Source organism: Myotis nattereri (genome assembly GCF_964212035.1).
Source record: "Myotis nattereri genome assembly, chromosome: 8".
Classification (NCBI taxonomy): Eukaryota; Metazoa; Chordata; class Mammalia; order Chiroptera; family Vespertilionidae; genus Myotis; species Myotis nattereri.
This window is the reverse complement of record NC_138083.1, coordinates 30,511,183-30,734,090: the sequence shown is the minus strand read 5'-3', so window position 1 is coordinate 30,734,090 and position 222,908 is coordinate 30,511,183. Positions and strand designations below refer to the sequence as shown.

General features: G+C 44.7%; 4 protein-coding genes and 1 pseudogene across 6 annotated transcripts; 2 read left to right on the top strand and 3 right to left on the bottom strand.

Moving 5' to 3' along the window:
• Nucleotides 1-457: 457 nt before the first annotated feature.
• Nucleotides 458-161,549, top strand: ATRN (attractin; the record flags this gene model as incomplete). 2 transcript variants are annotated; one of them, XM_081096813.1, is made up of 29 exons in its annotated part: nt 458-828; nt 39,341-39,424; nt 43,660-43,773; nt 46,742-46,870; nt 49,256-49,461; nt 50,429-50,597; nt 55,431-55,521; nt 56,900-57,143; nt 58,280-58,463; nt 59,107-59,261; nt 65,344-65,428; nt 76,172-76,392; nt 78,586-78,707; nt 81,132-81,270; nt 82,852-83,042; nt 85,551-85,770; nt 86,966-87,151; nt 87,919-88,152; nt 102,750-102,887; nt 107,290-107,383; nt 109,152-109,204; nt 111,987-112,081; nt 114,339-114,417; nt 116,466-116,623; nt 141,554-141,615; nt 149,885-149,963; nt 151,768-151,875; nt 156,308-156,422; nt 159,364-161,549. In XM_081096813.1, the coding sequence occupies 29 exons, from the start codon at nt 458-460 to the stop codon at nt 159,486-159,488; spliced, it is 4,251 nt and encodes a 1,416-aa protein (XP_080952939.1). In that variant the 3' UTR covers nt 159,489-161,549. The 2 variants fall into 2 exon arrangements, with proteins under 2 accessions (XP_080952939.1, XP_080952940.1); XM_081096814.1 differs by having other exon boundaries at nt 156,308-156,426; nt 159,364-161,048.
• LOC308523609 (large ribosomal subunit protein eL31-like) lies at nt 6,415-6,799 on the top strand (annotated as a pseudogene). The gene has a single exon. The product of its transcript is annotated as a large ribosomal subunit protein eL31-like (transcript).
• A 9,129-nt stretch (nt 161,550-170,678) lies between the features above and the next one.
• Nucleotides 170,679-174,263, bottom strand: GFRA4 (GDNF family receptor alpha 4; the record flags this gene model as incomplete). The annotated part of the gene is made up of 6 exons (XM_081097703.1): nt 170,679-170,690; nt 170,924-171,015; nt 171,572-171,706; nt 171,799-171,908; nt 171,998-172,346; nt 174,212-174,263. The coding sequence occupies 6 exons, from the start codon at nt 174,261-174,263 to the stop codon at nt 170,679-170,681; spliced, it is 750 nt and encodes a 249-aa protein (XP_080953829.1).
• A 3,956-nt stretch (nt 174,264-178,219) lies between these two features.
• Nucleotides 178,220-190,225, bottom strand: ADAM33 (ADAM metallopeptidase domain 33; the record flags this gene model as incomplete). The annotated part of the gene is made up of 19 exons (XM_081097791.1): nt 178,220-178,292; nt 178,458-178,549; nt 179,634-179,772; nt 179,852-179,960; nt 180,065-180,142; nt 180,236-180,434; nt 180,532-180,640; nt 180,791-180,986; nt 181,197-181,286; nt 181,397-181,574; nt 182,069-182,211; nt 182,304-182,645; nt 182,827-183,042; nt 183,281-183,470; nt 183,553-183,629; nt 183,822-183,900; nt 185,602-185,678; nt 187,983-188,062; nt 190,117-190,225. 19 exons carry the CDS (start codon nt 190,223-190,225, stop codon nt 178,255-178,257), a joined length of 2,541 nt encoding a protein of 846 aa, XP_080953917.1. The 3' UTR covers nt 178,220-178,254.
• Nucleotides 190,226-191,280: 1,055 nt separating this feature from the next.
• Nucleotides 191,281-210,750, bottom strand: SIGLEC1 (sialic acid binding Ig like lectin 1; the record flags this gene model as incomplete). Its single annotated transcript, XM_081097646.1, has 21 exons — nt 191,281-193,862; nt 194,468-194,540; nt 194,922-195,024; nt 195,283-195,585; nt 196,394-196,654; nt 197,267-197,560; nt 197,870-198,121; nt 198,211-198,480; nt 198,784-199,035; nt 199,525-199,836; nt 200,000-200,260; nt 201,813-202,115; nt 202,324-202,581; nt 202,852-203,187; nt 204,251-204,508; nt 205,166-205,465; nt 207,494-207,748; nt 208,036-208,302; nt 209,484-209,780; nt 210,057-210,416; nt 210,702-210,750. The coding sequence occupies 21 exons, from the start codon at nt 210,748-210,750 to the stop codon at nt 193,755-193,757; spliced, it is 5,172 nt and encodes a 1,723-aa protein (XP_080953772.1). The 3' UTR covers nt 191,281-193,754.
• Between the last annotated feature and the right edge of the window lie 12,158 nt (nt 210,751-222,908).

The window sequence follows — 222,908 nt, the reverse complement described above, 5'->3', positions numbered from 1 at the left end:
GTCGGGACGGAGCGAGGCCGGCGCCGTGGTCTCTGGGTGGGTCGCGCTGCACACGGCCCGGCTGGGCCAGCGATCGGCCGGCTCCCAGGCAGCCAGGGAACCGGGCGCTTCGGGGCTGCTCCCCCGCGGCCGCCTTCCTGGGCGAAGCGCAGAGACCAGCCCGCTAGGGGGCCTTCGTTCCGGGCCCCGGCGGCGGGGGGACGCGGGGGCTCAGGGAGCCCCACTCTCAGGGTCCGACCCGGGCGACCAGGATCCCGGGGGCCGACCGCCCGCGGACGGGCGCCCGCACACGCACGCGTGCCCGCCTCCGTCTCGCCGGCCGCGCGGCTCTGGCTCCGCCCCCGGGATGGGCCGCCGGAGCCACCGTCCGCGCAGCCCCGCCCCGCAGGGCCAGGCGCAGCGGAGCCGGCCGCGCCGTGTGTATGTGTTCGCGGGGCGCCGTCTCAGCCCCGGGAAGATGGTGGCGGCGGCGGCGGCGACTGAGGCGAGGCTGAGAAGGCGGACGGCGGCGACGACAGCGCCCGCGGGCAGGCACGGCGGGCGGCTCCGCGACCGGAGCGCGCCCGGGGCCGGGGGACCGGGGCCGGGGGCCGGGCTGCGCCTCCCGCGCCCGCTGCTGCTGCTGCTGCTCCCGCCTCTGCTGCTGCTGCCCTGGGCCGCCGAGGCCGCGGCGGCAGCGGCCGTGGTTTCGGGCTCGGTCGCCACCGAGGCCAAGGAGTGTGACCGGCCGTGCGTCAACGGCGGCCGCTGCCACCCCGGCACCGGCCAGTGCGTCTGCCCCGCCGGCTGGGTGGGCGAGCAGTGCCAGCACTGCGGGGGCCGCTTCAGGTGAGTGGAAGGCGGTGCTGGAGGGCCGGGCCCAGCCCGGGGTGCGGGCTCGGGGGCGCTCGAGGCGGCTGCGGGCCCGAGGGGGATGCCAGACGGAAAGTGGGGAGGCCGAGCCGGGCCGAGCCGGGCCGCCCCGCGGTGTTGGAGGACCATTTGCTTCCGGGGAGGTGGTCGTCTGGGGCCTGGGGTCTTCCTGTACCGGGCGATGACAAGGTTCGAGGCGGAGGTGGGGGTACCCCGAAGGGGTTGGGGTGCGGCGAGCCACCTGGGAACAACAACAAAAAAGCTTAGGGTCCCCAGATGTATCAAAGCCCGTCCGTGACACGGGGCCTCTTGGGGATAAGCGAGGTGTGAAAGCAAAGGTGGAAAGAGGAGCCAGTCTTACTTACACACTCGTTCCAGCAGCCCCTTGTCCCCGAGGGCCTGCTGAGCCCCCAGACTGCTGGGGGGCGGGGGGCGGGGGAGGCGGCGCTCTGCACGGAGAGGGCACTGGACGCGATTTGGTGGCTGGAGGTAGGAAGGGCAGGATTGCGAGATATTCGAGATAGAAGAACCAATGGTTGCTGGCTAAAGGAAAGTGAGGAAAGGAGCCCTTTGAAGCTCCCTGGGAGCCGCAGGCTGGAACACCGTCTGTCTGTCCGTCGGTTCGGGAGGGCATCGGAGGAGGTTCCTGTTGGCCCTGATTTCTGGGGACTGTGGAGTTCTGAGTTGGCCTGGTTCAGGGCAGTACCTCTTGGAGAGATCACTCATTAATTAATTAGTAGTTATCTATTATTTGCTTCAGTTGTGCAAGGATTTCCAGATATGCATACAGATAGATTAGCCAGACTTTGGCCTAGTTCACAAGGCGTTTGGGATATAGCAAGAACAAGACATGTACACAAATAGCCCTAGTCATAGGGGGGCTACGCAGTCCCCCATGCCGTTTGGTAGGTATTTACTGAACACTTAAAAAAACCAAATCATCCTCGCCGGAGGATATGTTTTTATTGATTTTAGAGAGACAGGAAGGGTGAGGGAGAGAAACATCAATGTGAGGAACATCGATCGGTTGCCTCCTGTATGCGTCCCAACTAGGGATGGAACCCACAGCCCAGGTATGTGCCCTGACTTGGAATCCAGCCCGAAACATTGAGTGTATGGGAGTCGCTCCAACCAGTGGAGCCACCTGGCCAGGGCTCTATTGAACACTTTTGATCTCAGATGTGGAGGAGTGAGGAAATACGAAAAACAAGATAGACAGGGTCCCTGCTTTCATGGATCTTACATTCCGGTAAGGAAACAGGCTGTTAACAAATAACTGTATAATTGAAAGAAAAGACTTATGCAAAATCAGTTTAGTATTTTGCGTAAGGCTGTGCAAGTGAAGAGCAGGGGACAAAGAGAGGATTTTACTTAGGAATGGGAAGTTTAGCAACTGGATAATGACTTTGAGTTGGGATCTGGCAAGACTGGGGAGATAGGCAGGGGCCAGGTCATGTGGATGGATCCCTGTTGGTTGGATTGAGAATTTTGACTTTTAGCCTGTGAACAGTGGAATGGTCTTGTTTTCACGACATTACAGGCTTTTTAGATGGTAATGGTCTTGAGCAGGAATGGCCTTGAAGGCGAGGCTAGAGCATTTTGAATTTGGGGAGCTTCCAAGATCAAGTGAATGTATGGTTGGTTGGATCAGAGGAAAGTTCTTTCAAGTTCTGAAAATCTGGCATGCCATGGTAGGCAGCGGGGGACTGTAGTGTGGGGAGGGGGATGCATAGCAAGATCAGTCTGTACAGTCAGTCGGTGGACTCACTTTCAGCATGAGCGATGGTGGGCAGCTAGGTGGGAACAGTTAGTGTGGGTCAGGACAGCCTAACCAGAGATAGGATATGAGATAGGTCCTGAGTGGTATTGTAGAGGTAAGTGACAGATCTTTCTTTGAAACTGATTTGCTTTTGGGAAGAGAGGGGGGGATGCTGAGGGGAAGAAAACTAGATTTTATTTGGGGCAATTGAGAAGATAGTGATGCCATTAAGACACACAGGGACATAGGAACGGACCGGAAATGTTTAATTTTGCACACACTGAGATGCTTTCAGGGTATCCAACTGGCAGGACAGGTGTAAGCATTCGCGTTATCTACATATGAAGGAGATTGCCAGGGAGAGAGAGCAGATCTGAGTGTTCACATAGCAAGTCCAGAGGATTAGAGAAGAATCACTTGTTATGGGGCACAGGCAGTCCTGACACTGGTTGTCTCGGATGGTGTCACACTTGAGTGAAGGGGCTCCCCTGGTTATTGTGGACACTGCATTTGAGCCAGTTTGAGCTATTGTCAGTGTCCTTTCCTTTGACTTTGATAAATTTTATTATATTTTGTGGGCTTCTGGCATTTGCATCTTTAGAAATGAAAGTGAGAGGAACTTATGTCTCTGACCTTTAAAAAAGCTTTTTAAGTTTTAGTTGAAGGATTATTTTTAGGGGAAGAGTGAAGTACTGGTTTTGATTATAGTGGTATGTATCTTGATTTAACTTCTAAACCTCCTTGTTGTTAAACTAAGAGACATTAAAATGGAGACCTTTCTGGTTTGTATTGGCATCAAGTTGGTGTGTTTTTCAAAGCTTTTTAGTTCCATAAATCCCATGTTATAATTGCTATTATAAGGACTCTTTCATCAATTGAAAGGAATGTAGGATAATAAGAGGATTGGATTTTACTGAAGTTATCACTGAGTGCATATTAAATACCAGGGACCTGGTCAAGCATTTTCTTATACATTGTTTCATTTAATCTTCAGGACAACTCTGACAGTATTGTATAAAATTTGGATTTTTGTGTGGTTGTAGTTAGAATATCACTTGATTTTTTTCCCCAAATGAAAGATGCTACAAAAATGATTAATTGCAGAGAATAAAGTTAATGGTGCCATTGTAATAAAAATAACTGGAATCTTTGTGGGTGATTTCTAAAGCAGTACCACTTTCATTCATTTGTATGTGAATCTTTATAATTCAGTGATCTTCTTTTTCTACTTGTGACATTACCATAGAAATATTTCTTTGGAGGATAAATATCAAGTTAGAGAATAAAGATATTAAGTCCATTTATGAAATTAATATGCATTTAATTTTTTAAAAAAATATTTTATTGATTTTTTACAGAGAGGAAGGGAGAGGGATAGAGAGTCAGAAACATCGATGAGAAAGAAATATCAATCAGCTGCCTCCTGCACACCTCCCACTGGGGATGTGCCTGCAACCAAGGCACATGCCTCTGACCGGAATCGAACCTGGGACCTCTTGGTCCGCAGGTCGACGCTCTATCCACTACTGAGCCAAACCGGTTAGGGCATGCATTTAATTTTTTAAAGTTCTTGCAATACAAAACTTTTGGGAGGATAGAATAGAATAACCTAGTGAATTGGAGCCTTGTAGTTACCCATGATGTTGAGCTACCGTCTATAGAAGAAAAAGAAAAGAAGTAGGCAGTTATTTAATCCTAGAGGCCCCGTGCACAGATTCGTGCACTGGTGGGGTCCCTTGGCGTGGCCTGTGGGGATCAGGCCAAAACTGGCAGTCCAGCGCCACCGGCCACTCCTGTTTGCTGCTCCTGCTCATCCTGGCCCTGCTGTGCCTGCCACCGCTGTTCAGTAGGCTCGCTGCCACTCTGCTGTGGTCTCCAGGCTGGGGCGGCCAGCTGTAAGCCCTGCGTCTGGCACCTGTCAGTCAGCTGAGCGGTGCTCCCACGGTGGGAGAGCACTGACCACCAGGGGGCAGCTCCTGCGTTGAGCATTTGCCCCCTGGTGGTCAGTGCTTATCATAGCAACCGGTCTACTGGTTGTTCGGTCACTTAGGCATATATATATATATATATATTTTCTATATATATAAAAGGCTAATATGCAAAGTGTCTTTTGGGAGTTCAGCCGGGAGACTGGGAGTTCGATCGCTCGCTATGATGTGCGCTGACCACCAGGGAGCGGTGAGGAATGAAGGAAGGCCCTGGCCAGCAGCCGGTAGGCCCCAATCGGCCCTGATCGCCAGCCAGGCCTAGGGACCCTACCCATGCATGAATTTCGTGCACCGGGCCTCTTGTATGTGTGTGTGTGTGTGTGTGTGTGTGTGCGTGTGTGTATATATCTACACTAATAAAAGAGAAAAATGGTAATTGGCGTACGGCAATACCGTTTTCATTGGCTAATCAGGGCTATATGCAAATTAACTGCCAACTAAGATTGGCAGTTAACTGCCAACAAGATGGCGGCTAATTTGCATATGTAGGCACAATGCAGGGAGGCGAAAGGGAAAGCAGGAAGAAGCCCCCTTCCACTGACAGTGATCTGAAACCCAGGGGGGAGCTAAGAGCTGGGGGGCAGGGCAAAGGTGGCCCTGGGGCTGCCTTTGCCCTGCCCCCCAGCCATGATCGGAGAATCAGGCGCCTTTGCCGCCCTGGCCAGTGATAGCAGGAAGTAGGGGTGGAGCCAGCGATGGGAGCTGGGCACGGTCGAAGCTGGCAGTCCCAGGAGCTAGGGGTCCCTTGCCTGGGCCTAAAGTGAAGCCCACGATCGCGGTGCCCCCCGCTGCCACTGCAGGTCCCCGCTGCCTGGGCCGGACGCCTAGGCCAGAGGCGTTAGGCCTGGGCAGGGGCGGAGCCTGCAACCGCGGGGAGCTGGGGGTCCCCTGCCCAGGCCTGACACCTCTGCTGGAGGCTTCAGGCCTGGTCAAGGGGCCGATCCGGTGATTGGTGATCGGAGGGTGATGAGGGTCAACTCCTCTGGCCGAGGCATCAGGCCTGGGTGGGGGGCGGAGCCGGGGATTGGGGGGATATGATGGTCCCCTTGCCCAGGCCTGAAGCCTGGGTCAGAGGGGTCAGGCTTGGGCGGGGGGTGGAGCAAGCGATCAGAGGGAGATGGGGGTCCCCTGCCCAGGCATAATTCCTGGGCCAGAGGCCTCAGGCCTGGGCGGGGGCCAGAGCCAGTGATCGGGGGGAGATGGGGGTCCCCTGTCCAAGCCTGACACCTCTGGCGGAGGCGTCAGGCCTGGGCAAGGGGCCGATCAGGCGATCGGAGGGTGATGGGGGTCAACGCCTAAGGGCTCCCAGTATGTGAGAGGGGGCAGGCTGGGCTGAGGGACACTCTCCCCACCCCACCCCCCCACACACACCCAGTGCACGAATTTCGTGCACCGGGCCCCTAGTATAAGAGAGAGAGAGAGAGAGAGAGAGAGAGAGAGAGAGAGAGAGATCTGTTTTGTGCCTGGCATATACAGTAACTACTAGTAGTAGTCACAGCAGCAGCTATCACCATTTTTCTAGCATCCATTTTTTCCAGGTGTTGTGTTAAGTACTTTTTAGGAATTACTCCTTGTAATCTTTAGATTAAAGGTATTCCCATTTCATAGGTGAGTATATATTGAAATTACTTGCCCAACTTATAAACAATTGTGGTTTGAACTCAGGCCTTGTCTAATTCCCAAACCCCTGCTTTCCATTGTACCATTTGACCTTTCATTTTTTTCTGAGTCCAGTCACCTTTTATGAACATTCTGTGGAAGGGCTGACCTAAATCCTTTGAGAAACACCTTGAGCTTCTTTTCCAACTTGGGCCTGGCAGGATGGCTCCCATAAAGAAGGGTGGAGAGTAGAAGAAAGACCGTTCTGCCATCAACAAGGTAGTGACCAGAGAATATACTATCAGTATTCACAAGCCCACCCATGGAGTGGGTTTTAAGAAGTGTTCCCCTCAGGCTTAAAGAGATTGGGAAATTTACCATGAAGGAAATGGGAACTCTAGATGTATGCATTGACACCAGGCTCAACAAAGCTGTTTGGACTAAAGGAGTAAGAAATGTCCCATACTGTACTCAGGTGTGGTTGTCCAGAAAATATAATGAGGATGAAGATTCACCAAACAAGCTCTATATGTTGGTTACCTAAGTACCCATCCCCACTTTAAAAAATCTACAGTTAATATGGTTGAGAACTAACTGCTGATTTTAGAATAAAGTTATAAAACTGGCCCCCAAAAGTCATTTTTGCCTATATGACTGCCATATATCTTTTGTCCTTCTGTTTCTCCTAAACTTCATTGTCTTATTTTCTACTGTTTGCTGGACATCTTTACTGGGATCTTTTAATGTCATCTCAGAGTGAGCCATGTGTAAGATCAAACTTTTTATCCTCATTGAAATAATAGCCTTTTCCTTTGCACTTTCTTATTTCAGTAGCAAATCTGACTTTAGATAAACAACAGTCAATATTTAAGAGTAATTCATTGCTCTTTCTTCTCTCTTTTCTAAAGCCTTAGAAATTTTTCATTTCCATTTCTCCTGTTGCCATTCTAGTGTACGTGGTCCTTTACCTCATTGCTAACCTGCCTCTGTTACACCCTGACTGGTCTCTTGCACTTCCAGAGTCCATTCTACACTTTGTCACATAATCCCCTGAAAATATGTGTCACTATCTAAACCTCTTTTTTTTTTTTCACTCCTCTTAACTGTAAATTGACTGCCAACAGAAGGCTCCCACTGCCCTATACACTGTCTTTTTTCCTAAACAAATTCTTCCACTTTTTAGTTTTCCTGCATATTTGTTAATTCAGCACTATTCCGCCTCCCTGCCCCACATTCTTCTCTACTTATATAGATTCTACCCCAAGGCCCATCTTCAGTTCTCTATAATCTGTAATAGCAAATTCTCCAAAATCATACCTGTTTATCTTCTTTTGAGATGAGTTATCAACCCGTTTAATTCATAGATAGCTACTGAATGAGTGACTATTATGTATTAGGTTATGTGCATGCCTGGAACATATGAATGTGGGTAAGAATCATGCCCTGCTTTCCCATTGGACAGCTCATAATTCTGAAAAGCAGCTAAATGCACAGGCAATAATAAAATACAGGCAGGATGTGGTGCAGGGTTAATATGTGGTGGAGAGACTAACCTTTTGAGGGCTCGGGTGGAAGGTATACAGAGAAGAAGACATTTTGGACGGATCTGAGAAGTTTAGTGTGAATAGTGAAACATGAATACTAGTGGGGGAGAAGGGCATTTCAGAAGGAGCAAAGAGCTTGTGCAAAGACAGAATCATGAACTGTTAAACACTTATTAGGGTATTAGTTTCCTAGTTTTGTGGTAACAAAGTGTTACAAAATGGGTGGTTTAAAACAACAGAAATCTAATTGCACAGTTCTGGAGGTCAGAAATCTGAAATGAAAGTCTTGGTGGGGCCATACTTTCACTGAATAAAGGAGAATCTGTTCCTTGCCTTCCTCTTAGTTTATGGAATTGCCAGCAACCCTGGGCATTCCTTGGCATGCAGGTACATCATTTCAGTGTCTGTCCCCATCATTTCATTCTCATGACATTCTCCCTGTTTGTCTTCTCTTTTTATAAGGATGCCAGTCTTATTGGATATATGGCTTGAGTACATTTTACTAGTAACTTGAATACATCTGCAAAGACCATTTGTACATGAGGTCACATTCACAGGTACTCGGGGTTAGGACTTCAAAATATATATATATATTTTTGTGGGGGATGTAGTTCAAACCACAACACTTAGAGAATTCAACATAGATAGTTGTTAGAGTATAACTTGTGAGGGGTGCCTTGGAAGGTGATAATGGCTTTCCCTCTGCCTTTCCTAAAAAACCTTCAGCTTCAGGGTGCATCCTTGACCTCGCTAAGCCATCAGTTCATTCCAGTCTCTGGCTGCAGTGATTGTTTTGAGGTAGGCAGTAATCTAAGATGACTCAATCAGAGTGAATCTCAGAACTTGCTAGAGGCCTCTCTATGGGTGTTTATGAAGCAGATGCTTTGTCATCTGCCCTCTATGGGGTGAGGCTGTGGAACCTACAACTATCATAGCTGGTAGCATTGCTGTTGTGATAGGAGCCCACCTGAGATCTGAGCAACTTCTAGAGGAGGGAGGATGTCAGAGAAGTGGAGTCAGACCTGATGACTCTGAATTTCTGGATCAAGACTTGCCTGAATGTACTTTTCAGTTTTGTGAGGTACTACATTTCTTATGGCAGTTAGTGTTGAATTTCCTGTCCCTTACAATATAGAATAATTTCTAACGTGCAGAGGGACGTAAGGCCAGATCATGAAAGTCTGTATATTCCATACCAAGGACTTTGGGCCTTATGCTTTTGGTGTTGATAACATGGTCTAAATTCCTGATATTTTCCTCCCAAGTCTTTCAGTGTTCCAGTTTTGATGGGCATATGATCTGAACCCTAAGTTACCATAGCCAATAGTTGTAGTTTGTTTCTTTGATACTGCTTAACTGGGATTGCCAACTACCAGCTGGAGATGAGACTGTTCTCACTGCCCTGTATCTCAGCCCTGTTAAGCCAATTTTATAATTGAGGGCTCAGTAATTGTCATTCTGTTTGTAAATTGTATTGGATATGATTTCTGTCTAAGTTCTTTTAGTGACAGACACCCAACTTATACAAGCTTAAGAGAAAAAGATGAGAGATTTACTGTTTGTTTTTAATATGTTTTTATGGATTTCAGAGAGGAGGAGAAAGGGAGAGAGAGAAACATCGGTGATGAGAGAGAATCATTGATTGGCTGTCTCCTGAACACTGGGGATCGACCCTGCAACCTGGGCATCCTCATGGTTCATAGGTCAGTGCTCACCCACCGAGTCACGCTGGTCAGGTGAGATTTACAGGTTTATGTGACAGAAAAGTCAGTGGGGATATTGTTGGCTTCATGCATGGCTGAATTCAGTGGACCAGTTGTTCTTACTCTCTCCATCCCTTTACTTTGCTCTGCTTTTTACCGGCCTCACTCTCAGGAAGGCTAAGTCAGACTGGCTTAGCATCCTCCTGAGTTGAGTACCTGCTCTGGGAGTGGAGGATGAAGTTCAGCTTCATTAGATGGCATAATTTGAGAAAGGGGAGCAAGGAAGGAGAAAGGAAAACACATGTTATGCTACCAGAAAGTGGGGCCACTGCTGGGCAGGTGAAAATAGTGACATTGCTGTGTATTCTTAGAATGTGCGATTTGGTGAATACTAAGTATTGATGATGAAAATTGGGAATGTTCTGGAAAATATTATATCAAGTAACAGAATGCTGATCTCCAGTTTATTAGGAATTCACTCTATCATTACAAGGATTTGTGAGAGACCCTTTAGGTAGAATGCATTATACTGGCTCTTTGAGATTACTACAGTGAGGATTGTCCTGTGTTGAGTTTCAGTCTAGTAGAGCCAAGTCATTGAATGGCAGTTATTCATCTCCTGATTTTGTAATGGAACAAAGAGGATGATGGGAGGAAGCAAACAGATATGTGTGCATTGTGTGAAATTATGCTATATTGGAAGCATCCTTAACTTTATATAAAATACTTACATAATAGACATTTAAAGGTTTTGGTTGATTCCTGGAAGATAGAGTTTACTTATCTGAAAAGATAATATATGGTTATTGAGTAAAAAGAAAAGTTGAGCATGAATGTCTTAATATATGTCTGAAAGCAGATATCTGACATTTAAACTTTATCTCTGCAAAAGGTTCCCAAGATGAGCAAATATTTTTTTATTTACTACGGTATAGGGGACAGAAATATATAGGAGAAAAGCAGAGTATGTTTATGGTCTAAACATTTTTTTCTAACTATGATTAACTGATTCAATAAATTTATAGGTTATCTTTATCTTGAGAATTAAATATAAAAGTAGTTACCTGGAACTGTGGCTGAACAATATGAAATCATACTATTTTCTCTCTTTCACACAATCTTGTTTCTAAAACTGAAATGAAACTGTAGTACTTTTCAGAATAATTGTATCTGAAAATTTATCAGCCACTAATCTGTTAGGAAACTTGTTTCCTACTTCTGTGATTTCCCAAACGCATTGTGGCAAAAGTGACTCACATCCCTACTAGTATATTATGTCCTACTCTAATCCTTCATTTTGTTACTTTCTTCCTTCAGTTTTCCCTTTTTCTCCCTATTCTTTCAAACTAGCCCGTTATTATTAGCCTTTTTCTAATTTTTTCTCCTTAGGGCGACTTTCTTATATTTGCCTTGTTTTTTTCTTTCTCCTTGTTTTAGTGATGTCATATCCCTTTAATTGCTTTTCTTTTAGCACTTGGAAGCCTGCTTTCATTTTTATCTTTTCAATTTTTAATTTAAGTTTTCTGTTTTTTCAAGTTATATTTTGAGTGAACTTCAACTGTTTATTTTTAAAAATATGTTTTTAAAAAAATATATTTTGTTGATTTTTACAGAGAGAAAGGGAGAGGGATAGAGAGTTAGAAACATCGATGAGAGAGAAACATCGATCAGCTGCCTCCTGCACACTCCCCACTGGGGATGTGCCTGCAACCAAGGTACATGCACTTGACTGGAATTGAACCCGGGACCCTTGAGTCCGCAGGCCGACGCTCTATCCGCTGAGCCAAACCAGGTAGGGCTAAAAATATGTTTTTATTGATTTTTTTTTTTTTCCAAGAGAAAAGGAGAGGGCTAGAGAGATAGAAACATTGATAAGAGAGGAACGTCATCTATCAGCTGCCTGCACGCCCCCTACTGGGGGTGGAACCTGCAATCTGGGCATGTGCCTTGATCAGAAATCGATCTGGCAATCCCTTGCTTCCTGGGTAGATGCCACACCTGTTGGGCCAACTCTAGCTATTTATTTACATGTTTTCTCATCTAGAATTCTGTCTTTCACTTATAGAAGTTAATTTTAGTCATGGTTGAATTTTCGATGGCTGAATTTATTCTTTTAGAATTTGAGATTAACATTGTACTGTAATTAAGTTGAATGAATTTTAAAATTATTTCCTCTTGGTCCTTTTTGCATTTTAATTAAGAATTTTCTCATTTGTTTATTAATAAATCTAACCATTAGGGGCTGACATTTTATCAGCTGCTGTTAAGACACACAAAAGTCACCTCTCTTCACCAGTGTTTCCTATATTTTTGATTCACAGATCCTTTCGGAAAAATGTATACTCTTATGGACTCTCTTATAAATTAAAAGGTAATCTTTAAAAATGAATCCTGTTTTTTTTTTTTAAATCCTTACTCAAGGATATGTTTTCTTTTTCCTTTTTAGTTAATTTTTAGAAAGAGAGGAAGGGCAAGAGTGAGAGAGAGAAACATCAATGAGAGAAAGAAACAGTGATTGGTTGTCTCCCATATGTGCCCTGATGGTATCAAACCCTCAACCTAGGTATGTGCCCTGACCAGGAATGGAACCTGCAACCTTTCAGTGTATAGGACGATGCTCCAAACAACTGAGACACCCAGCCAGGGCTAAAAAATGCACCCTGTGTTTTTTCTTATTGTTGTTAATCCTCACCTGAGGATATTTTTTCCATTGATTTTATTTTTATTGTTTTTATTTTTATTGATTTCAGAGAAGAAGGGAGAGGGAGAGAGAATCATTGACTAATTGTCTCCTGCATGCCCCCTACTGGGCCTCGAGCCTGCAAACTGGGCATGTGACCTTGACTGGAATCGAACCCAGGACCCTTCAGTCCACAGGCTGATGCTCTATCCACTGAGCCAAACCAGCTAGGGGTCCATTGATTTTTAGAGAAAGTGAAATGGAGGTAGAAAAGGGGCGGAGGTGGGAGAGAGAGAGAGAGAGAGAGAGAGAGAGAGAGAGAGAGAGAAAAAAAAAAAAAAAAGAAACATCAGTGTGAAAGAGACACATCGATTGGTTGCCTTCTGCTGGTGCCCTGACCAGGGCCAGGGCCAGGGATTGAACCTACAACTGAGGTGCATGCCCTTGACTGAGAATCAAACCCAGGACCCTTTGATGCATGGGCTGATACTCTGACCATTGAGCACACCAACTAGGGCTGCATCCTGTTTTTTATAAGATACTTTTAAATAGAGTAAAAAGTAATTTTTTAAAAATTATAACATAGATTTGAAATATAATTTGTAATGACATTCACAATATAAAAAATTTGACCTTTTCCCTGTTTAACATGTTGGTACATGTTTAATGTATTTTAAATTAATGTGTAAGGAAAAGCATGATTTATACACAAATAAAAAATGACATTTAATTTTGGGATAAATGTATATTAAAATAGGGATTTAATTTGACTCTGTACTATAAAATTAGACAAATTTCCCCTCCTTTTGTTTGATATTTATGCATTTGTGCTTTAAAAATTATTTCTTAGCATTTTTTTGTATTTTGTTTCTACATCATAAAATAATAGTGGTTTTCAGCTATTTGTAGGCATTTCTCTGCAAATAGCATGGTTCCTGTGTGGATGTTTTTTTCCCCCAAAATTGAATAAAAAGGCTGAACTGGTTGTAATTGTTACTTAATTTTCCCCTTTTAACAATGGGATTTTTGAAGTGCAAAGGGCATCTTGTAAAGCTGGATTTTGATTAGACTTGACAAGTTAATATTGAGGTAAATTTGTAAATAGAGATTAATTTTTTTGCCCTTCCATGACTCATATTTTTTTAAAAATATATTTTATTGATTTTTTACAGAGAGGAAGGGAGAAGGATAGACAGTTAGAAACATCGACGACAGAGAAACATCGATCAGCTGCCTTCCTGCACACTCCCTACTGGGTATGTGCCCACAACCATGGTATATGCCCTTGATCAGAATCAAACCTGGGACCCTTGGGTCTGCAGGCCAACGCTCTATCCACTGAGCCAAGCCAGCTAGGGCTACATGACTCATATTTAAACATTGTGTCTTATGCTTTTCTTTTGTAACATCATTTAGACCACTGGTTGAATAACATTGAGCAACCCTGGCCAAGTAATTGTTTGCTTTATTAAATCAGTCATGGGTTTGCTGATTCAGTCTCTGTGGACTGACTTTAACTTCCTTTTAATATAAAATATATTAAGCCTATGGAAGAAATACAAATAATAATAAAGTGAATATCTTTGTACCTACAAACTAGCTTTGCTGAATTTTCTTCATAGGAATATTATTATTACTCCATAATAATATAAATATAAATTACGTAATATAGAATATTACAGATACCAACCAAAGTTCCTGTGTTACCCCTCCCTAATCCTGTTTACCTTACTCTCTCCCCAGAGATAGGTAATATGATGTAGTTGATGTGTATTGTTTCCCTTGCATGCATATTTCTAGTTTTAGTGCAGACACACACATACACACATACCAGTATACTGCTGTTTCCAAAAAACAGGTCATGTTTTTCAAACTTTATAAAAAGTAAACATGCTTTTCTTACCATAAAATACATTTTTTAATGCTTCTGAGATTAATATTTATGTTTATAAATGTAGTTTTACTAGATTCTAGCTATTTTCATTACAGAATTCCAATTCATTTATTATCCTGCTGATGGTCATTTAGATTTTTCTAATGTGTGCTGTTACAAATTGCTGTAATTCACACTTTACATATCTCTTTGTGGATGCATGTATGATTTTTCTCAAGAATAATTGTTCTTTTATTTTTATTTTATTTTATTTTTTTGTCTTTCTTTTTATTAATTAAATCTTTATTGTTCAGATTATTACATTTGTTCCTCTTTTTTCCCCCCATAACTCCCCTCCACCCAGTTCCCACCCCACCCTCCTCCCTCACTCCCCAACCACTGTCCTCATCCATAGGTGCACGATTTTTGTCCATTCTCTTCCCGCATTCCCCTCACCCCATTCCCCCCCAAGAATAGCCAGTCCATTCCCTTTCTATTCCCCTGATTCTATTATAATCACCAGTTCATTCTGTTCATCAGATTGTTCACTTGATTTTCAGATTCACTTGTTGATAGATGTGTATTTGTTGTTCATAATTTGTATCTTTTTTTTTAAATATATATTTTTTTATTGATTTTTTACAGAGAGGAAGGGAGAGAGATAGAGAGTTAGAAACATCGATGAGAGAGAAACATCGATCAGCTGCCTCCTGCACATCCCCCACTGGGGAAGTGCCCGCAACCCAGGTACATGCCCTTGACCGGAATCGAACCCGGGACCCTTCAGTCCGCAGGCTGACACTCTATCCACTGAGCCAAACCGGTTTTGGCCATAATTTGTATCTTTACCTTTTTCTTCTTCTTCCTCTTCTTAAAGGATACCTTTCAGCATTTCATATAGTACTGGTTTGGTGGTGATGAACTCCTTTAGCTTTTTCTTATCTGTGAAGCTCTTTATCTGACCTTCAGTTCTGAATGATAGCTTTGCTGGATAAAGTAATCTTGGTTGTAGGTTCTTGGTATTCATCACTTTGAATATTTGTTGCCACTCCCTTCTGGCCTGCAAAGTTTCTGTTGAGAAATCAGCTGACATTCATATGGGTACTCCCTTGTAGGTAACTGAGTTTCTTTCTCTTGCTGCTTTTAAGATTCTCTCTTTGTCTTTTGCTCTTGGCATTTTAATTATGATGTGTCTTGGTGTGGTCCTCTTTGGATTCCTTTTGTTTGGGGTTCTCTGCACTTCCTGGACTTGGAAGTCTATTTCTTTCACCAGGTAGGGGAAGTTTTCTGTCATTATTTCTTCAAATAGGTTTTCAATATCTTGCTCTCTCTCATCTTCTGGCACCCCTATAATTCTGATGTTGGTACACTTGAAGCTGTCCCCGAAGCTCCTTACACTGTCTTCATATTTTTGGATTCTTTTTTCATTTTGCTTTTCTGGTTGGGTGTTTTTTGCTTCTTTGTATTTCAAATCATTGACTTGATTCTTGCAATCCTCTAGTCTGCTGTTGGGAGTCTGTATAATATTCTTTATTTCAGTCAGTGTATGCTTAATTTCTAGTTGGTCCTTTATAACAACATTGAGGGTCTCATTAGATTTCTTGTAGATCTCATTAAGTTTATTGGCAGTATCTAGAAAATTCTTGAAAAACCTTAAAAGTGTGGTTTTGAACTCTATATCTAGTAGTTTGCTTTCCTCCGTTTCTGTCATTTGTGTCCTTTTTCTTTGTCTCTGCATTTTTTATGCTTCCCTGTGTTGATAAAGTGGTTTTCTGTGCTGAGTGTCCTCTAGGGCCCAGTGGTTCAGCCTCCCCAATTACCTGAGGAGGACACTCTTGGTGCACCCCCTTGTGGGCTTTGTGCACAGTCTTGTTGTAGTTAAGCCTTGATTGTTGTAGTTATCACTGGGAGGAATTGACTTCCAGGCCAATTGGCTGTGAGAATCAGCTGTGTCTGCAGTGGGAGAACTTCTGTGCTGGAGACACCCCTCTGGGGCAAGACTTGCTTCAATGGGGCTTTGGTGCTCACTGAGTCTGCCCCGAGTGTGTCCTTTATGGTTCCACGGAGCTGCAAACTGGATGGTCCCACTCTGACCTCTGGGTTTCCTGGCTCCTGGATCTCTAGGGAGGTGCTAATTTAGCCTTTGCCTGAGGTTATCCAGCAAAAGCCTCCCTGCAGGGCTTGGGCGGGGTGGGTCCCACGGGATCAACAGGGCAGGGCTAGCAGTTATGGTTGCTCTCAGTCTTGCCCTCAGAGGCTCTGCTTCTCAGTGTCCCGGTAATCACTGCAAGCCCCTCGGAGAGAAAGCTACCCTCGAGTTCCGACCGATGCCAGACAGTCCCGTTTCTCCCGTATGATTCTGGGTCCCCAGATACTCGCCCGGAACTGGAGCTCAGAGCCTGAGACTCCCTCCCAGTTGAAAATGACAACCACGCCCTCAGCTGCCAGCCTGCTCCGCATGCACCTCCGCACCTTAGTATTTTACTTCCGTACTGCGCCTCCTCTGAGTCTCGGTATGCTTTTCTCTTTCCTTCTAGTTGTAGAATTTCCACTCAGCCAGACTTCCTGTGGTTCTGGATGATGTCCGTTCCATCTTTTAGTTGTATTTTTGAAGAGGTTGTGCGAGGCAGCAAACTCCGGTGTTTACCTATGCCGCTATCTTGGTTTCTCTAGAATAGTTGTTTTTAAACTTTTGAAGCACCCAAAGTAATTTAAAAATTTTATTTACTTCCTTGCATACATTTAGGTTGACATACAGATTATTTATACAATTATAAAAATGTATTTATAAAAAAGAATATCATTTTTGGTATAGTGTAGAGTTATTGAAAAAGGCCCATTATATTACTTTCAAAAATTTATTGAGAATTCAAATTCCATAGTAGTTTGGTAACCATTCTCATTCATTTAAAAAAGATGTTTTGTCTTCTTTATGTTGTTCTTTTTTTGGCTTACATTCTTATTTTTATTTTAATTCACTCATGTAATTTCCTCCCCTGGATTATGAATTCTGTCCAGTGATCTGGATGTTACCTTATTTGCTTTTTCTTGCCTTTGTTTATTAGTATTTTTCTTTCCTTTTTATTGATTTACTAGAGGACCAATGCATGAAATTTGTGCAAGAATAGGCCTTCCTTCCCCTGGCTGCCAACACAGGCTTCCCTTTGGCACCTGGGACCCAGGCTTCCCTCACAGACCCGGCTTTGTCCAGAAGGTCATCCAGTCTCATTAGCATATTATGCTTTATTATTATAGACAGGAGTTCTGGCTATTCATCCTGGGATTATATATGCAGCAGTAATCTAGTGATTGACTTTTTAAATTTTATTTCACAATTTAACATTTTTACCTATAGCCCTGACCAGTGGTGCTCAGCGGTTAGAGTGTCAGCACATGCACCAAAGGTTCAGGGGTTTGATTCCTGGTCAAGGGCATGTACCTGGGTTGCAGGTTCGATCCCTGGCTCCTGATCATAGTGCATGCAGGAGGCAACCAAACTGTGTTTCACATCAATGTTTCTTTCACATTGATGTTTCTCTCTCTCCCCCCTCCCTCCTTTCTTTCTACTCTTCTAAAAATTAATGGGCCCTACCTGTTTTGTCTCAGTGGCTAGAGCATCGGCCTGCAGACTGAAGGGTCCTAGGTTAGATTCCGGTCAAGGGCATGTGCCAGGTTGCAGGCTCGATCCCCAGTAGGGGGCGTGCAGGAGGCAGCCAGTCAATGATTCTCGCTCATCATTGATGTTTCTATCTCTCGCTCAGTCTCCCTTCCTCTCTGAAATCAATAAAAATATATTTTTAAAAATGAATGGAAAAAATATTCTTGGGTGAGGGTTAACAACAACAGAAAAATTACCTATAAATGATTGGATAACTAAATAAATGATGAGAAGGGACAAACCTTACAGAAGAATTCTGAGTAATATAAGTAGATATTCCCCCTTCCAGAATATGGAGCTTAATTTCTCTTCCTTGCTCCCCTTGAGAATAGCCTAGGTTTAGTGATTCTTTAAGAAGCACCTTGGTTTGAGAGATATTAAATCAGAAAAAAAAGGCATGTATTAGATTAGGTAGAATATGGTCTTTTTAAAAAAATAGGTAATACATTCAAAAGCTACAAAAGGATATATGGTGGAAAGTTTTCCTTCCCCGGGAGTAGTTAGTTGTTAACAGGTTCTTGTGTAGCCTTGCAAATGTGTTAGCTGCATATACTAGTATAAGCAATTATATTTGTTGTATCCTGTCCTTCCTTTTTTTTTTTTTAAAAAAAAAAAATCTAAATGGTAGTGATCTCTGATCACTACCTGTACTTTGTTTTACCTTCTTCATCCTCACTGAATAATGTTATGTTGGAGATAGTTTCATACCAGTATATTTTTAAAAAAATTGTTTGGTATTCCATTGTATGAATTTGCCTTAATTTAGATAGAAGAGTTGAATGATCTTATATACATGTCATTTCACACATTGGTGGATCTGCCTTTAGGATTAATTCTCAGAAGTAAAATTGCTTTACCAGAGGGCTATGTGTATTTTAAATGTTGTTAGGTATTGCCAAGTAACTTTCCATAGGGATTTACCTAATTTACATTACCAGCAGCAATACGTTATGGCTCGTCTTTAACTTTCTTTGTGGTGTCTTTTTTTTTAACAGAAATTTCAAATTATAATATAATCAATTTTATCACTCTTTATGGTTTGTGCTTTTTGTGTTATATTTAAATTATTTTCTCCCTATACCGATGTTGTAAAGATACCCTTCTTATCTTACTTCCTCAATGTTTAAATTTGTTACTTTTTCACATTTTGATCTTTTATCTACCTGTAATTTATTTTTATGTATAGTTTGTTGTAATGATCTAATTTGATTATTTTTATTTGGAAAGCAGTTGTCCCAGTCCCATTTATAGAATAATATGTTTTTTGCCCTGGCCGGTGTGGCTCAGTTGATTGGAGTGTCCTCCCATACACTGGAAGGTCACAGGTTTGATTCCTGGTCAGGGCACATATCCAGGTTGTGGGTTCGATCTCTGGTCTGGGTGCGTACAAAAGGCAACTGATAGATGTTTCACTCTCACATCAATGTTTCTGTCTGTTTGACTCTCTCTTCTTTCTCTTCTTCTCCCTCTCTATACTCTCTAAAATCAATAAAAGCATGTCCTTGGGTGAAGATTTTTTAAAAAAGAGAATGAATTAGAATATGTTTTCCCCCTATAGATTTGAAGTACACTGTAGTCATATAAAATATCAAATTTGTCTTAGTTGCTGTTAGCCCTTTGCTTCTCTAATTTCAATAAAAGCTCTTGTTGAGATTTTGTTTGGAGTATTGAGATTAGCCTGAGGAAATTTGTCATTTTTGTGATATAAAGTCTTCCCATCCAGACATGGTTTGTATTTCCATTTATTTGGGTTTCTTTTATGTCTTGGGATGCGACTGGGTGCAGTCAGGGTGGTATGGCCATAGAATCTTTTATGTCTTTAAGTAAATTCTTGTAACTTTTTTCCAAAGTAGTCTGATATACTTTTATTGGATTTACCCTAGACATATAATTTTGTTCCTATGATTATAATCTAATTGATGCATAAGAATGGAATTTTTATTGTTATCATTATAACATTCAGTAATACGTAGCTCATGAATCTCTCTGGTTGTCTGGGCAACTTGGTTGATCTGTGCTGAACTTACCTATCTGGGTCTAGGCTGGAGCTTGGCTGGACTCACTTAGTGGAGAGAGGGTATCACAACTGTCTCATTGTCTTAGGACTAGAGACTAGCTGGGTCTTAAAATCGTGGTGATGGCAGAGCTGTGAAAGCAGAATTGATTTTCTCCTATATTGAACTTGTCTAGGAAACTGTCCTACATTTTTGTGGTATTGAAAGCTTGACTATCAATACAAAACTGGATTCTCCTGTTTTTTTATGTTGATAATCATGCTGCCAATAAATTGTGACTGTTTCTTTATTTCTGATCTGCATACTCCATGCTCCTTTTTCTTATCTATTTCCCCCCATACTTGACTGTTTGCTCATTTGCAAACTCTTTCCTCCTCTGACCTCTAGAAATTAGAGTACTTAAAGACACACTCTCTGTGTATCTGTACCCAATCCTCTTCTTATCTATACTTCATATTCAGATGTTCTTAGTCCCAGGACTCTAAACACTATGAACTAGAACTCTTGATTTTTACTCCAAGCATGTTTAGTTCTCATTCTTTTCAGCATAGGCCAAAAATCAGGGTGTTTTCCTTACATATTCTTTTTTCCTTACCTCCAGACTATCATCAAATCTCGAGTATTTAACCACTAAAAATTATCTAAGAATCTGCTGGTATTCTCCCCTCCTCCATTTGTATGTAGGAGCCAGATTGTGTATGTCTTTCTATTCTTTTTTTTTTTATTACATTTGTTCCTCTTTTCCCCCCCCCATAACTCCCCTCCTCCCAGTTCCCGCCCCACCCTCCGCCCTCACACCCCACCCACTGTCTTCATCCATAGGTGCACGATTTTTGTCCAGTCTCTTCCCGCATCTCCCACACCCCTTTCCCCCCCAAGAACAGTCAGTCCATTCCCTTTCTATGCCCCTGATTCTATTATGATCACCAGATTATTTGTTCACTTGATTCTTAGATTCACTTGTTGATAGATGAATGTTTGTTGTTCATAATTTGTATCTTTACCTTTTTCTTCTTCTTCCTCTTCTTAAAGGATACCTTTCAGCATTTCATATAATACTGGTTTGGTGGTGATGAACTCCTTTAGCTTTTTCTTATCTGTGAAGCTCTTTATCTGACCTTCAGTTCTGAATGATAGCTTTGCTGGATAAAGTAATCTTGGTTGTAGGTTCTTGGTATTCATCACTTTGAATATTTCTTGCCATTCCTTTCTGGCCTGCAAAGTTTCCGTTGAGAAATCAGCTGACAGTCGTATGGGTATTCCCTTGTAGGTAACTGAGTTTCTTTCTCTTGCTGCTTTTAAGATTCTCTCTTTGTCTTTTGCTCTTGGCATTTTAATTATGATGTGTCTTGGTGTGGTCCTCTTTGGATTCCTTTTGTTTGGGGTTCTCTGCGCTTCCTGGACCTGTAAGTCTATTTCTTTCACCAGGTAGGGGAAGTTTTCTGTCATTATTTCTTCAAATAGGTTTTCAATATCTTGCTCTCTCTCATCTTCTGGCACCCCTATAATTCTGATGTTGGTATGCTTGAAGCTGTCCCAGAGGCTCCTTACACTATTTTCGTATTCTTTTTTCATTTTGCTTTTCCGGTTGGGTGTTTTTTGCTTCTTCGCATTTTGAATCTTTGACTTGATTCTTGCGCTCCTCTGGTCTGCTGTTGGGTGTCTGTATAATATTCTTTATTTCAGTCAGTGTATGCTTAATTTCTAGTTGGTTCTTTATCACAACATCGAGGGTCTCATTAGATTTCTTGAGGATCTCACTACATTTATTGGCAGTTTCTAGAAAATTGTTGAAAGACCTTAAAAGTGCGGTTTTGAGCTCTATATCCTTTTTTATGCTTTCTTGGTGCACCCCCTTGTGGTCTTTGTGTGCAGTCTTGTTGTAGTTAAGCCTTGATTGTTTTCGGCAATACTGGGGGTTATTTGACCTCCAGGCCAACTGGCTATGAGAGTCAGCTGTGTCTGTAGTGGGAGAACTTCTGTGTCTGTCTTTCTATTCTTAAATAAACATAAAAAATTCTGAAAAGTTTCATAAGGTGACATACAAATAAAAGTTGTTACATGACGAGCAGGAGTTGGAGTTAAATGTCAGATTCCTTAAGCTTCTGTTTCTTTATCCTTACTAATTGCTTTTTCTTTCCTTTCATTACTGTATATTTATAGGGATTCTTTGAAAGGAATGTAGTTACACTGAGTTGATTGCCAACAGGATTGGTCTTTGGTTGAATGGAATCCTATTTTGTGCTGTTTTGGGTCTAATATTCAGGAGCCTGGAAGGTATTTTGGTTATTGGATACACAAGAAAGATCAAAAGCATATATTATGTAGGGGAAAATGTGTGTGGGTGGCTGGGTTTGCTTTCCAGGAAGAGATGGGGAATATGGTGTGAGTAAAAGCACAATTGAGATGAGAATGGGCATAGAGTGTTTGGGGGACAGTGATGGGACCTGACTTGGCCGAGTAAGAGGGAGGATTGACATTCTTAGTAGTCAGAATATCACGATCAGGAGTTTGAAGTTCATTCCATAGTCTGTGCAGAGTCATTGTAAACACTTGACAAGGGTAGTAACATGGTGACATAGGTCCTTTAGGAATGTTGTTCTGGCTGTGGAATGCTAAGCAGACTTTGTGGGCAGTTCACAGAAACTGTAAAGGTAGCCAAAATCTTTGGCAGTAAGGCCACTATGAATTGTTTGGACTTGGAGTAGAGCGTAGCAGTGGAATTGGAGATGAAGGAATGAATGTAAGGAAGTCTTTGATGGCAATTGTATCATAAATTGATCATACATTTGATGAAGGAAATAAAATAGAGGAAGAAGCTAACAAACGTTACACCAACATTTTAAGCCTGGGAGAATGGGGCTGTTTTATTATTGCAGGTGGGCTGTAGTTGATGGGAAGATATATTCCCCCATAAGATTAATGTAGTATCTCAAATTTTTTGTGAAGGATGTGTCTAGAAACCTAGAAGAAACCAGAGACTACACAGAGCAGAGCCAGATATAGCTTGTGTCCGAGCCAGGTTTTTGGCTCCTGGTTTCTTTGCAGGTTGAGTTGTGTTGGTTCTAGAACTCCCAGTTTTTGTTCTGTATTGCCTTTTTTTTGCTCTGAGTTTTCATTGCTATTTAGAAAAACATAATACAAACTATCATTATATGGCTGCTTAAGGGAAGGCTTTATTTAAATTATTGAACTCTCCTGGTTCTTGAACCAAACTAGTCATTCACAAGGTACCTTTTCATCTGAAGTGATAGGGTAGAGTCACTGTTCAGATGTTTTGAACAAAGGCTCCTCCTCCAGTTCTTTATGAACTGCCCTTCTCTCCAGACTGTCATGGATACATTATAGGAATTTATTCTGGATTTTTTTTGTAGTAAATTTTGTAATAAAAGCTCAAAATTTTTTGTTGCTGTAAAACTTTGTTGGAACTTCACTAGGCAACAAATATTACGTGGGCATCCATGATGTTTTAGGCAGTGGAGAAAAAAGTACATGCAGTATGTCCTTTAGAAAACCATTGCAGACTAGTGGGCAGAGATATTCCTCTCTGTCAGTGATAATCAGACCACATGGTAAGTCAACACAGAAGGCAATACTCAGCTCAGTACAAAATACATTGGGCACTATTCCCAGAGTTCCAAAGTAAATTTGAACTGAGATCTGAAAGCGTGGTTAGGAATTTACTAGGTGAGGAAACAAGAAGGAGGGCGAAGGGACGAAGGGATGAAGGGAAGTTAAGCCTAACAGAGAATTCAGGATGTACTAATGTCTGGGGACTTACAGGCAGGTGAGTTGAGGGAAGAGTGACATTTGACATTGCTGCAATATGGGCTGCTTTGTCTGGGGAGCAGTGGCTAGAGATGGATTAGGAGAAATAAGTAGGGGTTGGATTGTGATGGACCTTTCATGCAGTGTTAAGGCAAGAAAAGGTTTCCAAGCAGGTTTTGATGTGATCAAATTAGCCTTTGAGGAAGATGACAGGTGGCTCTGTAGAGAACTGGCCAGATCACAGAGCTGGGCTTAGTTGTTGCAGGAGACCAAACTTGGATGAGGAGAATTTTAAGTAGGGGATTGGCATTGGCAAAGGGGATAGAAAAAGGGGGGAAATGAGTGGTTTTGTAGGCTGAATAAATGGGTGAGGCAAAGGAAGAGTTGATAAGTTTTGAAAGTTAGGGTGGATGATGACAAAATGGTGAAAAAAAGCAAAGAGGTAAAAGAAGGGGACTAATGACTTAAATTTATGGCATAGGAAATATGAGTCTGAAACGTGGGTCTTGCTTTGTGCTGGAAATATAGCATGGGCAGTTATCAGCATGTAGATGATAGATGAAGCCATGAATGCAGATAAGGATTACTTATAGACTCTATAAGTAATATAGAGGGATCATAGAGAACTGGATCCAGGCCAACTCCAAGGACAGAGCCCAGAGTTTGAGCACAGGAATTGTCCCTTTTATTGACTCTTTCAAGTAGATGATTTATTTTTTTAAATGAGGAAGTGTATTATTTTCTATTTTTAATTATTATCATGGATGGGTATAGTAGGATATCCTAAACATTAAAGTGCACAACACTCAGTTGTAATGTTGTATCATTTATAATAGTTATAGGTTTATTATTTTAAAAATAATTAGCACAAATACTTAATTTGTTACATTTTAGGGCTTATTAGCATGAATAAATTTTCATGAACTTTTACAAATTGTTGTTAATACTCACCTGAGGATTTTTTTCCCCATTGCTTTTTTAGAGGGTGGGAGGGAGGAAGGGAGAGCAAAACAGTGATGAGAGAGAGACACATTGATTGGTTGCCTCCAGGAGGTGCCCCGACTGAGCTGGGGTTCAAACTGCAACCCAGGTACGTGCCCTGACTGGGAATCAAACCTGAGACCTTCGGTGTGGGGGCTGGCTCTCTAACCACTGATCCACTGGCCAGGGGGAACTGTTTTTCGTTAGGTTTTGATTTTAAGGAATTAGAATTAAAATTTTCTGACTGAAGGTGAGACTTTGGAATGTGGAATTGTTTTTAATATTTTTGCCAAAAATTTAGCTACTTACTTTAATACCTAGAGATTTCAAGATTGTTATGGATGATTTGTTCTTAATTTGGAGTATGTATTAGGATCATTTGATGAACTCTTAAAGACACTAGTGCAATGCTGAGTTCCTCTACAGAGTGGTTTGCGTTGGGGACCCATTATTTGTCATTTGTGTCTTTTAAGCTCTGTGGCTGATGTTAATGTATACTCCTGTTGAGCACCCTGTATCAGTAGTTTGTGTAGGGGCTTTGTTAGTATATTTTGTTTCTTGCTTATGTAGTTAACTTCTTTGCTTTAAGCTGTGACAGCAAAGGCCAGACAGAATACCAGCCATTTTATTTTTCTGGCGATCACAATGAGACCATTTAAAATCTTATGTGAATTTAAATTATTTTAAAAAAAATTAGTAGCAGGTTAGTCTAGGCCCAGAGCATCAAAGGATTGGTTAAACAAAATATGGTATGTCCACACAATGGAGTATTGTAAATGGAGTAGCTATAAAAAGGAACAAGGACTATGTATATGCTGTGTGGTCATCTCGAGAATATGTTGTTGAATGAAAAATCAAGGAGCAGAACAGTGATATTGTATGCTACCGTTTTTCAAAGAAAGAGTGTGTACAAATATATATACAAATATTGTTATATAAATGCATAGACCCAAAAACTAATAGAAAGTGTTTCTCTAAGGAAAGGAATGGGGCGGAGGAAGCAGGGATGGAACCTGGACTTCTTAATATACTTTGTGATTGGGTTTTTTTTTAAATTAAATATATTTTTTATTGGTTTCAGAGAGGGAGGGTAAGGGAGAGAGAGAGAGAAATGTCACTGATGAGAGAGAATCACTGATTGGTTGCCTCCTGCACGCCCCCTACTAGGGATTGAGCCTGCAACCCGGGCATGTGTCTTTGACTGGAATCAAAACTGGGACCTTTCAGTCTGCAGGCTGATGTTCCACCCACTGAGCCAAACTAGCTAGGGCTGGATTGGGTTTTAGAATCAATCAGATGCTTTACCATATTATGAAACAAAAATAAATTAAAATGAGAGAAAAGGGCAGTGTCCAAATATCAAAAGCAAAATGAAACAAGTGCACCTAAATGATCGAACTGAGGTTGAAGCACAGAGAGTATTTCAGGCGACTGTGAAACATGGTGATAGGACTACCATTTCTAGTGGGATATATCACTCAGGACAAAGAACTGCAAAAAAGACACTGTATACTCTTTAGTAATCATATAGCTGTTAGTAATATTGGTGTTGTTATTCTGGAGGTGTGTAAGGGAAAGCAAGTAGATAATTATATTAGACTAGTGGTCCAGTGCATGGATTCGTGCACATTGAAAGAAAATTAATTAGAAGAGAGATTCATGTGGTAATTACATTACTGCAAAAAATTACATTTCAAAATAGTATATAAACATAGTATTATAAAATTAAAACACACGTGTGATTGCCGCCAGTGAGAGCTTTATTGTATCACATGTGCGAGTCAACATTTTAAATTGCCAGTGCGCGTCATATGTACCGATTGGTTGGTCAGATGGACGGTCAGTCACTTAGCCTTTTATATAATTGGGGCACTAGATTTTGGTGTGATAAAGAGATACAATCATAGAAGTTGAGTAAGAATTCTGGGATCCTAACTTTGAGTTGGAAATGTGTGAACTCGAGATGTATTTTCTTTTTTAAAAGTGTGTTTCCTAGCTCTCTCTACTGAAAAATTCTAGAAACCAATCTAGGTAGCATTAAGCACTTTTAGTGCCTAATTCTGTTCTCTAAATAACAATTCCCCATAATATTTCATATCATAAAACAAGCTACTGCGGAAATTCCTGTTTCTTTCAGTGGTAGAATAGCTTTTTTTTTTTTTTTTAAAAAAGCCAACACTTTAGCTGAAAGTAACTAGAAAAGCTGGGAAGTTTTTTTATTTTTTATTTTTTTAAATGTATTTTATTGATTTTTTACAGAGAGGAGGGGAGAAAGAGAGGGATAGAGAGGTAGAAACATCGATGAGAGAAACATTGATTCAGCTACCTCCTGCACACTCCCCACTGGGGATGCACCCACAACCAAGGTACATGCCTTTGATGGGAATCGAACCCAGGACCCTCCAGTCCGCAGGCTGACACTCTATCCACTGAGCCAAACCGATCAGGGCAGTTTTTTTAATTTTTAAATCTGTTTGAGGGCTTTGCCGAGTGAGCAAGGTAGATAGCAAGGACTTGAGAGACCAAAATTTTGGCGAGAAGGAAAGCCCAGAGTGGTAAGATCAACTTTTGGTACAGCTTTTCTTATGGATTGATTGGTTGGTTTGAAATGTGCAGCTAGGAGGTTGAGCAGAAAATTGTGGCAGAGAGGCTGAGAGTCTGAGCAGAGTTTCTGGTAATCATGTAGACTTGGGGGACAAAATTGGAAGTCAGGACCTGCTAAGAAAGAGGGGCACTGGAAAACACCCCAGGCTTTTAGTTGAGAACCCTGAAGGATAGGTGAACTGAAAATAGGTCAGCTCTCACAAAGGCTAAAGCCTAGCTTCCAAATCACCGTAATCCTTGATTGGATTAAGGTCATTTATTGTATGCTAGAAGCAAATATAAATCTTCTCTGGAGGAAGACACCATCAGCCATTAGTTCAAGTTATCTGTACAGTTTTTATGTATTTACTGATAATATATTACATATATAATTATACTATATATATTTATAACATATAATAAATATTTATAAAACTTAGTTTTCATTCAATAAAATAATCAGATATATAAAAATAAAAGAAATGACTGAAAATCAAGAGAGAAAACAGATAATCAAAATAGATTCATAGGGAGACTTCCAGTACAGATGAGATGGTATAGATCCATTTTTTCCTGCTAAGTCTAAAAAGTGTAAATCCTGGAATTAGTGCAGAAGACAACCAAAGGAGAACTCTGAAAGGTTGTAAGAATAAGGTAAGCTTGTTTGGGATCATAGGACTGGAAGAACAACATAGTCATAGGACATCTTGCATCCCCCGACTGAACAGAAGAAGGCCACCTAAACCAGTTCCTGACTTTCCGAACTAGCATCCAGATGGGCTCATTCCTCCCCTGAATCAAATGGGAGTCCATCTGAAAGCATCATGCAAGCCTGTCATCATTAAAGGTGATCAATTGGGAGTCCCATTGAATATGTTCCAAGAAGAAGTCCCCTTGTCTTGAGACTTCTCTTTTCCACTGAGAGATACCAAGGCAAGCAGGCAGAACTGACTCAAGAGCTACAGCAGGCATTCCAGTGTGAGAAGTGTTTTAGTACTTGAGGACTTGCAACTCTCCTCCCCCTCCCAAAGATACCAGGAGGCACTACCTGCAAAAAGGATACAGCTAAAAGTAGCCTAGTCTGGGAAAGTGTCTTTGGCCTTGTGGGCCAGATCATCTTCTCAGAGAAGATACCCAGAAACACAGGGGCAGACAAGAGGGACTCAGCTATAGTAAGTGATACGTTCTGGGAAGCTTCTTTGTCTCTGTGTGCTCAAGACTTGCCTTTCCCATTTAGAGACACTGGGGCTGTCACACCCCTTCCCCACCAAGAGCTACCTGGCAGCCTGGCTTGGGGAAACTTCTTTTACTTCCTCAAGCAGCAGGGACCAGTGGGAGCCCAGTGGCACCCAGATAAACAAAGCAGGCCAGATAATGCCAAAAGGCTCTGAAATTAATCTGCCATGAATAGACCAGAAAAGGAGCCCAAGATCCACATGCTAAAACTAAACAGGTGACTACCTGTTAAAATAAAAAACTAAATAAGACCCTATGTTAGTGACTTCTAACATAGTAGAAAAATGTTTAAGAGGTAGAAAATCACTTGTCATAACAATAGCAAAGGAAACGGCAACTTGAATAAGAAAAAAACAAATGACACCAACACAAGATGAATTAGGTATTGGAATTTTTCTGACAAGAATTTTAAACTAGGTATCATGAAAATGCTTAAAAATCAATTACAAATTATCTTAAAACAAATAAAAAATTTCAGTAGAGAATGAAATAAAATTATTTAGATCCCTGTTAGTAATGAAATTAGAAAGAACCAAATGGAAATTTTAAAATTGAAAACCACAATCGAACTCACTATATGGGTTCAATAGAGGATAACAGAGGATAGAATCAGTAAATTTGAGAACAGAACAATAGAATTTACCCAATACAAACAACAGAGAGAAAAAAATAGAAAAATAATATCTGAGGCCCGCCCAGTGTGGCTCAGTGGTTGAGTGTCAACCTATGAACCAGGAGGTTCAATTCTATTTTAGAACAAAAGTTCTGAAATTTATATAATTGCAGAAGGAAAGGAGAAATTGAGTATTTCAAAGAAACTGTGCCTGAAAATTTACCTAATTGACAAAAGAACAAACCTACAGATACAGATATAAGGCACAGATGCAAGGTTAATATATATAAATTTGTTGCATTCCTATATACAAGCAATGAAGAAGTAGAATTTGAAATTAAAAGCACAGTACCATTTATATTAACACCCCCAAAATTGAAATACATAGGTATAGGTGTAACAAAATATGAACAAGATCTATATGAGAAAAACTAAAACCGGTTTGGCTTTGTGTATAGAGAGAACATCGGCCTGCGGACTGAAGGGTCCCAGGTTTGATTCCCATCAGGGTACATGTCCGGGTTGTGGGCTGGATCCCCCGTGGGGGGCATGCAGGAGGCAGCCAATCAATGATTCTCTCTCATCATTGATGTCTTTCTCTCCCTTCCTCTTTGAAATCAATACAAATATAGTTAAAAACAGTAACAAAGCTGATGAACAAAATCAAAGAACTGGATAAATGGAGAGATATTCCCTGTTCATGGATAGGAAAACACAATATTGTCAAGATGTCGTTTCTTCCCAACTTGATCCATAAATGAAACATAATCTCAGCAACTTGTTTTGTGGATAGTTATAAATTGATTCTAAAGATTATAGGGAGAGGCAAAAACTCAGACTAGGAAACACAATATTGAAGGTGAAGAACAAAGTTGGAGGATTGACACGACTTCAACACTTACTATAGAGCTATAGTGATCAGGACCATATGGTACTGGTGAAATAATAAACAGATCAGTGGAACAAAATAGAGCCCAGGAACTAAAGGCAAAGAAAAAGTCTTGAAAGCAGCCAGAGAGAAATGGTGTATTACCTATAGGGAACACCAATTCAAATAACAAATGTCTTATCTGAAACCGGGGGACCAGAGGAAGTGGCACAATATTTTTTATATGCTGAAATAAAAGAATTATCAATTGTTAATTCTGTATCCAGCAAAACTGTCCCTCAGGTATTAAAAGGAAATAAAAACATTCTCAGATGATGGAAAACTAAAAATTTGTTGCTAGTAGATCTACCCTTAAAGAATGGTTAATGGAAGTTCTTTAAACAGATAAGAAATGATAAAGGAATGCATCTTGGAGCATCAGAAAAGAAGGAATAATGGAGAGAACAGATATATCCATACATACAATAATGGAATGTTTTCCTCCTGAGTTTTAGCAATCAGATTATGATGATTGAATAAAAAATATAAAACCATCTAATACTAAATATGATATTTAAAATAGTGAAGATAGCCTTGGTTGGGTAGCTCAGTTGGTTAGAACATCCCAGTAGGGCAAGGTTGTAGGTTCAATCCTGGTCAGGGCACATACAAGAATCAACCAATGATGCATAAATGGGTAGAACAGCAAAAATCAATGTTTTCCTCTTTCCCTCCTCTTTCTCTTTAAAAATCAATAAATTAAAAAAAACTAGAAAATAGTGAAGATAAAGCACCTAAATGAAAATGAGGTTTCCACACTCCACTTAAAGTGGTAAAATATCATTACCAGTAGATTGTTATAAGTTACACAGGTACCTAGGGTAACCATTAAGAAAACTGTACAGACCTAACCGGTTTGGCTCAGTGGATAGAGCGTTGGCCTGTGGACTGAAAGGTCCCAGGTTCGATTCTGGTCAAGGGCATGTACCTTGGTTGCAGGCACATCCCAGTAGGAGGTGTGCAGGAGGCAGCTGATCAATGTTTCTCTCTCATAGATGTTTCTAACTCTCTATCCTTCTCCCTTCCTCTCTGTAAAATATCAATAAAAATATATTTTAAAAAAAGAAAACTGTACAAAAGATAAAAACAATATAAATAAGATGGAATCTTTAAAAATGTTGAAGCACCCTCCACCCATATGAAGGCAAAAAAGAGGGAAACAGAAGAATGAGAACCAGAGAAACATATAAAAGAAGTAATAGAGAAGCAGTCTTAAGCCTTAACATATCAATAAATACCATAAATTTAATAATAATTACCTTAAATCTAAATGTAGAGTGGATAAAAAAATGTGACCCAATTATATGCAGCTTATAGGAAAGTCAGTTCAGATTCCACAATGTAGGTAGGTAGAAAGCAAAAGAATGGAAAAACTGTACCGTAAAAACATTTTTTTTAAAGGTAGGAATTGGCTATATTAGTATTTGATAAATTGGACTTTAGAGCAGAGAAAATAACCAGTCACAAAGAGGGACATTGCTAAATATAAAATTGACAGATTAAATATTGCCAGGGGTTATGGATGGGGAGTGCTTAGGGGAAATGTGGCAGAGAGGTCTGAGTGGTTATAAAGGGGCAATATGAGAAATCCTTGTAGTGTTGATACTGTTCAGTATATTGACTGTGGTGGTGGATACTTGAACCAAATTGTATAAATTCACACACACACACACACACACACACACACACACACACACCACACACACACACACGACTATAAATAGAATTGTGAAATCTGAATAAGATTGATTTATCAGTGTCAGTATTCTGGTTGTGATATATTGTAATTTTGAAAAATGTTACCATTTGGGGAAACTAGTCCATGTGTACAAGGAATCACTCTGTATACTTTCTTATAACTACATGTGAATCTGTTATCTCAACTAAAATTTAAGTTTTTAAAAAGGGTCAGGGATTAAAAAGACATGACAAATCAATGCAGTGTAATTCTGGTTTGGATCTTGGAACAGGAAAAGAACATTGGTGAAGACACATGCACACAGGAGAGTCAGCAGTTAGAATGATTAGAAACAGACTGAAATAAATGAGTAATATCTTTAAGAATTTATTTTTAAAAAAATATATTTTTATTGATTTCAGAGAGGAAGGGAGAGGGAGAGAGAGAGATAGAAACATCAATGATAAGAGAGAATCATTGATAGGCTGCCTCCTGCACACCCCCTACTGGGGTTGGAGCCCGCAGCCTGGGCATGTGCCCTTGACTGGAATCGAACCCGGGACCCTTCAGTCCGCAGGCTGACGCTCTATCCACTGAGCCAAACCAGCTAGGGCTTTAAGAATTTAAATGACAAGATGAATTTTAGCAGAGAATTAGAAAATTTAAAAAAGAATTAATGGAAATTGAAAAAACGGTAACTGATTTTGAGAACTTTAGACACAGATAAAGAGAGAATCAGTGAATTGTAAGATACGTTGGAAAAAATACCTGGACAGAGCACAGAGAGGAAGAGATGAAAATGTTATTTGCATGTTCTCCTTGCTGCCTCCCCTATAGTTTTTTTTACTCAAACCATTTGAGAATAAGATATATATATATCTCATTACCCTTGACTCTTTAAAATACTTTAGCATGTGTTTTCTAAGAATAGTGATAGTTTTTTTAAAAGTTATATTTTATTGATTTTTTACAGAGAGGAAGGGAGAGGGATAGAGAGTTAGAAACATTGATGAGAGAGAAACATTGATCAGCTGCCTCCTGCACACCCACTACTGGGGATGTGTCCGCAACCAAGGTACCTGCCCTTGACCGGACTCGAACCTGGGACCCTTCAATCCGCAGGTCGGCGCTCTATCCACTGAGCCAAACCGATTAGGGCAGAATAGTGATAGTTTTAAGAGACTTAAATCTTAGGGGCAATTTTCTTCAGTAAATTTAACCATGATATAGGTATCCCTCGCTTTTCAAAAGTTCATGTTTCGCCATTTCACTTTTACAAAAGACTTAACATTTGTACCTGTTTTTGCTAACCAAAAGAAATCCAAAGAGGATTTTTGCTTTTATGAAAAAAGGTGAAAAGTGAAAACAGTGTTCAGCATTTGTTTAGCAGTGAGCTGTTATAGAGGATTGATAAAGATAATAGTTAGAAAAGAATATCGATAAGCTGATTGATAAAGGGAAAAAATTACTGATATCAATGACAGGGGCGGGGGCATCAGTAGAGATCCTGCAGACGTGGGAAAAATCACAGGGAGATATGTTTATTCTAGTAATTATTATAATAGACAAGGTGGAATTTGAGCATCAAACTAGGTTAATGGATTGTTACCATAAATGGCATAATTTGCCCAGCCGGTGTGGCTCAGTTGTTGAGTGTTGACCCATGAACCAGGAGGTCACAGTTTGATTCCTGGTCAGGGCACATGTCCGAATTGCTGGCTGGATTCCTATTGGGGGGCGGGAGGGTGTCAGTTAATGATTCTCTGTCATCATTGATGCTTCTATCTTCTTCTCCTTCTCCCTCTCCCTTCCTCTCTCTGAAATCAATAAAAACATTTTTTTAAAGGCATAATTTATGAAGATCTTATTGTCATAAGCTGGTTTGGCTTAATAGCTAAATACATAAAGCAAAATTAATCTGAGAAATGTCATTAGTGAAGCAGTTGATTTCAACATACATGTCTCAGAGTTAGATTTAAATGTAGATAAAATTAAGTAAGAATATAAAGGAATTGGCCCTAACCAGTTTGGCTCAGTGGATAGAGCGTCATCGGCCTGTGGACTGAAGGGTCCCAGGTTCGATTCTGGTCAAGGGCATGTACCTTGGTTGCGGGCACATCCCCAGTTGCGCGTGTGCCGGAGGCAGCTGATCAATGTTTCTCTCTCATCAATGTTTCTGATTCTCTATCTCTCTCCCTTCCTCTCTGTAAAAATCAATAAAGTATATTAAAACAAAGAATATAAAGGAATTGAATAGTGCATTCAATAAACTTAATTATATGTACAGATATAAATAGTATTTCACATTCCTACAATAGGCTATTTTGTTTTTTTTTAATATCCAAGGAGCTTTGGTCAAAGTTTATTAATGTCCAAGGTCATATAGAAAGTCTGAACAGATGAGAAAAGTTGAGATTTTACAGACCATATTGTCTGGAAATAATACAAATAAATTAGAAAGAAATAGTTAATAAGATGACTCCTTTGAAACCTGCCTTCTATGGAGGATTCCCTTTTTTCCTCTATTCATTTTTATTGTAGAAATACCCTCAGCATATATTCAAATTGGGAAATTGGTAGTAGCAAGGCATTAATTCCTTATATTTCTGTTCTTATATTATCCATATGTCTTTATGTTTCAGTTTGATGCCTTTGTGTGACTGCTGCTGAAGTAGGTAGGATACAGGTAGTACCAGTGTCCATACAAAGATCTCTAATCCTATCTAGTAAAAGAGAAACATGATAATTAGCGTACATCCGCTACCTTTCCCATTGGCTAATCAGGGTGATATGCAAATTAACTGCCAGCCAAGATGGCGGCCGGCAGCCAGACAGCTTAAAGCGAACATGAGGCTTGCTTGCTTCAGTGACGGAGGACTCCAACATTCCCCGCTTGCCTTGCCGGCCCTGAGCTTGCAGTTTGAAACATTGTTACAAATATAGAAGCTAAACAAAACCCCAGAAACCTGCTTTCAGCCAGCCAGGATCTCAGAGCTGGAGTTGATACAGTGTTTCGATTATAGAACCCAAACAAACCAGATACCTGCTTTCAGCAGCAGAGGCCTCAGAGCTGGAGCCAAGCCTCAGAGCTAAAGCTGGCCCAGAATAAAAAGAAAAAAGAAAAAAAGGAGCAGTTGGGAGCTTCAGTCACCCGCCAGCCTGAAAACAGCCCTCAGCCCCTCACCCAGACTGGCCAGGCACCCCAGTGGGGACTCCCACCCTGAAGGGTGTGTGACCAGCTGCAAACAGTCATCATCCCCTCACCCAGGCTGGCCAGGCACCCAAGCAGGACCCCCATCCTGATCCAGGACACCCTTCAGGGCAAACCAGCCGGCCTCCACCCATGCACCATGCCTCTATCCTATATAGTAAAAGGGTAATATGGCTCCCAGCACCGGGATCAGCAGAGCCGCGAGGCCTCCCGGCACCGGGATCAGCGTGACAGGGGGCAGCGCCCAAACCCCCTGATCGCCCTGTGGCTCTTTGTGTGACAGGGGGCGGGGCCACAACCTCCCTATCCACCCTGCTCTGTTCGTGACAGGGGAAGGCGCCCCAACCCCCTGATCGGCCCTGCTCTGTGGGTGATAGAGGGCAGCGCCCCAACCCCCTGATACGCCCTGCTCTGTGTGTGACAGAGGGCGGTGCCCCAACTCCCTATCGGCCCTACTCTGTGAGTGACAGGGGGGAGCTCCCCAACCCCCTGATTGACCCTGCTCTGTGCATGACAGGGTACAGAGTCCCAACCCCCTGATTGGCCCTGCTCTGTGCGTGACAGGGGGTGGCGCCGCAACCTCCCCATCGACCCTGCCTTGAATGTGATAGGGGGCGGTGCCCCAACCCCCCAATCGGCCCTACTCTGAGTGTGACTGAGGGTGGCATCGCAAACTCCCGATCCGCCCTGCTCTGTGCATGACAGGGGGCGGCACCCCAACTCCCCAATCGGCCCTGATCTGAGCCCGACCAGGGGCTGCACCTAGGGATTGGGCCTTCCCTCTGCCACCCGGGAGCAGGCCTAAGCCAGCAGGTCGTTATCTCCTGAGGGGTCCCAGACTGCGAGAGGGCACAGGCCGGGCTGAGGGACCCCCCCCCCCCCCCCGCGTGCACAAATTTTTGTGCACCAGGCCTCTAGTTATACTATAAAACTTGACCTGAAATTTTAGGTTGCTATTCCTGGCCTTCTCCTTTCAACTCTTTCTGAATTTTCAATAACCACTTGTTGGTCATTCACTAGAACACAGGGAATTTCAAATTGAAAACTGATAAAATTTAAAAGAAACAATACCTAATACAGAGGAAATGTGGAGAATAGAATGTTTTCATATATTGCAGGTGAAAATATGAATTGTTACAGCCTTTGGGAAAATAATTTGGCAGCCTGGTTAACAATTAAAATTCATATTCTTTTTGGCCCAGTAAGCCTCCTAAGAGTCTATTCTTAGAAATAAAAGCACAAGTAAGGCCATATGTACAGGGATATTTATTGCAACAATGTATATAATGCCAAGGAATTGAAAACAGAATGAGTGTTAGTAGAAGGGCAGAAAAAAAATGGTATCTCTATAGGTTGGAATATTATGCTACATGAAAAAGAATGAATTAGACCTGATAATTGGATAGAGTCCCACAAAGTTTTGTTCAGTGAGAGAACAAAGAGTCAAAAAAGTTTCTATAATAATTAATTTCTGTAATAAAAAATTATGTAAGAGAACCATGCATACATCATGGGCTTATGAGCATGAAGAAAAATAGTTAAGAATGCTTGCTAGTGGCTAAATGTTTATCTTGGTGGGGGGTAGGTGGGAGAACGAGGGAAGAATTGTTTTTTAGTTGATCAAAAAAGCCTGTGATTATATCTATTCATTATCTGTAAAATTATGTAAATGTGCATGTTTAAAGATATTAAGTAAATATTTAAAGTAAAAGTGGCCTATTTCTTCTCTAAAAGTGATGCTGATTTGCAAATACCTGAGCATGTCTATGTGAAGGCCACAGAAACTCTTAAGAGTAAAACAAGCATAGTAGAAAACCATAAACTTTTTGAGGTAGGAGAACCTAAAACAAAGAATAAAGGTAGTGCATGCATGCACACTCTCTCTCTCCCCCCCTCTTGAGATCTCTCTCTAAAGCAGTAACCAGTGGGAAATTTAATTACCAATAAAACTGGGGTGGACTCTGTGGTTGGTTGGTATTGCTCTTCAGGGACCTTTGCCTTCCTTTGATTTGTCATCATTGGTGTTGGCTTTGTGTTCAGGCTGCAGTACTTCTAGCTGTAAAATCCACTGTAGCAGAGTCCAGAAGGAGAAGTATGGTCTCCCTGGGTGTCTGTTGTAGGATTTCTTGGAAACGTTTGCTGAGATGGAGTTTGGGGTACAACTTGGTTATAACAACTGTGAGAGGAAGGGGCTGAAAGCAGAACTGGGCAAAAGAAGAGCTTTATTGCAAGCCTGCCCAAGGGAAGCTCTGGAGCAAGGATTGCTTGTCAGAGTCCATGTTGGATTGAAATGCTCAGCCTTTATACCTGCTCTGGTGTGGGCTGCCCTGGGAAGGCAGCTCCTGAAGGACTGGCAGCTGGAGGCTGTGTGGTGACCAGACTCCCTGCTGAGCTGGCAGCAAGCCCTTCCTTGAAGGGGAGATCTAGGTGGCACATCTCTCAGTCTACACACTCTTTAAGAATCAGAAAATATTTTCCAGAAGTCCTTCATCAGACATCCCCTCACATTTAAATATTAGGTTACATGTTGTGACAAAGACTAATAATGAGCCTTCATAGTCTTTCTCCACTTCTCTAGTAAAGAAAGTCCTGGTTTTCATTGGGTGCATGGTAATCTGGGGTAATGGCTGCATTTCTCAGCCTCTACATTTAGACTTGTCTAACTTTTGGCTGATGGTTAAGTTGCGCTGTCATGTTTGACTTGGAGGCGATATGTGCCTTGTTTTCTTTTCCTCCTCCTTGCTGGGTAGATTATGGGAATAATAGCTGGAGTTTGAGCAGCATCTTGGATTATGAGGTGGAAGCCACATATTTGAAGATGACAAAACAAGATAGAAGAATATTAGGTTCTTGATGATCATGGAAATGCCTTATATGCTCTGGATTGCTTCCCTTTGCCAATCAATTATTGGCAGAGGGCATAGGAAACCATGATTGGCTCAGACTAACATTTTGGGGGTGAATAGACGTTGGGGAGTGAAACATGGAGACATTTGTGTCAGTTTATAGCAGAGGGAGAGAAGGGCAAAGAAGTTAGGAGATTTGCAGGGCATTATAATTGTGATAGCTCATGGGACCTTAACTAGGGAAGTGGGAAAGTAAAATGTGTGGGTAATGGGGATGAACATGGAGGAGAGTTGGTTTAGTGGATTGGAGGTCCCCAGGGGTCTGATGACTCACTGGGAAGGGAGAAGAAAGCTAAATGAACCGGAGAGAGAAGAGATGGTAGTAGTATAGGAGTACAGGACAACTAAAATGAGCATTTTGGTGGTTGTGCTATTACTGGTAATGACAAGACCTAGAAGACTGAGTAACTAAAGTGGGATGGAGAAAGATTCTAATGTTGAAATTATGAAATGGAGAGTCTGGGTTTTGGATGGAACATCTCGGATGTTGAAGTAGTTGAGTGAAAGGCAGTGAACTAGATGCTAATGTCTTCAGTGGGTGAAATGTAATTGGGATCTCAGTAGATATCTAAAAAAGTGAGAGAGACTGATCCAAAAGAGCGTCTGTTTCAGAGAGACTGACATTGTTGGTGGAAGACAGAGGAAAAAATGACCTGGAAACGGCAGTGAGAAAGGAAATAGCATCCTTCTTAAATAATAAAAATTTCTATATAACACAATATACTAGAAACAAAGTATAAAGAAAAAAAGAAAGTGAGAAAATATATTTATAGTATATATAACATACAAATGGGAGCTCTTTAATATAAAAAGAGCTCCTAAATATTAATTTGAAAAGACCACTTGGTCGCAAAGTAGGCAAAGAATATGGAATCTAAATTCACAAAGGAGGAAATACAAATGAACAAGCGATGAGAAGATTCAAACGTTAGGGCTAGTACCAGTCAAAACATTAATTAAATAATAGGATATGCCTACCATATTGGCAAGATCTCAAAATATTGCCAAACTTCAGGCTTGGCACGAGTGTGGGAAGACAGGTGCTGATGTACACTGTTCAAAGGTTTGGTTATAGATTGCCACTTCAGAAGCAGCAACTTCAAACGGCTATGGTGGATCTGTTGTGCGTTGTGGCTTGATGTGTTTGCCCATCACTGTTATGCTGACTATAGTGTTATTGTATTAAATACTTATAACTGTTACTCTGAAATTTTTTTTGGTCAATCCTCACCCAAGGATATTTTTTCCATTGATTTTTTTTTTCTAGAAAAAGTGGAGGGAGGGGTGAGAAAGAGAAACAAAGAGAGAGGAACACTGAGTTGAGAGAGACATTGATTGGTTGCCTCCCTCTTGTAACCTTACCAGGGCAGGAATCGAACCTCTGTGCACTGGCCAACACTCTAACCATTGAGCACACTAGCCAGGGCTGTGTGATCTTATTTTTTAAAATACCAGCTCATATTTATAAATAAGTTTTTGTGGCTGTTTTTATGGTAGAATGTATGATTTTCTCCATCTTATCTGGAAAGATTTAGATATGATTTTTGTTTATTTGTCTTGATTTTACTATATGTGTATCTTCTTAAATGTATATATTTGTTTTACCTATATTTGTGTAATCTGAATATAACTATGCAGTTATTTTCTTCTGGTTATATAGTATGCATCTCACTTTGCTTAATTTGGATTGTATTGAGAATTAAGAAATATATTATTAATATATAAAATCTTGATGGACCTAAGTTTTTTTTTCTTTAAATTACAGATTAACTGGATCTTCTGGGTTTGTAACAGATGGACCTGGAAATTATAAATATAAAACGAAGTGCACATGGCTCATTGAAGGACAGTAAGTAGTAATGGCTAATTTTTTTTAGGGTAGAGCTCAGTGTGGCATTACTTTTCCTACAAGTAAAATTAACAAACTGTAGCATAAAGTACTTAAAATATTTTTATTCGATAATTTCTTATTTTATAAGTAAATTTTATTTTTCTTAATCTTTATTTTTACTTAAAAAAAACTTATTGTGATGATTTAATGCTGTAAATGAATTGTACACACCAGAATTTTGTATATTTTCAATTGTATAGTTTTAAAAAATGGAGTATTTTAAGTGATGTACTTAAAGCATTAGAAAATCATAATATTGTGTCATTTTTATAAATACATATTTTTATTGTGGGGATGAAAGTTAAAATAACTGTTATTGGCCAAACAACTCCTTCTCTTTGCTCCCATGCCTCTCCAGCTGTTACCTTCTTTTTCTTACCTTCAGCAAACCTTTAAAGCAGTGTTTCTCAAACTTTTTGGTTTCAGGACCTCATTACACTCTTAAATTTATAGAATTCTAAATAACTTTTGTTTTTGTGGGTTATATATGTTTTTACCATATTAAAAATTAAAACTAAGAAATACTATTTAATTCAGTTTAAACAACTAATAAACCCACTATGTGTTAGCATTAATGGCATATTTTTATGAAAAAAGAAGCCCTGACATCCCCAGTAGGAGATGTGCAGGAGGCAGCTGATTGATGTTTCTCTCTCATCGATGTTTCTAACTATCTCTCTCCCTTCCTCTCTGTAAAAAATCGGTAAAATATATTTAAAAAAAAAAAAAGAAAAAAGAAAAAAGAAGCCCTGTATTTAAAAAGTTAATAAAAGAATGGCATTGCTTTACATTTTTGTAAATCTCTTCCCTGGATTAATAGAAAACAGCTAGATTATCATTTTTTCTGCATTCACTTTAAAAAAAATACATTTTTATTGATTTCAGAGAGGAAGGGAGAGGGAGAGAGAGATAGAAACATCAATGGTGAGAGAGAGTATCATTGATTGGCTGCTTCGTGCACATCCCCTGCTCAGAATAGAGTCTGCAACCTGGGCATATGCACTGACTAGGAATTGAACCATGACCTCCTGGTTCTTAGTTAGATGCTCATCCACTGAGTCAGGCCAGCCGGGCCTGCATTCACTTTGTTTCGATGTTACGATGGTGAAGTATGTGAAGAAAATTAGGCTTCACTTGAATATGAAGTGGGAAAAGGGAAGGGGTTTTTATAGTGCTTTTAAAGAATTGTGGATGGTAGTCTTTGACAAGTGGTAGTTTCTTAAAAGTAAATTGCAATGTGGAATATGAAACAATGTGAATGAACTTTAGGAATTTGTTAAATTAAAAGTAATTAGTTTTCTTGTACTTTGAATGGATCTTTAACCTGTGCATGGTTTTATAACATGATATGTGGTCATTTGGAAAATATTGGCTCACTGAATTATGCAGATATCCCAAATCTTGACATATTTCATTATATAATATTTTTAAAAAATCACATCGGGCTGTGGCCAGGTAGCTCAGGTGGTTAGAGCATTGTCCTGATACCTAAGGTTGCAGATTATATTCCTGGTTAAGGCACATAAAAGAATCAACCAGTGAATGCATAAATGGGTAGAACAATAACAATCGATGTTTTTCGCTCTCTCAAATCAATTAAAAAATCACATTAGTTATATCACCATCAATCTTATCAGAAAGTTTTAAATATTGGGAAGTTGTATCTAGGTGGCAGATATCAATCTTCCAAAGCTTTAATTATTGCTTGAAAGCTTGTATTTTATCTTTGGCACCAAATACTGCCAATTGTTTTCTTTGAAGTGACAGTTTTACTTTGTTCATTTTCAAGAAAATATCTGCCATATATCCAAGTCTGACTTTCAAGTAAAAATGGTAAATGGTGTTCTAAAAGAAAGGCAACTAGTTCAGCTCACAACTCAAAAACAATTTCAAAAGTGATTTTCCTCGAAACTATTGTACTTTGTTAGGTAGCAGAAGTGCTTTATGCATACTTCCCACCTTGTCATGCATAAAATTAAAAAGATGTGTACTATTAATAAAATTCATAGTTTCTACCATGTAATAAAGCTATGCTTAAATGAAGCTGTCATTTCTTTTTTCTTTCTGTGAGGGAGTGATGGTGAAGCATTACAGTGATTATTAGTACAGTTTGGTGCTACCGTCTTGTTAGTTTCCAGGTGTCAGCAGTTTTACCCACCATTTGCTCTTGTACCATTAGTAAATGCCAACATGATGATAAGGTACATGATAGTTTAGTATTAATTATTATGTACATAGTCTTGACCTTTTGGGCCCCTAAAAGGGTCTCAGGGCCCTTGGTGTTCTGTGGACCACACTTTGAGAACTTGTGCTCTATTGTCTGCCCTTGCCCTTTCTGTCAGTCCACTCCCATCTGGTGTCCTTCTCCACCATTGCTCAGCATGGGATTTCAGGGGTTGTTCCTCCTCAGCCTAAGCAAAAAATAATTTCTTCTTCCTCTTATTCCCATATTCAGCCTATCAGGAAGTTCTGTCCATTTTCCTTCTAGAATATCCCCCAAATCCTTCTACAGTCTCCTTTTCATATCCATCTCTGAAATTATTATAAAACCCACCACCCTCAATTTCCTCGGCCCCTGTAATAGCCTTGAAATTGGCCTTTTTTTTTTTTTAATATATTTTATTGATTTTTTACAGAGAGGAAGGGAGAGAGATAGAGAGTTAGAAACATCGATGAGAGAGAATCATCGGTCAGCTGCCTCCTGCTCATCCCCCACTGGGGATATGCCCGCAACCCAGGTACATGCCCTTGACCGGAATCGAACCCGGGACCTCTCAGTCCGCAGGCCGACGCTCTATCCACTGAGCCAAACCGGTTTCGGCTGAAATTGGCCTTTTGATTTTTGCTTTTGCCCCTTGCTTACCTCTTACTTCTTATCTCATGAGGTTCCCTCGATTTACTGTTTCAGATATGCTGATTTTCTTCGTATTGTTCTTACACATCAACTTCTTTCTTCCTGAGTCTTTAAGACAGTGCTGTTTCCTCTGCGTGAAACATTGTTCCTAAGCTTTTCATATGGCTTATCTCTTGTCGTTCTAATGTCCTTCAAAGCTTTCTGGGGTATTTCCCCACCACTTGGTGTACTACCATAACCTAATTCCTTCAATTTCTTCACAGTATTTATCACCAGCTGAGTTAACTTATTTATGTATTTACTTAGTTTGCTTAGAGATGTTAGATAGATAAGTGTGAGGTAGAGGAAAGTCTAGACTGGAGACATATAATTAGGCATCCGCGGGAACTAGATGGTGTTGCTAATACCAAGAGCTGTTTGAGCTGAAGCCAAGTTAGAGAGTGAAGGAGTAAGTGGGATATGAGGAAATGGAGAAAACAAAGCTTTCTGTATTAAGAGAAGAAAGGGATGGGTGGGGTAATAACTAGAAGAAGACTTGGGATTTGAAGCTTTTTATGTTTTGTTGTTTTTGTAAAATATGTGATACCGAAGGAGATTTAAATGTGGATGTAGAAGTTTCAGATAAGGGAGATGCTAAATATTTGAGAAATGGAAGGAGAAGTAGGTAGGTGTATCTGTTTTAAAAAATGGGAATTTGAGGGATTTTTGTCTTGGTGCAGAGAAGTGGGTGGGACTGAATGGCTTGAAATAGTAATTGAGAGGACCAGTTGTGGAGAGGGAGAGGGAGTTAGTAATAGGACTGCTGGCAGAATTGAAGTACCATTTGAAATTGGTGAGCAGTGACCAATCCTGGAGCCAGCCCTCTCAGTGGTGTGACTTTCTCTGGCACGGATTAGTTTTGTTTGGGTTCAGTCTCAGTCAAAGCAGGTAACTGTTTTCCTCTAAGCCATGGCTTTTGCCAAGTAGTTCCATGAAAAGTCAGAGGGGTGGGTGAGTTTAGAGAATTGGCAGGTGTGATTATGAAATGATGTAGTGTGGAGTCTTTGGTTGAATAAGGAAGTATAGAACTAGAAGGGCTAATGGGTTGGTTCAGAGGCTGTTAATGAATGGCTACTGTGTAGACTATAAGACCCAAGAGGCACAGACCATGCTATTTTGTTTATCAGTGCATGTTTAGTGGTCTCTTGCAGATAGAATATACTAAGTGAATCTTTGGCAAATAATGATATACTCTTTAGTATTAATTTCTCCTCTCTGTAAATTAAAAATCTAGGTATATATTTTTCAAATGTTTGATAGTGATAATTATTATAAATTATTTTTGGTTTGTTTTTTTCAGGCCAAATAGAATAATGAGACTCCGTTTCAATCATTTTGCTACAGAGTGTAGTTGGGACCATTTATATGTTTATGATGGGGACTCAATTTATGCACCACTAATTGCTGCCTTTAGGTAAGCTCATTCATATTAGTTGTTAATCATATGATTTCTGAATTCAAACATATGTCCTAGGTTGCATTCTTACTGGACTCACCTTTATTATTCCTTAACACACTATTTCATGAAAATAGTACTATTTCTGGAGGCCTGACTTGGTTTCCTGTAACTATTAGGTAAGTCTTTGGGAAGAGTACTTGACTTCTCTTTTTTAATTTCCTGCTCTGTACAGTCGTGATGGTATATTGTTCATCTGTTTCTCCTGGTGGTGGTGAAGTTTACATTTTAAAAATATTTTGTGAGTAATATATTGAATAATAATATTTCTGTAAAAAAAATTAAATCAGGGATCACATTAATTTTAAACCTTGCTGTGTTCCTCATTACATAGGCCTTCAGGAGGTATTTGTTAAATTCAAATATAGGTGTGTGTGTGTGTGTGTGTGTGTGTATGTATTTATGGGTGAAGGGAATTTTATGGAAGAATACACAGAAAATGAACAGTGGTTATCTGAGGAGAATGAGGAATATACCATTTATGTATTATAATATTTTTTCAATAATTGTATTCTATATTGTTAAAATAGCTTAACACCCAATCTATGGCATTTCTAATTTGTTTTGGCATTTTCGTTTTTATTAACAATAACTGGCTGTGTTATTATCTTTTTGACCACATAGGAATTGAAAACCATCCTATTTTTCTTCCTTGACCTTGATAGAAGATTTATAAAATAATATATTTTTAAAATACACATCTCCTTAGGAAGTCATACTTGTCAGTTTTTCATCTACAACTCACTTTCTGGATTCCCCACCCCCTATAAGTATTTTATTTTCTTGACTTTAAATAGAAATCAATTCAACAAATATTTTTTGTATTCCTCACATGGGACTAGTCTCATGTGGGTGAGGAAGTAACAGAGTAAATAGTATAAGAGTTGCCAAGGACACAGGAGACCAGGGGACTAATGTGCCCTTGTATTTCTCCCCTCCCTTTGGCTTAGAAATCTCTCTAACATATCTTTGAACTAAGAACCAGTTTCTAAGATTCACTTTCGAGGCCAAAGATCAGGGTGGATAGGCCATGTTAAGAATTAAAATGTCATTTGCTAAGTGTTGAGCATGTATGTCTTTATGCCAGAATTTGAAGCATTCCTTGCATTATAGTAAGAGGCACCACAAATTTTAACATAAGCGTAAGAACTACCTATAAATGTTATATACTGAGTTCATTAATCCAACTATATGGAGTCTTGTAATGTGCTGGGCCCTGGTAATCAGCTTGCCAGTAGCCTTGTGGGAACATCAGCCAAGCAGGTATGCAGAATCAGTGCTGTGCTTCACCTGGACTGGGTATTTGATGAGCAGACATGTGAATCAACAGCAGCATATAAATAAGCAGAAGGCTGTAATTGTTCTAATTGATGACTTTTGAGAAGAGCCAAAGTATATGTACAGAAAACAGGAGAAATTTTAGGTTTTTATAAAAAAAAAGTTGGTTAACTGATAGTATAGATTAATGCATTGATTGTGTTAAAATTTAACCTAAGGCATAGTATTAGAATATAAATTTTCTAAAATTATAGGGAGAAAATACAGGTTTGAAAATTGAAATTTACCTGAAACACAAAACCTCTAAACCACTGATAAACAGAACAATTTGGAAACCCTGTCACAAGATGGGGAGCCGAGAAATGCTGTTGGGTCTGGAGGACTTGGATAGAGGAATCAACCCAGTGGTAATGTGCTGGGGGCCTAGAGTGGAGAGAGCCTGGCAGCAGCTAGTTCAGTCAATAAAGAAGAAAACCACACAGGATTCAGAAGATGTGGACTTTTAATCTGAATTCTGTTCTGTAGTCTTCAGTTTTTAAAACCTAAGATGCAGGTGTTGTATGGTGTTTTCTCTGGGTGTATTGCAAATTATGAAGCAAAGAAGCCATTGTGGCTAGGGTCAAGTGAATAAGGGAAGAGAATAATGGTTGAGATTTTTGTTCATTGGGTGGTGGTGATGTCTGTGGAACAGACTGCATAGGACCTGGTAAGGATTTAGGCTTTTAGAGAATGAGGTGGCAGTGTTGGTGGTGGTGACAGTATCTCAATAATTAAAGATATTGAGCATATGAAGCTATGCAATAGGCAGGTAAACATAGGAAAAATGGTTAACATTGGGAGTGTAAAAGAAACTCAGAATCTAAATTTAAAAATCACTTTTTACTTATTAGCGAAGCTAAAATAGGACTAGTAATCTTACTTGGTGGGGTGAGGTGGTATTGACTCTTCATTCTTTATTGATGGGACTTCAAGTTCGCATGTCTCTTCTGGAAAGCAAGTTGGTATTATGGGTCAGGAGCCTTAAAGCCATCATTTAGAACCTTGATATAATTCTTTCCCTCTCCAGGCACCCAGTGAATATTTTTGTGTGCTGGACTGAGATACCATAAGTTCTGAAGGAACTTTTAGTGATATGGGAAATGCTTATGGTATATTACTGGTAAAATAAACTATAAAATGTAATCTGGTATCAATTAGGCAAAGAAAATACATCAGTATGTATTTGGAATTATGTGTTTGTTTATCAAGCTTACTTATTTATATTTTTACTTTTCATATCTTTTGCTTGTATTTGACATTCATCAACTCATGAAGTTTGTTACTTTCTGTGATTATTAGAGGTTTGCTCAGTTTTTCAAAGAAGCATTATAAAAATGTTTATTAAAAGAAAGAATAATAGGGCCATTGATTTCAAATCTTAATAGAAATATAACCCAGAGTAAAGGAGAATCTAGCAAAAGATTGAGATCTATTCCCCAGAGAAACCAGAATAGGGTTGTATTATGCATTTATCACAGGAAGTTGCCCCTCTTCTTGGAAGTGGTTTTTGAAATTATAAAGATGAATTTCAGCTCTGAGTTTGTGTTTGCCATCATGTGATGTGTCTGTGATTGTGTTTCTCTTAATAAGAAATGTATTTTCATTTCAGTGGCCTGATTGTTCCTGAAAGAGACGGCAATGAGACTGTCCCTGAGGTTGTTGCCACATCAGGTTATGCCCTCCTGCATTTTTTTAGTGATGCTGCTTATAATTTGACTGGATTTAATATCACTTACAAGTAAGATATTTAAGTCTAATATTTGTAGTTTTATTCAAAAGACTATATACTTTGTTTTAACAATAATAATGACTAACATATATTGAGGGCTTATGGTGTGACAGACATTGTGGTAAGCAGTTTGAGTGTATTTTTTCATTTAAAGTTTTTTTAAAACTCAGTGAAATATGGGCACTGTTTTTCTATTTGTTTTATAATTGAAGAAGCTAGTGGGAAACAATACATTGTTAAAGTGCTTGAAACACAGTTTCAACCTAGATCTTTCTGCTATTGAGCTTCTCCTGGAAGAGAGGAGCATTTTCCTGCTAATGGATTAAAACATAGAGGGTTTTTGCTAAATACGATTTAACAAATAGTAGTAGTTTCATGTACTCAGTGGTTGGACCATTGATGTTAGTTGAGGTTACAGAGGAAATGTAGACAGACAGACTTTAGCAGCTTTTGGAATTTGTTGTGATACGGAGAGAGGCTAATTTGGTTGTTGCTAATCCTCACCTGAGGATATTTTTTCCATTGCTTTTCAGAGAGAGTAGAAGGGAGGGAGGAAGTGGGAAAGGGGGGGCGGGAGAGAATGTCACTGTAAGAGAGACACATCGATTGACTGCCTCCTGCTCATGCCCCAACTGGGGGGCAGGGAGCGAACCCACAACCCAGGTACATGCCCTTGACCAGGAATCGAATGTATGACCCTTTGGTGCATAGTCTGGTGCTCTAACCACTGAGAAACCATGGCCAGGGCTAGAGAACCTTTTGTCTTTTCTATTTTCCTCTTAAGAAATGCCCCCCGATTAAATGAACCTCAGTAAAGGAAGCAAATTCCACTAACGGGGGGGCTGCTCTCTCAGTGGAGTAGCCTATTCTCTGTCTCATTGCTTCACTAATAAACCCACTTTCACTTCAAACTGAAAAAAAAAAAAAGAAGAAATGTTTCTTTTCATAAGTAGTTAAATAGGCTAGTGGCTTGTGTTAAAGAACTTCTGGGGCCCTCAAAGCCTAAAATACTATTTGGCCTCTTAACAAAATAAGTTTACCTGCTCCTGCCATAGGCAGTGATCTCTACTTGTAACCTTTATATTGGGTTCTTTTTCTGCCTATTTTCTCATGATCTCAGTATTCATTCAGGCTGATTTGAAGCCGTCTGTATCTTGATTTGTATGGTGATTCAGTCTTTCAGGCGCCCAGGGTGTGTGACTTGGCAGCCTAGGCGGCTTATCACACACAGTACTAGCAAGGTGATTTTTAGTGACACAGGTAGGCATAAAGGCTGGGTGGAGGGGAGATGCTGATAGATTGGTTGGGTACATATGAGATGTCTAAACAGGACATTGATATTGGAATCTAGGACTCAGATAGTGACTTACTGGCTTATGGGGCATTTGAACATTGACTGACTGGCCTATGGGGCATGTGGACAGTGACTGGCCTATGGGGCGTGTGCACGGTGAGGAGAGGGATAGTAGAGGCAGCTAAGAGGCATGGGAATGCTGGTGGGCTTTGTTGTCACAGAAGCCCAGAGAAGAAAGTGTCAGGAAGGAGGAAGCTGACAGCTATGAGGTTGAGTAAGCAAAGGAGGCTTTAGGTCACCCTAGCTGGGGAGGGTGGAGTCAGGAGCCCAGTAGGAATGGAAGATTAGAAAGTCATGGCATTGACAGTGGGAAACTGGTGAATTTCTTCTCCGAAGGGTAAGGGGTAGAAGGGAGATGTGAGTTTAGGCTAGGGCTTCTCAACCTTCACATGCACAGGAATCTTCTGTAGGACTTGTTAAAGCACAAATTTCTGGGCCCTACCCAGAGATTGTAGTTCAGCAGAGCGGGGCCTGAGAATCTGTGTTTCTAAATACCTCCTGGGTGATGCTGCTGCCACCTGCAACAATCTGGGCAATAATCTTTAACACATTTTGTAAACTTTCAGAGACTATCCAGAGGATACACACACACACACACACACACACACACACACACACACACACACACCATGAGGATGATGGTGCATTGTTGCAGTTTGTCTTATTCTTTTCTTTTCCAAACTTGCAATATGCATTTGGTCATTTTGTAATGCTCATCAATTGTGGGTTACCAAGAATAGGGTAGTCATTCCATCCTTGCGAAGCTAAGCCTGGACATTTTGCAAGAATTTCTTCTCTCTTTGTAAGTTCTTTCACTTATCTCTTAAGAGAACCCAGCAAGGTCAATTTGATTTTGTTACTTACCCTAGCTATGCTTTGTTGGGTGACACTGTTTAGGCTGAATGGTAAGTACTGCAGCCGTGCTTGTGAATGAACTGGAAAGACGGTGACGTTCTTAAACCTTGTGTAGGAGGAAGTTCTCCTAAATTATTACACGTGTTGCTTTGTTTTGATTTAATTTTTTCTCACTGTTTTTACAGTTTTGACATGTGTCCGAATAATTGCTCAGGCCGAGGAGAATGTAAGATCAGCAATAGCAGCAACACTGCTCAGTGTGAATGTTCTAAAAACTGGAAAGGTGAAGCATGTGACATTCCTCACTGTGCAAATAACTGTGGTTTTCCTTATCGAGGCATCTGCAATTCCAGTGATGTTAGAGGATGTTTCTGCTTCTCAGAGTGGCAGGGTAGGTGCTTTTTTCACTTTTCTTCCAACTTACAGTATATTTCTAGTGTAGTAACTTATAATTGACTTTATCCCTAGTATCTCTATCTTCTCTGTTGTTCAAATATCAGGTAGTGTTTAGATTTTCACATTTCTTTATTGAGCTTCTTACAAATCTTTGAAATTCATAGATGTGTGGTTGTAGTCTCTTTAGAATTGGGGAGGGGTTTGAAATTTTTTGTAATTCATTCATGAAAGTTGGAGAACTTGGTCTCAGCCATAAGACGACATAGCAGAGAACCAAGCTGGGGGATGGGACAATAATAATGTCTCATCAGAAACTTTCAATATATAGTAAAAGTCTAAAGTGGTCAGCTAATGGATGTATCTCTAGATAAAAATTATTAAAGAAGCTTTAGCTGGTATTAATTTAGTGATTTTCTTTATACATTTATCCCTTCGTCAGACCACTTTTATTGTGAAAGGAAATGTGCTTTTATAAATGCCTTATTTGTTCAATTTGGCGAAATCAAGGACGTAAATAACTGATGGAGCAGCAGAAGCCAAATGTTCCAAGAATGGAGCTTCTTGATTTTCTAGGAAATGGGAAGTTTGTACTATTATACCTGGGACTAGTCTTTACATTTTAGCCCTAAAGTTTTGTTTTTTTTCCATTTGCACTAATAATCCCTTTGTCCTCTTTCCTCCAAGGGCTGTTGAAGCAAGTATTTTATTACTAAAAAATCTTAACCTGTATATGGTCAGGTCATCATTAAAAAGTATGTGATGTTGAATTTTATGAGAGATACTGTTGGTCTCTAGCTTTGAGTAAATGAAAAGCAGAAATTGAAGTGATTTGTCTGATATCTAGACGCTAAAGGGCAAGACTGAGTATTCTTTAGATATTTGTTACATTTAGTAGATTAAAACTTGAAATGCAGTAATTTTAAAGCTGCATTTTGTGAAGCTAATTTATTATGTTTTCTTAGGTCCTGGATGTTCAATTCCTGTACCAGCTAACCAGTCATTTTGGACTCAAGAGGAATATTCTAACCCAAGGCTCCCCAGAGCTTCTCACAAAGCTGTGGTCAATGGAAATACAATGTGGATTGTTGGAGGATATATGTTTAACCACTCAGATTACAGCATGGTTCTAGCGTAAGTTGTTTTAACACTTTTGCAAAAAAATTAATTTTCCATTTTAAAAATTTATAAAATAAACAAAAGGAAAAGAAATCATCAGTAATTCTATCATCTGGTGGAAAATCTCTTAATATTTTGGTAGTAGTATCCCAGACTTTTTTGACATATCCTTAGTTTTTGAAATTGGGAGCCACAAAGAATTTATTGTAATAAGCAATAATTCATCTTTTCCAGATATTGTATCTTGTGCTTTGCTTTAGGTACATATAGTAGGTTCTTTTTAATAGGGGATTACTTTATCTCTTCATTTAATTAAAAACATATCTATAGATCAGATGGTTTGAATTTATAGTTTATCAGTGGAAATTAGGCCACTGTGTAGTACTTCCCAGCCTTCAAGGTCTTTTTACTGGTCTCATGCCACTTATCCTGAAAGGAGGATATATATTGTCATGGTGGAATTAGCTATGGAGATTGACTTTTGGGAGACATTTATCAGTGCTTAACTCACTGCTGATTTTGTGCCCTCGCAGTGTTTTCTAGGCATTTTCTATTAATGAAGGTTGTAAAAAACTAGCATCTGTTCTTTAAGGGGTTCTGGGAATATGGCAGTGGTGGCATAGTTTATGATTTCCCCCAAAATGTATCATTAAACACGCAGAACAACTAGGAAACATGCAAAAACACATGGGTTACATTGATAACAAGACTTGGTTAGAGGTATGCATCTACATCAAGCATGTCAAATTCAAAGGCTAACATGGGCCAAATAAGCAAGGTTTAAGTTTATGTGGGCTGCAGAAAGACAGAAGCTTCAATTTTCATAGAAACGTAGGTTTATTTCTATAGAGACATGTTGAATATAAAGGGCTGAAATAAATGAGTAATCATTAACATAAAATAATAGAACATCTTAATAAAAATTAATATTTTCTTGAACATTAATTTACCAGACACTGAATAACTGCACAAATTAATGACCGTAACACAAATAAACCTATATTTCTTGTTCTCCAAACTCAAAATATTTCCTGTTGCGCACACCAAACAAGTCAGTCCAAAACTAGTGATGTGGCAATCAGCTGCTAAAATATTCGCTACCAGTATTAGTGGAGAGAAATGGTGCGCCTGTGCTTAAGGCACATAAGGGAAATTAATGCAACACGATTATAGTCATCAGTCATTAGCGAACATTGTAGTTCATTATTAATAGTTATGTATAACAGGATATTGTAAAAATTAAGTTACGAAATTTTTATTAAAATGTTTCTTACACGCTTATATTGGCTGGGCCCCAAAAATATTTGTTGTGGGCTCGCGAGTTTGACATGCTTGATCTATGCTGATGGGTAGAACTAAACCACTGACAGCTGCAAAACTTGTATGTGTCAGTATCTGTGCATGAGTAAGCAAAGGGGAGCAATGAGTCCACTGGCTTGAATAGTAGGTGTAAATGTGTTTACAGAAGCCACAGTAGTCCTCCTCAGAAAACACCTTGCGTGGTCAGAACTCCACAAAAGTCTTGCAGCGTTATGCAGTCAGTTTTGTAAAACCATTTTTCTGGATAGTTTTGAGTTATTTTTACCTAAAGTATAATAATGTGGGTTTTGGTTTTTTTTTTTTTATATAGTGAGAGTAAGACACATAGGGAAAGAAAGGGAGGGTGAGAAGCGGGAGACAGCCAGGGAGAGACAATGAGAATGATTGAGACTTCTAGGCTTCTAAGCAGAAAAGTAAACCACATAAAAGGGGGAGAAATCAGACTTGCCTCTGACTTCTTCATAGTAACATTTAATACCAGCATTCAAGGGAGCAGTATCTGCAAATTTCTGAAGGAAAGAATGGATGGCTCGAGAATATTATACCCAGCTAAGGTGTCATTCAGCTGTAAAGCTAGCAAGAAGATACTCTTCTTAAACATGAAAGAATTTAGAGAAAGGAATACATATGAGCTCAACTAGAAAAAGGCTACGTGACAGTGAAATGCAGCCAATAAAAAATTAAAGATTCAAGAAAGAGAAGTTGTGTTAAGAGGACTGTAAAGAGATTGATCAAGCTAAAATATAGACCTAGTACTAAATAACTGTTGAATTATAGTTATAGAATGGAATATGAATGTTATAACCTGGATAATGTAAAAATTATATAACAAAAATTGGGAGAAGAAATGGGAGGAAATGTGAGTGCTGTTTTCAACTTTCCAAATAGGGAGTGAGTGGATCTTGTCCAAAATTAAATTGTATGTAACTTAAAAATTAAAGTGAATTCAACCTCTAAATTTTTCATGTACTTAAAAATTGTAAAATATTCAAACATTACATAAAATTATAGGTGGTATTTATGTACTTTTCATATTTAATAACTGTCACCATTTATATTTGTTTCAGATCATGTATATAATACTTAGGACAAAAGGAAAGGTGTAGAGGAAAATAAAGAACATTAATGCATTTACCACCCAGGTTAGGAAGTAAAACATTGCTAATATAGTTAAAGACCCCTGCATACCCTTCCAAAATCCCAGAGACAATTAGTACCCTGATTTTGTGGTGTCATTTGTTCACATACATATTTTTATACTTGATATATAAACATATTTTAGAATTAATAAAGTTTCTGTTTTTAGTCTTTATAGAAATAGTATTCTGTAGTTTGCCTTTTTAGCTTTACATTGTTTTGAGAGTTATGTTGATAATAGGTTGCTTAAGTATATTTATTTTTGATTCTGTATAATTATTCTATTACATAGATATACTATAATTTATTAATCTATTTTCTATTGGTGGATATTTGTTTCCTTTTTTGTTATTATTTTGTGATAAAACTTTCTTTTTTAAAAATTTATCTTTATTGCTGAAAGTATTTCAGATGTCCCTTTTTTCCTCCCATTTATTTCTTTCCTCCACCCCACACCCATCTCCTCCCCAGACCTTCACTACACTATTGTCTGTGTTCATGGGTTATGCATATATGCATGTAAGTTATTTGGTTAATGTCTATCCACTACCCGCTTCCTTCTGAAATACATTAGTTTGTTGCATGCTTCAGTGTCTCTGGCTCTATTTTGTTCGTCAGGTTTTTTTTGTTCATTAGAATCCACATACTGTGTAAGTGAGATCATGTGATACTTGTCGTTCTTTGGCTTATTTCACTTAGCATAATACTGTCCAGGTCCCTCCATGCTTTCTCAAAGGGTAATTGTTTACATATAATAATGGTTTGTATAATTTTAAAAACTTGAATTACTTAGGGAAACTTACAAAAAATAAACTTTTAACGTGTAACAATAGCATTTGTTTTTCCCTTTGATTTTTTCTATTAAATTATATTAAAATTAATAGTATTTATTAAACATATCATCCATAGCATGATCTCCTTTCTATAAATATATATTGTTACTCGATTCTTCTATCTGTATATATGCATACAAAAATGTCTGGAATGATGTTTACTTAATGTTAATGATATTGATTTTTAGGTGATTAAATGTGGGGTCATTTTTTAAGATTTTAACTCTATACTTTTGCATTTGTTACACCTTTTTCAAATTTTTATTTATTGATTTTAGAGAAACAGGAAGGATAGGAAGAGAAGGATTGAGAGAGGTAGGGACAGAGAGAGGGAGAGAATAAAGGAAGGAAAGAAAAGAAGGAGAAAGGAAAGGAGGGAGGGAGGGAGAGAGGAAGGAAGGCAGGAAGGCAGGAAGGAAGGAAAGAAGGAAGGAGGAAGGAAGATAGATTTTTGACTGGGGATCGAACCATCAGCCTTGGCATATTGGGATGATGCTTTAACCAACTGAGCAACCCAGCCAGGGCTATTGGTTACATTCTTCATAATGAATATTGTGATTTTAATAAAAACCAGTAGAGTGGTATTTTTCTCGAAGACAAACTAAAAGTGACTATTCTAAGATATTGAATGTGACTAAGCTATAAAGCATGAGTATAGATGGTTTATCTTTTTGGTAGTTTTTTGGTATAAAATGTATTCATACTATAATTGAAATACTATAATGATATAGCTTTCTTAAAATATGAATTTAAAAAATCAATTAGGTAAAGAAAAGGTAGTTAGGAATTTTCTCTTATTTAATTACTAGAGGCCCGGTACATGGATTTGTGTACCGGTGGTGTCCCTCAGCTTGGCCTGTGCCCTCTCGCAATAGGGACCCCTTGGGATGCCGGACTGCCAGTTTCGGCGGGCCAAAACCGGCAGTCGTACATCCCCTGAGGGGTATAGTAGTGCGTGAAGCGGTCCACCTTCTGCTGCCACTCAGTAGCACTGCCATGGAGGCGGGAGAGGTGAGCCCCGCGTCTGGTGCCTGTTGACCCGTTGGTCAGCTGAGCGGCGCTCCCGCTGTGGGAGTGCACTGACCACCAGGGGGCAGTTCCTGTGTTGAGCGTCTGCCCCCTGGTGGTCAGTGCGCGTCATAGTAACCAGTCAACTGGTTGCTTAGGGTTTTATATATATAGATAGATCATTCCCCTTTGAGCACCTATCTTTAATTTCACATGATTAAAAGAAAGATGGGTTCTGGTAATAAAAGTTTAAGTTCCTTGAGTATAATGCCATCTTCAAGTTACTTAGACTGTGTGTAGAAGAGGTTTTCAGGAATCATTAGAAACTTCCAATAGATTTCTTTCGTTCTTGTCCCAGCGCTATGCAGACCAGCCCTCCTTCCTGAGTTCTCATATGCATAGTAGGCTCAGATATGAGGTTTGTTCACCCAGGTGCCTATTCATATGCATGTCAGATGTAATGAGCATCTCCAAGCTAGGTTCTATCACAAATAAAAGAGTACAAGATATTCTGTCATTTGAGTGAAAATATGATCTGTTTGTTTTGTAGGTATGACCTTGCTTCTAGGGAGTGGCTTGCACTGAACCGTTCTGTGAACAATGTGGTTATTAGATATGGCCATTCCTTAGCATTATACAAGGTAAAATGTCTCCACTCTACTGAACTAGAAACTCAACTCTTCCATAGTGACTTTTTCATATTATGTGGTTGAAAAGCTATTTAATGTTGTTTTCCCCCCTAACCTTTTGGTTGTGGTAAAATACATATCACATAAAATTTATCATCTTTGCCATTTTTAAGTATAAATTTCAGTGTTATTAAATACATTCATAATGTACAACCATCATCATCATCCATCTCTGTAACTTCATCTAAGAAAATTGAAACTTATGCCCATTAAACACTTAAGTCCTCATTTCTTCCTCCCCGACCCCCTGATACGTACCATTCTGCTTTTTCGTCTCTATTATTTTGACTTCAGTGCCGTTTTTTTAACTGGGGGAAAACTTTCTATTTGGAAAGGTTTATATATATACTAGCATATTAAAATATGTTTTTATTGATTTCAGAGAGGAAGGGAGAAAGAGAGGGAGAGATAGGAACATCAGTGATGAGAGAGAATCATTGATCGGCTGCCTCCTGCACACCCCCTATTGGGGATAGAGCCTGCAACCCGGGCATATGCCCTTGCCTGGAATCAAACCTGGGACCCTTCAGTCCACAGGCCTAAGCTCTATCCACTGAGCCAGACTGGGTAGGGCTGGAGGGGTTTATAATTGGCTAATATACAAGTGGAAGTTAAAGTTGAAACAAATTTAACACAAGAAATTTCAATGGATTAAAATTGTACTAGGATATTATAATTGTGGTACCAGATGGTTAAAAATTAATATAATGTTGATTAGTGTTTATGTTTCTTATATTAGCAAAGTTAGCCAAGAATAGCCATATTGCAATATAACTAAGTAATCATTTTCATTTCCTTGTTTTTGTGGTTTATGGTAGGATGAGGAAACTTTTCAACTTTATTTTTCCAGTCATTTTATCACCATAAAAGGTTTTGCTTGAGAAAGTCCAAGAAAAGTGGCAAATTAGAGATATAGAATACGATTTATTTCATTTTGTTTCTTTTGCCATCTTTTTCCTAGACATTCACTGAAAGCGGCATTTCACTAATACTTTTTTTTTTTTAATATATTTTATTGATTTTTTACAGAGAGGAAGGGAGAGAGATAGAGAGTTAGAAACATCGATGAGAGAGAAACATCGATCAGCCGCCTCCTGCACATCTCCCACTGGGGATGTGCCCGCAACCCAGGTACATGCCCTTGACCGGAATCGAACCTTGGGACCTTTCAGTCCGCAGGCCGACGCTCCATCCACTGAGCCAAACCGGTTTTGGCTTCACTAATACTTTTTAAGCTAAGAATAATATTGAGGTTTTGAACTGCTCTTTTTCTGTTCTCAGATTTAATCCTTTCGATGTTTTTAGAATTTTGTTCGCATTTTCCCCCCAGGATAAAATTTACATGTACGGAGGGAAAATTGATTCAACGGGGAATGTGACCAATGAGCTGAGGGTGTTTCATATTCACAATGAAACGTGGGTGTTGTTGGCTCCGAAAGCCAAGGAGCAGTATGCAGTGGTTGGGCACTCAGCACACATCGTCACACTGAAGACGGGCCGGGTGGTCATGCTGGTCATCTTCGGGCACTGCCCTCTCTATGGTTATATAAGCAATGTACAGGAATATGACTTGGGTAGGTATATTTTTCCAGTGATTTTTTTTTTGAATGTCAAATTTAAAACTTCAATTATGGCCTTTTAACAAGATTCAACCTAACCTTGGCCTAGTACTTTATCTTGAAATGCAGTTAACATCGATGTATTACTAGTGAAATTCAGATTATGGTGCTGCTATGTAGTGTACAGTATATTTGTTACTGTCAATTGGGCACAGAGTCAAAGACGGCACTAAATGCTTTAGGAACTGAAAATAAAATAAATTAATTAATAAAAATGATTCAAAACAATACATTCTGAAGAAAAAACATATTTGGTTAGCTCTTTAGAGATTGGTTTAGGGGAGTGTTATTTCCTGTTATTATAAAAATCTTTCCTTTGGTTAAATTTTATTTTATCTGTTATGATGGAATAGGAGTACCAGCTATAATTTATATTTTGAGAAAGCAGACCCATAAAGTATATCTGTGTATTGACATGGGGAATTAAGTGTTCAATTGAGGGGACTCTGACTCTTAAATTTAATGTAATTCTTTTCCAGTATGGCGTATTAGAACATTAAAACATTTAACAAATTGAAGTTTGGCACCTGACTTTATTAGTTTTATGTGGCCTTCCTTTAAAAATAAAATGATAAAAAAATTATATGTATCAGGTCTCCCAGAATCTCTTCTCTTGTCCTAAGCCAGTGGTTGGCAAACCGCGGCTTGTGAGCCACACGTGGCTCTTTGGCCCCTTGAGTGTGGCTCTTCCACAAAATATCACGTGTGGGCGCGCAGGTACAGTGCTATTGAAACTTCGTGGCCCATGCGCAGAAGTCAGTTTTCGGAAAGGAGATGAAACAAGCATACAAGGCGAGTGTGGATGGGAGAATTGGAAGGGGACGACCTCAGCAAACGTACCTCAATCAGATTGAGGACGTTTTTAGCAAAGGCCAGCTTAGGAGTACCCTAATTAAGTTAATAACAATGTACCTACCTATATAGTTTAAGTTTAAAAAATTTGGCTCTCAAAAGGAATTTCAGTCGTACTGTTGATATTTGGCTCTGTTGTCTAATGAGTTTGCCGACCACTGTCCTAAGCTATTTGGTAGTTTTAAGTACTAGAGAAGAGGAGCCTGTAACATTTGCCTTTAACTGTTTTCCAATTTCAGATAAGAATACGTGGAGTATATTACATACCCAGGGTGCCCTTGTCCAAGGGGGTTATGGCCATAGCAGTGTCTATGACCACAGGACCAGAGCAGTCTATGTTCATGGAGGCTACAAGGCTTTCAGCGCCAATAAATACCGGCTTGCAGATGATCTCTACAGATACGATGTGGACACTCAGATGTGGTAGGTGCTTTTTCTTGAGCTTTCGTTTTAAGGTGTGAATTCTGACAATTTCTGGGAAAATGTGCTATATGTTTTTTTAAAACATATTTTTATTGATTTCAGAGAGGAAGGGAGAGGGAGAGAGAGATAGAAACATCAATGATGAGAGAGAATCATTGATCGGCTGCCTCTTGCTCGCCCCCTACTGGGGATCGAGCCCGCAACCCAGGCATGTGCCCTTGACTGGAATCAAACCCAGGACCCTTCAGTCCGCAGGCCAATGCTCTATCCACTGAGCTAAACCAGCTAGGGCAGTGTGCTGTGTTTTCTTCTTTAGGCCTAGCAGGTAATTCTCTTATGTGTTACAAGAAAATTGGGGAAATAAGCAGAAGGTAATAAAGTAGCTAGTGTTTATTTTGTTGCATTATTCTATAATCTTATAGTAGGTTGATCAAGAAAATGCTTGGTATTTTTTGAATGGTTTTCAATTTTCAAACACTCAGTACCACTTCCTTTTCACTGTCTCTAAAAATCAATGGCAAAAATATCTTTGGGTGAGGATTAACAAAAAACTAACAAACAAAAGGTTATGTTTGCATTAGTGAATAGGTGATAAGTATTATAAAAAACTAAACTTGTATTTATTATTTTTAAATCTCAAAAGGACCATTCTTAAGGACAGCCGATTTTTCCGTTACTTGCACACAGCTGTGATAGTGAGTGGAACCATGCTGGTGTTTGGAGGAAACACACACAATGACACATCCATGAGCCATGGCGCCAAATGCTTTTCTTCAGATTTCATGGCTTATGACATTGGTAAGTTTCCCCAAAATTCTTTATCTTCAAGATTCCTTTTTGTCTATAAGTAACATTTTAAAGGAAATGGAAAATATTGCTAGTTAAAAATGGTCAGGCCAAAACAAACAAAAAAATGGTCAGGCCATTTGAAAGAGGCCTGAACAGTATTTTTATGTTAATTTGACTAATGTTACATCTATTAAAAAACATGACTTCTATATTAAATTCTTTTTGAAGTTACTCCTTTAATTAGTTGAATGTTAATTTTTGAGGATGGGTTGGGATAACTGGGCTCTCTGTGCTACAAGATGTAGTGTCATGTAGTTGTTGACCACCAGCATTGTGTTAAGTTGGTTCCCTGGATACCAGTTTCACATTCTTTTAAAAATTCTAGTGTGGTAATACATTATTCCAGAAGAGGGCAGTATTTATTCATGCAGAATAAATGCTAGCCATTCTTTTGTATAAATATCATCATTGGATGTTCGTTTCTGACCCAGCCACTGAGCTTCTACATTGCCCTTGGCCTCATAGCGTGGGAGGTAGAGAACTGAGTATACAATATAATTGCAGTTCAGGGTGTTACTTGCTCTAAGATGAATGTATGAGAGTACCTATGAACATTCCTAACATAGAGGGGAAGGGGTTATAGTTGGGGAAAGCCTTTTTGAGAAGGGGCCCTTTAGGCTAGGTCCTGAGGAACACTGGAAAATCAGCTAAGTGAAGTTAGGTGGACTTCTCAGGTGGAGGCAAAAAGGGACCATGCCATACTTGAGGCCTGTAAATAGTTTTGGCTGTATTATAGCTGCATATAGGAGAGGAATGTCTTCAACTGAACTAGAGACCCAAGCAGCTTTCAGACTCTGGTCAGATCTTGAAAGACCTGTGATGTCATGATGAGGAGTTTAGGCTTTTTGAAGAATCTTACAGAGGAGGTGACAGAATCGTATTTGTGTTTTAGGAAGATCTCTTTGTGGCATGTAATGAATAGTTGGGAAGGGGCAAGATGGAAGTTCTAAGGCGAAAGTTTTGAGGGTTTGAACTAAGGCTGTAAAAGTGGCAATGAGGACAAAGAAATAGATGGTTTTGAGAACTCCTGGGAACTTGAGGATTACCTGGAGTGTATTTTGAGAGAGATGAAAGCATCTTGATTCCCAGGTATCTATTGTGAGCCAGGGTAGATGGTGCTTTTTACAAGGCTGGAAATAGAAGTACCTGACGGGGTCTGGGAGAAGGTGAGTAAGATGAGTTTGGGAGAAGGTTCAGCTGGAGATGACTCTGGGATTGGAGCAATGCCGAGATTAGTGGGAAGCTCCAGGATAAAATTCTACAGGGGACATATATCATCAGGGATGAGCAAAGAGCCAGAGGACAGATAGATGGATAAAGAAGCCAGAAACAGCATGCAGACTGGGAAAGCATGTCAGAGGAGTAGGAAGAAAGTGCAGCATGATTGGCATCCTGTGAGGGAGCTGTTACCAATGGCTGCAGAGGGATTAAAATAAGTCCTGGGGAGTCTTTCAGATTTAGCAACAGAGGTTATTTATTACTAGAGGCCCACTGCGTGGATTTATGCACCGATGGGGTCCCTTGGTGTAGCCTGCAGAGATTGGGCTGAAACTGGCAGTCCAACGCCACCTGCCACTCCTGCCTTCTGCTCCTGCTCATCCAGGCCCCGCTGGGCCTGCTGCCGCTGCTCAGTAGGCTCACTGCTGCTCCGCTGAGGTCTCCGGGCTGCTGCGGCCAGCCATGAGCCCTGCGTCTGGCGCCCATCGGTCAGCTGAGCAGCATTCTTGCTGTGGGAGTGCATTGACCACCTGGAGGCAGCTCCTGCACTGAGTGTCTGCCCCCTGGTGGTCAGTGCGCATCATAGTGACCAGTTGACTGGTCATTTGGTTGCTCAGTCACTTAGGCTTTTATATATATAGATAGATTCTTTAGACATGGATGAGTAATCCAGACTGCAGGAGGCTAAAAATAACATAAGGTGAGATCTACACAGTGAATATTGACTATTTTAATTTTAAAAAAATTATCTGTGAGGGGTAGAAGGGGAGAGTTGAGTACCTTCTTGGGCATCTTTATTTATTTTTAAGTTTTTAAAAAATATCTTTTTATTATTGATTTTAGAGAGAGAGGAAGGGAAAGGGTGATGGAGAGAGAAACATTGATGTGAGAGGGTAACATCTACCGGCTGCCTCCCACATGCCCATACCAGGAATTGAATCTGTAGCCCCTCAGTACACAGGACACCAGTCAACCAACTGAGCTGCACTGGTCAGGGTTTGGGCATATTTAAATGCTGTGATGAAAGCCAGTGCACTAAGAAGAAAGGGTCTTTGCCACACTATGGTTTTAGGGAAGGAAGCAAGGTGGGTAGACAGGAAGCCTCTGTTCTCCATGTGAGGAAGAACACAGAGTCTGGGCTGGTAGCAGAAGGAAATGAAAGCTGTTGTTGTCAAGGTTGAATAAATGTCTAGATTGAGTAGAAGAACCTTCGCTTAGTGCCGGGAGCCGGTCCATGCTTGCTGTTTCAAGGGACCTGGCATATATGGCATACTGTTCTTAATATGTTTGCTCACCTTCTTGGCACTATGTGTTTTAACCAAGGTCACCTCTCTGAGAAAGGTTGTTTCCCCAGGTAGGGATTTTCCCCTGAAGTTAGGGAGGAAATAGAACCTCTTAACTAGCCGAAACCGGTTTGGCTCAGTGGATAGAGCGTCGGCTTGCGGACTGAAAGGTCCCAGGTTCGATTCTGGTCAAGGTCATGTACCTGGGTTGCGGGCACATCCCCGGTGGGAGGTGTGCAGGAGGCAGCTGATCGATGTTTCTCTCTCATCGATGTTCTAACTCTCTATCTCTCTCCCTTCCTCTCTGTAAAAAATCAATAAAAATATATTTAAAAACAAACAAACAAACAAAAAAAACTTCTTAACTAAGTGCCAAGCGGGTAATTAATCACTTTAACTATGAACAATCATGCTTAAGCTACATAATCTTTACTCCCTGGAATGGAGATAAGAAACGCCCTAACCTTTGTAATAGAGATTGATAGGATTGAGTCAACTGGTATAAATACAGATGTAACAAGACAGCAAGAGACAGAGAGAGAGAGACAGAAATTGGCACAGAACCTACACAGAACGTTCTCTAGAGACAGAAGAACTTCGCTGGAGAGAACATGGCAAAAGATCTGGACAGAAACTGGCCTCAGAACCTAGAGACAGAACCTAGCGAGAGAACATGGCAAAAGATCCTGGACTGAACCTGACTACAGAAATTGGCAAGAGAACCTGACTAGAACCTGGTGACTGAACCTGGCTGGAGAACCTAGCGAGGGAACTTGGCTACTGAACCTGGCTGGAGAACCTGGTGACAGAACCTGGCTGGAGAACCTAGCAAGACAACATGGACACAGAACCTGGCTAGAGATCCAGAGCAGAACCTCTCTGGAGATCCAGACCAGAACTTGGCTGGAGATCCTGGCTAGAGATCCTGGCTAGGCTGCTGATCAACTGAACGCTGTCTCCGTGTCATTCCTTCTTCGCCGACTCTGTCCACACCTTTGGAACCCCTGGACCTGCTGGGGTCAGACCCCGGCATCTGGCGCCCGAACAGGGACCCCTAGGTAAGCGCCCTGCACTCGGGACGGATAGGACTCCACCGTAGGAAGAGGGTGGATAGTCTTCACCGACTCCGTCCACACCTTTGGGAACCCCTGGAACAGGATTCCCCTAGGTAAGCCCCCCCCTTGAAAACCCCCACACTCGGGACGGATAGGACTCCACCAGGGTGCTACAGACCCCCCTATAGAGGATAAATAGGGTAAGAAGGTGGATAGTACAGAACTTAGATTGAGAAGATGTGCCATACTGAGTCCAAAGAAAGAAGACTCTGTATTGATCTTTACATTAAGAAGATGTGCCATACTGAGTCTAAAGAAATAAGACTTCGTATTGATCTTTTAACACATATGCTTGCTAGCAGAGGAGTTAAGGTTACTCCCAGTCAGATGGAACATTTTATACAAGAAGTATGTCCATGCTTTTCTGAGGAGGGAAAGGTGCCGGAAAGGTAAATGTAAAGGCATGGGAGAAGGTAGGCCCAAGGAGCCTTATCCTTAACCCCACTGCAGCCTTTCCACCCCGGGAAAGTGCAGGATTGGCAAGCTCTCCCTGGGGTGATAGATCAGGACTCAGGTAATAGCGGAAAGCGCCATTCCTATTCTTAAAATGGATACAAGAGAGCATTTCAGGTTTTTCTTTTTAATGCCGGCTTTTAAAAAATAAAAAGGGGAATTTGCCGGAAGCCAGTCCATACTTGCTGTTTCAAGGGACCTGGCATATATGGCATACTGTTCTTAATATGTTTGCTCACCTTCTTGGCACTATGTGTTTTAACCAAGGTCTCTGAGAAAGATTGTTTCCCCAGGTAGGGATTTTCCCCTGAAGTTAGGGAGGGAATAAAACCTCTTAACTAAGTGCCAAGCGGGTAATTAATCACTTTAACTATGAACAATCATGCTTAAGCTACATAATCTTTACTCCCTGGAATGGAGATAAGAAACGCCCTAACCTTTGTAATAGAGATTGATAGGATTGAGTCAACTGGTATAAATACAGATGTAACAAGACAGCAAGAGACTGAGAGAGAGAGACAGAAATTGGCACAGAACCTACACAGAACGTTCTCTAGAGACAGAAGAACTTCGCTGGAGAGAACATGGCAAAAGATCTGGACAGAAACTGGCCTCAGAACCTAGAGACAGAACCTAGCAAGAGAACATGGCAAAAGATCCTGGACTGAACCTGACTACAGAAATTGGCAAGAGAACCTGACTAGAACCTGGTGACTGAACCTGGCTTGAGAACCTGGACAGAACCTGGCTGGAGAACCTAGCGAGGGAACATGGCTACAGAACCTGGCTGGAGAACCTGGAGAACCTGGCTGGAGAACCTAGCAAGAGACCATGGACATAGAACCTGGCTGGAGATCCTAAACAGAACTTCGCTGGAGATCCAGACCAGAACTTGGCTGGAGATCCTGGCTAGGCTGCTAATCAACTGAACGCTGTCTCCGTGTCATTCCTTCTTCGCCGACTCCGTCCACACCTTTGGGGACCCCTGGACCCGCTGGGGTTGGACCCCAGCATCTGGCGCCCGAACAGGGAGTCAACTGAACGCTGTCTCCGTGTCATTCCTTCTTCGCCGACTCCGTCCACACCTTTGGGGACCCCTGGACCCGCTGGGGTCGGACCCCGGCAGCTTAGTGAGTGTGAATGTCTAAGTATTTCAGAAGCAGACAGTACGTGTGAGTTTGGTGTGGTTTACCAGCAAGAAAAGTTGATAGCATGGATCAGAACAAAGGAAAATTAGTAGATCTAAGAGATCTAGGGAAGGACTTTTATTTTATTTCATTTTATTTTTCTCACCTGAGTATATATTTTTTATTGATTTTAGAGAGAGGAAGGGAGAGAGAAATATTGATGTGAGAGAGAAACATTGATCAGTTACCTCCTGTACCTGCCCTGACCGGGGATCATTGAACCCACAACCCAGGTATGTGCCCTGACCAAGAATTGAACCCACTACCTTTTGGTGGACAGGACGTGCGCCAACCTATTGAGCAATACCAGCCAGAACTTTACAAAAGGACTTTTAAAAATTTAAAGAAAGTTTGAATTTTTTTTTAAGTTTTAATTTTCCACCTGTATTTTCCTATTTTAGCTACTGTTTGGGCAAGTCAATATAGAGTGGAAAATAATTATGGAACCTATATGTTTTACTTACATAAGTTCTGAAAAATTTGCTTAAGTTAAAAAACATTCTAGTGAGTGAAATTGATAGGCAACAGAGTGAGTGGTGTGGGTGTCAGGGATGTTGGATTCGCTAATTAGAATTGCCATGTGGTCCTGCCTTTCTTCCATACCTTGCCATTCTGCTGCTGCTGCATTTTACCTCAGAAAAGAAGGTATGACTCAGAAAAAGCAAGAGAAACATTTTATGTGATTGTTTTTGTACAGTCTTCTTCCCAGAGAAAATGCCACTTCCTATTGATGATGAATGGCAGTCTCATTTGAAATGTGTTTTCTTGCTCCTAGCTTGTGACCGCTGGTCAGTGCTTCCCAGACCTGATCTGCACCATGATGTCAACAGATTTGGCCACTCAGCAGTCCTACACAACAGGTAATTGGAAAAGAAGTGCTTGCTCCTTTTCTCTTGGGTTTAAAATGAAAATGAGGTAAAATACGAAGAAATGGAATTAGGTTTGCATATTATTCTCAGCATTTTCCCACCTTGTTCGTTTTTCACAGGATTATGTAGGCATGACTTTCCTGATTTATATTTAAAACTAGAGGCCTGGTGCACAAAAATTTGTGCACTGGGGGGGTGGGGGTGAGGGTGGGTCCCTCAGCCCGGCCTGTGCCCTCTTGCAGTCTGGGACCCCTCGGGAAATAACGACCTGCTGGCTTAGGCCTGCTCCCGGGTGGCAGAGGGCAGGCCCAATCCCTAGGTGCAGCCCCTGGTTGGATTCAGAGCAGGGCCGATTGGGGAGTTGGGGCGCTGCCCCCTGTCATACACAGAGCAGGGCGGATCGGGAGTTTGCGATGCCACCCTCAGTCACACTCAGGGTAGGGCTGATTGGGGGGTTGGGGCACCGCCCCCTGTCCACTCAAGGCAGGGTCGATTGGGAGGTTGCGGCGCCACCCCCTGTCACGCACAGAGCAGGACCAATCAGGGGGTTGAGGCGCTGCCCCCTATCACTCACAGAGCAGGGCCCATAAAGGGAGTTGGGGCTCTGTACCCTGTCACACACAGAGCATGGTCGATCAGAGGGTTGGGGAGCTCCCCCCTGTCACTCACAGTGTAGGGCTGATAGGGGAGTTGGGGCACCGCCCCCTGTCACACACAGAGCAGGGCGGATCGGGGTTGGGGCGCCGCACCCTGTTACACTCAGGGAAGGGCCGATGGGGAGGTTATGGCTCTACCCTGTCACACACAGAGCAGGGCCCGTGGGCGGGGTTGGGGCGCTGTACCCTGTCACACACAGAGCAGGGCCGATCAGGGGGTTGGGGCACCGCAGCCTGTCACACACAGAGCCACAGGGCGATCAGGGGGTTGGGGAGCTCCCCCCTATCAGGCACAGAGCAGGGCTGATCAGGGGGTTGGGGCGCCTTCCCCTGTCACGAACAGAGCAGGGCGGATAGGGAGGTTGTGGCCCCGCCCCCTGTCACACACAGAGCCACAGGGCGATCAAGGGGTTTGGGCGCTGCTCCCTGTCACGCTGATCCCGGTGCCGGGAGGCCTCTGGGCTCCGCTGATCCTGGTGCTGGGAGGCATATTACCCTTTTACTATATAGGATAGAGGCCTGGTGCATGGGTGGAGGCCGGCTGGTTTGCCCTGAAGGGTGTCCTGGATCAGGGTGGGGGTCCCCACTGGGGTGCCTGGCCAGCCTGGGTGAGGGGATGATGGCTGTTTGCAGCTGGTCACACACCCTTCAGGGTGGGGGTCCCCACTGGGGTGCCTGGCCAGTCTGGGTGAGGGGCTGAGGGCTGTTTTCAGGCTGGCGGGTGACTGAAGCTCCCAACCGCTCCTTTTTTTCTTTTCTTTTTTTAATTCTGGGCCAGCTTTAGCTCTGAGGCTTGGCTCCAGCTCTTAGGCCTCGGCTGCTGAAAGCAGGTATCTGGTTTGTTTGGGTTCTATAATCGAAACACTGTTTCAACTCCAGCTCTGAGATCCTGGCTGGCTGAAAGCAGGTTTCTGGGGTTTTGTTTAGCTTCTATATTTGTAACAATGTTTCAAACTGCAAGCTCAGAGGCCGGCAGCGGCAGGCGGGGAACATTGGAGTCCTCCGTCACTGAAGCAAGCAAGCCTCATGTTTGCTTCAAGCTGCCTGGCTGCCGGCCACCATCTTGGCTGGCAGTCAATTTGCATATCGCCCTGATTAGCCAATGGGAAGGGTAGCGGATGTACAGCTAATTACCATGTTTCTCTTTTATTAGATAGGATACTTGATGTGCATTTGAATTTCTTTTAATGCTGTGTTTGTTGATATGTTTTTTTGTTAGAGCATGCAGGAGTATGCTATGTTTGATGTTGTCTGAATGCATGGGACCACAAAAGTTATGTGCAATTACTGTCTTATGCCCTCTGTCATTTGCTACTGTTCATGGGACTTAGATCTGAATGTTAAGGAAATTTGAAAAAAAGAGAGGGCAAGTCAGATAGGGAGAATCAGGTAGGGGAACAGAGATGGGGAAATTGTGAAGCTTCATATAGAACAAGTTTATAGTTCCTAATAATGTGAAGTCTACATTGCATTGGTCAAAATGCCTGGCCCAAACTAACAGCACTCTTTATCAGCCTTCCCGTTGAGAAGGCTCTGTAATATAAGGGCAATTCAGAGTGGTCTTTCCACTGTTCCTTACACTGTACTTTAAAGATTTTTTATTTGTTAAACAGCCTAATCATGTTAATTTTTCTCATTTTGTTCCTGCTGTTATAACTGTTGTTTACTTCACCTTTTACAATTCTAGGCCACACCCTGGCTGGTGTGATTCAGTTGATTCGAATATTGTTCCATATGCCAAAAGATCGTGGGTTCCATTACTGGTCAGGACACATACCTAGGTTGTGGGTTCAATCCCCACGTGCATGCAGAAGGCAACCAATCGATGTTTCTCTCTCTCTCTCTCAAAAAAAGATACTTGGTTATAATGTGTTTAAGTATGGATCTCTTTTGTGTTCATCTTGGAGTTTGTTGAGCTTTATGGGTGTATAGATTAGTCATTTTATTAAAATTTGTGGAAGTTTTCAGCCATTTATTTATTTATTTTTATTGATTTCAGAAAGGAAGGGAGAGGGAGAGAGAGATAGAAACATCAATGCTGAGAGAGAATCATTGATCAGCTGCCTCCTGCACACCCCCTGCTGGGGATTGAGCCTGCAACCCGGGCATGTGCCCTTGATTGGAATAGAACCTGGGGCCCTTCAGTCCACAGGCCTATGTTCTATCTACTGAGCCAAACCAGCTAGGGCGAGACAGTTTTGATTGATTGTTTTGTTTCCTCTGTATGGGTCACATTTTTTGTTTCTTTGCATAGCTTGTAATATTTGATTGAAAACTAAACATTTTTGGTAATATGTTGTAGCAAATACAGATTCTTCTTCCCCCACCATCACCACCAACTGTTGTTGTTTTTGTTGTTTGCTTAGTGGCTTGCCTAGACTAATTCTGTGGAGTCTGTTTGCTGATTTTTCTAGTTGTTTTTTCTTGTTTTTATTTTTCAACCTGACTTGTTAGGAATTGCCTCTAGGTCATTATTGTTTAGTAATCAGCCAATGGTTTTGCTTAAACAGTTTAAGCTAGTAAGGATTATATTACACTCTTTGCTGATGGATCTGTTAAAAAATAGCTAGGGGCCTTCTCCATTACCTTCTGAGCTGCTTGCAGCCTTGTTCAAACATAGCATTCCAAACCACCAGAAACTCTCACCACCATGTTTCCAGAGGTGAGTTGGGCTTGACTTAAAAGGCTGAAAATCTTGACACTGGACCCAAGAAGGACTTTCACTTCTGGCATCAGCCAATGAAGTCTCCCATTGAAAGACAACTGAAAAGTATACAGTAAGGATTTAACAAGTAATGAAGAAATACTGAGCAGAACATAAGAGATGAGTCGTCCGGCCGGTGTGGCTCAGTGGTTGAGCATCAACCTAGGAATCAGGAGGTCGGGGTTCTATTCCCAGTCAGAGCACAGGTCTGGATTGTGGGCTCATTCCCCAGTGTGGGGCATGCAGTAGGCAGCCGATCAATGATTCTCTCTCAGCATTGATATTTCTATCTCTCTCTCTTCCTTCCTCTCTGAAATCAATAAAAATATTTAAAAAGAAAAAGAAAATAAGAGATGAATAGAGTCCAGAGAGATAAATTGAGCTGCTTTAGCCTGTGGGAGTTTCCTTATCCAGTTGAAGCAGCTGAGAGGTGCAGCTGAGCTTTCTACTGACTCTTAGAGGCTGAGGAACAGAAACCAGAGATTTCTTTATACATAGTACATGTCAACTAGAAATTTCTGAAAAAATATGTAAATGAATAGGATGGTTTGGATTCTGTTCTTTTTAGAAACAGAGACTATGAATGACCCTATTAGATTTTTTTTTACCCTTAGACTAAGAACAAATTAAACTCACTATTACATGTTAATATGCAAGAGGTAATAGACCCAATTTTAATATTAGTGCTAGCAATTTAATGTAGTCTTGAAATAGAAAAAGAGATTTTAGGTAAAATGCAGATAAATCATGTACGGTGGGTCCCCCCCGCCCCCCCCCAAAAAAGTTAAAACTTTTTATCATGGAAATTTGAAACCCTAACCCATTCCAGATTATTTTGAAGCTCCCTGACATATACTTTCATCAGAATATAGTTGATTATCATTTTTTGTGGTATAATTATATTCTATAAAGTCACCACAAACACTGAGTTAGAGAATATTGAGTTTTTACACCCAGGGAAATGCAGGGTTAGGTTCTTACAAGTCTCTTGCATTTTCATCAACTAATCAATTTGTAATCTTGTTTTATGTGTGTTTCTGTTTAACGACACACCTTATTTAATATGTATTGTTGATTCATTAACATTGAGTTCATAGTCAACAGCACTATGACTCATGCTTGAATGAAGCTCATCTAATGCATGTATTTTCTCTATAAGCCACATCACTGGACAGCACTTCAACACTATGAAGTGCTTTGGGGCCATTTAAAACAGCAGAATCACCAACATAAAGCACAAACATGCAAAAAACACATGACAGCCCTAGCCGGTTTGGCTCATGGGTAGAGTGTGGGCCTGCGGACGAAAGTTTTCCAGGTTCAATTCCGGCCAAGGGCACATGCCTGGGTTGCAGGCCCAATCCTCCTTAGTAGGGGGTGTGCCAGAGGCAGCCAATCAATAATTCTCATCATTGATGTTTCTGTCTCTCTATCCTTCTCCCTTTCTCTCTGAAATCAATCTATATATATATAAAAGGTTAGTATGCAAAGTGTCCCCTCAGGAGTTCGACCGGGAGACCGGGAGTTCAGTTGCTTGCTATGATGTGTGCTAATCACCAGGGGGTGGCGTGGAACATGGCGGGCGACCAGTGGTGGTGGCGGGTTGCTGAGGGAGCGAGGGAAGGAGGAGGTGGGGAGGTGAGGAGCCTGATCGGCTCTGATTACTGGCCAGGCCTAGGGACCCTACCCGTGCACAAATTTTGTGCTCTGGGCATCTAGTAAAAATATATTAAAAACCAAAACAAAACACATGACACTAAATAAACTATCAAAAGGACACTTGTGTATAGTATGAGAACTAAAACAGGAAAAGAGCATCATCTTGTTTGACCTCACCTGGAAATGTACATGTTGGACAACTCAAATTTTTCTGTGTATGTATGTCTGCAAGTGACTGCAAATCTGCAAGTAGTGGTTTTGGAGTCAGAAATAAATTTTAGCAACTGGGTATATTCATAAATATGGAATCTACAAATAATGAGGATTGATTTGGTATCTTTTAAAGATAAAGACTTTCTAAAAACATACAGCCACGATACAATTATCACACTTTAAAAAATGAATAGTAATTTACTACCACTCATTGTTCATATTTCCCAATTGCCTCATAAATTTTATTTTCTAATTTTATTATTTTTTAGTATTTTTGAAATTGTTTTTTATTTTTCAAATACATTTGATATACAATATTATATTAGTTTCAGGTGTATACACCAATGATTAAAACTTTATATAACTTACTAAGTGGTCATCCCTATAAATCTCATACCTATCTGACACCATACATAGTTATTAGAATATTATTGATATATTTCTTATGCCATACAACCCCATGACTATTCTGTAACAACCAATTCGTACTTCTTAATCCCTTCACCTTTTTCACCCATCTTCCTTAACTCCCCACCCATCTGGCAACCATCAAAATATTCTCTTTATCTCTGAGTCTGTTTCTATTCTGCTTGTTTGTTTATTTTGTTTTTTTAGATTCAATTGTTAATAGATACGTATTTATTGCCATTTTATTGTTCTTTTTTCTTTTTCTCTTCTTAAAGAAAACTTTTTAACATTTCATATAATACTGGTGGTGATGAACTCCTTTAGCTTATTCTTGTCTGGGAGGCTCTTTATCTGTCCTTCGATTCTAAATGATAGCTTTGCTGGGTTGAATAATCTTGATTGTATGTAGGTCCTTGATTTTCATCACTTTGAATATTTCTTGCCACTCCCTTCTGGCCTACAAAGTTTCTGTTAAGAGAATCAGCTGACAGTTTTATAGGAGCTCCCTTATAGGTAACTAACTGCTTTTTTCTCATTGCTTTTAAGATTCTCTCTTTTTTTTTAATCTTTGGAATTTTAATTATGATGTGTCTTGCTATGTACCTGTTTGGATTCATCTTGTTTGGGACTCTTGTGCTTCTAGGACTTGTATGTCTTTTTCCTTTACCAGGTTAGGGAAGTTTTCTGTCATTATTTTTTCAAATAGTTTTTCAATTTCTTGCTTACTCTTTTCTTCTGGCACCCCCATGATGCAGATGTTGGTACACTTGAAGTTTTCCTAGAGGCTCCTTACACTACCTTCATTTTTTTGGATACTTTTTTCTTTTTGCTGTTCTGATTGGGTCTTTTTTGCTTCCTTATATTCCAAATTGCTGCATTGATTCTCAACTTAATCTACTCTACTGTTCTTTCCCTTAAAATTATTCTTCATATCACTTAGTGTATCCTTCATTTTTGATTGGTTCTTTTCTATGGTTTCTATTTCCTTTTTCATGCTGTTGAAGTTCTAAGTTCCTTGAGCATCCTTATAATCATTTCTTTGAATTATATATCTAGTAGTTTGCTTATGTTCATTTCTTTTAGTTCTGTTTTGGAGACTTCTCCTGTTCTTTCATTTGGGACCTCTTTCTTTGTTTCCATATCTTGGCTGCTTCCATATGTTTGTTTTTATGTATTAAGTAGAGCTGCTAGGTCTCTGGACATGGTAGAGTGACCTTATGCAGTAGGCGTCCTGTAGAGCCCAGTGGCACAGCCTCCTCAGTCACCTAAGCGGGGCTCTCCAGGTGCACCCCTGTGTGGGCACTGACCTGTTGTAATTGAGCCTTGATTGCTATTGGTGTCACTGGGAGGGATTGACCCCCAGGCCAATCAGCTGTTAGAACCAGCTGTGATAACAGCAGAGGAGCTGCTATGCAGGAGTTCACCCTATGGAACAAGAATTGCTTTAGTGGGGCTTTGTCACTTACCGAGTCCACCCCTTGAGTGTGTTGCTCATGGAGGTGTTAGGGTTGTAATCTAGCATGGTCTGAAGCTGTTCCCTAGGTGCACTGACTCTGGTGACCCCTGGGTGGTACAAGGTCAGCCACTGCCTGTGCCCTCCCTGGAGCCACTTGGCATGAGCTACAGAGCAATGTACAGATGGCTGCTCCTTGTACTGGGCTTAGAGGTGCCCATGAGAGGCCAAACTGCAAACCAAGGCCAGCTGCTGCTAATGCCAGGCCTGGGGCCAGTTAGCAAGAGGTACAGAGTACACAGAGGCCAGATGCTGCTTGTTTGAGAGATTTTAGGAAAGTCCAAAGAATGAGGTAAGAAAAGCCATTTGTATGTAAAAGCCACTGGAAACATCTTGGGTTGGCCCACAAGCTGGGTGTGACAGAATCTCAGGGAATCACTAGGGCCGGTGACCAGTGTGTAGGGCTGAGTCTCAGGAAAGGAACAAAGGCCTCTGCCAGCACTGTAGTCTGGCAGAAAGTTGCCCCTCTCCCCCATTCCCCAGCTCTCATCATGATGGTAGACACTTCAGTTCTTCCTTATAAGTCCCTGGTTCCCTTTAAGCTGCTGCCCTAGTATTAGAACTCAGAGTGTGTGAGTCTGAGTAAGTCCTTGCACAGATCTTTTAAGAGGAACTACCTGGGACTCCAGCAGCCCTCTGTCTCACTCAGCCACAATCCCTGCTGCTTTCTATAGCCAAAAGTTGTGGAGACTTTTCTTCCTGACTCTGGAACCCTGGACTGGGAGGCCTGGTGTGGTCCAGGACTCCTCGCTCCTCAGAGATGACCTCTGCAGTTGAAATAGCCCTCCAATTTTAAAATGCCACATGGGTGTGGGCCTGGCTTGTTCCACAACTCCGCCCTTCCTCCCAGTCTCATTGTGGCTTCTTTAAATCCCTAGTTGTAGGACTTCAATTCAGTTAGATTTCAGGTGGTTCTGAATGATGATTGTTCTGTAGTTTAGTTATAATTTTGATGTGGTTGTGAGAAGATTTGAGTACCTCATTTACCTACACTGTCATCTTGACCAGAAGTTCTTGCCTCATAATTTTTAAAAATTTAATTTGTTCAAATGAAGGTCCAAATAAGATCCATATATTACAATTGGATGAAATGTATTTTAAGTTTCTGTTGATATATAGTCTCCCTGTTCATCATATCCCCCCATATTTGTTAAAAATAAACTGGGTTGGCCCTAGCTGGTTTGGCTCAGTGGATAGAGCCACAGAAGGGTCTTGGATTTGATTTCAGTCAAGGGCATATGCTTGGGTTGCAGGCTCCAGGCCCTAATAGAGGGTGTGCAGGAAGCAGCCGATCAATGATTCTCTCTCATATTGATGTTTCTATCTCTCTCTTTCTCTCTGAAATCAATAAAAAAACATATTAAAAAATAAACTGGGTTATCATGTAGAGTTTCCTGTAGTCTAGGTTTTGATTATTGCACCCCCATGTTTTCAAAAAATATATTGGACTCTCTCTTGAAATTCTTGCAAATTATTCAGTCAGATTCACTTCAATATTTTGGCAAGATCACTGCATAGGGTTGGTCTCCCCCCCCCCCCCCCTTGATTTACCAATTTTCAAAATGATGAACTGATTTTTTAGCATTCTACAAAGTTGACAAATGAGTTTCTTTGGAGGAGAAGGTGGCATATATCATTAAGAACTTACAGATTTAAAAGTATTTAATATGTTTTAATCCATTTTAGTTTTTATTCTTATTAAATTTCAAACATATCCCAATTTTGGCCAGCAAGCATCTCTTCATGTTAGCTCCTGAATCTTTTTGGTACACCTATAGCCTTCCTTTTTGTCTGGTGTGTGCCAAGGTCTTCTAGGCTCATCACAAACTTTTTTTGCCCCAGACATGAAATTAGATTTTTTCCTAAAGAGTCATAAATTTTTTTTGAGGGGTGGGGAAAAGACCACACCCTTCAAAAAAATACCACAATGTAAGTGCTGCTCTTATCTTTTGCTACTCGGTTGGTCATTGTTTCTAAGACTGTTAATATAAGTTAAAGAGAAACTTCGTTGTTGTTTTGAAGAGAAAAATGAATTTGTGTGTGTGTTTGAGCTCTTTCTTCCCTCAATAAATAAGTGGTTACACACTTCTATATACTTTTCTCTGCATTTCCTTATTTCCTCCTTCCTTCCTTCCTTCCTTCCTTCCTTCCTTCCTTCCTTCCTTCCTTCCTTCCCTCCTTCCTTCCTTTAGCATTTCCTTTTTTAAAATTCACATAACAGTATATCTTGGAGATCGCTCTATAGCGGTATGTAGAAATCCTCCTGATTCCTTTTTACAGCTACCTACTATTTCATTGTGTGGATGCACCACAGTTTATACATCACATCCCCAGACGATGGACATTTTGGGTTGTTTGTGTGTTTGCTATTATCATTATTGCTTTAGTGAATAGCCTCATGTGCATTTCTTTTTTTAATTTTGATTTTATATCTTTGCGATAGACTTCTGGAAATGTGAGTTCAGGTTCAAAAGATAAATACAGAGTTTTGTTAGATTTTGCCAAATTTCCCTTTTTAGGCTCATACTATTTGCATGCCTAGCAGCCAAGTATGAGAGTGCTTGTTTCCCTACTGCCTCACAGTCATTGTCAGACTTTTGTCTTTTTAGGGGAGAGATGCTTTCTCATTGTAATTTTAATTTGCATTTTTCTTATAATTGAAGTTAATCATCTTTTCATATGCTTGAGGTCATTTACATTTTTCCCTTGCAAACTGGCTGAAGCTGTCTCTATATTAGGAATATTCTTTTCCTATAACAGCTTGTAAATAATTTTTCACAGTGTATCATTTGTCTTTTACTTTGCTTATAGCTGTATTTCCTATGCAAAATTCTTTTATTTATATAATCAATTTTTCAGTATTTTTTTTGTTGCCTTCTGGATTTTAAATCATGGGTGTTGTTATAGAGTAGCTCACCTGTATTGTCTTCTAACCTCTAAAGTGCAGGTATTGGTTCGCTTTTTTTGTTTTTTTTTCCAAGTGGTTCTCTGGTCCATTTGGAATTTATCCTGAGTCCATAGAGAAATTTTATATTTTTCCATGTTTATTTTGTTATCTCCATACCATTTACTGGAAAGTCCACACTAATTTAAGATGCCACTTTTACTGTGTACTGAATTTTCATGTGCATTTTTTTCTGTTTCTTACTGGTTTATGAATCATTACACAATTTTAATTAAGGAGACTTTATGCTTTTAAGATTATATATATTTTTAATATTTAAGAACATGCAGATACACAATTATGTGTTTAACTCTAAAAGACATTTGCTTACCCTGACAGTAAAATATTCCAGGGAATTATGGTTAAAAGTCACTATGTTACCATGAGAACTTTTTAATATAGTTATGTAAAGAGTAGGTTGATTATTGGAATTATTCTGGGTAGGACAGGCTAGGATGAAATTGAGAGGGAAAGGTATGAGAAAGATATAAGAATATTTTTTGAGATCCTGAAAAAAATAACTTCTTACAGAACTATTGATATGTAAGGTTTGTCCGAAGATTGTAAATAGTTTATCATGACTTTGTTTACTTAAGGTTTTAGTAAACTACTCTCCCTTTTTTGTTTTTCCTTTTAGCTCCATGTATGTGTTTGGTGGCTTCAATAGTCTCCTCCTCAGTGACATCCTGGTATTTACCTCGGAACGGTGTGAAGCACACCAGAGTGAAGCTGCTTGTCTAGCAGCAGGACCTGGCATCCGGTGTGTGTGGGACACAGGGTCATCTCAATGTATTTCCTGGGAGTTAGCAACAGAAGCACAAGAAGAAAAGTTAAAATCAGAATGTTTTTCCAAAAGAAGTATGTTTTTTTTTCTTCTTAAAATTAAATTAATTTGAGTTCTCCTTTTATCTGAATCATGAAGGCACTTAGCATATGTACACTTTTTAGACTCATATTATTATCCAAAACTATTCAGTAATAACTTATGCAAAGGCTTTATGAAAAATTGGTTTGTGGCTCCTATAACCGATCTGCAAATCATAGAGACAAAAACCTCCTTGGCTTTGCATAGACTTTGTATACCAATTTCAGAACCCAGCTGCAATTGGTTTGGGGAAATGCAATCCAATGATATTTTTTGTGTTGATGGAAATGTTCTATATCTGCACTGTCTCAATATGGTAGCTACTAGTGACGTGTGGCTATCAAATACTTTAAAATGAGACTGGTATGACCGAAGAACTGAAATTTTAATTTTAATTAATGTAAATTAAAAATTACATGTGACCCTAGCCAGTTTGGCTCAGGGGATAGAGCGTTGGTCCACGGAATGAAAGGAGGTTTAATTCTGGTCAAGGGGGCACCTACTTTGGTTGCAGGCTTGATCCCCAGCCCTGGTCAGGGTGTGTGTGGGAGGCAACCAATCGATGTGTCTCTCACATCAATGTTTCTCTCTCTATCTCCCCCTCCCTTCCACTCTTTCTAAAAATCAATGGAAAAATATCCTCGGGTGAGGATTAACAACAACAAAAAAACTACATGTGGGTAGTGGCTACCATATTGTGTTATGCAGTTCTAATGCTAAAGATGAGAAGAGGGCCAACCCAGTAAAAGCTATTACTCTCGTAGATAGAAGTAAAGTTGCTGTCTTTGCAAAGTACTATTCTTTTCTAGCTTCTCAAGTTGGGCACAGCAGTGATAGCATGACAGACAGTTGCTGATGATGAGTAGTGATCCCTGCTTCTAGAACAACCTCTTGTGTTTTCCAAACTTTTTCATCTTGCCTACTTTTTACCCTTGTGCTCTGACATTTAGCACAATGCAAAGTAATATGTGAGAAAGCCTATTAAGAGTAAGAAAAATGTCTCTGCAGAATATTTGTTCACTTCAATTAATTTAAAGTATGTTGACTGAATTTCTTAACCATTAGGGTTGATATAGAGTTACCATGAGAGTTATGGTGGGTAGAGGCAGCTTTCACTCTAAAGCTGAACAGAAATCAGCAGAAAGAACACCCAGGTAACCTTCCAGGTTCACTGTGGGCTGGTGAGTGCTGGAGAACTGAGATTATCAGAATCTGGTAGGGTTAGTCTCTGTCTCCTAAAAGGGATAAAATCAGTGATGTAGTTATTTTTTAACCCAGTTTTTAAAGTTTGAACTAAAGATGAAAGCTTATAGGAAATAATATTCACTTACCTTAGGTGGTTCAATATGACCTGATTTTATGTTAACTCATCTCAAAGTCGCCTCCCTGGTTCACTCTACTTTCTGTTTGGGCTCAGTCCTTGGGGTGATGACCAGGGCAGGAAGAACAACCTAAGGAGCAGGATGCTGGAGTCTTTGTGAAGGTGGGCCCTACCTATTCTTATCCACGGCTTCCACCATGTGCAATGTCCATGAGAGATTCAACAGATGAGGCAATATGGTTGTGCAGCTTCTCTTTTGTCGCTGGCTTTGACCTATTTAGGGTCAATAGGCAATGCAGCAAGTCTTTAGTAGCCTAGAAGTTTTCAAAATTATACTCTTGGACTTACATGTATGTGTAGAAAATGCAGCTCAGCCAAGTGCCTCCTTTGGGGTTCTGTGGTGCTGCCTACTTCCCATGCCCAGACTAGCCTTGTGTTTATAGCTGGGAGGAATGGTTTGTTCTTCTGCCTTACTTTGTTTGGCTTCAGGAAAGCTCTTTCTGTTGTGTTCATTCTATTGCTAGTTGATTTTTTTCTTGGGAAGAAAAATATTTAAAGAACCTCAGCTACTTCCATTTTATCTTGCTGTTAAAGTAAATTAGCCTCTCTTTGTTTTTCACTTTCTGTGTACCTTGTTGGGGGGAGTGGGTACAAATAGTCTTTTCTTCACATCGTTTACTTATTTCTAAATCTGTTTTAACCTGACATATATTTTCCTGCCAGTGGCACTCATCATTTTACTTCCCGACACTTCTTACATTTTTTTTTGCCTCAGTCTCAGATTGTGCTAAACAGCAGCTTTAATGGCCTGCGACTTTTCTAAGGAAGAGCTGTCATAGTTGATGAATTTTTCTTGTCTTCATAGCTCTTGACCATGACAGATGTGACCAACACACGGATTGTTACAGCTGCACAGCCAACACCAATGACTGCCACTGGTGCAACGACTATTGTGTCCCTAAGAACCACAGCTGCACGGAAGGCCAGGTCAGGGGCTGTCTCTCAAGGATTTCAGAGGATGGAAAAGTCCAGAGTGGGGTTATGTGTAGATTACAATGTGAATGTTATAAAAACTGACCCAGAGTTATTTTTGAAACCTTCAGTGTAGACTTGGATTTTATTATTGCTCAAGTTTTCTTTTAGGAAGGAATGTCCAGTACATTCTAATTCTAAAGGTCCTTGTCACAGGATTGACGTGTGGTGTTTTAGAAGAAGGAGGGACTGTGGTGTTTTGAGTATGCCCCACTCCCTAGCATGGCTGTGACTAAGTACTAGAGCCGGTGCGAGGCTTGGTGAGCTCTGCCTGTACAAGGTTTTGGAAGCAAGTTAGATTTGAGACTGAAAGGGGGTCAGGCATGTAGTAGCCACATTGAATTGTGGAAATAATATACTTTGTATAATCTTCTTGTCTAACTAGAGGCCCAGTGCATGAAATTCATGCAAGAGTAGGCCTCCCCCTCCCTCCCCCCCACTGCCGGCACTGGCTTCCCTCTGGCACCTGGGACCCGGGCTTCCCTTGCAGCCCCAACTTCGACTACAAGGTTGTCCGGAGGATGTCCAGTCTAATTAGCATATTATGCTTTTATTATTATAGATGTTATTTCTTGGCTTAGCATAATTAATGCTTAATACAGTAGGTCCTCTGGTTACATCAGAGATCCGTTCCTACGGCGCGACATAACGCAATTTTTGCCGTAAGTCGGAACCCATCTACATAAGCACCTACGTCACTCACATGGAGCATATACATAGCAGTAATGAAGTGAAAGAGTAAAAAAAATTTAAAAGAAAGATAGCAATTCCTGACCTTTAATTGTGGTAAATAAATAATAAAAAACATAAAGCACATATGTACATATGTTGAAATGACGTAACTTTTTTTTTTTTTATACATAAACTAGAGGCCCGGTGCACAAAAATTTGTGCACTTGGAGTGGTCCCTCAGCCTGGCCTGTGCCCTCTCGCAGTCTGGGACCCCTCAGGGGATGACCACCTGCTGGCTTAGGCCCACTCCCCGGGGGATTGGGCCTAAGCTGGCAGTCAGACATCTCTCTGGCAGCCCGGGAGCCCTCAGGGAATGTCCAGTTGCCAGCGGGGAGCAGGCCTAAGCTGCAGTCGGACATCCTTAGCACTGCTGAGGAGGCGGGAGAGGCTCCCACCACCACCACTGTATTGGCAGCCATCAGCCTGGCTTGTGGCTGAGCAGAGCTCCCCCATGTGGGAGCGCACTGACCACCAGGGGGCAGCTCCTGCATTGAGCGTCTGCCTCCTGGTGGTCAGTGTGTGTCATAGTGACCAGACATTCCCAGTTACTCTGCTGTTAGGGTCAATTTGCATATTACCCCTTTATTATATAGGACAGAGGCCTGGTGCATGGGTGGGGGCCAGTTGGTTTGCCCTGAAGGGTGTCCCGGATCAGGGTGGGGTCCCGCTGGGGTGCCTGGCCAGCCTGGGTGAGGGGCTGATGGCTGTTTGCAGGCTGGCCACAGCCCCTTCAGGGAGGGGGGTCCTGCCGGGTTTCCTGGCCAGACTGGGTGAGTGGCTGATGGCTGTTTGCAGACTGGCCAAGCCCCCAGCGGGGACTCTCACCCCATGAGGGTGTGGCCATCCTGGGTGAGGGGCTGGTGGCTGTTTGCAGGCTGGCCACGGCCCCCAGCCACCCAAACTCCCAGTGGAGGCTGGCTGGAAGCAGGTATCTGGGATTTATTTGTCTTCTATAATTGAAACTTTGTTGCCTTGAGCGGAGGCTACAGCCAGCCAGGGCAGGGGGGAGGTTTGGCTTCCTCTATCGCCAGGGCAACCAAGCCTCCTGCTTGCTCCAGCTCCGTGGCTGCCGGAGGCTATCTTGGTTGGGTTAATTTGCATATAGTCGCTCTGATTGGCTGGAGGGCGTGGCTTGGGGCATAGCAGAGGTGCGGTCAATTTACATGTTTCTCTTTTATTAGATTAGATGGGAGATGGCAACGTACATCGTCTCCAACGTAACCCGAGGACTCTCTGTATTTGTAATTTTTTATGTAGGTTAGAAGGCAACACAGATGATGACTCAACTTTTATAGCCTTTGACAATTTATAAGACATTCTTTGACAGTCTGTAAAACAGTTCATAAAATATAAATTTAGCCTGTTTGGAAGGCATTTGAAAAGCATTACATTCAACATTCCCATTTTACACATGAACAGGTGGAAGCATGGTCTTTAAGAGTGAATAACTTCCTTGCTGGGTAAAGGCATGTCCTTCAGCAGAACCTTTCTCTAAAGTGTTTTCACTGTGGTGCAGCTTCCTATAAATCTTATTTATATATCCATTTGCAGTTTGCTTCTTTAATTCGATTTTTAGTATCTTGTTTGTCCTTACCATGAGTTCTTTCTGTGCATATAAGAAGAAAGCTCTTGTCCACTGTGTTCTAGATCTCCATTTCCAAGTATGAGAACTGCCCCAAGGATAACCCCATGTACTACTGTAACAAGAAGACCAGCTGCAGGAGCTGTGCCCTGGACCAGAACTGCCAGTGGGAGCCCCGCAATCAGGAGTGCATCGCCCTGCCTGGTAGGCCTTAGAGAGGCATCTTGATGTGTGTGTGGGGGGCGTCCAAAGACTTTACACACATGCCTCTGATACTGGGCAGTCTCAGGTGGGGGATAAGCTCATTTTATCTATTCCTTGCCTCTTACCAATATTGTGGTTATTTTTTAAAACAAAAATACAGTTCTTAAGTATGCTCCTAGTGTCTTTTGAAACAAAATGAAACATCTGCTGCTCTGGAGAATCAAATGACAGATTGGCTCTGTATCATGGAGCCCACTCCATTGTTTTCACCCTGCTCTTCTGTGCAAACCCAGGAATATAATGCAGTAGTCTCATAAGCCATTCTGCTGGGCACCTAATGAAGAGTGCTTCTTATTGACCACTGGATTAGACGGCCTGCACCTTCTGACAAGAAGGAGAGGAGAGATGCCTGTGTCCACAGCACCTCCTGGGGTGATCTCCAGCCCTGAATACCTTAATTTATGGCACTTCTGAGGTTTGGGATGATGAGTTAGGGGGTCTGGGGCCAACCAGTTATAACTAAAAGTGTATGATACGTTTGCTCAACCAAGATATCCAGGAAAGGGGACTTCTGTGGCTCCGTGCAACAGCTGAGGCATGTTAAGGGCAGTTGGGTTCCATCAGGCCCCTTGTGAATGTCCTTTGGAAGTACTTGATTCAGCTTGTATGAGTGGGCTTCTTGTTCTTTGTCTTATTGCATCTCAAACTCTAATGCACAGCTGAGGATCTGGGGATCTTCCTATCAGTCAGATTCTGGTACAAATCTAGGGTGGGGCCCAGAATCTACATTTGAACAGGCGGTGACACTGATGCCACACTCCAGAAGCAAGTGTTTATCTGCTCTGAGATGATCCCTGACCCATGGTACTGTACCTTTCATTGATCTCACTGACTGTTCATGAGCATTACTGATGGGTACTTTGGTTCTGGTGAAGTTGCTTTGCTCCTTGTCTTCCAAGAAGTAGTCACAACTTCTGTGCAGTTCTTGGGGTGGGTTTAGGGCAGTCACAGTAGCAGATTACAGGCTTGCCTTTTTGCTACAGCTCTATCACTTGGGGGTGCCCGCCCCAAAAGGATCTTTTCACCTTACTTTTGGGATAATGGTGTACTTGATTTTATACTTGATGTGAAAACAATGCAACTTTTGAAGACTAGACGTGTTCATTCACCAACTCATTTCTATTCTTGCAGTTTTTAACCCCAGCCTTGCAATATCCATATTTATTTTTCTGCTCTTAAATTTTAGTCTTGTTCTTAATTGTTTTTCAAAAGGAGATTTATAAAATCCAACACTGACACCAAATAAATGTTTTCTTCTAAGACACAGGAGGGTTGGCCTCATTTTTGAGATCCAGGAAATATGACTAATTTTTTTAAAGCATTTAAAATTCTCGTATTCTGTACTTGGTCCTTAGTAATGTGTCTGATACTCTCATTACATCCTAAGGAAGTACCTAGAATTCAAATCACAAAATCATTTGATTTTTTATTAATTCGAACAGTAATGTAGTAGTAGTTCTGTGTGATTTCTAAAACTTGTTGTTTTTTGTGTTTTTTTTTTCTTTCTCTCCTTTACAAAAGAAAATATCTGTGGCAGTGGCTGGCATTTGGTTGTAAACATGTGTTTGAAAATTTCTACTGCGAAGGAGACTTATGACACCGCTAAATTGTCCTGTAGGAACCACAATGCCCTTTTGGCTTCTCTTACAACCCAGCAGAAGATAGACTTTGTCCTTAAGCAGTTGCGAATAATGCAATCATCGCAGAGCATGGTAAGTTAAAATCCTCAGGACTTACATCTATTGTCTACTGAGGGCATGAACACAGCTCTCACCTGTGATGTGCTTGGCAGGAGGAGTGCTGTGTAACACACTGGAACGGCCCTGGCAGATTCTCTTCCTTTAATACCTTCTTTTTTACCTTAACATTTTAAACACTTTATTAGTCATATCTACTAAATTATATTTAAATAATTACATGTGTATTGAATAGTAATGTGTGTACATATGCACATATCTTTGTGACAACAGTGATGATTTTGTATTGGTTTATCCCTTGGTGTTGCTGTTGTGGGGGAGGGGAATGTCACTGCTACTTAGCTAGGTTGAATTAAGCCACCTGAGTCTCAGATTTTAGGTATTATTACAGTGTGTAATATGATTTAATGTTCATCACCCAATAAATGTTTGTTTGCATCTTCCTTAGGCCTGGCCAGCCCAAAAGGAGAGAGTACCTTCTTATCAAAAGTTTCTAAGCACAGAACCCCAAGTTCTCTTCCCATCTGCTCAGTGCTCTGAGGTGGCTTATAGTTGACATTCCACAATCACATTTGGTCTTTTTGAGTTTAAAATCTTAGTCTGTGGGCCTGTCCTCAACTAAATAGACACAAGACAAAGCTCTTACCAGCACTGGCTTTGGTACAGAGCATTTGGCGGGGGAGGAGTTCTTCTCATCAAGTAGGGAGAAGCAATAGGCAGTACTTCCTTGGGTGCAGCCTGCTTCAGGTGAGGATATGGAGTATGGCCTGGGTCCTGGCTACATGTGGCCCTGCGTACTGCCTAGAGGGCTATTCTGCAATGGGTAGGGGGTGCCTATTTTTTACTTTTCTACATTTAGTCTTTTTTTTTTTTTTAAGTGCAACTTTGGTATGGTGTGGAAAACATTGGTAATGCATCATAAATGTGATTACCTCATGGGACACTATGACCACATTTGATATTTTATATCTTAAAAGTTTTTCAAATTTATAATCTCCATTAGGGACTGCTTTTGTTTGTTTCTCTTTACCTGACCCCCAAATACGGGTCTCTACAGTGTTCTGTCCTTGGCTGTCAGCTGATCTTATCTGTAGTCACTCTTCAGAAAATTGATAGCTTACAGTTTTGCTCATTTCCAGTGACTCCCAATTCCATGTGTCTCCAAGAATAGCTGGTTAGAAGGGTCTGGCTATCCCAGCTGGTCACAAATATCCTATCTTCTGGTCCCTCTTCTCTCTTCCTCAGGTTTTCTAGTTCTAGAAGGTTCTGGGTAGTCAAATTAGCTGGGACTACCTTTATACAATAAGAATTCACAGTCTTGTGTTAAGCTGTAAATTAAGCTGTAAGTCTAGACTAAGAGCCCAGGCTTAGATGGAAAAACAAATAAGCATACTCAACCTAGTCTTTAGGGCAGAGGCTGGCTCGTAGCCAGAAAGAGGTAACCCCTGATGATGAAGAGTGAATTGGGAAGGTGACTAGGGAAGGGCTCTCTGTGCTTTGCTTCCACACATGCAAGATGCGGAGTTTGAGGGGTGAGCTGCAGGCTGGGTGGAAGGGAGTTGCTGTAGGTGTGTCTTATGAGGAATCAAGGCCAAATCCTGAGAGGCCTTGTCTACAATGCTAATTACTTTGAGTTTTATCAGGAAAGCAAAGAGAAGTTATTGAAGGACTTTTAAAAAGCATTAACTTTATTTGTTTTCTTTCCTTAAAAAATAATACACATTTCAGAGGAAATTTAGAAAATAGTAATATTAAAAATAGAATAAATATTACTTACTACAACTAAAAATAACTACTATGGGGTATGTCTATTTCTGTTGGGTCTTTCAATAGGAATGCATATTTTTTCCTCAAAAATTGAAATACATAGTACATTTTGTTTTATAACTGGCAAAATTAGGACTATCTTTCATTTCTGGGCTAAACTTTGTACTTTTATTTTAAAAGAATTTGTTAATGCAACAGGAGGGAAATTTCAGTAGAGCAGCAGTCAGAGACTCACCCAGGGTTTTACTATCCCATTATTCCCTATAAAATTCAATGCCAGCCCTTCCCCCAGCTGAAGGTGGGAATCTCCAGTCATCTGAGCTGTTCAGTGCCCCAAACAGGCTTAGTTAATGATTCTGAGGATAGACAGATAACCAGTATTTCAGAAATATTGGCAAGATTATTTCATGTATGGATAGATATATAAACCAAGTTTGGGGGTGGCTATCTCTTCATAGCATGTCATAGGATATGGAAATTTTGGACCTTGATTATTGTTTTGCCATTAATCTCTGTGAAATTTTTCATATATTCTCTGAGCTATATTTTTGTCCTTTGTAAAATGGCCATATTAAAGGACCAAGCATGATATATAACTTAAAAATGTTGGTCTGTCCTTATCTGCAATGGCTGAGTCAATAAATACGAAGGTTTTCCTGTATCTTTGGGATATTTGTAACTTCATGGTTTTTATTTAGAAGCCTCTTTTGGTCAAGACATTGTTTATATTCATAACTGTGTCTCTCTTGTCTACAGACCAAGCTGACCTTGACCCCATGGGTTGGCCTTCGGAAGATCAATGTGTCCTACTGGTGCTGGGAAGATATGTCCCCATTCACAAATAGTTCGATACAGTGGATGCCATTTGAGCCCAGTGATGCTGGATTCTGTGGAATCTTATCAGAACCCAGTACTCGGGGCCTGAAGGCTGCAACCTGCATCAACCCACTCAATGGTAGTGTCTGTGAAAAGCTGGGTAGGTATATGGGGAATTATGCATTACTGGAAGTTCATTGAAAGCAAAACCATAGGAGGCATAATATTGATATATGTAAAATATTCATGAAAAACAGATTGTGTATTGATTTCAAGCATATGAAGCAGAGTATAACTCAGAATTTTAAAAGCAGAAGACAATTTCCTCTGGCTCTGAATAGTATGACCCATAAACTTAAACAAAAATAACTAATACTACTCAGAGAACCTAATATTCTAATTAACAATGAGATTGATTGGTTTGTTGATCTCAAAAAGTTTGAGACTTGCTCTAAAAGGTTAATTTCTTGGTGTTGGCAGAGAAATGCTGTGGAAGAAAGAACCAAAAATACAAATAAAAGCAAAGGAAATATCAGAACTGACATAGGGGACAAAAGGGACAGTGGACAGAAAAATGTGTCAGTAGGGAGAAAAATGATGAGTACAGTTCTGTGACAGAGAACAGAAGCAAACCTGATGTGCTAAAGCTGTACTTGAGTACTGAAGGAGCAAACACTTTGAGTAGCTTCATGGCTTTGCATCTCTCTTCTGGGCTACATTTAGGCTTCTTAAAGCCAGGCACAGGGGCAGCACCTGCAGCACGCCGATAAGCCCAAGTAATAGGTGGAATTTTCTAGGCACTTTCGGGAGGCTGGACTCCTTTGGCATCATGTCTCATTTTAGGAAGGGACCACAATTTGAAGAACACAGAAGTATAGAAAAGAATTGATAGCACTGTAGAAGTCACCTTAAAATATTACTTCTAAATTTCCTGTAGGGGAGCTTTTTAGCCATTTTGGATCCTGAGTGCCTTGGTGTATTTAATGAATACTGTGGTCCTTCTTCCCTAAAATATACAAAGATATGATTTTGCATGTTCAGGTGGGTTGTAAAGCTCTGACGTTTATGCTAGGGCCCATATTTTTGAGGAGCTTTAGAACCCCTATTTGAATGGAAAGATTAGCTTGTTCCCATAGGTCTTTGAAAAAGAAAAACATCTTTTTTCCTCAAGTATAACAATATATTTGACTAAACAGTACATGGTGACTCTAATGTTTTCTATTTTCTCCTTCATTTACTATAGCCCACTGAATTGATTTCATGACAGACTAATGTTAACAACCCATACTGAAAAGACTTTGACCTTAGCCAACATGGTGGGAGCTCTAAGTGTCTCTCTTATGTTTACTTCCCAGCGAACCACAGCACCAAGCAGTGCCGGACACCGTGTGCCTTGAGGACGGCATGTGGAGAGTGCACCAGTGGCAGCTCCGAGTGCATGTGGTGCAGCAACATGAAGCAGTGTGTGGACTCCAATGCCTACGTGGCCTCCTTCCCTTATGGCCAGTGTATGGAGTGGTATACCATGAGCAGCTGTCCCCGTAAGTGAAAAGTGAGCTCTAAGCACTAATGAGTGCCATGTGTACGGGTGACAACTCCTGCAGTGAGGCGGTGCTGTCAGCCTCTGAACGTTTGAGGGACAAGACTGGACCTGACCTTCAGCTCAGATCTGTCGATAGACTGTTTGATGATAATCTTCATATAGAACAAAGCACAATGATACAAGTAAATAAATGTAGGATAGATCACTGAGTACAGAAATAATTGCTCAACTTCAGTATCATATTGCTCCATCCTGTATGACCACATCTTTTTTTAAAAATATATTTTTATTGATTTCAGAGAGGAAGGGAGAGAGAGAAACATCAATGATGAGAGAATCATTGATCGGCTGCCTCCTGCACACCCCACACTAGGGGTCAAGCCCACAAGCTGGGCATGTGCACCAACTGGGAACTGAGCCATGACCTGCTGGTTCAGAGGTCAACTCTCAGCCACTGAGCCATGCTGGCCGGGCTGGTCTCCACATCTTAATCTTCTAACTCTTAAAGTAAGTGCTTTTCAGTTGGTGACCTCTCAGGTCCCTTTTGGCTCCAACATCCTGAGATTGAGAGAGAGGAGGAGTCCCTAATACATGTAGAACAAGATATTGGGTTCTTCAAATTTATTATGCCATTTAAACAGTCACAATAGAATAGGAATTTTGACTCACAGAGGTTGAATAATCTGTTACAGAAAAGGGTGATTTAAATACAATGAATTCAGATCTAAAGGAGATAGTGAATTGCAACTTGTGTTTTCTTAACAGCTGAAAATTGTTCAGGCTACTGTACCTGTAGTCATTGCTTGGAGCAACCAGGCTGCGGCTGGTGTACTGATCCCAGCAATACTGGCAAAGGGAAATGCATAGAGGGCTCCTATAAAGGACCAGTGAAGATGCCTTCTCAGGCCCCTGTAGGAAATTTCTACCCACAGCCCCTTCTCAATTCCAGCATGTGTCTGGAGGACAGCAGATACAACTGGTCTTTTATTCATTGTCCAGGTAAGATGTCTTATGTATCCAAAATCAAGTGTTTCACTGCCTATCTGCAAAGAATAAAACCTTGAAAGCTACCTTACTTATATGGATTTCTTTTAAGAAAAAAATAACATCATTTTTGGAGAAGTAGTTTTACATGACAAATATTTTTATTTTTAGTTAATGAAAATAATAAAATTTCAAGTGAGTTGTTTTGCTAACATTACAAAAGTAATGAAATAAATTCATCATAAAAAGCTAAATATTACAGATGTAGATAAAATAAAAACTGGAATTCCTCTTCTCATCTACAGTTCATCAGAGAAGTAAAAATTTTAACAGTTTGATACAGATATCTCTAGACATACCAATGTATATTTTTAAAACTAAAAAATACTCCCTGGCCAGTATTTTAAGTGGTTAGCGCACTGGCCTTCACACCTAAGGATCATGCGTTCGATTCCTGGTCAAGGGTGTGTACCTGGGTTACAGGTTCGGTTCCCGGCCTGGTCGGGGTATGTGTAGGAGGCAACCAATCCATGTGCCTCTCACATCTATATTTCTCTCTCTCCCTCTTTCCCGTTCTCTTTCTCTCTTTCTCTCCCTCCCTTCCCCTCTCTAAAAATCAATGGAAAAAAATGTCCTAGGTTATGGTTTAAAAACTAAAAAATGCTATGCATATGATATAGTTTTATAGTTTGCTCTTTACTTAAAAATACATCTTGGCAGTTCTTAGGAGAAAAATTAAAAATAAGTCTTCTGCCAACCCAGAAGTTTCTCTCCACAAATGTAGAAAAGAAAGAAAACCGTTTTATTATTGAATATAAGCTTTAAGCAGACTGTGATGCACATCACAGGCAAGCCACTAATGAGATTGCAAAGACAAACGAAATCTCACCCTTTTAAATAAATGGCCAAGCAGATACAATCCATTATATACATGTTATCAAGATGAATGATAATTTATCCTCATAAGAGAGGATTTGATGGCACTGTTTGCTGTACATTCCTTTCATAGTTTATCCTGAATTTACCTGGTAGTTGGGGTGGCCACCTGTGTTAGGTAATTGCCTTTATCCAAGAAAAGAATAAACCATCTTGTAACTTTATGGCAAGCAGGTAGTTGCAGCTTGGCACAATGCACTCAGGCTAACTAAAATCCGGAAAGGACTGGGAGATAGGGTGCTATCTTCCTTGATGTTTTTATTTAAAAGAGGTGGCTCCCAGGCCCTTAAGAAAAACATTCTTGGATTGTAGTGCTCATAAGAGGCTTATTTAGGTTTTAAAAAGATTTATATGCATTTCAAAGGAACTGAGGAAGGACTTATACATACAGGTTTTTCTTTTCTTTTTTTAAAATTTTTTTGTTAATCCTCATCCAAGGATATTTTTCCATTGATTTTTTAGGGAGAGTGGAAGAGAGAGGGAAAGACAGAGAGAAACATCGACGTGAGAGAAACACATTGATTGGTTGCCTCCTGCATGAGCCCGACCAGGGCCCAGGCTGGGGAGGAGCCTGCAACCAAGGTATGTGCCCAGAACCCTTTGGTTCGTAGGCCGATGCTCTAACCACTGAGCAAAACCGGCTAGGGCAATACAGGTTTTTCTTAATGAATTGTAAGAAAAGGGAGAAGGGGAAAAGGTCTCTTTGCCTTTTGGCAAGAGGAATAACCCAGCCTGCCTGCCTGCCTATCTCCCTCCCTCTCTCCCTTTCTCCCTCCTTCCCTTCTTCTCTCTTTCCCTTCTCTCCTCCTTCTCTCCCTCCCTCCTTCTATCTATCCTCCCTTCCCTTCTCTTCCCTCCTTCTTTCCTTTTTCCTCTTTCCCTTTCCCTTTCCTTTCCTTTCCTTCTCTCCCTCCTTCCCTACTCTCTCTATTCCTTCCAGTAGTTGCTTTAAGAAGGAATATACCATGAGTTGGCCTAAAAGCCTGTGCCTAATAGACCTGCTGAGGAAACTGCCCTAAGAAACTAATCCTGAGAAACTGGCTTTTGATTCAGACTTTCAGTAAATACTCAGGAATGTGCTGATAGGCCTCCAGAACAGTTGGGTGAGGGTAGGCAGGTACAAAGACTCCCAGAAGGTTAGTGGGTGAGAACTTCTCCAAGAGCATCTCAGACAGCGCCACTGATAACGGGGCTCCCTGTGAGTTCTTCTGTTAGAGAAAGGCTGCTGTACACAAAAATAAAAGGCAAGAGACAAACGGGGGGAAAATATCTGCAGTGTATATATCCAATGATTCCATAGTATGTAAACCTCCTCCCTCCAGGAAAAAAAAGCTAAATGTCAACCCAACAGAAAAAGTGGGCAAAGGATGTAAAGAAGTAGGTACATCGTTTTGCATTCTCACTAACAATGTAAAAAGGCTCAGATTTCTTCATCCTCATCAGTACTGCGTTTATCTTTTTTATTGTAGCTGTTCTAGTTTATGAGAAATTGTAAATCACTGTGGTTTTGATTTGCATCAAATGACTAATGAAGCTGCTCATCTTTTTGGCCATTTGTATGTCATCTTTAGAAAAATAACTATTCAAAGTCTTTGCCCATTTTTTAAATTGCATTATCTTTTTATTATTGACCTATAAGAGTTCTTTATGAATCCTAGATATAAGTCCCTTTTTGAATATATGATTTGCAATATTTTCTTTCATTTTTCTTTCTTGATAGTATCTTTTGAAATACAAAAGTTTTAAACTTTGTAAGTCCAATGTGTTTTCTTTTATCCCATGTGCTTTTTAAAGAACTCAGTGCCTTAACTAACCCAACATCACAGAGATTTATTCCTATGTTTTCTTTTTAAAGTTTCATAGATTTATCTCTTATATTTAGGTTCATGATCCACTTTTGAATTAACTTTTATATGTAGTGAGGTAGGGGACCAAATTCATCTTTTTGCATGTAGTTATCTAGTTGTCCCTGCACCATTTGTTAAAAGGACTATTTGTTTGTTTGTTTTGCCATTGAATTTTTGAGGCATGTTTGTTGAGAATCAGCTCACTGTAAATGTAAGAATTTATTTCTGGGCTCTCATTTCTATTCTGTTGGGTGTCTTTACATCAGTATCACTATTTTGATTACTGTAGCTTTGTAGTAAGTTTTGAAATTGGGAAGTCTGTCCTCCAACTTTGTTTTTATTTTCTGGCTTGTCATGGCTATTCTGAGTTTCTGGTATTTCCATATGAATTTTAGGATGAACTTGTTAATTTTGGCAACAACAGAAAGAGATCACATTGAAGCTATAGAAAAATTTGGGGTGTATTGCCATCTAACAATTTATGATCCTGGAATAGTTTTCTATTTCTTTAGTTCTTTACTTTTTTTCAGTAACATTTTATGGTTTACAGTGTACATATCTTGTACTTATTTTGTTAAATTTGCTATATAAAGTATTTTATTTTTTAAAAATTCTTTATTAGTTAAGGCATTACAAATGTGTCCTCATCCCCCCCATTAACCCCCAAACTCCCCCCCGCACACTCATGCTCCCGTCCCCCTGTTGTTCATGTCCATTGGTTTGGCTTATGTGTGCATACAAGTCCTTCGGTTGATCTCTTCCCCTTACCCCCTCCCTCCCCTACTTTCCTTCTGGGGATTGATAGTCTGATCGCTGTTTCTTTGTCTTTGGATCTGTCCCTGTTCATCAGTCTATGTTGTTCTCTATAATCCACAAATGAGTGAGATCATATGGTATTTATCTTTCTCTGACCTGCTTATTTCACTTAGCATAATGCTCTCCAGTTCCATCCATGCTATTGCAAAAGGCAAGAGTTCCTTCTTTTTTACCGCAGCATAGTATTCCATTGTGTAGATGTACCACCGTTTTCTAATCCACTCATCTGATGATGGCCACTTAGGCTGTTTCCAAATCTTAGCTATGGTGAATTGTGCTACTATGAACATAGGGGTGCATATATCCTTTCTGATTGGTGTTTCTGATTTCTTGGGATATATTCCTAGAAGTGAGATCACTGGGTCAAATGGGAGTTCCATTTTTAGTTTTTTGAGGAAGCTCCATACTGTTCTCCACAGTGGCTGCACCAGTCTGCATTCCCACCAGCAGTGCAGGAGGGTTCCTTTTTCTCCACATCCTCTCCAACACTTGTCGTTTGTTCATTTGTTGATGATAGCCATCTGACAGGTGTGAGATGATACCGCATTGTCGTTTTGATTTGCATCTCCCGTATAATTAGTGACTTTGAGCATGTTTTCATATGTCTTTCGGCCTTCTGTATGTCCTCTTTCGAAAAGTGTCTATCTAGATCCGTTGCCCATTTTTTTTTTTTTTTGGATTGTGTATCTTCCTATTGTTAAGTTTCATGAGTTCCCTGTAAATGTTGGAGATTAAACCCTTATCGGTGATATCATTGGCAAATATGTTCTCCCATGTAGTGGGTCTTCTTGTTGTTTTGTTGATGGTTTCCTTTGCTGTGCGAAAGCTTTTTATTTTGATGTAGTCCCATTTGTTTATTTTCTCTTTAGTTTCCATTGCCCTAGGAGCATTATCAGAGAAGAAATCTCTTTGGCATATGTTTTCGATTTCGCTGCCTGTGGATTCCTCTAGTATTTTTATGATTTCCCGTCTTACGTTTAAGTCTTTTATCCATTTTGAGTTTATTTTTGTGTATGGTGTGAGTTGGTGGTCTAGTTTCATCTCTTTGCATGTATCTGTCCAATTTTCCCAACACCATTTATTGAAGAGACTGTCTAGACTCCATTGTATGCTCTTGCCTCCTTTGTCGAATATTAATTGGGCATGGTGGTTTGGGTCGATTTCTGGGGTCTCTACTCTATTCCATTGATCTATATGTCTGTTCTTGTGCCAGTACCAAGCTGTTTTAAGAACAGTGGCTTTGCCGAAACCGGTTTGGCTCAGTTGATAGAGCGTCGGCCTGCGGACTGAGGGGTCCCGGGTTCGATTCCGGTCGGGGGCATGTGCCTGGGTTGCGGGCATATCCCCAGTGGGAGATGTGCAGGAGGCAGCTGATCGATGTTTCTCTCTCATCGATGTTTCTAGCTCTCTATCTCTGTCCCTTCCTCTCTGTAAAAAATCAATAAAATATATTTTAAAAAAAGAAGAAGAACAGTGGCTTTGTAATACAGTGTGATATCTGGTATTGATATCCCATCTACTTTGTTCTTTCTCAGGATTGCTGCAGCTATTCGAGGTCTTTTTTTATTCTAGATGAATTTTTGGAACGTTCATTCTAGATCTGTAAAATATGCCGTTGGTAATTTAATGGGGATTGCATTGAATCTATAAATTGCTTTGGGTAGTATGGACATTTTGATGATGTTGATTCTACCAATCCATGAACACGGTATGTTCTTCCATCTGTTTATGTCTTCCTCTATCTCTTTTTTCAACGTCCTGTAGATTTTCGCATATAAGTCTTTTACCTCCTTAATTAAGTTTATTCCTAGGTATCTTAATTTTTTTGGTGCGATGGTAAATGGGATTACTTTTTTAGTCTCCCTTTCTGTAAGTTCACTATTGGTGTAAAGAAATGCCATGGATTTCTTGGCATTAATTTTGTATCCTGCTACATTGCTGAATTCATTTACTAAGTCTAATAATTTTTTGATGTTGTCTTTAGTGTTCTCTACGTACAGTATCATGTCATCTGCAAATAAGGACAGTTTTACTTCTTCTTTTCCAATCTGGATGCCTTTTATTTCTTCTTCTTGTCTGATTGCAATGGCTAGTACTTCCAGTACTATGTTGAACAGGAGTGGTGAGAGGTGGCATCCCTGTCTTGTTCCTGTTTTTAGGGGGAATGGTTTTAGTTTTTGCCCATTGATTATGATGTTTGCTGTGGGTTTGTCATATATAGTTTTTATTATGTTGAGGTATGATCCCTCTATTCCTATCTTGCTGAGAGTTTTTATCAAGAAAGGGTGTCGGATTTTGTCAAATGCTTTTTCTGCACCAATTGATATGACTCTGTGGTTTTTTTCTCTCAATTTGTTTATGTGATGTATCACATTTATTGATTTTCGGATATTGTACCATCCTTGCATCCCTGGGATAAATCCAACTTGGTCATGGTGTATGATCTTCCTGATGTACTGCTGGATCCGATTTGCTAGGATTTTGTTGAGGATTTTGGCATCTGTGTTCATGAGGGATATTGGCCTGTAGTTCTCTTTCATTGTGTTGTCTTTATCTGGTTTTGGTATTAGGGTGATGCTGGCTTCATAGAATGAGCTTGGAAGTGTTCTTTCCTCTTGAATTTTTTGTAGTAGTCTGAGGAGGATAGGTTTTAGTTCTTCCTTGAATGTTTGGTAAAACTCCCCTGTGAAGCCATCTGGCCCTGGGCTTTTGTTTGCTGGAAGCTTTTTGATTATTGCTTCAATTTACTCCATAGTTATTGGCCTATTGAGACTTTTAGATTCTTCCTGATTAAGTTTTGGAAGGTTGTATTTTTCTAGGAATATGTCCATTTCCTCCAGGTTGTCTAGTGTGTTGGAGTAGAGTTGTTCATAGTATTTTCTAACAATTCTTTGTATTTCTGTGGGATCTGTTGTTATTTCTCCTCTTTCATTTGAGATTTTGTTTATTTGGGTCCCCTCTCTTTGTTTCTTGGTGAGCCTGGCTAGAGGTGTATCAATCTTGTTTATCCTTTCAAAGAACCAGCTCTTGGTTTTGTTGATCTTTTGTATTGTTTTTTTGGTCTCTATGTCGTTTATCTCCGCTCTGATCTTTGTTATTTCCTTCCTTCTGCTTACAGTGGGCCTTTTTTGTTGCTCTCTTTCTAACTCTTCGAGCTGTAGAGTTAGGTCATTTATTCTCATTGTTTCTTGTTTCTTGCAGTAGGCTTGTAGAGCTATGAACTTCCCTCTCAAGACTGCTTTCGCTGTGTCCCATAGGTTTTGGATTGTTGTGTTTTCATTGTCGTTTGTTGCCATGATGTTTTTTATTTCTTCTTTGATCTCTCTGGTAACCCAGTCATTGTTTAATAGCATGCTATTTAGTCTCCATGTGTTTGATTTTTTTGGATTGTTTTTATTGTAGTTGATTTCCAGTTTTATGCCATTGTGATCTGAGAAAATGCTTGATATGATTTCAATTTTCTTGAATTTGAAGAGACTTTGCCTGTGACCCAATATATGGTCTATCTTTGAAGATGACCCATGTGCACTTGAGAAGAATGTATATTCTGTGGCTTTGGGGTGAAATGTTCTGAAGAGGTCAATTAATTCCATCTGATCTAGTGAGTCATTTAGGATTGACGTTTCCTTGCTGATTTTTTAGAGGATTTTTCCAGTGGTGATAATGGGGTGTTAAAGTCCCCTACTATTATTGTATTGCTGTCAGTCTCTCCCTTGATCTCCTCCAGAAGATTTCTTACATATTTGGGTGCTCCTATATTGGGTGCATATATGTTTACCAGAGTTATTTCTTTTTTTTATTATTATTATTATTTTTTTAATATATTTTATTGAGTTTTTACAGAGAGGAAGGGAGAGAGATAGAGAGCTAGAAACATCGATGAGAGAGAAACATCGACCAGCTGCCTCCTGCACACTCCCCACTGGGGATGCGCCCGCAACCAAGGTACATGCCCTTGACCGGAATCGAACCTGGGACCCTTCAGTCCGCAGGCCGACGCTCTATCCACTGAGCCAAACCGGCTTCGGCCAGAGTTATTTCTTCTTGTTGGATTGCTCCCTTTAGTATTATGAAGTGGCCTTCTTTATCTCTTTTTATGTCCTTCACTTTGAGATCTAATTTGTCAGATATAAGTATTGCTACCCCGGCTTTTTTTCCACTTCCATTCGCCTGAAAAACCTTTTTCCATCCCTTCACCATCTGTCTGTGTGCGTCTTTTTTTCTGAGGTGGGTTTCCTGTAGACAGCAGATATATGGGTCATGTTTTCTTATCCACTCAGTTACCCATGTCTTTTGATTGGGGCATTTAATCCATTTACATTTAAAGTTATTATTGATAGATACTTGTTAGTCGCCATTTTTGTTCTTTACCGCTGTGTTCCTTCTTCGTTTCCAATTTTTTCTTTTTACAGCAGACCCTTTAGCATTTTTTGCATTGCTGGTTTGGTGGTAATAAACTCCCATAGACAGGTTTTGTCTGTGAAGCTCCTGATTTCACCCTAAATTTTGATTAATAGCCTTGCTGGGTACTGTATTCTTGGATTCAGACCCTTTCTTTGCATGACTTTGTATATTTCATTCCATTGCCTTCTTGCCTGATGTGTTTCTGTTGAGAAATCAGTTGCTAGTCTGATGGGAGATCCTTTGTAGGTAACTTTCTGTCTCTGTGGCTGTTTTTAAGATTCTTGCTTTGTCATTGGTGTTTGCCAATTTAATTATAATGTGCCTTGGCATCGGTCTTTTGGGGTTCATTTTGTTTGGGACTCTGTGAGCTTCTTGGATTTGTATGAGTTTTTTCTTCCCTATATCAGGGAGATTTTCTGTCATTATTTTTTCAAACAGTTTTTCTATTCCTTGCTCAGTTTCCTCTCCTTCTGGCACCCCTATTATTTAGATGTTGTTTCGTTTCGTGTTGTCCCAGAGTTCTCTTAGGCTCTCCTCCTGCTTTTTAATTTTCTTTTCTAGAAGCTGCTCTACTTGGGTATTTTTTCCTACCTTGTCTTCTAGCTCGCTGATGCGGTCCTCTGCTTCTTCTAGTCTACTGTTGATGCTTTCTATTGAGTTCTTTATAGCAGTGATGTCATTTTTCATTTCTTCTTGGTTTTTCTTCATTTCCTCTTGGTTCTTACACATATTGTTGAATTTGTCTTCCATTCTTTTCATCCACCTTACGGCCATTTCTCTGAATTCTTTCTCTGACAGGTTGCTTGCCTCCATTGCCTCCATTTCATTTACTTCCTTTTCTGATGATGCCTGTTTTTTCTCTAATATGCGGGTTGGTTCTTTGTTTCACCATGATCTCTCTTCTCCAGGTGTTTAGTTATGTAGTTCTCTCTCTGCTGCGTTGATGTAAAGGCACAAAATACAACACAACAAGGCACAACGTACAAGGCACTGAACACAAATGTATTCATGATATTAATAACCCCAAATAAAGGTGACCCCCCCCCGAGCAAAGAGAATTAGGGGATAAAGAAGAAAGAAGAGAAAAAGAGAAAAAAGGGAAAAAAAGGAGTGCAAAAATGAGATTGGGAAAAGGAAGAAAAAAAAAGTAAGAGAGAGAATGAAATAGAAGAGGGGAAGAGACTATTTATATGGGGAGAAAACTCTAATAGAACTGCCACTAATCCCAACAAATTCCAGCAACGGATCCCTGGAGACGAATGCAAACTACAAACAACAACTAATATCAAGCAAGGCAAGTGAAAACAGAAGCACAAAAATAACCGGAGAAAGAAAAAAAACAAAAACTGAAAAATAAAAATAAAAAACAAAACGATCTCACAAACAAGCATAAAAAAACCCAATATACTCAAAATCAAGCAAACAATAGCAAAGCGACAGAGAGAGAAAAAATTTTGGATAGTGAAGAAAGAAAGATAAGAGAGAGGTGTATATGGATTTAGAGCAGGGGATTGGAAATTAGATATATAAGTAAGGTGAAATTTAGACCGGGGGCAAAAAGAAGGAATAGGGAAAATCTAAAGCAGGAATAGGGTAAGAGAAACAGGACAACAAAAGGGGAAAAGTGAGGAAGAGAGTTTTGGTGTAAAGGTAAAGTTGAGGTAGAGAAAAATGATGCTAAAGGAACGATGAAAATAGAATTAGAACACTAATCCCAAAATAAAATAAAGAAAAAATAAAATGACACTTTAAAAAATGGTAAAATAATAGTAGTAATAATACTTGTTAAAAATAAAAATGTGGTAATTAAAAAGGTAAAATCAGGTGATGAAAAAAATAAAAATAAATAAAATAAAATAGATTTTTAATTAAAAGGTGAAAAAAGAATTTAAAAAAATGTGCAGTAGTGAAGGTGCTTCAGATCTTCTACTCTTCTTTTTGGCACGCCTTAGTCCTGCTACGTATTCAGGAGAGTGTTGAATTTCCCTGCGATACACTGTTCCTCTGTGTTGTAAACCGCAGTCCTGATTTTAAGGCAGGCTGTATTTGTTTCCCAGACTGCCTTTATTTGTATTTACAGAAGAGTCAGTTCGTGGCTCTGCCTCTGGGTAGTAGTGTGTCTGGATTGACCTCCAAGGCTATAAGTCCATTCTATCCAGTAGTTAGGGTTTATTTTCTCTATTGTACTTCAAACTGGTTTGGGAAAGTCCACTGCCCAGAGCTGGTTCTTTAATCGTTACTCCCCGCTCTGTTTCCCAGGTTCCCCAAAAACAACTTTCCCCTACAGTCTCTGCGAGTGACCCCAACTGGGCAATCCCATGCACTGGGTTTAATAATCAAACGCAAAGATTTAAGGGGAAGTGTAAAAACAAGAGCCAGAGAAGTTGTGTGAATTCGCAAGCCTCCACCTTCCAGGTCTGTGCACAGTCTCCGCTCTCCCCTGGCACCAAGTAGCTGGCACCCTGGCAAAATCCGAGGCTGCTTTTTTGCATCCAGTCCAGCTATGGGCTTATTTTTAGCGTTCCCTTCTGCCAGCAGCCCTGCGGGAGCCCTTCAACACTCGCGGATCACACTAGCCCCAATGGCTGCAGACTTTGTGGGGCACAGATTTCCCCCTGTGTGCGTTCCTCTCTCCAACCTGAATTGCAAACTGCACCTTTAGGGGAAATCTAATCTTTCTGTGAGGAGAAGCAGGGCTCATCTGAGTTCACATAGTCGCACTGCTTGAGATCCGTTGTTTCCGGGTTAGTAGCCAATCTCTGGTTGCCAGGTCTTTGGGTGTATACGTTTCCAGTAACAGCCACTCAAGATGGCGCGGTTTCCGCGGCTGAGCTGGTGCTCCGGGAGAGATTTCAGCCGCGGTCTCCAACCGTCCCCTTTCTCCGGAGTCCTCTGTCTTTTCCGGCTGCAAACTGTCTCTCAGCTGAATATCCTCTGCTTATTCGGTCTGTATGTTACCAGTTTCAGCTGCTCACCCTTATCTGCTCCGGGACAAGGCACAGGATATCCGTCTATACCTTCGCCATTTTCTTCCCCCCCTCTTTATTTTTCTTAAAATGAAATTATCTTAATTTCATTTTCTGATTGTTCGTTGCTAGTGTGTAGAAATACAGTTGATTTTTGTCTATTGATCTTGTGGCATGCAACTTTGCTGAACTCATTTATTATTTCTGTTAGTTTCTTAGTGTATTTCTTAGGGTTTTTACATCAAGGTCATGTCTGTTTAACCAGTGGATGAAAGACACTGGGGGGAGGGGGGAGGGCATATGCCGGGTAGTAGGGGAGGCCAATGGGGAAAGAAAGGAGACATATGTACTACTATTTGTAATACTTTAAACAATAAAATTAAATTTAAAAAAATAGAAAGACAGTTTACTTTTTCTTTCCAATCTGGATACCCTTTTATAAATTTATTTTGGGGGGGCTTACTGGGCCTGGCTAGAAACTCCAATGTAATGTTGAATAAAAGTGGTAAGAGTGGACTTCTTTGTCTTGTTTCTGATTTTAGGAGGAACGAATTCAGTCTTTCTCCATTAGGTTTGATGTTGGCTTTAAATTTTTCATACATGCCATTTATCAGGTTGAGAAATTTTTCTTTCTAGCTTTTTGAAGATTTTTGTCATGAATGGATGCTATATTTTATCAAATGCTTTTTTGTATCTATTGCAATGATGATGTGGTTTTTATTCTTTCATGTATTAGTACTATGTATTACATTAATTGACTTAAGAATATTAAACCAGCCTTACATTTTTGGGATAAAGCCATTTGCTGATGTTGCATAATCCTTTTCAGTGTGTTGCTGGATTCATTTTGCTAGTTGGGGATTTTGTGTCTTTTATTCATGAGGGATATGGGTCTGTTGTATAGCTTGCTTGTGATGACTGGCTTTGGTATCAGGCTAGTATTGACTTCATAGAGTGAGTTGGGAAATATTCCCCCTTTTCTATTTAATAAGATTGCAAAGGATTGGCATTAATTCTTTAAGTATTGATAGAATTCATCAGTGAAGCTATCTGGCTTGGACTTTTCTTTGTGGGAAGATCTTTGATTATTAATTTAAACTTATCACTTATTACAGGTCTATTCAGATTTCTATTTCTGCTTGAGTCAGTTTTGGTAATCTGTGTTTTTCTAGGAATTTGTCTATTTCATCTAAGTAATCAAATTTGTTGGCATACAGTTGTTCATAATATGTTCTTGAAGATAGCTTCTTTTCTTAAAGATATATGTTCTGTTTAACCTATTGAGGATTTTCTGTTTCATGTCTAATTTTGTTTTATCCTTTTCATTTTGCAAATTCTCTAAATATCATGAGGTTTTTTTCAGAGCTTGCTTGCTTATTTTATGAATACAATAATCTCTTGTGTCTTTCAATTACTAAAATTAGTATTTTTCATTCTCTTAAGTTTCTTGGCATCAGCCTTTCCTTCAAGGTTAGTTGCTCGTTGTGTTTATCCAGGTAGTGCCTTTACATTGATGATTTTCTTATACTGATTACTGTTTAAGGTTGATTTGTATTTATCTTTAGGATTATCTGAATTTATCACTATTGGGTACACTGAGCTGTTGTGAAGGTGTGGTGTGATATCCTAAGGGAGAAGCGGACTAGCCAGCCACAGGTCTCTCCAGTTTTGGTGTGCTCTGACTGTTGTTGAGTGGTCTGCTTTCCTCCTTCAGTGGAAGAAGAAGGGAGTAACAGATCAAGTGCCTGGATGCATTTGGCATGGTCATGGTCATGGTTGTGCCAAGTGTCTCCCCACACTAGGATGTTATAGTGACCTGAAGATAGCTGGGGCATTGCCCTGGTTTTTCTTTCTGATCCCCAACTCACTCCGCAGAACTGTCCTTTCCTACTGCAGCCTCGGACAGATGCCTCAGCCAGCTGTTGAGCAGGTCGTGAGGTACTTCCTGCTATCCATCACTCTCCCGAGGCCTGTTCTGGCTGCCAGCCTCTGTTGGATTATTTAGGTGTCAAGTGGTAAAGTGTATGTGGTCACTTTGTCAGTCCCCCCTTCTCCTATATTAGGATTAGGAGACAGGTGTCTGAACTCCCGTTGTTTGGTCAGATTGACCATATCTGTTTTACAATTTCTGGAAATTCCTCAATACTTTAGAAGTATCTCCCAATACTTCTGATAGCATCTTTTCCTCTTATCCCATACTCCTGTTAATTTAATCTTTCAGTGTAGTTTTGAAGGGGAAGAGAGACACATTTGTTCAGTCTTTTTTTTTTTATTTTTAGTCTTTTTATATTGAACAGATTGTTTTTTGTAAATGATTTTGGGTATTACATTTTGTGTGTGTTGTGCTTTGCTCTTTGCTGTATAGTTGGCCCTCCATATCCATGGGTTTTGTATCCATAGAATGTAAGGCCGACTAAAGGACTTGAGCATCAGTAGATACTAAGGGAGGACTACCCATCTTCACAGGAACAACATGTGTATCCCATACATCCAAAGTAATTTTGGTGTAGTCATAACTAATGTAGTCATTTTTAAGTTTTTCAGCTGCAGTCTGTATAGAACAACTCAAATACCTACAGCAGTCATTCTCAACCTTCTGGCCCTTTAAATACAGTTTCTCATGTTGTGACCCAACCATAAAATTATTTTCGTTGCTACTTCATAACATGTTGCTGCTGTTATGAATCATAATGTAAATATCTGATATGCAGGATGGTCTTAGGCGACCCCTGTGAAAGGGTTGTTCGACCGCCAAAGGGGTCACGACCCACAGGTTGAGAACCGCTGACCTACAGGGTTAGGGTAGAGAACAGGTGGTAAACAAAACAGGTACCGGCTATGGAAAGTTTCTGAGATAGTGAAAAACTATATCATGCTGATCAGGCAAGAAAGACCTGCAAAAGTTGCAAAAAAGTAAATATTAAATGTTCTCATACACACACAAAAATGATAATTATGTGATGTGATCCAGGTGTTAGCTAATGCTATGATAGTAATCATTTGGCAATATATAAGTGTATCAGAGCAATATGTTGTATACCTTAAACTTACACAATGTTATATGTCACTTATATCTCAGTAAAACTGTTTACACCCTAGCCTGTTTGCTCAGTGGTTAGAGCATCGGCCTGTGGACTGAAAGGTCAAGAGCACTTATCTTGGTTGCAGGCTCAGTCCTCGGCCCTGGTTGATCAGGGCATGTGTGGGAGGCAACCAATTGATGTGTCTCTCTCACATCTATGTTTCTATCCCTCTCCCTTCCTCTCTTTCAAATCAATAAATATATATTTTAAAAAATACTGGAAGGAAAAATTCCAGATGTGAACAGTGATCTCTGGATTGTGGAAGTGTATGTAATTTTCCTGCCTTCCTTACAGCTTTCAAATTTAAGTACCATAAGCATATATTGTTTTTACAGTGGATAGCTACAAAAATTATTGTTTTTACTGGCTATGGACTTTCTTCTTGCTGTGGTATATTTCTGAATTTAACACACTAGCTCTTTTTCAAACTAGTTTTTAGTGAGCCGGTTTCAATGATTTTGTATTTAGAGGCAATAAGGAACTTAGATAGTTGCAAATAATCTTGTGGAACTTATTCCATCAGTTGTACAATGGGACCAAAAAAATTATTTTTCTTTCAGCTTGCCAGTGCAATGGCCACAGCAAATGCATTAATCAGAGTATCTGTGAGAAGTGTGAGAACCTGACCACGGGCAAGCACTGCGAGACCTGCATATCTGGCTTTTATGGTGATCCCACCAATGGGGGGAAATGTCAGTGTAAGTCAAATCCATCCATCAGGATTACTGACTGCAACCCAGATGTAACACAGTGCTTCTCTTTGACTTGAATATCTAAAAGGCGAAAGAAGCCAATTGGTTTTGGATACTGTATTTCTTAAGTCATACAAGAAAGAGGCTTAAAGTGGAGAATGCATTAACTCCATCTGTTCTATGTTGCCTCCTGGAATGGCGCACCGGTTGAGTGTCAGGTTAGATGAGCATAGGCGGGGGGGGGGGGGGGGGGTGGAGGTGGGGGTGGTCTTTGGACTATTGAGGGAGCCCAGACAAAAGGCTCAGCAAAAGCCTCTTATGGACCCTGGTTGGGGAGGGAGGGTGAAGAGGAAGGGCTGGGGGTGGGAAAGCCCTGGGGATGGAGAGTGGAGAAAGTGTCTTCAAGGCTTTCCTCTCCTCCCCCATGAGGAAGCTCAGCAGAGGCCTGAAGATGACCCCAGGCCTCAGATAAGGAGACCGAGGAATGAAGGCATCTGAATTTGGAATGCAAATATGTGAAAGAGGGGGCCAACAAGGGGTTCCTGACACTTTGGCTGCAACTCTCCTCAGAGACTTCCATCCAGGCTGGTGTGGGAGGGCAGCTTTTCCTCTAAGGCCTGCAGGGAAAGGCTATGGTTGGAAAAAAATGCATGTAGGTTTTTAACCAGAAGCCGGACTCCTCAGTCAGTACTTCTAGTGTGTTTTAAATATTTAAATAGTCCCACATTTCCCCATGCATGTCAAATAGATTTCTGTAAGCAATAGGACATTTTATTGTTAGAATATAAATTATGTTTTTTATAAGTGACCAGTGATACCAATGAACTTATTTTTGGTTTGTTCTAGTTTCCATGAAAAGACCCTTCAGGTTCTGAGCAGGAAAATAATAAGAAAAGAAAATCTCCGCTCATTTGGTTGTTAAAATTAGTAGTGCACATCAAGAAGACACCCCCTCCCCATGGCCTGGGCGGGATGCTCCCAAGCTCTTGTTTCCCAGACATCTGGACAGGGGCACATGAAAGTGTGTGAATATTTTTTAAAAAGGTTTCATAGTAAATTAGTCTTCCCCTCTGCTTTCTCAAAAGCTTACAGAGCTAGTGGCTGGTGGGTACAGGCCGAACCTAACTCTGCCTCCAAGATCCTTCACATGGCTCTTGAGAAAGGTCTGATCCCAGAGCAGCCAGGAGAAAGCTGTGTCCTAGCGGTATATCCCTTAACCATGCTGGGGTTCAGTTTCCTCATCTGCAAATACGGGGATGTTGGAATGAAAGCAGTCAGAGAATGCATGACACATAGTCATCACCCAGTAGATGTGAATAATTATTATTACTTTTCTAATGTCATTTTCTACCACTCTTAAATAAAATTTCTTGCTCAGATTAAAAAATCTTCAGTAAAAGTATTTTTCTACTCCTATGAATAGACTTCATCCATTAGACAGTAATCAGAGTACCTAAACCTATTGATAATTGTGTACAAGGCATTGTGCTGCAGCCACCCGAGACGTAGGGGCTTTTATTATCCCTGTGATCAAGGAACCTATCTGCCCAACTTCTTACTGCAAGATGGGAACCACATCCAGGATGTGTAACTTTAACTACTGGGTCTGGTTGTGCCTCCAAGCGCCTGTACCAATAGCCAGGTCTGCTGGATCTATGCCTTGTCTTCATCCCCAGATCTTCATCAGCCATCTAGGAAAATTACATTCTGCTCTGTAGCAGTTGTGGGGCCTGAGTACTATTGTCCATAACTTAGAGCTAATTTTATTTTTTAGGGTCTCAATCCACAATAGAAAGCATGATTTTAAAATACTGTGAGTGGCACTAAGTCTTTTATGTTTTCCTCTTATAATTATAAAATCCTTAAGCTAAGGATAATAACCATGATTTATTGAATGCTTACTATGTTTCATTCATGTATTATCTCATTTAATTTTCACAACAGTCCAAGAGACAGGTACTATTATCTTACCCATCATATAGATGCGAAAACAGAGACTTAAAGGAGCTAAATATCATGTCCGAAGTTACAAAGGAGCTAAGAGGAGTGGACTGTATTCAAACCCAGGCAAACTGACTTCAGGCCTTTGCTTTTTTGTTAATATACTGTACTCCCCTCTCCATACTCAACTGAGCCAGCAGTTGAACACTCATGTTTCTGAATGTGCATCCATTCTCTTAACAGCTTTACTATTCTGTTTCACAGGTTTCTTTGGGTGATTTTTTTCTCTGCAAAATTTATTTTAAAAGTGCACCTATCTCCAGCCTAATGCCTTTAATTTTATTCACAGAAAAACAGGGTGTAAAATGAAAAGGAATTGAGCAAAAAAACTCCCTTATTTCAACTAACACATAAAATTTATCATGTCTCATACTTATCCTGTACTAGAGGCCTTGCTCCTTACCGCCCACATGCTCGCTGCTGCTTACTGCTGGGCTCACTGCTCCTTAGTGCTGCCGCAGAGGCAGGAGAGGCTCCCAACACCGTTGCTATGCTCACCAGCTATGAGCCCGGCTTCTGGCTGAGCAGTGCTCCCTTTGTGGGAGCACACTGACCACCAGGGGGGAGCTCCTGTGTTGATGTCTGCCCCCTGGTGGTCAGTGCGCATCAAGTGACCGGTCATTCTAGTTGTTCCGCCATAACGGCCACTTAGGCTTTTATTATATAGACTAGAGTCCTGTTGCACGCAGATTCGTGCAATAGGCCTTCTTTCCCCTGGCTGCCAGCACCAGTTTTCCTCTGGCACCCGGGACCCAGACCTTCACTCTGGCCACCGCCTTCCATCTTCGCTCTGGACACAGTCTTCGCTGCGGCTGGAGCCTTCAGTCTTTGCTCCTCACTCCGGCCAGAGTCTTCAGTCTCCGGCCAGAGCTGCTCCTGTAGCTCCTTCCGCCCCCCACCCTCTCCCTCATAGCTTGATCGCTGCTTCGCCTGCAGACCTCGCCGACAGGCTCCTGGGTCCCAGGGGGCCACCTTGCCTGCGGCCTGGCTTTCCAGTGGCTCCTGGGGTCGCACATGTGGGCTTGGATGGCGGCTCCCGGTGTCCCGCCCTGCCTGCAGTATGCAAATTAGCCACCATCTTTGTTGGCGGTTAATTTGCATATTGCGCTGATCCGGCAATGGTGATGGTAGCAAAGGTATGGTTAATTACCATGTTTGTTTATTATTAGATAAGACTAGAGACCCAGTACATGAAATTCATGCACTTGTGGGGGGGGGGTGTCCCTCAGCCTGGCCTGTGCCCTCTCATAGTCCAGGAGCCCTTGGGGATGTCCCACTGACAGCTTGGTGTGGGAAGCAGGCCTAAGCCATCAGTCGGACATCCTTAGCGCTGCCAGGGAGGCAGGAGAGGCTCCCACAACCACCACTGTGCTCACCAGCCAGCCCCCTGTGGGAGCACACTGACCACCAGGGGGCAGCTCCTGTGTTGAGCATCTGCCCCCTGGTGGTCAGTGTGCATCATAGTGACCGGTCGTTCTGCTGTTTGGTCAATTTGCATATTAGCTTTTTATTATGTAGGATAATAAAAGGCTAATATGCAAATTGTCCCCTCAGGGGTTTGTCTGACCGGGAGTTCGACTGCTCGCTATGATGTACACTGACCACCAGGGGGTAGCGCAGAATGAAGGAAGGCCCCGGCCAGCAACCAGCAGCTAGGGTAAGGAAGGCCCCGGCCAGCAGCTGGAAGACCCCGATGGACCCTGATCACTGGCCAGGCCTAGGGACCCTACTTGTGTGTGAATTTCATACACCAGGCCTCTAGTGTGCTAGATTAAAAAACGGTATAGAGATGTTGATGGCTAGAGGAGAGAAGTGACAGGAGTAGTTTTTTATGGAGGCCAAGAAGAAGGCAAGGAAGGCTGGTGAGTCCTGAATAGTCTCTGAAACACCAACCTGCCATTGGAATCCCACCCTACTTCTGAGCCCTAGTGGGGTTTGAAATGTGACCATTGTGGAGAAGGCACCTCAGCTGAGGCTGAGTGCAGCCTGGCCAACCCTCCCCTCAGACTGCCATCACTCAGAACATCTCCATGGGGGCAGGGACTGTGTCTCTGTCCTCACACCCAGCGACTGGCACACTAGAGACACTCTATTAAATGTTTATTGAATGAATAGAAGAATTGTAATAGTGGAAACCACAGTCTATTAAAAAGATAAAAATTGGGATTGCTTCATATGGTGGTGGAAATGACTTTCCTCCTGTCCTTTGACTTTGGTTCCTTTAATGTTGCCTTTACATTATTTGAGATAAATCATTAGCTGAAAAAAAAGAATCTTACTTATTAAATGCTTTAATTTTAATCTTTCATGTCAAATCTAATTGATATTAATTTAGTTGTTTTAGAAAAAGTGTCTGATAGTAATCTTTTAAGCCAGTTGTGACCAACATTCCTTTTCCTCCTTCCAGTATGTAAGTGCAATGGTCACGCATCACTGTGCAATACCAACTCGGGCAAGTGCTTCTGCACCACCAAGGGCGTCAAGGGGGACGAGTGCCAGCTGTGAGTACCACCCTCCCAGGACCCCTGCCACAGGCCATGCCTGGGTTTAGTGATTGACCCAGGTCATCTGGGTCAATGCCTTGTTGCCATGGGCTCTAAGGGATCCCAAGTTGATTGATTTGGAATTTTGCCCTTTCTACTTCAGACAGGTCTAACTTGGACAACCTCCATAGTGAGTAGGTCATCAGTTTAGCAGCAGTTCCTTAATAACTCTGACATTCCCTGGGTTGCTGACTTGGATTAGTTATCTAACTTCAGCCAGTACTCGGTTTTTGTCATGTCAGGAGATTGAACCCTTTTTCAAAAGAGAGTTGGAAGAGCTGGTATTCCCAGGCAGTATTTTATTTGGCATTTTGGTTGTCTGATAGTGGAGGTGATCCTCTCTGGCCTTTAACACATCCCACTCTATTCTAGCATTTTCCTTGATGAAGTAGATGAGACATCTTCCAAGGGAGAGTGGGGTCCCCACCTATGAGGATGCAAGCAGATGTGGGGTTTCAGCCCTGGCTGTTCCTCCCCTGAGTGGGGTCCTCTTGAGGTGAATCACTTAACTGCTGAATCTGTTTCCACCTCTTTCAATAGTGGGACTAACAGTAATTGTTTTTAATGTCCTGGGATGTTGAAAGAAGAGAGATTGTTCTCGAATTCATGTATTCCTGTCTGCCTCACCAGAAAACCTCATAAAACACATGCTCCAGGTTTACTCATTCTCTCAAGAAGAGACTTAGAAATGTTTAGTAGTATCAAAATATTGAGCTGATGCAAGCAGATGTGTCATTGGTAAGCAAAGTTATGTCACCAGTGATTGAGGCTTGATAGTGGTGTTCAGGAGGGAAATGCGCTGTCTACATTTTCTAGTTTACATTAGTGCATATACGTTTATTGGTTTTATGCTGCCCTGAAACCAGTACGTGAAGAAAAGTATAATCAAAGGTCAAATTTAATTTTTGAGTCCAGGTTTCTTTAAACAGAAAAATGTTATAGAGAAAAATTAATCACTCCTGTCCTCAGTTTTGATACACAGCAAAGAAATGGGGAATAGGCCCAGTGAAAGACTTTCTTTTTAAGAGATTTAGGTATAAACAAGTGCTGTTAATCACCCTTTATGAAAGGACACATATCCCTGTATTATTTATCTGGGCAAAGTGCTTGACCCAAGCTTTCCCCTTCTTTTTCCATAGTTCATAGCTATTGTGCTTGCCTCAGTGGTTTTGCTGATGTTCACAGATAATACCTATGAGGAAATTAATAATTTTTTTTTTAACTAGAACTTATTTTTTCTCTAGACTGGTGAACTGTGTCCCAGATGTTGTTTTTTTTTGGGGGGGTTTTTTTTAAAGGTTCTTTGTGCTTAGCCTTCTTTTACTTGTATTTAAAGAACAGGATCAGTTTATCCAGGGAGAATAGGAAAGAGGTGAAAAATGAATATATGAAAAATGTTTTAACTGCACTTTTAAAAGAATAGTTCATATAAAAGTAAAAATGTGTTTTTCATGATTATAAGTAGGATCTAGATATATTTGGGTTTCTCTCATTTGTTTGGCAAATGTTTCTCAGTTGGTGGTTGTATGAACTCATGGGCAGTCAGCATTAAAAATAAATGCAAATTCTTGTTAGTTCACTTGATTTGAATAACAGTGAAGAATGTATTTATATGTACTGACTCAAAAATGGTAGTTTATATTAAAGGGTCTACTTGATTTTAAAATGAATGTAGATTCTCTTTTAAATAGCAATAGAAAATAATCTTTATTTTTTCCCCCCCTAGTTGTGAAGTAGAAAATCGATACCAGGGAAACCCTCTCAAAGGAACATGTTATTGTAAGTGTTTTTGTAATTCTTGTCTGTCTAGAAGCAAAGTAGTTCAGTAAAACTTCATTATTGTCTTTAACATTGTTTGGGAATGGTAAGTGCTGTAGGAATATAGCAATGATCCATGGAAGTGTCCTCTTTTTTGATGTGCTTTCATTCTATTAAGTTTAATACATATATGAGCATAATTTTAAACTACTTTAATTGTGATTATAGTTTATGTTAGTTTGTCCATAGCAGATATCAGGGAAGAGTACAGAGATATATATCTCTGGGGTTTTTTGCTTATGTTCCCTGGAAACCTTGTTTCATTTGCCATTACCTGGTTGGGGTCACCATATTTCTTATTTTAGGACATAGGTGAAAAAAAAAATATTATCTCGGCTGTCATGGCTCAGTGGTTGAACGTTGACCTATGAACCAGAAGGTCATAGTTTGATTCCCGGTCAGGGCACATGCCTGGGTTGCAGGCTCGATCCCCAGTGTGGGGTGTGCAGGAGGCAGCCGATCAATGATTCTCTCTCATAATTGATGTTTCTGTCTCTCTCTCCCTCTCCCTTCTGAAATCAATAAAAGTATTTCTTTTTATCTTAAAATATAGTTGAAGTTATCATTCTCTCTGAAACTGATTTGGCTTACCCACCTCTTTAGGAACTAATATATAAAATGAAATCTCTAATGATTAACTTATACTGAAAGGTAAATCTGGCAAAGTGACCAGGTCATTATGGGTAAATACATTGTCTTCCAGAACCCACATAGCAGGCCAGATTATGGAACCAGAGAAAAATGAGTTAATGTTTAGCATATACACTCTAATTACATACTTGCTTTCCTGGCTTGAATAGTGTCCCCTCAAAATTCGTGTCCAACTGGAACCTATAAATGTAATATAGTAGTATATAGATACTTTATAGGGTAAAAAAATTTTTCCCCGAGAAGAAAAGAGAAAAACTTTATGACCTTGGGAAAAGAGTTCTTAGATATGATTCTAAAAGCACAGTTTATAAAAGAAAAAGTTGTTTATTAGGACTTATCAAAATTTAAAACTTGTATTTTAAAAACACCATTAAAAAATAAGCACTGGCTGGTGTGGCTCAGTAGGTTGGAAGCTTGTCCCATACACCAAAAGATGGCAGGTTCACTTCCCAGTCAGGGCACAAACCTGGATTGCATCTGGTAGGGGCACATATCAGAGACAGACGATTGATGTTTTTTTCTCTCACATAGATGTTTCTTTTTTATATATATATATATTTTATTGATATTTTACAGAGAGGAAGGGAGAGGGATAGAGTGTTAGAAACATCGATGAGAGAGAAACATCGATCAGCTGCCTCCTGCACACCCCTCACTGGGGATGTACCCACAACCAAGGTACATGCCCTTGACTGGAATCGAACCCGGGACCCTTGAGTCCGCAGGTCAACGCTCTATCCACTGAGCCAAACCAGTTAGGGCTAGATGTTTCTTTAAAAAAAATTTTTTTATGAGTGGGGAGGGGGAGGATTGGGGTTAATGGGGAGGGAATGAGAACACATTTGTAATTCCTTAACTAATAAAGAATTTAAAGATAAAAAAATTATTTTTAAATTAAAAAAGCCACAGGCTAGAAAATATTGCAAAGTATATATAGTTTTAAAACTTTTTTCTAGAATATATTTTTATTGACTTTAAAGAGGAAGGGAGAGGGAGAGAGAGATAGAAACATCAATTATGAGAGAGAATCATTGATCGGCTGCCTCCTGCATGCCCCCCACTGGGGATTGAGCCTGCAACCCAGGCATGTGCCCTGACCGAGAATCAAACCATGACCTCCTGGTTCATAGGTCGACACTCAACCATTGAGCCACTGCGGCTGGGTGCAAAGCATATATTTGATAAAGGTCTTATATCCAGAATATATGAAGAACTCTTACAATTGAATAAGGAGACAGTTCCAGTTAAAAACAGGCAAAGATTTGAATAGACATTTCACCAACGAATATATATAAACTAGAGGCCCGATGCATGAAATTCATGCAAGGTGCTCGGTCCTCGCAGTCCCAGCTTCGTCCAGAAGGTTGTTTGGCTGTCCAGTATAATTAGCATATTATGCTTTTATTATTATAGATGGCCAATAAGCACATGAATAAATGGGTAACATTAGACATTTGGAATATATGTATTAAAACCACAGTGAGATACACTCCTAGAATGACTAGACTCAAAAGCCAATACTGTGGATTTAGAGAAGACAACTGGAGTCTCACATCTGCCCCTACATTCATGAGAAAAGCCTGGCCTCACCAGACATATAGTTGGAAAATGGAGTATTTTAATTACCTTTTCACATAATTATGGATATTATGCTTTGATACTGTACCAAAACCAGACAACTGGCTATTTTTTGTGGGAATGTGAAATAGTATAGCCACTTTGGAAAACCATATGGCAGTTTATTAAACAGTTAAAAATAAAATTGCCAACAACTCCCCATTTATAACATTACTAGTATATGCTTAAGTACAGCCTAGCTTGCAATAAATAGATGTTCAATTAATATTTGTAGGTAGGTTAGGTTGGAGCTTAAAATCTCAACCAGGATAATGGTATAAGGAGGGTTTGGTGGGTATATCCAAACAAAATGATACTGCCCTTGATTTCCTTTGAAAAACCCCCAGTCTCCGGGTATAAGTGAGCCAAAAGTGCTTTCCTGGTATTGAATATTTATGAGATAATCAAGGTGTGTTTCTAGAGACCTGTTTTGTTTTACTTCAACTTTTAAATACACATGTCTTTCTTATCATAGATACCCTTCTTATTGACTATCAGTTCACCTTTAGCCTGTCCCAGGAGGATGACCGCTATTACACAGCCATCAATTTTGTGGCTACACCTGATGAAGTAAGATTTAAAAGTCTTTTTTTTTGTCATTATGGATAAAAGCACTGCCTTAACAGTGGTCTCCAGAGTGGAGCACACAGGATGATGTTTAGAGGTATAGGGAAGAAATGTTAGATCTACATTTTATCGCCTTTCCACCTAAAAGGCAGGAACGGTTTTAAGATTTACCAGTATTAGATACACAGACTGACACTGACTCCACACATACTTGATTTGCCCATCAGCCCATTGCATCCCTGTACAGAAAAGGAGAAGAGACTGCAAGGGAAACTCCCCCATCAGAGGGGTAGATCGCAAAGCCTAGATTTACTCTCTCAAAGTAGATCAGAGGCTTAAAAAGTACTCACCAAGAAACTGCAGATTGAAATCAATACCAGTGGTCAAGGGAGGTGGCAGAGGTGACACTTCTCATAGAATAAGTTGTTAGCCTCATTCGAGTGGAGGTAAAAACAGCGAAGGTTTAGTTATTCCCAACAAGAAGTTAGCCAGAAATAATTGAAATTATTAAGATGACTATTTGAAACATGGATTTATATCTACTGACGTTAATAATGAACCCCATCTTGCCATAAGGTATTTCCTAGTGGTAGAAGGGTGCCAACACAGCATGACATTTAAAAGTGAAGCATCTAAAACATAAAGACACATCTACACAATTTCTTCAATGAAATATAAAGTTATTCATTACCCACTCCAATACATAATGCAATTTTTCTAAACTTGATGATAAATTACTTAGGAGCCTCCTTAGAAGTTTCTTATTTCTCATCAATGTACTTTAAATGAAAATAGTTCGTGGGAAAACTATGTAGGCATATCATTTCAGGGGCTATGTTAAATGGAATTTTGAAAAAAGATTTTAGGATAAGGTTATAGCAAAAGGACCAAATATGAAATTTATTTACTAAACTTACTCATAAGCAAGTGGTTGAAGCGCTCAGTCTTTCAGGATGTAATTGATGTTGTTAATTTTATTTTAAATAAGCAAGTAGGCTCTTGGTAATACGTCTTAGCAATGTGAGCAGTGACCATGAAAACCTGTGGACCTGCCTGTTTACCTTATGAATATTTAATAGAGGTATCCAGTGTGTATCTTCTATCTTTTAAAAAAGCGCTAGGTTCCAAATTTATTGACCTTTCTGTGGAATAAGTACTTGTTAGTAGTGTGCTGCCAACAAATACTAAAATTAAGCATTTGAGCTGCCCCTTCAAGGGGACGGTGAGGTTTTATTAATAAATGAGAAGATAACTGCTTTGTGAGAAAAACTTCTGTTTGGAGATTCCATTTTGAAAACATTTCCATTGAAGTTTTGTCCTGTAGAAACTATTAAAACAACACCCTTAAAATCTTAGTTTTCTAATGTTTTGTGGTATTACAAAATGAAGAATTTCAGCAGGATTGGATCCATTTGTAAAATGTAAAAATACATCTGATTTATTTGCAAAAAATAATTCTTCTACAAATGTCAGTAAAAAGTAAAAATTAGTATTAAAATTTACCCAACATGGCTAACAGTATACTTCTCCCAGTTGTCACAATACCATTCTCACAGATATTTTTTCAGTCACTAAAACCAAAATATCAAAATAAGTTAAACTAGCTCTTCAACTTACTATATCTCCAAGTGGTAAACAAGATTTTCAAAGTTAATAAAATACACTTAGTCATCTTTCTCTATTTGAAATAATATTTTTAGTTAGAGAAAAATGTTCAAATCATGAATGAATACCATCAAATTATGTTTTCATTTAGTTTATTTCAGCTTTGTTTACTTTTTAAAAAACCATTTCCATTTTGGAGAACTTGACACTGTATATAATATATTAGTTCAGAAGTACATAGACTGAATTTATAAATACATTTAAAGTGGGACCCTTGATCAAGTATTTTATATCCAGACGTTTGAAACGGCTGCCCAGAGGTTTCTTAGGAGGCTGATTTCCCTAACCTAGGTCACAGGATGTAAGTCATTGTTGTCTGGCGAGGCTGTTTTCTTAAAGATATATTTTTCATGGAGTTAGGCATTTGATAAATCATTCAATTCCATGTATTTTTATGGGAGAGAAATCAAATGTTTTGGGAGTATATTATATTGGTTAGAAATTTTACTAATCTATAAATGTCAGTTTCTGTTAAGACGTAAAATATCTGCTTTGTAATTAAGAAGGGTAAAAGTAATAAAATTTAATTATTGCATTATTTTAAAATCTGGAAACTGTTCTAATTACTTTCCTAATTATCTGTACCTCTCATCAGCAAAACAGGGATTTGGACATGTTCATCAATGCCTCCAAAAACTTCAATCTCAACATCACCTGGGCCGCCAGTTTCACAGGTAAAAAACTTACCTAGTGAAGACCTTCTGTGTGAAGATAATAGATTAAGAATCGTGAGGTAGGAGTTGAGAAAAGGGTTCTGGAGAGAGACAGATGGGTTTGAAACCCTGCTTTGCCGCTTACTAGCTGGGAGCCTTGAGCAAATGTCTAAATCCTTCTCTAGATTTTAGGGTTATTCGTTGTAAAGAGAAGTGTTGTATAGATTAAATTAGGTTCTACATGCCAGTGCCTACCATATCTCAGGCTCAGTACATGCTCACTACTCTGCCCCACTACCACCACCAATAGCATTGCTGCAGCTGCTGTTTTGGCACTGCCATCATCATCCTCATCAGTGCTTCAGAAGTGAAAAAGGCAAATGACTCAAAGTTTCAAGAAATGGAAACATTTAAAATAGAATGAGATTTTAGTAGGTACAGGGAAATGTACTTTGGAGATTTAAACTATCTTGTTTATCTTACTATGAGTCACTAAAGAAGATGTGCTGGGGCAGAAAATCTGCTAAAACAGTAAAGGGTGGACCTTATGTAGTGGTTAAGAGCATAGCTTGACAGACCTGGGTTTGAATTCTACCTGTTACTGTACTGTTGGGCAAATTACTTAAGCTTTTGGACCCAGTTTCCTCATAAAAAACACCTAGCCGTGCAGAGTGTTGTGAGAATTAAACAAATGAGATCATAAACAAACTACTCAAAGTAGTACTTGAAACACGGTACAGTCTCACTAAATGTTTCATCATTATTATTACTATACAATACTGGTTTTTTGTTTTGGTTTTTTTGTTGTTGTTGTTGTTGTTATTGTTTGGTCTTTGATTTTTTGTTAAAACACAACCAATTAGACTGAAGCAAGATAAAATCATTATCTTTGCACGTCACTTTATGTTTATCATGTCTTAAAAGACTGTCTAGAATTCAGAAAAGATTCAGAAACTTGCAGGGATGAGAGACTTCTGAGAAAAGGTCTGAATTATTGGAGCATTTATCTTGAGAAAGGCAGCATCTCTGAGCATATCATGATTTACAATGACTGTCTCAATGAGAACCTGACAGTCTGGGCTCCAGTCACAGGATTTGATTCAGACATGGGGAAAATCTATTTAATGAATCTTTATAGACACTAGAATTCCTGGCAGAGGGGGAATATGGAATGTTGAAGGACTTTGGGGAATAGGATGCATTTATACCACATTGGGGGGACTTAAATAGAGTTGTAGCTGTTGGCAGAAGGGACTGAGTGACATTTAGAGCTCTGTCCTCCCTGCCACTGTTGAGACTTGAGGATACTGTTAGTTAGGAAGTGAGTGGTGAATCAGTGTCCCTGGGAGGGGCGATATGGAGCACTGACAAATAGGTATAAAGGGAAAATGCAGAGCAATTGAAGTGTTGTGGGCAGAGTGGATGTCATTGTTGTTAATAGGACTCTAGTGCTATCTGTATTTTCATGGCCATGTGCAGCGTGGAAGGGAATTGCAGGGATTCTTAGTAAAACCATTCTAATTAAGGGCACGGGCTTGTATATCAGCCTTCCCAGCTTTAAATCCCAGCTCCACTTCTTACTGGCTGTGTGACCTGAACCAAGTTAGTTACTTAGTTTTTCTGAACCTTAGTTTCCTGATCTGTAAATGAGGATAATAGAGTTATTGTTAAGATTAAATGAGATTGAACTCTTAAAGGCTGTTCCTGGGACATAGTAAGTGTTTAGTAAATGCTAACTATTATCCTTATTATTATTATTTTTTTAAATATATTTTATTGATTTTTTACAGAGAGGAAGGGAGAGAGATAGAGAGTTAGAAACATCGATGAGAGAGAAACATCGATCAGCTGCCCCCTGCACATCTCCCACTGGGGATATGCCTGCAACCCAGGTACATGCCCTTGACAGGAATCGAACCTGGGACCTCTCAGTCCGCAGGCCTGACGCTCTATCCACTGAGCCAAACCAGTTTCGGCCTATTATCCTTATTATTAATGAAGGTAGATTCTGCCCCCCCCCCCATACCCTCTAAAAAGTCTCTTCTGTTTTATTCTTTTCTTCCTAATAGCTGGAACCCAGGCTGGAGAAGAGATGCCTGTTGTTTCGAAAACCAACATTAAGGAGTACAAAGATAGCTTCTCTAATGAGAAGTTTGATTTTCGCAACCACCAGAATATCACTTTCTTTGTTTATGTCAGTAATTTCACCTGGCCCATCAAAATTCAGGTAACAATGGAGGGGAAGGAGGACACATTTGTAATTCCTTAACTAATAAAGAATTCAAAGATTTTAAAAAAAAATTCAGGTAAGATGTGCTTTTTGGTCTCATCGGCAGGCATGGTGAACTCTCTTTAGTAGAGACTAAATTCACTAATTTGGAACCTGCAGTAAACAAGGTATACAGTATTGCTTTGCCTCTGTAAATCTATAGCAAAGGAGTGCTGAGCACATGAATACCATAGAAGATTGTAGTGGAGAGGGTGTAAATCACTCATGAAGGAAAGCTATCAGCACTTTTGAAAGCAGGGTGGCATGTAACAAATTTGATAATTATAACTATAATTTCTTCATTTAGCACTCGCCATGTAAAAGTTTGTAGAGCTACATAAAGAGCTTCAATTCTGGAATGAATAAGATGGATATAAATGCACTATAAGTTCACATTAAAGAGCCTAGGCCTTACAGTCAACCAGATGAGGTTTTGAGTCCTAGCTTGCTCCTGTACAACTCAGGTCGCCTTTCCACAGCTCAGATTTTTGCACTTGGATGTGAAAGGATTCCTGTCACCTGCTGCAGCACTGCTCTTATCCATCTGCTCATTTTCTCTTTCCAGACCAGTGGACTCCCCCTTTTCCAGGGTCCAAGTTTGTGCTTTTTATAATTGTCCTTGAGGAAAGCCTTAATACTTTTTGCTTTTACCCCCTTCATTTTGGGTAAATGTGGAATTTACGGATGGGTGGACTTTCAGGGACTGGGTTCACCTTTAGCCATAGGAGCATGGTCACTGGACTAGGGTTGTGGCTGTTTGCTGAATTTCAGAAGTATGGTCAACTGAAGCAAGTTCTCACAGATCAATTAGGATGGGTTTGCAATCTAATTCTGGTAGTTATATGTTCATGCCTCAGGGCTGTGACTAAAGAACAATCTTTTCCATTGTGAAATGTGGAGGATAGGCTCTTTGTTATATTTTTTCTCACCACCCTATCTAAACGGTCTTCAAGTTCATCCTCTAATTGGCTTCTCCCTTTGCTCTGGCACAGTCTGCTTCCCTCCTCAGCCAGCCTTCTTGTAAGCATTGATCACATTCCCTATTTCTATTTTCTTTTATTCATTCATCATCAGCCAAAAACAGTCTGCCTTCTCCCCTCAGCACATCCTGAAACTGCCCTGTCTTAGTGAACAACGGTGACTAAATTCTCCAGTCCCCTCTCCTTCGTAAAGTGACTTGAGTTACTGTCTTCCTTGCCTTCCTGGTTCTTGCTTTCCCTGATTCTCTGGCCAGTCTTTTTAGAGAATCCTCTTCTTTAAACAGTGGGTTGTCTGGGATTCAGGTTGGTTCACTTCTGTCTTCATCCCAGTTTCTTTGGATAATTCCATCCCATTTGTAGGTACTAGTCTGTACTGGTGATTCTCAGTGCTCTGTCTTCAGCCCAGCTTATACTTGAGTTCCAGACTAGTAAGTACTCTTGGTTGCTGCCTAGACATCTCTACCTGGACATTCACAGGCTCTCTGCACTCAGCACATAGTCATTCTTGTGACCTTAGCCCCAAACCCTGTGCTTCCTTTGTTTCTGAATGGCAGGCACCACAGATTTGCAGAAGCCCAAGTCCCAGGAAGTCGTTTGCATTCCTGGGATAAACCCGACTTGGGCATGACGTATCATTTTCTTTTTTTCTTTTTTTTAATATATTTTTTATTGATTAAGATATTACATATGTGTCCTTGTCCCCACGTTACCCTCTACCCTCCCCCCCCCCCCCGCTCATGTCCTCACCCCCCCATTGTCCGTGTCCATTGGTTAGGCCTATATGCTTGCATGTAAGTCCTTTGGTTGATATTTCCCCCTTACCCCCACCCTCCCCTACCTTCCCTCCAAGGCCAGACAGTCCAATCAATGCCTCTCCGTCTCTGGATCAGTCCTTGTTCATCAGTTTATGTTGTTCATTATATTCCACAAATGAGTGAGATCATGTGGTATTAATCCGCTCTCCAGTACCATCCATGCTGTGGCAAATGGTAAGAGTTCCTTTTTCTTCTTCCTCTTCTTAAAGAATACCTTTCAGCATTTCATGTAATGCTGGTTTGGTGGTGATGAACTCCTTTCGCTTTTTCTTTTCCGTGAAGCTCTTTATCTGACCTTCTATTCTGAATGATAGCCTTGCTGGATAAAGTAATCTTGGTTGCAGGTTCTTGCTATTCATCACTTTGAATATTTCTTGCCACTATCTTCTGGCCTGTATGATTTCTGTTGAGAAATCAGCTGACAGTCGGATGGGTACTCCCTTGTAGGTAACTGACTGTCTTTCTCTTGCTGCTTTTAAGATTCTCTCTTTGTCTTTTGCTCTTGGCATTTTAATTATGATGTGTCTTGGTGTGGTCCTCTTTGGATTCCTTTTGTTTGGGGTTCTCTGCACTTCCTGGACTTGTAAGTCTATTTCTTTCACCAGGTAGGGGAAGTTTTCTGTCATTATTTCTTCAAATAGGTTTTCAATATCTTGCCCTCTCTCTTCTTCTGGTACCCCTATAATTCTGATGTTGGTACGCTTGAAGCTGTCCCAGAGGCTCCTTACACTATCTTCATATTTTTGGAATCTCTTTTCCTTTTTCTTTTTCGGTTGGGTCTTTTTTATTTCTTTGTATTTCAAATCTATGACTTGATTCTTGGGATCCTCTTGTCTGCTGTTGGATCTCTGTAAATTATTCTTTATTTCAGACAGTGTATGCTTAATTTCTAGTTGGTCCTTTTTCATGTCCTCCAGGGTCTCACTATACTTATTGAGGGACTCACTAAATTTATCAGCGGTTTCCATAAAATTCTTGAAAAACCTTATAAACGTGGCCTTGAACTCTATATCCAGTCATTTGCTTTCCTCCATTTCTGCCATTTGTGACCTGTTTCTTTGTCTCCGCATTTTGGCTGCTTCCCTGTGTTGATAGAGTGGCTTTGTGTGCTAGGTGTCCTGTAGGGCCCAGTGTCTCAGCCTCCTCAGTTACCTGAGGTGGACACTCTTGGTGCACCCCCTTGTGGGCTTTGTGCACAGTCTTGTTGTAGTTATGCCTTGGTTGTTGTAGGATCACTGGGAGGAATTGACCTCCAGGCCAATACGCAGTGAGAATCAGCTGTGTCTGCAGTGGGAGAACTTCTGTGCTGGAGACACCCTTCTGGGGCAAGACTTGCTTCAGTGGGGCTTTGGTGCTCACTGAGACTGCACCCTGAGTGTGTCCCTTATGGATCTGAGGAGTTGTGATCTGGATGGTCCCCCTCTGACCACTGGGTACAGTGGCTCTTGGGTCTAAGGAGGTGCTAATTTAGCCTCTGCCTGAGGTTACACAGCAGGAGCTACGAAGAGAACTGCAGATTGCCCTTCCTTTTTTGGAGTTTGGAGGTGCCCTGATGAGGCTCAGCTGTGAAGCAATGAAAGCTGCTGTGGGGCCTTGGGCCTTCTCTTGGAAGTTCTGGGTCTGTCTGGCCCGGCTGCAGTTAGGTATTTATCAGGTTGCAAAGGGCCGGGGCATTCATATGCAAAAGCCTCTGCCACAGCCTGGGTGGGGTGGGGTCTTAAGGAATCAAAGGGCGGAGCAAACAGCTATGGCGGATCCTTAGCCCTGCCCTAAGGAGTCGCGCGTCTCAGTGTCCCGGTAACGGCTGCAAGCACCTCTGAGGGAAAGCTACCCTCAAGTTTGCCCGCTGCCAGACAGTCCAGTTTCTCCCCGTATGAGTCCTGGGTCCCCAGAGACTTCCCGGAACTGGAGTTCAGAGCCGTTGGGAGCTTGTGACTCCCTCCGGATTCAAAAAGACAGCTGCGTCCTCAGGTGCCAGCCCCTTTCCGCGCGCGCAAGCCCCCGTACCTCTGCACTTTACTTCCGCAGCTCCTCTGTCTCTCAGTGTGCTTTTCTTTCCTTCTAGTTGTAGAATTTCCACTCAGCCAGCATTCCTGTAGTTCTGGATGATGTCCGTTTTGTGTTTTTGTTGTATTTTTCAATTGTTGTGGGAGGCAGCAATTTCCCGGTGTTTATCTATGCCGCCATCTTAGTTTCTCCTCGACGTGTCATTTTCTTTAAGTATCGCTGTATTCAGTTTGCTAATGTTTTGGTTAGAACATAGTATCTATTTCATGAGTCAGAAAGTCTGATAATTTTCCCTTCTTGTCCTTGTTATTGTTTTTATATCAAGGTTAAATTAACCTTTAATAATCACGGAGTTTTCTTTCTCATTTCTGGAAAAGATTATATAAGATTAAATTACATGAACTTTAAAAAGGACATCTATAATACTTTAAATAATAAAGAAAATTTAAAACACTATCATGATAAAAAAAATTACATGAACTTTGAATACTTGATAGATGTCCTTTAAAATCATTTGATTCTGGTGTTTTATATGTGGAGATTTTTTTTTTAATTCTCAGATGAGGATATTTTTTCCATTGCTTTTCAGAGAGAGTAGAAGGGAGGGAGAGAGGGAGAAACATTAATGTGAGAGAGACACATCAACTGATTGCCTCCTGCACATGCCCCGATGGGAGGCCAGGAGGAAACCGAAACCCAGGTATGTGCCCTTGACCTAGAACAAACCTGCGACCCTTCAGTGCATGAGCTGACACTCTAACCACTGAGGGCACCGGCCAGGGCTATGTGGAGATTTTTTTAACTACTGATTCAACTTCTTTAATAGTTATAGGATATTTTGGATTTTCTCTTTCTGTTTGAGTAACTTAAGATAATTTTTGATTTCTTATATTTTTCAAATGTATTGACACAAAATTATTCACACTGTCCTTTTATCTAACCTTTGCATCATCTGTCCTTAAGTATACTGAATCATACACTTAAAAACAGTTAAATGGTAAATTTTATCTTATACTAGTATATATTTTACCCCAACAAAAATAGTTTTAAAAATCACAACAATGCCCTAGCCAGTTTTGCTCAGTAGATAGAGCATCAGCCTACAGACCAAAGGGTCCTGGGTTCGATTCCAGTCAAAGACACGTACCTTGCTTGCAGGCTTCTCCACAGCCCAGGCTCTGGTCAGGGCTCATGCAAGAGGCAACCAATCACTGTGTTTCACTCACATTGATGTTTCTCTGTCTCTTTCCCTCTCTCTTCCACTCTTTCTAAAAATCAGTGGAAAAATATCCTCGGGTGAGGATTAAATAAATAAAAATAAAAATCACCATAGCAGGATTTTTTTTGTAAATATAGACAAGCTTATTCTAAAATTTATATGAAAAGACAAAGATTCTAGAATAGCTATAACAGTTTTGAAAAAGAGGAGTAAAGTGGAAGGAATCACCCTATGCAATGTTAAAGCTTACTATTTAGCTAGAGTAACCAAAACATTTGGTTACTGCTGGAGGATAGACACAGATCACGCAATAGAATGGACACAGAATAGAATTCTAAAGCCTGAAATAGATCCACATAAATATGTCCAACTGTTTTTTGACAAAAGTGCAAAGACAATTCAGTGCAGTAAGGATTGCCTTTTCAACAAGTAATGGTGGAACAGTTGGGCAACCATAGGCAAAAAAACGAACTTTGACATAAACCTCACAACTCTCTTACATAAAGATTAACTCAATATGAATCAACAGATTTAAATGTAAAACAAAGCTATAAAACTTTTAGGAAAAAATAGGAGAAAATCTTCACATCTTAAGGTTAGCAAAAGGTTTTTAGACTTTACAACAAAAACATGACCCATAAAAGGAAATATTGATAAATTGGACATCAAAACAAAAAGGTTTTCTTCTGTGAAAGAACCTGTTAAGGGGATGAATAAACAAGCTACATACTGAGAGAAAATATTTTCAAACTATAGTTCCGACAAAGCACTTATGTCTGGAATATAAGGATAATTCTCACCTAGGCTGGTGTGACTTGGTTGGAGTGTCATCCATATACCAGAAGATTGCGGATTTGATTCCTGTTCAGGGTATATACCTAGATTTTGGGTTTGATCCCTGGTTGGAGCATGTAAAATCAGTGAGCATGTCTTTGGTAAGGATTTAAAAAGAAAAAGAAAAAGAATAATCCTCAAAATTCATTAAAAAAACAAACACATCATCTAGAAAATGAATAAAAGACATAAAGAAGCATTTCACCAAAAAGGATATACATGTCCTATATAATAAAAGGCTAATATGCAAATTGACTGAACGGCGGAACGACTGGTCACTATGATGCACACTGACCACCAGGGGGCATATGCTCAATGCAGGAGCTGCCCCCCTGGTGGTCAGTGTGCTCCCACAAGGGGAGCGCCACTCAGCCAGAAGCCGGGCTCACAGCTGGCGAGCACAGTGGCGGTGGCAGGAGCCTCTCCTGCTTCCACGGCAGCACTAAGGATGTTCCTACTGGAGCAGGCCTAAGCCGGCAGTCGGACATCCCCCAAGGGCTCCTTGACTGCAAGAGGACACCAGGCCTCCAGTGTCATATAGTCACATGAAAATATATTTAGCATCAAAAGCTATTACAGAAATGCAAAGCAAAACCACAATGAGATATCACTATGCACCTATCAAAATGGCTAAAATTGAAAATAATAAAGCAAATGCTAGAGAGGTTGCCAAGAAATTGGATCATGTTTACATTGCCGGTGGGAAAGTAAAATGGTACAGCCACTCTAGAAAATAGTTTGGCATTTTCTTATAAAACTAAACTTGCTCTTATTATACAACCCAGCAGTTGCATTCCTGGGCATTTATCCAAGAGAAATGAAAAAATTTTTTAAAAAAATATGTTTTTATTGATTTCAGAGAGGAAGGGGAAGGGAGAGAGAGATAGAAACGTCAGTGATGAGAGAGATTGATAGGCTGCCTCCTGCACTCCCCCCACTGGGGATTGAGCCCACAACCCAGGCATATGCCCTGACTGGGAATCGAACCGTGACCTCCTGGTTCATAGGTCGATACTCAACCACTGAACCACGCTGGCACACAGACACCTGTGCACCAACATTTATAGCACCTATATGGAAGTATTTAGCAGCTTCATTCATAATAGCCCTAAACTGGAAACAAGCCAGGTATTATTTGGCAGGTGAATGGATAAATAGATTGTGCTACCTGCGTATCATGGAATAATACTCAGCAATAAAAAGAAACAAGCTATTGATACAAGTTGGATACATTGCAAGAAAGTTTTGCTGAGAGGGGAGGAAGATTAGAAATCGGCATTCTGCATGATTTTATTTCTATAACATTTGAAAATAAAAATTTTATACCCAAAACAGGTATGATTTACTGAAGCTTCACCTTTCTCTGACTCTGACCTCTAGACCCTATTTTAAAAGAGGTCATCTGAGTAGGCCAGGCTCTCCACGCTTTAGGGGAGGGTGTGCGTACTAACATAGTGGGAATCTTGGGCGTCAACCAGGGGTTTAGGTAACTTGTCTGACCCCAAAGAGTTTGAGCTCTAGGCTCCAGCCGGTACAATTTCAGTTTGGTAGCATTTTCTAACAGTATCAAATTATAGAACATATACATTTGTAAAATACTTGATTTGAGCTCTAGTAAGTGTTATTTATTGACTTGTTTTAAGTTGAGATTGTTTTCATAATGGCATACCTCATGATATTCTGAATCTAGTTGAACTTCAGACTTTGTTCTTCAGCGTATAGCTGAAGAAATAATTAATATTTTAAAGAATCTTGGTGAAAATCTTGACTTAATGCTGCTGACGTTTTTGCCATTTGGAAAGAGGGTTCTGTGCACATAAACAGGCTTTTGTGCTGGAGATAGCCGAGCTGTTGCCAATGCGGAGTTCTAGTTTTTTTCCTTCCCATGCCCTGTTGCTCCACCCTCTGAAAGTCACTGAAATGGTTTTAGAGCATTTCCTTCTAGAGGGATCTCTTCCTCACACTTACTTTTAAAAAGTACGAATTTTAAGTTTAAGAATCAAAGAGATGTTGATTTTCTGCCTGGTTTTTTTTGGTGCTTTTACCTGGGCTGGATTACTCACTTGAGTAAGAGCCCTTTATGAAAGCTGCATTCAGGAGCACTTTTGAAAATAAATGATGGCGTGCTCACCATTTAGCTTGCCAAGCGTTCCTTGAAAAAGCAGGTAAGTTCTATTGAAAATGTGTCTTTTTGTTCTTTGGTATTTGCAAACATGTGACTAGACCTGTAGCCTTGTGTGTTCTGTCTCTTTACACAACTGGTTCTCTGCACTTGGGACTGTATCTGAATGTGCGCTGGGCAGAGGGCTACGCTTGTGTCTTCCTAGGCAGAGGCAGGCATGTTCTCAACAGAGGGAGCTATATGTGTCTTTATTGCTCTGTTTTCCTCAGAGCCTTCGCTCTTTTAGATGCAGCTAGCTGTTAAACACAAAACACACGCACACTTAGAGGCTGTACAGATTCAGTAAAAACGTCGAGAACCAGGATGTCTAAATGGCGCAGCAGTGTGGGCCATTCAGTTCAATTTCAGCATGGCTTTCAGTGCAACTGAAATAACTTTTCTGTCTTTCTCATTTTTTAAAGCAAAATAACTGAGGAAATCTAATTCTGTACTCGGAAATTCATGTAAACATTGGTGCTTTAAAAGCGGTAATGCTAAACTCAAGTTCCTTCACTCTGAACTGATCCCAGGATTCTTTTCCATAATTAGGAACAGATCAAAACCTATAACTGCGAACTGAGGGAATTTGAAACTAACTATAAAAGTCTTTGTAGATGCAGTTTAAAAAAAACACCTACCCAGCCTGAAAGAGCCTGTGTGTAGTAGGGTGGAGGGTATGTTGGGGCTAGTTGTGCCTGTTTTCTGGTCAGCTGCTCCTGTGGGTGAGCGTCCCTCCCTCAGCCCTGCTTTCTGAATGTGATCCTAGGTGTTCTCCCCAGTGAGCAGGCACTCAGCTAGCTCAGCCAGGACCATCATCTGGGAGGATAGGTATTCAAGGTAGAGAATGGTCAGACAGATGTGCGAGGGGGGAAGGTGGGTAGTGAAGCTGGGATTCTGGCTTGTTACTGGCTCTGCAACAGAGGTTGTTATTGTAATGTGGAACTAATATTAAAGCCCTCTCCATGCCGGCTGTTTCATCTGTTACTTTATGTAAGAGGCTAGTGTTCACAAGTGAAGGCAAAACAGAATTTGTATTGAGAACCAGGCATTCGTTTAGATTTTAGAGTTATGTTTATGGGTGCTAGCAGGATTGCTATATGAGCAAAGGATGTATGAAACTTTTATTGACCCAGATATACTTTTTTAGTAAATGCTTTATTGAGATATAATTTACATACCATCCAGTTCACCCATTTAAAGTGCACAATGTAGTGTTTTTTAACATATTCACAAAATTGTGCAACCATGACCACATCAATTTTAGAATATTTTCATCACCTAAAAAAAGAAATCCCATACCCATTAGTAGTCATTTCCCATTTCTCCCTCCCCTCAGCTCTGAAAACCACCAGTCTACTTTTTGTCTCTATGGATTTGCCTATTCTGGACATTTCATATAAATTGAATCGCATAATATGTGGTCCTTTGTGACTGGCTTCTTCATTTAGCTCAGTGTTTTCAAGGTTCATCCATTTTTAGTATGTTTCAGTACTTCATTCCTTTTTAAGATTGAATAATGTTCCATTATATGGATATACCACATTTTATTTATCCATTCATCTGTTGATAGATACTTGGGTTGTTTCCACTCTTTGAATATTATGAATCGTGTCAGATACACTTTTAATGTTTGTAGTAATTTTGTAATAATGATGCCTATGTATATACAAACCTCCTGGTGTTAGATATCTGTGCCTTAAGGATTTTAAGAATTACAAAGCTATGAAATAACTTAAAACTAAACTACATAAAATATAAATATTTCCTTGCTTCAGGTGGCATTCAAGGCTCTTGTACTACCTTGTGGTTTTCATCATGATCATTACCTATTATTCCTTTTTTTTGAAAGTCTCCTATCTTTTGCTTTTCATCTGTGGCTGTTTCTTCTGAGCATTTCAATGACATTGTTCCCTTGGGTTTCCTCTGGACCTTTCTCCCTGGACAGTCTCATCTATACCTGGACAGGCTCATCTGTGAACATCATCTATAGCTAAAATGGATAAATCCCCATCTCTAGCAGACCTCTCTCTTGCGCTCTCGATAGCCAGGTCCCACTAGGCTTCCTTTAACGTCCATGCACTCAGTAGAGTTTCTGGCTCAGAGCAGCAGCCATGGATGGATAGCAGGAGCTATGTCAGGCACTGTGCTCCTGGGTGGGGAAGGGAGTGAGTGTCCTGTGTCACCTGAGTCTGAGTGAGGAGGGGTAACCTCAGAGCTGAGTCTTAAGGAACCTGGCTGGGGTCAGGGAGTGAGTGGGGAGAGGACATGCCAAATCACTTTCAAGAACTACAGGAGTTTAGCAGAACTGAAGTTACGGTCGTCCTATGAGCAAGATGCTGGAGGGTTAGGCAGAGGGTGTCATGAAGAGACTGGAGGTTTCTGATGAGGGATTTGAACTGTAGTCTGAAAACCACGGAGGGGAGGGGCGGTTATTACAATGCTCTAAGCCAAAAAGTGACAAAGATCAGTGTTTTTGAAAGGCCCCTCTGGCAGCAGTTTGGAGAATAGATTGGAAGGAGCCAGGTGGGAATTGCGGTTTGCAGGTAGAATTCCTGTTTAGAAACCCAGGGCAAGGTTTCACTGATGACCCATAGACATAGCCCATGGCAGCTTCCTTTCCTTATCTGCGCCTCCACAGCCTAGACTTGTCTGGTTTTCCCTACACAAAATTCCCTTACGGGCAAGGACAGTGTTTTCTGTTTCTGTACCCTCAGTTTATGGCACAGTATTAGTTGTAGGCACTCCATCAATGTTGCTAGATAGATGCATAGTTGTGAGTTATAACAGATTTAGGCTTGGTATCAGAACTGTCTCTTTTTTTGCAACTTTCATAACTTCTTTAAAGGTCCTCTGACAGCTTTCTCTGATGTTGTCAGAGTGACTGCTGGCCTCTGCTAAGGAACTAGCTGGGCTGGAGACCAGGAATTTGTCATCCCAGTCTCCACAGTGTGGTGCTGATGACTGAATTGTTTTAGATTGGAATTTTGTCAAAAGAGTTGAGAGGCAGGAGAAAAGGAAAGGATGAGGACACAAACATTCCTGATTTTAGAGAGGGTAGTTAGGAGATACTGTCTGTATTGAAATATGTAAGAATGAAATGAGCCCGGCAGCATGGCTCAGTGGTTGAGCGTCAGCCTATGAACCAGGCGGTCACGGTTCAATTCCCAGTCAGGGCACATGCCCGGGTTGCAGGCTTGATCCCCAGTAGAGGGCGTGCAGGAGGCAGCTGATCAATGATTCTCACATTGATGTTTCTATCTTTTTCTCTCTCTCCTTTCCTCTCTGAAATCAATAAAAAATATATATATTTTAAAAAGAATGAAATGCTAGAAAGTCTGGGATTAGCTTCAAAATAATATCACTGGGAAAAGTGGGTAGAGTATGGATGAAACATGATTGGCCATTAGCTGGTCATTATTAAAGCTGGGTTATGAACACATGGGATTCGTTACACTATTCTCTCTACGTTTTTATAAAGTTTAAAAATTTCCATAATAAAAAATGTGGAAAAAGATAATACAAGTGATAGAACAAGAAATAAAGATACAAGTATATTATTTATCCTCCTAAAGGTAGCTACAGGAATGTGCCTCAGCTAGGCCTGCAGCCTAGGCCAGCTGGGATAGGTCCCAGAACTGACCTTCTGCTTTGCTTTACAGGAAGCACACAGCATTGCACCAGGAGGATTTTACCATTTATCGGCCACTGCTGGGCAGTCTCTAGAACAGCCATGGGCAAACTACAGCCCGCGGGCCGGATCCGGCCCGTTTGAAATGAATAAAACTAAAAAAAAAAAAGACCGTACCCTTTTATGTAATGATGTTTACTTTGAATTTATATTAATTCACACAAACACCCCATCCATGCTTTTGTTCCGGCCCTCCGGGCCAGTTTAAGAACCCATTGTGGCCCTCGAGTCAAAAAGTTTGCCCACCCCTGCTCTAGAACAATCATGGATTGAGGGCAAAACTCCTTCTCCCTTAGCCCAAGATACCTCACCCTGATGAAAGTGGGGGGAGGCCTTCCCCACGAGCTACTGACTTCACCCCCAAACAGGCATGCATCAGAGGCTGGGAGGCCTGAAACGCTACCATGCAGTGAGCCATGACTGTATTTTCTCCTGCTTCTGCAGTTGTGGGTAACAGGTACTTCTTCTCCCTGTAGCTAAGGGTGTTCTATCCCTTTCCTGTCTTTGTTGGCATCTTTCTATCACCGTCACCCTTAGGATAACAACATAGACACAAACAGAGGCACTAGAAACAGTGATATAACTATACTGGAAGAGGGGAGAGGGGGTAATGGCCTGAATCACTTTCTGTTATAGCAGGAAGTCAGGGAGTAATGCCTAACATGGCTAAATCAAGAAAGAACAAATTTAAAATATATATGTGTGTGTGTGTGTGTGTGTGTGTGTGTGTGTGTGTGTATTAGTGATATAAAGGCAACCCTCAGAAGAACTAAAAAGAATCCTAATTAGCCCGGCCAGTGTAGCTCAGTGATAAAGCCTCAACCCATGAACCAGGAGACCAGGGTTCGATTCCCGGACAGAGCACATGCCCGAGTTGCAGGCTTGATCCCCAATAGAGTGCGTGCAGGAGGCCCATAGGGGATGTACAAGAGGCAGCCGATCAATGATTCTCTCTCGTCATTGATGTTTCTACCTCTCTCTCCCTCTCTTTTCCTCTCTGAAATAAATTTAAAAAGAAAAGAATCCTAATTAAAGGTGGGGTCCTCTGGAGAGAAGCCTTAAGAAGAGGAGGGGAGAGCAGGAACCATTGCTTTGTATCATTTGCCCTTTAGTACTTGTTGATACTTCAACCAACCGTGTGTCATTTTTAATGCTTTCTACATTATTACTGAGCATGATAAAATGGAATAGGAATTCTGGAGAGGTGAAAAGGAGTGGCTGGAAGGAAATTCGGGGAAGAAAGCAGAGCAGTATTGAGGTGGGAGGCTGGGAGTGGACAGATGGTGGGTGTTAGCTTGCATGTCAGGAATGAGTGGCTCGGTGGTATTCACCAGCCTGGGGCTCTGGCCAGAGCTCGGGTATACAAATTTTGTGCCAGCACAAACCAGCATTTAGTGGGTGGTGTGTGAGGCCAGGTAATGAGCACTGGGATCCAGTCCAGGGCCTGTGGTCTCAACATAACGTTTCATATAGAACTTTGGGGGTTGTTTGTTTGTTTTTTAAAGAAAGTTATTTTGTATCATAGCAAAACTCAAAGAGCTGGCAGCACTAGACCCAGGTTAGAATATGCTCAGCCAGTGGTCACAGAATCTTCTATCCTCAGCACAGCTGAGGCCTGCGTGGAAAGCTGTTTGCAGACAGGCCTAAGTTCTTATGGGAGAAATCAGTCCTCTCCTGGCTTCCAGCCTTGCAGTGACCAGAACTATGTGGCAAGATTGGCATGGTGAAGCCAGGAGCCCAGATGGCAGGCATGTCCACTTCAGCACTTCTGGGTCCTAATGTGAGACCTTCAGCATCTGCAGAGGTTGACCTCTCGGGGACATTCCAGCAGCAGAGGGGCTGTAGTCTTGGTGGGCTCCCAAACCAGGTCGAGCTGAGCACTGGTGGAGCTGCTGGCCTCGAGGCCACAGAGCAGCCCACAGAGCTTCTGCTGGGAACACACAGACCTTGGGTTTTCTCAGAGCCTGACGGGTGCTGCTTCAGAGTCAAGATTGTATCGCCTCACAGGGTGTCCAGCTGTCCTTTCCCATCCTCTCCCTGTCTTGCATGCTCTAACAATGAAGATCATTCTTGTGAAGATAAAAGATTAGAGGCCTTTTCCTGTTTTTTCAATCCTTGTGTATTAAAAGGTGGTCTTTCCCTATGCATTCAGTAGTCATTCACATACTCGTTCACTTAAGTTTTTGAGTACTGCTTTATAAATTGCATCTAATATCTGTAAAATGTTTTTAAAAAAATAGGTAGTGGAGTATAAGAAAGTTCTTATTTTTCTTATTTTTAGAATATGCTTGGGCTCAGCCTCTTCCTACTATAGTTTATAAATTCATTTTCAGCCCTGACTGGTTTGGCTCAGTGGATAGAGCGTCGGCCTGCGGACAGAAGGGTCCCAGGTTCAATTCCCGTCAAGGGCATGTACCTTGGTTGCGGGCACATCCCCAGTGGGGTTGTGCAGGAGGCAGTTGATCAATGTTTCTCTCTCATTGATGTTTCTAACTCTCTATCCCTCTTCCTTCCTCTCTGTAAAAAATCAATTAAAAAAATATATATTAAATTCATGTTCAGCTTGTGTTCACAGAGCTCCATTCCCTTCTCTCAGGGATGTGCAGAAACCTTGGGGCTTAACAGACCAGAGATCTGGGGAAGGACCTCTGATCTGCATTCACTGACTGCTCCCAGCGCTCTGGCCCATGGCCATGAGGTTTGTCTGAAGGCAGCTGTCCTCACTCCCATGTGTGTGACAGGCTTGGGCACAGTATAAGCACTGAGGCTCCAGAGCCCCAGGCCCACCATGCAGTCACCCACATCCCTTGGCATCCCCTATTCCTTGGCACTTTCAAAACTCTAAAACATCCTCTGCATTCCCTCCAATTCCCAGTCTCAAGGTTTGGGTCTTGCCTCTCTTTATTTCAAAGTACTATTCTCACCTCCTCTACCCTCATCCTTCCCCTCACTCCTACCCTGGGAAAGATCCAAGTTATTTTCTTTGGGGACCAAACCTTTCAAGTAAAATCATTAAAAAAAATTTTCCAGTGCAATTCATGACACCAACTAAATTGTTCAGGGGAAGGAGTGAGGGAAGAGATTTTTAGAATAATTCTTATTTCAGAGTTTCCTGAAGTGTGGCCTCTGGACACCAGCATCAGAATCACCTGGGGAGCTTCCTACAGAAGTAGGAATAGGGCCAGGGGTTCAGATTTTGTAGCAAGCTCTCAAGAGTTGAGAACCCTGCTCTAGTTCTTAGAAGGCAAAGGTGCATCTGCTTTAGTGTGGGAAGTGGGGAATTACCATTTTATTCTTTCTTCTACAGGAGTTAAAACGTCAGATATTGCTATCTTTATAGACCAGCGGTTCTCAACCTGTGGGTCGCGACCCCTTTAGGGGTCGAACGACCCTTTCACAGGGGTCGCCTAAGACCATCCTGCATACCAGATATTTACATTATGATTCATAACAGTAGCAACGTTACAGTTATGAAGTAGCAACGAAAATAATTTAATGGTTGGGTCACAACATGAGGAACTGTATTTAAAGGGCCAGAAGGTTGAGAACCACTGTTGTAGATAGAAGAATACAGGAATCATCTTTTCCAGGTTATCTCTATATGCACAGGTAGCATATGATTTCCCCCAGCCTTTAAAAGAAGTGGATCAAGTGTTGGAGAAAATGTAGAAAAGAGAGCCATTTCCCAGTGGATGATGGGGTGGCTGAATGAGAAGGGAGGACACTCTGGTGACAGGAAGATCAAGTGCAGTAATACAGCCACCTGAAAACACATGTTTGGCTGACACACAAAATTAGTGCTTAGGCAGGGCAGGTCCACCATATCCTACCACAAGTCTGAAGGCTAGCTGGGCTTCAGAGTTTTGTTTTTTAGAATTTATTTAACACACACTGAGCACCCCCCACCCCCCACTCCACCTTCTGCAAGCACATCTTAATCAAACATGTCACTGGAAATTGAGTCGGCAGCAGGTGTGTAAATGTACAGGGACATAAATCCTAGATGTCCTGGAGTGTGGAGAGTGATACCTACTATTTGGAAAGGGAGAATAATGACATTGGGAGCTTAATTTACTCAGAGACATTGAAGCATACAACAGATTGACAAACTTCAGAGGGAAGGTAGGGGGTGGGAAGAGATTAACCAAAGAACTTAGATGCACATGTACATAATCCATGGATAGACAGTGCGTTGAAGGCCTGGGAAGGGAGTGGATTCGGGGTAGAGGGGATTCATGGGGGGAAAGGAGGGGCATTGATAATACTTTCAACAATAAAGACTTAAACAATAAAAGCTTTTAATAAAAAAGAAGATAAATTGTAATGAGATTCTTCTCTGAATTAGATTTTATTATAAAAATTCTCATTTTTAGTATCAGAAAAGTCCATAAACACATTTAAACATTTTTATAATAATCATGAAGAAAAAGTCTGATTGGGATAGCATCTTGAAAAATAGAACTCAAAAGTATAAAAAATGTTTATTTTAATTTTATAGTTAAAATATAAATTAGCCCAGCTGGTATGGCTCAGTGGTTGAGCATTGACCTATGAACCAAGAGGTCATGGTTTGATTCCCAGTCAGGGCACATGCCCAGGTTGCTGGCTCAGTCCCCAGTAGGGGGCATGCAGGACGCAGTTGGTCAGTGATTCTCTCTTGTCATTGATGTTTCTATCTCTCCCTTCCTCTCTGAAATCAATAAAAATATTTTTTAAAAAATTAAATTATGGATGCAACCATGAGCCACTTCTTAGAAGAAAACTCAATCATATGTTACTGAATTATGGGGGAAGTGAGGTCATTATTTTTCCAAGTATCATATTTATTCAGCAAATGTTTATTAAGCACCTCTTACATGCCAATCTTGCTTGAGGCACTAAGATATAGTAATCAGCAGCAAAGTCCCTGTGCTCATGGATCTTATTTTCTAGTGAAAGAAAAAGACTATCAATAAATGCACATATAAGGGCTGAAGAAAAATCAAACAAGGTAAGGAGATAGAGTTGTGGCTTCAGTTGTGTAGGGGTGCTTGGAGTTCAGTCTTCCTCTTCACATGTGACTTCACAGCATGAGTAAAAAAACATAGTCACAAGGGCTTCATCAGTTTTCCCAAGATCCTCTCTCAGTCCTATTAAGAGTATTTTGAAGGGCTTACATCTGTATCCTTTATCCATCTTCAGTTGACAATTCTGCCATCTTTGTCAGTGGTTTTATGTGATCAGTTCTCCAACAGCACTTTCACTAAAATCTCATCTTTGCAAAATTGATTTTGCAGTTGGTTTGCATGTCACAATCTGTGAGTAGGCACTGCCCAATTCATGCTTGTTGCACTTCCCTTCACTCTCAGCACTTTGGTTTGGACAATAAGTTCATCACTCTATCAATTAAATTAAACAGTCAATTAAGACTAATACAGTGGGTGGAGTGTTAAGCAGAGCGAGATGTTTCTAAGTGGTTGACCCGTTCATAAACATTTTTATTTTTTTTTATTTTTTTATTTTTTTTATTCTGGGCCAGCTTTATTTATTTATTTATTTATTTTAAATCTTTATTGTTCAGATTATTACATTTGTTCCTCTTTTTCCCCCCCATAACGCCCCTCCTCCCAGTTCCCGCCCCATCCTCCGCCCTCACTCCCCACCCACTGTCCTCATCCATAGGTGCACGATTTTTGTCCAGTCTCTTCCCGCATCTCCCACCCCCCTTTCCCCCCCAAGAATAGTCAGTCCATTCCCTTTCTATGTCCCTGATTCTATTATGATCACCAGATTATTTATTCACTTGATTCTTAGATTCACTTGTTGATAGATGCATGTTTGTTGTTCATAATTTGTGTCTTTACCTTTTTCTTCTTCTTCCTCTTCTTAAAGGATACCTTTCAGCATTTCATATAATACTGGTTTGGTGGTGATGAACTCCTTTAGCTTTTTCTTATCTGTGAAGCTCTTTATCTGACCTTCTATTCTGAATGATAGCTTTGCTGGATAAAGTAATCTTGGTTGCAGGTTCTTGCTATTCATCATTTTGAATATTTCTTGCCACTCTCTTCTGGCCTGCATGGTTTCTGTTGAGAAATCAGCTGACAGTCGTATGGGTACTCCCTTGTAGGTAACTGACTGTCTTTCTCTTGCTGCTTTTAAGATTCTCTCTTTGTCTTTTGCTCTTGGCATTTTAATTATGATGTGTCTTGGTGTGGTCCTCTTTGGATTCCTTTTGTTTGGGGTTCTCTGCGCTTCCTGGACCTGTAAGTCTATTTCTTTCACCAGGTGGGGGAAGTTTTCTGTCATTATTTCTTCAAATAGGTTTTCAATATCTTGCTCTCTCTCATCTTCTGGCACCCCTATAATTCTGATGTTGGTACGCTTGAAGCTGTCCCAGAGGCTCCTTACACTATCTTCGCATTTTTGGGTTCTTTTTTCATTTTGCTTTTCCGGTTGGGTGTTTTTTGCTTCTTCGCATTTTGAATCTTTGACTTGATTCTTGCGCTCCTCTGGTCTGCTGTTGGGAGTCTGTATAGTATTCGTTATTTCAGTCCGTGTATGCTTAATTTCTAGTTGGTTCTTTATCATAACATCGAGGGTCTCATTAGATTTCTTGAGGATCTCACTACATTTATCGGCGGCTTCTAGACAGTTCTTAAGAGACCTTAAAAGTGTGGTTCTGAACTCAATATCCTCCATTGACAGTTTTGTCCTGTTTCTTTGTCTCCTCATTTTTTATGCTTTCTTGGTGCACCCCCTAGTGGTCTTTGTGCGCAGTCTTGTTGTAGTTAAGCCTTGATTGTTGTTGGCAATACCGGGGGTGATTTGACCTCCAGGCTAACTGGCTATGAGAGTCCCCTGTGTCTGCAGTGGGAGAGCTTCTTTCCATAAACATTTTTATATGATGACTTTTGCTTTCCTAGGAAACCCTGTAACTGTGGAGACTTAGATGATAAACATTCAACAAAATAGGACCCCTTTTAGAATAATGTGAATCTTGGGTACCAGCCACAGTGGCAGCCAGCTTATATAGACTTGTTATGACTTTAAATTGGATGTGAATGTGGTGTGACCCTGCTTTACCAAGCCCTGGGGGAGCTGCCCTGAGGCGTAGATCCATGGACACTGATAGATAGATCCTCAGAGGGTGCCATTGGCATCCAAACCGTTTGGCATCCCACAATAATTAAAAGCATCTCATGGGTTTCTTTTAAATGTAAACACTGAGGACATACTATGTTTTAAGAAATTAAACTTTATAAGCAGAATTGAATGGACTAGAACAGGGGTGGGCAACCCCAGGCATACATGCCAAACACGTTTTGCTGGCACGCTAAACCCTCTCTCTTATAATCTTCCATTTACAATTTTTTTCTTAATATCGACTTTTTTATTTTTCAGATAAATTCAGTGTAGGTGCATCTAAAATAAATAAATAATTTTACATAAATTATCTTAAAGACTATAGACATGGATTGACGAGAGAGGGGAAGAACAATTTCAATAGTGTCGAAAACAAACTATTGAGGACTTGGAATGCCATTCCAGAAAATATTAGACTTAATAAATGAATTCGGCAATGTAGCAGGATACAAAATTAATGCCAAGAAATCCATGGCATTTCTTTACACCAATAATGAACTTAAAGAAAGTGAGACTAAAAAAGCAATCCCATCTACCATCGCACCAAAAAAATTAAGATACCTAGGAGTAAGCTTAACTAAGGAGGTAAAAGACTTATATGCAAAAAACTACAGGACACTGAAAAAAGAAATAGAGGAAGACATAAACAGATGGAAGAACATACCGTGTTCATGGATTGGTAGAATCAACATCATCAAAATGTCCATACTACCCAAAGCAATCTATAGATTCAATGCAATCCCCATTAAATTACCAAAGGCATATTTCACAGATCTAGAACGAACGTTCCAAAAATTCATCTGGAATAAAAAAAGACCTCGAATAGCTGCGGCAGTCCTGAGAAAGAAGAACAAAGTAGGTGAGATATCAATACCAGATATCAAACTTATTACAAAGCCACTGTTCTTAAAACAGCTTGGTACTGGCACAAGAACAGACATATAGATCAATGGAATAGAATAGAGACCCCAGAAATCGACCCAAACCACTATGCCCAATTAATATTCGACAAAGGAGGCAAGAGCATACAATGGAGTCTAGACAGTCTCTTCAATAAATGGTGTTGGGAAAATTTTACAGATACATGCAAAAAGATGAAACTAGACCACCAACTCACACCATACACAAAAATAAACTCAAAATGGATAAAAGACTTAAACATAAGACAGGAAACCATAAAAATACTAGAGGAATCCACAGGCAGCGAAATCGCAAACAAATGCCAAAGGGATTTCTTCTCTGATAATGCTCCTAGGGCAATGGAAACTAAAGAGAAAATAAACAAATGGGACTACATCAAAATAAAAAGCTTTCGCACAGCAAAGGAAACCATCAACAAAACAACAAGAAGACCCACTACATGGGAGGACATATTTGCCAATGATATCACCGATAAGGGTTTAATCTCCAACATTTACAGGGAACTCATGAAACTTAATAATAGGAAGATACACAATCCAATAAAAAAAAAATGGGCAACGGATCTAGATAGACACTTTTCGAAAGAGGACATACAGAAGGCCGAAAGACATATGAAAACATGCTCAAAGTCACTAATTATACGGGAGATGCAAATCAAAATGACAATGCGGTATCATCTCACACCTGTCAGATGGCTATCATCAACAAATCAACAAACAAGTGTTGGAGAGGATGTGGAGAAAAAGGAACCCTCCTGCACTGCTGGTGGGAATGCAGACTGGTGCAGCCACTGTGGAGAACAGTATGGAGCTTCCTCAAAAAACTAAAAATGGAACTCCCATTTGACCCAGTGATCCCACTTCTAGGAATATATCCCAAGAAACCAGAAACACCAATCAGAAAGGATATATGCACCCCTATGTTCATAGTAGCACAATTCACCATAGCTAAGATTTGGAAACAGCCTAAGTGGCCATCAGCAGATGAGTGGATTAGAAAACGGTGGTACATCTACACAATGGAATACTATGCTGCGGTAAAAAAGAAGGAACTCTTGCCTTTTGCAACAGCATGGATGGAACTGGAGAGCATTATGCTAAGTGAAATAAGCAGGTCAGAGAAAGATAAATACCATATGATCTCACTCATTTGTGGATTATAGAGAACAACATAGACTGATGAACAGGGACAGATCCAAAGACAGAGAAACAGCGATCAGACTATCAATCCCCAGAAGGAAAGTAGGGGAGGGAGGGGGTAAGGGGAAGAGATCAACCGAAGGACTTGTATGCACCCATATAAGCCAAACCAATGGACACAGACAACAGGGGAATGAGACAGTGGTGGGGGGGGGAGGTTTGGGGTTAAGGGGGGGATGAGAACACATTTGTAATACCTTAACTAATAAAGAATTTAAAAAACAAAAACAAAAAAACTTTGCAACAGCATTACTCTTCATGTTTTCATCCACATATGCTTGTGATTCTTTGTTCTCAGTGATGAATTTTGTTAAGTCTCATAATAGGAGTAGCCTGACGGATGAAAGTAGTAGCTCGTGCATATCTCTGAAGGTCACGAAATATAAACCTGATGTGAAATCTCTGTCATCAGTGATGCAGCAGCAAAAGTCCCACTGATATTATCAAACAGAGTCATAATGTTTTCTGTGAGAATATCAGTGTACATGTATACATTAAAAAATAAATGTATTTTTCATCATCATATGCTGTGTCTTTGTCGCTCGAATGAATTTTATTATTTCTTCAAGGTTCTTCACATACGTATACCTTAAGAGATATCAAGTAGGCATAACATGTTCTCAAAAAATTAGGGTTGGCACGCAGAAGAATTTTGAGTCAGAGATTTTGCTGGTTTTGGCACGCACTCACAAAAAGGTTGCCCACCCCTGGACTAGAATATGTTTCCTTCTGCTTCTTTATGTAGTATATCCTGGAATTTTCATCCCTTAAGATTAAATAACTTTGTTTATATAATAACTTCATTAATATAATTGTCCTACTCCAATCTTATTTAAATGCTTTTATGTGAGGACTATAGCCATATTCTTTTTTTTAAATATCTTTTTATTAATTTCAGAGAGGAAGGGGGAGAGAGAAAAACATCAATGATGAAAGAGAATCATTGATTGGCTACCTCCTGGACATCCCTGCTCCGGATCGAGCCTGCAACCCAGGCGTGTGCCAGGACCGGGAATTGAACTGTGACCTCCTGGTTCATAGGTCAATGCTCATCCACCGAGCCACGGTGGCCAGGCTATTGCCATATTCTTAGGGAGCCTTATTTGATATGTGTTACTGTAGTAAATGAAGGAAAAACAAAGGATGTGGGTTTCTTTTAATCTAAGGCTACAAAATATTCAGATTCTATGCCCATAATATTCTATGGTCTGAAGAGGTAGTATTGGAACTTTATTTATGGAATATCAAAAAGAAAATAATACCATCAAAAAGGCAAACAGAGGAAACCTCTTCTGCCTCTCTGAGTCTGGCTATTAAAAGAGTGCAAAGCATAGCCCTGGCTAGTGTGGCTCGGTTGGAGCATCGTCCCTTACACCAAAAGGTGGCAGGTTCGATTCCTGGTCAGGGCACATACCAAGGTCGCAGGTTTAATTCCCGGTCGGGGCCGCTGTGGTAGGCAACCAATTAATGTTTCTTTCTCTCCCTCTCTATAAAATCATTAAAAAAGAGTGCAAAGCATTGTGTTGCTGTTGTTCTAGGGCCTGGGTGTAGCACTTTCCTTGCATTACTGCAGGATGTGAGTTGCTTCCTGACAGAGATAAGGGGTTGGCGAGATTAGTAAAAATCATTTACTTCTTTGATTGTCATACATATTGTCTATACTATAACACTTATTCAGTTATTCAATAGCTAAAGGCCCAGTGAATGAAAATTCATACACTGGAGTGAGGGTTCCTCTGCCTGGCCTGCCCCCTCTCACAGTCCGGGAGCCCTCAGGGCGGGAGGCGACCTGGTTGTCAGAGGAAGGCGACGCCCCATCACACCTCTGCTGCTGCCACTGCCGGCAGTGCAAGCCGCGGCTGGGCAGCCACCATCCGAGGCTTGCCTGTGCCTTGTGCAGGCCCTGGGCGGCTGGGGGACTGAGGGGACTGGGGGACTCTGGAGGCAGGCAAGCAGAGTGGCTGGGCCCACCTGACTGTGGGCCCAGCAGGGCTGAGGGGACTGGGCACTGCCATCTTGTGGCTGTGGGTGCTGCATCTTTGAGGGCGGGGCAGTCAATTAGCATATTCCCTCCTTATTGGCTGTGGGTGTTGCATCTTTGAGGGCGGGGCAGTCAATTAGCATATTCCCTCCTTATTGGCTGTGGGAGCTGCATCTTTGAGGGCAGGGCAGTCATTTAGCATATTCCCACTTTATTGGCTGTGGGCGCTGCTATCTTTGAGGGCGGGGCAGTCAGCATATTCCCACCTTATTGGCTGTGGGCACCACCATCTTTGAGGGTGGGGCAGTCAATTAGCATATTCCCTCCTTATTGGCTGTGGGAGCTGCATCTTTGAGGGCAGGGCAGTCATTTAGCATATTCCCACTTTATTGGCTGTGGGCGCTGCTATCTTTGAGGGCGGGGCAGTCAGCATATTCCCACCTTATTGGCTGTGGGCACCACCATCTTTGAGGGTGGGGCAGTCAATTAGCATATTCCCTCCTTATTGGCTGTGGGAGCTGCATCTTTGAGGGCAGGGCAGTCATTTAGCATATTCCCACTTTATTGGCTGTGGGCACTGCTATCTTTGAGGGCGGGGCAGTCAGCATATTCCCACCTTATTGGCTGTGGGCACCACCATCTTTGAGGGTGGGGCAGTCAGTTAGCATATTCCCACCTTATTGGCTGTGGGCACTGCCATCTTTGAGGGCGGGGCAGTCAGCATATTCCCACCTTATTGGCTGTGGGCACTGCCATCTTTGAGGGCGGGGCAGTCAGCATATTCCCTCCTTATTGGCTCTGGGTGCCGCCATCTTTGAGGCAGGGCAGTCAGTTAGCATATTCCCTCCTTATTGTCTGTGGGCGCCACCATCTTTGTGACAGTGGGGCAGTCAATTAGCATATTCCCTCTTTATTAGATTGTTTTGTCTATAGTATCATTCTCTCTTCAAGGAGGGCTCTGTTCCCCTAAAAAAAAAAAAAAGCAGGTAATACACCATAATAGTTGGTGAGTACTGCAGATAATAAGGACATGATTGTTATACTTAGTAATAAATCCTGAGGTGCACATTTTTTCATATTCTAATATCTGAAATCAAGGTGAATCTTACAGTTAATGATTTTAAAAGCATTTTAACATAGTTTAATTGGCAGTGTTTTTTCTTAATAGACACAAAAGAATGCCTCTTTTAGACAGTGGTTTTGATTAACTACACTGGATATTTTATATTCTTGCTATAAAGACTATTCACTGTATAATGAAATTATTTAAATTCCAACTGATGGTATGTTGATTGTCAGGTGATACTCAGTATAGTAAGATTTGAGATATGGTTAAAAAAAGACATTATCCTGAAATGAGTACATACTGAGCACATAAATGTCAAAGGAATGAGGGGCATGAGATGAGGCTGCCCTCCACACTGTATATCAAGAATTGGAATTGGAAGCAAACCAGCCGAGTATTTTGTCTGGATGAAGGCACAGGAGGTAGCAAGCAAACTGACTTGCCTGTCATTAGTGTGAGGTCTTCAGATTCAGCCTCTAAGACCTTGGGTTTGTTGTCATGAGCAGAACCACGGAGGAGGTTGTGGAAGCCTCAGACTACAGTAAGTGCTCAATGTCATTGATGGATTCTGTGACTTACGCAAAACAACATATAACAAAACCAATGTGACCGTAGTCTAATTGATAGAAACAAGAGTTAAGTTCCTGTGGCATCTCATCAACGTTATAAGGACAAAACGTTATTGGAGGACCTGCTGTATTACTTTTGGGTTGGCAGTTAAACAAGAGAAGGAACTAAAGGGATGAGGCACTTTTCCTCAAGTGAAAAAAATTACATTAATCTCTTGTTTAGAATTGAAAGTATGTTTTCAGCTTAACTATTGAACCAAAAAGACTGAGTTAATGGTGCAGTTTTATAACCACCTAATCACACTGCTGTTTCTCTGCCACAGATTGCCTTCTCCCAGCACAGCAATTTTATGGACCTGGTACAGTTCTTCGTGACTTTTTTCAGGTAATTTCACTCATACAAACTATATCTGTTCTTTCGATTGAGGTACTTAATTCTATTAATTATCAGCTCATGAAAAATAAATGAATAATCCTGAGTTTGCACAACAGACCAAACTAATTATATTTATTTCCTGAAAAGTTACATGTCAGTAACAGTAGTGTAAAGTCAGTCTCATCTGATAAAATGAAAACATTTGCTTGGCATGTTCTGGCTTTTTTGAGGCAGCTTTTCATGTACCCTATACTAAAATGGAGATAATTTGGCTCTTTATATGAAGAGAATTTGGGATTGAAACAATAATTAATGATTACTGGGGTGTGCTATATATATGCTTCCTTATGTTCAAGAAATGATTCAGGTGATTATCCAGAGTTTTAAAGCTAAAATGACTTGTTAAGCCCTTGGAATTTTTTTATTATAGTTTTTTAAATTTTATTTTTATGAAAATACTATATACACATAACTGGAAAAGACAAGTGATACAGTGCTTATAAGAGAAAGCAGCAGCATCCTGCCCCCCACCTTTCAACCCCTCCCTTTTCCCCAATTTAAACGGCTTTAGCTGTTTTTCACTTATCCAGGCTTACTCTGTTTCTTGATTTTTCAGTTCGGTTATCTTTTGATGGCCTACTGAAGACGTCTTTATTACCTTAGATTACCTCACCCAGCAACTCCCCCACACCACAAAAACATATATAATCCCTTCCTCCCATTCAGTATAGTACGTCACAGTGCTTGGCTACATCAATCATCTCTGTTTATGTTGTTACTAGAGGCCCAGTGCACGAAATTCGTGCACGGGGGGAGGGGGTGTCCCTCATGCACCCTCTCCAATCTGGGACCCCTCGAGGAATGTCTGACTGCCCGTTTAGGCACGATCCCACAGGGATCCTACAGGGATTAGGCCTAAACAGGCAGTCAGACCACCCTCTCACAATCCAGGACTGCTGGCTCCCAACCACTTGCCTATCTGCCTACCTGATTGCCCCTAACCACTTCTGCCTGCCAGCCTGATCACCCCTAACCGCTCCCTGCCAGCCTGATCGACGCCTAAATGTTCCCCTGCTGGCCCAATTGCCCCCAACTGCCCTCCCCTGCCGGCCATCTTGTGGTGGTCATCTTGTGTGTTTGAGTGATGGTCCATTTACATACTGATCGTGATTAATTAGCATACCATGTTGTGACTAATTAGCATATCCCTCTTTTATTATATACTAGAGGCCCAGTGCACAAAAATTTGTGCACTCGGGGGCAGGAGGGGTCCCTCAGCCCGCCCTGTGCCCTCTCGCAGTCTGGGACCCCTCAGGGGATGACCACCTGCTGGCTTAGGCCCACTCCCCGGGGGATTGGGCCTAAGATGGCAATCAGACATCCCTCTGGCAGCCCGGCAGCCCTCAGGGGATGTCCACTTGCCAGCGGGGAGCAGGCCTAAACTGCAGTCAGACATCCTTAGCGCTGCTGAGGAGGCAGGAGAGGCTCCCACCACCACCGCTGTACTGGCAACCATCAGCCTGGCTTCTGGCTGAGCAGAGCTCTTCCCATGTGAGAGCGCCCTGACCACCAGAGGGCAGCTCCTGCATTGAGCGTCTGCCCCCTGGTGGTCAGTGTGTGTCATAGTGACCAGTCATTCCCAGTCCTTCTGCTGTTAGGGTCAGTTTGCATATTACCCTTTTGCTATATAGGATAGAGGCCTGGTGCATGGGTGGGGGCCGGCTGGTTTTCCCTGAAGGGTGTCCCGGATCAGGGTGGGGGTCCCGCTTGGGTGCCTGGCCAGCCTGGATGAGGGGCTGATGGCTGTTTGCAGCTGGTCACACCCCCTTCAGGGTGGGGGGTCCCCACTGGGCTGCCTGGCCAGCCTGGATGAGAGGATGATGGCTGTTTGCAGCTGGTCACACCCCCTTCAGGGTGGGGGTCCCCACTGGGGTGCCTGGCCAGTCTGGGTGAGGAGCTGAGGGCCGTTTTCAGGCTGGCGGGTGACTGAAGCTCCCAGCCTCGACTTTTTTTCTTTTTTCTTTTTTTTATTCTGGGATTTATTTACTTTCTATGGCTGTCACTGGAACTGAGAGCTGGCTTTAGCTCTGAGGCCAGCTCCAGCTTGAGGCCTCGGCTGCTGAAAGCAGGTATCTGGAGTTTGTTTGGCTTCTATAATTGAAACACTGTTGCCATCACTGCCGCTCTAAGCTCAGAGGCCCGGCTAGCTGAAAGCAGGTCTCTGGAGCTTGTTTAGCTTCTATAATTGTAACATTGTTGCTTAGACTGCAGCTCAGAAGCCGGCAGTGGCAGGCGGGGAACCTTGGCTTCTTCCATCACTGGAGCAAGCAAGCCTCCTGTTCACTTCAGCTGCCTGGCTGCCGGCTGCCATCTTGATTGGCAATTAATTTGCATATCACCCTGATTAGCCAATGGGAGGCATTTGGGGGTATGGTCAATTTGCATATTTCTCTATTATTAGATAGGATGATAACCATAAAGCTCCTTCACAGATGAATTGAACTCTACATATACATCCCCATTTCTTGGATGGAGGATCACTCTGAATTGGTTTTTTAATTGTTTGGTTTTCTATGTAGCTACTTCTGATTTATCCTGTACTCTGACAGAACTGAAAAGACTCTCAGTTTGGTCAAATACCACCAGGCAAGGCACTCTCTTAGTTTGTTTCCCTTGGAGATGTCTGCCCGAGGACCCTTCCACCTGCTGCGCCTGGTGCACTGCTTCCTGTCTCTAATTCTATTTGCTTGAATTGTGGAATTCTCTGTTAGATGAGTGAGGGGATTCTGTGTCTGCTCTATATTTCTTAACTGAACCCTGATTTTCCTTTTGCCCTGCATTCTGGGTGAGCTCCTCAGCAATCTTTTCCAGTTTGTTAATTTAATCCAGAGTTGCATTCATTTCTTTTATTTCCAATACATTTTTAATGTTTTTCGTGCCTTTCTAATACATTTTTCTTATAACCTGTTTTGATTTTGTGAATGCAGTTTCCTTTCATATTCATTTGTGAGATTAATATTTTATTTTGAAGTCTTACTTTGTCTCCTCAGATTTTGGATTTTTTTTCTTTTATGTGTTATTTGGTGCCACTCTTTCACACTGTTGGTTTTCCTCCCACTGTCTGATTTTTGGTTGTGTGGAAGATTCCACATTGCCTGTGTGTGAATGCTGTTTCTGTCTGTCACAGCCTCCAGTGAGTGTGGAGTAGGGGCAGAATGTGCTCCTAGGTGGGATGTACTGTTAGTTTGTCTTCTGAATGGCTTCTCCAGCCTCAGGACCAGAGCTCACTGCCTTAGCTGCTGTCTTCCATTGCTCAGCACAGGCAGAAATGGGGACTCTTCCTTGGAGCCCCCTTCCTTCTCATATCTATGGAATCTGGGCTTGGAGCCCATTTTTTTTACCTTTTATCCCTTTCCAATGTCTTCTATCCCCAATCCCAACTAAGTTGTTGTTATTGAGGGCAGTTAGCACATCTCTTTTGCCAAATTTAAAGGTATCCAACTGATTACCCTTTTGTGAGACTCTTCATGCCCTCTGGGATCCCTTTCGGCCCTGAGGCCACTCCTTCTTGGCCTCCCTTCCTGAACAACCTGTTCTGCTCAGCCTCTCACTGTTGATATTCTCCTTACTTTATGCTGCCCTCTGTGATCCCACTACATTGTCACCTCCTGTTTCTTCCAAAGCACCGGTTCTTTTCCGCCTCCCAGCCTATGAAAACGTATTCCTTCTTTCTAGAACACACTTCTCCCTACCCTCCACTTGTCTACTTTGATTCATTGCTTGGTTTTTCCCAACAACAACCAGTTGTCTGACACCAACTAGGTATCCTGCAATTCATTTTGGTTTGGGCACTCCCTGGAGTTAGCGCAGACCCCCTGGGTGCAAGGCTCGGTCTGACAAGACTGCCCCCACTTCAGATATCAACTACAAATGGGTCCCCGCTCTACCCCCACTTCTGCCTGGCCAACTGCTAACTTGAGGGTTCCGATGAACACTCCCCTTAGATTTGACAGTTTTCTAAAATGATTCAGGAAAGCACTGTGCTTAAAATTACAGTTTTATTACAAAGAATACAACTCAGGAACAGCCAAATGGAAGAGATGTATAGGCAAGGGATGGGGGTCGGAGGAGAAGACAGAGTTTCCATGCCCTATCTGGTCATGACAGCCTCCCAGCACCTCAATCTCTTCACTGGCCCACCAGCTCCCAAACCTCATTCCACATTTGTTTTTTTCAAGTTTGCATTACACAGGCATGATTGATGAAATTACTTGTCTTTAGTGATTGAACTCAGTCTTCTGCCCCTCTCTCCTCCCCTGAGGTTCCAACCCCAAATCACATGATTGTTTTTTCTGGCAACCAGCCTCCTCCATCCTGAAGCAATTTAGGTCCTTTCCTCTCATGAGTCACCATCTTCTCTCTATATAAAGGCCTAATATGCAAATTGTGCCCTTGGGAGTTCGATCGCTCACTGTGACGTGCGCTGACCACCAGGGGGTGGTGTGGAATGAAGGAAGGGCCGCAGCCGGCAGCCAGAAGGCCCTGGTTGGCCCTGATTGCTGGCCAGGCCTAGGGACCCTACTCGTGCATGAATTTCATGCACCAGGCCTCTAGTTAGCCTATAAAAGATGCTACTGAATTACATCTCAACAGATCTGTTATAGAAAATAGGTCGTTCAGACTCAGAAAGACTTTTATTATACCCTTCTGATTTGTATAATTGCTTCTTACCTAAAAACTAGTAAAGATGTATTTTTTAAAGATTTCAAATAAAAATATAACTCCCTTCTTTTTAATGCTGAGTAATATTATATGTAAATATAAACCACAATTTGCTTATCTGTTTACCCTTGATGGACATTGAGTTGTTTCCAGTTTGGGTTATTACAAGTAAAGCTGTTTATTATGCCGTACTTATCTTTCAAATCGTACACTGTGTCATTTCCTCCAAGATTCTATCCTGGAACCCCCAAAGTAAATTGTCTGCCCTTGATCTTCTTTCCCACACAATCATATTATTTTTCATCATGGTACTTCTCGTAATTTTTTACTTGCTTAAGATCTGTGTCCTCAGTTAGACTCTAAGCTTCAACAGAGCAGGACACTGTATCTTTTGTTCACCCCTACACACACACACACACACACACACACACACCTCTGCATCTAGGCTCAAATATATGTGGAAAGTAAACTAGACCTTTAGGAAAAGTGCATTTATGAGGAGCCATAGTCACCAACTTCTCTGAGGGAGAAAAGCTAGTGGTGCTGGTTGATGGCCTGCATTTAAGGGGATACAGAGGCTGTGCTAACTCAGTAACTTAAATTAGCAGGTGTGCTCATGAGATGACCCTGCTGTCAAGTACTAACCAGTGAGGATTAGTCACTGCTGGTGATCACCATCAGCATTGATCAGGGACCACTGGTGGTGTTTTCATCACTTCTCCCTTCTGGGAAAGAATCCAGACTTTGTTTTTTCTGGATTTTGTTTAAGAACTAGGAATAGTGAGTTTTTAGCTAAGAATAGAGTCCTTTTCATGAACACGAGGAAGAAAATATTTTACCAGAACAAGTTGACCAGGATTTTTGAGAAGCCTCAGCCTCTGATAGACAGGGGCAGGTAGAGAACAAAAATGCTGAAGGATTCTGGGCTTCTCCTTAGGTACAGAGCTGACAGGAAGTAAGGGACACCTAGCCTGGGTCAGTGACCTAGTATTGAAAGAAATACACTTCTTTAAGAATGATCTTTGAATGACATTGGCAACATGTTAATATTGTCAAGATTAAGTAATGGGCACATAGGAATTCACTAGATGGTTCTGTTTCTGTGTTTGAAATTTTTCATGATACGTTTCTTTAAATTGCATTTGTATGGAAAAATGTAGAAAAACATTATAAAAGAGACTGTAGTAGGATGAACACTGAGTCGCAGCCCCATCTGTAGCCAAGTTAGTGGTAGGAAAAACGAAGGGAGGAGTATTGGCAAGCGCCACCTTTATTGAAATAGCTAGTCAATTCTCCATCGTTGGTATTACCCTGGAAGGAATCATACATGTATCAGCTTTGAGGGACAATCACTATATGTTGATGTGCTGTTTGTGTCACTTCTGAAAGCTGGAACAGGTGGAAGGCACCGGGTTGTTGATGTTTTCAACTGGTCGGCATTGAAGACAGAAGCCTCAGGCTTGGGGAAGAAGGGGCTTTCTGAGCGTCCGTGGGGCTGCCCTCCCAATGGTTCTGTAGTGACACTAGGGTCCTCACTGCAGACGCCAGCCCTGTACTCAGCTGCATCAACAGTGTCTTGACCCACTTAGGTGCTGTTCTCATTTGCTTCATCCCTTCCATGTGGATTTGCCGCCTCCCTGTGTTTATGTTAGAATAAAAACAATATTATGCGGGGAAACCAAAAAAGACTGAAGTTACTCTTCTCAGACTCTTTTATTGCTTCTTTCTTTTCCCCCCAAATTTTCAATGTACGGATGTCCCCTAGGACATTCTTATATATTTGTATTCAATCCCTTGGTGACCTCATCCAGATTGATTACTTCAAATGCCATATGCATGCTGATGACTCCATCTCCCACACCGCCTCCAAGTCTTTGCTCACGTATCACCTTCTCAAGAAGTAAGGCTCCTGTGACCATTCTGCTTTAGAATGTCACTGGCACTCGGAATCCCCTTACCCTATCACCTTTTCTTCTGTAGCAGTTCCTACCTCCTGACATGCCCTTTTATGTGGTTTTTGTTTTCTGTGTTGCTTACTGTTTGTCTCCACATCCTGGAATGTGAACTCCATGGGAACAGTGGGCTTTTGTTCTATTGGTCAATGTATTCCAGGAGCCTCGGGCAGGGCCTGGCCCAGTAAAGTATTTATACAAAAACGAAAACAGACTGTCAGGGAGGAGGAAGGACCAGCAGTGTCAGGACAGCCAAGAGGGCCAGCAGACAAGGAATTGAAGGCTCTCCCCTGGGTGATGACTCCGGAGCCCCTTACTTTCTGTTAGGTTACCCCGGAGGGGTCTCCATGCTTGTGCATCTTGGGAAAGTGGTGAGATGTCAGAACTTTGAAGTTTCTTTTTGTGAAAAGGCCAAAGTTCAATCATCCTAACATATTAGAGTGCCCTTTTCCAGCCAGCCTGGGAGGTCTGCCTTGGGGTCAGTACTTGGGTGCACTGAGGCTGCTTTTCACGAAACCAACCCCATCCTGCAAACACCAAGCTCAGCAAGCGGGTATCTGATGGCACGGGCCAAGAGCCATGATGTCTGTGTATAACACTCAGGACAAAACTCAGTAGCAAGCCCTTTTACAAGTTAGTGAGTGAAAACACCGGTGTTGTTGTTTTTAATATGTTTTATTGATTTTACTTTTTTTTAAATTTTTTTAGAGAGAGGGGAAGCGGGAGGGATAGAGAGATAGAAACATCATTGATCAGCTGCCTCCTGCAGGTCCCCTACTGGGAATCAAGCCTGCAATCTGGGCATATGCCCTGCCTGGAAATCAGATCGGTGACCTCTTGGATCCTGGGTCCATGTTCAAGCACTGAGCCACACCAGCTGGAAGAACACCAGTTTTTAAATTACTTTAGCAGTTACTTTAGTGGTGTATTTGTTCAGCTCCTTAATCCTTTTATCAGAAGTTAGTTCTCTGCTATCACAGTAGCTTTTCAAACCACTGAGTGCCTGGTTTACAGTTGGGAGGACACTGAAATTACCTGCAGTTACGTGACCACTGGGAGTTAGTCTCTCCTGGTACTTTTAAGAAAGTTGTTAGCTTGGAAATGATCATTTTACTTTACAAAAATGTATGCATTTACTTTGTAAAAATATAATTGAATATATATTATTACACATAAGTTTGTTTCTTCTATATTTACTTCTTCCTTATAAAAAGTTATTTTAAAAATTAACTTCTCTCCTATTTTTATACCTTACAGTGAACATTTATTAATTTTTATTAAATAGCATACTTATTATCTGTCATAATTTTGTTAGAATTATTTTCCTTATTTGGGATAAGCCATTCCATTAAAGGTCCAGTAGGAGGTCAGGGTCTCTCCGAGCATCTTGTGGGGACTGTACAGTCTGAAAGGTCTGAAGCTCAGCTTATTGAAGCCCCTCACACTTTGCTTTCCTATGAACCGGAACATGGTTGTGATTACTCATCAGAGAGGAGCTTGGGGTGGTATTTGGGCGATTGTTTCCCTATCTGGCCTGGAATATGGAGACAATGGTGCTGATTCTGGGGGCTGGGATAATAATTTGGTACTTTCCTTTCTCACAGTTGTTTCCTCTCTTTGCTCCTGGTGGCTGCTGTGGTTTGGAAGATCAAACAAAGTTGTTGGGCCTCCAGGCGCAGAGAGGTAAGCCTCAGGACAAAGATTAATGAATGCTTGTGAGAGCTGTTCCTTTCTACACATTTTTCTTAAACAAGTCAGCATTAGCTATTTTGTGATAATTGATGGACATATTCACGGATGGCCAGTAGACTCCAATTACTGCTATATAAAATGTCATTGATTCTGCCCCACATGATCTCAGCTTTCTAAAAGGAAACTCTAGTATTGACTTAAACAGGTGCCAGTTTTACCCATCCTACCAATCCTGGAGATCTAAGAATTTCTCATATTTCAAGGAAGGATAAATGTGTATTTAATTAAATTTTTGCTTGAATTTTATTTTTTTATGAAGCTTGATTTATTTCCAGAGCTCCGTTGCAAAAGAAGTCAAACAAATATTTACAGTAGACAAATCAAATAAATACACTTCATTAAAAATTACAACATAAGAACTTTGTTTATTGTAACTTTCACTTGTTAATACTCTGCCTTCTGGTCATCAGGTCTATTGCATTGTTGCTTATGAAAATGCACTGAGACCTCACCTTACATGTGCTTTGTTTTCTGTATGTAGTTGTGCCTTTTTCTATATAAAAATTGATCTGTAAGCAAGATTTGGAAGAGAATGGGAGTATCTAAAACCAAAATTCACAAGCACTCAGCATTGATCATAGAACATTAGTGTGTATAATGGGGTTGAGATAGGTTCCAGAATATGGGCCTCTTCCTGGGGGCATGACACTTTTTCTGACCCATGTAAAGGTAATGTTATCATAGAGATAAATGTTGCATCCTCTTTATTATTTTAAAAATCAGTCGGTAACATATTCAGAGGATTCTTTAATAGCTCTGTTACTAGGATATCTTAAAATCCCAATGAATTGTACAATGTTCTGAAAAAATTCAAGTCATCCAAATGGCGTAAGAAAAAAGTAAGAGCCACAATAAACTAGTAACCAGGGAAGAAGGAATTGAAAACTTGTCAAAATATTACTCTCTCCACAAAGGTCATTAGACCCAAGGAATTTCTATTTTAAGATGAGTTCATGGAGATACTAATATTCTATTCCTCCATAGATACATACGAAAATTATTTTTAAAACATATAAAGTGTTCCAGAGCAAAGGATATGATGGGAAATTTAAGAGTCCTAAATCATCTTTGGCCAGGTAGCTCAGTCAAGTAGAGTATTGTCCTGATACACCAAGGTTGTAGGTTCAATTCCTGGTCAAGGGCACATACCTGAGTTGCAGGTTTGAGTCCCACCCTGGTCGGTGCATGGGAGAGGCAACCAATCCATGTGTCTCTCTCACATTGATGTTTCTCTCTGTCTCTCCCCCTCCCTTCCACTCTTTCTAAAAATCAATGGGAAAACGTCCTCAGGTGAGGATTAACCAAATATATATATGAAGTAGAGCTATATCATTTATGTATTTAACAGCAGGTATTGTGACATTACATCCATACTAAAGTGTGTGTGAGTGTGTGTGTGTGTGTGTGTTTGTGTGTGTGTATATGCGTGTATATATATATATATATACATATATACACACACACACACACACACACACACATACACATACATACATATACAGTAAGGATTTTTTCTATAATATAATGACAATGCTGTTACCACATCCAACAGGATTTAATAATTCCTAATGTTAACTAGTACATGGTCTCTGTCCAGCTTTCCCTGACTATTTTAAAAATATTTGGGGTTTTATTTGTTTGAATCAGGGAGGATGGGATATTTTAATTATGTAGTATTCTTTAATAAAATCCCCTCAGTACTCATTGCAGTAATGCTTGCTGTTTTACTCATCAGCAACTTCTGCGAGAGATGCAGCAGATGGCCAGTCGTCCCTTTGCCTCTGTAAATGTTGCCTTGGAAACAGATGAAGAGCCTCCTGATCTTATTGGGGGAACTATAAAGGTGAGAATGTGATTACAAACTCCCTATAACTTAATTTGTCAAAATTCATGCTTCTGAGTTGGGGAAACCTGAGAAAGAGAGAGAACTTTAATGTGTGGCCTCTTGTTTTCTTCTCTCTTTCTTTTTTACAATAAGCCAGCACACCAAAGTTGTATTCTTTTGCTTTTGTTTTCCAGTCTTTGATTCATGTCACTAAGCAGTCTCATGTTTAAGGGATTTTAAAATATAAATGATTTGTCTGATATTCTATGGCATAATATTTTAAAACTTGAAAAATTGAACCATTGTTCATTATAAGTATTTGGAGGGATTTGTTTTTAAAGGGACAGAATCATAATTCACTATGAATACTGTGTAAAGTAAATATTTCTGACTCCTTCCCCCAAAACTGATGAGGAAAGTAAAAGAAATTTCTCTTTTAACAAAATGATGAAATATTTCAGATACATTAGTAAAACAGCCATATATCCTGCATAAAATATACTATTAAAACATGACTGAGCTCACAGGAAGTAGGTATTATTTTCAGGGACCATTCTCCTTTTCCTTTTCCAAGAAAGAACAAGTCATGAACCAAAACCAGAACCTAAAGTGATTCCCAAAGACAAGAGAGGCACATTTCATGATAAGAGTCAGCAGGTGGATTTAGACAGGACTTCAAATGTCTGAATTGATAGCTAAAGGATATAATATAGCTATGTATGAAATGTTTAAAGAAATAAAAGATGGAATCATAACAATGAGGAAGCCACGAGAGTCAAGAATGGCCAAGCAGATCTGAAAAACAACCAAATGTAACTGTTAGAAATGGAAAGTATAGTAGTAGAAATTTTTTAAATAACTCAGTTTACATGTCAAACAGCAAATCAGACATAAATGAGGACAGAACTTTTGAACTGGAAGATGAATCTGAAGAAATTACATAGAATGTAGAACAGGAGACAAGGAAATGGAAAATATGACAGATAACAAGAATATGGGGGATAGAATGAAAAGATCTAACATATATATTATCAGAGTCCCAAAACAAATGAATGGAGGAAAGCAATAGTCAGAGAGATAATAACAGAATTTTCCATAATGATAGAAGTCATGAATATACAGATTTCAAAAGCAAAACATATCCCAAGCAGGATTAAGGAAAGAAAGCAAAAGGAAGACAGAAGAGAAAGAATAGTACAATTGGATTTATCATACTGGAACTATAGAACTCCGAAGACAAAGAGAACATTTTTTTAAGAGAACTTCTTAAAATAAGCCAGAGAAAAAGTAGATCACTACAATGTGGAGAAAATTAAAACCCTAGTACACTGTTGGGAATATAAAAACAATGCAGCCACTGTGAAAACAGTATTGATTTTTTATAAGATAAAATAGAACGATAATATAATCCAGCAATTCCACTTCTAGGTATATACCCAAAAAGAATTGAAAGCAGGGTGACAAATATATATTTGTATACCCATGTTCATAGAACCATTATTCACAGTAGCTAAAAGATAAAAGCAACCCAAATGTCCATTGACGGATGAATGGATAAACAGAACATGGTATATACATGCAATGGAATATTATTCAGCCTTAAAAAAGAGGAATTCTGACAAATTCTACAACATAGGTGAACCTTGAGGACATTATGCTAAGTGAAATAAGCCAGTCACAAAGGACAAATACTGTATGAGTCCACTTGTATGAAGTACCTCAAGTAGTCAGATTCATAGAGACAGAAAGTAGGATGGTGGTCGTCAGGGGCTGGGATGGGAGGAGGGATGAGGAGTTACTGTTTGATGCTTATAGAGTTTCAGTTTTACAAGATGAAAACAGTTCTGGAGATGGTTGATGATAATGGTTGCACAACAATAGGAATGTACTTAATATCACTGAACTGTACGACTAAAAATAATTAAGATGGTAAATGTTATGTTACGTGTATTTTACTGCATTAACAAAGAAATGGGAAAACAAGAAAATACCACCTACAAAGGAGTGACAGAGTGACAGCTGACTTCTCACTAGTGGCACCTGAAGCCAGAAGAGAGTGGAAGAATATAGTCAAAGTACTGAAAGAGAACTGCCAACCTAGAATAGCATGGCCAGAAGTTATGTTTCAAGAACAGGGATAAATTGAAGATATCTTCTGACTAGAACTAAAAACAGAGTTTGCCCCCAATAGACAGACCTGTACAAAAGAAATGTCTAAAGAATATGCTAGAAAGAAGGAAAATTACCCCAGGAGGATGGAATAATAAGGAATAGCGAGTAAATAAAAGGGTAAGCATGTGCATAAATCTAAGCAAACATTGTCCTGATGAAATAGTAATAATTGGTGGGATTAAAAAGAATAGACAAACCTAAAGTACTGAACAAAACGATATATCATATGTTGGCAGCATATAACACAGTCGGTTAATCCTTAGAACACTTTCTTAACTTTCCTTTCAGGATACCACACACTCACCCTATGGCTGTTTTTGCTCACTGTTCTTTATTCAACCCTCTTCATCCCCCCAACACCTTTTAACAGTGATGTACATTAGGCTCAGTCTTTGAGTCTCTTCTCACATCTTTTACACTTACTCCTTTGGTGATTGTCTTAGTCTGTTTGGCTGCTATAACAAAATGCCAGAGACTGGGTGGCTTATAAATAACAGAAATTTGTTTCTCACAGTTCTGGAGACTGGAAGTGCAGATCAAAGTGCTAGAAGATTCACTGTCTTCTGAAAGCTCACTTTCTGGTTCATATATGTCACCTTCTAGCTGAAACCTATACATGGTACAAGGGATGAGGGAGCTCTCTGGGGTCTCTGTTCTAAGGGCACTAATTCCATTAATGATAACTCAGTCCTCACGACCTATTTATCTCCCAAAGTTCCCATCTCAAAATACTATCACATTGGGCATTACAATTTAACATGAATCTTGGGAGTCCGCAAACATTCAGACCATAGCAGTGATCTTACTCATCATGGATTTAAACACTATGAGCTCTCCCCTCACATCTCTCCCATGAACCTCCAACTCATGTATCAGATTGCTTACTCAGTGTCCCCACGTGGATGTCTTAACAGGTATCTCAAATTTAACACGTCTAAACTGAACTGTATATAGTGTTTCCCACACCTGCTCCTCTGGTATATGTTCTTGAACTCAGGATACATCACCTCCATCATCCTATTTGCTCAGGCCAAAACTCCTGGAATCGTCCGTGACTCATCCTCGCTCTCATTCTCATTGGACAGCCAGTTTGTCAGCAGGTCTTTTGGGCTTTATCTTTAAAAATATTCCCTGACCACTGTGTACTTCTCCACCACTGTGACCTACCACCTTGATCTAGGCCATTGTCATCTTGTACCTGGATTATTGTAATTGCTCATAACTGACTTCACCCATCCAGTCATTTCCCCATGTCACAGCCAGGGCGGTTCTGGAAATTATTTTTTTCAACCAAACTGAAGAGATTGCTGACATATTTGGGAGTATAGTGGGCAGGGTTCTAAAGATGGTCTACAAGATTCCTGTCTCGTGGTTAGTTAGTCAAACTAGGGACCGATCTGAAGGGATTTTGCAGAAGTAATAAAAGTCCCAAGGTAATTGCTTAATTGCCCTTAAGCTATGGGGAAAGTTTTCTCTGGCTGGTGGCACAGAGGGAACATGGTAAGGACTTGTGGATCATCACTGGTTTGAAGCTGGAGAAGCCATATGAGCAGGAATGCAAGAGAAGAGCGTGGCCCCTGGCTGACAGCTAGCAAGGAAGTGAGGACCTCAGACCTACAGCTGCAAGGAACTGGACTCTGCCAGCACCTGAATGAGTTTTGAAGCAGGTTCTGCCCCAGAGCCTGAGATAAGAGTAGAGCCCAGCTGATACTTGACTTCCTCCTTGTGAAGATAAGAACTGAGACTCTTGTCAGATAAAAACTAAGAATTTTCCAGAACTGGATAGTCCTCTATCCCTAAGCAGAAGACCCTACAGAGCTACAGAGCTCATCTGGATTTCTGACCCACAAAACTGAGATAATAGATGTGTTGTTTTTTTTGTTTGTGTGTGTGTGTGTGTATGTGTGTGTGTGTGTGTTTTAAATATATCTTATTGATTTTTCACAGAGAGGAAGTGTGAGGGATAGTTAGAAACATTGATGAGAGAGAAACATTGATCAGCTGCCTCCTGCATGCCCCCTACCAGGGATGTGCCCACAACCAAGGTACATGCCCTTGACCAGAATCGAACGTGGGACCCTTCAGTCCTCAGACTGACACTCTATCCACTGAGCAAAACCGGTTAGGGCTAGATGTGTTGTTTTAAGCAACTAAGTTTATAATTTATTACACACCAACAGGAACTAATACAGAGGGCATCTTTACAAAATCACATTTGAAGGCTGTAGAGCTAAAGCTTGAGAAACACCACTCTAGCTAATTCTTTTTCTTCCACCAGGCTGTTCCCAAACCCATTGCCCTGGAGCCATGTTTTTACTACAAAGCTGCTGTTCTCTCTGCATTTGTGAGGCTCCCTCGAGGCCTTGGTGGAATCCCTCCTCCCGGGCAGTCCGGTGAGTAGACCAGAAGGTCAGCGAGGGATCCTTCCCTTTTACAGAGAACTGGGGTATAAATGTGACTAGTTCCTGCCTCATGGTGTTATGAGGATTCGGTGAGATAACTCCCTCATCACTGGATTTCCTTCACTGTCTTTCCTGAGATCCTTCCCAGGGGAAGTCCAGAACTCCCCTCACTGCGCCAGCTTCCCAGTGATATTGATGCTTTCTACCACGCCTTCCTTTGCCTACAGTGTGTCTGGCCTCCTCTGGCTTTGCTGCTCCTTTCCTGTCTCTCCTTCCTCTGCCCCTAAATGTAGGCGTTCTTCCTCTTCCTCCATTCTTACTCTCTGTCATCTTACCTACTCTCATGGCTCCTCCAAGCTGGTGATTTTCAAATTGGTATTTCTAGAACTATTGCATTTCATTTGCTTTTTCACTGTGTTTTATACATTTTTAATTGATTTATTTTAGAGAGAGGAATATCATTTTGTTCCAAACATTTTTATGCCTTCATTGGTTGCTTCATGTATGTGCCCTGACCAGGGATCAAACGTACAACCTTTGCGTATCAGGATGACACTCTAACCAACTACCTGGCCAGGGCATTTTTCACTGTTCTGTTGTTTCCTTCCAGCAATTTAGTTGAGATGTTTGTGTCATTCTTATTTTCATTCTCTTTTTTTCATATAACTTTCATAAACATTTTAACATCTTACTACATAATCTTTTACCAATCTCTTTTATACTATTCCATCAAATACATGGATCATAATTTGGATAAACATTGTCTTATTATTGAACATGAAGGAAAGATGGAGTATAGTTTTGAAGTATCTTGATTAACCATGGAGTACTTTGGAGGGATGCCTCAGACAATATGAATGTTTGAGACAACTTTCAGTTGATAAGATTCTTGGGGTCAGGGTTGCCTCCACTAAAAAAAAAGCCTCTGAGGAAAGTGTGAGCAGAATCCTTGCCCAGGCCCTGGGCTCCCCAGCCCCAAGCATAACCAGCAGAGCCTCCCGCTCAGCTTTCAGATGGTTTGTGTCTGGGGTGTCCTCACAAAGGGAGGCTGTTGGGCATGGCCAGGCCAGGGTTTCTGCCTTCACTTCATGGGGACAGCTTGATTTGCCCTCACCCGGGGGTTTCTGTGAGTTGAGCCCCTAACTTGCCCATGTTGAGGGCAGGATGACCCGTTAACCTGAAGACTCTGGGGCTGTGTCTTTTGCCACCACATTGGATGGTTCTCCCTGATGGCAAGGTGCTGGCTAGGGTGGGGAGGAGATGACAGACTTGCAACACTGCGGCCTTTTCTGCCCCAAACTCTTCCTGATGTACCCCACCACCCCTCTGAACTCCTGAGGAAGGCCCACCCACTGCTTGAGACCCCATTCATTCTCTACCCCCCATTTCAGAGGGTGTCCACGGACTCCCAGAGCACCTGGCTCTGCCTTTGGTTAACAGTTGTTACTGGATTCTCCACTGAATTCCAGGCACTAAACCTGGCACTTAAAAACCACCCCCTCTCCTTTTCCCCCATTCTGTAGGCTCTGAGGTGAGCGACAAGTCTGCCAGCACGCTCCTGACCAGCTGGGCCTGGGCTGGCCTTTTCCCAGATGAGATCAGTTACCAGCCAAAAAGGAGACGAACCGCCTGTCTCTAAAGCAGAGGTGGGGGTGGAATGAGCCAAGCAGCATTCTAAGGATGCTTCAGTTCACTCATTGACTCCTCATGCAAGCCCTGTATTATTATTCCCCATTTTACAAAGGAAGAAGCAGAGGCACGGGGAGATTAAAGAACCTTGCTTATTTCAGAGTCTGCCCTACCCGTATCGTGGTATAGATATAAAAATCACTAGTGCTGGCCTGGCTCGTGCGGCTCAGTTGGTTGCGTGTTGTCTCGTGCACCAAGAGGTCGCTGGTTCGATTCCCAGTCAGGGTACATGCCCAGGTTGTGGGCTTAATCCCCAGTAGGGTGTGTGCAGGAGGCAGCCAATCTATGTTTCTCTCTCATAGATGTATCTTATCTCTCCCTTCCTCTCTCTCTAAAATCAATAAAAACATTTTTAAAAAATCACTAGTGCTGGTTGGGCCATGTGGAATGAATCTGAATTACATTGTAAAGAGTGCTGCTTGCCTGGCCGATGTGGCTCAGTGGTTGAGCATCAACCTATGAGCCAGGAGGTCACTGTTTGATTCCCAGTTGGGACACATGCCCAGATTGCGGGTTCGATCCCCAGTTGGGGGCGTGCAGGAGGCAGCCGATCAATGACTGTCTCTCATCATTGATGTTTCTATCTCTTTCTCCCTCCCCCTTCCTCTCTGAAATCAATAAAAACATATTTTTAAAAAGATGCTGCTTTTTCTTGGCCTCCCTTTGGAGACCAGCAGGAGAAATTTAGTGCTTTGGCCAGGGGTGGGCAAACGTTTTGACTCGAGGGCCACAATGGGTTCTTAAACTGGACCAGAGGGCCGGAACAAAAGCATGGATGGAGTGTTTGTGTGAACTAATATAAATTCAAAGTAAACATCATTACATAAAAGGGTACGGTCTTTTTTTTTTTAGTTTTATTCATTTCAAACGGGCCGTAGTTTGCCCACGGCTGGCTTAAAGTATGTCTGCAATCATACTAAATGCTCCCACCACCACGCAGAGCACTTGGCTTGATTGATCTGAAAAGCAGGCTATACCTTTTTGTATAACAAGAGAGGGGCAAAGAATATGTATTTGTATTTGTATAACTAAACCCTGAAAGAATATATGCAAACTCATGAGAACAGTTTCTCAGCTGGCGAGGGGACAGGTGGAGGAAGGGGCAGAGTGCAATAAGACTTCCCTACATACTTTATTGCTTTGTTTATTGTATTGTGGGAATATAAACAGAATTTTAAAATTTATTTTTGAAAATACAAGCAAGCTGCTCTTTAACACGTGTTCCCTCTTTGGTTCTCCCAAGGTCTCGCAGTAGCCAGCGCCCTGGTGGACATTTCTCAGCACCTGCCAGTGCTGTACAAAGAGAAGTTAGGAGCACTGAGAAACCGGAAGCAGCAGCCCCCTGCGCAGCCTGGGACCTGCATTTGATGCTGGGGCCAGGGAATCTCCGTGAGTGAGCAAGCGGAGGCGAGGTGGCGTGCTAGAGTCTGCAGGGCGGGAGCAGGCAGGAGACGCTGTGCTGAGCGGAGCAGGGCAAAAAACTGGAAACCCTCCGACTGGAAGCATCGACTCATCTGCATGTTCACAAGCTTTCTTTGACAGTTTCTCCCATCTGTGCTCCAGCATCTAACCTTTTATTTTTGCATAGGGAATAATTGATTTAATTACAGGTCCAGGGACGATCCAGATGTTGCTGGAGGAGGCCAGTGTGGAGCCAGTGAGAGAGCTAGGAATGATACTCAGGTTTACTTGTGGGAAACTGGTCTTGGGACTGTCTCAACTGTGCAAAAAACAAAGATGTTGTGTTTACAAGTGAACGTGCATCATCAGTCGTTCTGGAAGAAGGTCTTTTCAAAACTAGTTAGATGGATGAACTTGTCATCTGAAACCTGCTATCTTTTTAAAAATATGTGCTATTTATTCTTGCACATTTTAGGCAGATAACTCTCTTCCAGGGAGCTTTTTTTCTAGTTGAGAACTAATGTCACTTTTGAATCATATTAAACTGAGATAGAAGGGGGCTATTTTAAATGTCAAGGTCAGCAGTGCTACTTAGAATGTAAACTGGTGTGATAGGTAGTTTTCTATAGCAACTTGGTTAATTTAGGTCTTAATCCATTTGGAATTTCTCTCTCTCTCTCTCTCTCTCTCTCTCTCTCTCTCACTCACTCACTCTCACTCTCACTCTCACTCTCTCACTCTCACTCACCCCCCCACACACACCCACACACACTAAGTGCCTAGACTTTAAATAGATCTAGCAATTGGAAAGTTAGTAAGCTTACGTTTTTACATAATTGCATTCCTACATTCTTACAGAATTTAAATAGCTCCCATTGGCAATCTGCTTTTTTTCTAAAATGTACTTTGCAGCCAGGAAAGAATTCTCACCCCAAGCAACCTTTATCCCAGCAGCAAGGACTGAGAGGAAAGCGGAAATGACCTAACTGTAAAAGCTCCTGCTGTTACTGTTGACATAAGGACACTAGGCGTGATCCCCATGTGTCCCCCTGCTGCCAGGGCACCACAGAAGAAGGGACTCACTCGTGGTACATGTCTCCCCTGAGCAGAAAAGAGCATGACAGCATCTGGATCAAAGCAACTCTGTTCCTGGAGCCTGCGCCGAGCTGCAGGCTGCGGTGGGATCGCACGCCAGGCAAAGGACCTCTTTCCCCCGGGAGGGGCTGTGTTCTTCACGCTTCCCCAGGCCCAGGTGGTGGCCATGGGGAAGGCAGTGAACACTAAAAGGATGAAAAGCACAGGGAAAAAATTGACAAGGGAAAACTACGCCAAATGGAAAGTGACCAAATGTAAGCAGGGTGGGGACAGACCTGGCTTTTCTCCCAGGGCACTGCCTGGGCATCGTGCTGTCCCCATGGTGCTCTGTTCCCTGGCATTATGCAGCAGCCTCCCAAGACCTCTCCTGCTTCAGAGCCTGGGGTGGACCCCTAGACAACTGGGCTCAAATTTGTGAGTTTGGATAAGTAAATACTCAAAAGAGCAAAAACTGTGACATTTCACCTTTAAATGCAGTGCCTAGAGAGGGAGTATTATCTCTTCCCCACTACTGACCCACTCCCATGAAGAATGGCCTGGGAAGATGTTTTCAAAGAAGTTGAACTAGAAAATACTGTCTGGTTCACAAAATACCTCTACTTTGAGACTTGCCTCTAGAAAGCTGTATTTTCACATCACTGTTAAAGAGCAGATGGTTCTAGAAAAGACCCCTGGACTCCTCATGTCCCTACTCCTGGTCACCGCACCCATAGGGAGCCTGCCATGGATGGCCCTTCACCTATGATTGGCTCAGAGGGAGGCACTGCAGAGGATTCTACCACAAGGGGCATCCTTATTTGTTCTAAGGACCCCGTGTGCCCTTATCCAGAGAAGTCCCTTCCCCACAGTAGTCCCAGGCCTTGAAAGAACATGCACTGGTCCCACAGCCACCTAGTTTTATTTATTTTTTCCTAAAAGATAATGTTTTGTTTTAAAAGGGAAGAAAAGAACAAATGAAGTGTAATTCTGCTCCCACAGTGGAGAAGCAGCTGAACCCACTGCTTCTCTTTTGCAGCCCATAGCAAGCAACTTTCTCCAGGCTCAGCCAGAGGAAGGGGGTGGCAGGAGAAAAGGCACTCGCTTAGAGCCAGTTACCAAGAGGGCATCACCTGGAACTTCAGAGATGTCTTCATGTCACAGGAGAGCCTGTACATAAAGTAGTCATGACAACCTTGATATTGCACTTGTACATAACTATACAGTAGTCCAGAATGTCCAGACATTCAGAGTGTACATAAAACAGAAAAATATCTAAATGTATTTTTATTAAATTTATGGCATCTGAGTTTCACCCAATGTGTGTTTGTGCCATATACTGGATATCCAAGTTCAGAGAAGTCCTCTTGTTAGGCCCTGAAGCTCTGATAACAAAGCCAGAAAGGGCACCCCCATCATGTCGATGTGTTCAAGTGCATCTGGTACCAATGGGATAACCCTGAGAACCCGGTCATCTGTCAGTACACATGGAAGCCGGCAGTGAGTTCGTGTAAACAGCAGTACATGAGGAGACTCGAAGGCAGTGGGAATGTGTCACTATTGTTGGCTCTGCAAGAGCATTGTGCATCAATCTGTCAGCCTCTGGGTGCTGTGGGGCCAGAACAGCCAGTTTCATCATGAGAAATGTTTCTCAAAGTCTTTCAGTTCAAAGATTATACCTGTAGAATCAGATTTTCTGAAAAGGGGTTTTCCAGGATGCATTTTGTTGTGGTTTTGTCTAAATTTTTAGGGCTCACTTCCAAGGACCATAGTTGACTGTATTGGAAACTGTAGGTGGGAGTGGGGTAGTTAGTTGATACATAGCTCCTGTTTCCCCATGGAGAACTGCACACACCCTCCCCTCCTACCCTCTCCTACTCTCTTATACACACAGATTAGGCAGAAGTCTGTGCTTCTCTCTGAGGATCGCCTCCAAAAGGTGGGAGGAGGTGTGGAGAGAAGGCAACTCCTACTTCCCTGGGCTATCCCGGAGGAAAAGCAGCTTGGGATCGAGGACTGGCAGCAAAAGGGAAACATGGGAATATCTGTGGTGAGGCCTGAGGTGCAAGATTAGAGACCCCAGAAAATCTGGGGCAAATGAAGAGACTAGAGCACTATCAGAAAAAGTCATTTTACCTTCAGTGCAAGTCTTACTCCTTCAACTTAGGGAGTGCATTTGGGTAGGGGTGGGAATGATTCACGTCCTTGGCGGGGGGGGGGGGGGGGGGTGCCTTGTCATGAACACATTCGATCCTTCCATTTCATTCATCCAGTCAGCGAATATTCACTAAGCACTAACAAGCTAATGCTAGGGCAGTGACCACGATGAAAAAGAAGCTCCAGAATTACAACAGAATCCAGTTCCCAAACCCATCATCCAGGTCTTTCCTTAGGAATATGTGAGAATTGGCCATCCTGAGAACAGGCCCAGGAAGGCAGAAGGACTGTCCTCGGCTGTGCACCAGCTCACAGTCCGAAATGTTTACCCAGTGTACCAAACTCGGCCTCCGAAGTCATGGTGATGGTTTGTAGAGAGCTAGGCCCGCCAGGAGACTGTCCCTGAGTGGTTCAGACTAATAAACACCCTTGCCAGCAGGGAAACGGTCTGGAGAGCGGACGAAAACTGGCGCCTTCTCTTTTAAAGGCAATAATGGAAGTGACTTCCAGTAACTGAATTTGGGCACAAAACATTCTGAACACTAGTGAAGCCTGTTTCATTGAACTAATTCTGGCTTTGAAAATGTTTTTGTTCTGTAGTTATTTACGTTTTTGTTTGGATTCAAGCTTAGTTTGTTAATATGTATAATTTAGCATTTATTGCACTCATGTAAATATGGAGTAAGTATTGTAAACTATTTCATTGCTGAGGATTGTGGGTACTATACATACATTTAAGGACTGCAATTTTTTGGTATTTTTTGTATTGTAAAATAACAGCTAATTTAAGCAGGAACAAGAGAATTAAGGGAGGTCTGCATTTTAAACACAAATGTGAAGAACTTGTATATAAACAAAAGTAAATACTATACTACAAACTTCCTTCTGAAATAAAAGTAGATCTGGTAAAAATGGGGGATTTTGTTCTGTCTTTTAATTTTCTTTTTACAATTTGGTCATTAGAGCCTTAAGGAAAAAAAAATGTTTAATGATTCCCAAATTTCAAGCTGCCTCAGAGGAAGCACTTGGCAGTTGAAGATGAAGGGGTAGAACCAGCCGGTGGGCACCTCGGATGCCCCTGGAGGAGCTTCCTGGTGTCCCCGGTACCCGTGTGCCCTCGGAGACTGGTGTGCAGAGCGGTCCACACTGACGCTGGGCCTGCCCACTGCCCACGGGGTCAGCTTTCGTCTCCTCGTGGGCTCCTGAATGTCTCTCTAGTTTTTCAAACGTCTGAACCTCAGGTCTGCTGATAGGCTTCGTCCCCCATGGCCCCAGCAGCATCATTGGTCTTCAGTTTTTTATGAAGTTACCGGAAGTATCATCTGTGGGCCTCCTGCATGCCCAGCCCCACTTGATGCAGCTCCTGCCCTCAAAAATGGGGTTAGAAGTGCATTTTGTTGCCCTGGTGCAGAATGCAAAAAGCCCAGAGGATGAGATGAGGCTCGGGAGAGTTGAGGACATCTGAGAAAGCAGCGCAAGGGAGGACAGTGGTTCATGCAGGGGAGGGTGGGCGAGGCCCAAGGTCTAGGAGTTGGGGAGGGGGCTGGAGGAGCCTGGGCCAACTTAGAACTGTGTCCAGGCAACAACCAGGGATGTTGTCACGGACACTGGACCCCTGCTGGAAAACAAAATAAAAAGCATAGGTTTTTGAGGGAATTGTGTTGCCAGAGAAACCATTAGCCTGACCTTTGCAAAGGAAAACAAACAACCAACTCTGTGACTATTGAGGAAGCTTAATTAGAACCACCTGCAGGCAGGCGAGGGCTGTGAAAGCTGTGTCTGAGGGCACAACCCAAGGCCACCTCAGATGTGGCCCAGAGAGCAGATTTGGGCCTGGGCAGAAACCTCCCCCACCCCAAGGCAGGGCCTGGCAGGATTTTAAAATCCCCATAGGCCAGTGATTGCTGTGCGTCTGCCATGCTCATCCTTCTTGTACAGGCAGGTCATGAGGGTGTCCTGCCTGGCCAGGCATTATGTAGGGACCAGGGATCTCACAGTCAACAAAACAGACAGAAATCCCTGCCCTCACAGAGTTTACAATGTAATTGGGGGAGACAGATAATGAGTAAAATGTCAGATGGTTCTGACAGAAAGGTAAAAATAGGGTAGGCAGAAAGTGCTGGGGGCATGCTACTTTACATGGTGGTGCTGAGGAGGGACAGTTCTGATGTGACAGCTGAGCAGAGGGCTGAACAAAGGAAGGAGCTGGTGTGGAGGCCCAGAGGTGGCAGCATGCCCAGTGGGTAAAAGCAAAGTGGGCCCTAACAGCAGTGGTAGGAGTTGGGGCAGGCAGGTCCTGTGGGGCAATGGTTTTCAACTGGCACGAGGTTGCCCTCCAGAGGACATTTTGGGAATCGGCGGAGGCAATGGGATGATTGCTGTGCTTTAGTGGGTGGGCCAGAAGGTGGTCATCCTGTGGCATGTGGGACTGTCCTGCCCAATAAGGAACTGACCCGCGTCCCACTCGATTTTCAGACATCTTGCTGGACATTTGTGTATGTGTGAAAATCAACTTCTAATTATTTTTTGTGTAGAATCCAACCCTATTATAAACACAAAGTATTTGAGAGCTGGTTTAATATACAGTCAGTTTTCCAGATAAGCAACTATTGTATAAAAATCCAGTGAAGCCCAAACTTGGTTTTCCTCATAATGTTAGTAAGATCTGGCCATCATTTTGGAAAATTCTGTCACCAACAGCAATGTCATTCCTGGCACCTGAGTCCCCAGTCCCACACACCTGTGCGGGTCGCATCCGAACAGACACCCTACAGCCCAGCATTCCTGGCTGTGGAACATGCCTGGCAAGAATTCTCTCCTGTCTTGTGTCCCCAACTCAAGAGACTAGACCAGACGATCCCAGCGACTGTACGACGTGTGCTGCCCAGGGAGCTGGGGCTCGGCCCCGCGGCCAGGCCCATTCTCACACCAGGACTTCCCTCATTTGCGCAACCCCAGTCCCTTGAGGCCCAGTCTGTAAGGTTGTTTGTGTATTTTGTTCTGCTGTGTGTGTACTTATCTCTCTGCATCTTCTGGCTTGGACTGGAGGCGCCTTTGGGTGGGGTGACATGTCCCTGGCAGGACAATTTCCCAAGATATCCTTCAACTTAGGGCTTCCCAGGCCTGCAGCCCAGCGAGGCGGGGCCATGTCTCTGCCTCCCTTCACATGCGTGCCAGACTCACTAGCACGTTTCTCTCCAGGTGGGGAGGTGTCTCCTGAAGCCCTGCAGAGCCATGTCCTCCTGCTTCTCTGGAGGTTTCACTGCTAATATCCATTCTTCCTGTAACAGTGAGCTGGTTCTGTGAGACTGGCCCTGCCTCTCTCCGTTGGGGAAGGTGGGGGAAGGGCAGTGAACAGTTTCCACATCAACCTTGTGCCCTAGACAGCAGGCTCCAAGCCAGAGTGGGCATTCATGAACCGTGAAGTTTCCACCAATAAATCAAGAGAAGCTTCCAGCACCTGCCTTTCTGCCTCACTCCCCTGCCCCCAGCCACCTGCAGCTAGCGGCTCAATGTTGACAACAGCTAACAGAGACCCAGTCACAGGGATCAGGCCAGGACCACAGTCTCCTGGAGTGCACGTGAGAGAGTGACAGCAAGCAGGCTACCTCATCGGACACAGAGACCGACACCCAGGTGTAGACAAGCTTGGCAGGACCCCTCCCTGGTTGTGGGGGCCACAGCTGGACTCAGTCTTGAGATGTTTGGCCAGACTTAACACCATGTATGAGCCAGGACCTTTTTAGGCAGAAGTGACAGAAACCAGACTCTGACAACCTTACAGAATTCCATTAATTTACCTGGGGCTGCTATGACAAATTATCCAAACTTGCTGGTTTAAAAAAACAGAAATTTATCCTCATGGTTCCAGAAGCCAGATGTCTAGAATCATAGTGTGGCAGGGCTACTGTCCCTCCAGAGCAGCGGTTCTCAACCTGTGGGTCGCGACCCCTTTGGGGGTCGAACGACCCTTTCACAAGGGTCATCTAAGACCATCGGAAAACACATATATAATTACATATTGTTTTTGTGATTAATCACTATGCTTTAATTATGTTCAATTTGTAACAATGAAAATACATCCTGCATATCAGATATTTACATTGCCATTCTTAACAGTAGCAAAATTACAGTTATGAAGTAGCAACGAAAAATATTTTATGGTTGGGGGTCACCACAACATGATGGATTGTGTTAAAGGGTGGCGGCATTAGGAAGGTTGAGAACCACTGCTCCAGAGGCTCTAGAGGAGAATTCAGTCCTGGCCGCTTCTAGCGTCTGGTGGCTGCCAGCATTCCTTGGCTTGTGGATACATCACTCCCATCTCTGCCTGTGTCTCATTTCCCTCTGCCTCTCTCATATAAGGATTTAGGGCCCCCTCAAATAATCCAGAATAAGCACCTCCTTGCAGGATCCTTAATTTAATCACATCTTTTGCCATATAAGGTAATATTCACTCTTTTGCCTACATATAAGGTAAGTCACAGGTTCCATGGCTTAGGATGTGGAGATATCTTTGGGGCCACCATTCAGCCCACTACAGCAACAAAACCTTCAGAAAGTTGACTGCCCAGGAGTGGCAAGACGGTGCCTTTCACAGACCAAAACACCTTGTCCCTTCTCTTGGCTTCTCTCTGCAGAGCTGACTGGGTCTTTGCCCCAGACAGCCTCAGGCCACCCACACAAAATGTTCACACTGGGGGAAAACAGCCAGGCAACGGGTCCCTGGGGACCTTTCATTCCCCCCTGCACCCAATAAGGAAGCCTCTTTTTCGTTGCGCATTGTCTGATGTTAGAGGCTCCTCTGGGTAAGCCTGAGTTTGTCTGCTTGGAGATTAGGACTGAAGGAAGACAGCCAGCTGCCATGGAACAATTGTGCAATTTTCAACTAGGTTCTGCTCACTTTGAGCTTCCCAACATTTTGAAAGGTACATGCCTATGTTCTACTCCAATTATCAGTAAAACACGGAGTAAGAGAGTTTAACATATTCTCACATAAGGCAAGTTATTTAGCAGATATTTAATTCTATGTTTGGGCTACCATGCAATCATGGTGAGCAGGCCAAGGTGATGCTTTCACTTCCCCATCCAGCTCCCAATCCTTCTCCTTCTCCCCCCCTCCTCCTCCCCCCTGCCCCCCGCCACACACACCCAACACACACAATATCTCCCCAGCCCACTCCTGGTGTCCCCTCCCATGCAGATGTAGGTAGTTGAGAACATTCCTCCTTCCTCATAAAGTGAAAACAGGTTGGACTCTCACGTGCCCCAATACCCCTCCTGTTTTCCACTGGAAAACTGCCTTCCCATTGCATGTGATCTCAGTGGGCTAATGTCACTCCCAGGCCACTGGAAGAGGCTTCTAACCCATGCTGGGGCCACCAGGGTCCTGCCTTGGACAGTCCGTGAATGCTGGGAAAGAGAGGTGCCTTTCTCTGCCGAGAATGCTACAAGGAGAGATCATAGATGGGAGGCTGCTGGTGGCATTCTTACCTGCCCTGTGGTGAGAGCCTGCCTGGCAGCAGAGGGGAGCCAAACACAGGCCAGCAGGGGCAACATCATTTGAACCCCTGAAGACAGCTGTGCCTGAAACTCAGATGGTTGTCAGTTGGATTTGTGATTGGTTTCAATCAGGAGAGTCCTGGTTGAAGCTGGGAGGCTGGTTGACAGCTGCCTCACAGGGTGTCTGTGGGTTTGGTAAGAGTTGCTAAGTACATAGTACCAGACCCGGTGGCTCTTTTTCTGGTCAAGACAGCCCCAGGCCTGGGCTTTGGTGTGATCTGTACCTAACCTGTGTCTTAGACTAGGTGCTCCAGAAGCTGAGCCCAAGGTAGGAATTCTCAGGCCCTGATTTATTGGAGGGGTTACCCTCAGGAGAACCTCCTAAGTGAAGGAGGCAGGAGTGGGCAGGAGGAGCTAGCTCGGATGCGGTCTCAGCTGGGATCCCGCATGGAGCTCTGGAGCAAGAGGCGCACAGAATTGTCCCACCTGAGGCAAGCAGACTAGGCCTCGATACCCCTGCCTCAGCCAGTCATTGGCTGCAGTCCGTGTCGGGGAGCAGAGTGTAACTTTACAGGCATTTCCTTTAGAGGAGGGGGCAGCTGTGAGCTGTGTTTGCAGCCAACATTCCCAGCGGCGTGGGGATGGGTTGCACTGGCCAGAGAAGGCTCAGAGCAAGGCACCAACAGCCGTGTCCACTTCCACCAGATTCATGGCCCCTGGCAAGCCTCAACCAGGTTTGAGAAGAGCAGCCTGGAGACACAGGATCCCTTCACTCATCAGGAGTCTCCACGATTTTGAGGAAGAAGGAGGTGGGCCAAAAGCTTAGTACTGCCCCCCACTGTTCTGCCCTCTCCTCCCCAAACTCTTTTGCAGAATTGAAGTTTAACACAATGCCCTTGGCTTCATTGGGTCCACACTGGCCACACACACACCAAATGTCCACAAAAACTTTTATGATAAATTTCCCGCAGCTCCAGGAAAGAGTCTGACTCTCTGCAGACAGAATGAAAAACAAAAGCCCCATCGCCCCTTCTTTCAAGAGTCTGTCAGGGTGGGGCTCTGTAAGCACCGAGATGGGGCTCCGCTAAGTGAGTATGGTAGGTGATCCCAGGGCTCCCAAACACCTCAGAGGTGGGACTGTGTCAAGCAGGGAGGGCCTAGGTTTGGCTGCAAATAGCAGAAGCCTAGGGAGAAATTGCCTCAAACAAATTAGAGGTGTCATTTTTCTCAGGCACTGAAGAGTCCAGAGGGAAGCGGACCGGAATTGGTGAGTGGCTCAATTTTCCAGATGGTGCCCGTGTCCTAGACAGACATTGCCACCAAGGTCTGGGCAAGAAGAGGGGAGGGTTGAGGCTAGAGACTCAAGGGGCCAGTCAGCAAGTCAGTTCCAGTTTAAAGAGCTCTCCTGGAAGCCTCATCTGTGAATTCCATTCATTGGCCAGAACTGTATCACATGACCACCCTTAGCTGCAAGGGAGGGTAGGAAGTGTAGTTTATTTATCTGAGTACTAGCAGAGAAGTAAAAATACAGATCAAAGCAATCAAAATCCCTGCCACTAGAACCTGGCAGTAGATTCAGTTCTGCATCGATAGGTCAGGAGACAGAGCCCAGAGAAGTTCTGAAGCCATCTGAGGTCACCTTGGCCAGCAGCAGAAACACACCCTGTGGCTAACCATAGGTCCCAGGACACAGATCACATGAAAGCAAGGCCGGTCTCAGTGTACATGGGTTTATTGAGCTGTGGATACCATTCCCAGTGTTGGGTTAAACCATGGGGTAGGTGGCTACATGGCCAGTGCAATGCAGGGAACTGGGTTCTCACCTACTCAAGGTGGTACCCACCAAGCAACATATCACTCTGCCATGGGACGTTTGTCATGGGACACGGGTGGTTATCATCATGAGTGGCACATAACTGGGAAGGGGCCGTGAAAGGCTGCAGTGTTAGTGGGGGTTTTGCCTATAAATCTGTTCAGATTACTCTTTAAGGTATAATCTGCTTGGGGGGCTGATAAAATCTATAATTCTTGGAGTTTGATTGGTCTCTCACCTTCTCTAGGTTATCTTGGGGCCTGGTGAGGCCTCGGCTACACAGGTGACCCCCTCTCATGCCTAACCTTTGAGAAACTCCAACTGTTCCAAGGTCTGTGGAGAAAGAGACCTACAACCAAGAAACCGACTGAAAGGGAAACCATGAGCTTCGCAATTAGGCCTGTAGACTATATGCCTCACTCCAGGGGACAAGCACACAGGATGTCCAGACCTGCAGAGGGCAGCAGGGCAAGAGCCACTGGGGCTAGCTTGGGGGTTGGGGAGGAGGGGAGGTAAACCAGTCCCTCTTCAGTGGGGCAGTAGGCCACAGAGGTGGCCATGTACCCCAGCAGGGTGGGACAGTTGGCTGTGCTGTTCAAGGTCTGCTGTTCTAGTCAGAGCAGAGTCTGGAGAGCCAAGACAGGGAGATGGAGAGCAGGGAGCACCCCTTCAGGGGCCCATCTGTGGAGGATACCTTGGAGGGTGGGAGCAGAGTGTGGGCTTGAGGCAGAAGCCTGGCCCTGCTCTTTGTGTCCACCCCCATCCCAGGTCATTCATGTCCATCTAGGCCCAACTGGCATGGAAGGAAGGAAGAAACAGTGCAGGGGAAGCCAGCTCACCATCCCCTCCCTGCACCTACCTGCAGGAGGCTGTGCTCAAGGTCCTGGCTGGAGTCTGGATGGGCCTGCAGGACTGGGGGCTGCCAGCTGTCAAAGGCCTGTATAGCGCCATCTATAGAGGGAGGGATCAGGGTGGGCTTGGCTGGGAAACCCTAGCACAGGGGCAGCTCCCTGGGGACAAACTGAGAAACCCCTGGCGACCTTCGTGGCCTCTCTCTGCGAACAGATGGAAGATAGAATGCCTGCAAGGACTGGCTTCTGGAATGGAAGGCGCAGGGTAAGGAATAACAAAGTAAGGACAACGGCGCTATGAGTGCCTCACCAACCTTGTCGTCTTCCACCCTCACTGGGGAGGGTGACCGTTATCATCCCCCTTTTACAGATGGACACAAAATGGCTTCGAGGGGGCTTCAAACTCAGGCCCCCTAACTCGCAGGCTGGGCAGGGAACCGCCAAGCTATTCAGAGGACTGCAAGACCATCGATGAAAGGAGCTGCCAGTGCCTCTGGGATGGAACTGCCTCAGAAGCGGCAGAGGCAGGAATCTCAACCAGTTCCACTCCAGGTCCTCTCCCACCCGCAAGGGCACCAGCCTGCACACCCCTAGGAGCGGCTCGGTAGAGGGCAGTAAGGGCCAAGCGTGCTTCCCGCCCCCTGCCCGGCCCTCACCCAAGCAGCGGTTCCCGGTAAAGAGCTCCCGGAAGGCTTCGCACTCCTCCCGTCGATTTCCGCTGGCTCCGCAGTCGCACCAGGGCGCCACGCGCGCGCTCCCGTTGTCCACATAGTTGGGGGTGACTGCGGTGCCTGCGGGGACCCCGAGAGCGCAGTAATCGGTCCACCCGGGTGGAGGAAGCCCGGAAGAGCCCCGTCCGCGCCCGGGCCCCCGCACTGTGTACCTACGAGGCCCGCGTAGGCGCGCAGACAGCGGGAGGCCTGATCTCGCGGGCAGCCGTCGGGGGCACTGGGGGCGGGCGCGCAGGAGGCCTGGAAGGCCAGGAGGCGGGGTCTGCGCGGTGCGGAGGGAAGCGATGAGCGAATGGGGGCCCGGCCCTCCGGCCCCGCCCCCTCCTGGCCCCGCCCCGGCCCCGCCCGCACCTGCAGACCCCGCTGTGCTCGCAGGTGTCTAAGGGCGCCAGGCAGGAGGGCGGCGCCTGGCCGGGCCGGGAGAAGGCGCAGGCGGGCACGAAGGTCTGGCGCCGGCGCTCGGCGCACACGGGGTCCGCGCACGGGCAGAAGAGCAGCGCGTGCGTGAGCGCGGGCGGCCCTCGGGCGAAGAAGCGGCGCAAGGCGCGGCGGCAGCGGGCGCGGGGACACAGTCCGCCCGCGCCTCCACCCAGGCACTGCGCCACGTACTCCGTGCGTAGCTGCTGGCACCGCGCGTCCGCCGTGCACGCCTCGGCCGCGTCCACGCATCGGTTCCGTGCGGCCGAGCTCGTCGTAGACCCTAGTGGAGGGGCGGGCAGACTGCAGTCAGTTCTCGGTGCGGCCCGCAGGCCCCGCGGAGATGCGCTCAAAACCCGAGGGGAACAGAGTGTGGCCTGAAGGTGTGAACGACCAGCACTAAACGGCCTTACGTCGTCGCGGGGATGAGTGGTGCGCCGGGCCCGGGGGGTTCCTGCAACACATCAGGGATGGATGGGGCGCACCGAGGCTCCCCTAGAGGCTGAGGCCCGTCCTCTCCAGGCACCACCCCTCTCCCAGAACGTCCCACCCATCCAAAGAGGGATCCCCGAGTCTCCTCCCACCCTCATGAGACGCCCCTGACGCGGAAACAAAGCTGGGGGTGGGGGGGACCTGGTTAATGAAGACTTTATCAGAAATTGCCTTGAGGACAGTGGACACTCCTCATCCTCTGGCACGCTGAGCTTTCTTCTTTCTCCTCCTTCCCTCTCCCCCTTCCGTTTGGAGACCCTTCAAATGGGTCCATAGGTTTCTGGTTCTCCCTCCTTCCTGGCCTCCTGCACCTCCACCGGCCCCTGCCACCAGCGTCTTCCCTCTCCACTCCCTTCTGGTGCTCCCTCTGGCCGGTCTAACCCATGCTGCCCCATCTGGACTCTGGCTTCCTCCTGGTTCCTCCAGCCTCTACCAGCTAGGGGAAAAGGGATTCTTGAAAGGGCTCTGGGCGCTGGAGAGCCTGGCTGCTAAGGTGTGGATCTGAGAGAAGTCCCTCATGGCAGGCCACAGGGCTCTATCCGAGCCACAGGGCCAGAGGGTGCACCTGGCACAGCTGGCACACACCAGGGGTTGGCTGGGCAGAGGGTGTGCTCTGGGCAGATGTGCCGCAGGCCACATCGAAATCCAGCCCCGCAGCCTCTTCCTAGAACCTAGGGCACCAAACCAGGCTCCCTCTGCCCCTCATGTTCTCAGCCCCTAGAAGCTGGCAGGCCAGCTCCCAGCCTGGCCCCACCCCCATCTCACTGTGTATGTGTGGAGGAGGGTCCCCTGCTTCAGGGCTTGGAGCAGGGCCGCTCTCTGGCATTGGCCACCTCTTTTGGGTGCCCTGGTGATTCTTGCAGTGGCTTCAGTGCCGTCCTCTCTGCTGGAAGGACAGACAGACACTAAGGACTCGGAATGGGTATGTAAGTGGAGAGGTTTGGCAGGAGAGGTTTGGCCCTCCCTCTCCCCTCCAGGACACAGTGCGGCAGGCAAACTGTGCCCTTCTCTCCCAGCAAAGCCCCTCCTGTTCCCAGGCCTCAGTCAGATACAACAGTACCTGTGTCTGTCCCCTAAGGTCTTGGTTCCACCCCTGCTGATTTGCTTACCTGTCTCCCTCGTGAGGAACACCCTTACCTCATCATCACCCTCAAAACAGCACATCTCAGCTCCAAGATCTCCTCTGCCTGATTTCATTCTCCTCATCCCACCCAGTACGACCCCTCCGTGATGCTTCATGTGGGAAAGAGACAGTCTGAGCAGGTGGAACAGCAGATGAGTGGCAGGGAGACACTGAAGAAGCCGGGCAAGAAATCAGTGTGAAACTCCAAGACCGAAGGTGGGGGGGCTGAGGCTGGAGGAAGGGTAAGAAAGGTGGGAGAGGGCAGGCAATGGGAAAGGAAAGTTCCTGGGGCACGGGTACCACGGTGAGGCTTGGGGAAGGGGGTGGCTGACCCGAAGGCAGGAGCAGGATGAGCAGAGCGCTGTGAGCAGACTGCCAGGTGTCCCTGCACCCCAAGCACAGGTCTCCCACTGGCGACACTCCCTGCCTTCCAGCTTTTCCTGGAATCACCCTCTTGCCCTCTACTCTGTCCCCGAGAATCTGGGATAGAGAGGCCAGAGTTCAGGGGTCCTGAGGAAGAGGTGGCCACTCACTCAGAAGCAGCTGTAGCAGCAGCAGCATCACGGGGCCCAAGCAGCGGGCCATGCCGGCCTGCAGAGTGGAGGACAGCGCCAGGCAGAACCCAGGTGGGACAGGTGCCTTCTTCCCAGCCCTGCCTGAGCTGAATTGGGTAGAAACCCAGACGCTGTGCTGACATGAGCACTCCTGCCACTGGGAGGAGCCTTTGCATGACTCCCTCCCCCACTGAGTCTCCACCCTAAGCCTCACCTCAGGGAGATCCAGGAGCCACTGAGTCTAGAGTCTGAATGTCTAGTCAGCGGTTCTCAACCTTCTGGCCCTTTAAATACAGTTCCTCATGTTGTGACCCAACCATAAAATTATTTTCGTTGCTACTTCATAACTGTAATGTTGCTACTGTTATGAATCGTAATGTAAAGATCTGATATGCAGGATGGTCTTAGGCGACCCCTGTGAAAGGGTCGTTCGACCGCCAAAGGGGTCGCGACCCACAGGTTGAGAACCGCTGGTTAGATGGACCCTCCTCCCCACAGCAACACCTACAGCCACCCCAGGAGGCCCTGTCTCTCCCATTCTAAACCGTAAACTTTTTGAAGCAACATTGTTCTTTGCCTTCTTTTATAATTTTATTAACTTTTTAAAAAATATGTTTTTATTGATTTTTTTTTTTAAGAAGGAGGGAGGGAGAGAAACGTTGATTGGTTGCCTCCAGTACGTGCACCAGGAATTGAACCTGAAACCTAGATACCAGTATGTGCCCCGGCCGGAATTGAACAAGCGACCTTTTGGTGCACAGGACGATGCTCAACCAACGGAGCCACACCAGGCAGGGCAGTTTTTAACTTTTTATTATTAACTAATCTTATACTTGAACAAAGGTTGCAATCATGTTAGTGTTTGCTTTATACCTTTTACCCAGCTGCCCCTTGTGTTAACATCTCACGTAATTAGAGTATAACTAGAGGGCCGAAACTGGCAGTCCAACACCCCCCAAGGGATGTAGCAGTGCGGGAAGCGGCAGGTGGCCAGGGAGGAGCCTGAGCCGGGTGCGGCTCCTGCTCACCCGGCCCCACTGCGCCTGCCACTGCTGCTATACTGCTGGGTAGCGCTGCCACGGAGGCAGGAGAGGTTTGTGCCACAGCAGCTGCTCTCGCCAGCAGTGAGCCCGGCTTCTGGCTGAGCGGCGCTCCCACTGTGGAAGTGCACTGACCACCAGGGGGCAGCTCCTGTGTTGAGTGTCTGCCCCCCCTGGCGGTCAGTGCATATCATAGCAACCGGTCGACTGGTTGTTCGGTCGCTTAGGCTTTTATATATAGAGATTGTTAAAACTAGGGAATTAACATTGGTACAATACAATATACTACAGACCATTTTTAATTTCTCCAGTGTTTCCACTAATGTCCTTTTTCTGTTTCAAGATCCAACCCAGGATCCCACATGACACTCAGTGGTCATGTTGCCGTAGCTTCCTCGAATCTGTGGTAGCTCTCGTCTTTCCTTACAAGCCTGGTGCTTCCCCATGCAGCCCTGCATGCCCCCACTTCTTGGTGACTGTAAGTGATAAAAACTCCTCCCAATGGCATTCATCTCTCCAGGTCCTCACTCAGTCATCTCTAGAAATCAAAATCTCACAGGTACAAAGAACACAGGACTTTAGAAAACAGTCTCATTCCGCCTCTTGGGCTGGCGGAGTGAAAGCAACCCTGAGCTGGGGGCTGCCTCTTCTGTGCTGCCGATGGGAGGACGGACACTTGCCGCCATTCCCCAGCTCTTCACACGCCCTGAAATATGATTTTGCACTCTTCCCATTAAGAGGAGACTTTTTCCCCCCCAATCCCTGGAACCCAGGCTGGCCCATAGAGTGTCATGATAAGTACCATGTGCCACTCATGGAATCTTAGGAGATCTTACAAGCTTCCAATCTGTTGCAGGATGAGGTGAGAGAGGAACTTGCCTCAGGATCACCATGGCTGAAGTTTCCTTTTGCCTCTGGCTCCCACCTGCCTTGGGGTGGTCCTGTTATTGATCCTGTCTTTACTTAAATTTTTAATATTTTGTTCATCATGGGTTTTTAGCACTAATTTTGATCTTTTAAAATACTACTTATCTTGATTATTATTTTTTGTGCCCAAGGTAAATGAGCACACTTACCTCATCCTAATCCTGGTCCTGCTCTCTTAGAAATCCCCCCGCCCCCCCGCAGCTGTCATGTGAACAAACCTGGGCTAGCCCACTTGAAAGTGAGAGACACACAGCCCATCTATTCCCGTCACCCCAGCCAACAGCCAGCCAACCCCAGAAGAACTTCCTAGTTGGACAGCAGTTGACAGCAAACATATAAGTGATCTGAGTTGAGACCAATCGAACCATCAGCTGAGTTCAACCTAACTTGCCAATTCCCAGAATTGGTTGTTGTTTTAAGTTTTGGGGGAGTGTTGTTACACAGCAACAGCTGGCTGATACAGGTTACTCAGCAACTCTTGCATGAAACAAGGGAAGAGATTAAGTGGCTTCTGAGACTGTCCAAGGGAGGCAGGTGAGGTGGGGCAAAGAGATCATTCAAACAAGGCAACACCATCTTATACCCAGGTCCATCTGGGGCTCTGGCTACCATCTGAGGCTTCACCCACCAGCCACCACCCCTCAGGGAGCCCCACAGGGTTGAATTTACAGGCAGAAAAGACTCACACGGTCCCTTTGGTGCCCTTTCTAAAATGGCTCCCTCAATCCCCGCCCAGGGAATAGAGGAGAGGTTCAATAATGTCCAAAGTGAGGGGGCTGCAGTATACCCCACACTCCTCCAAAACCTCAGGTGCAGGACTAGGACTGGGATGGGGCTGAGGAACCATCTAGGGGACAAGACAGGGCAGGAAAAGGGAGGAAGGAATGTCCCAAGGATTTTGTTTGCTTTGCAGGGGCCAGGCTCCAGGGAAGTGGACTCAGTCTGAAATGTAGGGTCCCCAAGTCCAGGCTCTGGCCCAGCAGACATTGCCCTCTGCAGAGCTGCATGTAGCACACATCCCCAGTTAGAGGCCTCTCCCATGTGATCTACCCCCCACCCCCAACCCCGTGATAGGAAGTCAGTGACTATGTGAGCTTCGTTCCCTGGACTGATGGTGTGAAGGAGAGACTGTTCCATGACATGAGCGCTTCCTGACCGCTGCCAGATCCTCTGGGTCAGAACAGAGATTGCTTCCCATAAGTCCCCTCAGAGACTGATCACCCCTCTCCATGTCCCAGGCATGCTGGTTCCTGGAACAGGCCCTCGCCCTTCCCTGGGCAAGCGTGCAAGGCCTTTCCCCCTGACCTGGGTGGGTTACGCCCAGCACCCCTATCCATCCTGCCCGTCTATACAACCCTTTAGCGGCTGCCGCATGGTGTGGTGGACATCCACTTGGTCTTGCCGCTGCCCAAGATGTACCTTGTATATGTTCCCGTAATAAACTCTGGTAATGATGGAGTTGTCACCTCTTTCTTTGGTCTCTCAGACCTGGGGAGTTTTACATAACAGATGCATTCTTGGGCTGGCATGATCCAGCCCGAAAGAACAGAGAGCGCTGGGCAAACTCTGACGAGGCTCTGGGTCCTGGAGCGGGTAGGGCGGAGGTAACGCGGGGAAGAAACTTGCAAGCTGCCTGAGGGTACCGGTCAGCTGACTTGCTGACTCTGCCCCTGGCGGTCCAAGTGTCAGCAGCCACCTGTTTTTCAGTGTCCTCATCTCAGGATCCCCCTCTCGCCAGAGACTGGATCTTGGCTTCTGGACTTGACCTGCTGAAAATAAAGTGGGGGAGGGGTCATTCCCTGAGAACTGGGACCTCAGGCTGTGGGTCATGTGGCAGGGACCCCCTGTCCTCCCTCAGTGAGGACAGATGACCCAGGAAGAGCCACAACTCTCCCTCGCCCACTCCAGAGGCTTCCAGCATCTGGCCTCCATGACAACAGCTTCAGAACCCAAGCTCAGAAACCCCAGAGCAGTGAGCTGAGGGGAGCGGGAGGTGGACCACATCAGGGTCCTCGCCTACCTTGGGTGCAGGTAGGGCCAGAGGGCACAGGTTTCTCAAGGTGGCTGTTGGGCTCTAGCAGGGATCTCACTGTCTGGGAGTAATGGGTAGAGAACGAGTGCTGTGAACACAGTTGGCAGTGATCCCTGGGTGGGTAGGGCACAGGGGACTCAAGTTGGCTGGGTGTTAAGTGTACAGGAGGGGGCCCAAGAGTCCATCCCTTCACTTCCTTCCCCATCTCCCCCTGCCCCTCACTCACCGAGGGTTCGAGGCTCTCCAGTGGTCATCGGGCCCAACTCCAGGTGCTGAACACTGCCCAGGGGGCGATCCCTGCATGGGCCATCTTTGGGCCTGACCAGCGAGATAAGAGGTTGGAACAGTGCTGCTGAGCAGGACACCTCCCCCCGCCTTCTGTGTTGACTGAGCCTCCTGCTCTAGGTCACTCTCTCTAGCGACAGCTGTTCTCCACTCCTTGCCATTGGGTGACCCCCCTGTCCTCGATGACTCCAAGCCATTCTTAACTGCTCATGCTCCATCTCCCAGGGCCTGCCACTTCCATGTCTCTTCAAAACAGTCTCCACTGCCCTCCAGACTCCGCCCTGGCGATGACATGCAGTTGCTCCCCTCCTGGAGGGCCCCCCATGCTGATACACCAAGCTCTGAGCACCTTGCACCACTGCCCACAGCACTGCAATCACTGCTCATTGTGTCAAGGCCCCTCACCTGACACCTGGGACCTGCCTGGTGCCCACCGCTGTCAGGGAGGGCCTCTGTCCCTATCTCCAGCCCAAACCCTGCCCTTTCCCTCAGCTTGTCCTAGGCACACCCAAGGCCAGGCTGTGTCAGATGTGGCTATGAGGTGCCTGCCTTGCCCAGTACCCAGTGAAGGGGCAGCCCTAGGTCAACCATGCTTGGTATTATAGAACCCTCCTCCCAGGTTATGAGAGCTGGGTTCCTCTCGGGGCCTTGGCACAAGGGCAACTGGTGCTACAGCTGACCGGTGGTCTGGAATGGAAAGGTGTGCCAACCCAGCATTTAGGAACCTGAGGGAGTAACAGCAGAGATTTAGGCAGAGGAAATGACAGGGCCGAAAGCTCATGAGAAAGAGGCTGGGGAGGCCTTGAGGGGCACAGTGGAGCAGGAACTGCATTATGAGCTGGTGGAAAACAGGGCAAAGTCAAAGGTGAGGTAGTCCCCTGGTGGGAGAAACAGGCGAATGGACAAAAAGAGACAACCACAGCAACGGGGAAGGGACCCCCACCCTTGGCCCCTGGTGCCTCCTGCTCAAGGCCTGTTTCCATTCCCTCAGCTGCCCCTCTGCCTCTGGGGACAAGGCCTAACTAAGGACACCACCCAAGCTGTCCCAGGCCCAGCAGAACTCTGAGGAGCAGGAACCACAGGAGTGGGCTCAGGGAGCAGGGACCTCAGAGCCTACCCACTGGCCCTCCTTGAGCTGCACAGGCCGTGCTGAAGCTGGGATCCGCGCTGCCGGTAGCAGCACCAGGCCAAGCCGGCCCCAGGAAGCAGAGGCAGTAGGAAGCTACAGATCACTGCCAGCAGGAAGGCGTCCTGGTCTGCAAAGGACAAGGTGAGGCTGAGTCCTATGTGGGTGCACCACAGGACCCGTCCCCTCTCGCCCCCCCCTGTGCGCACTTTCTGGCTGCACAGGGCCACTGTCCAGGCTGCCACCGGCCCCTGGCTTGTCGCAGGAGGGTGGAGCCCAGCCAGGATCACAGTGGCAGTTATAGTTGCTGTTGCAAACCTGCAGAGGAAGAGAAAAGGAGGGTCCCATGGGGTCAGGGACCTCAAGGTCAGTCACCCCCCGGCGCCCCCCCCCCCCACACACACACACTCAAGACCACTCACCCCATGGCCATGGCAGGCGGTCAGACAGAGCTCCAACTCCTGAAAGGTAGTGTTCTGGCAGCGCCGGTCCTGGCACACCTATGGGCAGTGGAGTGCACTAAGCACCGTGGGGGAGTGACGCTTTGGCCTAGGGACTCGAGTGGCAGGGAGGGCTCGGTGGGCAGGGCTCACCATTGCAGGCCCACACTGGGTGCCTGGCTCCACCAGGCCCAAGTCAGGCAGGTCCAGATGGGCACCGGGTAGCAGGAAGGCCCCCCTGCAAGTCACCTCCCTGCTGTCCAGGTGGAGGGTAGAGTCCACCGGCATCGTGTGTGGTGCCAGTGGGCTCTGCTCCCCGCCCTGGCACTGCAGCTTCCCGCACTGCCCATCCCTGGGGACCAATTGAAGTGTCAAGCAGCATTGGGGGGGGGGTCCCCCTTGTCTCCAACCCACTCCCCAGCTTCGGGTCCCTCCGCTCCTCTCCTCACCTCTGCGTACAAGGCACGTAGCTGCCCTCCTCATCCCTCCCGCAGTTGCCGTGGGCGTTTCCTGCCGAGTTCACCACGTGGAAACAGGCCTCCGGTGCTGGGCGGGAGCCTGGAGAAGCACGGGTGGGGCTGGGGACTAGGCTGCCCCCGCCCTCCGTTCTCCCCCTCCCCCCTCGCCCCTCCCATCTTTCCTAGAGGAGAAAACTCCCCAGACCCAAGGGTAGGCACGGGGTGCAAGGCCGCGCGCGTGTCTTCTCACCGGGTCCCCAGAGCTGTTGGCACTGCTGCTCCAGCGTGGGGCACGCGCCGTCCAGGCAGTAGCCACGGCCGCCGGCGCAGGGCGAGCCGTCCAGGAGGTAAATGTCGGGGGGGCAGTGGGGAGAGGCGCCCGTGCAGAACTCAGGGAGGTCACAGTCTCCCGCAGCCCGACGGCACGGCGCGCCCGCCGGCTTCAGCTGTGCAGGTGACCCGCGTGCGGGAGAGCGACCGAGACACAGAGGACAACGGACAGTGAGAGATCCGTGCGCACAGCGAGGCTCGGGGCGGGACAGCCCGGCGGGAGAGCGAGGTGGACCCGCGGGGACGGAGGGCGCCAATCCGCCGGGGCCAGCAGGGCTGCCCCACAGCACCCTCCACCCTCCCCTCCGAGCCTGCCGCGCCCTCACCTGGCAGCTCGCGCAGCAGTCCCCGCGGGAGCACCGGGCCCCCGCACGCAGCGAGCAGTTGTGCGCGAAGCAGCAGGGATCGCGGCACTCCTGGAGCCGAAAGGGCGAGAAGGGGGGCCAGGTGAGGTCCGCGCCCGGACCTTGGAGGAGGGGGAGGGCCGGGGCCAGCCTTGGCCTCCAGGGCCCGGAGCGGACCGCACCTGGCCGGCGCCGCAGTCGCACTCCTCGCCGTCCTCCACGAAGCCGTTGCCGCAGCGCGGCCGCCGCACCCGGAGCCCGGCGCCCGGCGGGTTGGAGAGGCAGGAGCCGCGCCCCTTGCGGAAGAAGGCGCGCAGCTGGCGGCGGCTGCAGGCGCTGAACACGCGGGGGAACGGGTGGCTGCGGGCGGGCAAGGGCGTCGGGGCGTGCAGGGATCGCCCCCTGAACGCCCTGCTCCTCTCGGGTCACTGCAGAACCAGCCGAGCCGGGCCGCACAGCTGCGTGTCGGGCGGCTCGGATGCTTCGGGGGCAGAGCCCAGAGAGGGCGCCTAACCCGAGCGAAGGCGCCCAGCTGGACGGGGGCGGGACGGCGTGCCTCCCGGAGCCAGCAGCGCCAGACTGAACGTGGAATCCCGACCCAGCGCGGCCAGCCCTGTAGGAACAGCCTGGCTAGGCGTTTCCGAAAAGAACCTTTATACTCGTGAGCATTCACTGTCCTGTGTTTATTCCATTTAAGCCTCACAACTCGGGGCCCGTACGATGATCGTACAGAGGAGAAAACTGGGAGATAAGCGTGCACCCAAAGGAGTGCAGCCGAGGAAGGGCCTGGGTCTAGTGGAGCCTCCCTAGCAGCTCCTCCCCACCCGGTCGCCCGGTCACCCGGTCGCCCATACCCCGTGGCTGCTGCCATGACGCAGCCGCCTGGCTCCGCTGCCTCCCCTACGCAGCAGCCGTCGGGGTCGTGGCTGAGGCCGAGGCTGTGGCCTATCTCGTGGGCCATGGTAGCTGCAGCGCCGATGGGGAGCTCCGAGTGATCCTGCGAGGGCGCGGGCGCAGGACGGTCACTGCGGGTTGCGGAGACCGCCCCGCACCTCTCCTGTTGTCCCGTGTCCAGTCCGCGGAGCTCACCGCCGTTACGCCTCCAGAGCTCTCTACGAGGCACATGCCTTCCACGGGTGCCAGGCCCACGGTGTCGCCCCGGAAAGCGCGGCCCCTGAAGGTGGAGAGCAGCGTGACCTGGTGATGCGCGCGGGGAGGAGGAGCCGCCCAGCCGGGGACCCGTGTGGGGATGGGAGGCACCCACGTGAGCAGCTGCGTGGAGTCGTGTGGCCGCCGCCCCCACAGCCCCCGGCGCCACCGCAGGAAAGCCCAGAGCGTGTTGTTCGCGTCCGGCGTGATGCGGATCTGGTCCTGCTCGGTCCATACTTCCAGGCCGATCAGCGCCACCTGAATATCCAGGGTCCTGAGAATCTATGGTCAGGGCAGGACGGGCCTGAAGCAGGGACCAGGCACACCATCCTGCTGGTGGCCCCTCTCTTTCCCCCTATATGCTCTCCTCATCGCCAAGCCTGCCTCCTCCAGCTGGCCGCCCCTGGATTGACCGGTACATTCTCCAAATGTCTTCCCCGCCCCTGTGGCCGCCACTACCAACCTGGTCCACGTAGTTGGCGATCTCCAGAAGCCGCTGTTTGGTGTGGTTTAAGTCCCGGTGCTGGGTGACAAACTGGAAAGGCAGCAATATGGTGATGTGACAGGCTGACTGGCCCCTCTCACCGGGCAGCCCCCTGGAGTCTCCTCTCACCAGGGCGTGATCCGCCACTATGTACAGCTCTAGGTGCTTCGGGCTTCGCTGGGCTTCCCGCCAGTCCTGCGGAGAGGCAACGGTGACCCTGAGTGGCAGGCTGCTGGCTTGAGCCCTGACCACCAACCCCAACCCTTGGAAAGCACAAAGGTAACTTTAAAATTTTTCAAGAACTTGTTTCTTCAGCCTTCAAATAAAACATCAGGACAGGAGACCCTGAACATGGGCCTCCCTTTCCTGTCTTTCGGGCTTGGAGGGCTGGGGATACTGCATTCCCACTCCCACCCCTGTCTGTGCCCCTGACCCTGATCTGGGTGGCAGGAGAAAAGCTGGTCATGTTTCTTTTGTCTTCAGGATCCTTATGGCCACAGGCCCCTTTCCAGCTAAGTAGCCGCTCGGTCCAGAAGATCCTGTGGGTTGAGGCACCCTGGGCATCCCCAGCTGGCCAGGGATGCACATAATAGCTGGCATTGCTGCTGAGCGTGATCAGACCCCTAGGATGCAAGGGGTGCAGAAGGGGAGTGAGCGAATTCTTACCCCTGCCCCAGGCCCAGCCCCTCCCCCAGAACTCCTCACCTTATCCCAGAGCAGGTGCTCAGGACTACCCAGGAGTCCGGGAAGCCCCTCACGTGCCCATGGTAATGGCAATGATCCTGGAGAGCAAGGGATCCAGCCTCAAATCTCAGCCAGGACTTAAGTGGGAAGGGCAGGCTGGGGGTGGGGAGGGGTTGGCTCCAGCCTCTCCTTAGGAACAGGAGAATGGGGAAGGAATGGTGGGGAGGCCCTCGGGGAGTGCATGCCTAGCACCCCTCACCCTGACCTCAGTGCCCATGGAAGTATCTCACCCTCTGGTTGGGGACCAGCACCACTGGCTGCCCATCTGGGCTGTAGTGGGTTTCTGTGTATCCTGCGGCCAGCAGCCTGCTGGGAAGGGGTGTTGTAGGGATCACCTAATTCAGCTCTGCCTCCTCCAGGATGCCCTCCAGCCTTCCTCCCTGAATGCTAATGGAGCAGCTCTGAGTGAGGCACAGGGCTAGCACTTAAGAAGCACCCAGCCCGTCCCCTGTTGCTCAGTGGTTTAGCATTGACCTGTGAACCAGGGAGTAACGATTGGATTCCTGGTCAGGGCACAGGCCGGGGTTGCAGGCTCGATCCCCAGGAGGGGGTGTGCAGGAGGCAGCCGATCAATGATTCTCTCTCATCATTCCATCTCTCTCTCCCTCTCTGAAATCAATAAAAATATTTTTTTAAAAAAGAAGCACCCACAGTGTGTCTTAGGAAAGGGACAGGGATGACTGACTGTGTGTTGCTTAGTTCAGAAAAACCTTGGGCTAGAACAGCGGTTCTCAACCTGTGGGTCGCGACCCCTTTGAGGGTCGAACGACCCTTTCCCAGGGGTTGCCTAAGACCATCGGAAAACACATATATAATTACATATTGTTTTTGTGATGAATCACTATGCTTTCATTACGTTCAATTTGTAACAATGAAAATACATCCTGCCTATCAGATATTTACATGACGATTCATAACAGTAGCAACATGACAGTTATGAAGTAGCCGCGAAAATAATTTTATGGTTGGGGGTCCCCACCACATGAGGGACTGCATTAAAGGGTCGCGGCCTTAGGAAGGCTGAGAACCGCTGGGCTAGAGGGAGAAAAGTGAAGAGCGGGAAGGAGGCCTGGTGGTGCTTAGCTATGGGAACTGGGAGTGTGGGAAGCACCAGGGAAGAGCAGCAATAGGGGCGGTCTGTGACCCTGGGGAGCCGGCGGCAGGCAGCTGGTTCCCCAGGCCCAGGGCTGGGCAGGAGGAGAGGACTCAGGAGACACTGTAGGCAGGTGGGACTCGGCGCCAAGGAAGTGCGGCTGAATTCCCTGTTGGCACTTCCTGCCGCCCAGCCTTGTTGGGCATCTGGTCAGTCCTCTCTCTAGTCCACCTCCCTACCTCAAGGATCCTTGAATCTTCTCCTATGGCCTGCAGACCCCACATCTCTCCCCAGTTGTCCTTCAGTGATGCTCATTCCCGTAATGATTCCATCTTTGGGCCCCATCTCACCAGGATCCCTCCCACCAAGACGGATCAACCATAAGTCAATCTCTCTTGACCTCTGTACTGCCAGACCACCCCAAAGATCTGGGATGCCTGCTTCTTCACCCCCCAGTCTTTCCTTCACCTTCTCAAGCTTTGCGCCTCACTCCATACACAACCTTAGGAGGTAGCTGATATGATCGACCCATTTAAGGTGGGGGACACCAAACCCCAGAGAAACCGTGGGTAGGCGTGGTGGAACTAGCTTATTCCTAGTGCATCTGATTCCATGGGGGAGAATAACCTGTGTGGAGTGCTTAGAGCAGTGCCTGCAATGAAACAAGCACTGGATACATTGGGTGATGCACACTCTTTTCTGGCAGAGAGCTGACAAGATGCTCCTGGGGCCTGGATGAAAGATGTACTCCAAAACAGGGCTGACCCAACCCAACAGGCCATTTCAGCCTCAAGGGAGCCCTCCCCCTTCCAGCCTCCCTCCTGGGTTCCCACCAGTCCCTGCCCCCAGCATTGTTCTCCACCCCCAGAGAGAGAGGCTGTCCTGGCTCCCAGCCCCCTCCCTGGACCGGTACTCACTGGTTCTTCTCCAACTCCAGGAGGAGCTCCTGCCCTCCAGCCTCCAAGGCTACCAGCCCCGTGTCGAGCTTCAAGACCTGGGCGAGAAGGAGTGCAGGGCTGAGGTAGCAGGCAGCCTGGCCTCCTGCTTGCCAGGGAGCTGGTGGGTGGGGAGCCAGCTGGCCAGGGAGTTCATGGGGAGAACATGGGGGTGAGAGGCAGAAGGGTCCCCGCTTGCCTTCGTGGGCATGGGTGGGTGTGGGGGTGAGAGCATGCTGATGGGCATGGATGGTGTGGGGGTGAGATGTTTCCAAACTCAGGATGTTTGTTCTGACAACAGCCATTTGACGTAGCCCGCTAGGGACACACCGCTTCCTCCCTAGAGAGACGAGGGGTCCCAGAAAGGGGCCCCCCCTTGCTCAAGGTTACTGGGCCTTCCCTCTGGCTCTTCCTCCTCTTTCATGCCAGGCTTCCCCTAGGCAGGAAGGAAGTGGGGTCCTGAAGACAGTGCACGGGGTGGGTGGATGTCAGGTAGCCATGGCTCGGGCCTCCTCACAACCTCTTGTTTTGGCATCTTTTCTCCCCGCTCCCGGTAGAAATCAGACTTTACTCCTCCACCTCCAATTCTGACAAAATGTCAGGCCCTGAAATTCCTTGGTCTCCAGCAGGCTCGCCCACACCTGTTTCACGGATCCTATGAAGTAAACACAGACCCCTGGCCTAGGCCAAGAGAAAAACACTAGTGTTCTTGGCCAGATTGTGGGGGAGTGAGGCGGGGAGGGCGTGGGCCGGGCCAGCAGGCCAGCCTCTCCTTCCCTGCTTCCCACGTGGGGAGACTCATCTGCCTCCCTCGTCCACTCAGCCTGGCTGGGGGCCCAGAGGCAGTCCAGGAGCCTGCGGGAGAGCTGCTGGGTCTTCGGAATGCTAGCCCCAACCCTTGCTGGCCCTTCCTTTTTAGGCCACAATGCACGGGCTGGGCCGGAGGCCAAGGGGCTCACAGTCTTGGAGTGGAGACTTCCTCTGCAGGTGGGGAGCAGACAGCTCCCTGCCCCAGCAGGAGCCCAGCAAGGCCCCGAGCATGAGCTCATGGGGCCGGAATGCCACTTGCTTTATTGGAGAAAGGTTTGTGCCAAGGAAAGGCAGGGGCCCCAATGAAAAGCCTCCTCCTGCCACCCCGAGACCCCAGAATCCCCTCTCTGTCCCTCCGCACCTCTGTGCCCCTGCTGTCCTCACTTCTTGCCCTCCTAGTGCCTTTACCCTTCACTGTGTACCCCATCCCTGACCTGAAATGTGAGTGTTTCCTTCAGCTGGGACAGGACTCCCTGCCTCAACACCAACCTCCTCTCGGCAGGCTCCCTGGGGGCAAGGAGGGTCACAGCCCAGGCCAGACCAGGAGGGTCCACAGTCAGGGTGACTCCAGCGTGAGCCCAGCCTTTCCCTCTGCTGGTGATGTCCAGGAAAATGATCTCAAAGCTTGGGCCAGCGCCATGCTTGACCACTTGAATGGGGACCCTGAGGGTCTGGGGGACCCAGCGAGGGAGCTGTGGGCCTGTGTCAGCCTCCCGGCCTCATGGCAGTGCTCTCCTGTCTTCCTCCAGGGCCAGCGTGGCTTGGACAATGGGTTGTCCTTTCTTGCCTGAAAATTCAGGGTGAAGAGGGCTCTCTAGGTTTGGGGGACATTGGCCAATGGTTTGAAGTCTTTCAGACCCTAGTGGGTCTCAGACTTCTAGGCTAAAGAGCTGTGCGAACTTGGACAGTTTCTCCAACCTCTCTGGGCTTCCGTGTGCCCCTCTCTGAGATGGGCATACGGAGGCCACTGGTCTCCTGGTTTGCAGCACAGCTAGCTGTGTGGCACATGTGGGTGGAGCTATGGTTATTCTGAAAGTGTGTGATGGGTGGGTGTTGGGAGGAAATTGGGGCAGAGCATCCTGGAGAAGCAAAATGGGGTGAGCTTGCATCTGAGGGCCACCAGAAGAGTGACCACTACCCCCTGGACAGAAGTGGATTCTGCATGAGCCCGTGAGGCTGAAGTTTCAGGCCCCTCGATGGCAGGGTCCTGGAGAGGACAGCAATGTGTCCACAGGGTCACATGTTCTGGAAAACTTTGCGAAAGGCAAAGTTTGTGTTTTCTTAAAGAGATCCCTGAAGTTTAGTGCCTGGAGAGTTGTGGGAAGGGAGAGAAAGAGGAGTGAGGGGGAAGCCTGAAAATGACTTCCATGTGTGCAGGCTCACATAATCTAGATGTCTCCCCACCCCTGCCTGCTAACCCTTCCGGGAGGAGCCTAAAGGGCTGGGAGGGGAGCTGAGGGAACGCAGTAAAACTGCCACACTGCAACCTGGGGAGGGGCCAAGGGGCTGGGAGAGCCTGGGCCCCGCAGAGGAAGGGATGATGTGGCACTGACCGGCTCCTCCAGGGTGACCATGCGCCAGGCTCCTCCGTCCAGGACCCAGAGAGGGGTGACTGGCTCTCCGGGGGTGTTTCCTGGTGTGAGGACAGAGCACAGGGTGAGGGGAAACCTGAGGAGCAGAGGGGAGCAAGGACCACAGAGGGATGGGGTTTGACCATCCATCTTCAACAATCCATGGGGTGCCCTGGGAACCGAGGAGCAGCCTGGGGGGTGGCAGAAGAGAGACCGAGGAGCCTAGGAAGGATAGTTCAGCTGGGGATGCTTGGAGCCCCACTGACCTTGGGGGAGGGCTTGGTGTCAACGGTCACGAGGGAGAGACCAAGGCCACCAGTGCAAGGGGGAAAGAGGAAGGCAGCCTGGGATATTTTTAGACTGGGCAGCAGATGCCTTCAGGGTGAGAGATCTGTGAAGAGGATGCCTGTGTCTCCACCACCCTCTGAGAAAAACAACAGCTAGATGTTTTCTTGGGAGGCTCACTTTGCTCAGAGCTGCTGTTGGGGGCTTCATGCAGGAAGTGGGGCTTCCAGGGACCCTGGCCCAGAGGCTGGGGGACAGAGTCTGAGTGCTCCCAGAGGGAGTGGGTGTGCTTCAGAAGCTCCAGGAGGAATACCAGAGCCAAGCATTACTCAGAGGAAGCTGGAATGCTCCCCTGGAATGCCCCCAATCATCCTCCTCCCAAGGACTACAGTAACTCTTGCACTACACCCCCCTGCAGGAGCCAGGCCCCAGGCAGCCCAGAGCCTGCAGGCAGCCCACCCACCCCTCTGGCACTCAGTCCTGGGGAAGCCCAGCTCCCAGAACTGACAGCTCCGCCACCTCCACCCAGCCCTGCCCAGGCTGAGACACTGGCCTGTGGAAGTGGCTCCTCAACTGCCAGGCCACCCCAACTCCTTTCTCCTTCTCTGTCTCCTCCCCAGACCCCATCATCAAAGACCTAAAATAGCAGCAACTCCAGGAACTTCCTTCCTCCAAGAAGCCCTCCCTGATTGGATGAGTGAGTTGCTATCAAGCAGTTGCCATCAGACAGGGCAAGTGTGGGCAGGGGTCTGAGCGCTTCTGGGGAGAGGGGAGGATCTCTTAGCCCAGAGAGGACTTCACTGGGTGTGGAGAACCAGGTCTTGCTGGGCCCAGGCCTCCCACATATTGACCTCTGGCACCTTGATGGGGGAGAGGGAGGCAGAGATGGGGCTGTGGTGACTAAGTGAAACTAGGGGAGCCAGTGTAGTGTTGGGGAGCCTCGAGCCCCTCTCCACTCCTCCCAGGGGGTTGCATCCCCCTCCCCTGACTCCAGGCTGCGGAGGAGGAATCAGTGGAATGCCTGGGGACCATCATCACGAGAATGAGGGCTGTGGTCCCTCTCCCTGAGGGTTCAGGGGTCCTATCCCTGTTGGGTTCCCCCTCCACAGCGCTCTGCAAACTACCCCCTTCCCAGCCCAGCCTGTCCTGCCTTCTCCCTGACCCTCCCAGGCATTTGACATCCAGGCCTCCACCAATCCTCCCACCTACTCAGAGCTGCTGCCCCCCCCCCCCCTCCGCCTCACAGAGGGTTGAAGAGGTTACCTTCTGTGAGAAGCCCTCCTCTAAGCAAACATGGCAACAGTCTAAACTAGTTACACACTGGCCCCAGGCCCAGGAAGGGGGTGAGCTTGGGTGGTGGGTGAGTGTGGAGGTCACAGTCAGTCCCCTGGTCTGAGATCACAGCAGGGTTGGGCTTGGGGGGCGGGGGGCGGGGGCGGGGGGGGGGGCTGTTGGCAGTGGGCTAGCTGCTTTCCAGAGGAGGAAGACCCTTGAGCCCTAAGGGATGGAGGTGCAGGAATGTTTCCAGTGGAGGATGGGGCCTGGGAATCCAGGCAGAGGGGTTTGCGGGCGGCGCTGCTCAGAGGATAAGGATTCCTGCCCCTTGCCTTACGGCGGGCACAGTGGCAGTTGGGCAGAGTGTGCAAGTCTGGGCCCTTAGGCCAAGTTCAAGTGAGAATCCCTGGGCAGGTCCCAGGGAGACCTTCCCAAACCCTCTCTAATCCCTGCCCTGGCGGCGCATTCCCGGGAGGGCGGAGGGGGTTGGGGGTCTGTTCAACCCCTCCAACCCCTGACAGTGACCAAGCCTGCCCCTCGGGGCGCTCCCACTCACCGCGGAACGCCTCGGCCCCCCACACCGACCACGGTAGTCGCAGTAGCAGCAGCTGCAGCAGCCAAGCTGGCGGCGGCGACCCTGGAGCCCTCAGAGACCCCCGGCCCATCGCTGTGAGCGCCTGGACTTCTGAGCTCGGCTCCGGCTCCGCTCCCGGCCCCGCCCCGGCTGGATGGCCGCCGACCCACTCCCTGTGCAGCCTCATCTGCCGCACCCTCCCCGCGGACCCCGCACGCAACCCGGCCACCCGCGCCGGGACCGCAGCCGGTCCAGTCCCGACCCTGGACCGCAGAACCCGCGTTCGCCAGCCCTCGGGGAGCCGGGCGGCCCTCCCGGCAGGAGCGGCCCGCTAGGGGGGCCGGGAAGGGGCTCCCCAGACCCGCCCGCGGTTTCCCCGCCCCGCAGGTCTCAGAGAGCCCACACCTGTAGGAGTGGAGGGTGGGCATGGGGCGCAGACCCTCGGGAACGGCCTTTGAGGACCGTAGCAGAGGGGCCAGAGGCCACCTGTCGCTGCTCGGGTCTGCACATGGAACGCCCCGCTCCCTGACCTCCTGGGGCGGACCTCTGCCCCCTCCTTGTCACCAATTCTGCCCAGAGGCGCCCTGGAGAGCACCCCTAGGAGAAGGGAGGCGGGGGCGACCCTGACAGGTGCGACCCAGCGGCCGCCAGCCCCGCCCCGCGTGCTCCCGGGTGGGCGAGGGGAGCGAGCGGAGGCCGCAGCTCTGACGGCTCTGTGCTGCCCAGCGGTGGGGGCTGGCGCACAGGTAGGGGCGGGCGCAGCCCTAATGGCGTTGGCCTGGGATGGGGGTGAGGGTGGGGGTGGGAGTTACAAAACCATAGACTCCCAGACGTTAGGGATCCTTTCCGCCATGGTAACATCTGCTTCTTGTTTTAAAGGCTTGTTTGTGTACTGAGTAGTAAATTCGAAGTTGCAAGTATTCCCATAGCAAGGGATATTAACTTTTAAGCAAATCTATTTGTTGTTGAGAAATCAGAGTGTGGCAATTCAATTAGTAAGAGTTTCAGCAGCAAGGGAAAGCTATGTTCGCCTAATTCAAACATCAAAAAGTGTGAGATGTTTAGGTAACATCCCTCCCTCTTCTGTGTCCACCTTCCCAGCCACATCCCCCAACAGAAAGCCACTAAGTATTAGTATAGGCTTTTAGATTGTTTTATCCATTCCGGAGATAACACAGACATATTTTTCTCTGATTAACATTTTTCTGCACCTTGATTTTTTTTTTTTTTTCACTTAATACACCTTGGAGATTCTTCTACAGTGATAATGAGACCACTCAGTGAATTTAGAGTGGTCTCATTCTCACTATTCTCATAATTATTGAGGTACAATTTACATACAATACGATGCACCTTATATGACGTGCAATTAGATGAGTTTTGATAAAAGTAGAAATGCAGGGTCTTATGGTAAGGGCATCATTTAATGTCTTAAGAAACTTTTTCAAAGTGGCTGTTCCAGTTTACATTCCCACCAGCAATGTACGAGCGTTCCAGTTTCTCTACATTCTTACCAACACTTGGCATTGGTACCAGGCTGGTGTGTTCAGTGGCTGAGCATCAACCTATGAATGGAGGGCCCCAAAGACACAGTCAAGGCTCTGGTGCACTCAAAGGGGAACGTGATGTCCTTTGGCAAAGTGAAGAAGGCGCTTTAAAAGAATCTGTACTCAGCCAGAGTTTGGTTAGACTTCCCTAGACACCCAGCATAAAAGGTGGAAGGTTTTTTAAAACCATCTTATTGAAGTACTATCAGTTAGATTTTCAGAAAAATGTGTCCTAAGTGCCCAGCTCAATGACTTTTCACAAAGTGAATCCATCCTTAAAACCTGCACCCAGACCAAGAAACAGCACACTGTCTGATCCCCAAAATCCCTTTGTTGGTCCCTTCGAATCATGACCTTCCCCCATAAGTAACCACTATTTTGACTTTCATCACCATTGATTAGCTTTGAACTTCACGAGAATGGAATCATTAAGTCTACACTGATTAGCGTCTGACTCCTTTCATTCAATATGATGCTAAACATGTGTAGTTGTAGCTCCTAACTGCTATATAATGTTCCATTGAGTGAACATAGCACAATTCATTTATCCATCCTATTGTGTTTTTGTTTATCTTCACCGGAGGATATTTTTTGATTGCTCTTTTTAGAGAGAGGGAGGGGAAGAGACACAGAGAGAGAAATATCGATGTGAGAAAGACACATCAATTGGTTGCCTCCCACACGAAGGTGCAAGAAAAAGACTCACTCTAATTATGTTGCAGAATGGAGGTTTATTGGAAGGAAATGCCAGACAGGCTCCCAAGGAAGGGTCTAGCCATGAGGCACTAAAAAGAATGGGACCTTGGACCAAGAAGGGTCCCAACCACTGCTAATGGAGCTCACTAGGCCTCCCATTTCTTCCCAACCTGTTAGGTCCGTGCTAATGTCCCATTACTCCCCATGTTTCTCAACCCAAAGCCCAGAGCAGTGGGCTCTTTGTTCTTCCCACCATCTGACACCGAGCTATCAGGAGAGGCACTAGCCTACCCACGAACTGGCTCCCCTCAGGTACTGACTTCCTGGGAGCACATTATTCCTTCTTGGTGACCCTCATTCATCTTAACAGCCCCTGGCACGAGCCTCCAGGAAGAGGACGTGAACTCACTGGATCATGGAGAGGAATGTACCTGGAGCAAAAAGAAGGATGCTGATGACATCGTGTCGGCTCCCTAAGGGTGGGGAAGTGGATGGGGGCATCTCTTCTTCCAGGGACCAGATCTGGCACAAGATGTCTGCTCAGGCAACCCCACTGCCTGGCATGCCCTCTCCCTAGGGACCATCAAACCTTCTTGATTTCCTCAGTCTTAATGTTTGAGATGGACTGCCTCCTCCAGGAAGCCCATGACCAGGGCATGCCCTTCAGCAGATTGGCACTGAGATAGAATGTGCCCTGCTGACAAGCATTCTCATCAATGTCAAAAGTCTCAGGGATGAATCTATTGTTGGGAATAGAATAAAAAACTATATTTCCCAGAATCCCTTGCAGCCTCGAGTGGCCATGTGACTAAACTCTAGCCAATGAGAAGTGAGTGGATATGACATGTGCAACCTCCGGTTATGTCCACAATGGGAATGGTATACCTTCAACTTCCACTCTTCTGTTGGAGGGAATATGAACACAATGTGGTCATTGTGAACCCTCACAATCAAGATGAGCTAGAAGGACCCAGAGTACCAGCAATTTAAACCACCATAACATACCCAGACTAGTATGCGAGAGAAAAATAAAATTTTCTCAAGTTGAAGTTACTGTATTTGGTCTCTAGTTAGAGCAGCTTAACTTATAATCTAGCTAGTGCAGAGTGCTAGTACAGTGTGAGGATGTAGAAAGCTCCTCTTCTAATCCATCCAAACAGTCCAGAATGGGCTTGGACAAGAAAGATGTGAGGAGGAAGTATATTGGAAGATAAATGGAGAGACGAGATCCAGAGAAAAGAGAAGGAGAAGTGGACAACATGATCAACTCCTTTTTCTTCAGCATCTCCTGAGGTCAACACCCTCCTGGGTATATTAGGGTTCATCCCCCACTCTCACCACCTATTTTTCTTGGGGGGCAAGAGGTTTGGAATCAGGTCATAGAACATTAGATGTCATAGCGTTGTTTTCATAGCTGCCGTCAGGAGCCAATGCAGCCTTGTTTACCAGGACCAAGTCATCACGGGTTCCATTGGACTCATCCTCCTAAGGGCAGGCAATGCCACATGGTCAGCTTAGGGGTGGAGCACAGGAAGAAATCCCAAATGTGGCTGCATCAGGATCCATGAGTTTCCCATAGAGAAAACCCTGGTCACAGGAGGACTCTGGGAAATGTCATCACCTGATCCCTAACCCTGGAGGGCAGTCCCCCAGACCCCAAGACTCAAGGGGATTGGTGAGAATGTGCATGGCTAGAAGCCCTGCCCCACCAAATGGATTATCCGCAGAAGGGGACACATCAAGGGGAAGGAAAAACAGTTTTTCACTTTTGTCCAGGTTGGGCAGAGAGACGCCAAAACACAGGTGGCGTTCAAAGATGTGTCTTGGAAGTGGAGGTGTCACTGCTAAGTTCAGAAAGTCTGCCCCAGTCATCCAGCCAGCTGCACAGCAAACACATGACTTCTCTCTGCCCTGATCAGAGTATGGCTCCTCCTATCTCCTCAAGGGGCCCTGGATCTCTATATTCTCTCCCCTGTCACCCCCTAGCAGCACACACCAGCCTATGGATGAGAGCAGTCTCTAGGGGCCAGCCCTGCACTGTGGGGTAGCCGGGCCTTATGTCTGTGTGCACCCACATGGTGGTTAGATACCTGCACCGTGTCCTTCTGAGACGCCATCTCCACCGAATTCTCACCCACGCTCAGCTTATGAAAATATCTCCTTCTGTAAGGGCAAGAGTGGACTCAGAGAGCCTCTCCTCTCCCTGCCTGTCCCCATTCCTGCACCCGCCTCACATGCTTGTCCCCAGACTGCTCACTGCACCAAGCAGTGGGGAGCATTGTGGGGGGTGGGGTACCTTATCTTTCTTCCCTCCCAGCCCTTTCTTCAGCACAGACAGGGTAGAGATAAGGAAAGAAGAAAACTACAGCAAGATGGATTTAGAGATCATTCTAGAAAGGATACCCAGATTCGGAGCATGGGAAGGGAGGAGGGCAGGCTAGAAAGTAGGGAGCCTGTGAATTTGGTAGGAAGGACATGGGGGAATGTTAGGGGAAAACAGAGAAGGCTGAGGTGGCCCCATCCACCCTCCAGCTCTGTACTCACCTCCAGGCGTAGAAGGCTCCCAGGACCAACAGGAGGAAGAGGAGGCCAGCCAGCAGCCCCAGGAAGCAGAGTAGGTTCTGGAACAGATGCAGGCGGTGCAGGGCTGGAACACAGGGGAGAGCTCAGGGGGCAGCTATGGCTCCAGGCCTCCAAAGCTCCTTTCCAAGTGACTTTCCCAAGGTGAAACCTTTTCTAACTTTCACTTTATCTCAGGAGCTTCCCCATGCAAAGGAGCTTCAAGCAACCAATGTAGACTAGACAGACAAGCTGAAGCGATTCAGAGAAAACCTCAGAGGGAAGCCCTGGGACCTGAGAGCCAGGCCTTGTGTAGGGTGGCCTGGGAAATGGAGCCCTCCCTCACCTCTGGTTCCAAAGTAGGTGGAGGCAGAGGCAGAGCCCAGGGCGTTGGAGGCAGAACACACGTATTCCCCCTGGTCACTGGGCCGCAGCTTCTCAATGTCCACCCTCAAGGCATTGGGGGTGGCTGAGACGTGGATGTGGGGCTCTGCTGGAGTGCTCAAGGGCTGGCTGGAGGCCACCACTCGACTGCCAAGGTGGAGGGTCAGGCTGGCTAGGGGCTCGCTGTCCACTCTGCAGTCCAGAATACCCTGGGTGCCACCCTCAGGTTCCACAAAGACCGTCATGGTGGGCGTCTTGGGAGGGTCTGTGGGAAGACAGAGAGTGTGGTGATTATAGAAAACAACCACAAACTCCTCTCCTCCCTGTACCCATGCAAGGCGATGTTGCTGACCCTCCCATTAAGAGCCTATTTCCTTACACCTTGACTCACTTTGACCACTGGAAGGCAAAAGTGACATTGTGTAACATCAAAGATAGATATAAAAGTCCTCACAGCTTCTGCTCTCCTTGGAATACAAGCCTGTGGGAAGCCCAGGCCAGCCTGTTGGACACACCCGGCCTAGCCAGCAGCTAGCCCCAACCACCAGCCACAAGGGTGAAGCCATCCTAGACCATGTAGCCACAGTTCAGCCATTAGACAATTGTAGCCACATGAAGTGAAACCAGCAAAACTGCTCAGAAAAGAAGGTAAGAACAGAATGAAGAAAGTCAGAATGTAAGAAGGACTGACTTTCTGGCCCACAGAATTGTGATAAAATAAAATGGCTATAATTTTAAGCACTAAGTTTTGGGGTGGCTTGTTACACAGCAATAGCTGACTGAGACAGCATGAGGCCCTGGTGGAAAATGGAACAGAGAATCAAGGTTTCTGAGGGCTTATTGTGTGGCAGGCCTTCTGCATGCTTTATCTCCTAGATGCCTCACGAGGTGAGGGACTAACATTTGCAGATGAGGAAACCAAGGCACAGATGCACAAGAAGTCGATAGGAGTCCGTCAGTCCAGGACTCCATGCCTGCGAAGTCCTTGCTCTTTGCAGGCAGAAGAAGAAGAAGCCCAGAAGTGGGCATGTGAGTAGTAGGGAAACTGAGGCAGGGGGTTGTGTCACACTCACAGAGCACACGGAGCATGACTGGAGCAGAGGTGGTAGTCCCAGTGGGGAGCTCAGCCCGGCAGTGGTACACTCCAGCTTGGGCACGGGACACGTAGGAGAAGGAAAGGGTGGGCACAGGCTCCGCATATAGTTGCCGACCGTTCCAGAACCAAGCGAAAGTGGAGTTGACCGTGGGCCTGGGGCCACCAGGAAGGTGACAACTCAGGTTCAGCGCTGCACCCTCAGGTACATCCAGGCCTGGCTCGGCCACCACACGCACACCTGCGGGCCAAGGACCAGGAGGTGGTTGGGGATCTGCAGGCCTGGGTGGTATCTGAGGGGGATCTGAGAGGCCTCTGTGCATTATGGGAAGTTCTTATCTGACTTGGGATCTGAACCCCAAAGGTGGAACTGTGTCCCCATCAGACTGAGATCTCTGAGAACAGAGCTGTCTCTCATCCTCACACAGGAGACCTTCAGGGCAGGGCTGGGCCGCCCTTTCTCACCAAAAAAGGTGTCCTGCCCCCAGATTGGACTCCCCAAGGGTGAGGCTGCACCTCCTCCCTCAGCCTGGGCTTGCTGAGGGTAGGACTCTGTCCCTCTGCCCACCCAGGTTCCCTGGGTAGGGTCTGTGCACTCTGTGAGGGCAGGGTTACGTCTCCTCTGCACCCACGCTCTTCTCGGGCATTGTTACACCTCCGCTCTCATAGGGAGCTCTCCAAGGGTAAGATTGTTTCTCTCCCTCAGGCTGGGCACCCCCTCCAGTGGGAGCTATTCCTCCTCCACCAGATCAGGTGGAGCTACATCTATTATTTCAGGCCAGTCAACCCCCGTCCACATGGACTCCGACCCCACGGCACCTGAGCCCCATCTCCTCCCCCATCACCCACTCACCTTCCGCCTGTAGCTGCCCTGTGGTGCTGACTGAGCCCAGCAAGTTGTGGGCCTTGCAGACATAGGTGTTCTCATCACCTGAGGGCACATCTTGCACCTGTAGCCGCAGGGAGTTGCGGGCCACCTGGACACGGCCCGTCCCCGATGCCAAGCCATGGCTGGTGGCCAGTACCTTGCCATCCCGGGACAGGGACAGCTCAGCAGGTGGCTCGCTGTCCACAGTGCACTGCACCACAGTCATGGGGCTGGCCCTTGAGTCTCGGAAGGAGGACAGGACAGCATCCCGAGGAGCATCTGGGGGTGGGCAGGGCATAGTTGTGGTCATTGCTTGGAAATCCTATCCTGTCCATTGTCTGCCCTCCTGGCATTGGTGAGGCTGAAGCCTCTGGACAGTCATTTCCTAGAAGCGCCACCTTCTCAGGAGCCCGTGGGAAGATTCTTCAGGCAGGGGTCACAGGGACCCAGGCCCCTTTCCTCACCACCTACGTCCTTCTTTTCCCAAGTGCCCATTCCCAGCCCACTGCAATCCTGTGCCCACCCCCATTGGGGCCCAAAAGTGCCCTCCGCCACCCTGAGTACCCCCATCCGAGGACCCCTGCTCACAGAGGACTTGCAGGGCTGTAGGCCTGGAGCTGCGTGTGCCCTGGGCATCCTGGACTTGGCAAGAGTAGGCACCGGCATGAGCCCGCGTAGCCACCGGGATTGAGAGGGAGGCAGAGGGCCCTTCCTGTAGCCAACGGCTGTTGTGATACCAGGTATAGAGGGTGGGTGGGCTGGCAGCAGGGTCCTCACAGGTCACTGTGATGGAGGCCCCCTCGGGCACAGCGGCCGACGGAGCCAGGGTCACCTGCACGCCTGTCCCAAGGAGGCCAGGGTGAGTGGGGCCCAGCCAGACACCAGAGCGGATCCCACCCCTGGTGGCCTTGACCTGAGCCCTGCCTCACCCTCCAGCCGCAATTCCACGGACGTGTTGACCTGGCCCAGAGGACTGTGGGCCGAGCAGCTATAGAGACCCTCATCCCTGGGCCGGGGCTCCCACAGCTCCAGGCGCAGGGTGTTGGGCACAGAGGCTTCGGTCGAGGAGGCCAGGAGGCGACCAGCATGGCTGAGGGCCAGCTGGGCGGGCGGGTGGCTGTCCACGGTGCACAGTAGCAGGGCCAGCCGCCCACCACGACTCTCCAGGAGGTAGGTCAGGCGCAGGCTGCGGGGTGGATCTATAGGAGCACGAAAGGCGTGGACAGAGTTCAGAGACCACAGCCATGAGGAGGCCAGTGTGCAGGTGCCATTCAAACCAGGAGGGCCCGGGCCTCCCACCCCAAGCGCTTCCACTTGCTCATCTGGGGCACTGCTGCTCTGCCCAGAGAGAACCTCTCTCCATAGCCCCCAACTCCCATGCTCCTGTGAAGGTCTCCATCAGCTGGCTGAGTTCTGGTACTGAGTTCCCAGGTTGGGCCATGCCCTGATCCCAGTAGGCTACTGTCCTTCCTTCCAGCCCCACCCAGCCACCAACCACTCACAGAGGACATCAAGGATGACAGGTCTGGAGAAGCGCGGCGCCTGGCCAGGGGTCACCACACCACAGTGGTAGGAGGCAGCATCTGTGGCTGTGACATTGGGCAGGCGGATGGCGTGGGCACCTGGGCGCTGCTTCCCATCTTGGTACCACGTGTAGGTGAGCTGAGCCTTGTGCGTGGTCCACACAAGGCAGGTCAGGTTCACCGGCTGCCCCTCCTGCACGGCGGCCTTTGGCCACACCTGCACACTCACAGCTGGAGAGAGGAGGGCACGGAGACACCAGTGAGGGTCGTGAGGCCGAGTAAAACAAGCCGCCTGTCTCCATGAGGGAGGGACGCCCCTCGGCCTCTGGGAGGCACAGATGGCCCACCTGTGAATGGGCTCAGAGGTGGAACTTGGCAAACAACTCATCATCTCTCAGCTGATCCCAAGCGAAGTTCTGCGGAGCCCTCCCTGGCCCTGGTGGGGAGCACATGGGAGAATACAGGCCTCCCTGGCCCTGCTGTGGCTTCTCCTTGAGCCCCCCTTTCTGATTAGTTTTGTCCACTGGGTACCCGTGTAAAATTCAGTTTTTAAAAAAAGCTCTTCCACGAAGCCCAAGTTTGGAGACTGCTGCCCGTAAGAAGAGACTATCCTTAGGTCCAGCCCTCTTGCCTGTGCCCAGCCTTCCAGAAGCCTCTCCAAGCAAGCTTCTCTCCTCTTAGAGGAGCCACCCACCCACATACTCACACCCCCACACTGACCCTGGGCATCGAAACTGGCTGAGGCCGAGGTCTGGCCTAGGGTGTTGGTGGCCTCGCAGGTGTAGACTCCCTCGTCCTCCAGCCCTGCGTCGTGGATCTCCAGGCGCAGCGTGTTGGGGGCCACAGCCACCTTTAGCCGGGGAGAGCTGTCTGCCAGTTCCCCCACACCTTGTAGGGTGGAGGCCACCAGGCGGTCCCCATGGAGCAGGCGTAGCTGGGCCAAAGGGTCGCTGTTCACACGGCACAGGAGGAGGCCCAGTCGCCCAGGGCCAGTGTCCATCAGGGTGGTGAGTGTGGCCTGGCGTGGGGCATCTACACAAAGTGGGGAGTGGTCAGGGTCTGGCCAGGTGGTCCCTCATCTAAGGCTCTCTCATGGAGGCAGAGCCCAAGACCCGGGGGTCAGTATCCCCTCCTCCAGCCACACCCTTGGCTCCTTCACACCCCAAGAAACATATGCAGTAATGAAAGCACGTACAGGACACGTGGAGGCTGATGGGGGTGGCCAGGCTTGTGGTGGCTGAGCCCGGGGCCTGGGCTTGGCAGTGGTAGGCTCCAGCTTGGCTCAAAGTTATGGCTGCAAAGCGGAGTGTGGCTGAGGTCGACTCCTGGAGGGGCTGGCCATCCCGATACCAGCGGTATGAGGTCCCTTCCAGAGCCTCCGTGGGTACCTTGCAGCTCAGGACCACAGCCTGGCCCTCCTGGAGCTCGGGTGATGGTGACACCTGGACCCAGGCTCCTGCCGGGAGAAATCAAGAGCAAGTGAGGACCCTCCGCCATATCCTCCCACAGTCTGGGACCGCGTGTCATCCACACCAAGACTGCATGACTGCATGACCCCAAACCTGTGTCCCTGAGCCACAGCTCCCCCACCAGACCACTGCCGACTTCAACCCCTGCCTCGGTCTCTCCTGCTCCCACCTTCACTGCATGGGTCTGTCCTGGCGTCTACCACCTACCACCTTGAGGTACGGCTTCACTCTGTCAATCACATCTCGCCTACCAGAAGGTGGCCCTCTCAAGGGTCCAACCCACTTATATGACCTGCAACCCAGTGCCAGGCACAGTGCCTGCACGTGCTAGCTCTTGACAAATGTTGGTTTGACACCATAAAGCACTAAATCCTGCCAAGGGCCATTGTCCTGATCATGAGTTGAACTCAGCATGGGTGACTGAGGGCTTAGAAGGGGAAGTTAGCAGCTATGTGATCTTTTCCCTCCAGCCCTCTCTAGCCAGCTCTGCACCCAGGCTCAAGGTCATGAGAGCCCAGGAACTGGGGACTAAGCAAAGGGCAGTTCCTAGTGCCCCCTGGGTCTAAGGCAGGATGAGACCAAGCTGAAGGCGGGGGGAGGGGGCGATGGAGGGACAGCTGGAGTGGTGACTGAGAGCACAGGCTGTGCCTGGGAACAGAACCAAATTAGTCCCAAGCTAGCAGGGCCACCTGCTAGTCATGTGATCAGGAGCAAGCTCCTAAAGCTCTGACCCAAAATATCTCTTCCTGTGAAATGAGTATAATAAATAAGAAAAGATGTATAGGACCAAGGCCCAAGGCAAATGTTCACAAGTTGATGTTTGTCATTGTGAGAAAAATTGTGTGTTTTTCTTTGGCCTTTGTAACATTATGGATATTAGCTTTCCTTTTTCCTAGCTTATTCGCATAGGGAGAATTTTTATGGAAAAACTAGAGGCCCGGTGCACAAATTCATGCATGGGTGGGGTCCCTCGGCCTGGCCCTGGGAAGTTGGCCAGCCAGCCCCTTCCCCCTCAGATTAGGGCCGGTGAGGGGTGCTAGCTGGCCTTTGGTGGTCAGTGCATCTCATAGCAACCTATTGACCAGTCGTTCGGTCATTTGGTCGTTCAGTTGCTTAGGCTTTTATATATATATATAGATATGTGAATATATTCTTATGCATATGGGCATATCTGTATATGCATATGTGTGTACATACACACATTGGTGTGCATATATTACGCATGTATATGCATAATGTACATATATATTAGATTTTGTATGAGATACTTATTATCTAACAAAATTATACTATTACATAAGAAGTTATCTATCAGAAATTGCTCCAATCAAGCAAACTGTCTTGTGCAATTGCCACTACCTCCTAGTGGCTGCCATGGGTATTACAGGTGAAAATGTCTAGCTGGAGACAAAGGGAAACCTCTGTGGGTTGGTGGAAACTGTCCAGAAACTATGGCTGAAAAAGACCTCACATGCTTGCCTGGCCAGAATGGTCCCAGGGCATCTGTTTCTACCATGTCACCAGGGGACTGACACTCACCTCGGACCTGGAAGAAGAGGGAAGTGTTGGCTGATCCGAGGACATTTGTGGCCTCACAGCAGTAGCTGCCAGAGTCCCCAAGGCCCAAGTCTCGGACCTCTAGCTGCAGGGAGTTGGCCATGGCCTTGGCATGGAAGTGGCCATGGGATGGGAGCTGGGGCCCCAGGCTGGTAGCCAAGAGGCGTTCCCCATGATACAGGGTCAGTTGGGCCAGCGGACTACTGTCCACAGTGCAGACAAACACAGCCATGTGGCCCTGGTCCACGTCCAGGAGGGCTGACAGCTTTGGAGGATCCGGGGGATCTGCAGGGACAGGGAGACGCTGAGGCCACCCCCAGCCCAGCTCACCACGTTCCAGCTGCCATATTGTGTCCCACTGCCCCCTCCACACACAGTCCCGGCCCATCCTTTCCCAGCCCAAGCCACGTTCTTGTCTCCCCAAACCCAACCCAGCCTGGTTCCTCCCAGACCAACCCTCTAAGTGCCAATGCTGCCCTTGCCCATCACGCACAGAGCACACTCAGGACCACGGGGGCGGAGAGCTGGGCATCAGCCTCAGAGAGGACGCGGCAGGCGTAGAGAGCAGCATCTGTTCTGGCCACAGGCAGCAGCGTCACAGTCTCCAGGGGGCCCTGGGTCCACAGTGCCCCATTCCGGAACCAAGAGAAGTTGGCAGGGCCTCCACCGGCTTCCCGTCTAACACTGCAAGTCAGGTTGGCGAAGGTGCCCTCTGGCAGTGTGTGCGACGGAGTGATGACCAGGACCGTGGCTGGAGAGCAGGCAGCACAGGCCCCCTTGAGACAGGCCTCACTTTGACTGCTTCCCCGCAACCCTGGGGGCCACTGGTCCAGCCTCCCAGCCTGGAGCGGGGAGGACGGAGACCCTCGGGAGTGCCCACTGGACAGGGGTGAAAAGCAAACTTCCGCAGCTAAACAAGGTGGTTCCACTGGATGGGGCCCCTTGGAGCCAGGGTTTCAGCGGAATAGGGTCCCAAGTACTGGCCCCCGACCCTGTGCCACCATTCCCTGCCCCGACTCACCTTGGGCATCGAAGGTCACTGAGGAGGAGGCGTTGCCCAGGGTGTTGCTGGCCTCACACAGATATTCACCCTCGTCCTCCAGCACCGGGTCACGGATCTCCACACGCAGCAGGTTAGGGGCGCTGTTGACCTTTATGCGCTGGGAACAGCCCCCACATGTGCTGCACCCGCCCCCTGGTGTCAGGGAAGTAGCTACTACATGGTCCCTGTGGAGCAGCCGCAGCTGGGCAGGGGGGTCGCTGTCCACACGGCACTCCAGGAAGCCTCGACGGCCAGCCCCGAGGCCCTCAGCGTCGGGGTCCAGCCTGGCGGTGAGCGTGGGCCGGCGTGGGGCGTCTGCAGGGGGGAAGAGCAGAGGCACTCATGGAAGACCACAGCCTCGGCCAGGGCTGCCTGGGATCCCAGAAGACACTGGACAAAGGCCTGGGCCCAGAGCTGCCACAAACAGCTGGACCCTGACAAGGACAGGCAGGCCAGGGTGGGAGGAATCCAGCCCCTGCACCTCGGGCTCAGCCACGCCCTAGGGCTGTATCTGATCTTCCCCGGGAAGAGGGGCGTTTTTCCGGGGAAACAAAGGCACCGTGTGGGCTAGCAGTCACTTGCCTAACTCCCAGGTGCTCCTGAGCAGGGCGCCCTCATAGCAATCCCTATGAATCTTACTTACCTCTGCTCCCTCTGCACCCCACCCCTTCCGCCAGGATCCCCCTTCCCCTTGTGTCTGGTCTTCAAGCAGCTCTACTTAAGATAATAGACAATGCCTAAAGTGCCCTCTCTCTAGAGGCTTCTGGAGATGGATCGTCAAGGACAGCCATCAGCAAGGCCTCCGCATGATCTCACCCTGACACTCAGAAACCCCTAAGAGATGGCTGCTCTTCCTGACAGTCCCAGGATGTTGCTCCTGCTCATGTCAGGGGAGGCTTTCTGAAGCTAAGGGTGCCCTGAATATTGGTGGGGCCCTCAGGCTAACATGGAACATCCACTGCTGACCAGACGCAGTTCCTGTGCCGAGAGGTTCTGCTCTCATGTCTCTGGGGGCCTGTGAGGGCACAACCTACGGGGCGTGTGCGCATATATAGGAGTATGGTGTCCCAGGGCCCAGCTCAGGAGGATGAAGCTTGGCCATGGTGCCCATGGTGGGTTTGAGGCTAGGCACAGAGGGCCCTAAAATGTCTGGGATTGGAGATGGGACGGGGGGGGGTAGAAAATCCCTAGCCTTGTTCCCCAAATTACAGCCCTGGGTGGAAAGGTCCATGGTGCCCAGGCCTGTGGCTGCCCTCCTGATAGACCCTGGGCAGGACAGGGTCAGGAGGGCCGAGAGGAGGGCGGGATGGCTGGCGGACCCCAGTGGACTGATCCATCCTCCCCAGGACAGGCAGGGGCCAGTGGGGAGGCTGCTCACAGAGCACCGTGAGGACGGCAGGCGAGGAGGGCCCGCTGGCGCTGTGGCTGTCCTGGGCGCGACAGTAGTATGAGCCAGCATCGGTGCTGGAGGCCGCAGGGAGCAGGAGGCTGCTGCTGGGCCCCTCGAGAAGCAGGGCTCCGTTCCGGTACCAGGAGAAGCGGATGTCAGGCGTTGGGCTCAGGCCACTCCGGCAGCTCAGCGTCACCATCTGCCCTTCCACCACCTCCGCTGCTGGGCTGATGAGGAGGCGGGCTGCTAGCAGACGGAGACAGGGAGGCTCAGCCCGCTGCACATCTGTGGCCCCGTGCCACCCACTGCAGGAAGCCCTCCAGCATCCCCCCACCCCAATAGTTGTAGGTAGGTCTGGGCTTTGTGACGTCAGCTCTATGAATCTCTTGAGGATCAGAAGGGTTTGGCCTTGGAGGTCCATTCTGACCTATTGATAGTAACTGGCTGCAGCATAGCTGAGAAGGATTCTGAGCTGGAACCCAGGCTTGATCCATTAGCTATGTCTGCCGTGGCCTCAGAATGAGGGAGGGGTAGCACATGTACCAAGAGTTGGAAGACCCTACTTTATTGTGCCTCCTGAATCTGACTCCTATATACTAGTTGCACAGAACCCGCCCCAAACGTTTGATAAATAAGAAACAAATGAATGCATATGAGGAACCTTCCAAGTTCAGAGTCAGAACGTACACAGAAGGAATAAGACAACCTGCCATGTTTCCCTTGTTGCCTTGACTTCCATGAACCTCCCATGTTGGGATATGACAGTATAGCCCGGGTCCTGGGTGTGATTTTTAGGAGCCAGCTAGTTCAGCCCCTCAGTTGAGCCCTCTGGACTCCTAGGAGGTAGAGGGCAGAGCAGGCCTCCTCTTCGAGCTCCCTCCACCAGCCCCAGGGCCATCTTACCATTGGCTTGGAAGTCCAGGGTGGAGGACGCGTTCCCATAGGAGTTGGTGGCTGTGCAAGTGTATTCCCCGCTGTCGGCCAGCCCCAGGTCTCGGATCTCCAGGCGCAGAAAGTTGGGGGCAGAGGAGACACTGAAGCGTGGGCCGCGGTCATCCTTGCCAGAGGTAGAGGCCAGGACAAGTCCCCCGTGTGACAGCACCAGGGTGGCCACGGGCTCACTGACCACGGAGCAATGGAGGATGCCCACCAGCCCCGCCTGCATCTCCAGGAAGGCAGTTAGGTGGGGGGCGAGGGGTGGGTCTGCATGGAGAAAGGCCTGTCACCCTCAGTCAGGGGCACTCCCTGGATTCCCCTTCATAGTCTATAACCCCTGCACCTCCTTTGTCCCACAATGCCCTGGGAGATGGAGGGAGACCCCAGCAGCTCCTGAGTGCCGGCTGAATAAACTTTTGTCCCTGGGCTGGATAAACCACTTCAGTCTATCCTTGCGGCAACACCAAGAGTGGGAATCAGGAACCCTACTTTAAAGATGGGGAGCCCTAGCCAGTTTGGCTCAGTGGACCATGGACTGAAGTGTCCTGGGTTCGATTCCAGTCAAGGGCATATACCTCTTGAGGCTCGATTCCAGGCCCTTGTCAGAGGCAACCAATTGATGTGTCCTTCTCACATCAATCTTTCTCTCTCTCTCTCTCTCTCTCTCTCTCTCTCTCTCTCTCTCTCTCTCCTTCCTCCTCCCTTTCACTCTCTCTAAAAAATCAGTGGAAAAATATCCCTGGGTGAGAATTATAAATAAATAAATACTGGCAAAGAGGCCTGGCAGTGGACAGCACCTCACCCAGGAGACCAAAGTGAACTCTACCAGCAATGGGACATGCTGACACCACCTGCCCCCTGATTGACGCGGAGACAGACACAGCATCATGGCTGTGGGGTTCCTGCCCGAGTTCCAGGCTCTGTCTACTGGATTCAGACAAACAAACTGAGGGAGGGACACCCACACAACCGCTGGCCTGTACTCCTAAAGTGTCAATGTCAAGAAGATGAGAAAAGACCAAGGCACTGTCCCCAACTAAAGGAGAATAAGGAGACACGACAACTGAATGCAGCTGGATCCCGGATTGGATCCGGGACTCCAAAAAATAATTGCCACAAAGGGCATTATTGGATCAATTGGCATAATTTAAATATGGACTGTAGATTAGATAATGGACGTGTATCAATGTTAAATTTTCTGACTGTGATCACTGTAGCGTGTTATGTATGAGAATGACCTTAGAAACTACACTGAGGAACTTAGGGGCAAAGGAAATCATGTCTACAACATTAGAAATATAAATAGATGAATGGATGAAGAGATAAATGATAGATAGGTAACATATGTGTGTATGTATACTGACAGAGTGCATATGTACATACTAGAGGCCTGGTGCACAGATTTGTACATTGAAAGGAAATTAATTAGAAGAAATATTTTAGAGGCCAGGGAGGGACCCCGGGAGGGTTCCAGGGCATGTCTGGCCCTCTTGCCCAGTCCCGATTGGCCAGACCCCAGCAGCAAGCTAACCTACTGGTTGGAGCGTCTGCCCCCTGGTGGTCAATGCATGTCATAGCAACTGGTCAAACAGTCAAACGGTCAGACACTTAGCATATTAGGCTTTTATATATAGAGATGTGTATAGAGATGCATATGTATGTGTTTACAGAGAGAAAATGTGTACATGTGTGCACATGCATGTGCACATGTATACATGCACGTATATGTGTACATGTGTATATACATATATACACACATATAATATATATTATAAAAGAAAGAAAGCACATGAACCTAAATGTTAACAAATTGGGACTTTTTTATTTTCCAGGTCCTTTTTTTATTTTTTTAAATATATTTTTATTGATTTTAGAGAGGAAGGGAGAGGAAGAGAGAGAAACCTCAATGATGGGAATCATTGATCGGCTGCCTCCTGCACTCCCCCAACTGGGGATGGAGCCCGCAACCCAGGCACGTGCCCTTGACCAGAATCAAACCTGGGACCCTTCAGTCCGCAGGCTGATGCTCTACCCACTGACCCAAACCAACTAGGGCAACAAATTGGGACTTTAAGTTAAAGGTATTGCATATGATAACTCTTTGTAATCTTTTTGGAAGTTTTAACTTATTTCAAAATAAAAATGTTTAAATCAGAGTTAACAGAGGCCCAGGGAGGTCCAAGCCTTGCCCAGGTGTGCAGAGCTCAGGGCCACCGGCCCAGGACCTAACCTGCCTGCAGGGGCCCCACCCCTTGGCCCGACTCCAGCAGTGTCCGCCACACACTGGGCACTTACGGATGACCACCACGCTGACGGGCCCAGAGCGCTCCCTGCCATGGGCGTACTGCACCTCGCAGACGTAGAAGCCAGTGTCGGCCCTGGTAGCCGAGTGCAGCTGGAGGGTAGGGCTGTGAGCATCCTCCAACAGGACATGGTTCTTGTACCAGCTGTAGCGCAGCCCGCTGGGTGCTTCTTTAGGCACGTTGCAGGTCAGCGTCACCGTCTGGTTCTCCTGGATGGGGCCTGCTGGGCTCATCTGGACCTCAGCCACTGTGGGGGCAGCAGAGGGCACACTGGGGTACCCAACCGACTTACAGGCCTAACTCCTCAGAGCCCCAGGCTTGCAGCCACTCAGCTTAATCTGCGCAGTCTCCATCACACCCTTCAGTGGAGCCTGCTGTGTCTGTCCTGTTCACGGGGACCCTCCTGACACTCCACCCTGCTGGGGAGGTTTGTCATCTGTCTGAGGGGGCACCTTCACCTGGCTCTCCTCAGCCCCTGTGGCCTGGACCCCTTCCCCACCCTCTGGTCAAGACCCAGGTTCACCCAGGACTCACTGAAGATGTGGAGGCTGAAAGGGGGCGAGACCAAGGAGCCCACTTCATTCCCAGCTTGGCAGGTGTAGACTCCGGCATCGTCCCAGGCTGCCCGGGGCAACTGCAGCACAAGACTCTGGGATTTGAGGGGCGTCCCATCCTTGAGCCACTGCACAGAGCTGATAGCGGGATAGCTGCTGTTCACCTGGCAGGTGAGTGTGACCAGGTCACCTGGACGAAAGTTCCCCTCCGAGGGGCTGGGGAGGATCTCCACGGCTTTGGGGGCATCTGCAAGGCATGATGGGTGGGGTGTCAGGTAAGGAGCCTTGGCTGGGAGGGCGTGGCCCACTCTCTGTCAGCACCCTGCCCGAAGGAAGCCCACCGGATAAATCATCAGTCCCATTAGTTCCTCTGTCCCGGGCTGTGCTGCACCCCATCTTATGTTCCTAATCCCTTCCTTCGCCACTGAGAGTCAGAATGCAATGCTTGGCCTAGTGTCCAGCCCACACTGCCTTCCAGGGCTTTCTGCCTCATGACACTGTCCAATGTCCTGTGTCCTATGTGGGGTCATGGGTACCACACTGTTTGCTCTGGTGGCCTGTCGTAGCTGTTGGTAAGGGACAAAGCACCTGATGGAGGGAGCCAAAGACAGCAGAATTCTCTCTGAGAATGGTTAACCCATTTGTAAAGAGGGCGCCAGCAGTACAAAGAGACCGCATTTTTTAGAATCTTGTTTCAAAGCGTCTCACTATGTAAACGGGCTAATAAAAACTCACACTTCAAGCCCTTAATCTACGTAGAGAGGAAGATAGCAGAAGCTAATACAGTTGACTGGTTAGTATGTGCCAAGCACGCCTCCAATTTTCATAACAATTCTGTGAGACAGGAACTAGCATTTACTGTTACCGCCCCTGCATAGATGAGAAAATGGAGGCTCTGAGCCGCCAGTACCTTGCCCAGAGTTTGCTCATTGAGTAGATGGTTGTGTCGGCCACCTGAGGCCTGTGGACAGCGGCTGTTCTAGAAGAGGCTGCCCCATTGTACTGTGATGGGGAGATGCTCAAGCAAGTGGAAACTCGGCTTTCTCCCCAGGCCTCTGCCATGCCCGGGTGATGCCCTGATCACCATGGATGTGAGCAGCGGTAGGCCACAAAGGATTGACCCCACCTCCCCAGTATCCTCCAGAGCTGGGCTAAACCCCAAGGTCCTTGCTGCCTGACCCCCAAGCCTCTGGGTCTTTGTCTCCCCTTCTGTGCCCAGCCTGGCCTCAGGGACAAGAGGTGAAAGGGAACTGGAAGGTGGCTCTTTGTGCTTAGCAGTCTCTCTACCCTGGCCCCACCCAGGAGGTCAGAGTGCACCCAGCCTCGCTGCAGGGAAAGGGCTCTGTTTCTATGGAGAAGGAACTGGTTTCCACCGGGGAGCCACAGCTGGGTGCCCAGTGATGAGGGTGTGGCCCCCAGCGCACTCACACTGCACTTGGAGGAAAATCTCGCCCTTTGTCTTGTACCCGGCCACCGAGAGGTGGCAGCTCAAGGTCCGGCCGTGGTCCTGCCAGGACAGGGCCATGTGGAGGGTCTCCTGGTGGCTGATGCCCGTGGTCTCGAGCTTCTGGAAGTTGGAGGTGACTGAGCGAGCTGGGTCCTGGCCTTGCCACTGCAGGCTGATGGGCTCCTGCAGGCACGCGTAGGGAGTGGAGCAGTTGAAGTCCACTTCCATGCCCTCGCGAAGCTCTAACGGTGAGGCAATGGTGGGCACGTTGGGCTCCTCTGAGGACAAAGACAGGAGGCTCAGGACTCCCCCTCACCACCCTTGACGCCTCCTGCCCTGCAAACCCCAGCTGTGGCGCGAGCCCTGGGCAGGGGACTTCAAGGGGAAGGAGAGGTTGCTTTCTACCCCCACCCCCTTGGGGTGAATGCATGGAGGACACAAGGCTGGGACTAGACTGGGGCTGGGGGTGCGTATAGAACAAGGGGGCAGGAAGTGGGGCCAGAAGCAGCTTGGGAGCCCCTTCCAGGCAGCAGCTAGGCCACCCCATTCCTCACCTGTCACAGTGACCGCTGTGCCTGTGGCATCTACCCAGCGGTTGACATCACTGATCTCGAAGCGGAAGCTGTAGGTGCCTGAGTCCTGGGGGCTCAGGTCCTTCAGCAGCAGGTTGCACACCCTGTGGTTGGCATTCCCCAGCAGCTGGGCACGGCCACGGAAGCGTGCTTCCACCTTCTGGGAGTCCCCCGAGTGGAAAACCACCTGCCGATTTCCCGAGTAGTCGTAGTACCAGATGGATGTGATGCCATGGGGCACCTCCACATTCTCAGGGAAACTGAAGATGCAGGGAATGACGAGGCAGGACCCCTTCACGCCCTGCACGGCCACGGGACGGGAGACACCCCAGGAGGCCAGGACTGAGGGAGGAACAGACAGACAGGAGAATAATGCAGGCCTGGGGCACCACAAAGCCCTATGACCTGCCCTATAGAAGGTGCCCCAGGTGGACCCCCAAACCCTGCTGTGTCCTCAGCAATACAGTCCCTCTGGGAGGGTCACTGGTCCCTGCCACTGTCTCTCTGTGCCTGCCCTTCAACCTCAGCAGCCAACCTGTGACCAGGCACAGTCCGTCTGCTGGGCCAGCAAAGGCTGGGCTCCCGGAGGCCAGGCCCAGAGGGATGAGAAAGGCCAGCACAACTTACCTGCGGAGATGGATGCGGCCAGGTGGAGAAGCTGAAGCAGGTAGCCCATAGCAGGTTCTCGCGCCTGTCCCGGTGCATAAGAGAGGGGTGTGCACTGTATTGACCGGACACACAGGGCTCCTAAGGAGCCTCCAGGCACCTCAGCTCCGAGCCTGCCGGAGTGTCAGCCCTGTGTTCCCGCAGGCTCTGCTGAGAGGGCAGGGCTTCCAAGGACTGCTGGGGCAGCCAGCCACCGGGAGCCAGGAGCCCACGTTCACACTTGGACTTTACCCAGCAATGCCCTCACTGGTGGAATGCACTAGAAAACCCTCTGGGCGTCCCTCAACCCCACCTCAAGTTCTGCTTTCCCATCCCCTCAAGAGCACTACCCCAGAGCAGATGAACAGTTGTTTCTCCCTTCCCTCCACTCCCTGCCCCTCCCTGTCCCTCCCTGCCACCCAAGCCAACAGGAACTGGAACCCAGAGAGGCCCAGTGACTTACTCCAAGGCACTCAGCAAGAATAATGGTTTCTTACTTGAGACTTAGTCCCCTACCTCTAGCCTTACAAGCTACAAGCCATATGGGGCTTGATTGAGCACTTAACCAAAGTGCTGTCTTTAAGGGCCATCCCTTGCTCAAAAACCTTCTGTGGCTCCCCATTGCCCAATACATCCCTGAAAGGTCTTAATTTCTTACTCCCAGCTCTGTCTTCATTCCCTGCTCCTCACACATCCACCCTGGGGCCAGTCCCATCTGCACATGGGCTCTCCAGCTGACTAGCTGTGTCCCCACCACATATCATCTCTGCTTGTTGAAACTTTATTAGTCTTCAAGGTAAAGCTTGAAGGCAGCTTCTAGCTGAAACTTCCCCTTTGGGTCCCTGTGGTCACCAGAGCCATCTCTGTCTTGCCTTGTCCTTGGCATCTTGTGAGAGCCTGAAAGTGGAGACATGTGCCCTGCAGCCCTGCAGAGCAGCCCCCAGGCTTTGCAGCAACATGCAGAAAGAGAGGTGAGAGTTGGTGACAGGGCAAGTTTAGGTGCAATGGCGGTGGGGTGGGGGGGTACGAGGCCCCTGCACCACACACACCCCACAAGCATAAGTTAATTGCCTGCAGTATATAATGCACAAGAAGGCAGAGGGGCCCTCTGCCATGAAGTGCCCCTGGTGAGGGTGGGAGGTTCTTAGGGGTGCCAGAGATATGAATCTGAAGGGGAGAGAGGGCAGAAACACATATAACTAAAACTATAAAACTATTAGAGGAAAACATGGATGAAAAGATTCTTGACCTATTATCAGGCAATGATTTCTTAAGTACGACAGCAAAAGTACAAGCAACAGAAGAAAATATAGATGAATTGAACTTGATCAAAATAACTTTTGTGAATCAAAGGATACTAGCAAGATAGTAAAAAAAAAAAAAAAAAAACCTACCGAATGTGAGAAAATATTTGCAAATCACGGGGTTAGAATCATACCTAAGGGATTAATATCTGGAATATATAAAGAACTCCTATACAGCTCAACAACAAACTCTAAACAACCGAATTTTTAAAAGGGACTAAGGACTTGAATAGACATCTCTTCAAAGATGATGTAAAATGGCCAGTAAGCCCATGAAAAGATGCTTAACATCATTAGTCATAAGGGAAATGCAAATCAAAACCACAGTGACCCTGTCTGGGTGGCTCCGTTGGCTGGAGTGTGGTTCTGTACACTAAAAGGTTGAATGTTCGATTCCCAGTCAGGGCACATACCTAGGTTTCAGTTTCGAGCCCCAGTTGGGGCGCATACAGGAGGCAACTGATTGGTGTTCCTCTCTCTCTCTCTCTTTTTCATTCTCTTCCTCTCAAAAAAAAAATTTATATATATATATCTCCTATATAATAAAGAGCTAATATGCAAATGGTCATCATGCCTTCACGCCCTCACACTGTCACACTGTAACAGCTCAGATACTCAGCACTGGAGAGAGAGGAATGGGGACCAGCCAGGTACAAATGAGCTCGTGAGAAAGGAATGGGGACAAACCGCCTGCCCTGTGGTCCCGGGAACCCCGGGAGAGGGACAGCTGCCAGCCCCGTGGTCCCAGGCACCTGCGGCTACAGCCCGAGCAAAGCTGCCCGCCCATGGTCCCCTGCCGCTGCAGCTGGCCTGCGTCCCAGGTGCCTGCGACTGGCTGGAGGAGGGAATCCTGGGTCTTGGGTGCGGGGCAAGGCAGAGGTGGTTAGAGGTGATCAGTAGGGGAGCAGTTAGGGGCGATCAGGCAGGCAGGCAGAGGTGGTCAGGGGTGATCAGGCAGGCAGGCAGGCAGGCAAGCAGTTAGGAGCCAGCAGTCTCAGATTGTGAGAAGCAGTCAGACATCCCCAGAGTGGTCCTGGATTGGAGAGGGAGCAGGCCGGGTTGAGGGAACCCTCCCCGCCCCCTGCCCCGGGTACGAATTTCGTGCACCGGGCCTCTAGTATATATACGAGGATTTAAAAAAAACCCACAATGAGCTACCACTTCACACCCATCAGAAAGGTTATTAACAAACAAACAAAATCAGAAAATAAATGTTGGAGAGGATATGGAGAAATTAGAAGCTCAGTGCACTCCTGGTAGGAATGTAAAATAGTGCAGCCCCTGTGGAAAACTATTGGTGGTCCCACAAAAAGTCAGACATAAATTACCGTCTGATCCAGCACCTCTGCTCCTGGGTGGAGTGAAAACAGGGTCTCCTGGGTTCACAGCAGTGTTATTCACAACAGCCAAAACGTGAAAACAACCCAAGTGTCCATCCACAGATGAATGGTTAAAAAACCATGGTATAGCCATAAGCAGAGGTGAAATTCTGAAACACTTTATAGCATGGGTGAACTTTGAAAATATTATGCTCAGTGAAGTCAGCCAGATCAAAATGGCAAATATTGTAAGATTCCACTTAAAGAGATACCTAAAATAGGCAAATTCATAAAGACAGAAAGTAGAATAGAGACTTCAAAGGGCTACAGGGAGGGGAGTTCATGTGTAATGGGTACAGAGTGTATGTTTTGGATGATGAAAAAGTTCTAGAAATAGACAGTGGTGGTGGTTCCACAATATTGTGAATGTACTTAATGCCACTGAATTGTGCACTTGAAAATGGTTAAATCAGTACATTTTATGTTTTGCCCATTTTGCCACACACACATACAAAACCCATGTTGCCAACTTTGCAGTCCTCCCTGGTCCTAAATGCTGATGCTGCAGAGTGAGGGGAAGGGCCTGGGGAGGATGGAAGTGGGGACAGGAAACTCATGACAATTCCCAGCCCCCGTGCATCAGCCCAGCTGATTCTGGTGGCTACCAGGGGGCACACCTGGGAGTGCTGAGCAAACACCCGGGGCCTGGGTGAAGCCGGAATGGCCTGTCACGATGACAAGACAGAACTCAGCCAAGTGTGAAAGGACGAGGGTGTCCTTGCAGAGAGCACATTGAAGCAAAGGCAAGGGAAGGCCCGGAAGAGCACAGCCCCTGGAGACCCAGCCCCTGGCTTCGGCTGCTCCAGCAGACAGATCTGGTCATTTTCTGAGACCCACTGGCTCGTCCCCCGTCCTTTGGGCCATCCTAGGCCTGCTCCTGTCCCAGGAGGCTATTCCCACACCTGGTCTGCAGTCATAAGAAAGGCTCATGCTGGCCCAGCTGTGAGCAGCTCTGCAGGATTCAGCTTCTGTTTCCCAGAGTCAGACGGGGCCCCAAGACCTGGATGCTGGGCTGAAAGGCAGGCAGCCCACTGTGCATGGCTGGGGGCAGGTATGGCCCGGAGCCCACAGCCACGCTGGATGTCAGGGTCACATCTTCTACAGCTAGGGCGTCAGCGAGACCACATGCGCATGCCTTGCTGATATCCACAGCTCCCCTTCCTGTTCCCATCTGGGGCCCCGGAAAGGGCAATGCTGAACCTAATGGTGGAGGAATGGTGGGATTTTAAACATACTGTCCCCAGAATGGAACAGGGGTTTTGGAACGTTTGAGAGGAGGACTCTTTCTAGAACTACCCAAAGTTACATCATGTAGATGTCACCTATAATTTAGCCCAGCCACACACGGAGGGTCAGTCCCACCAGAGTCCATCTTAATAGCTCAGCCTAAAAATCAATCTCAGCCCACAGAACTTTTCTGGAAAAGAAGAAGGGCAAGAACCCCAGACGGGAGACCCTTGTCTCTGTTTGAAAGGCTGGCATTGCAATAGCTAAGCTCTGGGAAGAGTCCAAGTGCCCATCAGTAGATGAGTGGATAAAAAAGCTGTGGTACATTTATACCATGGAATACTATGCAGCAGTAAAAAAGAAGAATCTCTTACCCTCTGAGACAGCATGGAGGGACCTGGAGAGTATCAAGCTAAGTGAAATCAGTCAGTCAGAGAAAGACAAGTATCACATGATCTCATTCATATGTGGAATCCAAGTAACAACATAAACTGATGAACAGAATGAATCCAGAGACATGGAAGCATGGAACAGAGTGAGGAATCTCAGAGGGAAGATGCGGGGCGGGGGGAAGGTTGGGAGGTAGTCAACCAAAGACCTTGTATGCATATATGCACTTCCCATGGACACAGACAATGGGTGGTGAAGGCCTGGTGGGGGGGGGGGGGGAGCTGGAAGGGGCCAATTGGGGGGGGAGGGGAGGGTACATATGTAATACTTTCAACAATAAAGAATTATTAAGAAAAAAAGGAAAAAAAAGGAAGGAAGGAAGGAAGGAAGGAAGGAAGGAAGGAAGGAAGGAAGGAAGGAAGTCTGGTACTAAAGACTTGGGTTAAGCTGTGTCCTGGTACCAGCGCCCCCTGGTGGTAGAGGGAAGATTGTGGGTCTTAGGGGAGGGGTGGGTATATTGGGGGGCAGAGAGCACCACAGCTCTAAAACAACCTGACCCTTAGGCAATGACCATTTGGGAGAGTATTATTCCTGAGGTCCATCTTTGCATCCCCAGGTCTTGGGTGCTCTGAAGGCAGAGCTTTAAATCCACACTCCTACCCAGAAATGGTAGAGGTCGCATCAGGGTTGGGAGGGGTGGCCTGTCACATGGTGGGCACCCATGCTTGCTGCCTGTGCGGGAACAAGTGAGCAGGTAAAGTCTCTGTGAGACCACGTGTCCCAGGACAGCTGAGGAGGGTGGATTGGGACGCTGAGTGCCTGACCTCTGATCCCAGAGGCCAAGTCCAGCCTGGGGGGGGGCGGGGGGGCGGGGGGGCGGGGAAGGTAAACGCAGCTTCACCGCAGGCAGCTCAGCAGGATTCAGTTTCTGTTTCCCAGACCAGGGCTTCTCCCCAACTTCCCTCTCAGGCGGGGGAAGGAGGGAAACGTGCGCTCTGCCCACTGAGGAGATCAGAGTACAGCTGGGCAATCCCAGGAGCACAGTATCTTTATAACAGTGGGAAGTCCCAAACATTTAACTCTGAGAGACATATAACCCATAAATGCCATCTACTGGCTTTGAAATGAGCAATAGATATTTCACCTTCTAACCTGGTTATAAATGCTCTCAGCCTGAGCACCCTTGCCCCGAGCTTTGCCGAACTGTGCTAGGGTCCTGCGCTCAGATGAATGAAGCTGAAATAAATGACGGGGTGTGGATTGGGCTTAGAGTGAGGAGAAGACGAAGGTTGCACTGCAGTTGAGCTGGGGTGAAGGTTAGGCAGTGATTTGGAATGGAATGGAGGGTTGACATGGAGGTGAAAGTGATGGGTTTGGGGTGAGGGTAAAGGCCGGTGATTAGTAAATGGTTGGGGTCAGGATGCAATGGAGAGTGAGATAGGGTGGATCCGGGACCTGCCGTGGGCAGGATGGTGGTTACGATTGGGACTGGGATTGGGATTGGGATTGGGATTGGGACTGGGAATGGGATGTGGGTTGGGAAGATTTGGAGCTGTGAAAGGGTTTAGGTTAGAAGTGCAGCTTTGATTAGTGTCTTGGGTTTGGGTTGATTTGGCATCCAGCTCTCACACCCAGATGACCCCCAGCCAACCTCAGCCCAGCCCCGCTCCCATCCCTCCAACTCGCCCTCCAGGCCCAGGGACAGGAGTACCTGCTCCACCGGGAAGTGGCTGCAAGGCTGGTGAACCGCAGGCGAGGAGAACAGGAAGGAGGGCCAGATGCTCCGGTGCTGCTTGCCCCCCGGGGCTCTGTCACCCCGAGAGAGGAGACCCAGCCTCAGGAGCCGCTTCTCCTTTTCCCAAAGCCTCAGCTGTACTGCCCAGCCCGGAGGCTGGTCGGGGAGGCAGCTGCAGGCCTTTCGCAATCCAGGGCAGGAAAGGCTTGGCAGGGGAAGGCCCCCGGCCAGGCTGGGCACCAAGGGACGTGAGCAAGCGAAAGTGGGACCCGGGGCCTCGCTCTAGCCTCCTCTCAGGCAACGTGGAGGGATATGGAGGACCTGCTCACCCCTCTCTTTGGGGCCTCTTGGCCTTTTCAGGGAGTCTGAGAGTGGAGGGGAGCTTTCTGCACACTGTTCCTCCTGACAACTGGGCAGGAGGCAAACCCAGGGAGATCGGGGCACAGCTGGGCAATCCCGGGAGCACAGTATCTTTCTATCAGTGGGAAGTCCCAAACATTTAACTCTGAGAGACATATAACCCATAAATGCCATCTACTGGCTTTGAAATGGGGAATAGAAATCGCCTGGGGAAGGGGAGCTTTCCAGGGCACCCAGACCAAGGTGTTGATTCTCCACACCCCTTGGGAGCCTCTGGGCACCCCCATGACATACTGGATACTTTGAGAAGAACCCCCCCCCCAAGAAGCAGGTCCTAGCTGTAGGGAACACAGGGCCCCGACACCTGGGACACCCACTGAGGTAGAAAAGGAAAGACCCTAGCACAGGAGAGTCACCATTCTAACACTGGAGCCCATTTACTGAGGGCCTACTCTGTGCCAAGCACTGCACATACGGGACACATGTTAATTGCTCCAAACAATCCTGGATACAAGGGACAACACATTTCTTTGTTTTGGTAACTTAAATTTACTTCATCTCAGCCCCTGCCTATCTGTAGTGATAGGGAGCCCCGCCATGGCAGATCAGCCTCCCACTATCCAGTGGGAAAACCTCATGTGCTGATAAAAAAATAAAAATTAAAAAATTAAAAAAAATGATGTAAAACCCTGAATCGGATGGATCCCAGGATCCAAAGGAGATGTCTCCTGACATTCTATCCTGAAGTCCCCAGGCCCCACAGAACTTAGGTCTCTATCACTCTCTCCTCTTTGTAGCCCCTATATCACTCCTAACCTTGGGTTCATCCCATTGCATCCTCCTCCAACCCCAACATAAGGCTTGTTGGTCCAGAGACCCCCAACCCTTCTACTGCAGACCACATTCATCTAACCCATAGCTTCATGGTGAGCGAAGCACACTCCTTTACCCATCGATTTGGTCTTAGCCAAAACTTATGTGGCCAAAGGATGTGAGGGGACATGACAAAACGTCTTGAAATATACTCCCATAGTTTGCCTTGCCCTCTTGCATTTCTGCCATTGCCATGCAAAGGACATACTCCAGCTGACCCGCTGGTCCAAAGAGGACAGACATGTGAGACCAACCCCACAGCCTGGAATGAAGCCCAGCTGGGCCCGACCAAAGTCAGCTAGACCTGAGCCCGCCTGAAGATGCGTGTTTACTGTTGGATGCCCCTGAGAATTCTGTGGTTGCTCATTAGCAACAGTAGGGAAAGCTATGCATGTGTGGGGGCAGAGGACATATAGGAAGTCTCTGTATCTTTCCTTCATTTTTCTGTGAACCTACAGCTTATCTTAAAATAAAAAAGAAAGAAAGAAAGAAAGAAAGAAAGAAAGAAAGAAAGAAAGAAAGAACAATGACCATTCCACTCACTCTATTCTCCCAACAATTTTCGCCATAAATGGTAGGCACTCAACTTTGACATCTTCCATTACATGAAACTAACCCCAGTCCCAATCCTAACCACCATCCTGCCCAACGCGGGTCCCTGTTCTACCGTATCTCACCCTCAGTTGCATCCCAAGCCCAACTGAGGGTGAGAGTAGACAAGTGACATTTCCACCTTGAGGCAGGTGGCTCAAAGTAGTGTGCATATCTGCATTGTGTCCGTATTATTTGGAGGTTGTAAGATAGAAGGAATAAAGGTCAGGGGGGAAACTCTTTAACATATCTTGGACTTCTGTATCCAGAAATTTCATCTCATTGTAATTAAATGTATCAGATCAATATCTGTCCTACGATCTTAAAATAATAGAACTTTTCAGAATTGGGAAAGAGCAGTGCTGGATATGTGAAATCGTGAGTAGGAAGTGATATCTGGTGAATAAATTATTTCATTTCGTGGCTTAACGGTTTTACTCTGAGTAAAATTCTGATAGTTTTTTACATTTGTTCTGGAATAAACCAGCATAATTTTTTTCAAATAAAAAAAAAAACAACATGGTTTGGCTAAAGAAACTCAAAATAACTGTGGCTTAAATAAAATAGAAGCGTATCTCAATACCTCAAGTAAGTGTGGCATCTAAGGCTAATATGGCAATGGTTCAATCACCGTGAAACTATACCCCTTCTCAATTTTTTGCTCTGCCATCTTCAAAGAGCTACTTCCACTCATGGTCCATGATGGCTGCTTCATTTCCAACCATTATATCTGAATTCCAGAAAGCAGTATGGAAGGAAGAACAAACCCCTATCTTTTAAAGCTACACCTACTTTCACTCATTCAGTCACCACTTAAATTACACATTTTATTTCTGCCTGTATCACATGGCCTTATGCCGTAATTCCAATAGATGATGTGCCCACATAAATACTGGGGGGATCATTACTAAGAAGTGGGGTGAGGGAAATAAAGCCCTGCCCTTATATGGTGAAATCAGGACTTTAATTATATCGTCCATTTTTGAATCTACAGGGATCCCAGCCCTAGGCTGACAGCTTCTCTGCAGAACCTCCTGTCTCCCCCAGAGGGCGCCAGAGTTCCCAGCTTCTTCAACTTTATCTTCGGACCCAATTGCAAAGTAGTCTAAGGGAGAAGTTCTGGATGCTGCTAAGGTTAGTGCAGGGCGGTGGGAGTTGTGCAGGGCAAGTGGGAGTTCCGCAGTGCAGTGGTTAAGCCCCTGGGCCCGGCATAGAGCTGAGCTCAAATGTAGACATTCACCCTGTGTGATCATGGGGAAGTCACTCGACCACTCTGAACCTAAAGTCCTCCAGGCAGCTGTGGGACGTGTTCCCCGCAGGGCCTGGAATAGAAGATGAGCTCTGTGAGTGCAGAGTGAGAGTGACTGACGGCGTGCTCCCTTCTTCCCCCCAAAGAGCAGTCTAGCCCAAAGCTACACCTGTTTGCACTCATTCAGTCTCTCCAACAGCCTGCAGTCTATCCCTCTGCCTCTCCTGCCTTGTTCGTGCAGTACTCGCTCTCTTCTGCTCCCTGAGTTGGAGGGCTCTGGGGTTCTTAGGGAGACTGAAGGGCCATCCTTCTCCCCAACCCAGCCTTCAGTCTGTGGGATGACCCACCGAGGCCCACAGAGGCCTCACAAGAAAATAAAAAGGCCCAAGTTGTGGGTCCTCTCGTTCTCCTTCCTGTTCAGGCCCTGGGTGTCCAGTGTGAACATTTGCAGCCCCAAGGGGCCCCATCTGTGCAGAGTTGAACTGAGTTAGACACCTTTAAACCACTGCACCCACTTCCAGTTCTAGATGGTGGACTGGGAACATGTATGTCTCTACCACCCGTAGCCCCTCAAATGCCACCAAAAGCACAGAATGGAAAAGGAAAAAAGCCCATAGGCTGAGGGCAGGATGGCTGGAGGTGGGGGACATCAACTGCCCGGGGATTTTGGTTGCCGGCTGGAAGACAGAGAAAGGGCTGATTGCAATGAGGGACAAATGCGGGCAGAGGAAACCATGGCCGAAGCACACCTGAGAGATAGCGGACCCAGAGGCCGGAGCAGGTATGGAGCACAGGAGTGGGTTCTCTAAGGGGGACAACACACCTCGAAGGGATGGCAGTAGCCATATGGACCTCTCTGCCTCCCATACCAACAGTCCAGGGCACAGGAAGTACTCTACATCGATGCCCATAGCAACAGCCTCGCTCCTCATTCATAAAGATGAATTGGTCACCAGGTATTATCAGACAGCTGGAAAAAAAATAAAAATAATAACGATAAAAACACAAGAAAAGGAGAAGGATTAAGAAAAAAATAGCAAATAGCTATTGGGTTCTGTAGGCCTGGCGGTGTTTAACTCATTTAAAGACCCTCTGAGCTGGAAGCTATTGTTCTTTTGACTCTCCAGGACACTGTGTCACAGAAAGGTGACGTAACTTGGCTGAGGTTTGCACAGCGAGTGAGGGGCCAGAGATGGAATCTGAACTCGGGCAGTTTGCCTCCTGCATTATACTCTGAACTACTCAGCTACACTGCCTCTTTAATAAGATAAACAAAGAGGGAACAAACTGACCCCAGAGGAAATAGATAATTGAAAGAACAGACGAATTGAAAGAATAGTCTAATACTATTACATTCATAAAACAAAAAGAGGCAGTGACGAAAATAAAGCAAGATGTAAACCTTGGGAATTTAAAATGGAATCACTGAAATTTTTTTAAAAAATCAATAGAAAAGAGTGTGAACATTTGTGATTTGGGTGTTCAAAATGAATTCACTCTTCTTTTAGTGAATAAAATAAAATAGAATACTCTGACTCCCCCGCAGTATTCTCAGATCCTTTGGGTTGGATGGGATTAGCAACCACAACCAACACTCCCGTTTGCGACACAAGAAGAACTCATTCCTGCTGGAAGTCCACCATAAACAGCCAGTGGATAATGACAGCACTGAGGGCAGAGGAAAGATATATAGTGACCCTGGGTCCTTGATGACATCATTGGAGCCCCTGGATCAAGCCTTACCTGAAGCTGAAAGGGTGGGTGCTTCTCTCTCTCATATCCACTGATTAAATCCCACAGAAGGACTCCCTTAATCCATGCCTCAGTTGTGTGTCTATACCTCAGATGAGTCACCATCAAGGTAAACTGCCAGACCTGGGGTATAAGCCCACCCCAAAGGCACTGCAACTGAAAAACAACCCAAGTCACACAATTGGACTAAGGGAGCACCAGTTCCCAAAAAGAATGCTGGGTAAACACAACAGCAGCTACCCCGTGTCACCACACGCACCAAGGAGCCGGGCATGGGGAAGTGTGCATGGCGAGGAGACCTTGTGGCCACACAATGGAGATGACATCTGTTTCTTCTCTCGGAAAGGAAAAAGAAAGGCAATTAGAAAACCAGAAACAACAAAATCTATTCCAGGGGCCAAATATGAAGCCAACACTTGTGAGGCATGATTTTGAGCAATTAGCGGAGTGTAAGAAAAGAGACTGTGGGAAAAGAGAGTGAGAGAGAGAGAGACAGAGACGAGAGAGAGAGAGAGAGAGAGAGAGAGAGAGAGAGAGAGACTGCACTTGACCTTAACGTTTCAGACAGCAAATACTCCCCTTCGCGGAGCAGAGGGGCTATCTCAGTTGGAGCTTCCTCATGACTTGGTTCTGCAGTAAGTAATGTTTATATCATCATGATTAGTTTTCAGTTTTCAGAATCAAACTAAAGCTAAAGAATGGAAGATTTCATTATAATTACAGAACATATAAGTGTTATAAACTTTGACCATGGGAATGTAAAGACAAAACCAACAGAAATTAGAAGGAGGTGCGGAAGGAAGGTGTCAGATGGCACAGAGGGGCTAATTGTCCTTATATAGAGCTGGGGCTCAAGAAGTACTGTCTGGCCCTGACCGGTTTGGCTCAGTGGATGGAGCGTCAGCCTGCGGAATCAAGGGTCCCAGGTTCGATTCCGGTCAAGGGCATGTACCTTGGTTGTGGGCACATCCCCGTAGGGGGTGTGCAGGAGGCAGCTGATCGATGTTTCTAACTCTCTATCTCTCTCCCTTCCTCTCTGTAAAAAATCAATAAAATATATTAAAAAAAAGAAGAAGTACTGTCTGGCCCAGCGGGTGGCTCAGCTTGTTGAGCTTTGTCCCATGCACCAAGAGATTGCCAGTTGTATTTCCTGTCAGGGCACATGCCGGGGTTGCAGGCTCGATCCCAGTATGGAACATGCAGGAGGCAGCTGATCGATGTTTCAATCTCTCTCTCCCTCGCCCTTCCTCTCTCTCTAAATCAATAAAAACATGTGTTGTTGTTTTTTAAAAAAAATTTTTTAAGAAAAACTGTCTGAAGTTGATGGAA